Source organism: Lissotriton vulgaris, unplaced genomic scaffold (assembly GCF_964263255.1).
Source record: "Lissotriton vulgaris unplaced genomic scaffold, aLisVul1.2 SCAFFOLD_516, whole genome shotgun sequence".
NCBI lineage: Eukaryota > Metazoa > Chordata > Amphibia > Caudata > Salamandridae > Lissotriton > Lissotriton vulgaris.
The window spans coordinates 627,191-915,548 of NW_028249857.1; the positions used below are offsets into that span (position 1 = coordinate 627,191).

The 288,358-nt window shown below is 44.2% G+C and overlaps 1 protein-coding gene across 1 annotated transcript; it reads right to left on the minus strand.

Annotated features, from left to right (window-relative positions):
- Positions 1-6,771: 6,771 nt before the first annotated feature.
- Positions 6,772-182,569, minus strand: LOC147663471 (mucin-2-like). The gene is given in 60 exon segments (XM_086950423.1): positions 6,772-7,254; positions 10,459-10,582; positions 10,992-11,031; positions 12,997-13,125; positions 13,450-13,548; positions 15,622-15,741; positions 15,945-15,985; positions 17,822-17,926; positions 19,539-19,716; positions 22,316-22,347; positions 24,732-24,844; positions 26,492-26,561; positions 28,032-28,210; positions 30,324-30,531; positions 31,746-31,929; positions 36,005-36,252; positions 37,721-37,895; positions 46,328-47,136; positions 49,747-50,109; positions 55,644-56,078; positions 57,125-57,232; positions 59,186-59,215; positions 63,532-64,172; positions 64,174-65,701; positions 68,798-69,223; positions 73,276-73,305; positions 73,973-74,428; positions 86,269-86,298; positions 88,946-89,887; positions 100,833-100,865; positions 102,258-102,893; positions 105,731-105,760; positions 107,572-107,766; positions 109,603-109,649; positions 112,907-113,054; positions 113,285-113,416; positions 114,635-114,791; positions 116,565-116,804; positions 116,901-117,080; positions 118,018-118,128; positions 120,347-120,485; positions 122,613-122,764; positions 123,406-123,503; positions 126,277-126,326; positions 126,920-127,169; positions 129,319-129,445; positions 133,068-133,162; positions 134,371-134,535; positions 135,395-135,532; positions 142,819-142,888; positions 143,287-143,397; positions 145,224-145,362; positions 146,411-146,528; positions 149,436-149,561; positions 152,855-153,071; positions 155,933-156,042; positions 156,879-156,969; positions 168,149-168,263; positions 181,762-182,023; positions 182,289-182,569. Coding segments are annotated over 60 exon segments (12,636 nt in total). The 5' UTR covers positions 182,365-182,569; the 3' UTR covers positions 6,772-7,019.
- Between the last annotated feature and the right edge of the window lie 105,789 nt (positions 182,570-288,358).

Sequence of the window (288,358 nt, forward strand, 5' to 3'; positions counted from 1 at the left end):
TTCGCAAGCGGTCTCTAACGGTGACAGAGCAAAGATATTCTCAAATAGAGAAAGAGGCTATCGCCATTCACTGGTGGTGTCGCCACTTTCACCTCTATGTCTATGGCAAACCGTTCACCGTCACGACAGATCACAAGCCATTGGCGGCCCTCTTTGCTGGGACATCTACCCAACCTCCACCGAGGATCGAAAAATGGATGCTCCAACTGCAGGACAACTGCCGTGTGGAGTATCAGCGGGGGTCCCGCAACCCGGCGGACTACCTATCCAGACACCCCCGAAAAGCCACTGACAGAGAAAAGATGGATGCAGCGGACACGGAGGAGTATGTTCGATATATCACTGCCAGATCCTGTCCCCTCCCCCTGTCGATGCAGAGCCTTGCGGAAGCCACGGCACAGGATGAGTGTCTTCAACGGGCTAAAAGAATTCTACAGCATGGGAATTGGCACAAGGCCAAGGAAGAGTGGAAAGTCTTGACTATTCCTGCCCAAAGGATAATGGAAAGCTTGCATCATTTGAAGGACTAACTCACTGAAGACCCCACTGGCTGTTTGCTGCGAGGGCACCGTCCGGTCATACCCACTGCGCTCACTACCAGGCGTGTAAAACTTGCACATGTCAGCCATCAGGGCATGGTCAAGACTAAATCACGTCTTTGTTCTAAAGTCTGGTTTCCACTCATGGATGAGCTGGTAGAAGGCATGGTCCGGTCCTGTCCAGCCTGTCAAGTCACTGGAGACTTACCTCACCCTGCCCCGATCATAACTGAACCTCGCCCGCAGTCTCCCTGGTCCTGTGTGAGCATGGATTTTGGCAGTCTTCCAGATGGCCGGCACACCTTAGTGGCCATCGATGACTATTCAAAATATCCGGAAGTGGAGATTGTTGGGACTCTCAGCGCAGGTGAGGTGATACCCAAGATCGAGAAGATAATGGCCACCCATGGCTTGATGAAGGAACTACGGAACGATAATGGACCACCATTTCACGGACAAGAACTGTCTGAATACCTCACCAGTCTTGTAATACAGCACCGTCGAATCACGCCCCGTTGGCCTCAAGCCAACGGTGAGGCCGAACGGTTCATGAGGACCCTCAATGAAGTTATACGAATTGCCCATGACAAAAAACAATCTATTGAATTCGCCATTTTCACATAGCTATCAGCAGACCCCTCACACCACCACTGGGGTAGCCCCTGCTCACCTGCTGATGGGTCGGGCCGTCATGCACACCATACCTCATCATCCTCAGTGGCAACCAGAGAGCCCCGATGATTGCCGGATTGATACGCAACGGAAGAAGGTTCATGCTCAGGTGGGTCATCGCCGTAATGCTCAAGCCAGCCTGATCAAGGAAGATGACCTGGTCCTGTTGAGAAATAGATGTCAAGGGGGAAAGTTCCAACTCCCTTACGAAAGGTTGCCCTGGACTGTGGTGAGCGTCAAGGGAACCCGAGTTGGTTTGACTCGGGGACAAGAGGCTGTGACTCGCAACATTTCCCACTTCAAACAATTTCATGCCACGACAATGGACCCTGTCGCAACTTCCATTGCTCCCACCGTCCTGAGTGGCCCCGGTGAGGACCCTGACTTGAATGATGTTGGGCTGGCAAAACGGAGGCGGAGGTGAGCACTGATGCCCCCACCGTGTCTGACCCTCTACCATCTGAAGAGGCTCCAGAGGCGGCTGATCCAATGCTGCCTGGTCGAGGTCTGTCCCGATACAACCTGCGGAGAAACCCTGCACCCTCCTCATGACTGAGAGGCTACGTAATGTAAGACTGTTCCTTATTAATCATTCTGTTCATTGAGTGCCCCTGCTGCAGATTTGGGATAATTGTTTCCCGTGGGACCCTCAGAAGTTTGGTAACTGATACAGTAAATGCATAATTTTATGTTGTTTAAAAATCTTGTTGGGGAGGAATGTATTGTCACGATATGTGATGGCGTGACTACGTCGTGACGTATCCGACACGTAATGGCCAGTTAATAAAAGGGCAGGAGCACGTCCACGTCGGCCAGTTGGCGACGGAGACATCGACCTGTAGTTACACCTCACATAAGGCTCCTGTCGTTATTCATGTGCTAGGACCCCAGCCCTTGCCCGTCACGTCCATTCCTTTGGTGTCGGCACTGCCCAAGTGTGCGACACAACAGAGAGATGGAATAATGAGCACCCGGCTGAATGAACAAGATAATGAATAACCGGAGAGATGGCAGAATGAATACATTTGTATTTGTGTTTGGTATTTGTTAAGGGCGTATATCACCCATAGGTCTCATAGCGCTAGCTGATACTCAAAAAACCAGAAGGGATGGGGAGGCAGAGTTAAAAAAGCCAGGTTTTGAGGGCTTTGCAGAATTTCTTTTGATCGGTTTGCAGATGGAGATGTAGGGGCAGTGTGTTCCATGTTTCAGGAGCAATTCTGGAAAAGGATCTGCCACCGTTCCTTACTGTGCAGACCTTGGTTACAGTTAGGAAATGTTTACTGGTGGAGCGAAGGATTGTAACTGGTTGGTGTTTTATCAGTTTCTTTGCTAGATATTGTGGCCCCTTTACTGTTAAGTGTTTTGTGTACCAGACAGCAGAGTTTTAAGTTGATTCTCTTTCTGATGGGGAGTCAGTGGTGGGTCTTCAGAATGGGTGCAAATGGAGAGTAAAGGGGAGGCTTCGGACCAGCCTGGCCGCAGTATTCTGCAGGACCTGAAGCTTTCTCAAGTAGCGCATTTCCGTAGTCCATGCGGCTGACGATTAGGCCCTGTACGAGGGGCATGCGAGAGGAGAGGGAAATCCATTGGAAGATTTTTCTAAGATTGTGCATTAGACCGTAGCTGGTACGAACCACATAAATAATGTGATCCACCATTTAGAGTTTGTTGTTTATTATCACTCCAAGATTGCGGGCTGCTGTCTTGGGTGGGTGGCAGGGTCCCAGAGGAGGCAGCCACCAGTCATTTGTCCATAGTTTCAGTTAATCACCAAGGAGCATGACTTCTGTTTTACTAACGTTGAGAAAGAAGTGGTTATTTGTCATCCTGTCATTTATGGCCGTCATGCATAGTTTGAATCTGTGTTTAGTGCCGGTGTGATCAGGTCCAAGGTTGATCAGTAATTGCGTGTCATCAGCGTATGACTGTTTCAAAACCATAGGCTCTGATTATCTTAGCCATGATTTTAAGGATTATAGAGTTAGTAATTGCATAGCAGGATGAATAAAATAGACGACAAATCAGTGCATACATAGTTAGAGTCATATTGGAGGCAAGAGGTAATTCTGTACACCTGCTGCTCACTCGAGCACGTGGTAACTCATTCATCCTTTTATCTACCTTTCATCCGCTCACAGTTTCCCACATTCACCCACACACCTATCCCAGACCAGACAGCTACTAGCGTACATTCATACAATCCCAAAACAGACACAACTGCTCGCCCACCAATTGACAAGCTCTTTCAATAATAAATTTTAAAAAAAGGTCAGGCCTATTGACTTTGCTCATGTCTGTTTAGAATTTTGTACGCCTTTGCAATGCACGCCATGGTCGTTGTCTGTTTAGGTTTGTGCTATATTAAGCTTTTATAATACACCGTACGGTTTGGAAAGCACAAGGAGTGGTGTAAAGGAACTGGATATTTTTCTTTATTTCAATAACTAGCTTACCCGTCGCGCGTTGCTGCGATCTCCGAAGTAAGGAGATTCAAGGAAACTCGTTATGATAACATTCAATTTACATTGTGTCATTTTTATTGAAACTTATTCATTTTAATATGGAAACCATCTCAAAGTGTCGTTTTAGTTCTATTTATTTATTTGCGTGCTTGTGGATGCACGATTTTTTGTTTTTCCATTTGGTGCGTACATCAGTATTCAAAAGATTATGAGGGCCCCGGGGGGCCGATATTTAAAAAAATGTTATGCCAGGAACCTTTGCGGGAGTGTACTCAACAACTTCCCAAAGTTTCAAGGTGATCGGATGAATGGTGTTTTAATTCTATTTATTTATTCGAGTGCTTGTGGATACACGATTTGTTGTTTTTCCGTCCGGTGCGTACATCAGTATTTGAAAGATTATGAGGGCCCTGGGGGCCGATATTTTAAAAAAATGTATACCAGAAACCTTTGCGAGAATGTACTCAACAACTTCCCAATGTTTCTTGGTGATTCAATGAATGGTGTAGTAATGCATAAAGGACAAACAGACAGACAGACAGACAGACATACATTCGTTTTCTCATATATATATATATATATATATGTTTCCAAAGGACCGCTTAATTCATAAGAGATCAGAGGCCACTGCGGGGAACTGTTGGAGGAACCTTTATTAACAGGATGCAGAGCGTAATGCATTTCGGCATATCAAGCCTTCTTCGGACGCTGTGGCAAGCAGGAAACGCTGACCAACTCCTCCTTTTGTTCTCCTTTGGTCCTCCCCCTATCCAGGGAAAGTCAGCTGACCACGCCGATTCATTGGCAGCTGCAGTCCGGTGTCTGTGGACCACAGATCCCATCATGCACCTGGGTGGTAAGTGCATTGGCGAGGTTGTTGCTTGGTGCATGCTGTAATACCTGGCAAAAGCGAAGCGATAATGTGACTGTTGGTTGCGCTGTGTTCAATGTCCAGTACCTCCTCAGGTCCCCAACACTCTGCCTGAGTACATCGATGTCGGGTAGGGCTGAAGGCGGCAATTTTAGTGATCCCACCTTCTCCCAATAGTGAGCTGCTCCTGGCAGTCGCCTCTTGCCCACGCTGATGCAAACGGCTGTCCTGCGGTAATCCGATACCTCGGAAGTTATTGTCCAGAGCGTTGCCACTTGTGTCAGCAAATACCGCAGCACACTTAGAGAGTGGGGCCCCTTTGCGCTGCCGACAAGCGCAAATATTTGTTTCCAAAGGACCGCTTAATTCATAAGAGATCAGAGGCCACTGCGGGGAACTGTTGGAGGAACCTTTATTAACAGGATGCAGAGCGTAATGCATTTCGGCATATCAAGCCTTCTTCGGACGCTGTGGCAAGCAGGAAACGCTGACCAACTCCTCCTTTTGTTCTCCTTTGGTCCTCCCCCTATCCAGGGAAAGTCAGCTGACCACGCCGATTCATTGGCAGCTGCAGTCCGGTGTCTGTGGACCACAGATCCCATCATGCACCTGGGTGGTAAGTGCATTGGCGAGGTTGTTGCTTGGTGCATGCTGTAATACCTGGCAAAAGCGAAGCGATAATGTGACTGTTGGTTGCGCTGTGTTCAATGTCCAGTACCTCCTCAGGTCCCCAACACTCTGCCTGAGTACATCGATGTCGGGTAGGGCTGAAGGCGGCAATTTTAGTGATCCCACCTTCTCCCAATAGTGAGCTGCTCCTGGCAGTCGCCTCTTGCCCACGCTGATGCAAACGGCTGTCCTGCGGTAATCCGATACCTCGGAAGTTATTGTCCAGAGCGTTGCCACTTGTGTCAGCAAATACCGCAGCACACTTAGAGAGTGGGGCCCCTTTGCGCTGCCGACAAGCGCAAATATTTGTTTCCAAAGGACCGCTTAATTCATAAGAGATCAGAGGCCACTGCGGGGAACTGTTGGAGGAACCTTTATTAACAGGATGCAGAGCGTAATGCATTTCGGCATATCAAGCCTTCTTCGGACGCTGTGGCAAGCAGGAAACGCTGACCAACTCCTCCTTTTGTTCTCCTTTGGTCCTCCCAAAACGAGTTTTCTGGAAGGGATTTTGCTTCTACTACTGGCCGTTTTCAGGTGCTTAAGAACCCAGACTATTCTATAAAGGAAGGAAAAAGGTAATCCCTCAGAAACACTAGCTGGGGGTTCAAAAGTGCCAATATCCAGTCCCATGTTTCTTTTGTGATTGGATGTGTTGATTGGTGAAAATCCTTACTCTAGTGGAAACGTTGAGGTTGTTTGCTATTGGCCACCAACCCTGCCAGGGTAAAGTCATTCTTTGCTTTCCACACCTGCTGGCCTAGGCCCTTCCGACCTTCACACACACCAAGCACCTGCCCTTGTGTATCTCTTTACAATTCTCGATTTAGTCTCAGACCCCTTCAAGAATAGGAACACTGAATCTTCTCCAGTCATGTCTACTGCCAACTTCATTGTACAATGTTTTTTTCTAGTACAACGGATTCTTGAGGTGGCCATTATGAAAAATCCAGTTGGACTATAACAAATGGTTTCAACTTCAGCCATTTGCAAAACTTCAGTGTTGCTCTTCTGATGTATATGCTGATAGTAAAAATATAGGATATTCTATTTTTTAAATATAAATTATTTTGAGATCTCATCTCATCGTTAACAGGGACCAATAGACACCATCAAAGGCCAAATCTAAGATGTAACAGGAATCTACAGCTCAGTTTAACTGAATAGCAGTTTAAGATTTGTCCAAAAAACATTTGTAAGCAACTGCATCCAGTAGAAACGACTTGTTGTAACTTGCCAAATGGAATTCCACCAAAGGTATTTTGTATGTTTTCTTTTCAGCATTAAACTACCAGTCTGCACAAATCACACATTATTTGCAGAATATAAACAGAACGTTAGATACACTTGGACAATATGTTAGATTTTAGGTCAGAAGAGTTCCAGATTTCAAATCATGGTTACCATTCTAATGGACTGTGTGTGCTTGTGGTATTTTAGTATCACTCTACTTTCGTTACTCAGCTTTGACATTGTCAGTGCAAGATCTAGTTTCTGAAGCACCACTCTGGAAAATAACTCAATATATCGCAAAAACATTCTCTTACAGTCCTACTTTAGCAGAATACATTTATTAAAGGAAGGGAGGATATGACGGTGCGGTCACAAACATTTCATTGTTACAAAGTGCTGTCCAGTAGAGTACTGGTTCTCCAGAGTAAATAAATAGGCTATCAATTGAATCCTTGTGGAGCACAAGAGGAAAAGGCCTTCTCAGAAGCAAAGCATTTATTTAAAGTGTTCGTAGTTTGAAAATGTTCAAGAGGAATTCCGTCGTTTCTCAAGCCAGAGTCCTATCACTTCTCAAGGTAAGCTATAGTTTGGCTTCGACCTCCGGAGTCGGTGGGTGTCTCTTCGGGCTCGCTTGTCAGAGATCGGGCCACAGTTAGTGCTGATGCAGCCGCACTTCTCCACAAACAGGTACTGGTGGTTGACCTGCGTCCCGTCACTGCAGTGCAGAACCACAGGCCTCTCGCTGGTCTCCAGCTCCTGGCAGCAAGTACACTTGTGGGACATTGAATTCGCCCGAGCGGAGTACCTACAAAATAGAAGGGAGACATTCAATTCACACAAAATGTCTCTTTGTGCACCCTGCTTTAAGCTGCATATCACCCTGACCCGACCAGTCAATGGATGAGCACAAAACATTTCACTCAAAACATAGCAGACACCAACTCAGGACTCGGCAGACCCCCTTCCGTTTTGGTGGTGCCCTCCTCTCAACTGCAGCCCCTGGTAACGAATTATTATCTGTCATCAGCTGATAAAAGAAATTGCCTTGTCTTGTGTAGTTAAACATTATAAGTGGTGCATCATTCACACATCCCAAATAATCTTTCACTTTACTTAAGTCATTCATAGGTCTGAAATCAGGATTCACACATCCCAAATAATATTTCACTGTACTTAAGTCATTCACAGGTCTGAAATCATCATTCATACACACCAAATAATCATCCATACAATTCAAATATGCATACACGAGCCAGGAACCATCAATGACACATCTCAATCACCTGCCACAAAGAATCCGTCAGACAACTCAAGTCTTGATGCACAAATGAGGAATCATCAAATAAACACCTTAAATCATCAATTAAACATTACAAATCACTACATCACACCTCAAAGGGTGTTTAATAATCCCATAATCTGGAAAGCGCCCGCAAACACATTACCTCTACGGTGGGAAGGGTACGGCAAAATGTTTAATGGACACACGAGTGGTGATCACAGCGTGGAAGAAAGCGGAAAGGCAAATGAAGTGGGACAACCGTGTGACAAGGGAAACCCCTCTCTGGGTGGGGGGACGACTTAAAGAATTCACATAGCTGACTGGACTTGGGAAATGGGACTTGCTGGGGATCTCGCAAATTATAGACATAATGGACCATACTGAGCGGGCAGCATTTACCTTTCTCCAGAAAGAGCACAATATGCACCAGACACAATACTATAAATACTTGCAGCTAGCACACTCTTGGAGGGCATAGTGCATAGGCATAGACAAACTTCCCGAATACGCCCCATTAGAGAGACGACTCTTAAAGGGTAAAATCAAGGAAAAGGCAGTCTTCTGGACGTATTGAGCCATAATAAACAACAAACCGGACTCTCTTTTGAAATTGAGAGCGAAATGGGGGGTAGACCTAGGTGAGATTGACAACCCGGATTGGGAAATTGTGCTTCTGCACCCCAGGGAGGTGGCTAACAAGACCCACCTTAGATTGATTCAATTTAAATATCTGCATAGGATATACTGTGATAGAACTCAACTGCGCCTCATAGGGAGGGCTAACACACCCAATTGCCTAAATGCAACATGACCCACGGTAATTATTTCTACACGATATGGGAATGCCAACACATCCAGAAACACTGGGTAACCCTACTGAAGGAGTTAGAAGACATCCTAGAGGATAAGATACCCCTGAACCCCATTTTTGTTTTGCAGGGTATACATACGGAAGTTGATCTCCCCAAAAAAAGTTAACACTGCTTAATTTAGGACTAGTGGTGGGCAAACGAGACTTGGCACACAAATGGGTAACTACACTAAGCCCTCAATAGATGAGTGGAGGAAGGCAATGGAGTTGTATATATCAGGACAGAAAGCAATATATATATATAGCTCATGGCTGTCCCAAAAAGTTCCAGACAATATGGAAACAATGGATAAAACATGATGGTCTCCTGATAGAGGACTCACAGTGATCCCCCAGGGCCAAGCGGTTGCCTGGGGGCATGGGGGGAGGGAAGGGCCTTAGAGACAGGGGACCTGAGTTACCAACTCTGAAAGCTTATTTGTTACTGTCATATATACTGCTGCTGTTGAATAACAATGTTAATGTAATACTGAACAAGATCAAGCTTTTGGGAAATCTCCACTATTTCTGTACTGAACTCGAAAAAAAAATGAAAACTTTTTTTTTAAATAAAAATAATCCCATACTCATCATTCTACACCTTACATCATCATTCACAGATCCAAAATAACCATTCACACATACACAACTTTATTTACAAACCAGTAATCTTCATTCAGATATCGGAAATCATCGTTCATACGCTTCAAATGATCCTTCAAACATCTCAAATTACCACTCAAACATCTTCAATATTCATCCATACAATACAACACTTCATAAACAAAGCAGGCTTCATCATTCACACACCTATATCATCCTTTACAGACAACAAATAACTGGGTTAATTCTTTATTGTGTAGTTAATAAAAACCATTACAATATAGTAATAAGTAAAAAAGATACTTTCATATACGGACTGTTATGCAAAGGAGTATAACATTTAAAAACAACCGGTAATAAAAGTACAGACAACAAATAATCACTCGCACCACTCAGATCTTCATTTGCAAACCAGGAATAATCTTTCATGCATCTTAAATCTTTATTCACTCAACCAAATAGTCATTCAAACAACTCAAATCCACACACTCAAACCAGGACTCCTCAAGCCCAAATTTCAAATAATCCTTCACATACCTCAACAATCCATCATGCAAGTCACATCTTCATACCAAAACCAGGATTCATCTGTGTCATATCGCAAATCACCATTCACACACCACAGTAATTCCTTCATGCAACACACATCTTCATTCGCAATCCAAGATATATAATTCTCATGTCTCAAATCCCAATCAAGCTCCTCAAAGGATCCTTCAGACAACTCAAATCTTGATACACAAATGAAGAAGCATCAACCAAACATCTAAAATCACCCCTCACACATATTGAAAAATCTTTCATACAACTCATGTCTTCTGACAAAATCCAGCAATCATCAATCTCACATCTTAAATTATCATTCACAAACCCAAAAGAATCATTCACACAACTGAAAACTTCATACACAAACTAGGAATCTTCATACACATATCGCAAAGCATTCTTCATTCACCTCAAGATTCTACACAAATGGCAAATTACCACTCAAATCGGGTAAATAATCATTCAAACCAGTCAGATCTTCATATAGAAGAAACCAGGAAACATCATTAATGAGTCTCAAATCATCAGCACAATCAACATCCAGTGTTCCAGTGTAAGTATAATAGTAGGACATAACTTGTCCCAGGACTTTCAAGAAAACCAGATTCAAATTGGTCTATATTGCAGTACGTATTACAGTCTAGATTAGCAGATAAAGGCTGGCTGTGATATCGAAACTAGACAGCCCCTCTGTACTACAACTCAGGAGTACTCAGATTCTCACGTACATGGAGTAGGTTCCACAGGAGCCCTCGCACTGTTGCACTGTCACCTTCTCAGAGGACGTGCAGTTGTTGTGGGAAATGTAGTCTTCAAAATGTTTCACCTCACAAGCGGTCTTCTGCTCAATACCTACAGAAACAGATGAGGAATGAAGTGTAAACACTACAGGGATAGACAACCAGAAATGGCAACCTCCAGGAGGACACGGCCTGAGTAAAAGAAAGAAAAGAAAAGCAGAGAAAGTACAAACAGCAAAGGGAAAAAAACAGACACAGGCAAGAACAGTGTGATGGCAAACTAAAGAAGGTGGAAGAAAAGAGAAGAACGAAGAAAACAGAGAAGAAGGAAAGATATAAGATACTAGCACAAAAGACAGTGAAGAATAGTAGCCAATAAAATAAGGCAGAGGGTGATGCCTTGAGAGGGGAATGGAAGTGAGAGAAGAGTTAAAAAGGCATGAACTGAAGAGGTGGCGGATGAGGAAATATCATCCTCTACTTGTGAGGGTAAATGTGAATTCGAAGCTGTCAATACTCACATACTTTACAGCAGCCATTGGGCATCAGCTCAACTGTACCCTGTGGAAAGACATGAGAGGACATGCTTTAAATGACACCTTTTGTAAATTTAAATAGTTCAAAATGCATTTTGGAAATGAAAATGTCTCCCCTCTCCTCCCCCATGAATGCTGAATTTTTGAGGTTGTAATCCCTTCTAACCATTTCTAGGTAGCAGCATGTGTGAGGCACAGAGGTGTTTTGTCAATATTTTGAGTGAGGTCACCAGAACGGAAACCAATGTTTCACAGCTCTACTGTGTATTGCAGCAGATCATGTATTGCAACAACAGTAGACAAAGGTAATTAAACTGAAGACATATCTTCTGCCTAATCTGCATTTCCTCCACACCTGACTTCCGTTATGCCATTAACCACATTATCCGCCTCGCTCCACAAGAGAGAGAGGCTGCATTTAATTTCCTATGGAGGCAACCTCGGTTGAGCCCACACTGGCTCCAGGGCAGCCATGGATAGCTGAGTTGCCTCAGTGGGGTCAGTCAAGTACAATACAGCAAGTCATCTAGCTGGAGGGCTCTCTGGGGAGGGGCCTTGATATCTAGGTCTACTTTTAGAAAAATATGAATGCTTCTTCTCAGCCACTCAGATTCCAGGACTACAGTCTGAAGCTCTGAAGTAGCTCCCTCTGAGTTGTCTCTGAATATGGGTATATATCTATACTTAATAAGAAATGGTAGAGAAGTGGGCAGTAGTTCTTAGTAGCTGAAAGAGAGATGTCGAAGGGCAAACAAGATGTCGGTCTAAAAGCACAATTCTTAACAGGGATGATCGGCGCTCCATACCGAAGAGATACACGCATTGGGGTAGATTTACAAGCCCCTTACTCCACTTTTGTGCCGCCGTTGCTTCACTTCTGTGACGCAGCGGCAGAGTAAAGCTAGAGCAATGCTGTGACGGAATTACAACGTGACGCATCTAGGGAGATGCGTCACGTTGTAAAGCCAAGCGCCACATGAAACTGAAACCTGCGGCAGGTTTCATGTGGTTGTTCCGGCGCAGGGTGGGCGTTCTGTCGCAGAAACACCACGGAAAAGTGACGCAGTGAAATCTACAAGACTTCACGCAGTCACTTTTCCGACGCCGCTGCGTTAAAACCTTACGCCTACTTGATGCAGGTGTAAGGCTTGACGCACCATGTTGCAGATTTGCTGGGTTGGAACAGTGCTGGAGTTGTGTCGCGCCAGCAACATGACTCCAGCAATGCGCCAACCTAACGCTGGCAGATGCGACACGCATCGGCATTTCCTTGCGCCATGGCACACCGCATTGTAAATGCGGCGCATCCGTGGTGGTGCAAGGATTGTAATGCATGTCGCAAGTTTCCTGGCGCATCCCTGCTGATTGGCAGGAATGCCCTAGGAATTGTAAATCTGCCCCATTGTGTGTCTCCTGGAACACTAGGTGTGTTCAGCAGGGGATGTCAATTACTTCAACGGAACAATCCCGTGGCATTTGTTGTGGGCAACTACTGAATATTTAAATAAGCTCCACTTAGATTCATTCATAAATGTTAAACAACGTAATAAGCAATTCTGTGAGAGAAGGGTTCTAGCTGTCGTTTCCAACCCCGAGAAATGCCTCTGCACTTGCATTTTGGCCTAGACCCCGGGAAAGGTGCCACATTCGTTCAGCACAATTGGTATCCTTTTATGGCGTCAATTCAAAATGGTTTCTGCGAGTTGCTGATACTGTCTGTTTATAAAGTGCCCACCAAAACGTAATCACCTTCAGGCACTTAAATCATAGCCCCCCATATTAGCCAGCAGAGAGCTACATTTTTTGTCAAAGCTTAAAGAAAGAAAGTCTGAGAAGAGCCCACTAGGTTTCCAACATTTTGAGTAAATGCCTGCAGAGTGTGCCCAACTACGGAGCCATTGTATGGGATATTCACTGTACCAGCTTACCAGCCAGTCACTATACACCTGTGTGTGTGGGAGTCTGTGACCTTATGTCCAGGGATACTTACAGGCATACAGTCCTCCTCTTGGAACGGCGGGCAGGAGATGTGTGACGTGGAGGTGATGAACTGATTCCTGATCACGGTGCAGCTGTACATGGTGCAGTTATCATTCTGAGAGGGGATTGTCTCTCCATTCTAGAGACAGATATGACAGAAAGCAGAGACAGTGAGTGACTAAGGCTTGGTGGCACTCTAATCTGGCATACAACACTTTGCACAATGGGCGAACGTTGCTAATTTTCAAATATGTCGTGAACTTTTAGAAACCCTTTTGGCAGGGGAGAAAGTAACATTAGCCTCCATGTCTTTAATGAAATCCAGATTTTCGGACTATCAAAGCGGGGGAAAATCTGCATTCTGCCTTTGAATCCATCGGTTCTAGCGTTCATGAATCTTAAGGACAAAGTTTCCACCATACTCTGCGCTAAAAGCACTTGTTCTGAGTAATTTGCAACTTACTCTGAGTAGTTTAGTCACTCCGTCCACCTTCACTATGCAGTGAGTTTGCTGACAGACCCCACAACATTCTTTCCTGTCGCCGCTTATCAGGGTGAATCCCTGGAAAGTAAGGAGTAGAAATTAGATACATCTCTATAGCAACACGGGAGCAGAGAGTTGGCCTTGGACTATAGGAGCAGTGTGGAAAGGTTGAGGCCTTCAGTACAGCCAAAATACACCACTGGGGAGTCTGCAGGCAAACTAAGTATTTATGCACATAATTAACCATAACAAATATTCACCCTTATTGTTCTTCTCAAAGACCTTACATGAGTTTCAGCCAGTACTTAATTAGAAAACTAAATAATTGTAAGGGCCCTCGTCAGGAGGCCTCTGCAGCTTGCACCACCCATTGCCCCTGCCGGCACTGCCAAGGACAATACTAACACAACTACTAACTGTCAAACTCTTACAAGTGTGACAATTCACACTATTCCAGGTCCCAAAAAGCTATAGGGATGACTTGGGCAGAGGAAATTAGGCATTGTTTATGTTTTCTGTATTAATAAACAACTTTTGTTGTGCCCTTCTCAAAATTAGACAAACAGAAGCACAAAGTGGCAGACTGTCATAAGTGTGTTGACAATTAAGTGCTCCTGCTGAGCACTGGAAACCACCAGCTCAAATTAAGCACTGGTTTCAGCTTTGCCTGTGCGGTTTACTCTGGCAAGGGTCCCACAAATTATTTAATCTTCAGTTTACAAACTGTGACTAATTTGCTACTTCCTCCCCAGCTGCAAATGAATAAAAATCTGCGCATGCTCCTCAAGAAGTTTCGCTTTGCTAAATGTGTTAACGCCTGCCTGATTGAAAAGGTGGAGCAGTTGAACGGTGAGCACTTTTTGACCTAAACTATTGACCTTTCTTGAGATGATAATGACAATGGCTGCATTCACTTTTAAAAACTGAAAATGTACCATTGGCTTGGGCAATGTACACCTCGTAAGTGTATCCAACACACAACATGATTTGGAAAACACATATAGGTGGCGCTTGGAAGGACCTTTGATACATCACCACCAGCACCCATCATCAAATGCTTGATACAATAAGGCGCAAAGAACTGATGTATATTTTATTCGGTTTCAGAGGTCAGGACGAGGACCATCAGAAGTCACTGTGTATTTCTACATAAAGGTCAAACTTCTCTGGTACATGTATACTAAATATTCCCCAACACTTCAAAGGAACACAGTAGACCTTGGACAGAAAAATTCTTGCCTTTTTGAATCAGCAAATGAGCAAAGAAGACAGTGCATCTGCCAAAATAGCGTCCGTCAAAAAATAAAATCTTTAGAGAAATGTTGTAATAATTTCAGTATCAAATCTTTTAACAAAAACGCTTTTCGATGGTACAAGAGAATGCATAGGAGTTACACACAGAATAGGGTCTAGACTGTCCTCCATGCAACTGAGCGCTGAATGAAAAATTTCACAGTTGCCTTGTTTAAATGTTCAAAATATTGTACAGCAGCAGATTTAGCAAGAGTTGCCTGCTGATAATGTCACCCAAAGTGCTTGCACTAACTCAAGCTACACTCTGTGGTTTGCACCCTCGCATTGTGGCGCAAAGACAAGCCAGCAGTGTCTAGCCTAGGATTGATACTTGAGTACTCCAGACAGTACAGGTTCTTAAATGTTGACAACAGCACAAGGGTGAAAGATATGTGCTCTTGGGAAACGCAAATATAACACGTAAGTATAGCAGGTGATATACTGCTTTACCACTTACCTGCTCTTTCTTTAACCTTGCGTTAGGACTTGGGGCAAAGCCATGGTTGTCCAGACTAATAGAGCTAGCTTTGCACCAAAACAAATGTGTTGTTTACTGGTCCCCCCAAAACACTCTCCTTGCCATTTCATACATTTAAAAAAACAGAGGATTGGGTGCTGCGTGAGGGTCAAATTGTAAGCAAAATGTCTTTTGTGGGCAAACGTTGATCAGTTGCTACTGTTTGCGCTGCTTTGCATTGTATGATTGTATGAGCATCAGCACAAAACTTTGTCAACTCTGGGCCTAAGGCACCAAGATGATAGAGTGCAAATGAATTGCCGGTATTGAGCAGAATTGGACAGTTAAGACAACCGGACAGTTCTATAAGACACAAGAAGTTCTCTCTACTAAAGACATACCGGTTCGCACTGGACGTTGCAGGGAACATGTTCACATGACACCGTTGGCACCAAAGTGCTGTTGACTGCGGCTTTGCAGACACAACTCTGACACTTGTCCGAGAAGACTGGAGAGTTAGGCTACAATAGAATAAATAAAAAACAATTGAACTTAAAATGAGAGCTCATGCGTCCATCCAGATACCCTCTAGAGTCAGTCAGTCCTGCAGCAGTCACATAGCACATAGAAACTCATTCACAGACTCAATCCTGCCACTCCCACTAATGAAACAAGTACATGTTCTCACAATTTGTATGACTCACAGGTGAAAGTATACACCTACCTGGTACTCTGCTCCTCCGTGTACACAGACATTTTTGCGGACTGCAAAAGAAAGTTTGGAAAAGGAGGAATGTTAGTTGGGTCTATTGTTTCCTAGAACTATCTTACATACCCTACATTTTTTATTTCAGTAGCAGTGCTTCTACTTGAGATCTGGAATCCAGTTCCTGCCCCCCCTGGCTCTCAGCACTGTTTTGATAAGTTTCCTCATTCCACCTTGGGAGTCAACTTTCCAGGCCGCCCAAACTAGGTGACAGGCTCGACCTCTGCTTGACAACAGCAACCACCTGGGCAGTTTCGGACCTTCCAACTCACTTGCTTCCATTGTGTGTCACACAACATTGAGTTCCTCCACACAGTCAAACGGTAAGGAGCTGATGTAACACAGAGTGCACATAATGAACCGGCAGCCCTTGCAGAGAGCAGGTTTCTAGCTAATAGTCCGGAGGCTCTGCACAGGCCATGTCCATTCCAGGGTGTGAAACCTCTCTAGGACATTGTCATATGCCTCAAAAGCTTTGGAGAGTTTTGGTGTGGGGGTAGCAAGTGAATTAAAGTGCCTCAGGCACAAAGCCTCGCCCCTCCACACACAGTCCCTCCTCACACAGTGAACAATTTTCAGAAGCTGGCAGTTCTACACTTCTGTGATATTATCATGACAGAAGACCAGTTGCAGTATTGTGATGTAGCTGTCCGCGGTGCACAAAGTGTGCCCTCCTAAAAGGGCAGCCCCTTAGTGCTGCATTAGGCACTATAACCTATGTTCCACTCTTTGGGGCCCCGTGGGAGCCCCCCTTCAAGTTTTCCCACCAAATCATGTGTTGTCTGATTTATTTCAGTTCTTATGTTCTAAGTAGCTATTAACCAGGTGTGTGGGGGAGTGTTGCTGATATTGGCACTAAGTAGTATACCTGTGTGACTGTATAACCTCAACGCTTAGCATCTCCATCTCTACCCTCAAAAACTCGTGTTTTTATAGCTTTCCACACCCTTATCTGTCAACAAACCTCGGACTTCGCCCTGGCAATTGGCCTTTTCACTCCTAAGCATCCCTGTCATGGCTGGTTGTCATTGGGCAGACGCCCTGAATCCTCCTGCTCAAGTTGGCCCATGTAACACTTGGCCTGCACCCCTTCTCTGACCAGCAAGCCCTCTGATCCATGTACTGAGGCTAGCATGTGGCTGCACTACAACATCTGTTCCCCAGTGGTTCATGTCCTAAAACCCCTACCCGACCCCCAGTACACCTATTCCGTGACCAGCAGCCCTGCAGTTACTGCACTGAGGCTTCCACCAGCTTGGCCAACGCATGATCCCATGGCAGTGCAGTGCTTGGGCCAACAACCCCACGGCATTCAGTTCAAATTGCTAATAAATATCCCATACATTCACAGGTAAGACACATGGCAACTTCCCACTTCCGAACAAACATAAATAAATAAGTAAATAAATAAAGAGACACAGAAGGGCTGCTCTTCTTATTGTCGCTGGGTTCATTTCTCAGTTTCCACTACATGGACTACAGACATTAGAGCCCTGTCCTCGCCAGCGCTGTGGCCACTAATCTGCACTTCGGTGACAGGAAGAAGGCAACACAACTGGTCCACGTTTGACTGCAGACCTGTGAGCCGTCAGGAGACTGTAGGCTCTGAGCAGCATGCACTTGAATTCATGCAAAGGATGCAAGAGGGCTGGGTGTCAAGGGGACAGGGAAGTGCGGAGAATGCAAGTATTCTTTAGGCTCGGTCTTGTATTATTAGCTTCTGCTATGCAGAAGAGTGCGCTTGTGAGAAAAATAAACATACTCATTGCACGGTTCATCCCTGCTCTGTGCTTGGACTGTAAACGTTATGTTATGCCCAGAGATGTTATACCTACCACACTCGTAGACGGGGCAGCATCTGCCTTCGGGAATGGTGCCAACAGCATCGAAGCCCAGGCCGCAGTTGGGATGTTGCGTTGGGCACAAACTGGCGTCACATCCTAGGAAAAGAAAGACACCGCTGAATGAAAATAATGGGTGTACACTAGAATTGCACTTGTGCAGGAGTGCGCTACACAACTGTTGTGTGATAACAATCACGCGGTTGAAAACTGTCATATTACCCAGAGTCCAGAATGCCTTTCTGCTACAGTCCACTGCACTGCTTGTGTGCAGCTTGCCTCTAAGCACTATCCCTCTTCATACACAGTTCCCCACATCCTCTGTCATTCACCCAGACACGGACCCTACAATCCCACCCATAGGACAGATGTGGAGCAGCAGCCAAATCGGCTGCCGCCGTTGTGGGGCTCCCGGTTTGACCACTGGCGTCAGGGGCAGCTCAGCACCATGTGACTCTAGGCAATAGCTCACTTAATTTCCCCGACGGCCCCCAGCTCCTTGAAACCTCAAAGGGTGATATGTTTGTGCTTTACAAAATATGGATTACACCCAATCTGTGACCTTTGACGTCTTTTGGAGGTGTGGCTAATTGCAGCTCCCTAACCCCTCCCCTATCCTAAAATGTCCTCCTGTGGATTTTTTAAGTTCACCAAATACCATTGAGTGCTAACACACTAAGGCACGCCTATACCCCAATGATGTTACATTTGTTAGCACACCAGACCAATTGTCTTTTAGCAGGCTTGTGTGGTATGACATGAGCTAGGTTGGGGAGCTGTATCTGTTTTCAGCCAGACCTACAGTGTTCAACCTTTCCTGTACCATGAGTTTCCCATTGTCATAAAGTCGGATGGGCAGACCCCAAGGTAAGGCTTTGTCAACTGGTAGTGGTCATTTTCTTACCATATGGGAGATTGGCTTTTAGGGGGAAATATTTAGAGATAATATCAGTCCTGAATGAAGTATCAGTGGACTTAATGAGAGAAGAAACTGACATGATGGCATGAGATGTTGCCCCCAGGCAGCCAAAGAGCTCTAACTCCCGGCATAAAAAGTCCTAGTGGTACAAGCCCTTGCCGAGTGAGGGCCTCATTTATGAAAAGTGACACATCGCTGCGTGAAAACAGCGATGTGTCACTTTTCACTGCGCCCTCCTTGCGACACTGATGCGTCATAATTACAGTATGACGCATCATGGCGCAAGGAGTTACAGATACGTCAGTATTTCTGACGTATCTGTATGGCGCAAAAGTGACGCATTGCGGGAGTGTGTCACAAAAGTGACGAAAACTCCAGCAATGTGTCCTTTCACATGGGGCAAGCCCCATGTGAAAGGGCCTGTGTCAGTTTTACGCCTGCTGTGAGGCAGGCGTAAGAAATTCATTTGTGTCTTAGAAGTGGCGCAGTGAAATCTTATAGATTTCACTACGTCACTTCTATGACCCTTTCTTGCATCAGAACGCCCACCCCCTGCATACATTATACCTGGCGTAGGTATAATGTAGCGCAGGGGTTTACAAAATGACGCACTAGATGCGTCACTTTGTAAATAAGGTGCAACAAGGCACATTTTTTACGCTGCTGGTGCGTCACAAAAAGTGACGCACCGTCGGCGTAAAAGTGACGCACTGCCTCATAAATGAGCCCCTAAGTTTCTAGAACCTTCCAAGCCTGTATTTAAGCATGCGAAAAGAGAGCGTGCGTGCTTACTGCAGACGGTCTCGTTGCAGCACGGGTCACTGGGGCTGATCTGGATGACAGGGTAGAATCCGTCCTCGTTGCAGGCAGCGCTCCGTTGCTTCATGCACCTGTGCGGCTCACACACGATGCCACTCCCGCCCTCGCGACAGATGCAATCCTGGCAGTCGAATATGAATATCTCTCCAAACTGTGAAAGACAAATACATTTACTGCGTTTGTGGCATGAATTTCATACATTTTTCCCTTCATCCTCGAAAGGTCAACCATTCACTATCATGTCAAAATCTCAGATCCTCACATGCAGGGGAGGATCTTTGCAAAATCCAGGATTTCAAATATCACCTGCCTCGCAAGTACCATAGACTGCGGTATCTGGCGTCACTTCAAAACTCAAGCAAAGATCATGAAGCCGCCAGTAAATGGTGGTTTGAAGTCCGTGCTCCCAGAGACGGGTGCCCTGCTGGGCCAACTTTCAGACATTAGTGACATAGTTCAGCTTGCTCATGCAGTTAAATCTGCTCTTACAGTGGTAAAATTACTGCAATGGCAAGCTCCGGTAAAAATAAAAAAACACTGACAAAACCATTTGAACTTATTCCCAAAATGACATAAACTCTAAACTGGCTTGAAAAAGGACAAACCTCGTAACCGACTTAACACAATTTAAGCCAGGAGTAACAATGGAGGAGGGGATTCTAGTACAGTGACACAATCATGCCCCTAAAATACAAATAGATCATGGGTGACTTCACTGCAGACTTCCGTGACATTCAGTGCGGGGTTTCCCAAGGTTCCTCCCTTTCCCCCCTCTTATTCAATCTCTACATCTCCCCTCTTATCTTTTCATTGCAACAAATGGAGGTCACCGTATTTAATTATGCGGATGACCTCCAGCTTGTGTTCAACCTCTCCTCTTCCCCCGATTCTATCTCCAACTTTCAAACTACCATGATACATATCCGGGACTGGATGAACCACAACCATCTTAAGCTCAACCCAGATAAGACCGAGCTGGTGTTGACGGGTGGTTCATCCAGCCCCTGGTCCCCCATTTTCTGGCCCCCTTCCCTTGGTGCCCCACCTGTTCCCTCCACCTCGGTTAAAACCCTTGGCATCAAGCTCAACTCACAACTTACCCTTCACTCCCAGGTGAGTTCTGTGGTTTCTTCCTCCTTCCTGGCCCTTCGCACCATTCGTAAGGTGTCCCGTTTTTTTTCTTTTGATGCACTAAAACTTATCACTCTTGCCATGGTCGTATCCCGCCTGGATTATGGCAACGCCCTATATGCAGGTATTCCTGCATATAGTCTTCGGCGCTTGCAGCAGATCCAGAACCAGGCGGCACGCCTGGTGTTCAAACTCCCTAAATCCTCCCATACCACTCCTCTCTTGAAAGCTTTGCATTGGCTTCCTGTCTGGGCCCGTGTTCAGTTTAAGCTTGCATCTATCACCTTCCAAGCACGACTGGGCACGGCGCCAGCTTTCATCTCTTCAGAGATCATCCCCTATGTTCCATCTAGGGAACTAAGGTCATCTTCCCAATCCCTTCTCACTGTCCCACGGTTTCGAAGAAAGAAATGGGGAGGCTCGAAGTTTGCGACCCTCGCCCCGACTTTCTGGAACTCTCTGCCTGCAGAACTCAGAGCTTCAACCTCATATCTGTTATTTCGAAAACAACTCAAGGCATACCTTTTTGCCAAATCCTTTAATTAATTCCTCAGTTTCTCTCTTTTCGCCTACCCCGAGATTTCTCCTCTGACCTCTTTCAGTTACAAGCGCCAAGAAACCGCTGGTGTACGTGCGCTGTACAAATAATTTTAAATAGAAAAAATAGAAATAGAAATAGAAATAGAAATAGAAATCATGGCCAGTGGCATTTTCCACGGCCAGTTAAGGGAAATAACGGAGATCGCAAGTTCCAACCTTTTGTGATTGGCTGGGGATGCAGGCACATCGGCCTGCAAGCAGTGCTTAACTTGAGCTGGTTGCAGGTGTGGTCCTCAGGCACTTATTTTTGGGGCGCAGTGCTTATTTGTGTTCATCATACATTGACTCATAGCAGGAGAGAAAAAATCACACAAGAGCGAAAGGAGGTAGAAGAGAAAGGCAGAAAAAACCTGACAAAGGTAGAAAGCAACAACGTATAAGAGTAGATAAAGTGTCTGGCAGTGGATTAAAGAGACATGAGGTGGAATGAGGACTACGCAGCCTTGGTATTCGGCATACCGACATTCAGTAACACTGGCAGGGGGATTGTGAATAAATCTTTGGGCATTTGTACTTATTATTTTACAAATTAAACACTGCCTGCTAGAGACAGCAGATTTCCATGCCTGGATTTTCATTCGCAATCAAGAAACATCGTTTTTTTTAATCCCTTGTCAAGTAAAGGGACATGTGATGTTTCCAAAAGTTCCCTTTTGGGAAGACATCAATGGAACAGTGGTGGTCATCTGGCCCACATCGGCTGCTCTTCCCCAGAGGAGACATGACCAGATTCCGGAAGTGGAAGCCGTCTCAAGGTACAGCATCCCTTTCATGAATCAGTCACCACCCTACCTTATTGGCTGGTAATTAATCAATGGTTTGACACCACACTTGCTGTCACACACGATTGCAAGGTCTGCGACCCCAGACTCGCTTTCTGCATTGGGGCCCTGAACTTTTGAAAGCAATAAAGTAGGATGTGAGAAGAAATGTGAGCTCCTTTGGGCCTTGGAAATGCTACTAGTAAGAAAGGCTGGAGTAAAAAGTAAAAGATTGAGTACTGTAAGTCGCAAACATACCTTCCTGGGAACCTTGTCTGGCCCAACGCATCCTGTAAAAAAAGACAACATAGTGTAAAACAGTGATCACTAAGAGAACATCGGTACAATGGATAGTTGTGTACATCATACAAGGCACTTGTACGATTTGTTCAACTGAAGGAATAACTTTGCACCTTAATGCTTTTACATTTATTTCCAGTATAATCCAAGGGTTTATATCGCTGCCCAGTACCACTGCCTGCAAGAACTGTGCCTCGTGACAGTGAGGTCTTTTTCATGTAATGTATGTCTGAAGGCATCTGCCTCTCATGGAATGGAGCGCCCAGGTTGCTCTATCTGTTGGACCTGGGTGAGGGCAACTAGAGGGACAGCCCTGCTTTCTTAGCCGTCACTGTGCATAATCAGTGGAACTAACTGAAAGCTCTGGTGCTTGATGCTACAACTGTTAGAACTGTGTAACCGAGAGATAGCTCTGCAACCTAATGTAAGGTGAGTCACCTGATGGATAGCAAGAACTCTCCCATTCGCAAAGCCAAGTCACAACTCTGGTGCCTACATACCTCTCTGTAAGCCCATTGCTCTCCTGTTACGTTTTGATCTCTATCTCTCTCGCTCTCCACACAGAATGCAGACTAAAGACTTCAGGGCCTTATTTATGAGGCCTTGTGACACTTTTGCGCCACTGTTGCGTTGTTTTTTGAGAAGCACTGGCGGCGTAAAAAATGCACCACGTTGCACCCTATTTACACAGTGACACATTTAAGCTGATGAGTCACTTTGTAAAGCCCTGCGCTACATTATACCTGCGTCAGGTATAATGTATGCAGGGTGAGCGTTCACCTGTAAAAAGCCTCTTATTATGTAAATGTAAATGTGCTGTACTTGTAAAGCGCACAGCTGCCCCAGCAACGGGGCGTCCCGGCGCTGCACTCATACCGCTGTGGAACCCTTCCTGGCTTTTCCCTGTGAAATGTCCACTCCTGGGCACCCCCAAGGTGAAGCCAGGCATCCAAGCGCTGCTGGGGCTGTTGTGGAGATTAAGCAAGCTATTGCCCAGAGTCACAGAGTGGGACGCATGATTAGTTAGACTAGGCACTGAGGCGAGAATTATCAGGTCCTCCCCAGACCTGATAATTCTCGCCTCGGTGCCTAGTCTAATCATGCGTCCCACTCTGTGACTCTGGGCAATAGCTTGCTTAATCTCCACAACGGCCCCAGCAGCGATTGAGTCCAAGAGCCGCCGAGGTGGGAAGTGAACCCTGGTCCCGGGCCAGACTTCTGCATCAGGGTCTGCCGCTCTAACCATTGAGCCACACTTCTCCACACACTTCTCCACAATAGAGGCCACTGCAGAAAAATCTTGCGCTGCCTCACAGCAGGCGTAAGACTGACGCAGGCACATTTAACATGGCACTTGCCCATGTGTAATGACACATTGCTGGAGTTGCATCCCTTTTGCGACACACTTCAGCAATATGTCATTACTGCACCTACAGATATGTCAGAAATACTGACGCATCTGTAACTTCTTGCGACATGGAGCCTTGTTCATTAAATACGGCGCATCCATCGCATCGCTAGGAGGGCACAATAAAAACTTTTGCATCGCTGTTTTAATGGAGCGATGCGACAGTTCACATAAATGAGGCCCTTAGTTCCTCTTTTATGTATGGTCAGTCCCGGTGTTTTGCTTCTCAAAACCACCCCAGTGCCTCCAAAATACTGTACTGTCTGTGTACCTGTTTAGGCCAGGACACAGCTTAGCAAGTGGAGGTACCCTGCTATAGTGGCGAAGGAACAGAACACCTTCAGAGGTCACGATCCTCGTTACATATGGGGACAGACATACCTGCCTGAGCAGAAATACAACCAGGAATCCGACAAATGGATTTTTCAGTATATAAAGGTATTTTGCGTCTGTAAAGTTAAATACCCACTTCGGCAAACAGATTGCATTCAGGGCCGGCTTTAGAGCAGTGGAACTGGTGCGGTCGCACTGGGCACTGACCTGTGGAGGGGGCGCTGTGTTTAGCAATATTTTATGATGGGAGAGATAAGGGGCACTTTTTCAGAGGTAGGGAGAGAATCCAAAGAGGTGGTCATGGGATGTGGGGGGGGGCCAAAAGTGATTGTCGCACAGGGCACCATCAGCGCTAAAGCCGGCCCTGATTGCATTGTCACTTCAACAGACTAACACTTAACATGGGTCGGATTCAGGGACAGATTTACAAGCCCCTTGCGCCACGTTTGCGTCACTTTTAACATGGGAAAAGTGACGCAAAAGTGGCGCAAGGGGCTTGTAAATCTGCCCCTCAGTGTTTTACAGACGAATCACCGTATGACACCATGATTATGTCTGTAAAAAGGTAGTATGTACTAGAAATGTCTACTCGAACAGTGGTGGCATGCACTTCGGGACTCCTTGGACACCTACCGCACTCCTCCACGCAGACGTCGACGCCGGGTTCATGGAGCTTGGTGCCACTTGGACAGAAGCAGCCTTCCAGCATAATCCGATTGGTCGGGGTCTTGTCTGTGCCATCCTCGCTATAAGAAAATGTAAACGTATTACCTCGTGCTGGGTGAGAGACGGTAGCAGTTCACAAACATCCACGCGGTTTAGGAAAGACCAACCAAGGCCATGCTGCCCTTCATGTATTCGTTTATTTTTTAATCGTCACGACTTGGACGTAACATAACTCACAAAGCAGCACTCTCACAAAACACATGTGAAGAATTATGCTCCCAGGTAAGATAAATGTGTCTTGTCCTTACTTTTCGATGTGAAATGTTCTACAATTAACTTATATAGATGTTTGAAGAGGCAGAGTGCTCTCTAGTGACCAATGGTCGAAAAAGCTACAGGGATTTAAATGCAATGCCAATGAAAGAGTATTGATTGTTGGTGGTATTGAGTTGATTGATTGATAGAAAATATGATGGGACCTCGAAACTCACTGATCGACGCGGGACTCTCATTTAAGGATTCAGCTGCTCAATAACCACAGTTAAAATGATGCAATTTAATGTACTGCCAATAACTTTACGTTTCATTGTAAATACATGATAATTGGCTGAGGCAACTTATAAAGCCAAGACCAAGCAATACGTTACTATTCTAACTATTCCATGCATGGAGGGGTGTATCACACAAAACACTTTAAAGAAAGTGCAGCGCTATCTGCAAAGACACGGAAAGTCTAACCATGTTGAGAGGCCACACCAACTTTTGGAATCCCGCAGTCATCTGAACCTACTCATATTGCCCAATCTGCAACATGTTAAACACATATATAGTGTATCATTCAATTTGAAAGCTTCCCACTGAAGGTCAGAGGCACCATGGATCATGCCCACTGAATGCTTTGGTTACTCTCACAAATGGGTCCCAAATAATGTTGAACTATTCCTATAGGCTCCATTAAGACCATGAATATTCCTTAGTAAGTATCATCACTAGCAAGTACCTTTCTCACTGAGTATTATTACCACATAGGACCAGGCCCACTATGTACTATCAATGCCATATTCATTCTAACAGAGTACTATCATCACCATGCACCATTTCCTCTGGGTACCGTCATTACCAAGAACCTTTCCCACTGAGTAACCATTAATACCATGGACCATTTCCACTAAGTTGACATCCTTACCATCAACTTTTCAATGTGAATACTGTCATCATTATCAACCATTCCACTGAGTAGTATCATTAACAAGGGTGATCTCAACTGAGTACAATCTTTGGTTTGGAGTCTTCTTACCAGGTGGCATCAGCTCTGTGAGTGCCAACATTATCAAGAACCAGCCCTACTAAATAACATCATTACTAAGTGCCATTTTCACCCACTACCATCAGGGGTTATTCCTACTTAGACCACCATTCCCAAGACCCATTCACACTGAGTGCCATTAGCACCATGGATCATTCTCACTGACCATGCCCATTGAATACCATCAGCACTCTGTAGCATTTCCACTGCATACTGTCCAGGAGTCATGACTCTCATTTGATCTTATAAAAGTCATCACCCTTTCATACATGGAGAGTGTGAGATCCCTGACCGCTTCCTACTAGGGGTCTGGACACTGTGCGGATAAGAACCGTCGTTGATGACATGCAGAGTAGCTTTGCACACAGGCCTGTAGCTAAATGCGTATACAAGCACCGGCAGCCCTCTCAGATCCCTTTACCTGTCATAGCAGGTCTCCTCCACAGCCGGGCCACAGGGCTGGTAGACTTTGTGAGATGGACAGGTTATTGCTAGCCAAGAGAAAAGACAAAGGGATATGAATGAAACCATACATTTGTAGATCTTCACCATCTCCTGCCTGCACTTTTATTTCATGATAGGTACTTCACACTGCCCCTTGTTGATTTGACCCAGACGCAAACATGAAAATACCTTTCTGAAGTGATAAATATTGTTAGAGGTGGATTGAGATTTGGCTTATATGCAATTGATGCAGAAATTCTTGTGTTTTGGGGGCTCAAGTGTGTCTCTCTTCTCTCTGTCCTCATCTCTCCTTTGTTCATCACCCTGTCTCTCCTCCACTGTACTTTCCTCCTCTCTCTTCCCATCACATTTGCTGCATTTCTTTGACTCTCCTCCCCCACTGACTCTCTCTCTTGTAACATCATAAAGACATCTTCATTACTTTCCTTCCATAATGTTTTTCTCACGTTTAGACCCTAAATGTTGGCATTTTCTGTAAACCAAAGAGCTGAGTTCAGAAACAATCACAACTATCAAGGATGTCCAAACCTTTCCAAAATCTCTTTTTCACTGGAGCATGGTCTCAATAGCAGGGGACAGGTGGCTTTGCCAGTGAAGGAATTGGATAACTGACGTCACAATAAGTCACATGTTACTCATGGCCACTCTATCATCAACTGCAGAAATCCAGTGGCAGCTCCTCTACTAAGGCAAAGGAGCATCGCTTCACTGCTTTTGAGCAGTGAAAAATGAAAAAATAAAATGGTAATACCAAAGGTTATTATCATGTTATTTATCCTCACCTACTTCCTGCAGCTGAGCTGAGGGTGGGGCCGTCCATACCCACGTGTCGACACAGCTGCATGAAGGAGGGAAGTGGTGGCACTGCTACAAGTGCGAATAATGGTTTGTCCGGCCATTTAACCCCTTCTGTGCTGCCGACGGGAGCACTCCCTCCCCAGTGCTGCCATCGCCCAACAGCCGACACAGCCCCGCCCACTCTTTAGAACGCCTGCACTGTGGCGGAAAAAACGCCACGGTTAAGGCGTTAGGCCGGCCAAACCAGCACTTAGGTGTCTCCACCCGAGCTGTGCTTTACAGCCGGTGGAGAACAAGCAGAAGGTCATAGGGCCTTGGAGAGCCCCTAACTATGGTGCGCACACCAATCCTGGGCTGCTCTCATTCTGGGTAATACCAGCAGGAAGCATCTGGATTGGCGTAGGGGACCCTGTGGCATGCAGGGAGTTGAGGTCGAGGGGAAGAGACCAGAAGAGCACCGACACTGCAGAATGCAGGTAAGCATTATTTTTTCAAATCTTTTTCCCTGCCCTGCCCTACCACTTAAAAGTTACAGCAGCCGCCACTGCAGAAACCCATCCAGTCTGACCTTTCTGGGTACCAGTTTGCCTGACAATCTTCCAGCTTATATTCCATACTTTCTATGGCAAACTGGGATCTAACCCACCATGGCTTTCTTTTTTCTGGATTTTTCCACCTGAGATGATTTCACCACTTACGACAGCTCTGAAGCACCTGGCTCCTCCAGTCGACACAAATGCCTTGGTCAGCGCAGAGTAAGGCGTAGTTCTGCAAGCTGGCGCACTCGAGGTTAGTGTTAGGGACGTGGCAGCTGTCAAAGACACAGGCCTGGAAGAAGTCTTTTGGAGGAACAGCACCATGACACTTCTGGAACGTCCTAGAGCACAAAGTGAGTGGGTTAGACATGGGGTTTCTAAGAGTCCAAACAGTTAAGGCAGGTAGTGCTGGTGAGACAGAATGTAACTTATTTTTTGCAAGCCAACACTGGCTTTTCCTCATCCGATATTTTCCCACGAACAAGAGAGAGGGGAAAAACAAAGGGGAAAAAAGAGTAAGAGACGGAAAAACAGTCTCAAAGGTAGAAAACTGAAGCCTGCAAAAGTGAGATATACGGGCAGGGGAATGTCTGGTAGTGCAATAAAGAGGCATGAGGAGGATTTAGGGCTACAGAGCCTTGGTAAGGTGCATGCAACATGTAATAGTGCCGACAGCAGGCGTCTGTTTTAAGGCATGCGCACAGTAGGCTTTGACCCAGGACCCAGACTTTTCAGGGGCTCCCCAAATAAAGCCAGCTCTGTTCTGCAAAGTCTTGCTGTTATAACCTTGAAAAAATCTTAAACAGATTGCTTTAAATACCGTTTTCCTTTAGTTTTTTTTATGTTGGTGATTTGTGGGAGTCTTTGACATATATTTTGTAGAGAAATGTTGTGTTTATGTTTCACACAAAATCCATTAAAAGCAGGACCTCACACACCAGAAATAAGAGGGTGTCACAGAGAATATTTGTAGTCATATTAGTGAGCTGCTGCTGTTTTCCAATGTTGAAAACACATGCCACTGTCCCTGAATATTCGATGTAAACACATTTAGAAATGGGTCCAGTGTGCCTGTGCTGTGTCAGTGAACTTGCCAAAGAATGCATGAAAGAGCCGAAGCTGGATAATAATTCAAAGCTGTTCCGAGCAAGGGCCTCAAAAAATAAGTTTGGCCTCAGGCCCGCGGAATCCTTAAGATGTCCCTTGAGCTTTCGGCGTCAGCACTCATTCTTTAATAAATCAAGCACTTGAGTTGAGCTGTAAGTTGAATTAACTTGAGAAAATCACACCGTATGAACATTATGTTACATGTTGGATGTGGGGGCGATGGTCAAATGGTGCATGCAAGTGAGATCCAGAAATTGTCTTACTCATTAAAAAACATTCTCATTTGCTTGTGCTGAAAAGCACTATACTCATGTATATATGGGGCCTCATTTATGAAAAGTGACGCATCGCTGCATGAAAACAGCGATGCATCACTTTTCACTGCGCACTCCTTGCGACATTCCTGATGCGTCATATTTAATGTATGACGCATCATGGCGCAAGGAGTTACAGATACGTCAGCATTTCTGACGTATCTGTAAGCGCAAATGTGACGCATTGCTGGAGTGTGTCACAAAAGTGACGCAACTCCAGCAATGCGTCCTTTCACATGGGGAAAGCCCTATGTGAAAGGGCTTTCGTCAGTCTTACGCCTGTTGTGAGGCAGCCGCAAGATTTTGACGCAACAGCGTCCTAAAAGTGACGCAGTGAAATCTCATAGATTTCACTGCGTCACTATTACGAGGCTTTTGTGGGGGAACGCCCCCCTCTGCATACATTATACCTGACGCAGGTATAATGTGGCGCAGGGGTTTAAAAAGTGACGCATCTACCTAGATGCGTCACTTTTTAAATATGGCGCAACAAGGCGCATTTTTTACACCGCTGGTGCGTCACAAAAAGTGACGCACCGGTGGCGCAAAACTGACGCAAGGCCTTCATAAATAAGGCCCATGGAATCTGGGAGGAAGGGCCGCCGAGGGTGGCGTGGTGCTTTCAAGCCTCTGTGGATTCTGCGATAGTAAAGCTGTCGGGTGTGGTGGTGGGGGGAGGGAGTCTGTTATCGGCGCAATTCTTGTGAGATGGCCGCCAACGAGAGGATGTCTCCGCTGCCTTTGGTTTCCATGAGTGACCGTAGTGATCAGCAGTAAATCTGTTCTGCCGTGGTGTCAGTATGAGATGTGAGTAACTAGTGGGTTTCTGCACTCCTCCCTAGATCCCATTTTAAAAGAGCTGTGTGTCACTTTTCCTAGATTGACAGTACACAGACTGAGACTGTCCGGTCAGTGTAAATTGAGGGATAGCAGTGGATAGTTTAACATCAAGGGCAAGGGTCAGCAAGGATACTTGGAGGGCCCACTATAAGTGTTTTACTTCTCATTGCATGAGTGATAATCGCAGATTTACCTTCCATTGATGATGTCACAAAGAGGCGAGTACTTGCAGGGAGAGGTGGTAGTCTTGAGCAAAGGAGGTGGTTTGATTGGTGGTTGGGTACGGCAGTGCGGCTTGTTGGAGTCATGAACAATCCAGGAGTCCGCCATGATCTCACAATTCGATATTATTTCACCGCTGCGTGTCCTGCAGTCATCAAGTTGATTATTGGTGCAAGTTCCTGCAATACAGTGAGAAGAAATGTGATTGAAAGGCCATACAATATCATTGTGGGAGTATCAAATGAAGGAATGCAGAATCAAGGTTGTAGGTATTTTGCCTTTTTGTTGATCTCCTCAGAGAGGATTTACTGGCTTTTTTACTCTGGGCACGGAAAACGGATGAACACTCCTCTTTGCATGTGTTTTTGGACCTTTAAGATGGATCAATAAGATTACATATAGCTCTTCCAATGCACCTCAGGCGTAACTGTGGCCCCCACCACTGATCCTATGTGCTGTTTGCCAATGCAACTTTTGTCCTGACTGCAGCAGCCTGCATTGTCTTAGCAGTAGGATCATAAATACAATTCTGCCAATGCACCTCAGTATGTAATGGAACTCCCATGATGTTTCAAAGCTTGCCCGCTGCACTTACACACAGCTCTCCTAAAGCCCTGCAGTCCCAACTGCAGTAACCCCTGCTTTTGTAGTACAAGGACATTACATGCAACTCTGCCAATGTACCTCAGTACTAAAAGCAGCATCCCTTTCTCTGCCAAAGTTGAACTGCTAGGCATAGACTAGTATCTGCAAATGTACACCAGTCTTGCCACTGAGGAGGTCTAGGGGGCCAAGAGTAAATATCAGGAAATGTGGCCATCAAGGACTTCTATCTGTGGCCTTGATGTATGAGATGATCGCAAGTGTTCGTACATGGCATCATCGAGATCTAAGTCTAGCTGTGGTAGGGCCACAGAGATGCACCTTTCAGTATAGTTGGCACCATGCAATTATGCCACTCATTGTGGCAGCCATAATGGACGCTCTGAGGGTGATTATGAAGGACACCATGGAGCTTCAAGGTGGTAGTCATGGAGCTAAGTCTGTGGATCTGAAGAGCTCCAAGAAACTGTGAAAGTGTCAATGATGTTGTGGGACATGAGTCAAAGGGAACTGATGACTAGGTCAAACCTTATTGGCAGAGAAACAGTACTAGATTGTAAGGGGTCAGTCTCACACTATTGTAAGCTCTTGTACACTGAGAATAAGTGTAGAGCAATAACATATTTCTTCGGGTTTTCCCCCACTGACAGGAATGGGTAAAGGAGCCACTTTTACAGCTATCCTCAGACAGAAACAAGATGTTTGCTGACATGCTCTCCAAGGGGGGCACAAGCGTTCTAATAGAGTGTTTACAACAGGTGTGAAAGCCAGCGAAGTTAAGTCATCTTACCGCACTGTCCCTGGGTGTTGTTTCCAAAGCGTTTGTAGGGTAGTTTGATGCTGAAGGCCAAGCCATTGAAGGTGATGTTGGCCTCCAGCTCAGGAATCTCCACCACATAGTTTATGCCTGACTGGTAGATTTTCACACCATACTTCTTGAATGGCAAGGACACAATTTTATTGTCCACAAGGACCTACAAAGAAGGGGACAGTTGATTAGTTAGGAGACATTGCATTTGGTGGACTAGTACCTGTAGTAATCGGGAAACAAAATTGTACAGGCAGGATATTAGTTTTTGTAGGTTCACAATGACAACATATTGATCAATCTGTGTTAGACAGCTCACAATTTTAGACATATGCAAATAAGTACCCTAATGTAAAAAAAAATTCAGGATAAGACTCTAATTAGAAAGACTGATAAGGACAACCATGACAACAACAACAGCAAGCCTAACGACAACAATAATATTAATAACAACTACAACAATGATGTTGATAACAACAATCACAATTTCAAGCATAAACAACAACATTTGTAACCACAATAGCAAGCATAACGACAACATCAACAATAATATTAATACCAACAACCAAAACAAGAAGCCTAACGGCAACATCAGCAATAACATTAATAACAACAGCATTCATAACCGCAACCCTTACAATAATATTAATAACAATAGCAACAACAACAAGTTTAACAACACCGAAGAAACTATTCATAACAACAACCAGAACAGCAAGTATAAAAACAACACCAAAAATAATATGAATAACTATAATAATAATCAGTGGTACTAGTAGTACTGGTGGTGGTAGTGGTAAATGTAGATGTTGAGTCGCAAAGCGGGACTCACTAAGAGCATAGTCCTGATACTTGGTTACAGCAATTGGATTATACAAATATGAAATGTGAAACCCAGTCTTGGATTATATGTTTCGAATCTTGCATGGTGAAATGCCAAAATATATAAAGATAGTTTCCTACATATCCTTTACAAAATATGTTTCCATTGGGTGTAGATTTCCTTTCAATAAACTCCAATGTGGGGCGATATTTAGAACGCAATATTTATGCCAGGCGGTATTCTGTCAGCGATATTCCTTGTTCATAAATCAATGCTTTACACTCTGGAAAGAGGGTAATTTCAAGTATCGTACCACATTAATCCTCACAGTTTTGATCATGAGAAAATTACCACTCTCCTGCAACACCTGCTTCTTTGCTTCAATGTAAGAGTAGTGTGTTTTCCTGTTCACTGGGTATATGTATGGTTTGTAATTCCCCTTATTAAGTGTTGACCTTCTTCCAACAAATCTTCTACTTTTTCACTTATCATTACTTAAGTTCTCTCCCTCAGATATTAAAATATTATTTCTGCTGACCCCATATTTTCCCATGTATCAGCCGAGATTCCCGTTCTTATTTTGATATTTCAAACATCTGGCTATCACTTTCAACCAGTCCATTTTCTTCGGTGGTGCATTATTACTTCAGTTTGCAATTAGTTCTATTTCCACATTCATGGAGCACCACCGATGAGGACCTAAGTGTACTGTGTGATATGTTGTTCATGCATCACCTCCAATAATGCCATAGGTTTGACCTACAGAACTGTATAGGACAGGTTATACCCTAATTTCAGAAGAGAAATTGTGCATGCTTCTCCAGTCTCATGCAATCCTTAGAAAATCATTCCCATCTTCTCCACATCTTAAGCAGATCATTTGACTCACTCCATCAACTCTTAAACGAGTCCAATCCACTGTCACGTACATTGTGGGGTTTACTTTGTGCACCAATGTATATTTTACATTGATTACCCATTTATTTAGCACAGATGGACCGCTCTATTTAGCATTTTCTGATTTCTCGACTCCCACCCTTCCCTTTTTTTGTGGTCCCAGTTTATCAGGGAAGGTAGAGTTAAATTTCATGTTTATGACATTGTGTGTGCAATGTCTATTTCCCTTAGGGACCAGACTGAAATGTTGTCTCTACTTGTTGTCACAGAGTGTCTCATTAAATGATTACAGGATTCATTTTCACTTCACATCCATGACGGGTCATTGGAGGGCTCCAATTCTCTTTAGTCACTGAGAACACTTCTGGAGGTGTGGTTGGAAGGCAGCTTCATGTAGAATGATATGTTGTTAAGATGTTGGTTGAGTTGCATGAGGTTCAAAGACATACTCCAAACATGGCACAATCATAACACTTATGTGTGAAGTATTACAGAAAGTGTGAATGGAACACAAATACATATTGACCATTATTTATGGTGCACACATATTTCTTTGTGTTGGTAGTGATGGGAAAATACAAGCTTTTAGTGCCTTCTAGAATTGGAGGTGGTTGTCAATACTCCTAATTAGTTCTCAAATTGAATTACTCTCATAACTCTTTGAATGATTGTGTGTTCCCATGTATATTCATACCTCTGTCAGGGGGTTGAGATATATTTTCTTCTTCCATGTAAAGAACTCCAGGCATTTTCTATATATGAATTTCCATTCCAGAACTTCAAAGCATTAAGGGCCAAGTTATGATTTAGCAGAAAATAGTCGAAGCCCTCACTTCTCTGACCCTCATCCCCAGATTATTGTACAGATTGTGTAGCTTTTTCCTATAGATTTGTTCAGACTAAATCCTCCTTGTTCAGGATGTTCTGGCTCTGTTCTGTCCCAGCTTTGATTATATTTGAGTCTCCACACTTATATGTGAGAAAGGTGATAACACGCACATTTATGCAGTGGTTCCTCATTTTAGGTTTCATTATCATTAGGGTTATTTCTCAACTCCAGTGACAGTCGACCTTACTTTCGTCTTTCAAGCAGAATTTCTGCATGTAGTGGCAAATCTCTTCATTCATTTACTGAAGGAAATTTTCAGACAAAGCGTTTGTGTCTGGCCATTTCTCTAGCTTGCATTTGTACCAAAATTGACTTAAATTTCCTACAGTGTTATTCTTTTTACCCGGTGTTCCAATCCTCATCACCCAGAGTGCACAGTGAACCATCTTTGTAGAAGTGTGTAGATTTCTGCAGCAGGCAAATTAAACTCTTAAAGAAACGTTTTTAAGTAACGTAAGGTACAGTATATTGCAAAGAAGTCTGCTATCCTCCCTGCCCACCTCATCTACTCAGTTTTATGGCCCTTCTCCTCATTTCTAAACTAGTTCTTCAGTCATATCAACTAAATTGTATCTCCCTCAGAGGTGACCATTATGACATAAATGTCGCTCTAATGAAGCGGTTCCCGCCCTCTGTTGTACTTTCTACATCCTATCCATTTGCATTTTGGAATGAATAGTGTTAGCTTCTGCGACAGCAATAAATGGCTCCTCCACTTGCCCCATGCGTGTATTTGAGGTTCACACACCTCATTTCACACCTTCAAAATAGACCAGTGATACACAATGTTCGGCCCGGGGGGCGCATGTGGCCCTCCTGACTTTACATGCGGCCCCCGGAGCAACAGCTCCACTGGGCTGCTGTTGACTGAACTCAGCAATAACATCAAAAAGATGTTAAATATAAAGGCAATCATTTATTTAAAGGTTAAAAAAAGTAAGTACTGCACCACTTAACTTTAAAAACACCTTCATTTTTAAAGCTATCTTACAGCAAAAGTGTAAAACTATGATAACATCTCTTCAAAATTCAAAAGGTGTATTTCATTCAGCACAATTTGGGAAAGTGGGGAAGCTGGGATTAGTTTCAGGCTTTCAGGTTTCATACTGTGCAATTCAGCCACTCGATGTATACACTTCACTACCCCTATGCCCTTGATGCACCCCTCCCCCCAAAATCGTCATCCTGCCGGCATCAATGGAGCCCTCGTCACATCACAGACCAAAATTTGTGGCCCTTGAGAAAATGTTAGCGAGTAGCCATTATATAGACCAAACCTTAGCCAACATCCTGCTGACCTTGCGCTCCGAAAGGGTGCCAAAAATAACACCAGAATGCTTTGTGGTCTCTGGAGGGAAATTAGGCACTATGTAATCGCTACAATAAATGCAATGTAATAAAAGACGCTACATTATCAGAGACTGACCATTACGAACAGAATAAAAGGTTATAGCTTATGTAACACAAGAGAGCTGAAAATCAAAGTTATAAACTAACAAAAACTCTAGGATTGCTGCAGTTAAAACCATGCACCTAATAAATATAAGAGTTTGAGTAGTTTATGAGTGAGCAGGACTGAAATTGCATGAATATCTCTCTACATGCCCATCCATATCAGGGAAACATTCTTACCTGCACTTTGACAGGGGCGAGGCTGACTGATTTTATCTGCACTTCCTGCGATTCATGTGTCACGACGATGGTGCGTGGGCAGGAGACCTTGTCGCGGGCATCACAGTGGTAGTTATCAATGTAAACACCAAAATTGTCTATTGTCTCCTCAATCTCTTCCACTAGGACGTAGGTGCAGTTGCCTTGGTAACTGTAGTAGGTTCCATCAAAGGTCTTATAATGAGGATCACCCCAGCCTGTGCAGAGGCCTGCGGAGGGATACAGAATATTGTGGCAGTAGTAATAATAAAAGAGTCCAACAATAACAAAAGTGTTTTAGCATGGCCAACTGAAGGGTCAAAGATTGCTACTGACACGATGTTTTATAAGCAGCCCAGAGAGACAAGGGTTACAGAAACCGAAGAGACATTAGAGTACAAAAGGCAAAAGTTTCCAAAACTAGAAACGCATGGTTCCCTAGCAAGAGCAACAGTAACAGCAAGTGGACACAGAATTAAAGATTGGAAAACTGCAAAAGCGGTGTTATACAGAAAGCCAAGGATAAGGGAAACCGAAGAAGCATGGTGTTACAAACAAAAAAAGGTCCTAGAACGCCCACTGCAGCTCCCCACTGCTATATGATGGTATAAAGATATCACACTATTAGACTAGCATTTGACAGGCTTGACACAGACATGCACTTCAACTACAGAGTGTGCAGTTCTGAGCTGTGTGTGACATCATTCTACCCAACGCCAAACTGCAAGGCAGACAAATCACAGTGCACAGTGTGCATACCGACTCAGTCTTGCAAATGTATACAGGAGTCTTTCTATCGTAGTTATATATGGCTTACTATACTTTAAGATTTTAACTAGGCCTGGGAGAAAGTTTAATCGTGCTGATGAAAGTTGTAAAATTCCCAAATTATGGGCCATATTATCAAGGACGGGTGATACATTATCGCTGCTTTTATCGGCAGGAAACTGCCGATAAGGCGGCGATAATGGGCTTGATAATATGCTCTATGGAATTTCAATCGAAGTCCATGTTAGATGTGAAGACATCTAACATGGGCTTCGATTGGAATTCCATAGAGAATATTATCAAGCTCATTATTGCCGCTTTATCGGCAGTTTCCTGCCGATAAAAGCGGCGATAATGTATCGCCCGTCCTTTATAATATGCCCCTTTGTGTCATGTTAAATTCCGTATTAAGCAATTTTGTGCACCTTTTGTGTATTACAGACTTATTCACCAGGAAAATATCTCACCGAGACATTTTTTGACGTAACAGACCTCTACCGGTATCTCCCAAGACTTTTTTTTACCTCTTTACTTCCAAAATTGCATGCAAATGTGCAAAAAGCCATGCAGGATTCTGGCAAACCATATTTCCTCTTAATCGTATAATTTCACACTTTTATAGAATTTTGTGAAATTTTACAGGAATCAAATTACGCAGTGTCATCCGCTTTCTAATTTTAATATGTGAGCCTGCAAAATGCATATTGTCCAGGGGAAATAAACCTCGGACCAGCCTATGAGGAGAATTAGTTAAAATCAGTTGCCACTGCATGGCCAACCCGTTTCACTCCCTAGAGACAATCGTCTGCTTAAGGAAGTACTCGAACAAATAGAATATTATGTGGTTAACAGGTAACTCAGATGTCTCAAAAAATAAGGTCATATGTGCACAAAAAGCTAGATACAGCTGAGATGGCAAAGAGCACTTACAGTCACATTCCCAATGCCAGCAGCACAGGTCATCGTCAGGCACCGCCACAGGAAGACGACCACTGGCACACTGAATCATTGGTGGAGGCACACACTTGATTTCTTCAATCACGACTGTGTTGTTTTCAAGGCATCGAGCCATTGTGCAGTTACACAGCATCCAGGTTTCATTGTGCTGCATTTCACAAGAAAAAAGAGAATGAAGCATTAGAGAGAGTAAGAAGAGGAGGTAGTAAGAGGTAGGCGCAAATGAAAGTTGTCAGCATTATAAGGTGTGAGGAGATCAACTAAAGGTTCAGATAGGAAAAAGGAAGAGACAAAAATAATAAAGTTGATACATGTATGTAGGGAAGAGGTTTTACATGATATTATCATTCTTGAGTGTGGGGAGGGTCTCTTACTTATGAAAGTTGAAGTCTTAAGTGGGACAGGATGCACCTCCCTCCCTCAGAGATTTGCTTTGGCTGTAAAGGTTGCTGTGAGAGACAGGGCCGGCGCTAGGCATGGGCAGCATGGGCAGCTGCCCAGGGCCCCAGCGCCTGCTGGCAGCCTTGGGGCCTCGCGCAGTTAAGGACTCCAGAGTTCCGAGGCCCAGGGGGCCCCCAAGAGATTACATTTCTTTTTTTTTATCACTCTCCCCTGCAGGCCTGTCTCTGTGGGCCTAATGGCTGCATCTGCATGTCGATGACAGCGATTAGAAAGTTAATTAAAGTGCCTTTGCCTGGGAAGTGCGCCCTGCCCCTGTATGAATGAAAGGCTAAATATCCTGCTGGGCGCAGAGCAAAAGAATGGCGGCGCATCACAATGGAAACTCCTCACCTAGGACAAGTGGAAAGGGAGCAGGGAGTGAATAACAAGGGGGGGGGGGATTTAGAGCAGATAGGTGTGAGTATAGCAACGAGACAAGGACAAGAGGTGCATGCAGAGGAGCAGTATCAGCATGCAAAAGTGGATAGAGCAGAGTTTAACGTCTGCTGGGGTTACTCGAGTCTTAGACCTGGTATTAAAATAATATTGACATTGAAAAGGGGCCTTAACTTTTCCTGCAAAAACATTAATCTAGTGTCTGCAAAACAATGAAAGTTCAGAAAAGCAGGTGATGAGACGGGCCGCTCTCCATTTTTACAGTCACCCTCAGAGTGAAAACACAAATCTTAACTCTGCAGCAGCACAACTCTCTGCTGCCTTTAATGCAACTTCAACAACATTCGTTATAGTTCTTTCACAGTCTCATCATGTCAGAACTGGAGCATTTTCGATATTATAAACAAGGAAGCCATAGATGTTGCTTATTTATCATATGCAACTGATAATCACTGACAAAGCCAATAGTACTGGCGTGTTATAGGTGTAATTTTACTTGTTGTAATATTTACCTTGAAGCAAGGACAGAAGCAGCAAAATACCAGTTGGGCGGCGCACTATGCTAAGTACAGATTTAAATAGCTTACATGATTTTAAGCCACTCCCTTAACTACATTAGCCATGCCCCTGTGAAAGACCCCCCTAGTTTTTTCATCCCACTTAAAGCCCTGCTGTCAGGTCAGTATGTTGGTGGTTTCTTTGGCTAGTTGTTGACCTGCTTTATGGTCATGTGAGCCAGTTTTTACTGTTGATTTTCATGATATTAAAGCTTTTATTGCCTGCAGAAAACTAAAATCAGTGCAGTCTTCCATACCTTACAAAAAAGTTATACAGCAAGTCTTTACAAGTTTAAAGCTACCCTAGTTTGCAAACATGAGACACTTTTCTAGCTAACTAACTCACTAATGGGGGCCCCTTTTATTTTGGTACTGGGGCCTATATTCTTTCCCAGTCTGATGCTGCATCTTAGGCAGGGCCACTGTAATAATGCGATTGTGTAGCGATTTCTGCACAATTATGCATTTGACGCATTTGCCACATAATCCATCATCTGCTGCATAATCTACAGATTTTAACAAGAAAATTGCTTTCTATCTCAAACAGTTCAAAAGTTACTAAAAACGCAGCAACACGTCTTGCGCATGTGGGAAAGCCCGTTGAAAAGCTGGAATAGTCAACCTATTTCTCACGGCTAAATTTGGGTGTTAAATTGGTACTAATGGGGTGCAACCGGTTCCCAAACAGTTTTACCAAGTTTAAAAATGGCAAAAAAATGAAGTAATAATATTTCAAAATGTGCCGGATTATGCCGCATAATTAGCATTTTCATGCCGCATAATTTACTCACCCTGCCACATAATTCCAGTGGTCCTGATGTTAGGGTAAAACAATGCAGTGATTTTGTTCCGGTTTATATTTCACATGCTTTAATTAATCTTGCTTTCCTCAAGAGTGCTAGCTATTTTCAGCATGTGTGTTACTGTATTTTATTTCACAGCATATTACTCTTGGATGATGCACCCTTTGTACTGTCGCCTTCAGGTTTTTATAACAGGCTACAGTTGAGCACTTCGGAGTTGAGGATGAAGGCAGTACAACTTTCACATTATGCCTGTCTGTGGGTCAAAAAGGTGTTCAGATTACATGATCATTCAAAATATGGCCTCTCTGCAGAGCACAAAGAGCATTGGTCCTGCATTCCAGTTGTGATTCTATGCAAATGTGTGTGAAAGAGCTACTTATTGATCAACGCAACAAGGTGAAAGGAAAACAATTCATTGTTGTTGCTCATTTAGCTTAAACAGCTAACAACCATTGACAAAATCCAGTCGAGGGTGTGCAGTTTGGTTTAATTTTAATTATAAAACAAACACCTTTCTTTAGCCGGCCCGATCCGATTCCGCGTGGTCTCTGCTTAGGGGCCTCACGTGTTCCTATCCTGCCCGGGGCCCCACATATCCTAGGACCGGCCCTGGTGAGAGATGCTTAATGTAGTGTTCCGGGGAGCGAGTGCAGCAGTCTAGCTGACCGGCGCCAACAGGGCGTCCCTGCACTGACGCGTGACGATATAAATAAAGAGGCGTAGCTACGGCAGTCAGTGCGGAGCCACGTGTAGACAGCAAACGTGGCTCCTGTCTTAATTAGCGTAACGCCCCGCTCACATAGCGCTAGCCCAGCACTAACGCTACACTTACTTGAAATAAAGCCCTCTAACGACAACTCTCCCTTCCCTCTTACTTGTGTTATCCCCTGTGGATCCCGCCCTTTGCCCCTCATCTCCTGTGCTACCTCTTCTATTCCCCATGGCCCTACTCGCTGGTCCGCTCTTTCCCGTGCAGAGTCTAGACTCCAGCCCTCAGCAGTCTCTGCGTGGTGCCAACTTCAAGCACCAAAGAGCATTTCAGCGTACAGGAGCCCCATTTGCACCTATTGCATGAATGCTAGTTCCACAACTATGTACCGGCCACCCCATGTTGCTGCTGAATATTGTTTCAAGACAGAGTCCTCCCACCTTCTTTCAGGTGCAATTGCTCATTCTTCAATCCCTTTGCCCAAACATGGTCGCCTCCCTACTATGATTCACGTATATGTGGCCAGTGCAGGTGAGTAGTGTTGCCCTGATGTCACAAGCTTGTGACCTTTTGGGAGCCCTTCTAACCCTGCTCTCCTGAGTGCTGATTCTTCTTGGAACTCAGCACCTCCCTGTGCAAAGTGTAACAGTGCCCTTGCTGCTTAACAGCTACCTCCATTCTGCCCCTCTCATTCCTGGACCCCACTGCCTCCATTCCCACTCTGTGTCCAGAGAGCCTTGTGAATGGGATAAGTACTCATGAGTATATACACCCTTGTGTCATGAGAATGTTACCCCACATTTGTCTCTTCTGACACTCACTCACTGTCGCTGGAAGTAGGGGTGCACTGTTATTGCAGCACCCCCCAAAAAAATCCTGCTGGAGTTTACAAGGTGAATGAGCAATAAAGATGCTTTTTAATTGTGTTTTTATCGACACATTTGCTGCACCTTCCAAGACAGAGGACAATTGTCAGGCCCCGTCTTCTGACAAATGTAGACTTGTTCTTTTAAAATGGAAATTGGTGAGACAATGCGCTCCAGATTCCCCACTGAATACATGCCACATGCTTCCACCCTCCTGCTGAATGGGTGTGGTTCATTTGCTACACTTCTTCTTTACACGACTTTTGGATTCTTTAGAATCCCTGTGATTTCAGCAATGTAATATTGATGGCAGCATCCCCACTCTGAAAATTGTTCCAGCACCACTGCACCTACTGCATAGCACAGGCTCCCTGCCCAGGCCTTAACACCTCCCTGTGCTGCATAGTGAGTGCCTTTGAGTGAGCAGGTTCTGTGCGTTAGGAGACATTGCCATTGCACTATTGATGCAATGCTGTGCTTCTTCAGTGGATTAACCCCTTCCGTGCTCCCGTCGGCCAACGGTGCTGCCGTCAGCCAACGGTGCTGCCGTCGGCCAACGGAGCCCCGCCCACTCTTTAGAACGCCCGCACTGTGGCGGAAAAACCGCAGCGGTTAAGATGTTATGTAAAGAGGCAAACACTGCTGGTGGGGCTCACTCTGTGCCTGTTCTATGAAACAGGAAGGTGTGTGCCTCAGCTCGCCCAGCTTTACCTTGTCTAAAGGAGAGAAAAGCCTGCACTCCTGCAGATGATCTACGTGTGTGCTTTGAGGAAAGGGGGATTGCAATGCTGCTGTCTAATAAGAGGGAGCAGTCCTCACCAAGGCAGCCTCCCCAGGCAGCCATATGCCACTCCCTCCTGGACCCTTTGTTACTCCCTGAGACTCTGTGATGCTTCTCAACCTGGACACTGCACAGCACATATTTCACACCTCCCACCACATTGATTCTGAGCTAATCCCTGGTACTCTGCGAAGGTGGCTGTGGGTATATCAGGCCAGGGGCAGCCAATCACCTATCGCTGAATTTCACTTTGTGTACCAATTGCCTGCGTTGCTGAAAACTTTTAGAGGCCCACCTAAAATATCCTATGGACGATGTACTTGTTCCTGCCGAGAAACTACGCTTTATTATACCCAGATAGTTGCCTTTTGATGTTACCCTATGTGTAAACTCCATAAGCCAAGCCAAAATGTATTGATTAAGTACATTTCAAGTATTAGCAATACAAAATAGTATTACCATAATCGTATTAAAAGTCCAAAAGAACACTTACTTAAAATATTTAAAACAGTGCAAAAAAAATTGAACACTTTAAATATATTATAACACATATTCATTTGGTGGTGGCATTATAAAATCAGACATTTCATCTGTACTTATTATGCTAAATTTAAAATATAAAGGAGTTAGATATCGACAACGTACTAATGAAATTATGGGGCAAATATCGAGTGCATGTCTTAAATCTTGAAACACTCCCTGACACAGATCACACAAGCCTGTAGAAATGTACCAACGGTTCCCTACCCTCGCCCGGCGCCAGGAGACCCATCGGTGTAGCTGTGCGCCCTACAAATTCTGGAATAATAATTGTATGCATTTAGTGGTAGCACCCCTAACCTGAGTAGCAGTATAACCCGCCTAACACTATGATCTATATTGAAGGATAAATAGTTTTTGGGAAGTGTATCATCTACAAAAACCGACAGTGATTTATATACTTTTGAATTCATACAGTGATTAATGTCACTTAAGTTGATTAATCTTGGGATAGATTGTTTTTAAAGGCTAATTTCCGCAGGGGTCCAATGAATACATATTCTACCTTACATTCCAGTATATTGAAAACCAGTTTAAAATGTACCTTGAAAGTGTTATTTTCTTTTGTGTTACAAGAGTTCCCTGTCTCAAAATAGCTTTGAGTGTGCCTTTCTTATGCGTTACATAGAATGTAGGCCGAGCACAGTATGTTTGCCATTGCAATGGCAGATGTACTTATAAGATCGAATTCTAGTCGCAATATCTGCACAGGAATTGCTTGCGTAATTGAAGCCAATTTACGAAGAATCTTTACTTCATTATAAAAGACCATTGCTTTATAGGTGTGTATTCCACAGTATATATGAAGGTTGCAGGGATTTGTCACTATATATTTTGAATAAATGTTTTAATGTTTCTTTCCCAAAGAATTATAGAACTGGTTTAAGACAACTGTGGCCCTATGACCGTATTTCTTAGATGCATTTAGTACGGTTTATTATTAGGGTTTTGGCAGAATAAATAATGATGTTATTTTTCCATTTCCAATGGTATTCCACCTGTATGCCAACTAAACAGTGGTGGCTCCTCCGCAAAGGCGGAGGAGCATCGCCCCACTGCTTTTCAGGAGTGTAAGGAAAAAGAAAAAAATAACTCAATGTTATTATCATTGTACTTTTTCTTGTTGTGGCAGCTTTGTGGGGAGAGGTGGGGCTACTCTGCTGACAGAGCAGGAAAAGAGTGATTTTCACTCGCCTGAATGTTTGGCCCACCAGGCCAAACTTACATACGCACTTAGCATGTTCTTCCCCTAGGCTGCAATATACAGCCTGGGTGGAGAACATGCCCAGGTCCCCAGTTCCAGTCTGAGGGCCAAACCAGGGCGCTCAGACCAATCACAATGTTGCATCACAGCATTGTGATTGGCTCAAGGGGGCCTGGATGCTCCCTGTTCTGGCCTGAGGGACGAGGAAGAGAGATGTGACAAGGTGGACACGACGAGGAGGTAAGTGAAATTTCATTTTTTATTTACCCCCTCCACGCCCCATCACCTTCGATCCATGCCAGCCACCAATGCAACTAAATGCATGACAGTGACACGTCATTTAAAAGTCATCACTTTAGTCTTAGAAAATGAAATATTCCCAGCAGTTGCTTTAGGACGCATTTCCACTTTAGGGGATCTTCTACCTCATTTTCCTTCCTCGTTGGGGGTTGCTATCCTGGTGTAATCGTTTTCTGTTTAGGGAAAAGTTCGGAAACAGGGGAAAAGCCCTTCTAGTGAACCAACATGGAGGTATTTTTTCCTTCCTCTTTTTACTTGTATTGCAGTGTGCTGTCTTTTCACTAAAATAGAGCGACTCCTTAGTTTTTGAATGGTCATTGTGACCGTTAATTCAGTACATTTAGTCAGAATTTTCCACGATGAGAGAGAAGTCAGCACCACCACTATTTCTAAAGCTTAATAAAATAATATAAAAATGGAGATCTGAACTTACCTTGCTTACCTCGATCGCCGCCACCTACAAGGAGTCGTATTAAAGAGGGGCTTAGATCCTTAAGAATCCTTCCAGATCAAGTCCAAGCTTCCGACTCCAGATAATTACCAACTCCCAAGTATAAACTCTGCATGGGCTGGTTGTGTCCGAATTTTCTCCTGATAATATAACTGGCTGCTAGTTATAAGTGTGGTTGCAGGGCTCTGCTTCCTGCTGCCTGCTTTTTCCTGGTTGATGCTCTGGACTGCAGAGCTAGAGGAAGAGCCCAACCTCAATTCCTCAAGGTGGGACAACCGCGGCCGCTAGTGGGAGTACCTGCCGGGCGGTGACGTGGGGAGGGGGAGGGTCTGGGTGGGGGGTAGTAATGTATGGATTACGAACCTTAGCAGGTACGTAAACATATAAATAAATAAAAATTAATGTTGTTGCGTGCACTGCATCACCAAATGCGATGCTGTGCGCGCAACAAAATTCGTTTTATTTCTTTATATGTTTACTTACCTGTTAAGGTCCGTTATCCATACATTACTACCCCCCACCCTGCCCCTCGCCCTCCCCACGTCACCACCCGCAGGTACTCCCACTACCGGCCGCAGCTGAGTTGGGATCATGCTGATCTGCAGCCTGGGGCCCAACTGTACTGCCACTCAGCCTCGCAGTGCCTCCACGGTAACCAAAGGAGCTCCTCCCCACCCCCACCATCACCCCTCCACTGCAGCCAACCTGCCCACGCTTAGGATCCACCGACTGTCATGGCTAGAATGGCCACACTGTGAGTGATACAGTATCCCAGCGGGATGGTGGGGTTGCAGACAAGAAAACTCAGCAAAACCAGCCGTGAAAGTACCACTACTCCACCAAGAAGTTGGCTGCACACAGTGGTGTAACTGTGCAACGCCCATGAAGTACAGGGAGAGAACAAAGATGCCATGCGGTTCTTGGCTTAGCACTTCCTTGGGTGGGCACAAGCCCAATCAACAGAGCAAGGCAAGGACCAACTCCACAATAAATAAGGACATTTGAGTTAAATACTGGAGCCTTGTATGCTATCACTCTAGGAGTAACCTGCACACAAGGAAGAGGACTGCAAGAAGTTATTTTTCGAGGTTGCAAGTAGCCCTAGAGAGCAAAGGCTATTGTTGGCCTAGAAATGTCAGATTTCTACCAGTCTCAAAGAGATGGAAATTTCCCTAACCATGTCCGAAGGCAGAATCAAGCAATACCCAACTTTGAAGCAAGAGGGACCATGAGTTCTAGAGACCAAAAAGAAGAGATGAGTAAGAGCAACCAATGCTATTTTACCCTGTACCCAAAAACACAAAAATGCGAAATATTTTGTAACTTTTTGGCTCATAGGATAGTATTTTCATAACAGCTGATGGCTTGTGAATGCTGCACATTCTTAGACTGTGGCATTCTCATTTTCAGATCATAGGGCTGAACCTCTTATCTAGTTGTCATCATTATCATCATTCTCAGTACGGGGTTTCGAAATTAAGACAATACTAATTGAAATCATTGCTTTTAGCAGATATGCATTTACGTACCTCTCTGTGTGGCTCAAAAGGACAACCTGGCAGCTTAGTTGTGCTTGGAACTGTTGTTGGTGTGGTGGTCGGAGGGGTGCTTTTTGATGTGGTCGTTTTTAGAGTCGTTGTGGTTCTTGAAGTTGTAATTTCTTTAGTTGTGGTCCCTGTAGTTGTAGTTTTCGGGGTTGTGGTTTCTGGAGTGGTTGTTTCTGGGGTTGTAGTTCTGGTAGCTGTAGAAGTTGGTGTTGTGGTTGTTGGTGTTGTGGTAGTTGGAGGGGTAGTGATTTCTGGAGTTGTAGTTTCTGGGGTTGTGGTTCCTGAAGTTGTAGTTGTGGTTGTTGATGTTGTTGTTAGAGTGGTAGTGATTTCTGGAGTTATAGTTTCTGGGGTTGTTGTTCCTGACGTTGTAGTTGTTGTTGTGGTTGTTGGTGTTGTCGTAGTTAAAGTGGTAGTGATTTCTGGAGTTGTAGTTTCTGGGGTTGTGGTTCCTGAAGTTGTAGTAGTGGTTGTGGTTGTTGTTGTAGTTGGGGTAGTAGTGATTTCTGGAGTTGTTGTTTCTGGTGTTGTGATCCCTGGAGTTGTAGTTGTTGGTGTAGTGGTTGTTGTAGTAGTTGGGGTGGTTGTGATCCCTGGAGTTGTAGTAGTTGGTGTAGTGGTTGTTCTTGTAGAAGTTGGGGTGGTTGTGATTACTGGAGTGGTAGTTGGTGTTTCTGTTGTTGTACCAGGAGTCGTCGAACAGACCCAGTCAAAATAGATTGTATCGCAGTAGTCATTGCAGTAAGCAGAAAAACACCAGTTGCCACTGCTTCCATTGTAGATCATCTCACCTATGTAATAGAAAAACAACGGATCAGCTCCTAACTTCCGTGACGGTAATTCCTTATCATACATTAGTTTGTAGTAAGTATACATAGTGCTAAATACAGTGCTGCAGCGTATAGCACCGGTGACAGAGACCCTGCTTGCACAGTGCTGGCACAGATACCGGATGCTTTGGAACACTGTTCCAACATTACCGCAACGGCCCTGTGGCTGTTGGTGCACCTCATGCACGAGCTAGTGTGATGAGGAAAAGAGGGAAATGCACGTGGAGATGTCTGCAAAGAAATATCAGGCACATGCATCAATATTGCTTTTTGCGATTCCTTAATTGCGAAAAATAAGGAATCGCAATTAAGGAATTGCAAAATGCAATGCATCAAGAAATCGCTAAATAAATTGCGATTTCTTAATATTCCTTAATTGCGACTCGCAAATTGCGAGTCGCAATTAAGGAATACCTCCCCATTCATTCCTATGGGCCTAGAGGCCCATAGTAATGAATGGGGAGACATTCTCAATTTGCGATTAGCAATTAGCGAATCGCAAATTGAGAATGCGATTTCAAGTGTGCAGGGGTGTCCAAAGGACATCCTGTTGCACCCCTGAAATCAATCTGTGCACATATGTTGTGCACACACATGCCCCAAGGGCATGTGTGTGCACAAAATGAAACTTTGAAAAATGCACAAAAGTGCATTTTTCAAAGTTTTCGCAAATTACCATGACATTCAACCTCATGCTAATTTGCTCCACCTAATTGCGAAATCACAATTTTTTAAAGTTTCATGCATTGCATTTAAGGAATCGCAAAATGCGATTCCTTAAATGCAATCGCAGTTTGAGAATTCGCAAATATTTGCAAATTCTTAAATTGCGAGGGCCTTCACCCTTCATGCATTCCAAAAGCAGATTTTGCGATCGCAAACGGCCGATTTTTGCGATTCGCACCGTTTACGATCGCAAAATCCTTTGATGCATGTGCCTGTAAGAGTTCATTTACTGCAACATTGCCTCCTTAAATACTGCTTGGCCAGAAGGAAAGGTAGGGCTCTGCTGCCACCCAGAGGCAGCTTGGTGAAACGAGGCAGGAGAGCTTTAGTAAACGTACTAATGGCCCACATTCACACCATGATTGTAATCATCACTGCGCCTGCGCTTCAGGGAAAGTAAACTAAGTGTGATGAGGACATTTAGTGGCATTGATGGGATTGTTCTTTTTAAGCCGATATCGTTGATGTTTCTGTCATGAGTGTGATAAGGGAGGTTTGGGGGTCTCGGTGTTACTAGTCTGATTTTCAGAGGGAGTAATACTAAGTACAAATACATGCAAAGTGCTATTAAGAAGAGTGTTAACAGCACTGCTTGTCCTCTGCTCTCAAACTGTGAATTGTGGCAGGCAATATTTCAAGATTTGTAACAATCAGTGTGGTTTGTATGCAAATGCTAAAGATGACGAACAGAGGCAACAACTTCATTATGGGACCGTGCTGTCCTTTACCTCTAATACCTTGTGCTCCTTGGCAGGGGATGGGTGTACCAGAGCTCTTTTTACCACCCACAGCTGTGCCCTGTATACACTGGGGGCTCCTACCCCTCTCAACAGAAGAGAAACGCCTGATGGGGAGAGTGATGGGTGAAAGCGAGGATATAACTTCTAGGCGCTGGCTTTTAACCTAATAAGGCTGGGGATAATTCTTCTACAAGCAGTGTATAAACATTATCAAGCAGGCTCGCGTTTTTGCCCATTTAAATAGGACTGCCATTCATTAATTTACCGATATTGCTAAGCTCTGAACCATTGTCATAAATGGGCAGGTACTGAGAACCAGCACTTTTCTAATATGAAAAGGGGTGTATCAGTACTATCCCGCACTGCTGCAATACATTTAATGGGAGAAAGCCTGTACTTCTCAGAAGTAAACAGGTACTGTGGATAGTGAGTATCTGCACCTCTACATTTCCATTTAAAGCACTGCCTTGAACCAAAAAAACAAATCATCACATTGCTGGATTTACTATGATGTAGGCAGTGCACAGTAAAGGGTCAATGCCTCTTCAGAACACCCAATTGTAGAAAATGAAATCATATTAACTATGGGTGTTGAGCGAGTGTGACTGCCTCAGAGAGGGACTGCTGATCCTCACTCAAATGTAAAGCTAAGAGCGTCATATCGGCCCTACCAAAGGAGTTGCTGTCATAGTGTAAACTCTATATTTGGAAGAGGGAAAACTAGAAAGAGCGCTTGTGAACTATTTGACTGGCGAAGCTTGTGCTCGCTGTCCAATAAAGGCATTTCAGATTAGCTTCTTGCCCAGGGTTCAATTTATCAGTTTTAAAGAATGATTTTGAGTTAGGGCCTGTGTTCAACACCTCATAAAAGAGATTGTGAATACTGTCGAATCCTTCTTAGATAAAGGACACATCGGTGAAAAAAAGCTTATAGGCATCCCTGCTAAAGTAGGCTAGAACATATGGTGGTTTAATCTGATTTTAGCTGTAGGTTCAGCTAAACTTGGGGTCACACATTTTTATAGCACTATAAATCATAAATGTCTGGATTAAAAATACAAATCATCGATTAGTGGAGTTTATAAACCAAAAAAAGAGGTCTTACCTGGCAAATATATGTTTCCCTCATGTAAACAGTGGCATATCGTTGTGATAGTCGTAGAAGGGGTGGTAGTGGTGACTGTAGTTGTAGTTTCCGTTGTAGTGGGGGTGGTAGTGGTGACTGTAGTTGTAGTTTCCGTTGTAGTGGGTGTGGGGGTGGGGGTGGTAGTGGGGACTGTAGTTGTAGTTTCCGTTGTAGTGGGTGTGGGGGTACTACTGGTGACTGTAGTTGTAGTTTCCGTTGTAGTGGGGGTGGTAGTGGTGACTGTAGTTGTAGTTTCCGTTGTAGTGGGTGTGGGGGTGGGGGTGGTAGTGGGGACTGTAGTTGTAGTTTCCGTTGTGGTAACTGCCGCAGTGGCCGTTGTTTCTGTAGAGAGACAATCAAGAAACTTTAAAAAAAAAATCACCATTCAGCAAATAGTGTCAACAGGTTAAAAACCTGATTTAATGAAAACTCCGAGATGTTCACAGCTAATCCATTATCATCATTTGCCTGATCAACTGCGGAAGTCAATGGTAGCATTTACTCAGAGATATTTATGGAGAGTGGACTCATGCTCAATCGTTTTGTCAGTCCCACCACGTGGGTTTCAATTGAGAAATGCGTTTTTACATTTTTTTGACGACTCAAAAAAGTAATAGTTTTTATACAAACCCAAGATTGAACATAATGATTTCCATTTGTTGCATTGAGCTTGTTAACATCAATTATGTTCAATAGATGATGTGAAGATTGTCTTCCTGTGTACAGCGTTAGATAAAATAAATTGTTATTTTTATGACAAACGTTGAAGTGTTCAGTAACTTAAAGTACACTTATCATGAGAAACGTGGGTGGTATTTGTTATTTTCCCCAAGCTTTATTTGCAGACTGTCTAAATGTTGTTAGGGGTTAGACTGCTGGGCAGTGTGACTTACTTTTCTGTCAATATAATCCAGTTTATAGAACCGACATTTTTGGCATCATTTTAACTTAATGTGTTCTCCTGAATCTCACTGTGTTTTGAGGTTCTCACTCAGTATTATCATCACCTTACTGGTATGTCTTTAACCGTCGTTAAACCACCCCTGCCGTAGCGGTCAAAGTACATTTATTGCCAGGTAATATTAAACTATCCTCTGTGCTTAGTTAATACACGTGACTTCTCTTTCGTGCCAAAAGGAGCATCTTCAATATTAGGCAAGGATGTTCACCGTAGGACCATTTCCACATCCTCTCTTGCAGGCAATTGCGCTAATCGATCCAAATGCAACATGCAGGATGTCATATGTTTGTCTCTTTTTGTGTTTTTCCCATGGCTGCTTTTTCTTTCTCTCAGTATAGAATGCAATTTCCTTTCCAATTAGCACAAAATGTATTTAAAATATTTTTCTCTGTGAAGGAAGGCTCTGTTGTACTTGTGCTAGAAATATCAAATGAAGTGGCCAATGTCATGTTGCTTCATAGAAACTAAATATTTGTGTTACCATTATGAATATTTCATCTATAAAAACTGTTATGTTTTCTTTTTTTTGTTTGTAAAAAATCAAACTGTATATTTTTGGAAATCTTTCCTAATAACCCATTTGCTGTACACCCTAATACTCTCACACATAATGTAACAAACATCATGTGATACTGATACAATGAGTTCATTGCCTCAACCAATTTGCTGCTTCTGATGTCCCTCATGCTCATGCTTAACTCCGCTAAAACAAAATGAATCTTCTTGCCTGGCTGCAGGCACGAATGGCTGCAGCGGGAAAATGCCAACTTTCTAAAAGTTAAACCGGAAGGGGGTCAGGCCCAAATGACTGGAACCAGGTAGGGCCAATAATCAATGTGTAAAAAGGAGGAAGAACCTGGGATCCGCTTCTACCCGAGCGTAGCGTTTGGCGTTGGTGAGTCGAACGGCTGCCGAAAACATCCCGTGCACACTGGACATTGAAAAAGAAACATTAATCTAGATCGCCCGAAATAGTAGTGGGCGACTTGACAAACACGGTGCATCAGTTAAACCATTTAAGGCTCACACAGAGCCAACCTTCAGTGTATTCACACGCACAGGGAAAAGAAAGAATAACCACCCTTGAGTTATAACCTTCAAGAGTAAGGAAAACAACAGTTCTTGCCGCCACCTGGAGTAGGAAAAATTTTAGAGTCTCAAAGTTTTGTGACACAAGAGTCATACATAAGATTGTTCCAATATGTTCTTAATAAGAAGCCCTGATGAAAGCCTGTAAAGGAATAAAAACGTGGCTTGAAACGTGTCGGCATATTCATTCATGGTATTTATTAGTCAAACAGTGAATCAGGCAAAGTGCATTGAGTCAGTTGAAAGCACTTGGAAATTGCTACTCTATTGGGTTATATACAGTAGCATTATCTCTGGATAAGATAGGATTTCATATATATACATGAACAGTTTGTGGAATTCTCAACATATTGTGTAACATATGGTGTTCTATATGATGTTTGTTAAATAATCATTATTGAGTATTGTCTAATGTAGTCCGTATATGTCTGTGATTAATGTTGATTGTGGTACAACTTTCATGTTGTTCTGGAAATGAGAGAGCTTCTTTTAGGAAGTTACAAAAAATAATGAAACAAAAAAAGAGGGTAAATAAACAACCCTGACCACAAAAAGTATATAGTGTGGCTCCTTGTTTAAATAAATAATTTGGATCCCAGGTTTTCCCCCCTTTTTACACAACTTTCTAAAAGTAGCATTTTCAAAATTGTAATTTAAAATCCGATGTCACCATGAGAGAGGATTTTTTTATTAGTATTCCAAAGACACCAAATACAAACTGGTAATCTGTTCCCTTATGGAAGTTACAGCCTATAAAGGTTTATACAGTAACTCCAATATTATCCTATGGTAAAGGTAGGCCTTGCGGTGGTAAAAAAAAAAACATATTTAAGAGTTTATCACTGGACATGTAAAACTTAAAAGACAATGTCCCACTTTTTAAATACACTTCGCCCTTCCCTCTGGGCTATCCAGGCCTGCCCTAGGGGTGACATTTGTTTTTAAAAAAAAGGATTGGGCCTGGCAAAAGTTTTACTTTGCCAGGTCACCATGGCAGCTTAAAAACTGCACACACAGGCTAAAATGGCAGATCTGGAGCATATATAAAGGGCAACTTAAGTGGGTGACAAAGTCAGTGCTTCAGGCCCACTATAGCATTTAATTTACAGGACCCGGCCACAGGCAGTGCCTCTTTACTAGGAACTTACAAGTAAATTAAATATGCCAAGGGGCTATGAGCCAATTCTACCATGTTTGACGGAGAGAGCATTATGGCCAGTAAAAATGAAGTCAGCCAAAAAGGAGGGCTGAAGACAAAACGTTGGAGGGAAAACCATGCCAAGGATGTCAGGTGTCACAAATGGTTACAGGAATTACATTTAGGTGAGAGTCATCAGGAAGAACAAGAGGACACAACGATACCTCCCCAGGAAAGACAAAACTTTCTCAGACTGAATACTTTGCTCACAGATCATTCAAAGGCAGCCAGGACATTGCAGGATTGATTCCAACAACCAGGATTTCAGCCCGGGTGGAAGCTTGTTGAACCTCTCCCCAGTAGCAGTGCAATGAGTTTCTCTAGTCTGCTTATCAGGAAGCCTTACACATTCCGATTTCCAAAAAGACCAGAGCTGTTCCTGACTGTAATCTACCAGATCACTCATATAGACTATGGAGCTAGGATGGAAAATGAAGGATAAATCTTACAGTACATGTAACATGTAAAGGCTCGTAGTTTGAAATGTTGATATTTGGGTAGCACTAGTCTGAATCACCTTAACTGTATTTTAGTGATTACATAATCCCTTACATTGCATAACGAATTCAATAGTAAAATGGGGTATGAAACAAGCATTACGAGCAATTGCAGGAATGTGAGGATTACACCGGTGAGGAAACTCCTAAAGCATTTAATATGACGATATAATCTGAACAAACGTTGCTGCAAAACATCAACAGTTACTTATCAACCCCGCACATGAATTTTCGTAAATTTTTGTGCCCTTTTCTGCACTATTTATTTAGTTAGTAAAAATATAACCCCCCTCCAATAAGTTTTCATTTCTATTTTAAATTGATGTGTGTCACTTCCCCTTACCTCCCTCGCCCACTAGCAGTGAGTAGATTATTTTATTATTCCACCTGCCCAATTACATACCACAGGCATTCAGGCCCATTTGGGTTCCTTCCCTACTTTCTCATATCTCACTCATGCCCTATTGGGCTGGGAGTAAAGGGAAGATGGGAAAGCTATTAGGACAGGAGAGGGAGAGGATATGGTTGAACTACCCTTTCTACTACCTCCCGGCCAACTTCTCTGTGTACCTGCACATGGTAGAGTTAGAGTACAGGAAGGAGTATGGTAGGTATGGCAACACAGCAGGAGTATAAGGAGTGGAAATGGGGATAGTTTACATTGCTCCCTCTATAGAATCCCTCGCTTGGCTCCATTTCAACAAGTTTTCTATTCCCTCTACAGTTACATTTGCACCTTAAGTTACCCAAACATCAGGCATCAGTGACATAAGGTTGCAGGACTACTTCTCAATTACACGGTGACTCCCCTAACGAATGGAAAATTACAATGAGATATGTAAATTCTGCCAATGATTCCAGTGGAAATTCATTATTTTTCAGGCCTTTCCTCTCTGGTGAGATATGCTGGGAGAAGGGAATTAAGTTCAATTTACCAGAACAGCTGAGTTCCTGCATTCACTATCATTCCTATTCTTTCAGAAAACGCACTGGGGCAGATTTACAAGCCCCTTTGCACACTTTTACGCCGCCGTTACGTCACTTTTGTGACGCAGCGGGGGCGTAAACAATGCACCACATTGCAACTTATTTACAACGTGAGGCAGATGCGTCACGTTGTAAAGCCCTGCACCACATAAAACCTGCGTCAGGTTTCATGTGGGCGTTCTGTCGCAGGGTGGGTGTTCCCTTGCAGGAAAGCCCCGTACAACTGACGCAGTGAAATCTTCAAGATTTCACTGAGTCAGTTTTACGACGCTGCTGCGTCAAATCCTTACGCCTGCTTGAAGCAGGCGTGAGGAGTGACGCACCACGTTGAGTATGGGTGGCCCCTGTGCATTGCAGGAGTTGCGTCGCGCTTGCGACACGACTCCGGCAATGCGCCGCCCATACGCCACAAGATGCGTCACGCATCTTCCCTTCCTTGCACCATGGTGTGCTGCATTGTAAATGCGGCGCCTCTGTGGTGGCGGAAGGAGGGGATTGCATGACGCATCCGTTCTGGCGCATCCCTGCTGATTTGCAGAGACGCGCCAGAACATGTAAATATGCCCCACTGTTTCAGACAATCTGGATTTAAATGTACTCTGTTATGAGTACTAAGTTAACTTCACTGAAACAGTTGTTCTTGTTCTTTGGCAATGATGGTGAAAGGTCTAAAGGAAGACCCTTAGCTCCTGCAGCTACAACCACCATAAATCAAAGGAATCCTGTTGCCCAAGATTCATCGATCATTTCATTATACAAATCAGTGAAGAGATTGTGAGCCTTCGGTTCTACATGATTGGTACAGATATAGCCCCATTGCAAGCCAGTGCAGATCATAGAGACTAGTAATTACTTGTATAAGTGAGCAGCATACCTCGCTATTCCAGTGGCCATGCTATGCAAGAGGGAAATCCCTTCAGCAGTAAGAGCAGTGGATCTTCCTCGGCGATTTTGCAAACATTGTCTAAACACATTGACACACAGTGTTCGACGTCTACTCCCAGGTTTCTGCTGTAAGGCTTACAGCACTGGTAAGTTAGTGTTTCACACAACCTGAGGCAGAGCAATTAAACTAACCGCTTCCTTCTCTTTGCCCCACAGCATGAAAAGCTCATTACTTGTGTGGAAGTTTGCTATATTTTACCTGGAGTGGTAGTTGGTTCAGGTGTCGGAGGCGGAGGCGGAACTTCCGTGGTTTCCGTGGGACAGAGAGTGGTGGTCGTGACCTGTGTGGTGGTGGCACGAGTGGTTGTGGATCCACAAGTTATTTCCCGACAGCAGTAAACACGGATCTGGTAGTTGTAACACATGGGCATGACGCTGCCTGCAGACTGGTCCTTGTTGCGGCAGATCAAGCCCTTGGAGACATCACAGGTCACTTTCTGTTGCACATCCTCAAGAGGTTTGTCCGGGAATCTCTCAGCTCGGCATGTGATGTTCTCTGGTGCCTCACAGATATCGATATTGTGTTTCCTGATCTCCTCATAGGTTTCAAAGTCCCCCCCTTCAGGAGTAAACTCAGGGTAGCTGACATCGATCCACTCCGTCCATTCACACACTATCCCAGGTGTGCAGAGGCCTGTAAGACAGCATTGAGATTTTAAGCCATTATGGAATATATCCTATGTTTACTCTCTCTTGTTAATTGTCCAAATTCAGTAGCATCATATAGGTTACATACAGCGTCATGTGGAACCACTTTCCCCATATATTCGCTCCTAATTTACCTTTAGAATTATAAATTACAAATGCAACTCTAATCTCACCTAAGGTATCCCCTCACTCATCAATCAGGTGCCGTTTGGCACTGCCTTATTGGACCGGCCATCTCACCACCCCCTGACTCAAACACAATGGAGCCTGAATCTTGCTGCCTGTTCAAAGGATGAACACAGTGGTATCCACCCTTAATACATGGTACAACCGCAGGCCTGAGAGCACATCATGCATTTGTCTTACTGTTAACAATCTACAGACTCAATGACTGTGGACATTGGAAAAGTCAGGAGAACTCTACTCATGTATGAGATAATAGGACGCATGTTGTTTGATCATTCACAGCTCACCTTCCCTTTTGCCTTGCAGGACTTCCACCTCCTAACCCAGAATATAGGGGCATAATGTATAAACTGTCATACACTAACCAAAATCACATGTGTTCCTCAGCGGAAGCACATGTACACAAACCTGTAACTGAATTGATTTACAGGTAGAACCCTGATGAGCTATTAGCAGACAGCAAGTTATCATACAAAAAATACGTATGCCTATATGGTTCTAACCTGCTCTTTTTGATTAATATCAATATTTTAGTGTTAGTGATCATGATTCCAGTGTTCACCCTAAAACAAGGCCATTCCGTGCACTGAAATTGTTTATTATATGGCACTGAACTGATTTTAAAGCTTTGTGAAGAAAATCCCTTGTTGTTCCTTAGCACCAGGTAGCCCTGGAGTTCAGACCATTGTATGATCAGTGAATTGGCCTGTCGCAGGCACTATACAATATGTACGCCACACTGTCCTCAGCTACCATGCTACCTGTGGGTGTGGAGGTGGTAGTGGTAGTTATGGTTGTTGGTTTTGTCGTGGTAGTGGTTGATGTTGTATTTGGTGTCGTACTGACCTTGTCCGTCTTTTGTTGGGGTGATTTTAGTTTGTGTTTGTGTCTTAATGTTCTCTGTAGTTGTAGAAATAGCCTCAGTTGTGGTAACTGCTGCAGTGGTCGTGGTTTCTGTAGAGAGACAATCAAGAAACTTAAAAAATCACATTCCAGAAAATATTGTCAACTGGTTAAAAACCTGATTTAAAGAAAACTCCGAGATGCTCACAGCTAGTCCATTATCAAAAGTTACCTGATCAATGTGTAAATCAAGGGTAGCATTTACTCAGAGATATTTATGGAGAGTGGATTCATGCTCTAACGTTTTGTCAGTCCCACCACGTGGGTTTCAATTGATAAATGGTGAGAAAAGATTCAGTCTCCTCTGTTAATGCAGAAAGGATTCAATATGTAGTGTGTTACGCTGAGGTTGGTTCTGATCTTATGCATTGGTTTATGTGATCTCTGTTGCTTGCCCAGAGACTTCTGCTCTTAGCTTCAACAAAATAGAAAAAATACTGGGTCTGGGTTATGGTAAGGGTACTAGCCACCCTATATCATGATCACTCATCTGAGTAGCCGAGCGCTATAAAAGACATAAATTAACATAACATAACATAACATAACATCATCATACAATAATAAGGGGCTGCTGGCCCAATTTCCAGATTGTTGAGTGCGTCTACCACATATAAGGGTGCTTCAAGTCAGGATGACCCAAAGCCACTGAGGTGGTGGACATTATCTAAATTTCTCACAATGCCTCTGGGATTTTAGTTAATTTAGCACTAACCCCTGATGATTCATGGAATCATGAACCTATTCTGTAGTTACTTGCAGCTATCCAGCAGCAGCATATGAAGTGACAGGCACCTGTGCAAGAAGCCACGGAGAGCAATTTCATCTGCACTTTGAGATCCTGTAGGAAGCTGCTCCATACATTATAGGATCTCTACATCATCCAGCAACTGACAATCAATATGTTTTGAGTGGACTGTTTCCTTGCGCTACCCCATACAGTGCATTTCAAGAATTATCTGGTAGACACAATTGAGGGCAGGTCAAAGAAGGTTCCTGGAATCAAAAAGATTTTGGTCATTTAGGACGCACATGGGAAAAGAGAGGTGACTGTAGGGAGTTCTAAGACAAAACAAATTTATAAATACCATTCAATATTTAAAAAACCTTCATCTGCACTGCAAAATCCTATGTGCACAGGTATCCGCTTTGCCCTAAAACCCATAAACTCATGTTGCCTTGTTCTAATTGTAATAAACCCAGGAGATCCTAACTACACAAAGTGGGCAGCACCTCATCTAATATCCAGCAGAAGGTCCTGATTTATATACACTGTATTGGCCACTGTCACCAATAGGACGATCTAAAAGTAGAGCTTTCAAATTGCATGAGAATATCACATACAATCTGAGATGCTGTCAGATCATGGTTCCTACTTGCAGGAATCTGAACCCATTTATTAAAGGTCAATGCCTACAATAACGTGAGTTCGGCACTCGCTCTCAGGAATCTACATAGGCATAAAGAATATGATGCTCTGCTGTCCTGCTATGTCAAAAGCTTGGAGATGTAGTATCAAACAGAATGTACAATACACTGCCTTGCACTGCTAGATCCTTCATTCATTCATTCATTCATTCATTCATTCACTGCTAGATCCTGAAGGGGCCATCGAGCACCTGCATTACAGGTATGGAGACAATCCCCAGTCCTGTCACACTGTGATGAAACTCTTGGTGTTCTGCATAGGTGCAGTAGAAGCAGCATGACATACATAGTGACACTTCGGGACTCCCCAAACGTGTGTATGAAATCCAATGTTCTTCTGCCTGCATAGATCCCGCAAGAGCTTCTAGAGTTGACTTGAAATGGAGGACACGATTTCACTCTATTAAATTGCAGCAGTCCTGAAAATCTGCATCAGGCGTCTAGTAAGACATTCTCCACTTCACTCAGAGCTCAAGCTGGATGCTAGCACAGTGCAATGACAGGCAGGATGGACTACGGCATAGCAACAGTGCAGCATTACATAGATATACATTCAGCAAAGAAAAGCTCAGCACTTACTTGTAGGTGTGGAACTGGAGGTGGTTGGCACTTCGGCAAAAAAGACAGAAAGAGGCAAAATTAGAAAGCACTTCAGAAGCAACGCATAAAAGTTAAAAGAGACCCCAGGAAGAGTAAGCTTCCTAACTTTCATCTTCCTCTCCACACTAACATCTGCAATTGTACATGCCTGCTTCAATATAACCTTCCATTTAGCTTCAGAGATTGTACTTCGTATTTTACTGCTGACTTCTTCAACGTTAGTCTCGTTGAGTCTATTTCCCTTATAATTCCAAACAATGCTATGAAATATATAATCGTTTCTCTTGTTTGTTTTCAGTTTGTCCTATAGGATCAGTCTGCTTTCTGTAGACTACGATGCCAACTGCCTGCTTCCCATCTTTGCAAGCTGGAGGTGTCAGAACATAAAACACATTTCGGCCTTTTGTTGTAAGAGATAGCAGTGTTTTCTGAAAAATGCACACACCACCTCTGACGTCACACAACAAGCATCTTTTTTTAGTCCTGCTCTTACTGAACCTCTGCGTACCTACCACTGACTCTCACACCGATAAATCCCTTCCATCAGACATCCTACATATTCAGTATTGTGCAACCATCTGCATCCTTTACATTCACCTTCTTCGTCGCCATCTTTTGTTTAGTTTCCAACCTGTCTCTCTCCACATGTACAAATTATTCTTTCACCTCTTCAAGATGCTATTCAGCAGTCACCACCTTTGCAAGTTCTTCACTACCAAAGCCTCTGGCAGCAGTATTATGGAAGAGACCCCGGAGTGTGACACTTCGGTTGCTAACTGTGGTCACAGAGCACGTCCGCAGAACCAGAGGAGATGTGCCTGCTTGCACAGCCCCTTCAGGTATACACATTTTGCACATGCGCAACTTGATGGTGTAGATTAATGCAAATAAGTGACTGTAATTTCCTATGACTTCTCGGGACGACAAGTCAGGTGTTTACCATTTAAAAGTTAGAGAACCGTTAATGAGTACCCAAAGACGACATTTGTAGGGGACATTAATGATCTTAGGAACCCCAGGGGCAAGGGCTGTCACAGACTCTACCACCTAAAGGGCGGGGGGGGGGGTCATACCCCTTTTCAAAGGAATTCTTGGGTTATACCTTCAGAGACACTAGCACAGCAGACAGCACATGGTTCATGCATCTCACCTAGATTATGCAAACTCCCTATATCTCAGGTTACCTGGGTATCTAGTTAGGAAACTGCAGCTGGTGCAGAACCAGGCAGCCACACTCATCTTTCAACAGCCAACGTGCCACTCCCCTCATGCAGCAGCTCCACACGGCTCCCAATATTTCAATGTTGCCCTTTCAAAATTGGATGCCTTATTTTCAATTCCTTTAGAATGTGGGCCCTAAATTCGTCTCTAAATTGATAAAGAGACATGTACCCACACGCAATCTGAGATCGGCCCACTTGAGCAAGGGTAACTTTATTAATTGATGGAAGGCATGCATACTTTTGATACAACAAATATTTGAGTACAGCATGCATAGCATATGTAATGAATTTGGAAATGTGGAATAATTTATACATGGTTTCTGATGGGCTATTTTGAAATTCCAGTTACCCCTGATGAAGGGCTTGTAGCCCAAAATGCATTGGGTGGACATTGAATCTGGTTACTCAAACTGAAATATGAAACACCTGGCTGTCATGAAAAGCCCGGATGGGCATTCTGGGAGCATTAAAAGGGTTTAAATCATATTGCCTCCATCTGAACTTTCAATCGAAGAAAGTCATAAATGTATGAAAATGATTACTTACAAGATTACTGGATTCTTTACTGAGTTAATTGCCTGTATGCAGTGCACCTTGAAACTGTTTCGTGATAACGCAGCATGTATTCTTTGACTCCCAATTTGTGCTAATGGGACAGAGCACTTTTTGAGCATGCACGTAGACTTGCCTCGAGCATAATTTAAAAGTGATTAAAATGTGTTCAAAACGGGAGGGTAGGAATGTGGACTACCTATCTTCTATTTATAACTTTTAGAAAGTTGGCATCTTCTTGCTTTAGCCATTTGGTGCCGGCAGCTTGTCTCTCATCACACGACTGGCTGTAGTTGGCACTTGTGCTTTGTGTATTCCTCCTAGACAGCAACACACCATGGTAGCTTATTTGAGACTGGTTGTGCCCATCATTGGCAGGATGGGAGGGAAAAGCTCTTCACAGCCTCACTAACACCTGAAAATACTGTGCCCTGGCTCCACATAAAGGGCCTAATGATCTTGCATTGTCACTTCAGCCGGCTTGGAGCAAGGGCAGGGCAGGCAGGGCACCTGTGATGTTCGAAGGCATGCTTCTAGACACTTCTCCCCACTTCAGTGGCACAACTTGTATAAAAGAAGGACCTCAGACACCACCACTTCTGTACATGTCTGGACATGTGGATAATCTGCCAGCAGGATTGCTGGGCTTCTGAAAGGAGTGTTAATCTGCTGCACTGCTACTCTGAAGGAGCTTCTGCCATGCTGTGCTGACCTACTGCCCTCTTCCCTGGGAAGACAAACTGGAACTGCAACTTCATCATAAACCCAGGACCCCAGAGTGACTCAAAGGGCTAGTTGGCTGGCCTTCAGATATTCTACGACTTCCTGACCCCAAGAGGTGCCCCTCATGTCCTGGGCATTTGGTGTGGCTCAGTGGGCTCTTAATTCAAGCTTTTGGGCCTCATACAAGCCCATAAAGTATTAAGGGACTGATTACAAGGCAGCCCATAAAGGCTCTGACCTGCGGTTGGAGCCTTCGGAGCTGCATTGTAATGGGCCTTGTGGTTTACTTTACAACTGCCTCATTATGATGAAGGCAGTCAGAAATTAAATAAGCCGGCCATAGCGGCTAGCTTTTGAAGGGCTCGGAGAGCCTGTCGGCCAGTCGAAAGGAGGCCAGTATCTCAAAGGCGAAAAGGAGTTTGATTCCAATGTGCCATTGTTAAGGCCCAGATAGGAATGCATAAGGCATTTGAAAAAAAAATTAAATTAAGCTGTCTTTGAAGTGAAAGAAAAAATGGATGAGGTATGAAATAGTTAATAAAAATATGGATTATACATGGAGAACCGAACGGATGAAGCTTGACTTATTGTGAGGGCGAGGCTGTGCAACTGAGGCACGTAAGACACGGGCCATAGATATTGAGAATCACTTATCCGTGTAATTTGGGGAGACTACGGCATCAGTCTGCACAACACAACACAGCAAAGAGCAGTATGAAGTTGAATACAAGGAGGTGTGCATTCTATCACTTTGCTTACAGATTTTCTTATACACCTCACTGGTAAGAGATAGCTTCCAAGATTTAAAGCTATCAAGATACTACAGTCTGAGCTTAATATTCTATAAGCCTCGCCATATTTTAACGTGCCTAGTGTTGTACAAAGCGGTTTTAGCCAAGATCTCCTTGGTTTGGCATCGGTCAGGCAAAATAAAAGTAGATCTTCTGTGTCCTCAATACTATTAGGGCAGACTGGCAATTCTTTGATTTCATGCCAACAGAATCCCATCTGTGTGTAAATGTATTTACCAACAACGTACCAAGTCTGAATTTAAATAATAAAATAGATGCAGACAGAGGCACAAAGGCGTCCATATATGGTTTAAGTGCAGGGATGAATTTGAAGGACAAAAAAAAACTTCTCTCTGTCTTCTCCTTCCCTTCATTCACCCATCATTCTCTCCATCCTTTCAATTTCTCTTAATTCGTCATATATCCATCCATCCACCCATTAATCCTTCCATCTATCTTGCCATCCCTTCTTCTCTCTATCCATCCTCATTCTTGCTTTCATGTTCTCCTATTATGTTTTCCCCCAACCAAAGCTCCATAATGTTATTCGTGTGTAGAGTTTTTATAAGCTGATGTTTCAAGACCAATGTCTCCATCAAAATCAAAAGAAACATAAACAACATCCCCCCTACTCCATACAAACCACATGCACTTGTCAAGCTACTAAAATGGGGAACATCATTCCAAAAAAGACACAAGAAATACCCCCTTCAGTATTTCATTTTGCTCAATCCTGCTATTTTACAAAATATGCATGTTACTGGTAAAAATATGTATGTATGGTGCATGGCATGAACATACAGATAATTTAGCATACAACACCTGTTGCACATGTTACCCTTGGGGTGCATGCTCCCTAAGAAATATTCCATACTGATACTCACAGCCTTGTCGGAGCAGAGCTCTCCAAATGTGTACTTATTTCCCTTTACAAATTTCCAACACTAATGGCAATCATTCTAAAAAGCCTGAGTAAAGGGCAGTATTTTACACACAAACAATGTTACAAATATTGGACCCAAACTTTATCTTATACCTGTGGTTGTTTGAGTGCTCCCAGTGGTAGTGGTCGGTGTTGGGGTAGTAGACTCCTCTGTAGTAGTTGTTGTCTTTTTGGTAGTGGTGGTGATCTCAGTTGTTGTGGTTGGCATTGTAGTTGTAGGTGTTGTGGTTGTGGGCTCCTCTGTGGTAGTTGTAGTTGGTGTAGTCTTCTTTGTAGTGGTTGTGCTTTCTGTAGTGGTGGTCGGTGTTGTAGTAGTTACTGTTGAAGTTGAAGGCTCCTCTGTCGGGGTTGTTGTTGGACTTGTGGTCGTCATTGTAGTGGTGGTGCTCTCAGTGGGGATGGTTGTGGTTGGTGTTGTAGTTGTAGGTGTTGATGTTGTAGGCTCCTCTATGGTAGTTGATGTAGTCTTTTCTGTAGTGGTTGTGCTTTCTGTAGTGGTGGTCGGTGTTGTAGTAGTTACTGTTGAAGTTGTAGGCTCCTCTGTCGGGGTTGTTGTTGGACTTGTGGTCTTCATTGTAGTGGTGGTGCTCTCTGTGGTGGTGGTTGGTGTTGTAGTTGTAGGTGTTGATGTTGTAGGCTCCTCAGTGGTAGTTGGTGTAGTCTTCTCTGTAGTGGTTGTGCTTTCTGTAGTGGTGGTCGGTGTTGTAGTAGTTACTGTTGAAGTTGTAGGCTCCGGTCGGTGTTGTAGTAGTTACTGTTGAAGTTGTAGGCTCCTCTGTCGGGGTTGTTGTTGGAGTTGTAGTCTTCATTGTAGTGGTGGTGGTTGGTGTTGTAGTTGTAGGTTTTGTGGTAGTAGGTTCCTCTGTGGTAGTTGGTGTAGTCTTCTCTGTAGTGGTTGTGCTTTCTGTAGTGGTGGTCGGTGTTGTAGTAGTTACTGTTGACGTTGTAGGCTCCTCTGTCGGGGTTGTTGTTGGACTTGTGGTCTTCATTGTAGTGGTGGTGCTCTCAGTCGTGGTGGTTGGTGTTGTAGTTGTAGGTGTTGATGTTGTAGGCTCCTCTGTGGTAGTTGGTGTAGTCTTCTCTGTAGTGGTTGTGCTTTCTGTAGTGGTGGTCGGTGTTGTAGTAGTTACTGTTGAAGTTGTAGGCTCCTCTGTCGGGGTTGTTGTTGGACTTGTGGTCGTCATTGTAGTGGTGGTGCTCTCAGTGGGGATGGTTGTGGTTGGTGTTGTAGTTGTAGGTGTTGATGTTGTAGGCTCCTCTATGGTAGTTGATGTAGTCTTCTCTGTAGTGGTTGTGCTTTCTGTAGTGGTAGTCGGTGTTGTAGAAGTTACTGTTGAAGTTGTAGGCTCCTCTGTCGGAGTTGTTGTTGGAGTTGTAGTCGTCATTGTAGTGGTGGTGCTCTCCGTGATGGTGGTTGGTGTCGTAGTTGTAGGTTTTGTGGTAGTTGGTGTACTCTTCTCTGTAGTGGTTGTGCTTTCTGTAGTGGTGGTTGGTGTTGTAGTAGTTACTGTTGAAGTTGTAGGCTCCTCTGTCGGGGTTGTTGTTGGACTTGTGGTCGTCATTGTAGTGGTGGTGCTCTCAGTGGGGATGGTTGTGGTTGGTGTTGTAGTTGTAGGTGTTGATGTTGTAGGCTCCTCTATGGTAGTTGATGTAGTCTTCTCTGTAGTGGTTGTGCTTTCTGTAGTGGTAGTCGGTGTTATAGAAGTTACTGTTGAAGTTGTAGGCTCCTCTGTCGGAGTTGTTGTTGGAGTTGTAGTCGTCATTGTAGTGGTGGTGCTCTCCGTGATGGTGGTTGGTGTTGTAGTTGTAGGTTTTGTGGTAGTAGGTTCCTCTGTGGTAGTTGGTGTAGTCTGCTCCGTAGTGGTTGTGCTTTCTGTAGTAGTGGTCGGTGTAGTAGTAGTTACTGTTGAAGTTGTAGGCTCCTCTTTTGGGGTTGTTGTTGGACTTCTAGTCGTCCTTGTAGTGGTGGTGCTCTCCGTAGTGGTGGTTGGTGTTGTAGTTGTATGTTTTGTGGTAGTAGGTTCCTCTGTGGTAGTTGGTGTAGTCTTTATTGTAGTGGTTGTGCTTTCTGTAGTGGTGGTCGGTATTGTAGTAGTTATTGTTGAAGTTGTAGGCTCCTCTGTAGTTGTTGGTGTAGTTGTCTCCTTTGTAGCGGTAGTGCTCATTGTAGTGGTGGTTGGTGTTGTTGGTGATTCTGTTGTTGTTATGGTAGGGGTTGTAGTTAGTTTTGAAGTGGTACTCTGCTTTGTAGATGTGGGGCCTTCTGTGGATGGAGATAAAGTGTTAGGTATTGATATAAGAGAAACAAAACACAGAAATACAAAATCACAGAAAGAAAACTACACATTTGTCGTTGCTTGGCGTATGGTAGAACTCAAACCTGGGTTCCCAATTCTGGGACTGTTTGTGTGAAAGTATATATATATATATATATATATATATATATATACGAGCACATTTTCAGTCACTTGGGCCCGAATCCTCTGTTCAATCAATGTGATATATATATATCTAACTATCTATCTATCTATCTATCTATCTATCTATCTATCTATCTATCTATCTGTCTGTATGTATGTATATATATATATATATATATATATATATATATATATATACATACATACATACAGACAGATAGATATATATATATATATATATACATACATACAGATAGATAGATAGATAGATAGATAGATAGATAGATAGATAGATAGATAGATAGATAGATAGATAGATAGATAGATAGATAGATAGATAGATAGATAGATAGATAGATAGATAGATAGATAGTATTGCTCTGTTCATAGGGACAATGAGGAAGTCACTGCCCTACAATGCAGACATATCAGTTGAGTTCAGAAGTCCATCATGTCACCCATGGTGCTTTCAGGGAATCATATACAGTTTTTACACACCATACAGTACTTGTTTCATGCTCCAACTGATAATACTGAAATTACTACTGAAGTATTTTCATATGCCCTTCTAGCTATAATGCATTCATGGCAGATTGGCATTGCCAGTGGTGAAACTAGAATTGATTGGGACGTATTGCTTAATTTAGAGCTTGATGGAAGGTCCTCGGTCCATCAGGGTGGTGTTGAACATTACCTGCTCCTTCCTGACAGACTACGGTCCACCTAATTTAGAGATGATTACCAGTCCACAGGTCATATCTTTACCTTGAGAGGAACTAACAACAGTTCCCTTCAAGGTACAAACTTTTGTGGATGGTAGCAGTTTGTTTTAATAGTTCTCGACTAAACTTTTAACATTTTATGGTTTCTCACAATTCTCCAAGGGTGTCAGAGTCGGGTTGTTTTTTTTCTGTCCTCATCACCAAGGGCATTACACGCCCACCCAAAATAGGGCGGTTATTGTAATGCCCTTTCTCTGTCAGCCTCCACTCCATTGGACCATTACAGTAAGCTTTCCATTGATGGAGTCAAGGGGAGGCTCCCATAACAAAAACGTTGCAGTCCGTCTGTCTCTAAATGAGACGGGATGAGAATTTGGTGGACAGATTAGTCCATCACATTTGGAATGCAATACCTAGACTGCCAAACTCTAAATCTGCCCTTAATGTGCTTTATCTGGATACCCTGAATCCATTGTCAGTAGAGATAAAGGCAAGAAGACGACTGCAGTATAAAAACTACGGGTTTCAACATCCAATTCTTGTTATTAAAGGATACCTCGATCCTGGACCATGTGTATCGCTGGAGCCTAGAGTCTTAACTAGAAATTTAGATAACACAGAACGTATTAAGACCTGTCTAAAACATGTCTCAACTTCTTAGCAGTTCGACCATAGCCTTTATTCCCTATTTATTGGTCCCACAGTCAAAAGCCCTTATCTTCCCGATTCAGGCTTTAGTTATAACCGCCTCTGGTGCATGCTGCTTCATTGACACCCAGCACCTAAACTCATCTCTCACTCACAGGGCTAAGCGTAAAGATCCTATTCAAAACTGGGCTGACAATAAGCAGGAATCGCAGCTGGATTTTGACCTAATTCACAATTCATTTCCAGAACCCCCCAAAAATATATATGCTTAACACATCCATCATTCTTAGCACATTTCGAAATTTCGGAAATAAGATAAGTAGATAGGGGTTTCTCTTAGGAAATATCCAGAAAAGTGTTTCTATTTTAGGATAAGCCGACATTTACACAAGTATCAGAAACTTGAGGCAGTGTTAAAATTCAGAATTTACCGATTCAAAAAATAATAGCTTAAAGAATACATTTTACTACCAATTAAATACAGTTCTTCTCTGACCTCATTTGGATTTTGGATATTATGATTTTAAAACAGGGAATGTTCTTCCCTCTAATTGAACAACATGCTTGTACATTGTTACTGCACGACAGACACAAAAATTGAACTTTGAAGCTAAAAAGTGATGCAAATTGGTTTGCAGCATAAAGAGCCTAGGCTCTGGTTGAAGAAAGGTTACTTTTCTGCTTGCACGTAAAAATTAATTTGATTGATTTGATTATGTTGTCTCAGACAATCATAATATTACATTTGTTCACCTACAAATGCAGGAGTGTCATTTCTAACAAACTCAGGACTTCACATTTTCAAATTATGTGGCTGGTCTACCACGGGTTGAGGGGAAAAACATTTGGCAAAAGCTTTTGGGATTTATATTCAGGACCCCCTGGAATTATGCTGCAAGACAGCACTAAATTATGTGGCAGGGGTGACTAAATTATGCAGCAGGAAAAGGCGATTTAGGTGGTATAATTCAGCAACTGAAAAATGGCCATTACATGTTTGCGATGGGCCTTTCACTGCAACCGAACAGGTCGCCACGTTTTTATTAACTTTTGATCCAGTTGAACAAGAAACATACTTGTTTTGCTAAAATCTGCAGATTATGCAACAGATGATGGTTTCTTTATTAAATGCCGCAAATCTGTCATTATGCGAAAAGAGCTGCAGAATCGCATAATTCCAGGAGCGCAGTTTAAATAGGGTCTATACAGCATGCCATAACTTCTACAGCTGGAGGCAGGCCGTTGACCCAAGACTCTCTGGGGCATCACCTCAATCTGAAAGTCAATGATGATCATAAAGGTTACTCTTACATCTACAAAGTGATTAACTTGCCTCTTCATCATCAGACTCCAAACCCTCAGGGTCAACATTAGTCAGGTACCCTTTGCCACTACCAGTAGCAATTTGCATAGCGCATACTCTCATTACCAGATAATTAACACCAAACCTTTAATATTCGACGACTGCAATTAGACAATATAAATGAAGGATTCTTCACACCACTGCTGAGATTTGACTACCTGCTTCCAGAACCCCTGCTCAGTATGCTAGATTGAATTTATCTGTACCTGTGGTTGTGGTTGTAGATGTTGGATACGTAGGTTCTGTGGTTTCTGTTGTGCAGAGAGTGGTGGTGGTGCCAGGTGTGGTCGTGGTGTGAGGGGTGGTGGGTCCACAGGTTATTTCACGACAGCAGTAAACTTTGATCTCATAGTTGTAACACATGGGTATGATGGTGCTCTCGGACTGCTCCTTGTTGAGGCAAATCAACCCTGTCTTGACATCACATGTCACTTTCTGTTGCAGATCCTCAAGAGGTGCGTCTGGGAATCTCTGCGCTCGGCATGAGATGTTCTCTGGATGTCCGCAGATGTCGATGCCGTTCTCCCTGATCTTGTCATAGGTTTCAAAGTCACCACCTTCAGGACCGTACTGAGGGTAGTCAACATCAATCCAGTCTGTCCATTCACACTCAGTCCGAGGAGTGCAGACGGCTGCAAGACAACATTGAAATATTAAGATACGGATGTTCATACTTTTTCCTTTTTTAAGGATATTTATGGAGCAAGAATCTATTGCCAAAGGACACTGTGCATAGCAATAAAACGGACAAGCAAAGCATGTAGGTTTAAAAAACAGTGGCATAAAGCAAAATAACGGGACCCCCCTGGAGAATATGAAGAGGTGCCCAACTCTCACATATCTCACAGATATTCATTGGTCTTGGGATGAATGAGGGTCAATGAAGATTTGGGGGCCCCTTGAAAGGTTGGTTGCCTACCTCTCCTCAGGGGCTGCAGGGGCCTTTGTTACACCCCTGTTAGAGAACCATACACTGACATTTTCAAAGTGGGATGGAAAGCTGTTTGCACTTGGAGTCTGGTAAGTGAAAAGAGCAAACTTTGTGTGGAAAGAAGCAAGTAAAAGGGTGAGTTTTACAAGATTGGCCTTAATTATAAGTTTTACAGTACTGGGGTTATGGTAAAATGGCATGCGATTTTACTGTTGCTGTGCAGTATTTTCGCACCAATAGGTGTGATTTAAAGTTATTGCCCATCAAATGTAGCAATATTTCAGGTTGCGAAGCCACAATGATTTGGGGTTTTTATCTCATACATTTAGCTCCGAGCGGAAGGTACATCTATGTGCAGGCATTTGTGGAGGTAGAGGACAGAAAAGAGAAGTATTTTCTGGCATTCAATGTTCCTGTTTAAGAAATTAAACAGTACTGAGATTTACCTGCTTTCAAATCTCCTCTTGAATCGATCTGGAAAATTTGAGTTAGCTTCTACCGAACACCAAAATAGTGGGTGTAGAAAAACCTAACTACCCCGAAACAAGCCCCTTCTGTTAAATAGATAAAAGAGGGACACATTCCCCGGTCTAGAGAGGGGTCACCTGAGAGTATTAAAGCACTCAACAAATTAAGAAAGGTCTCCCAAGCTTCCAATTGCATATTCATTCTTCATAAATACAACACCACCAGTTAAACTAGAAGCACTGGAAGTGCACATCAAGAATCATGCATCAATGTGAAAAGAATCCCATCATTTATCGGTTAAATCCTCAGTGATGTGAAAATGAGTACTTGCCAGAACTAAGAAAGACTTTCAGTTGTGTCTCATGGTTCTAGGGACAGTACAACCTAGTACCTAAATTATAAAATACAATGTGCGGACCCAATGTTATTCTTAGGAACCTTCCAACAGTGCTGTTGAATGGTGGAGTTATCAAATAATATGCCTGTCTGGTCTAATTCTACCTCAGGCATCCTCTTTCATCATTCTATGCATCCCATCTCCCTATCTCTCCCATGCAGGTTTTTTTATCCCTATGTTTCTCTCTCTCTTTTTAAATGGTTCCCTTTCGTTCTCTTCATTCATCTTGCTTTTTGCAACCTTTCTCTCTAGTGCTGTTGGTCAAAGACTGATGATGAAATGTAAGTTGCATTTCCCAAAATTGAGTGCCACTGGCAGCAAACATAACAAATAAGGCACTGAGCTGATATTGTCACTAAAACATGGCTGGCCTTTCACACATGGCTTATACCATCAATGTTTTGATGAATTATATATATGAGAATGCTGAAGTGTACATTATAAAAATAACTCACTCCGTGTGATTATTCACACACCACCTCCCTTATAGGTCCGTGTTATGAGTTCGCCAAACTTTGTGGAAGACATTCTGGCAGACAGAATCTACGTTACCGGCTGCTATTTCCACAATAGAGCCCTGATATTGAGAGTTTTTTCCTCAAAATGGGGAGTAATTGCGCTAACCCACAGTTACCAGATGCTTAACTTCAGATGCTGACTTCAGCAAAAAAAACAATGAAGAAGCAGACAGTGTTAGAGGGAGAGGGTAGTGTAGGGCAGTGGGGGGGTAGTTGCAGAAATAAAGGGCACCCACATGCTTGTCTGGAGGAAACATTGTCTGCTCCCTCAGGACACAGGACTGCTGCAGAGAGTGGGCAGTGGGCAGGGGTCGGACAATGCTGTTGCCCTCAGCCCCCGCCCTGCAGTACCTCTGACAGTTTCAGGGCCTTATTATGATTTCGCAGCCCGACACTGTTGCAGAATCAGGACAGACCAATCTCTGGTCGGCAGTCCTGACCTCAGTATTAAAATGCAACCACACATGGTGCGTTTGCATACTCCCATTTCCTTATGGAAGCTTGTGCTGTGGACCTAATCCGGCCTAAGCAAAAGCTCCCATAAAGAAATGTGAGAATCTGTTCATCCTTCCACAAAGAACAGGGGGGCACCATGTCAGAAAGCCCAACGTGGAAAGCCTGTTGGAAACCGACATCGTGATTCTGATGCCAGAAAAGTCATCCATAGTGATTACGGTGTACCCTCCGACTGGCTGATGGGATCCTTGAGGCATCGCAATGCAGCCAGATTGATTGGCCGGTTGCACTTATGACCACCTGCATTCTAATGTGGCGGTCGGAAGTGAAACCTACGATGTGACTTTAAGAGTCACATCGTAATGAGGCCCTCAGTGTCTCCTGGCCCAGAACTATCCGATCTGGAATTTTTAGACCTGATAATTCTGGGCCCTGAACACACATGGAATTGGGACTTATATTTCATTATAATTTGCCCAGAGAGGGGACCCAAGCTCGTAATGAGGGCTGTACTATCTTAAGCAGAGCTTGTCTCCCTGAAATAAGACACAGCAGAAGTTTGTCTCGATTTTTCAGTAAATAGTCTTCTCAAAATGCCAGGCTAAAGGGAGAGACTCTAATACCTTCTTAGAGTTGACTGCGTAAATGTTAAATGTTGACTATCGCCTTTAAAGAGATAATGATTCCTGCATTCATCATAAATGGAGCCCTGTGCTTGAAAAGCAGTTGTTTATTTTATGACAACATTGAACTTGTTAACTTTGATAAGGCTTCAGTTCGCAGCATGCAAGTATTATTCACAGTGGAGCAGTTGGGACATTGAACATTGGTATGGGCTACCCACAAGCTACCTGAACACATGCACCACTTATTTTACGACAAATGGTGCAAATATATCCAGTCTTCATTACATGATCAAATATCAGCCATTTGATGCTAAGTTTAGGGACATGCTGGAGTTGTTCCTGCTGTCCACCAGAGACAATTTGAATTGTAATCCATCAAGGAACAAGACTGGAAAGGCTGTTGAGAATTCTTTACCACCATCAAAATCTGAGAAATATCACTGAAGAAGTGTTTTCCCTGATCGTACATATTATTATAACGCAAAGACTAGAACCATGGTCAGATTGTTCATTACTACACGCTCTGCAGAAGGATCGCCTGGGTTGAAGTGACTGTGTCTAGGGGAATGGCAGCTGAGTATCACACTAAACCTCAACGGTGTGGGACAACTAATCAGTGACTAACAAGCGGTTAGGAACACAGTAAATTTAATCAATGGAGCCCTGCATTCACGCCACATGGCATCATGCAGAATACCAGAAAAGTGGTGTTAGGAACAAGGCAGAAGAATAGCTACCTTTATGCATCTAAAAAAACTGCTTTGATACTTAAAGACATCTTATCTTGCACAATTACATCCTACAGAATCTTACATGCAGGTGCCTTGGATAATATGGAAGACTTGTTCTCCTACACTACAACATACTACAGGAATTAGTAGGAGACAACCTTACACATAAAAGGGTACATTCTCCTCCACATCAACCTCTAACAGGACCTTGCAGAAGCCTGATTTAGAAATGCAATGGATGCTAATGTCCCACTGTCATAAATTACTGAAATGCCTGGAGTCTGCATCAGATACCTTCGGATACACTGTTTCCAATATTTAGATTGTATCAAGGCCCAGAAGCATGCAGGGCTATTAACTCCATGGCTGCTATGCGTTTTCCCCCCCTGTGCTGGATCCTCTGGATTCCCATTGTTCATGACGAGCTGGGCTCGTCATCAGTGTTTGAGGAGGCTACACCATGACGAGCCCAGCTCGTCATCAGCCTCGAAGGGGTTAAACAGCTTAATATGATCAACGAAGAAACACATGTGAAAGTTTCCTAAATTCACACTTACTTGTAGATGTCAGAGTGGTGCTTGTTGGTCCTTCAACAAAAAGGAGAGAAATCAAAAATATTAGTCACCACTCCAGGAGGAGTTGTTAGAGACTAGACGTAAAGTGGTACAGAACTGTAAGTGTCCAAGTCACAGCCATTAGTTTTAATGCCCATTCCCCTCACTTTCACAATATGGCTGATACACTTCCATATACACAAGTGGTACTCTTATTTATTCTCTTTGTTCTGATGTTGTCCTCTTTCTTCTCTCTTGCTTTACTCTGATCGTGAACACTAAAGTCTCTCACCCTCCTATTAGAAGTGAATAAAACTCATATCTCAGCTACCCCAATCAAATCCTCTTTTACAGTACTGAACACATTGTCTCTTCTTTTCTCTGCTATCTTAGAGCCTATATCGGATTTTTCACAAACTCTTTTTCAAAACATGCCCTATATTCGTTACTTCATTCACCCCTCCATATCTCTATTATGTGACCTTGTTATGGAACACTCTACTCAGCTTTCTAGTCATTTAGTGCCCTTACCCTTCATCTCAATAGAACATAACCTACAGATGATAAATGGAGCTTGAGGAGTCTTGCTGTTATAAAACATTTTAAAACTAAAATTGGCACTATGTGACTAGATATAATAAACAAATGCAATAAAGTGCCAGTTGACAGCTAATGTGATAACCATGTTTACTATACGTACCAGTTGTTGTAGTTGGTGTAGTGGTGGTGGTCTTCGGTGTAGTTGTAGTTGGTGTAGTGGTGGTAGTCTTCGGTGTGGTTGTCATTGTTGTTGTAGTTGTGGATGGTGTTGTTGTAGGGCTAATGGTCGTAGGAGATGTAGGACAGATCTCCTTACAGCAGTACACACTGACTTCATAATTGTAACACACGGGGATCATGCTGGGTCCTTGCGTCTGCTCACTGTTCTTGCAGGTAAGCCCCGTGGCGATGTCACAGTGTACTTTTTGACCCAGTTGGTGGATTGGGATGTCAGGGAATCGTTGAGGGCGGCATGATATGTTCAGCGGGTGTTCACAGATATCATAGCCTTCATCCCTGATATTGTCATACGTCTCGAAGTCGCCACCGTCTGGCCCGTATTCTGGGTAGCTCACATCAAACCACGGAGTCCAGAAACACACCACTGGACACGATGCTGTAAAACAAGGACAACACTAATGACTGAGAGGACACAAAACATAGATCCATTTATTTTAACTGTCAGGAGCCTTCCATTACTCGCATCATAATGATAGCAGAATAAACATGCATTTGTGTACTGCCTATCGTTGGTTCAATACGAAGATTATTGATATTTATTTTTCCGTTCCATGTTATCAGCACAGTAGGGACACCAAAGGTCTTTCTTAAACCTACACTTTGTTATTCCAGTTGTTATTATATCCCAGGTCTGCTCATTATTCACTGCCTGTCCTTACTACCATCCATGAAGAAACTTTCCTCTGAGCAGCACTGGCCAGCCAGTTTCAGAAACATGAAGGACAGATGAACACTCATATCCTATCTAACCTCTTGAAGCAGTTGTATGTTTAAAATATGTAATAGGGTGGGTAAATGTGGTCTTGTGCTGCATAACAATGCATTCTCATTTTCCAAATAAACACGTACTGTATAGCAAATAATTACTTGATACTGTGGTCCGTCACTATGTACATGAATCATGTACTGAATCTTTACAAGATATAGATTAAGAAATACTATTTTACACAGGGTGAAATTTCCTTTCCTTGTAGGATTTTAGGTCGAGTCAGGGAAGTGCATGTGCTGCTCTGCGAGGCATGCTGTATTTGAATATGAATTTGAAGCTCTGCCCACTCTTCGCTCATATTTTTTATTGGCTTGTGTCATTACCCTTTGGAAATGCTGGCTTCTGATTTGTTAATAGGATTGTTAGTCCCTCCTTAGTACCGCCTTATCTTGTTATGTTATGTTATGTTAAAAACGCTTATATAGCGCATGGCTACCCCAGCAACAGGGCGTCCCAGCGCTTGCAGACGATTAGAAACAAAACAACTAGGCATGGAAAAAACGTGTGGCAGTACTAGTGGGCCTTAAGTAGGCGGAAACAGCCATGTTTTAATTAGCTTTCTAAATGACAGGTAATTGTTAGTGGCACGCATCTCCAGGGGGATTGAGTTCCACAGTTTCGGAGCCAGATACCTGAAGGAACGGCCACCTGCTCTACTCCTTCTGATTTTGATGGTACAGGCAAGGTGGAGGTCCGCTGAGCGGAGAGCGCGTGTGGGAACATAGGAGGAACACGAACCCTGCAGGATCGGAGGGCCAGAGCGATGGAGGATTTTATGAACAAGGCAAAGCGCCTTGAACTGAATGTGCTGGCAAGCAAATAGGTGTGGCACCAACCTTTTAGAATTGTCAGAGTTTGTTTTATGTTGTCGTAGCATTTCAAAACGTTATTGTTGAGAAAGCTGTCGGCCTGCCTCAATCTAAAACAAGCATTTGAAATGCAATAAGACTTGCATTTACGCGAGACCTATCGCATTGCAAACAGGCATGTGGGCGGGCGAGAAGGCACAAACAACAGTAGTATGGGGGCGAGAAGGCACGTACTGTGGGAGGGGGGTAAGGCACAGGAAGAAAATAGTGCTCACAATCTAAATAAAAGGTACTGTGCTACACTTGAAGTAAAGGGGCCAGTAGCCATAGAAGGATACAAATGATGACATGGCCATCATAAGGAGGGACTAAAAAGCCTAAAACCAATCGGAAGGCAGCATTTAGGAACAGCAAAGACACAAGCCAATGAAAAAAAATGGGCGGAGAGTGGGCAGAGCTTGCACAGAGCTTCCACTCCATACTGAATACTGCATGCCTCGCAAAGCGAGCAGTGCATGTGCGTGGCCGCTATAGGCTCAACCTAAAATGGAGGGGATCAGTTTGGTTTTTCACATTGAGTTTTGGCAAGACTTTTAAGGAGTGTGTAGTTGTCTTACCGTTATAGGTCAATTAGAAGGCTTTTGAATACAAAAGGACATGTCGCCAGATGTAATATCAATAAATGCCGCACTTTTTCCATTAGATTCACAACAGATTTAAAAGAGTGTCTATGGTTAACTTTATTGGCACATACTAAGAGGGTTGCTGAGAGATTATGGAACTCATCACATATACCACAAATAAAGAAGGTCCGGTCCAACCAATTCATTGGCTTTCCACTTCATTTGGGGGTGAAGAACAGCCAGGGGGGTCATTTAAACTTTGTTGGAGAGGCAGTACTTCCGTAAACTTTTGGCTAATCTGCTCTTTTTAGCGGCTGGGAATTAGCCGAACTCACACCAGTGAAAACCTATCTGTCTTCCAGCATAAACCCTTGACATGGAGACCCATCTCCCGCATGGCAGCCTGGTCAGAGTGTCACTTATGGAGGGGCAACCGTCACTTCTTTTCAGGACTCAGGACTGTAAAATCGGTTCACACACACAACACACACAGAAAAAAAACTCATATCAGGGCTATTGATTTTTTTATTGTTTAAAAAAAATCTCCCGCTTTGGGAGTCCGTTTTCAGAAAATAAAAAAATTCCCAAGCAGGCACATGAAGCTTGGCACCTGCAAAATATTTTTGCTTTTCAAGACAGCAATGTAAATAAAGACAGAGGGGAAAAACAAATGATCCATATCCACTAGTAGAAATCTCACAGTGCTTCAAGGTCATTGCTTTCTTGATTTTCAAGAGCAATCCAACTCTTTTGTTTTTTGGGGGTTTTTTTTCAAACTTGCTGGAAAAAATGCAGGTCCACCTGCCACGTTTTTATTTAATCGATAAGCGCTCCCATCGCGACAGCAGGAGAACCTGTTTTTGAAAATGTGACAGCCAAGCAAGCAAGGGTTTCTAGATATGGCAGGCAGTGGGATATCTCTTGTCATGGAAAGTAGATGAACTCCCTGCCAGATTCTAAGAGACCCCTCTAGTCCATTTACTTTCCAGATAGTTTAAAAAAAAGAAGAGACTAACCACCAGATAACTAATTCCACACTAGTCCTTCGATGACACATATTTGTTTTCCTCCTTCTTGCACTAGCTTCACTCTAGCCTGGTCCAATCTAATTTAGGAGGAGGCCTATGCATTCTGAATTTACAGTGGCAGAAGCACAGCGTCCATATCCACATCCAGCTTGAATACAACCTGCAGTCCCACTGAGCTACTTTACTCAGGATGCATTGTATTTGCACTCCTGTTCTGATTTCCTATTATTTTCTGTTTCTGTTTTATCTTACATAGGTTTACTATTCTAGAAGATTTGTACTTGATTTGGTTCAGATTCTAGTTCCAGCCATCAAACACTAAGGGGCAGATTTACAAGCCCCTTGCGCCTCTTTTGCGCCACCGTTGCGTCACTTTTGTGACGCAGCGGCAGCGCAAAAGATGCGCCATGGTGCGGGGTATTAACAATGTGACGCATCTGGGAGATGCCTCACGTTGTAGAGTCCTGCGCCACCAGGAGGCATTCAGGCGCAGGGGAGGGCGTTCCTGTACAGGAACGCCTACTAAAAGTGGCTGAGTGAAATCTACAAGATTTCACTCAGTCACTTTTAGGCCAATGCTGCGTCAAAACCCTGCGCCTGCTTGAAGCAGGCGTAAGGCTTGACGCAGCATTGGAAGAATAGGCCCCCCAGTGCATTGCTGGAGCTGCGGCGCACTTGCGATGCAACTCCAGCAATGCGCCGCCTTTACGGCACAGATGCGTCATGCATCTGTGCCGATTTTGCCCCATGGGGCGCTGCATTGTAAATGCGGCGCATCATGGGTGGAGGAGCTGCGGCGCACAATTACTGGTGCATCTTTAGCCTTTATGGACCTCTCCTCGGCCTTCGACTTGGTTAATAGGGCCAAGCTCTGGGCTATACTCCGTGAGCTTGGTATCGAGGACTCCTTGGTGGCCCTCATAGCAAGTTTGCACCAAGGACTTACTGCGAAGGTCCGGGTAACCAGGGAAGGGCGATGTTCTGACAGCTTTAGGTCAAATAAGGGTGTCCGACAAGGCTGCATTTTGGCCCCACTTTTATTCACCATTTATATTAATGATCTAGGAAAGTCCCTGTTAGCAGGCAACGCTGATGTCCCGCGGGTAGGTGGGAAGCAGATTCCGGCTCTCCTATATGCGGATGACGCTGTTCTCATCGCCCGCACGGGCATTGGTCTACAGACCCTTTTGGAGCTTTTTGGTTCCTTTATGGCTAAATTAGATTTAAAAATCAATGTGACCAAATCGCACACAATGATCGTGGGTCCGCAGAAAAATAAATCACACACAAAAACTTTTTTCTGTAAAGGCGAGGTTCTCTCCAGGGTCCCTGTTTTTCCATACTTAGGGGTCCTGTTTGATGAGAAGGGCTCCTGGGTCCCGCAAATTAAGGCCAAGCATATTTCTTTAGCCCGGTCCACAGCAGCCCTGATGGATTTCACTAAAAGACTAGGGGCTAAACCAATGGAAGCTGTGTTAAAAGTTTACAAAAGTAAATGCATTTCTATAGCCTCATATGGTGCAGCATTGTGGGGTTACACCAACCTGGACAGTATGCAGAGGGTAGAGAATAAGATTATTAGAAGAATCTTGTCGGTTCCAAACTCCACACCTACTTACTCCATACATGAAGAAGTTGGCCTACCCTATATTATAGATGGATTGAAATTGGCCCCTTTACTTTTTTGGGCCAATACCTGGTTAAATACTGAGCTGTCTTTAAACCATACAATTCTTAAAGATGTGACTGCAAGGGAGGGGGCAATGAACATACCCTGGTTGAGATACATAAAGTCATCATTCACTGCCCTCGGGAGACCTGACCTATATACAACACCGTCAATAATTAGGAAAGCAGACATTGCATGGATTAAGAAGGAATTCCAGGGGAGGACACGCTTAGAGAGAGAGGAGTCTGAAGTTAACAAACCATTAGTAAGAGCACACTTGGTTTTGTCCTCTTCCCCCTCGATGGAACCATACCTGCAATACGTTTCTAAACCCTTGCACAGATTTTTGCTAACCAGATTTAGAATGAACCTGATCCACTATTCACTAGGCACCTTCCCCACGTGGGGTAAACCGGAGCATGCACCACCGTGTGAGTGTGACCAGTTTTCTAATCAGGACACTCTCCATTTTCTGTTTTTTTGTGCATTTCATAACACGGAGAGGAGAAAATATCTAATTCCCCTCCTGAAAATTCTTGGCTTCATACAAGTGAGACCAGCCTTGCTTTATCTTCAGAGATTACCGGATGCACACGTCACTTTTTGTGTAGCAAGTTTTCTAACAGCCGCATACAGAGGAAGAAACAAAAGAATCCCTAGAACTGTACTGTTTTAAACTAAAAACCAATATATTAACTGTAACTTTATTTTATATATCATGGTGATTAATTAAGTGACTCTTTTACGGACGCTGTGTAAAAACAAAATGAATTGTGGGTATTTTTGAAATGTTTTTAATGTATGTATTTCTCTTGTCTTTTATGATTTTAACAAAAATCGAATAAAGTGTATTTTGACTGACTGACTGACTGGTGCATCTCTGCTAATTTGCATGGATGCGCCAGTAATTGTAAATCCGCCCCTAAGAATTTCCATCCCGAAGGCACTACAAGGACATATTGCGCGCTTTTTAATCACCAAAAACACGACATACCTTTAAATGAGATGCCCTACGGCTCGCAAATTACATTTAGAAGTCGTAGGCCTCCATTAAGAGTGTCCCGAAGAGGTGGTTGCTATTTATCTTACTTATTAAAAGCGATACTCCAGGGCTTGGAATTTATGGAATGTGATAACCAGCACCTATTGCAAGTTGATTTCTCAAACATGGAGCATAAACAGACTGATTTTGGGGCTTCGTGCACCAAAACCCACATGTCCCAGCATTGTTCACGCTTTATTCTCTTCTAGAGGAAAATATCAAACGTCTGATCTTTATAGCCAACACTAATCACCCAGTGTAACAAATCTGGCCCCACTTTTAATGTCGGTCCCTGTGGAAATAGCAGTCACAATTTAAGGAGGCAGGCGTGGTTAAGCTCCTAAAGGGGCCGTCCGGTACAGAGGAATAAAGGTACTTCTTGCCCAGTTCTGCATCTCTAACAATCGCCCACAATCGCCAACAATATGCATTATAGAAGGCTGCTTGATGCCATTGTGTGATGTATTCTGACATTTAAGGTATTAAACCTCCCAGTAACAATCCCTTTGAATACAGAGTAACCTAGTTTGATTGCGCTTGTATGCTCTATAGACGCATTCTAGTAATTTCTCGTAGTATTTCCAAAATAGGTGACATTTTGCAGACACTTCTGTTGAAAACCTCAATAGTTCATGTACCCGTGGGATATGAATTACAGAGGATAGCCATTCTTTTTGATTTTCTGTTTGTACATGCTTTTACTGGACAACTTGAAATTGTTTTTACGCAAGGAGCTTAACAAACATGTGCTAGAAGCTATCTTTGTATTTTGCATCCATTTTTATCATCCCAGTAATCCAAGATCCAACTTTTTCATCTTCACTTTCTTTTTACTTATTAATTAGATATCTGGCATATTTTCCCGAAAAAGTGAATGTAATCGAAATGCAGCTTGTGTTTCATCCAAAAGCTTAATCTTTTTTAAATGGGTACCTTTCAATTTCAAAAACTATAAACTAATATGTAATCTTTACTTGTTGTTTATCATCAGTAATTGATTTCTATCTGGCTTCTTTTTTGGGTTGGTTTTATGTTTTATTTTCAGCCCACTTCTTGAGGTCCCCATAACTCTCTTCAGGGTGTGCTTTGCTCAACATATTATCATATATTATGAGTGTGTCACAGATATGGCATTCCCAGTGGTATACTTTAGGGCCAGATGTACAAGAATTAGGAATTGCAATTTCCACATTGCAATTTTTACTCAGTTGCAATTAACAAATCACAATTCCTAATGTAAGAAACCTTTATATTTTTAAATGGTGAGCCCTGGGTGGGTCACAAATCATCATACTACCCATTAGGAATGTTAGCGATCACAGGGATGGTGGTCTGCTACAGTGAGCAGACTTCCATGCCTGTAATGACTTTTAAAGCCATTTAAAAAATAAGAAAATATTAGAGGAAAGCGGGATGCATTTCAAGAAATAGGATGACGCATTCTAGTTTCGTTTTATAAGAGTATTGAGTGGTCCACATTCAAAGAATATTTGTTTCAACATTCAGAGAGGGGAAGGGGTTTCTAGGGGTCGGCATGTGGTGACCACCTCCTTTGAGGTGTCAGTAGAATACAAATGGTATGCAATCATAAATCGGTGGCAGAGCAACCATTCACACCACTATGATTCTGTATTTGAAGGGATGCCCTAAACGCACCTCCTCCAAATACCGAATCAGTAAACCAAGATGGTTTTTGTGGCAAGCCAAATACATCAAGTATTTGGACATTGAACTCTGCAATGATCTATTCAAATCTATAGCTGGATTTAAGCTGTCAGCATGGTCACCCAAATATTTCTCATGGTGGGATACACTAGCAACCGGAAAATAAATTTGTGAGACCGCTAAATAATTTCAGGCTAGTATGCTTCCTTTGCACCTCTCACAGGACCTTAACTCATCCATTGTTATAATTACCTCACATTTCCCCTGGTCCAGCAAGAAATCCAGAATGAGTCTTAAAAAGCTTAAGATTAACTTTGTAGGGCTGTAACTTGCCGAATTGGTTTAACTACCAAACTGCCTTCTTAGCTGCTCAGAGAACATGTTGGGATCATGTTGTCTTGAAATGGATTCTCTCAAAGCTGTGACATTGCTTGGCATAGAACAGCAAATTAGCCTTCCCTTCTCATTAATAGCAAACTTGACTATGTCCCAGAATTCTTTTATTCACTCCAATAAGATTTTTAAAGATATGACTGCAGCTCTACTAACACTAGTACATCTTAGTTCATTTGTTTGATATAAGAAAAACTTCAGATTACAGAATCTGCCAGACTTGGTCTGTACTGGGCAAACAAATGTATCTCTGTTGTAGCAGATCTCTTTACAGACTCTGAACACCGTCTCTTTGCGACACTCCAAGTGAAACACAATGTCACTAATTTAGATTGTTATGGCTTTTTAAGAATCAATATATTTTGCAAAACCAAGGGAAATCAAGCAATCTAGAAGGGACCTTGGGTGTGAATATTTATAAAGGAAGTCTGACTTCGATCCTGCGTACATCCTTTTTCCCCAATTCCTATATCCCGAAGGACTCTAATGCCAATTGCCCCATTTGGGCATGGCATTGCTACCTGTTGGTAGCGTTAGCTAACAATGACTTCCTGGCATATTGTATGTCAATCACGTCTCCATAGAAAGTCTTTGACTGGGATATCCCGGAATCCGTGCACTTACTCTGTGAGGGACCATCTAATCTTTCTCCTTTGGCACTATCCTCAGGCATCAATTGCTATGTCCTGATGATGATCCCATTATCTTGTTAAGAGATCGAAATGTCGTCAACTTCAGCACCTTGACACAAACCTATAATTGTTGTTACTAATATGTGCTATGGTGCTACTCTATATGTTATTTGGCCTAATACCTAAATTGTATCTCGCCCACTATGCGCAATGCCCGAGTTTGGTAACTCTATTTTTCATTGTAAACTGTTCTGCTTGTATGTCTCTATGTATTTTTCAAAGTAAATCATAATATCCATCTGGATATAAGAACATAGACATCATTGTATCTCTGTGGTAATTCCAGTTATTATCCCATGTTTTGAGGACAGCTGTTCCTTTATACATATTTTTAAAAATCAAAGCAACTCTTTCTGAACTGGGGCTCCTTATGAAAACAACTCTTTTCTGCACGCTTAAAAGCATGCAATCTGGGGGGCACATAGTGTCAAAGATTTATAAACTAATGGGCAACATCTCCTCCCAACGACACCCCAATTTGCAGATCAAATGATCATCATACCTCGCTGGCAAAATCAAACCAGGCCTTTCCACAAGAGCCTGGGAAAAAAATCTGCCCTCACCTGCTCTAAAGTAAACATATTCCTTTATTAACTCAAACAAAGTTCTTTGCATCTCACTTTCTATACTGGACCCCGGCCAGAATTTTCCAGTTCAATCTAGTAGAGTCTGACAGCTGCTGGTAATGTAAATCAACAATCGGAAACCTGGAACATATGTTTTTCTCATGTGCCTCTTGTCCTTTTACTGGGGTGACATCACCACTCAACTATGTAAAATATTCAAAACTCCCATCTCACTGGAATTTCCAATGATCGTTCTCAAACCGTTTGCAACACCTACCCCAATCGATCCCCCAGATTCGGACCTAACCCGTCTCAATTTACTAATCACCATCACACTTAAACCAATTCTTCTAGACTGGAAATCTACTAAAAATGTATCATATCACACATGATGGGCATGAGTCTCCTACCAAAGAAGTGCACCCTCTTCCCAATCGAAGTGTTCTGGCAACCCCATCACATCACGGTATGCATGGGAAACAGTCGCACTTTTGCAACCTGGACAGTATGCGTGTCAGCCCATCAGGGTATATTTTTGACCTGTCCCACAACATTGAAGAATTGAGGTCAGGTCCTTTTAGTTGGGCATAACTCTAATCCCTTTTCACCTTTTTCCTACTGGCATGCTCCTTTCTCTCTATTTTGTCGCCTCCTTCCCCTCATTTATCTTCTCCCTCTGCTCTCCTTTCAGCTGTCCGGTTTATCGCCCATTCATCTTCTTTTTACAGCTAATGTGACAAAAAACATTATGGGGTGCATGCATTAAACTCTGTCCATCTCTGTAAACCCATGAATACTACCTCAGACTCAGGTGCTCACACCCTGCCAGTACTTTTTATTTTGCAACCCTGAGTTGATCTGGTGTTTTTCACTGAATATTTCGCTCTCCAAGGCCGGACTGGTCGTTACGGGAGATCAGGCTTTTCCCTGGTACTCTTCAAGGGTGGAGGCCTATTTGTTCACAGAGGCCGGTTTTGGAGCAGTGATGCTGTTGTGAACGCCCTGTAAAGTTCCTTGTATATCCAGCAGTTAGTTTTAGGGCAAACATAAAAGTGTCATGATAACTCGGGTGACTAATATACCTGCTGGAGACAGATGGGAGTTTTGTCTAGTGGCAGTTTTGACTCATCTAAGGTAGCTCAGAGGGTTATTGTGCCTGCTGCACAGAACATGTACAATGCATATCAAGGAACAGCATTTTATGCGCATAGGTCAGTGGGTCACTTCTTTTGTCATAAAGATTCTTATGCTGATGTGCAGTTCACAAAAAACACAATCATAGTCTAGCACAGTGAGCTATGAACTGCCATCAAAAAGCTGCATGCAAACTGCATGGTACATGTTAGAAAGTTATGCTTTTTCCCAGTCTTTCATTATCCTGATGTTACAAAAAAGCGTCTGTTTGGTTAGAAATACATTCTTATTATTAAAGTCAACCCTAACCACTGTGCTATGTTTTGAATCATGAGTTTGTGCTTCTCCAGACCAAGCACTCTTTAAAAATGCCCACCAGTATGAATGACATCTGAATCTTACACCAAATAGTTACATTTGCCTTATGAAACCTTTTAATACACTGATTTACACATGTATGATTCATTGTATCTGGATGTATGTTTGATGCAAAGTGTTCTGACACCCTACGCTGGTATGAGAGGGGCTATAAAACAAATGAAATACATGTGAGATAGGGACTTTGGGGAGACTAGAGGCACTGTTGGAGGGTGACAGTGAGGGAATCATTGAAGAGCCCCAACAAAGATTGTCGTATCCTGGTGCACAATGAGGTAATCATTTACTACGCTTTAGCAGCTAATACAATTAAAATGTAATGATAAATGTGTTGTAGAATGCACAATTTAGCCCCAAATTTTCTGGTGGGGGTCTCCCCCAGAATTCCCCTTTGTAGTGGTCAGGCTCACTCGCTGCACTAGCTGTGCACCATATAGGGGCTGGTCTGGGTTTTTAGTCCAGCCCTGTAGCTCTCCCTGATTATCCCTATTGCGATGGATGTATTAACTCTTTGCCACCCTACAGTACCATGCAATGTAATTTTTTGTTTGTACACTTTATTTTAACCCTGTAAAAATTCACTAATATCTTTAGAACAAAAATAAAACAACCTTTTTCTTAAAATGCAGCCCGTTTTCCTTAAAGACAAAAAGAATGCGTTTAAAAAAGAATATGAAACTTTAAAGTGCCTGCTCCTAAAAAATATATTTTTTACATTCTCAAACGGAATAGGGGCCCTAAACATAATAAGTTACTGAATCGCAGCTTGGCTTCCATACATTACAAAATACTTTTGTTGCTGTCGCAAACAGCCTTATTCTAGGAACTGGGCTTTTTGCGATCTCCCGAAAGGTTTTGTACATGAGGACCTTAGTAATTTTTTTGTCACATTGAAAATAATAGTTAATGTAATTTTCGAGTTCTAAATAAGAAAACAAAACTAATGCTTTATTAAGCATGGTATGCACATACATGGTCATAAGGACACCTGAAAATGATTATACCACCTCACTCAATCTCGTCCTAGCTGCCTTGCACCTCAGTCTCCAATTCAATGAGCTCAAAGTGAATACCCAAAACTACCTTTCACCCAGCAAGAAAAAAAGGTTCTGGGTTAGAACCATCCATGTACCATGTTTCTCCCTATACAACTGTAATTCTCCGATGGCTTTATCTCTAAGAAAACCTTGTAAAATTCTCAAAAGGATTCAAAACTAACCGGTCAGTTAGGTCCAGGGAAACTATCCCATACAATAACCTCATGAATGCCTTCCCGTTGTTCATAACTAGGGCACTGTTTCCCACTTTTATTAATCCATGCCCTTAAATCTTTGGCTGCATCAGAGCCATGCCTGAACAATGTGTAATATTAGTTTTCAAAAATAAATTTTGAAAGACGTGTATTTAGCAGAAAAATACACTATGCGTTTAGATAAATTGCCACTTACTAGTAGGCATGGGCGTGGTGCTGGTCGGTTCTTCAGTAAAATGAAGGGAAAAAAGAAAAAAAGAATGTACATTAGTCACTTTTCCAAAATTACTGTTTCAACTTATGAACTATAGCTTTTACTAATTTATCATCAACCATGTTAGCTGTGTGCTACTTGAGCAGAAGCATAATCTTAGTTATACAACCCTAAATTGAAGCATTTCTGTACGGTGGGACATTTTCAGCACACATCCTTCACAAGCCAAGCTGCAAGCACACAAGCAGTTCAATAGTGCTCTGTCAATTAAGGGTTGACGCTTTTTGCCCTGCCAAGCTCTGCAATGCCAGAAAGGGAATTGTACGGTTGATTCCATGTTTGGGTACTGTCTTTACACATAGGTACACGTACTCTTAGCTCCTTCTACATACCGGATGCATTCATTAGCCAGAGACCAAGGATTACACCCCAACTCCTCCAGTCGGATGGAATCTTTATAACCTCAACTGCCACTGCACCTAGATGTCAGGCCATGAAAATATATGCAGGGTCCAGACTCATGTCCTGCCATGTACTACAAAAGGACAGAGACGTGTTATTACATGGGCAAAGTGAGCAATTGCTCAGGGCCCCCACCTTCCAAGGGCCCCTCTAGGAAAGTGAAATGTCCATCTATTTGACCTCTGTCTGTTCTATTCTTTCAAAATGCCTCTCCCTCTCTTCCTACCTCTCACGCTGACTCTCTCTCCACTAAGTGTCATTTTATAGATTTTTGGGGTCTTAGAAAAGTCATATTTTAACTTTATTTTTTAACCTCTTAAAGTTTAAGATATAATTTAGCACTGTTCAGTATCATGCAGGCTTGTATTAGCAGGAAATCTGAATTTGCTGCATATAGGGCCCCCCATAATCTCGTCTTGGCTGGAGCCCCCAAAATCCTTATTATGGCACTGCAAAAGCACTGACCATCTCACTGGATATAAACAAACTGGATTAATGCAATAGTCTATTGAATGGGCCTTCCTCATCATGGCTTTGCTCCCCTGGATAAAGTTCTAAATTTTGCCACTGGAGTACTTTCAGAGTAACGCTTACTTAACCCCTTCCATGCTCATGATGGAACCATTCCGTCATGAGTCACGGTTGGGCTGTGCTGATGACTGAATGGTTCCGTCACGACCACGCCCGCCATTGGAATGCCCAGCACAGGTCTGGAATTTCTGCTGCACGCAAGCAGTTAATAAAGGGGTTACGTTGGAGAGGGGTGTTCTCTCCTCCATTAATCTTAACCAGCAAGAAGGAGTGTCCAGAAAGGATTAACTTGCAGCTGAGCACTCCAAGGATTCCCACAAGAACACACCAGAAATAAAGTATTCCTGACAGTGGTTAAAATGAGCTTTTTGAGGGTGGCAGATAAGTACAAGAAGTAGAATCTCTCTGTGTATATTGAGCTCTGGGGGAACTACAGTGGGCACGTAGGGTGGCAACCTCACTCCTTGTCATCATAGGGCCTGTATTTCTAGTCTGGGCTTTCATTGCTATTGGATGTGTTAGTCTATAGGTTCAATGGAAGCAAATCAGGACTACAACACCCAGAGTGCAATAGATGACACACCATCGGCAAGCATTGTAAACAAGGTTATCATGAAGGCATGGAATGAGTTAGTCACCCTACTTTCAGAGCTCATGGGAATATATTAAACAAATACTTAGGGAGATTATTTACATTGTAAATGGATATTGAGTTCCAATCTATATTTGAATAGTATGAGGCTCCCGAGACTCCCATATCTTAGACATGACCAAAGGCTTTACAAAGAACCGAATTCCTCTGAAGGAGTGGGAGAAAGTTAGACCACATCCTTTTATTCAGCCCCATCACTCGTTTATGTGGATTCTTCCTTCGCGTGGCTGTAGATACTCCAGTCTTCCTCGCCGTCCCCCTTCTCTCTAACTCAGGTCTCACATTTTATTTTCATGCTGCTAAGCACAAAAATGCGTTTTTTATTAGTGGATACTTCTGTTGCATGATGAACATTCATACTGGCAAAAGAACCTGGTTATTTTTGATTGTCATAAGGTGAGGCTCACTAACACCCTGTGGAAGGGTAGAGCAAACTTAGTGGCTGCTTGCAGAGGGAGTGCTGCGGGGTGGTGAGGTGGGGGAGAGGCAGGGGCAGGGTTGAGGGGTAGTGGACGCCGACATTCGGCAAAACCGAGTAAAGTAAACAAATAAATAAAACAATTTATCTTGCACGGGCTGCATCGCCAACTCAGCATTGCAACGCTCGCAAGGTAAATTGTTTTATTTATTTATTTACTTACTTTACTCCATTCCGACGTATGTCGGAATCCACTTCCCCCTCACCCAGCCCCGCAGCACTCCCTCTGTGAGCCGCCACTGAAACCTATTTCAAAATGTCAATAACGTAGCCTCATATTTCTACCAAATGACCCGTTATTCACATCTATATGATGTGCTCTTTTAAGAGAAGGTTTAATTAGCTGTGTAGTTTCTTTGTTGTCCTTGCCCTGCAGCATTTGTTTAGGTATTGTGCTATACATTTTATCATAAAACATAAAGTGACACAAAAGGATTATAATTATTACAGAAAAATAATAGGAAAATATTGATTGGCATTTGTCTTCATTTGAATGTTACTGACTAACGCAGTCACAATGTGGCCTATTTACCTACCAGTTGTTGTTGTAGTACTTGTGGTAGTGGTGGTAACGGTAGGTGTTGGTGTTGGAGTGGTGATGGTTGTCGTGGTGGTTGGCTTTGTAGTAGTGGAGGGAGGCGATGGGGTTGTTGTCTCTGTGCTTGTGGCCGTCGTTGTAGTCGTGGTGGGTGTTGTCGTAGGAGTGGTGGTAGTTGTTGTAGTTGTTGGCGTAGAGGTTGTTGTTGGGGTAGTGGTTTGCTCTGTAGTAGTGAACGGAGGCGATAGGGTTGTTGTTGTTGTCTCTGTAGTTGTGGCTGTTGTTGTTGTCGTGGTGGGTGTTGTCGTAGGAGTGGTGGTTGTTGTTGTAGTGGTTGGCGTAGAGGTTGTTGTTGGGGTAGTGGTTTGCTCTGTAGTAGTGGAGGGAGGCGATGGGGTTGTTGTTGTCCCTGTAGTTGTGGCCGTCGTTGTAGTCGTGGTGGGTGTTGTCGTAGGAGAGGTGGTAGTTGTTGTGGTGGTAGGTGTAGAGGTTGTTGTTGGGGTAGTAGTTTGCTCTGTAGTAGTGGACGGAGGCGGTGGGATTGTTGTTGTTGTCTCTGTAGTTGTGGCCGTCGTTGTAGTCGTGGTGGTTGTTGTCGTAGGAGTGGTGGTCGTAGGAGATGAAGGACAGATCTCCTCACAGCAGTACACACTGACTTCATAATTGTAACACATGGGGATCATGCTGGATCCTTGCGCCTGCTCACTGTTCTTGCAGGTAAGCCCTGTGGAGACGTCACAGTGCACTTTTTGACCCAGTTGGTGGATTGGGGTGTCTGGGAATTGTTGAGAGCGGCATGATATGTTCAGCGGGTGTTTACAGATATCATGGCCTTCAGCCCTGATATTGTCATACGTCTCAAAGTCGCCACCGTCTGGCCCGTATTTTGGGTAGCTCACATCAAACCATGAAGTCCAGAAACACACCACAGGACACGATGCTGTAAAACAAGGACAACACTAATGACTGAGAGGACACAAAACACAGATCCGTTTGTTTAACTGTCAGGAGCCTTCTATTACTCGCATCATAATGACTGCAGAATAAACATGTATTTGTTAACTTCGAATTGTTGGCTCAGGAGAAAGATTATTATTTGTTCTTCTCGTTCCACGTTATCAGAACAATAAGTAGCAGCTAGACACCAAAGGTTAGACCTACATTTTGTTTTTCCAGTTGTTATTATATCCCACTTCTGCTCATTATTCACTGACTGTCCTTACTATCATCCGTGAAGACATTTTTCTCTGAGCAGTGCTGATCAGCCGGTTTCAGAAACATGGAAGACGGACTGCCACTCCTATCTAACCTCTTGAAGCAGGTGTGTATTGTAAAAAAATATCACCTGGTGGTTGAATGTGGCCTGGTGCTGCATACAAATGCCTTCATTCTCATTTTCCAAATTAATACTTACAGTATTACAACGAATCACTTGATACTGTGGTGTGCAAACGAATCATTGGTAGAATCATTTCAAGCTATAGATTATAAAATACTACTTTACACTGGGTATAATCTCCTTTCCTGGTAAGTGTTTGTCTTATGCCAGGTGTAACTGAACTTGTGCTCGTGTAAGAAAGAAAAGACGTTTTCGCTTTCGACCCAAAACAGTCGAACAAATAATCAGGCAAAACGATCTCTTACTGTTTTTATGTCCAAATGAGAAACTTTTGTGCGGGAAGAGATACCTTTTATGTATGTATATGTATGTATAAACTATTTTGTAGCGCGCTCCGTTACTTGGGAGTATCCTGGCGCGAAGGGGAAAGGCGGGAAACAGAACCACAGAGGAAACAACTTATAGCTGGGGGTCGCGTAACTATGAAAGGAAACCGCATGATGCAGAAGGTATATTAATAGTTTTAAAAAAGGTAGGAGTTAGGTTTGGTAGTTCGAGCTGACCTTTGGCTAGACCTGTAGTTGTCTTGTGTTTTTTTTTTAGACCAATAAGCAGTTTTTTGCATAAAATAGGAAAGGTCTCCAGATTTAATATCATTAAGTCGTGGCCTTTTTCTGCTTTATTCCAACGTGACAAAATCTAAAAAGGGTGCCTATGGTTAACTTTATCAGTACAAAGAGATAGACATTGAAGTATGCACTACCACAAATCAAGGATGTCTGGTCTCACTAATACTGCGTTATCCTGCCTCATTTGGAGGTGGAGAACCATCAAGGGAGGTCAATTAGAATTCAGTGGCGTGGGATCACTGCCGTAAACTGTTGGCTAACTTGCTGTATTTAGAATGAGGAAATAATCTGGATTTACCCCAGTGAAAACATATCTGCCACTGCCAGCTAAAACCCTTGACATGGAGACCCGTCTGCCACAGTGCAGTCAGGTCACAGTGGTACTTAAGGCAGGGCAGCCAGTACTTTTTATTACCCACCCCGAAATATAAAATCAGTTCCCCTATCTGTGCAAATGCACAATGTCCACCATGGAACATACTCCTTGCCTGTCAGGCAAGGCTATTGATTGTATTTTGCTTCCAGAAACCAACTCCTGCTTTGGGAGTTGGTTTTCAGAAAAGAAAAAACGTTGCCAAGTGGGCACATCAAACTTGGCACCCACTCTTCAAAAGATCAGTTCCTTCAATTGTGCTGGGCAAATATATCTACAAATGATGGATGGTTTAACCAACAACGGCCATAGGCTGTGCTGATCAGGCCAGCCAGTGGGCCATCTGCCACACTCTAAACGAGTCTGTAAGATTCCAATGACTCCATTTGCTCAATTGCTGAAAACTATTTGATGGTACCACCCTCACCTCAGTCTGCCTTGTTTAAGGTGTCTGAAGGGCAGGACTTCCAAAATCTTGTTGCCCGTTTGAGACTGCAATGTGAAGAAAGGTAATCACAAACAGAAAAAAACTACACACCCTACACGCTAGGAGAAACACACAATGTTTCAGTGTCATTGTTCTTATTTATTATTTTTGATGTTCAAAAACTAACCACTTCTTCTGTGCTTTATTTCTCAAAATTGTAGAACAAAATGCAGGTCAGACCACCACATTGTGACGTACTCAATAAGAGCGTCCACTGTGCCAGCAGGAGTACCTGTTTTAAAAATGCGCCAGCCAAGCCAGCAAGGATTTCTAGATGTGGCAGTGAGTTCTCTACTGAACCAGCAGATGTGGGACAACCCTTTTCCCGGAAAGTAGATGAATAGCCTCCCAGGTTCTAAGGGACCCCTTTAGTCTGTGTACTATTCAGATAGTTTTAAAAAGGAGCAGAGAGTACCCACTAGATAACTGATTTCACACTTTTTCACACTAGCCCTTTGATGTCACATAATTGCTTTCCTTCTTCTTGCACTAGTTTCACTTTACCCTGGTCTAATCTAATTTAGGAGAAGGCAGTGGCAGCTCGCTATGGGAGTGCTGAGAGGCGGTGGGGCGGGGGGGGTCAGGGTGGTGGGGTAATAGAGTGCGACATAGGACAGACAGGAGTAAGGTAATAAAATAAATGAAACAATTTACCTTGCGCCCTCAGCACATGAAAGGTAAATTGCTATATTTATTTAATGAATTACCTTACTCCTGTCCATTGTATGTCGGACTCCACTACCCCCCCCCCCCACCTTGACCTTCCCCCACCCCGCCCTACCGCCCCACAGCTCTCCCTCAGCGAGCCGCCACTGGGAGAAGGGCTCTGCATTCAGAATTAACAGTGGCAGAAGCACAGTGTCTATTCCCATATCCAGCTTGAATACACTCCACAGTCGCACTGAGCTACTTTACTCAGGAAGCATTTTATTTGCACTCATGGACTGATCTCATATTGCTTTCGGTTTTATCTCACATGCATGGGTTCAGTGACTAAATATCGAGGGACATACTATAGAATGCCCAAAATATCGACTCCATAATATCGAAGTACAGAATATAAAATCCCTATCTACAAACAGGTAAGTACTAAAATAGCGAATCCAAAATATCGATAGTTGAAATATAGTTAATTAAAATATCGATTTTTTTAAATGCATTAAAATAATATAACGTAATTAAATATTAAAAACAATTAACTAAAACATACTTAAAATAATGTAAAAAAGATTAAAATGTAAAAATAATAAATGTAAGGTAAAAAAAAGTTGGGAATTTGTTGGACAGTGAGAGGGTAAATAATAGTATTCCCACTCAAGTGAGTGCAACAGTAGGGAAAACTTTGGTTAGCGTAGGGGTCAAAACTACTATTCCCACTCCAAAGAGTGCAACAGTATGGAAAGCGTTGGATAGCGGGAGGGTAAAAATGACTATTCCCACTCCAGTGAGTGCAACAGTTGAGAATGCGTTGGATAGCGTAGGGGTAAAAATTACTATTCCCACTCCAAAGAGTGCAACAGTAGGGAAAGTGTTGGATAGCGGAAGGGTAAAAATTACTATTCCCACTCCAGTGAGTGCAACAGTAGGGAAAGCGTTGGATAGCGTAGGGGTAAGAATTACTATTCCTACTCCGGTGAGTGCAACAGTAGGGAAAGCATTGGATAGCGTAGGGATAAAAATTACTATTCCCACTCCAATGAGTGCAACAGTATGGAAAGCATTGGAAAGCGTAGGGTAAAAATTCCTATTCCCACTCCAGAGAGTGCAACAGTAGGGAAAACGTTGGATAGCGTAGGTGTGAAATTGACTATTCCCACTCCAAAGAGTGCAACTGTAGGGAAAGCGTTGGATAGCGGGAGGGTAAAAATTACTATTCCCACTCCAGTGAGTGCAACTGTAGGGAAAGCGTTGGATAGCGTAGGGGTAAAAATTACTATTCCCACTCCAGTGAGTGCAACAGTAGGGAAAGCGTTGGATAGCGTATGGGTAAAAATTACTATTCCCACTCCAGAGAATGCAACAGTAGGGAAAGTAATGATTTAATATTAAAATAAGATGAAATTAATTATCATTACCAATAACTAATTCATATTTGTTTTACCAATTAATAAAAATGAATTACCAATTAAAAAAAGTAATTACCAATTAATAAAAATGAATGACCAATTAATTATCAAGCAATTAATTATCAATACATATAAATACAAATAAATATTTGCTTTTTTACAATTAAATTACTTCCCACCCTATTCCCCTATAAACCCACAAGCCGCTCCAAATAATAAATAATACGAATACCATAACTATCAATTAATCAATTATTAAAAAAGAATGACCAATTAATAATTAATTATCAATCAATTAATTATCAATACATATCAATAGAAATTAATATTTAATTTACTATAATTGAATTACTTCCCACCCTATTCCCCTATAAACCCACAACCCGTAACAGATTTAAATTATGCAAAAATTAAATTACATAACATTCATTACTTAAAAAACATTAAACATACATTACAGAAATTATACATAATTTTAACACATATACTACTATACATAACACTAAAAAAATTTCGATATGAAGGAAATCGATAAATTAAATTTGATATTACGGAAATCGATATTTCCTACCCCAATTTCGATATTCTGACTAACTATATTTTGGTGATTCGATATTCTGTCCTATCTATATTTTAGAGTCGATATTCTGTCCTGTCGATATTTTGGATTCTATATTTTGGTGTCCACTCTTTTTGCTTTCTTTGTGGAGCCTGCAAAGAGTGGGACACCCAACCAATAGGGGAAAAGTTGCCTCCCTCAGCTATGACCACTTCCTGCAAAGTGTGGCATATTTGTGACCCAGAATACACTTTGCTCCAAAAATAAAAATGGAGAATTTCTCTCCCTATTTTATGTGTCTGTGTAACTACACTCTCCTTCCGGGCCCTCCTTCTCTAATTAGGGAGGGTTGGGTGTCCCCCTCTTTGCAACCCAAAATGAAGGATACATATGGCAGAACTGCAGGAGCTCCTCATATCACTGTCTGGAACGCCTGAAGCAGAAGGACTGACCTGTTGGGCCCTTGGATTAAACCACAGAAATGAGTGCATGCAGTAAGACTACACCTGTTGCCCTCTCATGGCTCAACAAAGAAAGCAAAAATAGTGGACTCCCTGAGAGGTGGATCAAAGAAGTGGTGGCTAACCTGGTCCCTGTGACATCTTATCTCCCCATCCCCTTTCCCTTACTTCTCCTGGGATCAAATCTCCTCCCACCAAATGGATGTATTGTTTTAGCCCCAGACCTTTTTGCACCTACTCAGTGAGCAGCTTGGCTAAGGCTGTCAGTGGCTGGCAAATCAGAAAAGGTTGCTACAGGGCTGTTTTAAGTAACTTCAGGAGAGGAAGTTCTAAAACTAGTTTCCTGTAGAAGTTATAATAAACCTGACCTAGGCAAGTTGTTGGATTTATTGTAACCATTTATTTAATACGTCTAATCAGATTTTAAGCTAACTCCAATCAAATGTTATATATTACTAAAATGAAATAAAGCCTTCCCATGTCAGCCTATGGGGCTAGTAGCACTACAATGGGGGAAACGACTTTGGCTGTTTTTCCCTACCAGGACATATAAAACATCTTTTATATTGCCCCTACTTTTCATAACAATATACCCTTCCATTGGGAATCCAGGGCCGACCATAGTGGTGACTTGTATGTAATAAAAAAGGTTATTTTGGACTTTGGAAGTACTTTTAATCCCAAAGTCATATTTGGATATAATTTATTTTAAAATCAGCTTGCAAGGCAAGTCTGGCTTTAAAATGACACCAGACTCCACAGCAGTGCACACTTAAGTGCATGAAGTCCACTGGGATCTCTAAACCTACATACCACCATATACTAGGGACTTACAGGTAGATTGTCCAGGCCAATTATAATTACACCAATTACCATGTAGCTTTTAAGGACACAGCACTGGCCCTGGGCCTGGTTAGTAGCACATTGGGCTTGGGCCTGGTTAGCAGAGACCAGGGCACTTTCAGAGTCAGTTAACAGCAGCATCAGTCAAAAAATGTCAGTGATCAGGGCAGAAAGGATGGCTTTCCTACACTGGCATACTAAAATTCATTATTGGAATGCGATGCACACATTGCAGAATAGGGGTTCTGGCATATTGGAGGTGGTTTTTGGCTTTAAGGACGACAGCTGTTGCGTATTTAAGGGGGGACAACCATGATAAAAGGCTGGAACTAACATACTAGAAATAAATTGTAACAAAAGGTACCGCCATGTTAATGGCTAGAATTAATAACGAAATTCTGCAATTGGCATATTGTATGTAGTTGTTGAAATAGGGAGGCACCCATGGCATATGGAGGGCACCCATGATAAAATGCTGGCCTTGACACAATGGAGGTTATTTTTGCCATAGCCTTTCAACCTGTCTCAAAGCCTCTGCCATTGCAGTTTACTGCCCTGTGATGTGGCACATAAAGTGGGTTCCACACCTGTGACTCCCCTTTTACTACATATCAGTCACCCCTAAGGTAAGCTCTAGCTAGCCCTAGTAGCAGGGTGCGCTGTATGTAAAAGTTAGAAAATGTGCCTTAACTGTGTGGCATTTCCTTGTAGTGACGAACATCCATTTTGGCTTCTCACTACTCTGAGGCTGCCCTCTAATAGGAATGCATTGGGGATTCCCTGATATGTGTTTCAGTGGTAATTCCTGACCTGAAAGGAGTAGCATGATCAAGTTTAGTATGTTTGGAATAGTGGTAATAAATGCTGTGTAATTGTGCTTGCAAATTTATTATCACTATTTTAGAAATGCCACTTTTAGAAGTGCAAAAAGATCAATTGGTGGACAGAATGCAGAACAATGTCATACATTCGACCCAGTACTGAGATCTGAGCCTAAATTCATCGTTTTTTTGCTCACCATGCCATTCCAGTTTGGACCCAGCCATATGCAAATCAGTCTTGGCCATGCGCCCAATGGGAACAGTCCAGCCCGAACTGCCAGGCCAGGTCCTCCCTGGACTGAAAACAAGTATCCTAGGGCCGGTTTTGGGCTTTCAGCCCTCATGACCCAGGATAGCTTGACTCCAGTGGCATGGAGAGCAGGGGACCCACGTCTGGGCATAGTCGTCCCATTCGGTGTGACAAATGCAAAAAGAACAATTGATGGACAGAATGCAGAACAATGTCATACATTCACCCCAGTAAAGAGATCCGGGCCTAAATCCATCATTTTTTTGCTCACTGTGCCATTCCAGTTTGGACCCAGCCATATGCAAATCAAAAGTGGGCATTTTTGTGTACTATGTGCACTGTGCCTGCCTGTTGTGTATTGCATGTCTGGATCTGGATGACAGGGCCTGGGGACCAGCAGTGGCTCCAGAGGAGCTGGGTGAGTCAGCACTGCTGTGTGAGTGTTTTTCACAACGCTTTACAAAATGCCTCTTGGATAAGCCTGACTGCTCGTGCCAAGCTACCAAGGAGGTGAGCAGGGGTTATCTTTGGTGTGTAACTCCATTGCCCTAGCCAACCAGAATTCCTATTCCTAACATCTATAGATATATTTTTTCTTTTTGCAAGGATTTACTAGGAATAGGTTTCTACATTATGCAGTCCCATGTCATTTGTATTAGAAAAACTCTGTAGGCATATTGACATAATGGACAAATAAGCCATGGAGGACACGGCCTCTTGCAATATGAGATCCTGCATTAAAGCAGTGAAGGCAATGCTCTTGAGACAGCTGTGCTCATTTCTGAAACTAAGGCTCAACTTGGAAAAGTCATCTTTTGCAGCGTTCCAACACAGAAGGATTTTCAATTTCTACAGAGTTCCATCCAAGTATCCAGTTGCCACTTACAACATCACCTACCCAAGGTTTGCTGGTGATGGAGCGTGATTTTTGTAAAAGAAAATCTGCTCAACACAATCCACCTATGTATATCTTTTTCTAATAAATACTAACGTTTGAAAACAAAACACTAACCATGCCTTATTAAATATACAACATAAATGAGTGGCTAGACTCGATAGATGGCTTTCCTAGTTGGAAAAATAATACCATGAAATAGATTGTGTTAGATCACCGAGCATTGATTAAATAATAAGAATGATTGTTGAAATTAATTATCAAAAGAGAATTACCCTGTTTGTCTAATTGAATGTTATTATGTCTCCCGGATTGCCGAAACTTTGATTATTCACTGAAGGAATGCTTCATTCTTTGTGAACGTTTTCATAAGCTTTTAGAAAATAATTTTTCTTTTGCTAAAATAATGTAGCTTTTGTGATGTTTCATACACTTCTTTATAATGTAGATATTCATTTATTTTCTGAATAAACTTTATAGGTACGTTCCTGTCTAGGCGAAGAATGTAGTAGACTCAATGAAACAGTTTCAACATTTATATACCAATGTAACTGTAGTTCTTCCTATTCCTCTGTAGGAAGTTATACAAGTTTTAGACAAAGGAAGCTTACAAAATAGATCAGGAGATCATCTTCCTATAGTCATTGTCTAACGGAGAAGCTTGTAGAGAGTTGTAATAGAAACATTTTATCAGGGATAAAGGAAAAATGTACTATAAAAGTCAACTTTGGGAAAGTGTTCTTCAGCTCGTTCACAAGATTGGTGACCTGTCCCTGCGGTCATGGTATGTTGTATGCCATGCTGTTTCCTGATTACTCTTGCTGGCGTATACTGCAAATTCAGAAGACTTTCCTGAAATTTAGCACATCATCGGCAGTTGATTCTGCTCCTGCTATACCCTAACGGCCGTGGGGTTCGGTTTTCTTACTAATTGCACATTGTGCATTAGTATTTCTATTTAGGAAGTGAACAGAAATTACGTTGATGTGTTTTTTCTCACTCTCTCTCCTCTATACCTTTATGCAGACGATTTTGGGTATTTGATCTGTTATGCCTGTTGTGGAACTAATCTGTAACATTTGTGAATCAAGTGATGACATTCTATTTTGTAATTGTGATTGATCATTCATATTTTGAATGACTAAGAGAAAATATTTTACAAAGGAATAGTGTCTGTCTTTATTCATGAGTTAGGAGTTATTGTGATATGATGATATTGTTCATTTATGTTTAGGCTATTTCTTCATTTCAAGTCCTCATGAGGGAATATCTCTCTGACTTTCATTAGTTAGTCCCTTTTACCTCTACCAAAGATCCATCGGAGGACCTTTGATACTGCTGACTGAATAAGACTAACTTATGGACCCGTCATTAGAGTTAAGCTTCTATTTTATAGTGATTGGTGTGGGATGTAAAGAGATAAAACAAAAACACTGCTTCCGCTGCATCACTCCCATCAAACCTCGGAGACCAGAGACACACCACAGGCAGTAGCGGTTGGTGGTAGGAGTGCTGCCGGGCGGTGATGTGGGGAGGGGGAGGGGCAGGGTGGGCGGTAGTACTACCTCCCACCCTGCCCCTCCCCTTCCCCACATCACCGCCCGGCAGCACTCCTACCACCGACCGCTAATGACCACAGGACACCATGCTGTAAGAGAACGAGAGCCCTTAAAACGCAGTGGTATTTATGAGGACTGACTCAAGCCTTCAATTAGGCTCAGGTAAAAAAAATGACAAAATAAGTTGCTTTTTCGGATTGATCGTACGATGCATTTCTTCCCAAAATGAACAACATCAGCAGACTATGGACTCACAAACACATGAGGCCCTTAATAGGCTGCATTGGGCATCTACCCATCTTTCAGTCATTCATTTATCAGGTTCTCTTCCTTGTCGACATTCACCAACACACCTCTCAAATGGATGATATCGAACAAACAGACTCAAAACCAGAAAAGGATCAATTAATGGCACAAATAAATCTCTGTCCTCAAAGGGCGCCTCTCTGCATTTCAATGTTTGTTGGGACACGATACGGGTGCGGGTCTTTTCAAGAACTTTGTCAAATCATTTCTGTCCTTTGTCATCCTCAACATGGACAGAGTAAATGCAATGCTACTGAGGGGAACTCAGTCACTCGGTAGCAGTGCATAGGTGCTCACATGCCGCTCACCAAAAGGCGAGAGACCCGAGATCCAACTTCGGAGACATGGCCGATAGGTACTGTTCTACAACCAGTTTCACTTTTTGAGCCTTCTGCGGCTAAATTTAGAGCACGTTGCGCTCCTAACATATCTTGGGGCATATTACCAAGGGGGGCGGTAGGCAATTATCGCCGATTTAGCGGACGTTTTCGGCCGCTTAGCGGCGATAATTCTATCGCCCTATTAGCAAGCTGTCGCTAACTGATGTTGGCGACAGCTTTTAGCGATAGCGAGCGGTTTGGGGCTGCATTGCATGTCAGCGACGTTTAACACTAATGGCATTCAAAGTGGGCGTACCCAACCAGTCAGTGACTGAAAGCAGTCGCTAACGTCGCTAACGCCTATTAGCAAGGCAGGCATAGTGTTGGAAATATTTGCGCGAAGCGCGAATATCTAGAAATACTAACACCTGCCCAGACCAGTTCTTAGCCATGTTATCCAATGGGGGGTGGATAACATGGCTAAAAGCATTTCGTCGCTAATGCATGAATATCGCTGTATTCTCAGCGATATTCACGCACTTCGCTGCTATCACTGGATATTTTAGCACAATGGAGAAAAATGTTGCTAATAGCATGTTTTCTCCGCTAACATATCCAGCGATAGGCAGCGATAAATATCGCTACTTGTTGGTAATATGCCCCCTTGTCCTCCTTTTACCCACGTCATCGACAGTATACTTTCTTCATTTTGCTGTACTTTTTGGAATAGGAGGACACGGCCATACTTCGCATCAGGGAATCTCTGGTCGCAGTGAAGCCGAATTTAGAAAAGTGCAGCTCACTCGGCAAAGTACCACAAGGAGAAATAGCAAGTAATATTAACTACCTTAAGTTGCATTACATTAGAATATGTAATTTCATACAACAACAAAAAACCACTGGGACTATAAATGCTCTAGTCCGTCCATGGTCATGGTCCCAAAAAAACACAACATATTCTATAAAGTGTCACTTACTTGTAGGTATTGGAGTTGTGGTGCTGGGCCGTCCTGCATCAAAATGAAAGAAAGAAAGAGCATAGGTTATAAATTGCATCTCATATTGCGTATACCCAGCTGTACTGAAAGATAACACCCCGAGCCCTCTCTCTGGACCAAGAATGGATACTACGATTGCATTTAACTATTACTGTGACATTGAGAGTTGGTACAGTATTGCAGACTCTGGGTATGTAAACTTGTACTACACTGACTGCAGAGTAAATCACCTCGATGTATTTGAGATTTGAATGAAATTGAATGTGTCTTCATGATTCTTGCAGCAAAAGCAATGGCAATGTCAGTTTCCCTAACGAAGCAGTGCTTAATTTGAGCGGGGGGGGGGGGTTGCAGATGGGGCCTAAAGGCACTTCTATTAGGGGACCGGAACTTATTTTTCAGTCTTTCACCCAGAGCAAGAGAAAAACCCACAAGGCGGAAAGGAGGAGGAAGACAGAGAAAGAAAAACAGTGGTAAAGAGAGAAAACAGGGATGAAAAGAAACGTTTGAGAGGGAAATGGAGAGCGAGGGGGTGCCTGGAGGTGGATTAAAGAGGCATGGGGTGGATTCTAGACTGCACAGCCTTGGTATTTGGAACTCCAATCTTCGTTAGCACTGGCCACGGTCTTCTGAACAAAACTTGGGGCACTGGCGCTTTTGATCTTACAAATTAAGCACTGCCGGGAGGACAAGACGAGTTTGCCTTTTCCAAGTATAAAAATAGTCACTTTGGGAAAAACTAATTTGAAATATTTGATCCCACCCAGTGCTCAATCTGTTGAACAGTATATTCCGGGTCCAAAAGCTTTCCTCGGACACTGTCTGCCCTTCTGAATGTTTTGGCTGCTGAAAACAAATGCTGACCAGACTTTATTAGCCCACATGCCTTTCATCCACATTTTCTGCCCCTTTTTAAAATTATTCCAAGTCATGTTTCATCTTCTGTCCCTTTGTTGCTATTTTCATTTATTTTTCTTCCTCTTTATTTCTACCTTTGTTTGCCTTTCTCTCTCTTGCGCTGAGTCAAAGGCTGTTGCTAAAAAAAAGTTCCGGTTCCGAAAAATGAGTACCTGTGGGCCCCATCTCGAACTACAGCTAAAGAGTAGGCCCTCTTTTCAAAAAGCAAAGACTGTCTTACAGAGCAGTAGAGCATTCCAAATTAGTTTTATAAGCTAAACTCATATCCTTAGTGAGCTACAGACAAGGTATGACATTGGTAACTTTGACCAATCTTAATTTAATATATTGATATGACTAACTTTGGTTCTGAGCATGTGCATGTTAAATAATGCAGTTATACCCTTATTTAATTAAATGTGAATTTATACAACAAGCGCTTTGTGTAAATGTGTTAATAAAATATTTGTACACGGCAGCGTCTGCACTTAGTTTGCTCATACATACCTGTAGTTGTAGTAGTTGGAGTTGTAGTGGTAGGTGTTGTCGTCTCAGTTGTAGTCTCTGTTGTAGTGGTAGGTGTTGTAGTTGTAGGTGTGGTTGTAGTTGGTGTAGTAGTGGTGTATGTTGTTGACTCTGTTGTAATTTCTGTTGTAGGTGTTGTAGTAGGTGTTGTTGTAGTGGGTGTTGTTGTAGTGGGTGTTGTTGTAGTGGGTGTTGTCGTTGTTGTGGTGGTAGGAGGCGTTGTTGGAGTTGTAGTGGTTGGCGTTGTAGTGGCAGAAGTAGTCTTTGTGGTTGTGGGGGGTGGCGTTGTACTACTCGGGCACCACACTAGAGCACAGCAGTTGACTCGTATCTCATAGTCATAGCAAAGCTCCCACAAAGACTCGTCTGGGTCTTGGTCTATATTCCGGCATATGAGTCCGAAGGAGACATCACACTGTAACTTCTGTCCAAGTTCATCCAAGCTCACGTCAGGCTCATCAGCTGACCGGCACTGAATATCATGGGGAGCCCCACAGATCTCGTGTCCTTGCTGCCTTATCTGATCATATGTCTCAAAGTCACCACCGTCCGGTCCTTCATGTGGCGTGCTGACATCATACCAAGGGCTCCAATTGCAAACGTACTCATAGCCACAAGCTGCAAAATAAGGAAGAGCCAACATTACCATCTGACTATGACGGGAGAATATATTACCACAAGCAAAGCACTTTGTCTCTTCAAAAATGTCAAAAGCAAACTGTTTTCATCGGAGCTTCTCTTAAACTGATGCCCTTTAAAAAAGAATCCGTTGTTAAGATTCAATTTTCAAGCAGACGGCTGCCTACATATGATTAATGTTAACAATGAAATCTTAAAAAATCACGCTTATGACGTTAGAGAAAAAAATGCATTTTCACCGACCCCCTACTACCAATTAATGTTCTCACGTTCTGTGCCCTATTTCTATGGTGGCTGGTGGCCCTTGGTTCTGTGTAGGACGTTCAGACTCGTATTTTGGGATAAATCTTCAAATATATTATTTCGGAGTACTGTCACACTTTTGCAAAAGTAAATACAGTTTCGAAGGGACTTCCATATTCTTCCATAAACTAGTGCACCACAGCCTACACCACAGCAAGAGAATGGTTTCACTATTAATTTTTTTCTAAATTTTTTCAGTACTCGTGTACATTACATTAGAGTTCCTCCAAGAGTTTCACTTCACGGGCCGCAAGGGCATATTGTATGAGCCAGGAGCGTTGCGACCATAGGTGCAGTGCACTGGGGCCTTGTGCCTTAAGGTGCCCCTTGAAGACCTACCACTACCCCTACAGAGCCCATTAAACCCTGATCATTGATGTCTTTTAATACCCCATCAGCAGTAAAAGAAGCCAGTGTCCTTGTTTGCACCAGGGCCCATGACATCCTTGCTGCGCTACTGGTATGAGCACACACATACAGACCCGCAGGCCTTTGGGAGCGTGGACAGTTACAGTCTCTGATCCCTACTTTTCCTGATGCTGTTTCTTACAAGAGCCTGTAGATCCTGTAGACACCTGGACCTTGGACACTCCTTAAAAAAACAATGAAAGCTCAAATTACTGTACAGAGGAGACAGTTTATTTGAGGTGGGGATGGGTCGTTTGAACTGGACTGAGCCACCATCTACTTCCCTATAGTCCCTCACTCACAGTCTGAACTTACAGTCCATGCCAACTAAGGGAACTCTTCAATCTGCAAACAACAGACCGAATGTTTTATAGCATCATGGGGAACCTTCGGAGCCACACCGGATCTGCCTCAGCGAGCACCTTGTACCCCAGTAATTCTAGTAGGCCTTCAGGTCAGGTGCACCTTTTACTTTTAGTTCATTTTTTTGACTGGAAACCTTTCATCCATTTAGTTATTGAGGAATAATCATCTATAAACATGTACACTGCCCAGGGCCGCATGTTGTCAGGAAAATATATGTTCTTAGAGCTATGAAGCAGCCGGCCCAACAAGCCTTGCTTCCTCCGGACCAGTGAGAATTACATTTGAATGTTTAAAATCCTCACAAGCTTTGAAGTATCAGTCCTAAACATGGAGTTTTCACAAAGGCCACCATCTATTGACATGGAGAACAGGTTCCCCCAATTGTGCAAAGGTTTCAAAATGAACCTTGGTCAAGCGCAACACTGACCTCTCTCCAAGAAAGAGGACAATAATTTTTCCTTCTACCTCCTGTCCTCTCTGCTGCAGAAAACATGGCTTCTTGCCTTGTTGACCAGCCAGGGCAGAGTATGGCAGAGCTGCCAATGCCATATGTTGGCTGTGTATAAACTTATAGAGGAGTGTTTGTTCTTTTACCATTCGGTTTTACACTCCCACTTCAGTTCTACTTCTATCCAAAAGAAGACTACACAAGCGTGTGCCGGAAGCCAGTGCCAGCATAAAGACCTAGTGCTTGACCAAGTCTTCGTTCTGCATGAGCCCCTACAACTGCAGGCACAAGCCTTCATCCTCTTTGAACAGTGGTTCCCATATTATTCATTGCAAGTTCTTTCAACTCCCCTGACCTGTAGGCACCCTTTCCTTTAATGATCTAAAATTGGGCTTCCTTGGATGATTGACCATGGAATGGACCATCCTTTGACATTGCCTGTGCTCGACACTTGCCAATCTAAGTCTTAAATCCCACAAGTCTACAGCCAGCCAGCCACACAATTAGCACATGCACTACCCTTTCTTATTTAAATTAAATATCATAGTTAGTCCATGTTCCAATATCCCCCCAGGCCCCCCCCGCGGATCTCATATACACCCCAAGCTTGAGAGGGAGCGGATTGTCAGTATTCCACACAGAGGCGCAGAACTTCCAATGGCCATGGAACAGTCTTACAATGCATTCCTTAGCTACAGTCCATTGTGTGCTCCTTTTTTCTGTGAATATGTTTAATAAACTGTAAGAAAATGTAATGAAATATCTAGGATTCATATTTTTACCCTTCTTGCTCTCATTTCTTTATGTCCTTCCTTCGTTCCCTAAACACATTTCTAGTTATCTCTTGTTTCCTATTATCTTTTCTTTTTCTTTCACTCGCTTCTATCCACCTCATGTTTAACATCTCATACCTCCATGTTAACTTCATAGTATTCTTCTCACAGTCATGCTCACTTTCTCACCCTTTTTCCTCTCACTCTTTGCATTTCCAAACTAATCTTACTTCCCTTCCTTCCATGCATCTTCTGTCATACCCTCATACATTCTTCCCCATTTTCCATTGTTAGAATATTGCATCTAGACTCATATTTTCTATCATCTTGTCTGCTCTTTGCCACCACATACCATCTCTGATTCCTTTATTTATTTGACTCTTTGCTTCCATAATGCTTCTCTCCTTTCTGTTACTAACACCCCCTTCTGCTAGTGTGATCTCTACGTTTCATATCCATCCCCCTTACTTTTTGCATTTTGTCTTTCAATTTTAACTCATATTGGCAGCAGCACTTACTTGTGGTAGGCAGCGTTGTTGATGTGAGACCTAGAAAAGTGAAGAAACACAAAACACCAGTGAGGATCATAAGAGAGCTATCGTGGTGGTTTGTATAATGATGGGGTAAGATTTCAGGAGAGAGTTTACCTAAAGAGCACTTTTTTCATGTATTAGATGACTCTAGACATACTTAAATCTATTCTAGGTAAATGTAGGTCTGCTGTATGTAAGAGGAATGTAGATTGCAATAGATGGGTCCATGCATGGATCAGGAATCCTACTCTTCAACCAGAGGAAGTATTTTATGGAAGGGGTTTTACAAAACAAGAGGATCTTGTATAAAGGATCTTACAAGATAGACATTGATCCTGTTAATTTCATGTCTCACATTTCAGTTTCTGAGTGACGTCACCTTACAGGACATAGGAGGCCTGTGATGTATGTATCCTTCAAGACAAAGTCATGAAGTTCCGGTAGAGGACATGGGACTGGTTGCTGCACCCAACACCCTCTCCCAAGTGGCAGTAAACTACCTTAACAGCAGGCTCATGTTTTGTAAGGCAAAGGGCTTGAACTCACAACTGCATGTGAAAGTCGATTACAGGCTATGAGTCACATTTTAGTGCTTGCATTGGCATTCCGCTGCCAGCGATGACGTTTATGATGTTAGGGACTTTTACAAAGTCATTATACCAGCATGACTACTGACAATGTAACGTGTCATTGTAGTATAGAGCTGAACAAATCACTTGAGTCACGCACTGAGCAAAGTTACTCCAACTTTTATAAAGCTGAAACAACTCATGATGGAAAGGTGTCCCTCCCTAGTTTACATAATCATTCAGACCGAGATGCAACAGTGAAAATCACAAATCTAACCGAATAATCATTATTCTCTCATTGTTAACTCTTGCCTCTGTTTCCAAAGGTATTTGTAATGCTTACCATTTTAAGCAATGATGGGGTAATATCTTTCTAGAGGTTAATTTTTCTATGTCAGTGATATTTCTATTCAACATGAGGATCAGCGAGACGGTTTGGCGCTAAGGGCCTGGTTATGATATTGGAGGATGAGATACTCTATCACAAACATGACTGATAGCCCGTTCCTCGTATTACAAGTTACATAGGACATCATGGAACTGTAATACTGCGGATAGGATATCCATCAGTGTCTGTAACGGAGTAACCCTGTCGCCAAAATCGTAATCAGGCTATGAGTAAGACAAGCCTATGTTATTCAAAGCCTTGATGAACTGAAACATATTCTCATTGTTCTACTTCAATTGAGGACTCAACAAATGCAAGGAGGCTGCATAATCTCTCCTGAATTTGCAATCATCTCACAAGACTTGTATATAATTTCCATCAAAACGAAAGCCCCTGTGTAATTTAATTCCCCCCCCCCCCCCCCCTCTCTCTTCTTTTCTCTCTTTTCTTCTTTCCACTCATGTATAAGCCTCTTCCATGTATGTAAAATTATATTTTTCTATATACAATAAAGAATTTCAGAAATAAAAAAAAAAAAAAACCTGTAATTCTCATGAGAATTATGCATAGATCATGTGCCAAACACAATAGTATTTTGCCCACAACTTGAAAGCTCCTCCCAATACCCATGTTTCACCATTTCTCAATAAATGACTCCTGGGGTCACTTTTAGTTTTCTCTTTGCTTCTGTACATAAATTCCTGAATCAACAAAAACCATCAGCAATACATATGTGTTCTGCGTATTCCTGATGGAAATTCTAGTTGAATGTTCTTGTCATCACATCCAGTCAGATGCTCAACAAAAAGATTCTAGCACTCCACCATAAAACCCTTCATTGAGGTGCCTCATCTAGGTTAAGGCCATACCTGGTGTAGTGGTGGTTGTGGTTGGCGTAGTGACTGCAGTAGTTGGGATGGTGGAGGAAGGCGGAGGACAGGATGTAATCTCCACCACATCCGTTCCATTCTTACACTTCACCACAATGCAGAATCCAGACTCATTCTTTTGGAAAATGACCTCTCCTTCTTCATACCGGGTCCCGTTAATCACGCAGAAGCACGCTGCAAGGAAAATAGCATGTTGTTTCTGGAAGCCCCTTAGTAATGCTAAAACACCAATATCTCAGGTAGGTCACACGTATGTAAGTAATACACACATGCAAGTGGGCTCATTAAAAAAAGAGAGGGTTTCAGGACATTAGGAGAAAGTTGACAGGGAGTCGGGGGTGAATCAAAAAGAGGTACATCAGAAGAAGGTGATAGAAAGACAGAATTGAACTTTGTTCAGATGCGGGTAGCATCGTGAGTGGATACTGACATACAGGCATTTCTCTGAGAATTTCACATGGTGATCTTGCACTTGGCACCGCCTCTTTTTTCCAATAACAATGTACTGACTTCATCGGTTATTGGAAAACATAGTTTGTCATGCCTTGCATGAATTGAGAGTTTTTTGTGATTTGTTCCATTATCACCACACAGTTAAACTATTTTAGTATTTGTAACCTACTGACTTCCATTTTAATCAGAGTGAGCACAGAATTACACAGATCACTTAGGGAATCATAGGTTAACTCTAAAATGAAGACATAACTGCATTGTATTGTCCACATTGCGTGTAAAATGCCTTCCAATACTAAAACTTGAGTACTTTTCAAATGTGTCAACTCCCATGGATGTCCCTCCTGCTTCCGAAGTACTAAGAAACTGTTCACGTTGTGAACACTTCATGGAAGCACAATCCGCAATAAGTTATATCATTTGCTCCTAACACCGTGTCCTTTTTGTGATCATGTAATCAATTATCGTTAATCAGATACCTATTAACAGTAGCGTTCCCTACCTTGGGCACAACGTTTGTGTGAAATGATAAACACCAGGCAGTGAAACAAATCATTCCAGAAATCAACCATCAGTTGCCATAATTAAAAAGGAAAGGCTTGCCTCTACCTTTTGCAACGTTACTCACTATGTTTAGTACAATTAGCAAAGGTTCACCAGCCACCCCCTTGTACACTTCTAAGTCAAGAAAGAAAAGGCTCTATGTTCCGGGCCAGCCCTTTAGAGTCTAGCCACCACTCAGATCAGAGAGAAACCTGACATCCAAGCTCACTCTCAGACAGTCCATCAGGGGAGTCTCCTGTTAAACTAAATGCTCTATTGGGAGTTGCACACTTTCTTCAACACAGAGCATGATGAGAGATGATAGAGTTCACAGAGAGCGTGCTCCTAAGCATGTAAATAAATAAGGTAAAGACAGCCATGGCCCGTGCAGGTAAGAGTAGTGGGGCGGATTTGGGAGGAGGATTCGACAGACGATCACAAGGGAAAATTAAATTAATAATTAATGTTCCTGTGTCGTCTGTCGAAATCCCCCCATTACCTTGCCCCACAGCTCTTACCTGCACAGGCCGCTGCTGGCTAAAGATGAAGGTATCATACCAGTGAGACTCTTGGACTCTGCTCAACCAGGGACGGACTGGGAACTCAAAGACCCCTGGCAATTTTGTTGGACCAGCCCCCGGGGGGAGGAGGGGACTGCAAGTGTGAGGCACTTTTGCTTTTGTTACTGGAGGCCGGTATTACAGCATTGCCTCAAAACCAGCCCTGGTAACAAAACCAGCCTCCACCACTGCAAAACCGCCACACACCCTTCCAGCCCCCCGAACAAATGCCCGAAGCCTGATACAGCAAGTACAGCCCTGTGCTCAACTGGTTTATGCAGCTACTGTAACGAAGTGTGTTCAAGCTAGCAGTTTGAATCTGGGCCACTTGATGTGGCCTGTTCATCATTTCACCATGTGCACCATTAGTTGGGCAATATTAACAAGTCATGCACAACAGTTACAATCAGGATTTTAACTCAGCAAGAAGCACTCTGAGAAAAAATGCTTTTACCTGTTTCATCATAAGAACAGCTGACACTTTGTCCTGTAGTGCAAATGCTGTAAATAGATTAAAATGTGGATTAGTTATTTACTATAAAATATAGCCACTCTACCACCTACAATTTATCCAACTAGAACAGGGCGAGCCTACTCCCATTGGGCCTATTTTTAAGATGTTTTTGAAGAAGCAGTGCTTTGATGTCTCAAGGGTCAGGAACGTTTGTGCAAGGTGTAAAGCATTGCATGGAAGACCTGACATTGACAGAGGAGCTCTGATGGACTGTTCTATTGGAGGAGCGCAGGGAAGAATCATCGACTCTTGTTGGCCCCCTCAGTGGAGGGCAGGACCTACTCCTCAGGTAGGACTCTCTATCTAGAGTCTTTGTATAGCCCTAAGACACCCTTTGAAGTGACATTTTTGGGTGCCCTCCGCCATATTTCTTGCACCGGAGGGGTGTCCATTCATTTTGGGTTTCACCTCGGGTCGCAGTAAGAATTCCTGGAAGTCACATTCCTCTGAAAGCTCACCCCACTGGGCCACATTTGGTCATGTCAGGTGTAAATAATAAATGACTAATTCTTCTCCACCTTGACTAGCCTTTCAAAGGACATGGTCAATTGGGAATTTGTGAGATTTCCCTTAAGTTTACAAGAAACAACGTTGCCGAGACAAGTATCAACATTCATTACGTAAGAGCTATTACACAGCAAACCATCTTAGTGCGGTGATGTGATATGTATATTATTTCACGGTATTAAATTCTGTTATGGTCTACCACGAGGCAAAATTCTAGTTACACTGTCAAAATTGCGTATAGAGTTGAATATGTTTTTCCTTCAGATAAAATTTTAATCTTAGACTGGTAAGGGGCCTGTATACAAAACAAGTGATGTGCTCCTTCAATGGCGTACCACCTTACTTACGGACATCCCCACTTCTCTTGCAGACGTGACAATTCAAAACATGCTTCAGGGGAGATTCACATGCCTGAATGTACGTGAGTTCTTTACCGCAGCCGTTTCCATGATTATCAATTCAACATCAGAGGCCCTATTACAGATAGGGGGCAATTTTCCTGTTTGCACCATGGTGCACCGTAAAGCAAGTGCACCGGGTGCAAACAGGGAAAGGGTGTTCTATTAGGAAGAATGTACTACCCCCAGTGTAGCCCTGAACTAGTGCTGACCCAGGGCAGTGCATTCAAGAGAAATACGAAGTGGCTGTTTAAAAGATGGTCCGTGTTTCTGTGTGCAGGCGGCACCCACCTGCACTTTCAAAAGGGATTAGAGATTCCCTTGCAGGTGGGTGCAGTGAGTGACTGAACCTGCCTGCAGGGGGGTGTTTAGGGGTTCATGGGAACCCCTGATCCCTTGACAGGGCGGTCCTCAGGGGTGCACTGACAATATGCCACCTTTTTGTGGTGCATTTTCATAGTGCATCCTAAGAGCATGTTTGCCTCTGCCCCCATGAAGGTTATACGGCACAGAGGCAAAGTGATTCCCTCATTTGCATGGGGCCACATTCCCATGCAAATGAGGGAATGCCCTCTCTCTATAGCGCTGGAGTTACATGTACAACAGTGCAAACTGTATTACAGAATATTCCACACAATCGTCTCTAGCCCGTTCTGTAATACCAAAGTATCCCTGGGGACATAAAGCGAGCACAAATGCCCATTGCGTCTCCAGGGTACTTTGGTAATACTGCTCCAAAAAGGCAGTGGCACCAGCTTCTTCACAAATAGGTCTGAAGGAAGACGCCACAGTGCTGCACTCAGTAGCGGCCCGTGGTGGGAGTGCTGCTGGGCGCTGATGTGGGGCAGGGGAGGGTGCAGGGTGTGGGGTAGTAAACTCCAGATTATGGCCTAACGGAGATAAGTATACAAATAAATAAAATTAATTTCATTACGCACGCTGCATCGATGCAGCGTGTGCAACAAAATTCATTTTATATATTTATAGGTATACTTTAATTCATTCAAAACTAAATATTAAGCATTACATTGTACATTTACACAATTACAATCAAACATCTATAATCCCTCCTGGTCTAAAGATCTGTGTGGGATGTTTCAATGTTACATAATGTAAAGCCCCTTTTTAGGGTATTTGATATAGGATTCGCAATGTAAACCCTCTTCCTGTTTGACTACCCAGAGATCTTTCAACGTAAAGCCACTTCCTACTGTCTTTGTGGTGAGGTTACACCGTACAAAACACCTTCAAGCGTGGAGGATGCATTGACAATGTCTCTGGCAATCATACAACAGTAATGAAGCTACTTCATAGGCAGGCAACATGTCTGATACCCAATCAATTGCCTGTAAAAATAAAAACATCAAATTGATTGAGACAACGCCCTTTTCACTATAGGGTTTTGTGATTCTTCTTTTGTTATTAAATGAGGTCTGTTAAACAGATAAAATTGATCTGGAGTAACATCTAAATTTTTACAGTGAGAACATGGGCCTTCTCGATGGAATTGAACGAGACCCTTGTTGATTGCGATAATTTGGTTCTGCACATTGCACTTTATAATGCTTTCCAATTGGCAAAATGAGTTGCATGCTGCTGGTTAATCTATTAATCTTTCACATATTTTAATATATGTGGGATATTGGGCTGCTGATTATTTAATGAGTTTTAACAAGAAGATATTTCAATTGTTTTACTGTTTTGAATCTATTTTAGGCTGATGACATGGGTTGGTCGAATTGATTCAATTAAGTGCTATGTACTGCTGATAATATGATATTTGTAATCGTATATGTCAATGAATTGAGTAATGTGTAACATTTCTGTAAGAATCTATTTCTTCAATACAAAGAATTTTGAATGAAAATTAATGTAGCGTTTTATGATTCTTTTTTTATTTATTATTAAATGAGGTCTGTTAAACAGATAACGCTGTCTCCAGCCAGGCGTAAACATGATCTGGCGTAACATCTTCATTTTGACTGTGGGAGCTTGGACCTTCTCAGTACAACATCAATGAGTACAGAGTACTCCTGTGCCCCCTCCCAAAGCAGGTGCTGGCAGAGGCACTGGATGTGCATCAGACGCTGTGCTGTCTATGCAGGCCCAATATGCACACAGTCCTATGGGTGGCTCAAAAAACCCTCCTGTGGGTCGCTGACGTGTTGGGGCATACCCTATATAAAACCTAGACTGGTATTTGTATGTGTCTGGCCTTAGTAAAGTTGGTTTTACCAATCACAGTCCAGCAAAATACCACCAAAACGTAGCAAAGCTCCCCCCACCTTTAAATCCTTTGTATCTCAGGAAGTTCTCCCACCACAGTATTTTGCACTTACCATGACGTGCATTTCTCATCGGTGGGAACTTCCTGGCCAGGCTCGTAGTAATTTCCATTAACAACACATCCGCATTCCTCTTCTGGTATACACTCCTTGGTTGTTTCATCAAAGACAGGCTTGTCTTCTGGGCAAGTGGGGTAGCACCCTGCCAATCACAAGTGTCACATGCTATTACATCACTAGTGTACCAGGAGCACCCCTATCTGAAGGTCAACATGTCTGAGTGGCATGGAGTAACGTGTTACCATCTTTGACTAACTATGGAGAAATGTAATGTGAATTGTAGGGGAGTGCCTTAGCACACTGAAAATGAATAATCTAATGTCTTTCTGAAGAAAGAGAGCAATATTATTAGTCAAGACACCGAATTCTTACCTTCCAGGTGTGTAATCGTGACATTGGAGTAGATGCCACCAAGGGATCGGCATGTTGTGAGATTGCTTTTCCCACAGGGATGATAATGCCATTCGCATATATTACTTGGATTGTAATAATCGCAGAATATTGCTATGGAAGGAGAGAAAATACAGCATCAGTTTCGATCCTAAAAAGAAAATGAAACTCAACAGAGTTTGGCAAAACTTGAAGATAAGAGGACATCGATTGGTGGTTCAACTGCCTCTTCCCAAGGATGCGTCATGTAACTACCGGTCAGGTTATTGTTATAATAACCTGCCAGGTATTTACATGATGATGGTCCATATTTAAAAAACAGCATCCAACTATCAAAGAGTATACTGTCCAGGGTATCACATTGTTTTCCATATGTATATCGCATTTTATCACTGGGCCAATCCTTAACTCAAAAACCTGGAAATTCAGAGGATGAAACTTATCCTGTGGTCTCATTCATTACTAGGAAAAATTCAATATTACAAAGTCATAGGTAGCTCATAAGGACCATCAGGAATATCTAGTCTGTCCAATGCCCTGTATACATTACAATCCATGCACAACTTTGGGGCATATTTACTAATATTTTGCACAAGATATGCATTACATTTTTTTTACTATGCCCTCGCCTGGAAAGTAGCACAAAGCAGCTCTGTTTTGTACTTTACTTTGCATCAAGAGTGAATTCCTAGAGTGATACCTCAGCATTCATGTGCAGCCACCCATGGTTTTTAATGCAAAACTCCATCTACTAACAATAGCTGACATGGTTTTGCCCCACAAAACACAATTTTAAGGCAGGCAAAAAAAGGAGAAATACTTTTATTTCTTCAAACGTTTCCAATTCATTTGTGTTGCACTGTTCAGCACACATTTAAAATGGGAACATTTGTAAAGTTTATTTAGGCAAAGAATCTTGTACTAGAAGGGAAGGTTTCCAGCACAAAACCTCTGTTAGACATCACGCAGACACTTTTGTACTATATTGCATGGTGCTAAGCAGTCTGATTGTGCCTCAAAGCTTGGGAGAGAGCAGGACAGTGCAATTTCTTAGCAATTGTGACAAGTTCAGGCTTTCCCTTTCTTACGGTGCTTCTAGATTTCTGCCTTGTCATTATTTCTTATTTGTCTGGGATATAGACTGCGTTGCTTGGCTTAATCACCGCTGTAAAGAACCCCACCCTGCCTCCCATTCCTACAGCTAAGGGAATGGCAAGTGACAAGCTTAGTTCTAAATGTTAGTGCAAGAGTTTCTATCTTCTTGCTCATTTATTCTTTCGGGTTATAACAAACCATGTCCTTGACTACAGCTATGGTAACTGTGGTACTTACGACAAAGGTCGGGTGTTCTCCAGTGGACACAAGCGTGTTCTTTGGTGCACTCTTGGGCGTAGACTGCCACAGCATTGCAGAAGCATTCACAGTCTCCACCAGAGTCACAGGAGCAGGAGTCATGGACACAGGCTTCATAGAACTTGATGGGTTCTACCTGTCAAAAGAAGGGTTCATTCACCATTTTTGGTTCCTGAGGAGGACCCCCATGCAGGGTATACAACAGCAATCTCACTTATGCACGTTCCTTCATACACAATCCTACCACAACATGGTACTGTTATCAAGATGCCTGGGCTGTGTCTGCCTCTCTCCAGTGGCAGCTCCTCTGTTAAAGCACAGGAGTGTTGCCCCACTGAGTGCAAAAGGAAAAATAAAATGATAATAATGCAACGCTAATAACGTAACAGTATTATCCTTTTATTTTTCTGTATGGAGCCCGAGCCAGGTTTGTGCAGTGCGGGGCTGGGCTGTGTCACAGAGAGAGGGAGGAAGAGTGGAATAATGTGCACCATAAGTGCGCATGACGGTTTGACCGGTCGTCTTGGGCAGGCCAGACCAACATGCACAGTTAGCACCCTACCACTACTTTTCCAAAGCATTCGCCACTGTCCCTCTCTCTAAATTATATACACTTTGCAGAAAGATGTCGGTTTCAGATATTACATCACAATATTTAAGAATCCCATCTCACTTTATTAGCAGACAATAACTCACAATAAACCATAGGATTGGGACTTTGTTGCAACTTGCAGCTAACAAGATGCAGATAATTTCATGCAGAATGGATGAAAATGAGCAAAAAAAATCTGCGCCAGTGAGAGAAAGGAACCCATTGTTTCTGCAATATGGCAGAACGAGCCCAGCACCTGAGACATGTGGCATCAAGACACGGGTAGGACATCATGACTGGCCCAGCCCACTCACACGTGTCATTGGTGCTTTGATGGGAAGCTGAATAAAGATTTATGTCCCATGGCTTATGCCCAACACAGCCAAATGAGCACTGGTGAGTGCAGCAGTATGGTGAGATGGGGTAAACAACTAGGAAAGTCGAGCTGGTTAAGTAGTTATAGGTGATGCTGAGCAAATGACTTCTTGAAAAGCTTTAATTCACGTTCAATGCAGTGATCACTAGCAGTGGTGTAGCTAGCCCTCTGGTGCTTGGACCTGCCACAGGTCGGCTGCCGCAGGGAACGACACGGGCTGCCAGAGATGGGGAGGGGCTGGTGAGTATTCTCCATTTGCCACCCTGCAGCAAACGCATCGAGGAGGGGGGCTTGATGTTGCCCCCACCTCCCCTCGCGAAGGCAGGTAATGTCGGGGGAGGCCGCCGCCCTCAAAACTCATGCCGCCGGGCGTGGACTGCCCTCCCCTCCACTTTCTTCGCTGCTGATCTCTAGTGTATTTTCTGCATGTAAACTCTCAGATTCTAAGTAATTTCCCATCGTTTCATTCCTGTACGATATTACCTTAAGGAAGTCTTTTGAATCTTAATGTAAATAGTGTCATTTAGAGGGAATTATGAAGGACCAAAAACCACACAGCAGCGTGGCAAAGGAGCACAGGCTCTCCTATCACTGGGCGAGGGACTGCAGATCCATTCTTTTTATTTTAAGACAGCATTTGTTCCTCCTCTGATAGGATCTAATGTTGGTAATAGGTTGCTCAAATCAACATAAGCGGCAAATGGTCAAGGTCCAGTTTGACTTGAACAGATGGGTGCAGTGCAGTGTCATAGAAACCTGGAACAAAGATAGGGACTATACAAGGCACAGTGTCTGGCATTTATAAAGCATATGTTTTTACATGACAATATAATTACATGTGTAATGTTGATAACTAAAGAAATCATGGGCTTAGCATCATTTTTTGGGCACAGGTGAAACATTATCTGAAGCTGATGTCCTGAACATTTTCTTCCCCTTACTTTACTATGGCAAATCTGGAATACGGTGCTCGTGATGATTGCACACTGCTTCTCTGCCCATGACCTCCGATGCGGGTTCGCTGCGCAAGGAAGGATGACATTTTCCACATCCGAGCAAGTGGCAGCGGCCTTCCAGCTGTTCCCGAACTCCAATGCACTTGTCACCAAAACCTGAGACATCGTGGTGAAGTCATTGTTGGCGTCGCCATCAAAATTACCACACAGGCCACAGACTTTGCCCTGTCAAAGTGGAACACCAAGGTTATTAGAATGCATCAAAGGTTTTGAATGTTTTCCCCCATTTGTGTCCTCTTCAATAGGATTTCCCTCTCTTACCTTGAATTGAGGAGACAGCTTGATGAAGATCGTGGTCTTTGTATCCCAGATGAGCAGGACACCATTGCTGGCCTGGATGACGAGGTAAAGGCCCAACTCTCGTTTTAAGTACTGCACCCCATTCTCACCATCTCCTTGAATTTCTGTAACTTTCTTGTCCTCCAACTTCAGCGTCAGATTCTGCAAAATAAGAGTGGCCAATGCCATCCCATCAGACCACAGGAACATCTGACCTGCAAATCTGAGACTTGAATAGAATAAGATTATTTTGTTGATTGTACGCGCAGCCGTACAGGGTCAAATTAAACTAACTACAATAAGGATTTTGTACTTGTGGTACTCATTGTTTCACATGCTTGAGCAGCTTTCTATAAAGCACCACTAATGGATCTCAATCCAAACTTGTCAGTAACCTTATGCTATTTTCCGATTTGAAACCAGGGTACGTTGCATTAGTTGAAAACCCAGGTCACCCTTCACCATTTCATTGGTTGAAAAGAGGTGACCATCCACCATTCTGTGATATGGAGCCCTCAGAATCCCCCTTCTGACCTGTACCATCGAATTCTCCACTAAGGCAGCTAAAATCCAGCCAGAAGCATCATTGCTTATTCCAGTTGAAGAAGCCGCATGTTCATTTCAAGCATCTCAATCCTAACCCTCAGCTGTGACGGGGAGGGCTGCCCTGCCGAACTTACACTTTCACCTCGCAGGATCACAGATAGATCAGTAGAGGCTCTGGGAGGTGCAACACTCAATCTACTTGCTCTGACAGCCGGATGAGGGCATTGTTTTGTTAAGGTAAAGCAGCTTTATTGCGAAAAAACAACAGCAGAAAAAGGACTAACAATAACAAGGAGTATGTATGAATGTAAAAATAGCCTGAGTTCATTTTTTCATTGAACATTGTGCATCTCGGTCTGTGCATTGACTTCCCAGAGGCAAATCTTCACACCTTCGGCTCGGGACTTTTACCTGCTAATATAATATGGTCTAGTGGGCCTAATAAAGTGAAAAGAAATCGATAACTATTGCACCTGGGGACTATGATTCTGCTGCCCCATCTTCCTCATGGACTTGATCTCTGTAGAGAATCTATTATCTAGGGTGTACTTACCCCAAGAAAGACCTTGATGGCCTTTGAGCAGGTGACCCCTGTTGTTCCACATGGCACATTCTCTGTGATAATGCTCATTGAGCCACTGTTGTGTTCTTTGCCACAGTAATCCTGCACACAAAATCAGACAATCAGAGTAATACACATGAACGTGACCTCATGCAGGACATTTTTCAAACTTACAATGAAATAGAGACGCAGACAGACACACTTGAAGCAATCTATATTCTGTTAGCCACACAAATATCAAATAAGGCTAGTTTGTTAAATGGTATGCTAACTTTCTCCAAATTACTATGAGTGTGCAAAATTCAGGTAATTTGTTTTTGTGTAATTACGTGAAATGTTTGGGAAATTATGCATAATTAAGTCAGAAGCAAATACATAATTTACACTCTATTTTATTGTAGTGGCGTCCTCGTGTCAATTTGTGATGCAAGAATGCGTTTAGCATGAAAAACACAAAAATACAATTGTCACGCAGCATAGCCACTTGTGTTATGGTAGCTCGTAATGTTTCCAAATTCCTGCGCTATAATTTTTCCACAAACAGTGGCGTAATTACACAAGTTGTTTAATGCGGTAATTTGGGGGATTTTGCGTAGCAAATGTTATTCAGAATTCCCAAAATTAAGTGAAGTACGTCAAGATAATTTACATTTTACCCAGGCCTAAAAAATTACCAGTTTTCATCAACTTTCCACTTCACACTATTGTCGTAATATTTAAAAAATATATATAAATATAATTCAAGTGGTTGGTCATTATGTACATCGCCTTTGGTTATATTTGGATAGAAGGCATTATGGGCCTCATTATGATGTTGGGCGGAAACTTTCCGCCAGACTCCTCAAATCAGTTCCGAATGACTCCCTATCGGCGGTTCTGCATGACCGATTACAATGTTTCTGAATACTGTTCGGTCGGACTCCCGTTGACTTCTATGGGAGCCCACGTTCCAACCGACAACATGGTGAAAATGTGTGACTGTAGAAAACCTTGCACCCTGTCTCAGGCACCCAATGGTGCCTGCCACACAGTGCATGGTTTTAAAGGGGGGTCCCTTGGTTACCCCCTCGGCCCCCAAAAGGAGGCGTCAGGATGAAGGGCTGCTTGATAGGGGCCCCCAAAGTCAGTTCCTGAAAGCCTTTTCGTGTCAGACAGACCCAGTCAGAAAGGCTATTGAAATCCGAAATTGTATTTAGTTGGGCGGAAACGCTGTCCATAGAGCTGTATGATTCGGCTCCAACTGACACAGATTCTCCAAGAGCCGGTCAGAACCAATTTGGGATGTCCAAACGGTTCCCCTTCCAACCACAAACATCATAATCATTCTGAAGGATTGGCTTCGGACCGAGTTGGGCGGATGGGTTCCGACATGGTCTGGGATAATCCGACTGTCAGTCAAAGCCTTACCTCCTGATATCATAATGAGGCCCTATATTTGAAACAGAAAAACCCCAATATGAATAGTATTTGCCTGAAAATTAATGGACAGGCTTCAAACCTGTGACCCTCATGTGAAGGTATACAACCTTTAGCACGCATTTTTTACAACGCACTACCATTACAACGCAGGCATTACCACGCATACCATTACAACGCATTGCGCTGGGGGGCGCTCTAGGATAGGGAATAAGTTTAATTTTCTATCCAACACCTTCCCTAGTGTCCACGGGGACTGGAGTTGGGATAGAAAATTATACTTACCACTATCCAGCACCTCTAAGCGCTATGCGTTGTAACGGTATTCGTTGTAAATACCGCGTTGTAAAGGTATGCGTGGTAAAAGTATGCGTGGTAACGTCATACATCCGTCTGTGAATATTGCTCACTTATTGTAGAAGTAAATAGCCTTTGCTGTAAGCAATCTTGCAGGTTATAGTTGGGATACTTGGGTAATTTTATGGAGGCTTTTTAAACATTTTCTATACTCCCCTTGTTAAAAATTTCTCAATTTATAACAGATACAGCGATTTCACAGATGGAAAGCAAAGATCTGAACTGTGCCCATACCAGTGCAGACCAGCTCATCAACACGCTCCTTCCATATGCTGTTAGATTATTTACAGCCACAGAAAACACAGGAAAAACTGAATATTAAGTATACCCATAACAGTGGATCCAGCGAGTAAGAATCTAAATAAAGTGCCAAAAATGACATCCAAGTTTCTACTTCACTCTAAGATTTTAAACCATATCCTGTGGAAAAATTTCTTCGAGCATTCGGAAATCATGAAGTGACATCTAAACAATCAGTTTCATTGCGTGAAAGAATTAACAGGTAATAGCAACTAATGTCAGATGAACAAATCTAGGCTGCCAGTACCTGTGAAGCAACATATTCACAGTTTCCATCAAAGTTATATTGCTTCCCATCAAAGGTGATATAATGCCCACTCCCGAAGATGGTGCAGGTGCCGTGACACATCGTCTTGGTGCAGCTCCAGCGTCCACTGTGGCATGTGCTGCAAAGGAACAGAAAGAGACTTCCTGAGAATATCTGAAGATAGGAGCAGGTTGGGCCTGTCTGCTAAGGCAGAGCTACTTAAATCATTAAAATGCATAATTGTTAAGGTCACCAGAAGTGGGTGCAGTGATTAAAACATTTATTAAATGTGGTAACTGATATTGCCTAGAAAGTCATCTGTATAGCCAGGTCTTCGTTATACTATCTCTAATAGCAACAAGGTACTTTCCAGGCTGTTGGAAATTAGGTTATTTTGTTTGATAGTTCCCAGATATTTGCCTTAACTCTTTTTGCTGCCCATAGATCTCTGAGCACGTTGCCCCTCTAATCAGTGGCAGAGTGCCTGTTCTCCCCCTTTAAACATGTTAAGTTTGGTGTTCACCTGACTGATTTATTTATTTTACCGATACGTTCCTAGTTTATGGTACCAAATGTATACAGGGCCTATAAATTAAATACTACCAGCCGACTGTTTCATTCATTGTGCCATCCACTGCAGTGACACTGCAATACAGCTCCTCTGGCCAACCATTTTAACCTTGTTGTGCAGATTTAAGCTCCAAATTCGGCTAGTCTAAATAATCCCTTTTGACATATTAATAAACCACCCCTTAGTAGGCCTTATTTTCCATTAGGCAGGGTGCATGGTATTCCAAAGTAGGACATGTCCTTACAGTGAAAAAGCCCTATAGGAATTTATAGCAACGTTGGCTGTTCCATAGGAAAGCACTGGAACACAATATTAAGTTTAATAAATGTTATCTCCATCTACAAGAGAGCTACAAATTAAGGGTGTGATTCACAAAGGAACTCCACACTCAGGCACAGCAGTCGTGGGGGAGTCTCTGCACTTGGGATGGAATCTCTGCAATTAGATTTTTCATTTAACTAGGACAAACTGGGTTTGGGTATGTGGCCAATGCTTCATCGCATTGTGTCAAACTGTAGGTCCTGTACTATTGAAAACATTGACTATCATTGGCACTTTCTGCTTGTTGGCGCTATTCCCATTTAAAATGTTTAAAATTCATATCTCAGGTACCCCTAATTGTGTTTTTTCTTTTTAATGTCATTTTGCTTATTCATTTTTACTCCATGTTTCTAATTCGTTGTGAGGTGTTTATTGTTTTGAATGTTGACTTTGTTGCTGGTTTAGTACTGCATAAACACTTTACAGATTGCTCTAAGTTAAGTATGTCTGCTCTTTGCCATAGCTATCATAGGGCTGACCTCAAGTTAATTTGGTGACTTTAAGGGTTACACTGACAAGGATTGTGGTCATTAACGGATGTGGGTACCTATCACCCAACTTCTTACACAGACCATGAGGGCCTTCACTTCCTGGAATTAATTGCCATGCCACTAGCAAAAGCAAGGTTAGGCTTAGGTGCACTTGTCTTTAAAATATCTCAACAACAACCTATGGATGGATCTGAAAGCAGGGCTTTGGATAAGAGAGGTAGCAATGTCCCTTGCAACTCCTACAGTTCGGCCAAGGCCTTTATGTTCCTTCGAGGTGGCCTGACTTTGGGAAGATTGGCACTTTCACTGAGCGATTTGGAAATATCAGGGTCCTCTCATCACATTTTAAATCACATCATTACGACATGCCTACGCTGCATTTATGGAGAGTACTCTGGGCCTGCTGAGAGGAAAGGCATGCACTGACATACAGAGCAGTTGGACAGTGCCGGAGATATGCTGAATTATTTCTCAGTGTAGAAGTGAATTTACCACTGATCCTATCACAATTCAATCCAAATATATAAAAACAAATCGCGTCCATACTATGTGACCCAACTCATGATCATTAAGAATAGCTGAGCCTTTGAAAAAATGTCTCTGAAAGCTGGTATGCAAATGTGTGACACTCCTCCTCTACCCTTGTGTGTTATGTTATAGCGCTGTTAATCCAGCTGTGGTGAATCCAAACAATGAGCTGAGGAAAGAGTGTGACAATGTGACTCCTTTAGAACCACAAGCTTTCATTTTATTGCCAAACCAACCAATAGACAAGAGAACAGCCTATACACCGGTAGAGTGAGTGCGCAGGCTGCTGATGATCACCGTCATCCTATAAACATTAAGTTCTACAACCAGAGATCAGGTAAGAAGGGGCTCCTACCATGTATTGCAATCCACTTTGATGCGAGAGCCATCAGAGTGATACTCTTCATTGTGAATGCAGGGACAGTGTCTTTCAACGATGCAGTTGCCTCTCCCATCGTCTATCAGCCCATCGGGACACACACACCCTGAGACACAGTCTGTTGCGAACTGTAGGGGATACAAATGTACATGTAACATGTTACGTTAGAAATTCTGAGATATCAGACTCCCACATAGTGCATTCTGATGACATTGGTATGCCTGGGTAAGGGAGTGAAACAGGTGACGAAAGAAGGAACTTATTGTGAAGCGATGGGAGTTGCAAGGTAGTTTTAGGACAAAGGGTTGGGACACTAGAGGAGGGAGGAATAGAGGGGAGCTCCCAGAGGGAGAGGACAACTATGCAAACATTTAAAAGAGGTGATTGTGAAGAAAACATAAAGCGCATCTTTACAGTTTGAAGGGAGCAGAAAGTTGACAAATTTCAAGAGGAAACTCTAAATTCAGAGTCGAATCTACCAAATAAATTTTCCCCACGATATTATCCCTAATATGGATCAGACTCTCATTTCCTGCTGAAAATTAAGGATTTTCAGTTCCCTCCAAACTGTAATTGAGGCACAAAGATAGACAAATACATTGAAAAGATGTGAATAGAGGACAGGATCACATGAGAAGAGAGATGAGAAGAAGGAAATCATAACTTGGATGCCAGGTGACAGATAAAAACCAAAAGACGTGAAGGAGCAAAGCATGGGCGAGGGCAGTCAGGGAAAGGAAGGAAGAACAGGCTCACATGCAGTACATACATATGAAGTTCTTGTTTGGCAGGTTTTCTGTACAGGTGTCACTGCAGATCCAGGTTCAAGTTTACTGCAATCCAAGTAGACCTTTCCAGTCGGGCAGGCTAGGAAGTAAAGACAAAACTTGCTCAACCTCAGTGAGTTTGATGGACCCTTGAGAAATAACTCCAGAGTCTCTAAAACAAGTGGCTTTTCACTTGGCTTCCCATGGACCACCTGCTCATTGGCCAAAGTGGTTCACATGCAGAGTGACCAAATGAATGTTGTGTACAAGCTGTACAAAGTCAACATCCACTGGATTGTATCCTTACCATATCCCTTCTCCTGATCAACCATGTTGCTATCTAAGGACAAATGAAATGTCTCCATTCAAAGGGTACATTGTATACTTTCCTTACAATCTAACTTTTGTGTTTGAGGAAACCCCTTTCTCTCTTAGGATTCATGAAATAGCTATTGACTACATCTGCAGTAATAGACTAGCGGTGCGAGGCAGGCTCTAAAGCAATCATACCTGGCTCCCTTAACGTTGCTGGGCTTATTCAATACTGACAGTACAGGCCAAATACCTCCAATGGCTCTCACAGAGAACCCCTATTGGAATTGCCGACAACTGGGGGTCCCTATCACATTGGCTAACATTGACCTAAAGATATAGTTTGTAGTAATGTATAGCCAATAGTCAGTCTTGTTTTAAAAACGTCTTATAAACAGCATTGTGGTATTACAAGTCTTGTTGCATTCTACTTGGAGCTCCACCCGGAGTCAAAGAAAAAGGTCTGAAGGGGTAGTATACATTCCTGGAACCAGTTTTGGATCCAAGCATTTGAAACAGGATAGATTGTCTAAAATGACTATAACCTGTTGATATGTTTTTAAATGTTTTATAATATCAAAGATGCTGTAATTGTTGGAATTGTCAAAAAACGAGTATTGATTTTGTCGCATAAATATTAATGAAATGTTATACTGATGTACTTTCCTAAGGTAAAAATAAAATCAGTTAGGATGTTCCTTTAAATCCCCCTAAAATGTACTTCCAAGTGATAGTGGAAGGACAAGACAGACAGTGTAATCCAGTGCTCATCTACCCACAGTGGCAGTGGTATTTTGTCATTATGGGCCGGCGTGCAATGTAAATGAAGACCTCGGATTCAGCATGAGACAGTTCTGTTCCTCTTCACAACAGAGAAGAGACTGGACAGTGAAGTATTAACAGAGCAGCCATTCACCCCATTTAGAGGTAGGGATTGGCAGGACCCTCTAAAATGCTGTACAATGTTCACCAAACTTGTCCCTGTAATTGGTTGGTTATAGCGAGAATGTATCACCACCACGCCTTTGAGTCAGCAAAGGTTTTCCAGGGAGCAAGATATGTATTGAGACTGGTGATGTGTGTGTGTGTGTGTGATGCTTGGGGCTTGAGAGCTAACCTTAGGAGAATAGATTCAGCAGTATGCAGCAGTGTAAATAATTTGGGATGGGATGGATTCAAGTGCCCTGAGAGAAAAGGAAGTGCAGGTGGCCAACTCCGTTATTACCACTGAGTGAGAAGCATTTAAGACGTTGAACTGCAAAATGTGGGTGTAAGAGGAATAATGTTTGTCATTGTGAAAGCTCTTCTTTGATTTTTGTGTTTTCAGACTAGAATATAGCATTGGTCCAGTGAAGACTATGTTTCCCTATTACGAAGTGTAGCACAGGGTTAGAGCTACAGCCCATAGCTTAAGAGACAGAGGAAGGGAAAGCAGATTCTTTTTAGCAAATGGTACTCGGAACATAACTTTTGGTACAGCCGGAGACTTTATGGAAAACTGTTATAGTGGAAAGCTTTCTTCACAGATGAGATGTGTTCATTCTAAGAATTTATTTACCATATGAACTGGCTGATTTGCATTGTTCATGTCAGTTTTATTGTTCTGTCCAAAAGCTCGGCATCACCATGCTCCTGGCAGAATACAACTTCTGGGAAGACCCCCGTAAGACTGCTTTATATCACACCCAACACCTTGCCAGACACCTTTCACCAGCAGTCTGCCTTCCAGCTATGAGTACTCTAATATCCCAGGCCACAACCTATGGACTCCAGTAAGCTGTGTAGCTATGTGTAAAGGTCACTGTGAAACCTGGATGAACGTAACCCTATTTGGAGCCTGGATTTTTGCCATTGCATTAAAAAGACTCCTTTAATTAGTGCCGGAAACTACATCTCACCTGCTACTATTCAGACCCTGCACCAGATTTATCGACCCAGCAAAAGCAATGACCTCTTAGACATCCTCCTGATGTCCCTAAAGACAACTTCCCCAGCCACCTTCCCCCGTTAAAATTAACATTCTCGGTGGACTCAAAGGCTCCTTCCACCACTCCTAAGAATCCTCTTCACTTGGATTAGCTTCCACATCTTGCCTGTAACCTCTCCTCAGTACAGCAAAGGATGGAGCAAGGAGTTTATCCTGAGAGAGACAGAGAGTGTGTGTGTGTTTGCATGTATATTGACTTCATGTTCATGCCTCGTCCCTCCCCAAGTGGCCGTGGCTGCTCCTTCTCCTACATCGCTGCCAAAACCTGTAACGACCTTTCCCTCCAGGTCTGTACAGCCCTCTCGCTGGCAGGCCTCAGAAAGAGGCTCAAGACCTGGCTCTTCGATGGAATCACAGCACCTAGGTACCCCTTGGGTTGACAGTGTTGCCCTTTACAAATTCAGTTTGATTTGATTAGTTGATGTCCTTCAGCTAAGAGGTTTATGCCTAGTCGACTAGCATTGTGGGGGCCCTAACTAACACACCCATTTTCTTTGGAAGATTCTTCGTCTTAAAAACCCTTCCCAGTTGTTACATGTATACAGGTGCTTCTGGCATAATTGCTTTCACTTACTTTCATTGTAGTTGACAGAGGCGCAGTGCAGTTTCCCCGCCCGGCACGTGCTGGAAACAGAAATGTGGTACATTAGAAGATAACATAGTAAACATACAGCCACCACACTCCCTTCTCCTACAAAAGAAAATTAATTTCACTTCGCTATTACCATTAGCTACATATTTTAGCTTGATCTAAGCAACGCTCAGGATCTTCCAGGATTGGTTGCCACCACGCTATATTCTTTCTATTGCAGTGACCCTCATAAAGACACGGTGGACCGGGGAAAGAAATGTCCAGTCAAAGGTGATATCGCATAACAGTGTTGTTTTTAGTTTGGGCGGGTGAAAGGAATTAAAATCTATGATCTGGTGAAAATGAGGATGGGTGTAACAAGGATGAAAATATTTCACACTATTAGAACTTCAGAAGCCTCTGCTCCTTGGTGGCCGAGTTCTTCAGCTGGTGGCTGAAGGTTACTACTACGAAATTAAAATGGCAGGCTTGTGAGCGAACATTTGAAAATAAATTACATTGCATAATCTTCATGTATCCCTCTACACCATTCTTTGCACCTACTGTCTTCCTTCGGTCTGCGCCATCCCATGTAGCTCCTAGAAACATGTGTTCAATGACACTAATGTTTCAAGTACAGACTTACCAAAGTTCATCTTGTCTGAACACGATATTCCCTGGGAGTAGGTACAAGCCCTTGTGGTAGCAGCTGCACTTGTTCTCGGTCACACAATGACCCTTTTCAGTCATGTAGAGGCCACTTGGGCAGCCACATCCATCGAGGGGGACAAAGTCTGCATCACAGGACTGGCTGCGGTCGTTGAGGGATCGGCAGGTGCGTTGGCAAGTTGTGAGGTTGTAGAGGTAGATCTGGGAGGCTGGGCAGGAACTTTCAGCTACGGTGAAGAAACCAAAAGACTGTGAGGATTCCAGTTGTCAAATGATTTTTCTCATTCTGTCTCATAAGTGTGAAGTAAACAGCATGAATCTGGTTTAGACATTCATAATGTGTAGCCATATTGCAAGGTCATGCCCACTTGCCAAACATTGTCTAAATGTGAGTCTTAGTGCAATTGCACCAATGCCGCCCGTCGTTACTGTGGCATCTGTCCTCATCTCCTCCACCAAAAGGATGCCAGTGTTATCTCAGCATCAGGAGACCTTCGTTGGCTTGTACCACAACACAACAGTCATTTTCTGGCAGCTCATACAATCTACACACATGGGGACATGAGAGCTTCCTCGGTTTGAAGAAGAAGGCCAGAAAAGGGATTGGTGGTACTGTAAGGAAGAAGGATGGCAGGGACAATGGGTAAACGTGAGAGGCACTTTCTGATCCAGAAGGTTCCTCTTGCAATATCTATGAGGCGAGTTGACAATTGGCCATAGCAAGGATCTTCTACATAACGCAGATGCCAATTTCCGGTCATTGAATGACTGTCATTGTCAGAATACCCAGTTTGTCTAATGCTTTTCCTACTACTCCCATAACTTCACAGAAGTCCATCGCATAAAACATGTGTTTTAAAGTGCATTCCTTTCGGGAATCGTGGCACTCAATAGCACATGGTCATTTTTACTACTCACATTCCAAATGTGTCTCCTTTAGGCATTGCACAAGATGGATTAACCAATGAGATCGAGTGGTTCTCAATATGGTTCCCTCCTGATCCATCCCTTCTTGGTATTTTCTGTGACAGTGACGGAAGGGTGGGAAGAAGCAATAAAGGCCGCAGACACCTGTCATTATCAATAGCTGCAGACAATGGAAATAACTAGGCAGGGAATGACTCCCTGTGCTGCCCCATTAAGGCTGCTTGTGTCTGCCACACTGTCTAGTGCAGAAACACAATGTTGCGATATCCATACTCACATGCATACTCTGTACCAGTATGGCAGTCCGGCAGAAAATATGCAGGAGAGTGGGATAGGTACCACCATTGTCTCCTGGCCCCCTGTATCCCTGATTGCATTATGACAACACAACAATGGACTGGCTGGATTAAAAGTCTAGCGGAGATAGTAATACCCTAAAATCACTTAAAGCATATGGCTCACGTCTCTTACATGTCTTTCAGTAACAAACACCAGAAACCCTGCGGCAGCACCATAGTACCACATACTGGAGCATAAAGTAATCGGTGAGAATGCCCAGATTCAATGGACAGAGAGTAAGGATGTACAATGTTTCTACTTTGACTCGACAAAGGTGATAGAAGATTTCTAAGTTTGCCTGACTTCACCCGAGGCACAGTGAATCTTTTCTGACACTGCTACAGGTCCTATTTTGCTTGCACGTTTTGTTTCTTTGCGACCCTTCTCGCCTTGGCTTGACTTGGTGTGGGAGAGAAGGAGGGATGGGTCACATGGAAGCAAGGTAGTACGCAGATCTACTGTGGGCTTGATGGCAACCGCAGAGTTGACAGGTTTTGGGCCCAAAGTACCACAAGCATGCGGGGGTTGCGGGTTAGAAGGAGAAAGATCCATGTGGCAGACCAGGATCTGCCAAGCAGGAGAGTACACTCTAGTGCTGAAGCCGAATGTGCCAGCAGAGTGAGAGAGCAGCACCACATCTTAGACGATATGGCTCAATTCTGCTCTCTGTAGTTCATGTAATGCAACTCTATTTAACACCTTGGCTGCTAGAGGTTTTCCCCCCGGTGCTGGATTCCCAGATCTCCCATTGTTCATGACGAGCTCAGCTCGTCATCAGCACAGCTCAACCATGCCTCATGACGAGCTGAGCTCGTCATGAGCATCGAAGGGGTTAAGCCTATGAGGTCTATCATGCCAGGATAAGTGAGACCACATTAAAGCGTAAGAAGGTGATCAAGCTAGGAAGGAACAAGAATGAGTGTTTATAGTGTGAGTCATGGCAGGAATGGGTGAGTTTATAAGGATTGCAATAAGTGAGATTCATTAAAAAAATCAAGAACTCTACGCCCATATCAAACACCACCGTGAAACAACACACCCAGGAAATAATGTAAAGCTGTCCAAGGGCCAACCCACTCAAACCACCACTATCGCAGTTACTGTACTTACCACAGATGCCATTCCTCCATCCCCAGAGAACAATGCCCTTTGATGCGCAGGCACGCACATAGGAGGAGATGGCTGCACACATGCAGTCTTCACTGTTCTTACAGTTGCAGGTGTCGTACTTACACCTCTGAAGGAAAACAGAAGAAGAGGTTGAAAGTGTGCTGTTATAAACCAAGGCAAAGGGAATAATAGCAAAGCCTCATCATCTAGCACAAGGCTCAAAGTCTTGGTAGGTAATTTATTTATTTATTTTTGACATTTGTAAAGCGCACTGTTACCGTACGGTGTCCTGGCGCTGTCTAGATAGCTCCTATAGCTAGGCCTCCAGTTTAATTTACAAACAGCCAAGTTTTTAGACTTCTGCGAAAGGTCATCAAATCGGGAGACAATCGTAGTGCCAGCGGGAGGGCATTCCAGGCAACAGGTTAGGGGGGAGTAGTATGTGAAGGGGGTTTGCAATATTTTGTAAAGTTATCAGTCAATAGCACCAGCAATTGTGGTTTTCGCCCATTTATAAATGGAAAACAAGTGGTATATTTTCACCTTTCCTTGAACCCTTTCTCCCAGCAATGTATCAACTACAGTAACCCACCAAATATATATATATATATATATATATATATATATATATATATATACACACACATTAATAAAATAATATGGCCAGAGGTTTGGGTTAAGTACTGAGGTAGTAAGTGACAAATCCCTCCCCAGAACTAGACTCGCATCTCTAGTTCTGGGGAGGGATTTATAACTTACTACCTCAGTACTTAACCCAAACTTCTGCCCATATTCTTTTATTAATGTCTTTATTAATTCCAGTGGCACTGTAACTAAGGACATGGGGATGCTTTAGCACCCCCATAAAACTTGATAAAGTTTAAATGGAGATTGAACAATAAAGTAGCCCTTCAAATGTTTATTGTCTAGCAGCATTTGTTATGTTTTTAAAGATAGACTATCATGTATCCCCTATGCCTTTAGTGAGATCCAGCACAACTGATCAATTGAATGAGATGTTTGCAGAGAGCAGCATGTCACCTTTCAGTAACTTCAGAGTGCTGTCGATATGTAAGCGGCAGTATAATATGAAGAAAGGGATGTTAGAGTCCAAGCAGGGAAGAAAGGGTCCATCCATTAGTGTTCTCTGATTGCAAGACCCTTTTGCATTCTGTGATTTCGGTTGTAAATAAGTGTTTTACTTCAACTACTTTATCAATACTCGCTCCCAAGGATCTACTTTTTGGAATTAATTTGAAACCCTAGTACTCCCATCAAGGGAGTGACTGAGTATGACAGACCACTGATTCATTCCCAAGCTTAGTTGGGCACTGGCTTTTCCTTGAAAAAAGCAAAATTGGTTGTTCCGTGACAAAGTGCTGCACAATTTATATTGTTTTTTTTTTAACAAAAGCAGACTTTGTACAGATCCTCAGCGTGAGAAGACGTTAAATGGAAAAAAACTCAGAGAAACAGAACACCTCCTCAAAGTTAATAAGTTATATTACGAACTACTGTACACAGGAAGTCCAAGAGAAGTTGAATGCCTAAGAACTTGTTTGGTACCAAACCAAAGTACCACGCCTGAAGTGTCTAAGTCAGAAGTACGCAAAAGGTCATATGTTAGTTTCTATCTGGAGCCAAAATTCTCATAATAAAATGTGGCATAACTCCACAGAAGGCGTGCCCTTCTCAGCGTCTATGGGTGACTCGTTAACCTCTGGGCATTTTCAGGTATGCTAGATCTCTTCAATAGAGCTCCAGCTGAGCAGATATGATGTCATGTAACAGTCATCGACCACCACCCGAGGCAACAATCATCTAAACAAACTTAGGTACACTCCAACCCAAAAGGTGACCAGGGAACCTCCTTACACAGATTTGGGTGATTTTATATCCAGCATCATGTGTCTGAGGCACATTCTAGTCACTGGGTCAGTTATCATGGCAATCATCACGCACCAATGGGTTAGAGAACTCCTTGTATTAAGGCATCAAAGTTAATGGATGAAGGAATCTTTCAGATACTATAATCCCAATCCATTTATCAAGATGTGAAAGTAACTGGATTAAACTTTCAGATACTATAATCTGAAAAATATTGAATGCCCAAGAAGAATTAATGTTTTATTTAATATATTATCCAGTTCCTCTAATGGATGATTAAGAAAAGTTGATGTTTTCACTCTGTAAAATCTTCGGTTGAATAGAGTTAATACCATGATATGAAAACCCCATGGTATAAACTGGTAATATGATTGTATTCCTGAAACCACATCATTACAATGTACAGGAGTCAGTTTTGAAGATTCTAACATTGCTGAGCAACTTGACTTCTAGATGCTAATAGGTGCTTATGATTATCTAGCAGCAAGTATCCCTTGATAGAGAGAGGATTGGTTCTACTTTTTATTTGGACAAACCATGTATGACATAGGTACATTAATGTGTCTCCAAATACAAAAGAAAGACAAAAATAAAAAAATAAAAATGTTGCAGGAGCACATATTTCATTGATCATAATCACACATTATTTCACGATGCAAAGAAACGTCATGTACAGCCTTCAAAAAAAAGAACGGACAGTTGCAAGTAAGAAAATGTTGTATATCAAGATGGTGTAGACGGAGAACACTGATATACGAATGACTGCTCATTGCATTTAGGTTCCAGACTGGTAAATGGAATTAGACAAACTATATCGAGACAGGTGCTGAATCCTGTAAAATGATATATCAGAACATTTTATTTTATTTTATTTTGGAAGTTTACTGTTTAGATATTGAGCTGAAAATGATAAATGTGAGTCAGGATTGCAAGACCTGAGCATTTTTATAACCAAAGACCTGAATCAATAAGAGAGTCTTTGCAGTTTGGGGATGTCATTCAGGGTGTCTGTGCTTCCCTTAGGTTTTAGCTCATATGTGAAATCTAACTCCTGATGAAGAAGCCATTGTGCTCTAAGATTTTCCTAGATTGAAAAATTTCAAATGTGTTTCCTTCAGATGTTATATTAACTATAAAGCAGCAAATTCAAGGTGATAGAAAAATGTTAACTTTTTAAAATATGTTTAATAAAGAGTGTTCAAATGACTATGATGGTTAATTAATGATACAGATGAGTGATTCATCATAATGGAATTTCGTAATTATGTCGTGAAGCTTTATTTGGTGGCAAATATTTACACCACCATTAGTGTGCATGAGTTTGTTTTAAGACGGATGGAACTATAGTAGAGAACAGATAAACAATGGGACAACAATTTTTTCAAGTTATATTTAAAATTATGCATTGAGATATTTTGGGCGTTGTCCCTTCCCTTAATCAGATACTTATTTTCATTGCATTTTCTGTAGTCCTCCCCCCAAACCTTTTAGTTAATGCATTTCACTTCTTTGTGTTCGTTTATTTGAACACTTGTTTCTTTATTTTCCGATTATATAGCAATGTTGCTTATTGATTCCGACATCTCTCATCACTTTTGGTGGAGTTGAGCTTTGCACTCCACAAGCACTGCTTTTGATGAGACCAAAGGTATGTCAAGTGAGATTTTCACCTGCCAATGTGGCAACTCAGTAAAAGTTCTGCCACAACTACCATGTTGGCAGCTGCTCACAGGGAAACAACGTAAATAGACACAAGGGGAGCTTACGCAAGATGGCGCTAGTCAAGAGCAGTCACACATGACTGTACCCTCGAGCCTCAGGGCTGATTCAGGGGAACTTTATTGTAAGACTGCTCTCCATACCTTGTAATAGTCCGCGGGGTCAACAGCTGAGTGACACTTTGCAAAAGGAGTCTCGGAGTTTGTCAGCTTGGAACACCAATGCTCGGCATAGGTTTCTGAAAGACAAGAGATGCACAGGGGTGTTATGGTTTATAGTTCCCTCAGAAAGTAGCTGGTCTAGCTTGACCACCCAATTGTGTCCAGCCTGCTGAAACAATTTTATTAAATGCTCAGGGCTTTTCTAGCCACCCCCAGATAAAATAGACCTACTTCTCCGACTACACACACTCAAAGAAAATGTTCATGTCTAGTTATGTTTAGCAAGCATACAAAGGGCAAATACGCATTATCCTAGTACGACAGTACAGTGGACGATCATGTATGCATTCAAAATGTTGACTACTTGCAGTGGAGAGCTGGGGTGCCACTTTCTCCCAGACAATAGCCTCAGTGAGGATAGGTGACCATGAATAAACAGTAGTGAAAAGCATTTTAACAGAGAAGGCCGAAACTTGGTTGGTAAAGGATAACAGAGAAAGTAGACACAGGAAAATAAAAAAATTTAATCAAATTAGAAAATTTGACACTTATACATCAAAGCAATTAGCGCAGACACAGATCTGATACGTCCAGTCCTGCATTAGCAAGTTTGGTAAAAAAGTGATTCAAAATTGATCTGAGCAGTATGCAGAATGAATGGAAAGGCAGAGCATTCAGTGGTTGAATTGAACATGCAATGGAACTGCACATCATGGAATCTATCAGCATAATACGAAATGAACAGCATAGCACAGAAGGGAGACGTCTATCGTGGAATTTACCAGCATGGCCAAGAATGGAAAAGAATGCCAGACGTTGAGACATCATTGCATTAAATATAAAAGCAAATCATAGAAAGGAACTCCAGATCATGGAATGAAAAAACATACCCTGCAACACGGATGCAAATTGAAGGTAGCCAGGGGTAGCAGCTACTTCCGCTGCCTGCCTTTTGGTACCCCAGCACTACTTGTGCTACCTCTAACCTTAAGGGCCATGAGGCTGAGGCAGGAAAAGAGAGTAAACTATGTTCTGGTGATTCCATTGCTTGTCCATTCCCTGACATCTACCAATCTAAGTAATCACACTTGGTCATGATGGGGCTTGGTTACTCCTGGCGTTTGGGCACACTGCTGTACTTGGCATGAAGTGCAGCAAGCTAGCATGAAATGAGGCACCATGAAAAACAAAAGGAATGGTTAAGATGGACAGGAGAGGAGGGCCCAGCATGTGGACTGGAGTCAGGGTTGCAAGCATGCATGTCGTTGTGGTGTGGGAGCCATACCGCTCTCGATGTTGAGGCTGCAGGGGTCATCCAGCCACTCGGGCTTGTCAGGGCAGCTAGGCTGAGCCTTCCACGTGTTTGCAAATGCTGAGGCTGTAGCTTCCACTAAACCACTGGCTGTTTTAAAATCGTCCAGGGCTTTGGAGTTGAAGTTTCCGCAGAGACCTGTCAGCGTGGAAGAAAAGGGTGTTAGTGAACATGGCATTCAACTCCTCAAAGTCACTGAAAAATTGTGGTCATATCATGGGTCAGCAATAAGGCCTATCAACATTTCTTAGGTGAAATTACCAGATTCAGATGAGCTGAAGTTGTGCTGCCCATTACTTTGTAAGAGACTAGGCGTGGTATGTCTCTGACCTGGTGACATGCTGCTATTTAAAGCAAGCAGGTTAGAGGCCTTGATCTGTGACCTGGAGGTTTGACAGGACTTGAGCTCTGGAACATGTTGTTGAAAATCTGATTCCTGAGCTTAGTTTACACCCAACTTCCTAGGAACAGCAGTTGAGACATATATGACCTCAGGGTGCCATCTGCCTTGCTCCCTACGGCAAACTGTGGAGCCAATTCAAACCCTTCCATTTAGATTCCACGCGGGCCTCAGAGGATAATTAAAATGTTCTTCCCTGAACTTGAATTACATCTTGGTCACTTTCATTTGGCTGTACACACTTTCACTGCTGATATTAAGTTCCAAAGTGCACACAGCAAATACGGTGACCAGCTACAAAACCACTAACCGGTGACATTGGGCTTCTACCAACTGTATGTAACTAGACGTCATAAATGTTACCTGACCTTTTGTTCTACCTTTCTCTCTTTAACTCACTGGCACTGACCCCGGAACCTTAGGTTTCCTCTTCCTCTTTGTGACTCGTTTTGAAGCATTCAGTCCCCTGACATTGGGCTTTGCCCAACTCTTAGCGACTCCAATAGCTGACTTTGTTCTGTCCTGCTCCCTGCGAATGACTTTAAGGCTTTGACCTCTGCTGTGTGATCTCTGTAAGTGGCTGGACAGAAGAGCTACCTTGCAATGTTCCCCGCGCGGACTGCTCCATGGTGATGTAGAGCTGCATGGTGGGCTTCAGCTGGATCTGCATCTGGAGGCCAGGGTCCACCTGCACGATGATGTTCGAGGAGGTAGGCTGCATGATGGAGAAACTCGCTGAAAAGAGAAGAAAGACAGTTTAAAAGCCTCATATAGACACACAACACATTTCTAGAGAGATGGTGGTACCCAAGTCAAGAACAGGAAACAGGCTCACCTTGCCTGCTCCTCAGGCACAAATAGGACAATGTTAAGGGGCTAATGTGACAAAGGATCAATACTGTGATTTTATTTACTGGCAATTGATACGTCATGACACTTCTGCTGTCATGGGGTAAATCAATTTCCTTAATTTGAGGATGAATCACTGTCACTCAGAGGGGTTTGTGGACAGTGTCCTCAATTGCTGCAGAGGCCAATGAAGGGGATTTACCAGCTGGAGCAGGCTTTAGATGCGTGTTTGTCGAGATGGGGACATCCATTTTGAACACAAACTACTTTTCACGGCGTGAAAGAAATGTTTACACTTCAAATGTTGATCTCCTGCACATTACTAGCAAGAATGGAGGTGTGCGTGTTTAAAGGAAAAGAAAAATATACCCGTGTGAATCGTCATCTGATCTCGTTCTATTGAGAGTTTAAGTGAGCGAACGAAGGAACTTTGTAGAGTAGTGCGTAGAGGTGGGAAATCTCAGAAAACACCATCCACTGGCTAACACTAAGTGTCCTAATACATAATCTGCCCCCTCTTGACGCTTTTTGGCAGTATTTAGGGAGAAAACTAGCACTTGAGCAGATTTGCATACAGGGAATTTTCTCGTGTTGGGTGCATAGGCAACGCTTTTAGCTTATCTCAGTAAAACAATGTATGCAGGCAGGAGTCATTGTCTGAAAAACTTTTGCTTGTGTACAATCTAGCAGCAATGAGGCATCTTTGGATACGCGTAGAGACATTGTTTAACGTAGCCATTCGTGACTTAGCATGCATAGATAGTAGGAAGACAGGGGACAGCCACGTGTACATTAAATGCATTCAAGAGATTGCCTCTTGCACTTTGTGTGCAGTTAGGGATTGTGGGAGAAGATCTCCTTCCACTTTAAATGCATCCCAATTTGGTCATATGCTAACTCGAGTTGTGTTTACAATGTTCTCCAACTTGTACCAACATCACCAAGATCAACAGTCATTGTTGTCGTTTCCTTTTGTTCCCCATAAAGAATTGAAAAGTGGCACTAATAAACTAAAAACTGCTCCCAGAGACCTCTTTGCAGTGTACCAAGGACACTTCAACCGCCCTTGGCTACAGGCATACAATGTATACTTTGGACCCACAAACTAACGGTGAGAATGTCTGCACTTTCAATGTAATGCTGCCATGAGAGAATCCTTGACTGTATTCTGAGGTAAATTGTTTCTTATTGCTTGTTCTCTACTGGCGCATATCCTGAGCAACGCGTACTCATGTACAATGTATGACTTTCTTTGTCTGACGTCCTATAAAAGGATGTAGACTTCCAAGGGGAAGAAAGCTCCCCTTCTCCACTCTTAGAAGGCAAATCTATGCCGAATTTCACTTAGAACCAGCGGCGGCCGGCACAGGTAAGTGTGGTAGGGAGGGGTAGGGCGGGGTGAAAGAGGATTCGAAGTAGACACAAGGCAGAATAGGTCTAATTAAATAAATAAATAAATAACTATTCAGTCGCCTGTGGACTCCCCCCCCCACCTACGTCCCCCCCCCCCCCCGGGGTCCCACCCCGCCACACCACACTACTGCGCTGTCTGAGCCGGCCGCCACTGCTTAGAACTGTACTGAGTTTTTTGTACTTATGACTCATATGCTTGCTGTTAAATCTCCCAAGGGAATATATTTTGAAACCTGTCTAATATTATTTATATAAACGTTAAACCTACAACCATTATCTGCCTCGTTAATATTAGAATATTTATCACCTGCTACTGAGTGACACCTTCAGTTGGGAAGCACTGACGTCCATAGTGGGACTACACCGCTCCCAGTCCTAGTTGTTGGGGCGCCCCATGAGTGGTATATAAGGAAGAGCGAGCATGCCGACAAGTCCATTCACTTGGTTAGTATGCACACACAGAGTGCACGCACTAAGCACGAGTATCGTGGCAGGCATGAGAACTGCACTTGCACTTAATATGCACTGCACACATGACAATTGCACATGCACAGTGCTATAGTATATGAAAGCCAGAGACTTGCACTTTGTGTGCACAGGTTGTGACTCATGCCAGGGCTAAGCATATGTGCAGTGTACGCAGGTTGATACCCAGTATGTGCACAATGCATAACGGCTAGAGATTTTTGGGAGTGTAGAATCTGTATCAGGGCTCGAGTCGGGGGTACACACGGATGGACGGCGTTCCCCAACTCTTTTCACAGGGTGGACGCCGTCCCCCCTGCCAAGAAGCTGGGCCCCACAGAAACATGGTAAACGTGTCCCGGTGTCATTTTCAGACACCGGGACACGTTCAGCACGTGACATCATGAGGTCATTTGCATATTATCAGTCCTCCCATTTCTTTGTATAGGACTTGTGCCCTGATCTGTATATCATACACATTTGGGGATGGAAGTAGGTGGTGGTGGTGAGACAACAACCCAATATCAGTGGAAGTTACAACAAAGTCTGGTTGCAGAGCTTTCCTCGGTAGTGTGACGTAGCGGCAAGCACCCTTAACCGAACTGTTCTCTCCTGCCAGGAGGTATCTGCTTTTAAGATAACACCTGAGACAGTAGTTGTTCTGATCTCTTACGGGGTTTTAAGCTTTCCCATTGGCTGCAGCCTTATTCCGTGAAATTTGCTTTATTAGTTCATAATGTTGTTCAATTCTGGCTTTTCATTTTCGTGAATAGATGGTTGTTATAATATATAATATATGTTATAATATATGTTCCTCTGCACATTACGTTCGTCCCTTTGTGGCTAGATCTGGTCTTCATGCATTTTAAAACAATTAAAAGAGGAATTTATGATCAACACTAATGTAACCCGTAACGCTAAGTAGTCTCTGATGGGGCGTCTCAAGTTGCCGCGTACAACTATATTACTGTGATGCAGGGGGCGTCATTCTAATAAATCTGCACAAAAGGAATATGAAACTGTTATGAAAGTACAAAGGACAAAGATATTCGGGGCGTGCCTTTGGGGGGGAGTACTACACCCCCCTAATAAATGTACTTTCTGATGAATAGTTAGGTACAGGTGCTTTCAGTCGGGGAGGCGTCTGTCGAATTTCACCTGGGATTTTTGCCTGCACAAACTGACATAAACACACACACTGGCTCTCATCTCTGTTTTGAAAGTCCTAAAACATATTTATGTTCCAAAATATTGTATGTCTCTCACTTGGCCGTCATAAGAATTCTGATTTCTCTCCCATTCCGTTGCCCTTTAAGCCCCTCTCATGCGCCCTGTTTGTCCTATGATGTATTTTAACCTTATATCAGGGACGGCCTTATGCATGTGCAAGCTGTGCACCTCCACAGGGCCGCCAAACCCCAGGGGCTGCCACGCCAATATATATCCTTAATATAATAATCCTCTGAGCATGGAAACATATTTGCATGGCCGCCCCCGGCAGGGATTTGGGGGCCTCTGGCTCTGTTCCACTTCCAAACACCCTGACCCCCCCCCCCTTCATTGGCCTCCGCTCCTGCGTTCCTCCGGGTTCCTGATTGGCTTCTTTTTTTCCCTACCCACTGCTGGCCATGTCGTGTGTCACAATACCCTCCTCCTCCTAAATGTTATCATTCTGGGACGAATTCGGAAGGGTAGGAGCAGCGGCAGGTACTGGTCATCTAACGCCTTTTCTGGATGTTTTATTTAAACACCTTCCTTAGCTCCGGGAGCTTTGCCCCGCCCTGACCCCCTCTTCCGGGGCCCCCTACCTACGCTCCCTGCCCAGGGCAGCCATGAGCCTAGAGCCGCCCCTGCTTATATGCGTGATTTTTGGAAAATCTGAAGCTCATACACCACCCCCCCTCCAATCTTGCTGACCAAGCTACGTCCTTGGAGATATTACACTACTCGTTTGTGCTCTTGTGTTACACCTGACAAACGTGTGCCTGCAGCTGTCTCCACCTTAGGCATAAAGGTGCCTCGTATAACTTCAACCCTGGTGACCATCGCTCACCAAACACCACACCCTCGGCTGGCTAGCTATCAAACTGAGGCCGGACAGAGAATTGCACACAGATTTGGGTGGAGATGTTTGTTGAAGGGGCAGAAAGGAGAATTGCTGTGTAATGAAAGCCACCTTTGCTCGGCTTCTGAGCCTTAAGAGAAAACAGTGATTGCTCCACGGTTTGCATGTCCTAAGGAGCTGCAGTTTACAGCCTCGTACACCCGGGCATCCTCCCTCTGCCCACTCCAGGGAGCCGCCACTGTCAATCATTAACACAGCAGCAAAGAGGAGAAAGGCGCATCCATGACAGGAAGAGCTCTTCAGTCCAGGAGGCTCAGCCAACAGCAGAGATGGGCGGCACCGGGAGATGCTGGCAATGTCAGGGGGCTTCTGAATTCTACAAGCATGGAAGGTGCGCCGGAGATCCTGCCCTCTGTGCAGACTGACAGTGTCATCCGTTCTGCAAACACTGCTAACATCAGGGAAATCCTCCATTCCAGATAGATTGCTGGCGTCCACACACACCTGCGGTGTCAGGGAGATCCGCAGTCAACAGACACTTTCAATGTCAGGGAAATAGCAGAGCTCAACGGCACTTTCATTGCAAAGGAGGTAATAGATCTCACAGACAATTTCAATGTCAGGGAACTAGTGGATCTCACACGCACTTTCAATGTCACGGAAATAGCGGAGCACACATGCACTTTCAATGTCAGGGAAATAGTGGAGCCCATAGGCACTTTCAATGTCAGGGAGATAGTGGAGCCCACAGGCACTTTAAATGTCAGGGAGATAGTGGAGCCCACAGGTACTTTAAATGTCAGGGAAATAGTGGAGCCACAGGCACTTTCAATGTCAGGGAAATAGTGGAGCCCACAGGCACTTTCATTGTCATGGAGGTAGTAGAGCTCACAGACACTTTCAGTGTCAGGGGGGCGGGGTCCTGGAATCCACAGATATTTTCAGTATCAAGAAAAAAATAGTGAAGCTCAGAGACACTTTCGATGTCAGAGAGACGCTGCAGTCCACAGACACTTTCAGTGTGAGGGAGATCCTGGAGCCCACAGACACTTTCAGTGTGAGGAGATCCTGGAGCCTTCAAATACTTTCAGTATGAAGGAGATCCTGGAGCCCACAAACACTTTTAGCGTGAAAGAGATCCTGGAGCCTACAGACACTTTCAGTGTGAAGGATATTCTGGAGCCCACAGCCACTTTCAGTGTGAAGGATGATCCTGAAGCCCACAGACACTTTTAGCGTGAAAGAGATCCTGGAGCCCACAGACACTTTCGGTGTGAAGGGGATTCAGGAGCCCATGGACACTTTCAGTGTGAAGGAGATCCTGAAGCCCACAGAAACTTTGTGTGAAGGAGAACCTGGAGCCCACAGACGCTTTCAGTGAGAAGGAGATCCTGAGCCCACAAACACTTTGTGTGAAGGAGATCCTGGAGCCCACAGACACTTTCACTGTGAAGGAGATCCTGGAGCTCACAGACACTTTCAGTGTGAAGGAGGCCCTGGAGCTCAGAGATACTTTCAGTGTGAAGGAGAACCTGGAGCCCACAGACACTTTCGTGTGAAGGAGATCCTGGAGCTCACAGACACTTTCAGTGTGAAGGAGATCCTGGAGCCCACAGACACTTTCAGTGTGAAGGAGATCCTGGAGCCCACAGACACTTTGTGTGAAGGAGAACCTGAAGCCAACAGACACTTTCAGTGTGGAGGAGATCATGAGCCCACAAACACTTTGTGTGAAGGAGATCCTGGAGCCCACAGACACATTCAGTGTGAAGGAGATCCTGGAGCTCACAGACACTTTCAGTGTGAAGGAGGCCCTGGAGCTCACAGATACTTTCAGTGTGAAGGAGATCCTAGAGCTCACAGACACTTTCAGTGTGAAGGAGATCCTGGAGCCCACAGACACTTTCAGTGTGAGGGAGATCCTGGAGCCCACAGACACTTTTAGTGTGAAGGAGATCCTGAGCCTACAAACACTTTGTGTGAAGGAGAACCTGGAGCCAACAAACACATTCAGTGTGAAGGAGATCCTGGAGCTCACAGACACATTCAGTGTGAAAGAGATCCTGGAGGCCACAGACACTTTCAATGTGAAGGAGGCCCTGGAGCTCACAGATACTTTCAGTGTGAAGGAGATCCTGGAGCCCAAAGACACTTTCAGTGTGAAGGAGGCCCTGGAGCTCACAGATACTTTCAGTGTGAAGGAGGCTCTGGAGCTCACAGATACGTTCAGTGTGAAGGAGATCCAGGAGCCCACAGACACTTTCAGTGTGAGGGAGATCCTGGAGCCCAAAGACACTTTTAGTGTGAAGGAGATCCTGGAGCCCACAAACACTTTCAGTGTGAAGGAGGCCCTGGAGCTCACAGATACTTTCAGTGTGAAGGAGGCTCTGGAACTCACAGATACTTTCAGTGTGAAGGAGATCCAGGAGCCCACAGACACTTTCAGTGTGAGGGAGATCCTGGAGCCCAAAGACACTTTTAGTGTGAAGGAGATCCTGGAGCCCACAAACACTTTCAGTGTGAAAGATATCCTGGAGGCCAGAGACCCATTCAGTGTACGGGAGATCCTGGCATCCACAGACATGTTCACTTTTTTGGATATCCTGAATGATCGTGACACTGGTAATTCCATAGAGATTATGAACTTGGGACAAAGCCGATGTTAGGGGGCCGCCCTGTGTTTGGTCAGGAATCCCAAAAACTCATGCTCTACCTAGAACAATGGCCTGTCAACAGAGGGAAATGAACAGATGAAATAGATCCTAAAAGAGAAAAACCGACCAGTGAAAGGAATTAGAAGGCTAGATAACGAAGCAAGTAAAGTAAAAAATAAAGACATTAAAAACAAAATATTGACATTGACACAAGCAGCACTATCCTGCTGTTATCACATTGACCACAAGTTCTCAGCATGAAATATCAGAAATCACCAAATGTTGAAATATATAGATGGTTCTAAAGTCTGCGGAAGACACAGCATCGGAAAGAAATGGACTCCACACGTAAAGCCTCCTCTAAGTGACAGAAACATAAGAGAAGGGACAAGGGATTGAAGAGATCAAAGTGATCACAGGGGCCTTCTCTGTGTCATTTCTATAACCTGGTTGCTTTCAGCTAAGATTTAAATAACCAGAAAATAAATACCGCTCAAGGACATGCCTTCAGTGCACATCACAAAACGGAGCATTGAGTCTAGGGCATTTCTCTCCAGTCCTTAAGTTGTCCTTACCTGCCACATAGGGCACAGACACCTGCCCGTCATTAAGCAATATAGTTCCATCTGCCTGAAAGGTCACCATCTGTGAAGAAAAAACACACATATTTTAATGGCTTCCGGGGCCAAACTAGTGTCCCCGGCCTACAAGACGGTGGGCACTGTAAATCTCCCTTGAGAAGGGAACATGAAAACTAGTTCGTTTTTATAGGAACTGGGCAGAGCTGTAGTCAAGGGAGAGGAGAGCGTGGCCGTGACGAGCTCAGCTCGTCATGAGTGCAGCTCCTCTGTTCCTCATGACGAGCTGAGCTCGTCACCAGCACGGCGGCGCCGCGTGCGCCCCTCTCCCCCCTCACAGAAGGTGAAAAACCCCTGCAGGGAAGGGGTTAATATGCATCTCGACTTGCATGAAAAGTATGCTGCAGGCTGTCTTCGAATATTCATGGCTAAGAACCTTTAGACAGGAGCAGTAGGCGTGCTTACATTCTTCTTGTTGTAGGTTAGCAGAACGACGGTCTTTAGGCACGTCTGTCTGTGTGTGGACCCACAGGAAGCCAGCTCACCAAGGATTACGTGAGACCCTTCAGTCACACCCTGAAAAAGAAATGGTGGTATAAGGAGGTTTATATTTGACACCAGGATTGTCCGTCTTCATGTGAGTACCAATGCTGCAGGTGACTAAGGAACATAATTACCACAACCAATACTGGCTGGATTTACAACTACCCAATAACCACCTAAAATGTTCATGCCGTACCTGCCAATGCTGGAAAAATGAAGGATGCAGTGTTGTATTCTGTATGGACATCCTTAGTTACAGTGAGGGTGGTAGACACTCTGCCATGGCCGCTGCTGCCATCATGCTGCTTGCGTTATCCCTAGTTTTCGCCTTTATCAGAACCCTTGGGGGAGCACATGCCGGCAATGGTACAGTCCAACGTTCCAACCCATTTAAAAATATTTAGGGAATGTTTAACTTTGTCCAAAACATTCCTGGACTGCAGCCAAAATAATACATGAGTCTCCCAGAATATTTGGGGAAGGGTGTTTTCCCCAAATAGTCTATGACTAGAGTTAGAACAGTAATAAACATCCCTGCGTTCACAAAACCCTGTGCTGCCGTTCGGTACATTTGTCCGCCAAGTAATTGCGGAAATAGCAAAGTGAATGGTAATCTAGCAAGGGGGCACCATTCACCATTATTCACATAACTGATTAATACAGTTCAGTTCAAGCTTCATGAACTGAACTGAACTGTATTAATCAGTTATGTGAATAATGGTGTACACTGCCCTACTATCTCCCCTCTTTTTGGTCTTTTTTTTACCTGAGTGCTCCTCACTAGTCTCTGAACAGACAGAATGCATCATGCGAATAAGATGACAGATGGGTGAAAGGTTGATGTGAGTGAAACCCAGTTATCCATTCACAAATCTGCCCATCAAATGTGGGCAGTGTTAAAAGGTAGTACCTTTGCATACACTTCAGAGGGACTGAGGTGTCTCAAACATTGAAGGATTAACTCTTCAAGATGCCATTCGACTAGAATCTGGTCATCACTTTTGGGCTTCGAACAATAGCAGATCGAAGACTACGGGGGGCGGGGGAGGTAGTGAGTTAGGAATATCAGGCAGGGACCTTGCCCCCCTTTGCTTTCACTGCTCCTATCCTAGTTTCTTGAACCCATAATATAAACTGTGCAGCTTTCGGAGGCAACTGTGAAGCTGCATATTACACAACATGAAATTCCTTAATAAATAAACAAATGAATCTTGCTTTTTTTAACTCAGTTATTGTGAATTGAAGCTTGACAATCACTTGAATCTGTCCAGTTAGTTATAGTACAGGTAGAACCGGGCAGCGTGGGATGTCACTATGTCTATATCCTGCTGTGGAGCTCCTCCCTTGGGTCAGTCCTGTAGGGCACACTGAAACCCATGCTTCATCAGTGCACCGCCTTTACCTTTGGACTGTTGGTAAGGGATACACTTGTGCTGCTAGTTTTGAGGCCTGGAAACAGTTTCCATGAACAGGTGGCTGACTTACTTTATAATGACTATGAAAGAGATTTTACATTATAATATGCTGAGCATGAGTAGTTAATCAATTACTGGCTTCTCCTTTGCATCATGGGTCTGGTAGTTTTGTTTTCCACATTTTAAAGGATGGACTATCGGTCCCAGACTGAAATGAAACAACTGAACTGGATGAGCTGCTCGTGGTATTCGGTACCTCAGGAGAGCGCTGCAGTGGCTTTCTATGGGCGCGAGTTGAACAGGTACCATGAACAGAGCATGTTCTCTAACTTAATAACAGACTGTTCCAACATTTCTTCCTTGAACAGCTTATTTTACAGGTTCATAATCCTCCTTTGCTGTCACCCAAAAACATACCCGCTCAATCATCTGCAGAATAATTACCTTTGATAAGACATAGTAACAGTCACCGTGGAAGGTGTATTTCTTCCCATCAAAGGTTGAGATATGCGATCCTCCTTCCACTGAGCAGACGCCAGGGCAGGGGAGGTTCTTACACACCCACTGTCCAGAATGACATACACTGAAAGAAAACAAACAAATATGTGACTCCTCAAAACTTGTGGACGAAGCAGTCACGTTAGAGTGACCTAGAGGAAAATATGAACGAACTGCCCTGAAAATTCAGCAGTGAAAATCAATATTGGATGAGGCTAAAGGGCTGGCACTACCTCAGAGCACTCCAGCTTAAAATGAACTGCGTATAGTAAGTTACGTTGAAAAGAACATATGAACAAGAACCTCTGTTAATATTTGCTGCGTTGTTGAAGATACCATATGTATAGGACCATTCGAGCAGTAACTAAATCCCATAGGTTTTACCCAGCTAAAAATAAATAACAGCCAAGTACTAAGTGACTACGAGCTGGATGAGAAAATGCAGCGTCTACATCTGGGCAAGGAAAACAGAGACAGGCCATAAGATGACCCCATGGTAAAGTCTAGGTACACGCCCAAGGTTGAAGACGTGAGGATTCATGTTATTGGCCAATATTATGATAGAAACATCCTATCAGAAGATGACTAGTCATCTGTTACCAACCACAGGGAGAAGAAAGATTTCCAACCCAGTGCATGTATGCTGGTACATAATGCACGAATCTAGCTCTAAAGCTGGTGAGTTAGTAAACCTACACCAAAGATACCAAAAAAGGCCCTCTGCTTAGCTTATGAAATCGCCATTAAATACCATTTTGCCATCCTTCCAATCTAATTTTATCTTATCAGGAACAGAGTGATGGGAGAAGCTTTGCAGTGAAGATGCAAGCCAATGTGGTAACGCAGTGGAGAAAATCAATATTCCAACACAGTCCTTACCAGTAGATCTGGGCGGTAAATTCCATTCCGCTCGCGGAATTTGGGTAATTTTGCGTTCCGCAGAGAATGCGGAATTGCAAAATTTTCTCCCCGAGCACGCAAACAGCATTCACGAACAGGTAAAACGCATTGCGAACGGGCAGAACAAGCAATTCCGCGTGTTCACTGAACTTTTGCGTGCTCGAGGAGATTTTTTACCATTTTGCGGAGCTTTGCGTAGTGCGACTATACAAATTCCGCCCACCCCTACTTACCAGTCCTCACATTCGTTGACTATCTTTTGCCCTGGTGAATACAGGGTCCCTTGCAGTTTGCAGTGGCAGCTGCTCACTGGCACACAGCCGTGTCCTGTAAGGTCGTCCACCACAGTGCCTGCAATACAGAACATATGCACAAAATAAAAAAACATATAGGTAGTCTATATGTGAAATTCACACCACAGCATGCTGATCTGTACAGGCTTGGTACAAAAGGGGGTGGTGATGGACGGAGCATCTGAATCAATCAAACACTCACACCCAGTCAAAAGATCTGGGTTTAATCCATCACCGTTCTTTAGCCCACTCTGCCACCCCAGTTCAGACATGGCTATATGCAAATCAGTCTGACCCTGGGTACAGGGATTCAGAAGTACAATCTCTGTGTCCCTCGTCACCTACTTTTCACCGCTCTTAAAACATTCAAGCCCTGCAGAATCTTTGTTTGCACATCAACTAACCAAAATGCATCTAGCTCTTGTTATTACTGTCCCCAATTATGAAGATGACAGTGACACAGTAGAAAGATTCCCGTTGCTTGACTCCGACAAACCGATAAACATCAAATTCTCCATCCAGGTGGCTCCTTAAAGCAGTGATCCCGGACATGTGAATCTACTGTTTTAATGGATGCTGAACAAATGCCTACCAAGACTGCCTCATGCACACCTACACTCTCTACCATCCATCATCCCTACTACAGCCACTCTTAACCCATCATGCCAACTCTCCCAAGACACTGCCCCATATTGCTTCAAGACCGACCCATACACATCTGTGCATGCAGTATACATTACAGAAGACACAGAAGACACACCATGAGGAGCGCAATAGAGCGGGGTGCAAAAAAGAAGCTGTAGCCAGCCATTGGACCACTCGTTGAGTGCAGCCCCAACTTGGAGCACAAAATAATTTTATTTTTTTATTAATGTTATTTAAACAAACTGTGTAGGACAAAGACCAGGAGTGGGTAAATGGGGCAGTGTTTTATTTACCCATCTAATAAAGAGACGGAAAACAAAATTGAGTAAAAAGAGTGAAAATGAGAGCAATAGGTATATGCAAGTCTATCTGGGAAATGTTAAAAAAGGGAGCACAGATGAAAACGTGGGACAGAAAAAAATTGCAACAAACAAAAACAGCAATTAGTATTTCCATACTGGTTTAATTGTAGCAGCTCCACATCCCCAGAACCTTCTGCATATCTGCAGATCCCAAAGAAGGTTGTTGTTTCTCGGTTTTGGGACTCCACCTATGAACAAGCTGTCTTCTGACATTTGCAGTAAAAATCATTACAATACCTTCAGGAAATTGAAACGCACCACTTCTAACCACCAAACAATCAGTTTGAGGCAACTGACTCCACAAGCCTCGCCAATCCCTTCCTCCCTCCCATCCTAGTTCTACATACCACTAACATCAAGTTGTCTTCAGAAGTGCTTGCCTATTTAGGTAGCACTTACAAACCCATTTTGCCACGAACTAACTCACCATGACTTCAGAGAGTACTCCCCTAGATTCAGACTCCCCCATTGTAGCCCAAGACTTTGATAATCATGCTTTGAAGTAGTTCACTCTGTACCCATTGCAACTGCAAATTGAATCAAATATCAGCTTCCTAATCAAAGATATCTGTTCAAGATTCTGACTCTTTTGTTCCACTCTGAGACTGTTCCAGCATTAGGACCTCATGTTCATCGTTCAATCCAATGTGCTCAAACGGATGTATGACGTTACAACGCATACTTTTACCACGCATGCCTTTACAACGCGGTTTTTACATCGCAAACCTTTACAACACATAGCGCTTTGGGGTGCTGGATAATGAATAGTTTAATTTACTATTCCAACTCCAGTCCCCGTGGACACTAGGGAAGGTGTTGGATAGTAAATTAAACGTATTCCCTATCCTAGAGTGCCCCCCAGCGCAATGCGTTGTAATGGTTTTCATTGTAAATACCGCGTTGTAAAGGCACTGCGTTGTAACAGTTTCATTGTAAAGGTTGTTCACCGCTCAAACTGTTCTACTGCCTGCACGGCCTACCCTCTTCTAAGCACATACGTCCTTCTGGGATCATCAGGTCTCCTTAATCCAGCCACAGAATGACCTAGCCTCTTTATGAAGATGCAGGCTTACCCGATCTGATCCACTGATCCCCTGATCTAGCAGTCAGCTCCCCTGCTCCCTTCAACTAACGAATCCAGATACTGGCTCCAGTGACATCCTGTTTTCTGTTCGGTCACACCTGATCCCTGGATGTAGTTGCCAGCTCTTTTGAGCTTGCTTCTGAGCCATCTTATTTGACTCCCGCATTAAATCTCAGTTCTATATTTGCAGCTGATTTGATGGATCTGCACGTGAAGCAAAATGTTGACTTCTGTATTTCTAAAGCAAAGGTGACCAATTTCCAAGTTCATGATCAGAAATTGATTTTCAAATAAATCCATGAGCCTTCTGTGCCTGTTCTAAATCTAACTGGAACTTCCTTTTGTGTCACCTTTACCATCCCATTTGCTGCAGACACCTCTACTCACACTTCCACCTCTGGTGTTACTGCTTTTCACTCACTCAAATTCAAGTTTCAATTGCTGACTCCTCTTGGACTGTCTTCTGTGATGTCATGATAGAAACTTTTTTTTGTGAAATCTGAATGTAACAGTGCAGACCTTCCCAGTGAGTGAACCACTCCCATATGTGACCAACCCATGTTGTGGAGGTTACAGTCCATGCACAAGTGAAAGCAACGTCCAAGACCACAGAGCTATTTGTGTGACCTTCACCTGTTCCCCTCTAAGTGCAGCAATTACAGCATATGATTCAAACTCAGTCAACTGTAACCCACTGGCCTTTGGTGCAGGCTAGTGACAGTCATTGAGAAATCTCTTCCATAGGGAAGGAAATGATATGTAGAACATGCAAATTACCTTAATAGTCTACTATTTGTACATGACTTCGAGAGGCACCACAGAGACTAGTCAACTTGCAAGGAATCATCAAAGTGCCACCAGGAAAGTAACCCACCTTCAGGGCAGAAACAGCCGTCCATGTGGTGCTCCTCACAAAGGTTGTGGAGATCCTGGTGGGAGCAGGTGTTTATGCATGGCGAGCCGCTCTCCAGGTAGATCATATTTTTGGGGCACTGTTTGGCTGAAACGCACAAAACAAAGATCTTGTGAATGTCTACCATAGTTAGAGGCACCAGGGCTTGGGCCTTCATTCAAGCATTAGTGACAAAGATTGCTTCGACATGCAGCCTATTAAAAGGGGATTCTCGCTCATGGGTGTGCTCAGCCCGCCCTCTGTCAACCACACTAATCATTTTCTCTCAGTCTCTCTTTTACAAGTTGTCCTGTTAGATATTTATGGGAGCAGATAGACCATCAACAGGTGAGACAGCTGCTGTAAACTCATCTGTCGATATCACTGCTGACCAAAGTGACCATTGAGTTTCTGGTCTATGTCTGCACCAGGATCCTTTGATTCTGGTACGGTTTCTCAGTGCAGCAGCACAGTGCAGACTGTGGCAGCCACTTGCAATATTAAGGTTCTTCTCCCCCTTTGTCTACCCAGACTCCTTATGAGTTTATGCATGTGCTAGAAAATCTTATTTCAGAAAACATCCACAATCTGCCACCCATAGAGGGATCTTAGTGTAAATCTTTGAACATCGCGGTAAAGCAATCTGAAACTTTCAGTTCTACAGAAGATGCTCCCTCCACTCCCCCCACTCGCACAGGTGTTGAAGGTTGCATCCTCCTCTTTTTTGGGATAAAAGCCTTACAGAAATGTTTGCCTTATATTGATAGAGATACTAGAAAAACTGTAGTCTCTTTATTGATACTATCTAAATTGGATTATTGTAATGTCCAGACTAAATTACTTGATAAACTCCAAGCAATTCAAAATGCAGCAGCCAGATTGGCCTTGAACATCCACAAATTCCAGTGGATTTCTGCAGGCCTTCGGGTGCTGCATTGGCTTCAGGTGTGACAACGGATTAGGTTTAAGGCTCGCTGTCTGGTCCATAAAGCCTTGTACAGAGAAGGACCGGAATTCCTGTGGAAGACTTTCAATTGGCACTCACCAGGTAGACTTTTACTGTCAACTAATGGCAAACTGATAACCATCGCAAGAATTTGGACAATGAAATGGGGAGGAAGGAGTTTCATCAATAGCACTGCTAAGCTATGGAATTCTGTCCCACTGTATCTTAGGTCTATACCCACTCTACTTGCTTTTAGAAGGGAATTGAATACTTGGTTGTTTAGGAATTAGTAATGCACCAGCTTAGTAACTCATTGTCCGCCAAGACACCTTTGGGTAGATGTGCGCTCTAGACATTTATTTAACATAACGTAACATGTCTGTGAAAAGGTACCACCACACTGGCAACAGTTTAACACTCATGTATAGCAAAAGGCATTTGAAAGGTGACCATTAAACTTTGCTGTAGGGCCTTAACTATGCTGACACACGTATTGCTGTGTTTTCAGTAACTTTTGATCTGTGTTAGCTAGATACTATTTTTTTTAATCTGAAAATCATGCAGCAGATTAATGATTATGTGGCAAATGCGGCGAATCCATAATTATGTGGAAAATGCCAATAGCCTCGGAATCATATAATTCTAGTACCTCTGTTGTATGCCACTTTGCCAAGTATGGCAACTTTTATGTACCTGAAGACCTCCCCAGGCCCCAGCTGAGTTTTGGGAGCCTGGGACTGGGTGCTACTGAAAGAGGCAAGTCAAGCATTCCTTTTGTGCACCGTCCGCACTGCAGAACAGGTCCAAAAAATACGCTTACCATTCTACACCTTCCTATGTGCTGAAGTCGGGTGTGTGCGAAGGGAAAGAGAGGGGGCAAATGCGAAAAATATCCACTGCCAATAATTGACAAGTAGAAGGGCTTTCCATGCACACTGAAAGAATGCGGAAGCACCCCAGGGAAACCTACTGATTCGCCCTTTAACCTTTCACACGCCATTATTCCCCAGCGCTACCCTCACACAACTGTACTTGGAAACAATCCCTAAATGTAAGCGGCCAAGAATGCATTGAGGCCAGAGGTAACCAGAGAGATCCGTGCAAGGGGCCTGTAATCCAGTAGGTACGTAATTGTTTCCCTGTCTTGGCCTTGCTGCCCTAGATCGATCAAGTAATACGATCTCCGGGAAAAACAATGGCGAGCAGTAACAGAGAGTCGTGTTTGCTTTTTCACAACTGGCAGGTGAAAATGGTTCAGGGCGGAAGTACGTGATGCCTGCGCGCGCGCCACGTTCGCTGCTGATGGAGGCGCTCTGGCTACAGCAGCGGTCTACCCTGTGCACGTGGATCATTGTCCCAGTATTTCCTAGAATGCGCATAACTGGAAATAGCCCATTGTGCTGCCAGGGGCGACTGGCGTCCCTTTACTGAGAATTGTGAGGCTTATTTACAAGCCCCTTGACTCCTTGAGTCGCAGATGTGTCACTTTTTATGTAAGAAAAAGTGACGTACCGGCGGCGCCAGGGGCGTGTAAATAAGCCTCACAGGTGTTTATGTGTAGCTAGGAATGTATTGCTTGTATCTGGTCCTGTTGAACTCAGGATGTGTTGGGTGCATAGCATTGGGACAGTGCGGCTACATTTTGACATCCCATAATGCATATTTAGTATTTGAAGCACAGTGAAATAAAGTGAATTGCTCCAAATAAAGCTATGTTTTCGTTTTTGTGACAAAAGCCGAAGCCGTGATTATAACCATGGTCTCTGGAAAAAAAGAAGCAACAAACACGGGGGCATATTATCAAGACAGGAGATAAATTTATCGCCGCTTTATCGACAGAAAACTGCCGTTAAAGCGGCGATAATGCGCTTGATAATATGCTCTATGGAATTCCAATCGAAGCCCATGTTAGATGTCAAGACATCTACCATGGGCTTCGATTGAAATTACATAGAGTATATTATCAAGCCCATTATCGCCGCTTTATCAGCAGTTTTCTGCCAATAAAGCGGATATAATTGTATCTCTTGACTTGATAATATGCCCCACAGTCACTACACCAAACCTCCCCCACTTTAACCCCTTCGCTGCGGGGGATATTCCCCCGCTGTGCTGGGGGGGAGGGGGGCCCGCGCAGCGCTCACATGCTCATGACGAGCTGAGCTCATCATGAGGCACGGCGCTCCTGTGCTCATGACGAGCTCAGCTCGTCACGGCCACACCAGTTCCCGTGGAACGCTCAGCACAGCAGGGGAGTTATCCCCGCATGCGAGCGTTCCACAGCTCATGACGAGCTGAGCTCATCATGCGCACTGGAGCACCGTGGCTCATGACGAGCTCTGCTCGTCAAGAGCATTCAAGGGGTTAACTTCCAAAGTGCCCACCAGTAACGTGCTTCATCAGGAACAGCAATTCATATGGCAGCAGGAAGAGTGTCAGGGCCGTCCGTACTTACGGCAAAATTGGTGGCTCCTCCAGTTGGCGGGACGGCCCCCCGCGTGGGAGCACTGGCGGGAATACTCCGAGATGGTGCTGCAGAGGCAGAACGCGTCCTGGTCCTGGCTGCAGGTGCACATGTCCTGCATGCAGGCCTGGATGTAGGTCTCCCGGTTCAGGCGGGTTTGGCAGTCCGCGAAGGCTGGGAGGCTCAGCAGGCGCTCACACTCTTGGCGCTGAAAGGAAACACATCCGGGAGACGGTCAAACACTGTCTTTTGTCTGTCCCAGGACTTGCAGTGTCCATAAAGGGAGACCAGGAGAAAAGGAAGTGCCAGTCACCCCCAAGGATGAGTTAAGGGTGAGCTACCCTTACTTCGCAGTGTTTACATTGGTAGTCCTTACACGGCAGATAAGGATACCAGCACCCACATGCATCAACCTATTTAGGAAGTGCAAACGGTGCGAATCTGTAAAATCGGCCGTTTGCACTTCCTAAATACGTTTTTGCGATGCATCATGCATTTTTATGACAATCGCTATTTATAGCGATTTCCAAAAATGCGATTGCTTTTAAGGACTCGCAGATTTGCGATTCCTTAAAAGCAATGCATGATTGTTTTTCTAATTGCGAATTAGCAATTAGGAGGTGCAAATTACCACGAGGTTGAACCTCGTGGTAATTTGCGAAAAGTTTTGAAAAAGCTAAAAAATGCATTTTTTAAACGTTCATGTTTCAGACACACATGTCCTTAGGACATGTGTGTGTGAAACATGCACTTGAAATTACATTTTTGGGGTGCAGGGGGGGGGTCCTTTGGACCCCCCTCTGCACCCTTGGAATGCATTAACAAATTGCGATTTTCAAAAAGAAACTCGCAATTTGTTAAAGCCTTCCCATTGATCCCTATGGGCCTTTTGGCCCATAGGAATCAATGGGAATTGCGAATTTGCGATTCGGTAAAAATTGCGATTTTTACCGAATCGCAAATAATTACGAAAATATACATGCATCCCATTTTGCGAATTCCAAATTGCGATTCGCTATTTTTCGCAAATTGGAATTCGCAAAAGGCCGGGATGATGCATGTGGCCGCAGGAGTCTTAATATCTCAGGGAGGTTTTTCGTTTTTTACATCGCAGGACTTTTCTTCACAGGTAAGTTCTTCTCTAATTGTTTAAAAACGTGTTCTAGCCTTGTGTTTGTGTGCGCATATGTATGTATAAATCAAGATACATATATTTATTTGTATAAATATACATGTATGTATGTATATATATATATATATATATATATATATATAATATATATATATATATATATATATATATATATATATATATATATATATATATATATATATATATATATATATATATATATATATATATATATATATATGTCAAAGCAAAAGTCCCTTTCTGAAGGAGGAGCGACCATTCAGCTGGTGCCGGTGCCGAGTCAAGGACAAGACTCGTAGTAACCTTTTCAAAGCAAATGAAATAATCACCGCACTCTTCTCGGATTTGGTTAAGCTTATTTAATCCATCACGGAAAAAACTTCCTCACCTACGCGTTTCAAACAGATTACTGTTCTTGCTCACGGTAGTTACATGGGTAGTTACATGGGTATATATATATATATATACATGCACATTTTTATATATTTAAATATATGTATATACCTATATTTATAAATATATACATATATTTGACATATGTACATGTTCTTTAGAAGGAAAGGTGACTTTACATACATTTTAAAATGTTCAGATTTAAATTAATGTATTTACAAATTATTAATGAAAATCTATAATTTTAACTTTAACAAGCAATATCAACACAAATTAATTTAAGATATTTAATGAATAACATATAGGCTTAATGAAAAAGAGAATATAAATTCATATTATATATTATGTATCAATTAACATTTAAAACATATTTTGGGTTTGGGTTTTAAGGGTGGTAAGGGGATTTTAGGGTTCAATGTTGGGTAGGATTTAGGGCAGATCAGAATGTTTTTAGGGTTTAGGGGTGGATAGTGTTAGGGGTAGTAGGAGTGAGGCTTGATCACGGGATGTTGTGCCTGTGGTTTATGCCTTCTTTTATTTTAATGCCCACTCTATAATTTCAGCTGGTGCATTATGGTAAATGTATTTTTTCCTACATTTAATCACGAAAATAAACTTAATTACATTTTATCACGAAATGTAAGGCATAAATAATATTTATAACACAAGAGGTCAAGTAGGAGTTGCATTTCTTGATGCGTCACATGTCGTGAGTATGTCTTTAATGCTGCTCTCCAGAGAGCACTACTGTCTTACCAAATGACAGGCATTATTAAATAGTCACTGGATAAATTGGGAGGAGACAAAGAAACTGTGACTTTAAATGTTAAGCTCACTGGAGAGCAGCATTAAATACATATTTCTAACTGCTCTGGTGAGCCTTTGAAGGGTTTTCAGTATTTTAGACTTGGTGTTACATTTTTTTATTTGCATCCCTGTCTCACTTCAGGTAATGTCATCAAAGTCAAAGGAGGTGTCGTCATTGTAATCACAAGTTCTCGCTTTATGTGATGTCATTTTGCTTCAAACATTGTGTAAGGGTCCTTCTCAGGATATTGTCAGTGGTCCAAACCAAGTAAGGCCATTACTGCTGCCACACTAATTTTTGGGAAACAATGCTGCTGATCTAGTGTTTGGTGATTTCCCTGAACCACCTCAGATTTCAAAAAGTATTAGATGCTTATACTTAGACCTACTCATAGTATTTTGTTTTCTCCTCTGTGCTTTCTGTGTCTCTTCATAAGTGGCAGCAAAGCCCCTTTTAAGCACTTTATAAATCCACCAGTCACTTAGCTGGAGCTCTAGTTACACTTCTTTGTAGCTCCGCTCTCTTAGACTGTGAGACATGCAAATAACATGCTCGTGACAAGTTGAGACTGCTTTTGAACCTGACTGAACAGGGCAGATTCTGATTCCATGATCTAATTTTCTATGGTGAAGTAAAGGATGTTTGATCTGGTTTTCCACCTGTATAAGACTAAGCAATGCCTAAGATTGGTCAAAACAATGAACAGACCACTTACGTGTTGGGTGCAGGTGGTTCCGACTTGTGTCTCGTCTGGGTCTGCGCACTCATAGTTTGGTCTGTTCACCCTCTGTAGGTTCCCGAAGGTGATGGGGCTATACTGCTGGTCTGTGACAGGCAATAAAAACAATAGTTCACACTTAAAAACCAACACAACATTTAATCACAAGCATGCTGGCTGATGATTATGTCAGCACTGGAGGTGTGGAGATACAAAGGTGAATGAGTGAGTGAGAAAGGCAGAGATGGTCACATTGAAGCCAACAAATCGAAGTTCTTGCTTCAGAGTTTGTCATAGTCTTGCATGTGATTGTCTTCAAAAAATGAATAGTATAACACACTATTGATTCACGCCTAGCCATTGCTGTTATCCCGTTTCATGGCCCCTTCATTTCTTTGGCTTTCATGATCATCGCACATTGCCAGTCTTTCTCCTCCACCTTGCCTCTCTGAGTTATGCGTCAAGCCTCCCTCACTTCTGCATTCGGAAGAACTCCTCCCCCCCTGGTTCCTTCGGTGCCCATCCTTATTCGTTTCATCCCATGTCAATCTAAGCCCCTCTTCCTATGCATTTCCTCCCCTCTTAAGGAGTCTTCCCCTTTTCGTTATTTTCTGATAGTTTAGAAGCATTGTTTTCATCCTGTCTTGCAGCTAGTTTTGCCTCCTGTCCCTTCCTATCTTACTGTCTCTACAAGTTCCTCTTTCCCTCAACTTTCCCACACCTTGTCCAGATGTTACAACCTCCTTCCTATTTCCTCCCCACTCTTCCTTCCTATCTGTTTTCTTCTCCCTCACCTGGACTTCATACACCCCTCTCTTCCTTCCACCTTGAGCCCTCATGTCATGCTTCTCATCTCTTTGCTTCTCTCTCCCCTGGCCTTCACTTACTCTTTGCCATACATCATCTTGTCTACTGCTTATACAAATAGAGTGAATTCACTTACTTTCAGCTATAAACTCGTTGTACAGCGGCTGTCCATTGTAGTCTCCACAGAGGCCACACGTGGAGTTGTTAAACTTTGCGTCTAGCTCCAGCTGTGGTGAGGAAGGTACAACAATGAAAAATGGTTATGTATGTACGGAAGAAACAGCATCATCATGAGATGTGCAATTATAAAGCACAAATTCATCCCTTCTGGCAACTTGGCCCTGAAGAGGAAATCTTTATTATCAGCAGCTCAGTGGTACTCGTGTTATCAATCTCAGAAGGATCAAAGTCCTGACAGACCGCCGGTGAATGATTAGAAGGAAATAAAACAAGCAGTCCCTAAAGGAACACATAACCACATATAATGTAAGTAAACTGTAGTTGGTCGGTGCTCCTCTGCATAAAATGGAAATGATGTATCAAGAGCACCAACCACTAAGGAGCCAGGAAAAAATAGCAACGTAAGAGTGAACCAATGGCAAGCAGCTGGAGGGATTCCACACCGTACACTGATTAAAGCAGGTCTTTGAGACAGCGCATGGCCGCTGCCTAGGTTTTGACCTAATAAACTAACACATTTTACAGTATTCTATTCTGACGGATTGTAATCAGAAGAGGAGGAAACAGCAGCTGCTAAATCTCTATGCTGCCTGCAGACGTGAGAATCACATGGCAGGCCCTTTCAAACCACTGCGACTACACATCTGCTTGGACAGTCCAGGAAACCAATGGATGACAGAGGTAGGTGACTATAACACAGATAAAGCAAACTTTCCATAACCTGACCAATGAGCATGACCTTCCAGACAGCTGATTTTTCGTTCTGCTGATGATACTCATTGCCTTGAAAACCCACCTGAAGACCTACTATTTCTGAGGGAGGTAAAAGCCCACGTTTTGTGAGCCCATGTAGCCCAGTATTACAGTGTGGCAAGTTATACCCCGGAACAAGAAAGGTAGAGGGTTTCTGAAAATTATAATTTACCACGAAGAAGGAGATACCGCTAGACAAGGTATCAGTCAGCATGTTATCATTTCTAAATCTTTCTCTCAATGTCAGTCATAAGGTAGATTACTTGTTGAGTATAAAGCTGCAAAGAAAGTATTACCTGAACACTTTAATTTGCTTAGTTCCCAATGTATTACTTTATCAAGTTTTGCTTCTCAATAACATTAGAAAAGGAAATAAATATTGCCTAAGCCATAGGTCTGGCTTTTAATGTGTCACATTCAATGACAGGTAGTCAGATATACTGTTTACGGGTTGCGTCCACGAATGGTGATCATGAAACACATGTTGGCTGGCCTTTTTCCTCATGAACATTGAATTCAGATTGATATAGGGAATGATCTTGTAATAAATCTATGTATTTAAATGATTTGGTATCTGTCTAAATCTCAAGACCGAACATTAAGAGATTTATCTTGAATATTCTGCACATTCTTGCATTGTCTATGCTCTATCTTTCTAAATGTATCACATTAAAGCCTGCCTCGTTGACTTTACTAATGTTCAGCTAAAACCCTTTAGAAAAGCATTGCTTTCTGTACATAACGCCTATGGGCACCAGCACCCTGTTCATGTGGGCTTAGGGTCCCGCCCTCACCTTTTTCTCAGGAAGAAGAGTATCTGTCAGGCTGAACAAAGCTCAGCCTGACAGACACTCTTCTTGTTTTGGTCAGGCTGCCAGGAGCTAGAAAACACGCATGCGCCTCGATGCCTGAGCTGAGCTTTGCCAGGCTGATGATTTCACAGCCCTGTGGGTGTGACCTCAACCTGGCAAAAGTGCCTTGAGGGGGAGTGTCTTTGATTGTCTCGGACCTGGGCACTTCAGTATTAAGCCCTGAAGTACCAAGGGTTGAGTGTTAATTAGAGACAACTGTCACAGAGTGGGGTGGGGTCAGCAGTCTCACTGGACATATTCCACTCTGTGACGAGTGAGGTAAGGCAGCAGTCCTAACCCTCTTGGGATGTCAGAGACTTCCCTCTCTACATTGAAGTTAAGTTGTCTGTGTTTTATATGTTTAGCTCGTTCTTGAGTGTATGTATGAATGTATGTATATTTTTTAGTGAGTGTTGTAAATGGGTGAGTGTGTGTGCATGTGTGTGAATGCATGGGTGAGAGCTAGTGTGTATGTGTGCGTGTGTGGCCCCCTTTCCCCCTCCCAGGTAAAATTACTGGCTGCCTATAGGAAGCAATGAATTAAATGTTACAAAGAGCATAATGAGTGATTGTTCATTAAAAAATTTAAAAAACAGTCCTTGTTTGTTTAACCCCTTCGCTGCTGGCCCGTTCCGCCGCTGTGCGGTAAACAAATGAACAGGGGCGGGCCATGACGAACCCCAGCTGTCATCAGCACACGAGCACCGTAGTGCATGACGGCTGGGGTTCGTCATCAGCATACAAGGGGTTAAGGAAGTACTTGTAGGAATGGGGGGGGTGATACATCAAACACCAAATAGAATGAATAAGGTTAGAGAGTAATACTTATCTGTATGGAGCCAAAACAAAAGCTATGTTTCTTTTAATTAACTAATAACAACAAGGCATGCAGACAGCTGTGCTGTCATGACAGATATAATAAGCATAGGCATTGCCAATAAGTCTCGCCTTTGGGACCTTATAAGTGTTTAAACAGAGATTAAATATGGTAGCATCTCTGATACATAGGCATCACATATGACTGACTGACCAAGACTTCCTGAATTGTCAGGAGCCTGATAAGTGAGTGACTGTAAAGGCCTCACTGGTCTTCCAGGGGCCCTGGCCTTCTCTGGCCCTACTGCAGTCGGAGTGTGGAGGGCAGGTAATGAGATGTGGCCCCAATAGAAAAGGTCTGGAAGGAGATCGCCCTGCTCCATTTGGCTTCAAATGCTCATAAAAAATGCAAAGGGAAAGGACTACAACAGAGAGTATTTGCTGATTTAAATACAGAGTGTATTATAGATTTGGGGGGTGGAGAAGTGGCGCGCAGGAACGGGAGCTAGGAATGCTGCCATATAAAATAAAAGTAACATGTGCATACTCCAGGGTGGAGGGTGGTGTTGGGGGAAGGCACTGGGACATTAGGTGAAGTGGAAGCTCTGAAGGCAGTTTAGTAATACGAAGTGTATGGTTGGAGCAGCTTCTGGAGAGTACTGACTGACACTGAGTCAGTGAACAAGTAATTGTGCAAGGCATGATTAGGAAAGTTAAAAATGTGTCCAGTTCAAAGTTGTAATATTTATTTCATGGTATGCAGTTTGGATTTGAGTCAACTTGAACAGTACTTACCTGATGTCCTGCGCTGTTATCATTGGGTGAATCGTTTACAGTGATGTTATCATAATGCCTTTTAGTAGTATTAACATTTGAAACAAAACCTACCTCTTTTTGGTCACAAAGGGTTTGAAATTACATGTATCCAAAATACTGAGCATCATTCCCTTGGTGCACAATGGTGTGTTTCTATTGAAACATCAATTTTTTTTTGTTTAAGCAATTTGTGTAAGCGCTTAAACAAAGACCTCACTAATGAAAGAAATCTAAAAGGATCCATCCTTTCGGCTTCCTGGGAGGTAAACATTGAAATCCTTATAGAGTCTCCAGGCTTGGCAACATGGGTAACAGTTTAGCCTGTTGCTGCCACTGACACTGAGAGCCATGGCTGCTAGAGTCCTCCAATCTGAGAGGAGAATTTCTCCCCAGAAATCATGGGAGTATTACCGCTGTATACCAGGGGACTCACATGACCATTGGAGCCCACTCACCAGGAGACCCCAATTATCCTCTTGAAATAGCTGCTGCTTTGAAAACAGTGCTTGTGGCGCAACTATCGATGTGCATGAACCTTTCACAACCAAGAAATAACAATTCATTCCACCCTGCTCCTTCGCCCAGTCCATCACCTGGGGACGTGTGAAGAATCTACACAAAATCCTAACCTTTTAAACACTTAAAAGCAGCAGTAAGAAGCTAAGGGACGAATTTGTTTCTCAAGAATTGTGTTGCAACGCTTGTGTATCCTTTTTCCTAACTGTTGATCCGTTTAAACCGGGACCAGCAATGGACGGGACCAACAATGGTTTTATAGAAATGTTTTAATTATACTGAAGCTGAGGGAGGCATGGCAGGCTTTGTTCATATTTATGGAGTAAATACCATTGCTGCAGAATCGCGTCATTTCAGTGGCAGTGCGTAGTGTGAAATCATATTTTCTGTAGGTAATGTTGTAACCCGGGAGGAAAGAAAAAAAAACTACAATAAAAATAAAAACAAAAAACAATTTTCACTAGTATTTCTATGTGATAGTATAAATCAGGAAGGGATATCACAACGAATACCTCTGATCGTAATACACAAGAATAGAATCCATGCAGGGGAAATGCAGCTTTTATCCTTTCAGGGTAGATAAAATAAGTAACATGATTGGTAATGGTAACAAGCGCTACATAAGAAGCTGTCTCATGGTCATTCGTACGGGGTAAGTAGCATCTCATGGTCAAGGGTGGGCAGCGCCCATAAATGGCAGGTGGCACCATAGGAGGGCTGGCCCCCACCACCGACTGCAGGTGGAACCACAGCAGGGCAGGTAGCTTCACAGGGGGCACACCTCCCAGAGAGTGGACTGGTGCCCCAGTAGTTCAGGTCTGTCAGTGCACACACCACAGACTTCTCAGCAGCGCTGGTGCCTAGCACGTGCCACTTCCGGTGCGGGGTGGCTCTATCTGCTCTCTGCACAGAGCCCGCTGAGCCATCACAGTTTACACAGCTGAGGGCATCGGCTTCTCATGCTCGGCTGCCCTAAAATAACACACGTGTGCAGTCCGGGCTTCCGATGCACAAGCGCCATGAAACAAATATGTCCCCAGTTATGAGGGCGCTCCCGGCGCACCCCACACATAAATTAATTCAGATTTAGAAATAGAACTGGGCCAGTCCTCTTTACCTGGCAAATAGGCATTTTGCATAAACGTCCTTTCACTCTCCTTGTCCTTTAGTGAGAATGCAAACCTTAATCAACATTGCTTGCTCCCACCCACTTACAGATTTTATTCGCAAATCTCCCCTTGTCGTTTATTTGATTTCAGTGGAATTTTGTCAGAATGCCTACCTCATTCTCTTGTAACTGCCTCAGAATATAAAAAGATGGCATGCGGTGCCCTTTGCAAATGATCACCTACACAAGTAACATTTGAGTTCCCCTATAGATACTATGTATGTGTCTCATGAGTCATGGTAGCAAAAATCCAAAGCCGTTTTATTGCTAATCACTATTTGAATAGGAATAATCAGAACTGGCTAGCACATTGAAACTTCCCTTTCTTTAGAGTGAAGATCTGTGGGCGTATTGAGATATGACGCTCGTTTTCAGTTTGACAGGAAGTTGCACGTGGTATGCATGGGTGTGGCACATATTCATAGTTGACCATAAATGTTTATGCATATATTGCTAGAAACCGCATTTGTCAGGGCGAAACAAACTTGTATAATGTCGATGCATTTTATAGGGCTAGAAACACACAGGAGAAATCAACAGCTTGTTTAAACGGGTTTCTGGTCTATTTTAAGATGTTTGGGTGGATGGATGGGACTTGCGGCTTTTGATTGTTTTCTTAAGGCTGCTAGGTCGTGTTTCTCTTGTTTTATTTTTTCCTGGAACAGGTGTGCATTTAGTTTTTCTTTCTTGAGTTGTGTTCTCCAGGCCGGTACATTAAATTACGGGCATCGAGGCTTGTTTTGAAAGTAGGCTGATTGGGCTGTTGATAGGGACAGTACAGCTTGAGTTGCATACCAGAAGCTGGAATTTAGGGGCATATTATCAACCAGGGCAGTAAAATTATCGCTGTTTTAGCGGCAGAAAACTGCAGCTAAAGCGGCGATAATGGGCTTGATAATATGCCCTGGAGAATTCCATAGAAGCCCATGTTCACACACACGCCCATGTTCTATTGGAATTCACAATGCCTGTGTGTTTTTTTTTCTTTTCTGAAGGCTGGGTAATATGCCTTGTGTTGTTTCCTGATGGCTGCTCGGTTGTATGTGTTTTGGGAAGGATCTCCTGCACGGTCCGTATTGTGTTCTCGAGCTTTCTAAAGGCCAGTAGGTTGGGTGTTGCTCAGTAACAGGTGAATCTAGAGTTAGTTGTTGAAGGTGTGTTGCCTGCTTCAGAAGGGTCGGCCTTTAGCATGGGCGAGCTGGGTCCAGGCCACTGACGACATACTTTAGAGAGGGTGTAAGGAGCTGTTTGCTTTCATGCCGACAGCAGAGTGCCTAGCGCCTGGCTTCAGGAGCTCCAAGTGCTCTTTATAGCACTCATTCACCCGGCTTTCTTATCCTCCCTTCACCCTCTTGCTCCGTGCTACCACTCACCAGTGGTGCAACTAGAGCCAAATTACGGTGTGGGGGAACAAGGGGGGCGGCTACGAAGAAATCTCGCGGGAGGGGTTGACTCTTCCAGAAATAGTTAGAGAGGAGATGCAGGGGTTCCAGAGGGGGTGAAAAAACAACAAAGTCTCATTTACAAGCAAATGGTCTTTTAAAGACCTGTGAAGTACTTGGGTGCGGCTGGCTCTGTGTGTGCCTGGTGAGCTGTCTCAGCCTGGGCTGCCACACATGATGGGTGGGGGGGCTGAAGCCCTTTGATCCCAATGGGTGTTGGACGCCTGCCACACACTAATAACCCCACCCCCTCCAACTAAGAACATGCTCCACCAGCATGAGGAGTTACTTAATCTATGAGTGATTCAGATAGGCGCTGGAGGTGCAGACGTGTTTGTGTTCTGAGGCAAGTAACAATTATGGTGTAATGTAGATGTTCAGGGGCTGGCCCCTGAACACAAAAACAGTGCTCAATGATGCTCTTTGGATTGACAAGCAGCAGTGAGAGCGCCAAATGTCTTTCCACCCAGGGCGCTATCCTGGCAAAAGCAGAGTCTGGGTTCAGGTAGTACAATTGACGGGTCTTAAATAGTTTTTAGGCAGCTAGCTGGTCATGTCTTAGTGTTGTTGCTTGAAACGTCTTCTCTAGGAGCATAAGACATGTCCTCTGAAGAGGTTCTGAAAGTGCCCAAGGTTTTATGCTCAATGAAACAGCAGTTCTGTCACCCCATGAGCGGACGCGTGTATATTTTGTAAGTTATACCGTGTAGTAGAGTTTTTAAGGCACACACTGTGAAATAAGCAGTGGTTTCTAGGCTTGCGTGTTTTGTGCTTTGCGTGGGCATGCGTTGTAAACAAACTTGGAGCCAGCTGTATTTCTGATTTACGAAGCTAAAAATGGAAGTTGATATAATGCGGAAGAGCACAAAACAAACTAGAGGGGCCACACGCAGGCCATATAAAAGCACTCCCCCACCCGAAGCCGAAGCCACAATGTTAACAAACTTGGGGCCGGCCGAATTTCTGATTTACGCAGTTAAAATTGGGAGTTGATATGATGCGGAACAGCACAAAACGATTTAGAGGGAAACGTTTTGCAAGTATATTTGCCACCCTACAAAAGCAACAAAAAGAAATGATAAAAAAAGGCTAGGTTATGCATGGTGAGAGCGGGGCTCGACTCTGTCATGTGCAAGGTGAAAGATTGGATGCGAGGGGCTGAAAAGGGTTTCAGTGGCGTGTTTCCCTTTTGGGAGCGAGCCAGGGGCACCATCTGTTTGAAAGTTAATTGCAAACAGATGGTTTCAAAGCTCGCTCCCCCAAGGGAATCGCCGAACGTGCATGCGTTGCCATTGAAAGCAATGCAATGCGTGCACATTTTTGGGCAAAAAAACGAATCGATTTCAAGAGGTCTCCTCCTATTCAGCACATGCTCGCTGCGTAGGCGAGACCTAAAAAGACTTTTCCACAAAATGAATAAAGGGGTAAGTAAAAATGGCAAAGTAGATTAAATGGGTGGGGAAAACAAGAGACAAAAGAGGGGAAAACTAAGTGTATTTTTACTCCCCTTTCTTTTCTTATTTGTTGAACCCCCAAGCCACTTTTTTCTTTTTCTCCACTCTTCTTTCCTTTTCCTATTTGCTTCTAATCTCCTTTATGTTTGCTATGTTTGTCCCTTTACTTCTTTTTGTAATTTTCTTACAGGGGAACTACATCTTTCAGTTCTCTAAAAAAAGTTTTAATGTCATACTATTGAGAAGTGAAACATTTGAAGTTATAAGTAACATTCATCCTGTTCATCCTCAAAACTTTCCAGCAAACACCACTGCACTGGTCATACATTTCGTTTTAATTCCACCTGGTTTGACCGGTGCATGATTTGTAAAAAATATAAGTGCCATGACCCAAGGTATTCCACTGCATCTGGCACCACCCAAAGCTCCTGCCACTGCTGACGAATGGCAACACCAGTTGTATATACTAACCATCACACATAAAAAAATGTGTGACACCTACTACATCACACTTAAATAAGTGGGACATTTTAACTATTGCAGCCCACCCCACGCTTTTGTGTGCTTAGCCGTGCAAGTTTTATTATTTTGTAATACATTGAAACGCTAAACATATGTGCTGCGCTAAAAAAAAAAGGCTGAGATGCCACCATGTGGTGTACTCTCATAAACAAGAGCTGGTGAGGAGCACTGGAAACACGGCACAACTTAATCACTGGGGCTGGACCATGTTAACTACATCCTTAGAGTGCTGTGCTAGTCTGTTTTTAATTTACATTGTCATTCAGCACAAGGTAGGATCCTGGGCCCTTATTTATGAGGCCTTGCGTCAGTTTTGCGCAGCCGGTGCGTCACTTTTTGTGACGCACCAGCGGCGTACAAAATGCGCCTTGTTGCGCCATATTTAAAAAGTGACGCATCTAGGTAGATGCGTCACTTTTTAAACCCCTGCGCCACATTATACCTGCGTCAGGAAAAATGTATGCAGAGGGGGCGTTCCCCCGCAAAAAGCCTCGTAATAGTGACGCAGTGAAATCTATGAGATTTCACTGCGTCACTTTTAGGATGCTGTTGCGTCAAAATCTTGCGCCTGCCTCACAGCAGGCGTAAGACTGACGCAAGCCCTTTCACATGGGGCTTACCCCATGTGAAAGGACGCATTGCTGGAGTTGCGTCACTTTTGTGACACACTCCAGCAATGCGTCACTTTTGCGCTTACAGATGCGTCAGAAATACTGACGTATCTGTAAGTCCTTGCGACATGATGCGTCATACATTAAATATGACGCATCATTGGTGTCGCAAGGAGTGCGCAATGAAAAGTGACGCATCTCTGTTTTCATGCAGCGTTGCGTCACTATTCATAAATGAGGCCCCTGATACTGTGATAATGCATTTTGAAGTAGGTCATGTTTCAACAGTTTGTTTTGGTAGCCTTTGGCAGTGCTTTTTGCTTGGTCAGGCCAATGTAGTGTGGTGTTTACATGACCATGGTTTTGTTGTAACCAGCATTAGATGGTAACTATGTGGGAAATGCCATTATTTTGGAAAGCATAACTTTACAATACAGTAGGCTTTGTTTTGGTTGACAGTATTGGGTACTAGTACTTCGAAAAATGTATTTTCTACAGCATATGCAGGAGACTGAGGGCCTCATAAAGACAACTATCTTGATTTCAGTTTTGCGCAATAATGAGCTACCGGCGCTTTTGTAATTATAAGCTCCACTTAAATATTGAGGGTCCTGTGCATTTTACCTGAAGACTTTACTGGCTTAAAGCAAGTGGAGTCTCTATGTTAGATACCATCAGCAAATGTGGACTAACCAGAGTTTCTGGAATGAAATGACTGAGTCCCTGGTAATGTCCACATTTGTTAGGGGTTACTCAACTTCCCAAATGTAATACTAAATAACTCCAGTCTCCCCAGAGCTACCTTTGTTCCCAATATTGATAATTTTGGAGGCAGGCTTACTTGGCATAAGAATGGTCACTCATAATAAGGCCTTTAGGTCCTGATTACGAGTAGCATCTTAATTCCAGTGGGGCATATGAGAACAGCTACTGAACCTATCAGAATTATGCGTTCTGTGGGACACAGCAGATCTGTTTATTTTTAAACAGAGATTTTGGTTGCTTAAAGCCGCTGAAATCTCCATGTTGAAAAAGCGGAATTACCTAAGGAAACTGATTTGAAATTACAGATTCCCTCAGTAATTCCTCATTCCTAAAAGGACCCTCAGAGTCCTACTATTTAATGTACAGTACCAACAGCCATCTAGAGTTACCAGTCCCCATTCCCCACCCCCGGTATTAGGAACTGCAGGAAGCTGAAGTTACCAGAAGAATTACATGGCCACTCCTACTGAGTCTCCTAGCATATTATCCCTTTGGTCGTGCTAGTGATTTTGGAACAATATTTTCAATATCTAATGGAGAAAGTCTTCAGCAATTTGCTGGGCAAAGGCTGTCTGCATGGCGATTGACTCTTTCTAATCCATAGTTAATATTGGATTTCAAACACTCAAAAGGCGATGGGAGTAGTGCTTGTAGCTTGTCTAACCAATGGCAATAGCTCAGGGTAGCATTTCCAATCCACCATGCCACCTCATATTAGACCCAGCCACATGCAAATAAGTCTTTATCCTGGTCAAATAGCAACAGGCCAGCCTGAACTGCCAAGCCCCAGGTTTCTCTAAACTGGAACAAAAGCAATCCAAGACTGGTTTTGCCCTGATTGGGACTTGTCATTTGGGTGCAGCTTGCTTCCTGTTGGCGCAAAGTCAAAACTAATTTGCAGATGGCTGGGTCCAAGCTAACGTTGCATCAAAAGTAATAGAAAAATGGGACGGAATGCTACCCTGAGTGATTATCAGTGGTTAGACTTATTAAAAACAGCCTCTAAACACCTTTTTGTGTGTTTGTTGTAAAACCCTAAGTGGCAAGGTTATGCCCAGACGCAAGCCCATTGCTAATTGTGCCACTGGAGCCAAGATGCACGACTGATGAGGCTCAGTCAGGGTGAAACTAGTGTTGGGCTGTGTCTTTTCTGGTTCAGGGAGGATCTGGACTGGCAGTTCAGGCTGGACTTTTTCTATTGGAGCAGAGTCAAGACTGATTGCAAATGGCTGCGTCCAACCTGAGGTGGCATGGTGGGCAAAAGAACGGATTGAAATGCTATCCCGAGCAATTGGCAATGATTAGATTTATTTCAAGCTTTCCCCCATTACCTTTTGTGTGTTTACTATTGGGTTTTGACAGCTAATACTACAAAGAGCAACCATCATACCACCAGCAATGATAACAACTCTATACAAAATAATCTAACAATGTCCAAGGCACAAGAGCAAAAACTATAATCCCATCATCAACTGCTAACAATACAGACACACTGTTAAACTTGGTACCCACCATGATGGCATCTTCTCGGTTCCACATCAGGACCAGGCCCACCTTGGCGTAGACCTTAATATAAGCATCGTTTTTGTCTATCAGCACCCCAAAGCTGTAATAGGGAGTCTTGGCACTAATGAAGAAAAACAGAGGCAGCATGAGACATTGCAGTATACACCACGGCAGATACAGTTAATGCATCAAAATAAGGTAAAATAAGCAGCACCAGAACTTCGACAGAGTTTTATTACTTATTGAGGCAATAAATGTGTGCATCGGTGACCTCTAGATGTAGGAGAGGTCGATATTCCACTCCCTGAAAAATGCAACCGGCATCAGCCCGTCGCAACTGAATTAATGATATGTTGATCTTACCTCCCTTCTAAGGCAAGATGGGAGTCCTCGGCAGGGTATGATGTTTATAAACCCACAAGAACCTAAAGGCCAGCCCACCTTCAGGGACCTTTTGATCTCTTTAAACCCATAAGGCCAAATGTTATCAAATGGTCAGAAGTAGGACATACTCCGAGAACTTTACAGATTCCCTCCAACCCACCCTCAATCAAAAGTTAATCTTTCTATGTTGTGATGATGTAAATATATCTTAATGTGTTTTGTTCAAAGTCAGCCTGTAACGTGTTGGCGATTTTTTTTAGCATTTGGAAGTCTTTGTAGTATTTGCAACTAGTTAGTTGTGCCTACGGCTCCCTTGTTTCAGGAATGTGTGGGGATAAGGAAGTAAGAGCTGTCTTAACTCATATAACTCTACATTCAAGCTGTTCTGTGGTCCTCAGGGACTGCAGCCCTCCTTCCATCTACCAGATGCTCCCAAGTGTATGCACAAGGTTTACTGGAGATCCGGGAAGAGAAGGAAATGGGATCGCCCAGAGAGAAGCAAATGCAGTCAAGCCTTCAGCAAACAAGAGGCGCTGACGTGAGAAACCTGCCAAGAATAGCCCAATGGCACAGCTGCTTCATGGGATCCAGGCCGCTTGGAAATACCACTACCCCTTCACCATCGCAAGCTGGGCTGGTGGTTCTCAGAGACAAAGGAGAAGGGGTATGAAGCCAGTCAGTGTTGCTTAAACTTTTACCAGGGTCCCAGATCCCAAAGGCATCTGTGTCCTCTTACTTGCGTAGTGCTGCAAGTTCGACCTGCCCCTAAGACTTCTTCAATTCAGCTGACATTTTGTTGCCAGTTATTAGTTGATGGCAATCATTCATGCATGTGGGATTCATTCTGCAAGCAGAGGAACACAACCCAGCAGTGTTACTGTGTGGTCTCACAAATGCTGTGGGTGATGCAGTTAATTGTCATTTATGATGTCATCAATTATGGCAATAGAGATGCTATCAGCTGTGTCATTTGTCACATTTCAGAACTTTGTGAGTGATAAAATCCAATATGTCATTGCTTATCGCATTGTCAGGGCTTCAGTCTTTAATCCTACTTTCAGTAACTTCATTTATGATGCCATCACTGAAGTAATTTTTATTGCTAATTATCCGATCACAGTCTCTGAATGTTTTAGTTTTGTAGTTTAACCGTGATGTCAATTTAATTGTGTTTTTCTAAATAACGATATTCGCTACAAACAGGAGACTGCAAGTCATCAATTGTTTGATGAGTTTAATAGTACAGTATTGAAAATTCCCACGTGATTCGAAATTGTACAAGAACAATTTTAAAATTCATTAGGCTGGTGCTTTACTGTGACGACTGAGAGAAATACAGATTGCTTTAAAGGGATCGCTGGTGGAAGATTTTCATAATACAATAGCGTAAATATGCCATTTCTTTCAGATAAGTGATCAACCACATTCACTTTTTCTAATCCTGGAAGTTATGGAGGAAAGAACTTGTTATCTAAATTTATGCCATAACAGCCTAACACGGGAATTGATTTTGACCATCAAATAGGATTTGCACACTGATCTTTGTCCAGCATCTATATTCCATCTAGCTGCACAGACAGTGGCTATTGAGCTACCTCGTCGTTGCAATCTGTCTGGTTCATTGGCGTTAAAACAAATCTGACTGGGAAACTAACAATGCTAGACAATTTCAAGCCTATATTTCAGCCACCTTTTCCTATCAGGGCTTTATAAAATGCATACTAATAGTCAACCTTTGTCACTGCTGAACAACGATTTTATACTGGACAGAACATAGGCTGGCTTTGCACCATTGCAGAGTGCTGAAGCAGAAATAGTTACCCTTCTCAATCACCCTAAGAAAAGAGTCAATTAGGTCATTCTCGATGAAACTCAGAGACCTCCTGATGTGTGCATACAGTGGATGAGAACATCCGATGTGACCATCAGAGAACAGTCTATTAGGACATTCTCGATGAGTGCATAGAGTCGATGAGGACATTCGCAGTGACCTTCAGAGAACAGTTTATTATGGCATTCATGATGAGTGCATACAGTCAAAGAGGACATTTGCAATGACCGTAAGAGAGCAGTCTATTAGGACATTCTCTATGAGTGCATACAGTCGATGAGTAAATTTGCAGTGACCGTCAGAGAACAATCTATAAGAACATTCTCGATGAGTGTATACAATCAATGAGGACATTTGCAGTGACTGTCAGAGAATAGTCTATTAGGCCATTCTCGATGAGTGCATAGAGTTGATGGGACATTCGCAGTGACCGTCAGAGAACAATCTGTAAGGCCATTCTCGATGAGTGCATACAGTTGATGAGGACATTCGCTGTGACCGTCAGAGAACAGTCGGTTCGGCCCTTCTGGAGAGTGCATACAGTCGATGAGGACTTTCGCTGTTACCATCAGAGAACTGTCGGTTCTGCCCTTCTCGATGAGTGCATACAGTCGATGAGAACATTTACCGTGACCCTCATAGAACAGTCAATGAGGGTGGTAGAGTCAGAATGGTTCTAGTTTTACTGATATCTTTATCACCTTCGATAAGATGTCACACAATGTCGTTTTTTCACAACAATTTTAATGCTGACATTAGAAACAAAATGCTAATTTACATTCTGAGCTCTTTTAGTCACTCTTTATTACTCTGGATCAAGAGGTATTGCAGGGCTCGTCTGTGAGTCACACCTTGTTTGATGCCAATGTAGCTCGAGCTCAGTTGATTTATGCATGTTGCCTTACACTGGTGACCTCTGCTTACAATACCCTAAATTGTTGTTTAATTCTTGATTGACACTAGAAAATCTCCCCGAATGTTTTTTATCTGTGGAGAACTGGATGAGGGAGAATGCCCTAAAATTAAACACTGAAAAAAACCAAGGTGTCAGAGGCAGGACTGGTTTTAGCTCTTGTGGCACCTTATGTGACAATACTTGTTGGCACCCCTGCCCCATGGCCCCTTCTCAGTTTCACTCACTTTCACCATGCAAAAGTGCCCCTCATCTCTCCTTAGCCACTCTCTCACATATGTTTCATTTTTTGTTGTTTATTTTTTTTTTTTGCATATTTATATAGCGCAAACTCGACCCGAAGGTATTGGAGCGCTTTACATGAGCAACGTATTTACATTACACATTCAGGCACGGGGAGATTAAGTGATTTGCCCAGAATCACAGGATGTGGACGCGACCCCAAGGCTTGAACCCTGGCTTCCAGCACCAAAGTCAGCAGTCTAGCCGACAGACCACATTTATTAATCCACTCAGCTATCCACATAAAATGCATATCTGTTATCTGCAGCTGGCATTTTATCTCCATGTGCTACTTTGTGGTGAGTAAAAACTGCCACTAGACAAACTTTCGATCTCTTTCTTTAGCAGGAACATTAATCACAAGTTATCTTGACATTTTTATTGCTGTCTTAAAGCTGGACACACAAGGAACTTGGCAGCAGGTTCTTTTTAAGTACATTATTGCTAAACACAGCGCCAGCCCTGCGGTCACTGCCCCACCCGTGTCAGCGTCCAGTGCGGCTGCACCAGTCTGATTGCCCTAAAGCTGGCCCTGGTCAGAGGCAATACCTCCCTTTAGTCTGGCTTGGTGGTCCAAGGAGAAGAGGGTTTGTGCCACTCCTGTGCCAGAATTGAGGGACCATGGGTTGCTGTTTTATTGCGCCCTAACTCTTGCCACTCAGGCGACTGCAGTAAGGTCAATCTGATGTTTCTTGTAGTAAATAAAATAAGATTAATATAACATTTCTATACTAGAATAAGACGTACATTATTGCCATCTTGCTGCCACAAATCAGTGTTACCATCACACAGGAATGCCGCCACTTTTTGTATTTTGGTGCCACAGGACACATGCGAGATAGGCCTCACTTTTAGGTCTTCCTCTTCAGACACATATTTTATCTCATCTGAAATCTTTGCATTAGCTTCCAATTGGATGGAAAATTGTTATTACAAGTCACAGGTGAAGGAATTAGGAGTGCTGTGGTGGGGTGGTGCTGCAGCCCCACAAAAAATAACCATTCTGGAGCTCAGAAGGTGACTAAGCAATAAAGATGACTTTACATTTTGTATTACTCTTGCCACATTTGCTGCTCACAGACAGGGGTTTTTATAGGGGAAACTGGTGTTTAATTTTATTTCTCTGATATGCAAAGTGGGAGAATTTCGAAAAGCGAACTATCTGACAATCATGGTGGATACGGGAGTTGAAAGACAACGCACTGAACTATCAATCAATCAGTGACACTTATAAAGCGCGCTACATACCCATAGGGTCTCAAGGCGCTGGGGGGGGGGGGGGGGTGCCGCTACTGCTCGAACAGCCAGGTCTTCAGCTTCTTCCTGAAGGAGAGGTGGTCTTGGGTCAGGCGCAGGTCGGACGGGAGGCAGTTCCAGGTCTTGGCGGCCAGGTAGGAGAAGGACCTTCCTCCTGTAGTCGCTCTTCGGATGCGGGGGACGGCGGCGAGGGCGTGGTTGGCTGATCGGAGGTGGCGTTTGGGAGCGTAGAAGTTGACTCGGCTGTTGAGGTAGCTCGGGCCTTGGTCGTGTAGGGCTTTGTGTGCGTGGGTGAGGAGGCGGAAGGTGATTCTCTTGTTGATGGGGAGCCAGTGAAGGTCTCTCAGATGTCCGGAGATGTGGCTGGATCGTGGGATGTCGAGGATGAGTCTGGCTGAGGCGTTTTGGATCCGCTGGAGTCTCTTCTGGAGCTTGGCGGTGGTCCCGGCATAGAGGGCGTTGCCGTAGTCCAGTCGGCTGGTGACGAGGGCCTGGGTGACGGTCTTCCTGGTCTCTGTGGGGATCCACCAGAAGATCTTCCGTAGCATGCGTAGGATGTTGAAGCACGCCGAGGAGACGCTGCTGACTTGCCTGGTCATGGAGAGGGAGGAGTCCAGGATGAAGCCCAGGTTTCGTGCATGGTCTGTCGGTTTGGGTGCGGTGCCCAGGGCGGGAGGCCACCAGGAGTCGTCCCAGGCGGAGGGAGAGGAGCCCAGGATGAGGACCTCCGTCTTGTCCGAGTTCAGTTTCAGGCGGCTGGTCGTCATCCATTCGGCTACCTCTTTCATCCCTTCGTGTAGGTTGGCTCTGGCGGCGGCGGGGTTGTTGGTCAGGGAGAGGATCAGCTGGGTGTCGTCGGCGTAGGAGATGATGCTGAGGTGGTGTTTGCGTACGATGGCCGCGAGGGGGCTCATGTAGACGTTGAAGAGGGTGGGGCTCAGGGATGATCCTTGGGGGACGCCGCAGATGACTTCGGAGGCCTCTGACTTGTACGGTGGTAGGCGGACTCGCTGTGTTCTTCCGTCGAGGAAGGAGATGATCCATTCCAGCGCCTTGTCCTGGATTCCGATGTTGCTGAGGCGCCGTACCAGGGTGCGGTGGCAGACCGTGTCGAATGCCGCGGAGAGGTCTAGGAGGATGAGGGCCGCTGTTTCTCCATTGTCCATCAGGGCTCGGATGTCATCGGTGGCGGCGATGAGGGCGGTCTCGGTGCTGTGTTTGGCTCGGAAGCCGGACTGTGAGGGGTCGAGGGATCCGTTCGTCTCGAGGAAGGCGGCCATCTGCTTGTTGACGGTCTTCTCGATGACTTTGGCTGGAAACGGGAGAAGCGAGATGGGGCGGTAATTCTTGAGGTCGGTGGGGTCCGCTGTTGGTTTCTTGAGTAGAGCGCTGAGTTCGGCGTGTTTCCAGCTCTCGGGGAAGATGGCGGTGTCGAAGGAAGTGTTGATGATGTCTCGCAGGTGGGGTGCGATGACAGCGTCGGCCTTGTTGAAGATGTGGTGAGGGCAGGGGTCGGTTGGTGATCCGGAGTGGATTGAGTTCATCGTGCGGATGGTGTCTTCGGTGCTGATCGGGGTCCAGGCGTGGAGGGTGGTGGTGGGGGGGGGTGGCTGGTCGGTCGTGGTGTGCGTTGGTTGGCCAGCCATTGAACAAGAGAACTCTAGCTCTCCATTCCAGCTGATTGTTTTACACCCAAACCCTTGCTCTGCGAAATTTGCATATAGCTCATAGGTCCTTTTTGCAAAGTCGACTTCCTTTTATCCACTTTATGCTAGGATTCTTTGCTCAGAGCCACTCCAAAATGCCCTGTCTCGACTGCATTAGGCTAGCCTTTAGACAAGAGAACTTTTGATTCCCATTTCGACCATTCTACACTTAGGCCTGTGCCTTTTTTTTTATTTGCACACTGTTTGAAATTATTCTGTGTATAGCTAGTCTTATTTTTATTATCTGCTGGTTTTATTCACTTTCAATAGGACCAGCTTTCCTCTCTGTCCACATAGCACTTGGTTTGGGTCCTGTGTTTTTTGCCGTAGGCCCACTGCTTAAAGCGGTCTATACAGGTCTACCTCGCTACGTGCTCTATGTGTTTCCCACCCACCAGGAAGGCAAGACCTATCCAAATTTCATCTATTGGTTCCCAGCAAAAGTTTTATCATATGGGCTTATTTGAATTGTGTACATTCAAATGATTTTTACTGTTTGTAAAAGTGTTTATTAACCATACAATAAAACTGAGTTGACTTGACTGTAGGGCGTAAGTTTTTTTCTAAAGCACAACATTGAAATGCCAGTAAAAGACCTATACACATATTTCAAGATATATCCACTATTATGAAAGCACAAATAAAGCACTGTTTTTTGTTGATGGAAACAAAGATTTTATTAAGATCAAAACAAATCAAGACACTTTACATAATGATGTGCAAATGATAAATATTCACTGAAACCCAATTTCCACACATTATTATTTGTGCACTATATAGTTTTATCAGTAAAGCTACATGTCTATACATATTTAGTGGCCATTTAACCTGAAAACATGAGGTCTAAACAACAGTGTGTTACCTCAGGAGTGCTCCAAAATGCACCACTGGCTGCATATCATATCCTCACCACTCTCTACTTGCCATCTAGATCTCTTCAATCTTCTGCCTCTCGTTTAGTGGTGGGTTTAGTGGTGGCACCTCAACTTTGTAGTGGAAAGGTGGGGCTTAGTCATTTCCCTTCTTGGTGGCTAAACAATGGAATATACTCCCTCTTGTCCTGTGTTTGCACAGGGTTGCCCTGAAGGTCTGGTCATTTTCAGACTCTGCTTGGACTGCTTTTGAACCATAGTTCAGTCATATTAATGTCAGGCTGCTCAAGTTCCCAATAAAGTGCTCTATACATTACTTCAAGCGAAATCAAGTCCAGTTGACCAGTTACAAATGGTTTCAAATTGATCCAATAGTAGGACATTTGCTTACATTTGTTGAAATGAAATGTCAACTGGAAGAGAAGAGATACTTTTTGTTGAACAAAAACACCATTAAATCTCAACATATGCCATGAGTAACCAATAAAAATAGTTTACTGCATTAGGACCCATTCTAACCCCGGTTATTACTGTAGGATAGGTGCAGACTATAGGTGGTCTTGGGGCGATGATTGAGTCTTATGTGTAATGGGAGCGTATGGTGTATGGGTAGAGTGAGAAGAGTAGCTGCAGGGTTTGCATTGTGTCACGTCACCCATCTGGACAGGTTGGTAAGGCTGTGACATCACAACATCTTGTCCAGGCAAGATATACATGAATCCTTGAGACGAAGCCAGGGGAGCTCGACTTGGAACAGGTTGAAAGAGAAAGATTATGCAGCTACCTGTCCTCTAAAATGTCAGATGCCAGATGCAGAATTTTTCTTCAGAAAGGTAAATCACCTACTGTAGCACTTATTTAAAGCACTATGCAAGGCACTTTTAATCTTACCATGGAAGAGGCTCTAGGCTCTTGGAGCCTGGCGGAAGGCAAATAATTCAATCTTTCGGAACGTAATTCATTGAAGATGAGAGGTGGACCCAAGAAATGTTAGGATTGGAAGCATATAGGGAATCCTCTTCGGAGCAATGGTTCTATAGGTAATCTGTGATAGGTGTGCAACAGGTAGGGCAGGTGAATGAGAGATGAGAGTGAGTTCACACAAAATGTTCCCCAAAATGGATAATGTTCACTCAACTTACCATTGATCATAGGCTCCCACCTTCCTTGAGGTTTGCAAAGGGACCTGACATTAAAGCTGACTCCCCTTGTAGTGGTAGTCGGCAGAAGGAAGAGTTGCAGTCCGGACCTTGTTATATGTTTTGGAGGTGGAATGCAGGCCCCATGTGTTTGTGATAAGGCGGGCATGTTTATGTTGACAAGAATTTTTTGCCAGTCTCTGCATCCTACATGTTAGGGGAAGTAAAGGTTTAGCATAAGAGACATTTGTGAGGGCCACCTAGCGGGTCCAAAAGGTAATCCAGCCCATATTTACTATTTATGGTCCTGATTATCATTTCTACTGGCACTCAAGATCAGCACTGTGTGCAAGAATCCATATCGGTCATCCCCACCTGGGTGGAAAAGAGAGGCAACTCTCCTATTAATCTGATACATTTTTCAGTGGTGTAACGTGAAATGAATAGCGGGGTGGGTCTCTGTAGAATGTGGGGAGTAGCCCCTGAGTCTCTCATATCTCATAGATAATTCCTTGCCTTGGGTTGTATAGGGGCTCCCATAAGGTGAGGGGTCCCTCAAAAGCCTGGGGACCCTCCTGTACCCCAGGGACTGCAGGGACATTTGTTATGCCGCTGACTGTGCTATGTATGTGCATGCTGCATAGATGCAAAGGGGTAACTAGTGACATCCAGCTGTGTCAGAGTCGTGTAACCAGCCCCAAAATCCACTGGCTTCTACTTGCATTGTAACAATCTTTCTAAGTGAAAATCTCATATATTAGCAAGTGGTTGAAGTGAAAACAAGTTGCTACTTCTCGGCTGAAGTTTGTATCACAGTCGGTTTTTTAATTGACACAGTACTAACAACCAGAAAACGGCATTAGGTAGTTGCTCTGTTAAACATCCTAATTTTTATTTTCCAGCCCATTGGTTACCAGGGTGTCGCTACGTTAAGGTCATTGCTAACAGCTACCTTATGGTGCGGCACACAAATAACATAATACAGCTACAACATATGCCTCAAATGGCCTTTTTGCCAGAGTAAAAGGAGCACCCAAACGGCAAAATGTAATTCTTCTGTGAGCCCTAAAATTCCTTGCACCAGAGCCAGGTCTACAGGCACCAGCGCCCTGTCTACAGGCAAGATTAGGACTCTCCCACAATGGCGAAGACTTGTATTCCATCTTAGGTGGACGAATGAGACTGTGACAATTTTTGTAAGTCTCGACGTCAAGGTCACAGAGTTCAGAGGCGATCACAGACTCCTGCATCGTCTGAGCCAGCTGAGCCTTCACCGGGATGATGAAGAAATCAAACACCAGTACACCTCATTTCGAGTATGGGTGTTACGGCTCCGGACATTGGACACATGCCTCATGCAAACTAGTTAAGCAGGTTACAGGGCAGGTGTGGGCTGTTGGAAGTGTCATTGGCTATAGCAGAAAGCATCGTACACCGCCGCCTTAAGAAATACAACACCTTAAATCCCAGAGTGACCAACACGACCACTTTTAACGTGTGGCCCATTCGTAAGCACTTCAGGTTTGTTCAACCGAAGAGACTGAGGCACAGAGAGATACAGAAAAACAGTTGTTCGAGACAGGAAACTGCGGATAAAAACTCGAGTAAGTTGTACAGTCGACAATTTACCCGCTTGGCTGCCTTTCACCACCGCAGAATCCAGAGATCTATCTCTTCGGAGCGTGGGAGCTTTGGTGTCGCGTGCACACTAATCCAATAAGAACTCGCTGCGATACTGTGACGCTTCCCCTTATGCAGTTAGAACCACATTTAATGGTACGAGCACCTGAGGAATTTTCGTCAACACCCCACTTTCCCACGTTTTCAGTACTTCTGCCCATCAGAGCTACCACCCGGATTTACCACTGCAAGCCTTCCACCAACTGCTGAAGAAGAAGGGCAGCTGCATCCTGTGTGAACAGTCTGAGTGTGACCTGTGACCCGGATATAAATTGTGGCCATTAAGATTAAAACCGTGAGCCCATCATTGACAGATGAGTGACCTGCTTAATTTATATAGAATAGTCGCCCGCATCGCTCCCTGGACCGGAAGGAATGTGGAAACTGGAATCAAATATGTCTGAGGAATAAACTCCTGTGCCGACCTAGACGCGGTTCTAGCCTTCGAGACGCCTTCATAAACTCATGGTTTGGAAGAAAAAGAATCAGCGCCAAATGTGCATACCAACGTTTTAGTTAACTAATAAGAAAAATAGACTCTGAAATATGCTCCTGGCAAGACCATGTCAGCATCCGGAATGTTCTCTCTCGCTTGACTAATGGCATTTAGGTCTTTGGACTGGAGTGCTTTATGTGTATTCCTATTTCCTAGAGAATTGGCCCCGAAAACTCTACATTGAAGGTTAACTTCATGTCGCAACGAAGGTTATACAGATCATGGTGAAGTTAATGACCTACGACATCGAACTGCAGTCACTTTCCAATTTGGTGTAAATGGATGCCATACCTACTTTCGTTTTGCTTGTCACCAGCAGCTGATTTTCTGCAGTACCATATTAAGAATTCACCAAATTATGCTTCTCTTCATCTTTTGCATTTAAAGAATGATAACACCGGCTTCGGTTTTTTTAGGCCTTCTCTCTTTCCAGCGTGACATTCGCGACTCTCTTTTGTGACATTGTGGAGTTTAGCATTAAAGATCAGAAGTAAGGAAGCGAAGGAAATATAAGGCAAAGGTAAGTTGCTTCTGTTCCCTTCTAGAAGGGACTCGGCCTGGCACTTGGGGTGAGCTGTTCCTATGCCTACAGCTGCGCTCTGTCTGTATGGCGTACAGGGCAAAAAGCAATGGATTGGAATGCGGCTCAGAGTAAATATCAGCAGTTGAGATTAATTTAGGCATTTCGCGCATCTCTTTGTTCTTGTGTATTTGGTCATAAAAAAGTGACACACTGTTTTCCAACAATAAAAGTATGAAAAAGAAAATACTTTAATTCTAATAATTATTCTAACACAACACTGTACCTTTATCTGTGTTCTACAAATGACTATTACTCAAAATACCACTTCTTATCATTGAAATCCCTGTGGATACTTTCCCTTCAGGCAGACTTTTTCAATGACATGTGCCCTTTCTATGTTCAGAATTTAGAAGTCGACCTTGGGCGGGATCATATGCGTTTAGTTGAAGTTCCGGTGACATGGGGTGGACTTTTGAAAAAAATATTTTCATGTTCCCGATCAAAGCTGAATAGCGAGAGGCTGTGTCAGATAATTCATAATGAAAAATCGAAAAATCAACTACCTGTCTCCCTAATCCCCTTGACGAATATTTTATCTCAGGCCTAAAGTATGCTATGCATCCTTACTAGAGATCCTGCAGTGGCAGCGGCCTCGATCTCATTGGTGCTGCAGGTGCAGTGGCACCGGGGTGAAAAGGGCCCATTAGAAATGAGCTGAATGCACTCTGCCATTAGGGTGGGTGAGCATATGTGGTAGAGCAGCATGCCTTCACTGGACATCACAGCGCCACGTACCAGGGCTGTGGCTCTGATCCACAGCATGAAGCATGCACCACTGTCTTACACACGAGCAGTTTCCTATAAAGCTTTATAAAGGGTTTCTATAGCAGCTCGTAAAAGATGTTTAAGTATGACATAGCTGTGCTTGTGATATGAGCTGTGATAACATCACCCCAGCAATGCAAGCCCTCCACGACGACCTTGCATTTCTTGCTAAGTTCCCTGTACACAGAGGGTGTTTATATGTTGTTAGCCTTCTCAATGTGCTACTCAGCTTGAGAACAACATCTACTTTCCTTTCTCTTCCAAGACACACAAGACAAGCGCACAATTACACCAACAGAACATCAGCTGAGCAACCTTTGAAAAGTTGAGTCCAGAGCCCTCGCAGGTACATTTTGACAGCACCAGCAGACCTCTCCTGTGGTCTGAAATAAATGCTCTGGAACTTGAGCATTTTCCTGCTTCTGTATATTTGGGTTTTCCCTGTTTCTCTTTCCAGCCACCTGAACGTTTGGGTAGGTCCCCATCATATCTTTTCTACATTCAAGAAGACGCCACTTTTCGTGACTAGTGCTCACACTACCCACATTTTGCTCCCACCTCCTTGAGTCTCTGGTCATTTCAGCTACAGTTGGATCAATGATATAACCACTTCAACTGCTGTTGTCCCTTCCTCACCAAACCTGCCGGTACCGACGAATGAGATTTTACCGGCTACCAAACGTGTGGCATGTTTGCAGACCCGCAGGCCAGTCAATCAATCAATCAGTATTTGTACTGCACGCTTATCACCACGTGGGTATCCTGTCAGTTGGTTACTCATCCTCACATCATTATTTGCAGGGCCGATTCCCTGACTGGTTGGCTCTGAATTAAGGGCTGCTTCACCCTGACATATTACACAGAGCTGGATTTACTGTTGATTTTAAATGTACATCAGAGCAACTTAATGTGAACGCTATAACTGTATTGATGGCTTTCACTAGTTTTCATTCGGTTAGCGTCTAATTGGCTAAAAAACACCACAATTTGTCACCACTGACACCCAACTTAATAGTCTCATCATTTCTCTTCTCTTTAAAGAACCCTACATCACACTGCAGTAGCTACCCATCAACCTTCTACCTTGTCACTCGTTGACTGTTTGCCTGCATTGGACCCTGTACAGCACTCCACTACCTTCATGGCTTGGTTCAATTATGCAAATAACACATACATACACACAGACACACATACACTCAAGCTATTCTTTCACTCGCCACACCACAGCTTGGGAGCGTACCAAGGAAGGCTACACAGCAGCTATCCAGACATCCACTGTTCTCTGCCTACTGACTTACATTTCCAAATAAGGCTGTCAAGGTTTGGTCAAGCGCACGAAAGCCAGAGATGAAATCCACAAGCCACATTTGAATTGGTCATGACATATGGGTCAATTTATGCATATTACACTACACGCTCCATCTTTTAGCATAACCACAGTAGTGATGTGTGCTTTTTAGAAGTTAAACATCACCAAAGGTCTCCATTGTAAACGTGTGCACATTGGTTCAAATCACATGCAGCACTATGATGTATATCACCCACCATACGTACATTTCAGGCCAGGAGTTATCAATTCTCATATCTATCGACCATTTGGTGGCATGTCACAAGCGTTCTTCTCCCAAAAAGAGAGCAATTGCTGCTATGTACCAGGTAAATGTATCCCCACCCGCTGAGAACCCAAAAGACAAGGATGGGGAGGACTCACATGGCTCCGTTGACCACCACCACATGGCTCTTAAGAAGGATGGTCACGTCCTTGATGGTAATGAGGACGTTGGTGATCTGGGGGTGTCCCACGCCACCGTCGCGCTGGATGTGAACTGAGAACTCCTTGTAGGACTCCCTGCAGTCTGAGGCAAAGTTGTAGTCACAGATGCCAGGAAATTGGTAGAAGTCCCCGTCGAAGGTCTTGTAGTGGTTGTTCCCCCAAGTACTGCAGACATAGTGGCCATGGCTACGTTCCTTTCCTGTCCAGAACACACACAGCAAAAGCACATATTAAGACAAAAGCAACCAAACCACACTGTCCATTTTCTTTTGGGAGTGAAATGATGACACACATCTGTTGCCCATTTTATTTGTCCCTGTTTGCTCATGACTACTTGAAAGGAGAATCATGTTCGGCATCTAAATCCTTCTCTGACACACTTCCTTCCTCACTACTTAAAGAGGTTCTGTGTGCTCTAAAGTAACTGGTTCCCATCCTACAGATCCAGCCCCCCCCCAGCTTACCTTTTATAATGTCCACACCATGGGCACAGGACAGAGCCAGCCATAGGAGGCCTAGACCGGCCCAGCTGAGCCCCATCGTGACTGATGAAGGATGGGGGAGTGAGCTACAAGAACTGACCCTGCATAGCGCTCTCTCCTTTTATAATGCTCCTTTTACAAGGAGATCTGTAAGGGAGGAGTATGGAGCAGGAAGTGCCGAGCCCGGGGAGGTGTGAATGCCACAGAGAACGAAAAAGCAAACAGAGAGGACATTCCTATATTTGTAAAGTGGCATTTGACACGAAGAGTTGGATAAAAGGGTGTAGTTTTCACTGTCTTGCAATTAATGGTAAATCATAAACTAGGAAGGTTTACCCTTACAACATGACCCGCTGCTTTTAACACATTCTCTTGCAATTAGCCTTTTATTGCATTTACATGTATTGATTCAAAACTGTGACGTTACTTGCCTTAAGTTTGTCGGATTCCGAGTATTTACTGTACAGACCTTTCCCTTTAAACCATTAGAAAAGGCTGGCTTGAGGACTCCGGGCAGCCTGTGCACTTTGACCCGTCACTTCTATTGGTTAAGGATGTTTGTAGGATGCAGTGAATTTCTACAAGATAAGAGATACATTAAGAAACTTGTCATTATGTTCTATTGTACTAGTGAATGGATATAACTTATAAATACAGTAACCGACTCTCCATATATTGATATGAAACTGGTAAATCTTGAACACTAAACATACAAAGAATGAGTCCCTCAAATTAGCATATTGCACAGTGGCGGTTACCGCTGCATAGTTATGGTTCAGCTCGACTTTCCAGGACATTTTTTGATTTGCCTATCACTTTTTCCTGGTTCAAAGGAGCTGCACCAAACTTGGCACCTCCTTTGCATAGTCATCTAAGGTCTGGCATGCCAAATTTCATGCAGTTCTGTGCAGGGGGAAAAACTCAAGAGTGAGGTAAAAAAATATGTTTTCACATTTAAGCCACGTTAGGAAATTGTGCTCGACCCTATATCCAAAACCACTAAATGGCTAAGAAGGCTGGGATGGTGTGAAGCTACCTGAGTTGGCACGTCCATGTGTGTCCATTGGCTGGATCAGCCATGAATGAAATGCCTCTGTTGACGTTTTTGCTAGCACACAGTTGACAGATGGACATGTTGGAACCTGGCAAATCCTTGCAGTTGGAGAGTCACCCTGTCCTGGGGAGGGAGGAGGCTGTCTGCTGCCACCACCAACCTGCAAGGACCAGGTCTCCCGCAGGGGATTACTGGAGTTGTTTAGGCTGCAGGAGCCCCAGATTCCACTCCGGTCCAATGGCACTCTGGCCTTGGTAAGAAAGGTGGCCCTGCCTGGTGCCTGGAGCCTGGGCCTTTAGGCCCTTCTCTCAAAGGAGCTATTCACCTTGCAAGACCCGACATACCCATGCCCATCTGGGGAAGGTTGCCGTGCCTAGTGCCTGGAGCAGGCCTCCCAGGTTAGCTATCAACTGGTGATCTGGTTGGCTAGCCACCGATTGATCACATGGTCAGCCACCCCAGCGACCAGATGGTTTGGGCCAAACAGGTGACCAGAGTGCACAGGTAGCAGGTGACAATGGGGCTGGCACTCAGCAGGCTCTTACCTAGCCCCACCCATTGGTTTCTTGCCTCCCAGTCATGCCGCCAGTGCCCGATCTGACCATCTGGTCACCATGCTGAACTGTAAAGAAACATGCCCTTGTCCTTGCACTCAGCAGCACAGGAAAGGAAGGGAAGAAGCCTGTGCCTGGTGGCACGTGATGGAGGTGACCTCACACCGGCCCGCATCCAGTCCCTCCTGCCGACCTGGTAGTAGAGGATTCCCCACATGCGGACATGGGTGGACAAAGTGAGAGACAAAAGCTTGAATTAGAAGATTACTTTAACCCCTTCGAGGCTAATGACGAGCTGGCCTCGTCATGGCGCTTACCTGCCGTGCGCGGATGACAAGGCCAGCTCGTCATAAAACAATGAAAATAATAAAACCCAGCGCAGGACGGGAAAACGCCTAGCAGCCATGGGGTTAAATAGACCACAGCTAAGTAGCTGCTTTGCTACGTAAGAAACTCAGAACTAAGAATTAGGTCATGTACAAATGATTTTGCACAGGGTACAAGTGGAGCACTAATGGTGATGGAGTCGTCCCCTTTCAAGCTGCACTCCAGACCCCAAGCAAGTAGCTTGACAGACTAGCCCAGAAGCGGACTATCCCAGGCCAACCGAGGCTCCATGGCACTGAGGTATCGTTACAGTTTAGGGGAGATTCTGATTTAGAGGCGTTCAGTCATAATTCAATAGATAATTAGCAACACAGTGGTAGCCCTGAAACCCTAACCAGGGGCAAACAATACTAGAATCCTAACAAAGGTTCAAGTTAACACAATACATAAAACAAAGTATATTAATCAAAAGGAAAAATCATAAACATAAGAAAAAACATGTGGCCAAAATTGAAGGGGACACATTTTTGCTTTGTGTTGTTGTCCTGAACTTCCTATTCTATATAATTTTTTTACTCAATCACTTGTTTGACTACACACTGTATTGTTTATTTTAATGTTTGTGTACCGTGTTGAGCGCCATTGTCTTATATGTTTTAGGATTTAACTATTTATCCTTTGTCAATACATTTTCTATGAATTGTAATTACTTATACATGGGTTCTTTATATATTATATCTTTATATATTTTCTATATTTGAATGTTTTTATTTTCTCTTGTGTTTATGATTTTTCTTTTTGATTAATATTCTTTGTTGTATGTATTGTGTTAACTTGAACCTTTCCTAGGATTCTAGTGTAATTCAATAGATGGTAGCTTCTCCTCATTGACTCCTCTGCCAAGCATATACATCAAACATCTGAACCTGCAGTTCCTCCCGTACTGAGAAGGATCACTATTGCAACAACACATTATCAGTAGGGTAAAACTAACCTGCATCATGATTATCTAAATACAGCCCACGTTCCCTGTTAGTGGATAAACAATTTAAAACTTGGTGAATTTAGCTTCAACATTATGGGAAAAGCCGCCATTGAAGGATCAAAAAGTGACATCAGTGTGAATGCATGCCCACCACAAGCCAGTTATCCCTGTGGTATCTTTTCTGACAACTCGTGCTTGAAACCAAAACAGTCATTAGGATTGTGAGGCTCTGCTTTCATGCTCTGTCTCCATACTGAAAATCGAGCTCAAGCAAGCTTTTGCCCTTCTGCTTGAGGAGGTTTCTAACCTCCCTAAACTCAGCTTAGGACACCAGCATTATCATTTGAAAGGTGTATCACCCCATTAAAACTCCCCATCTGCCATTGTCCACAGAATGAGTCGTGCCCAGTGGGCACTGGATGTGTAGAGACAGAAGCAGTTCTGGTAGGAATAACTCTTCAACATAAAGGGAAATAGGCAGTCTGAGGGGATGAGGTGGGAAAATAACAGTTATATCTGTGTCAGTTTCCTCACTGTACACCGGGCTGATCCCTTACTCCCGAAATCCTAGACAGTCACCACCTGTATCCTCGTCACTCCTCAGAGGAAAGGGGTTGATGTATGTCCCTCAAAGCAAACAAATACAAGACAGGGTCAGGCGTCTGTGTCTCACTTCAACTATCACTTTAACCCTTCACCATCACCCAAGGTGTTCCCATGCTTTCTGTCAATGCTGCATGCTCAATAAACCAGTGAGTGGGAGGAAAACCCTATTTGTGCCCCTTCCTCTACCTAGCCAACGTGAAAAAGTTGAGGAGTGGTACTTACCTGGAACCACGGCCCTCCGGGGTTGTGGCCCTGGGAATCACACTGCCCTTCTCTCCTCTGGGACGATTGACTGCTGCACAGTGTCTCTTGGTGTCAGGCCTTTGGGCTCCCCAGTGTTATTCACATCGGCATTTTCTGTCTGCTCCATGGTGCTTCTCGGTCCCCTCTCTGGCATCAGTGTCTCTCCTCTTGACTAGGCACTTGACTCTCCCTCCTCATGGTCTGTTGCGTCCTCTTCCTCCTTTCCCGACTTCCGCACTTCCTTCTCTGGCATTTGGCCCCCTTTTTGACGTACCTGTATCACACTTGTGGCAACATCTACAGTGCCGCTTCGGCTCACCTGATTTTGCGGTTCCCCCACCATGTTGGAAATCCCGCCTGGGAACGGCACTGGATTACACTGACCATCATATGTGTATGCAGGTAGGTGTAGGAAGTGTTTGATATATTTCTTTATCGTTTGATTCAGAGTGTTTAAAATTTTTGCTTCTGCTCCTGTCATTTCCAATTTAAATGACAATTTAGGGATCAAATATTGACACAAGTTTTCTATTTTTTGAGAATGCTTTAGTGGTAAATTGTTATGGTTTTGAGCCCTATTAGTAAGCACCTCATTTATTTTGTTATTACTTGTATGGCCAGAGGGTGGATCAAAGCTTAATCCAAGGTATCTCTCACAATCTCCTGGATTAATATTTTCAATATCTTGTTTTTCAAATTGCCATGGTTTGCAGTTATTTAGCAGGATTTTGTCTTTCTGGTGACGTATGTAAAATCCATGTGTTTTTTTCACAGTTAGTTTTAAACCTGTGGCTTTACTGAATTTTTCAGATTAGTACTTATTTCTTCCCATGTGTTGTTGAGTACTGCTACTAAGGGTGGGGGTAAAATCCGTTTCGCGGGCGAATTTGCGGATTTTCCGCGATTTTGCGATCCGCGAATCTCGCGAAATCGTGGTAAAATCCGCGAATCAGCGGGGACGATTTTTCAGCCAAGCAAGGGTTACAGCAGCAGGTGCAAAAGTTGAACCTAATTTCTTTGTAACCTTTTACAAAAGGGTTACAAACAAATTAACTTCAACTTGGACACCTGCTGCTAATTGCTTCCTGGCGCCTCGTTGCCTACTTGCAACTATTCTCTGACCCTGCTCTGACCCTTGAAGCAGGGTCAGAGAATAGTTACAAGCAGGCAACGAGGCACCTGTCCAAGGAATTAAACCTCATCAGGAAGCACTTACAGATATAAAAAACAGGAAGAAGGGAGAGGATGGCAAATACACCCATTTTGAGTTGTCAGGAGGGGTTAAACTAAAAGAGACCTTTACAGCACAATTTTCATATGCATTTTGCTAAAAATAAAAAGCTGTATGTTCTGTAGGGGCAACTCAGGAATCTGGCCCTTCAGAGATCCGGCCTCTCTTTCTTTCTCTCGTTCTCTCTCTCCCTCCCTCTTTCCCTCTCTTTCTCACTCTTTCTATCGATCTATCTATCTATCTATCTATCTATCTATCTATCTATCTATCTATCTCTCTCTCCCTCTCCCATAAACGACTGCATGGGTAACTTCGCTATGCAAGCGGCTCGCGAAGACGCAAAAATCCCTGCGAACACGCAAAAAACCCCGCGAACACGCAAAAAACCCCGCGAACATGCAAAAAAACAAAAATCCACAAATTCGCACAAATTCGCAAATTTTGCGGATCGCGAATTCGCAAATCCGCAAATTCGCGGATCGCAAATTCGCAAAATTTGCCCATGCTTAACTGCTACATCATCCACAAAGGCTAGAGTGGTGGTCTGTTCAATGAGACCATCCGAGGCGAATGTTAAGCCCTTGCCGTTTTTTTTCTGAAGATCACATATACGTGGATCCCTAGCAATATTTAACAACAGTGGGGATAATGAACCACCTTGATTTACTCCAGATTTCATTACTATTTCTGGTGTATTTTCATTATTCTGGTTCTTGAATAAAGGTATTGAGTCAATATACAAGTGTTTTATTATATGTCTTATGTATGAAGCAACTCTGTGCCTTTTGAGACTCCGTAGAATGTGACCATTGTGGACAGAGTCAAAAGCTTTGGAGATGTCTATAAACACTACTGCTAGTGAATCTTTGTTCTTTCATGCCCCTTTCATAATATTCTGTAGAAGAGTTAGATTTTTGAGACAACCTCTCACCTTCATGAAGCCTTCTTGTCTCGTATTTAGATTGACGAATCAGGTAAGCCTTTTGGTCAATATTTTCCTGAATAGCTTCATGAATGCTGTACCAATTGTAATTGGTCTCCAATTACTGATTTTCTTCAAATTCACTGATTGGTACATTCTTTGTGATCAATACTGAATAATTTTTCTTTATACTTTCTGGGACTTTTCTCTTAGTTAACCAAGACAACAAAATTCTGGGCAGCAGTCTTGGTTGTTTATTGTGAACATTGTTTAAATCATGTAGGCCAATTTTGTCAGACCTCACTTCTTTACTTTAGTTTGAATGTTCGAATTGGGGAGAGAGTTTGGCATAACAGCTAGGGTGGTCGACACCGGAGCTTAGGGAACTGGGTTCAAGACTCTGCAGAGATGCTTACCATTCTGTGATTCTGGGCAAATCACTTAATCTCCCCATGCCTAACAAAAATGAATTTGTCCATCTGTAACGTTACTGGTGCTCTTGTAAAGCCCTCTGATACCTTCAGATCTACTTCACACTATATAAAACTGCACAAAAGAAAAAATGCTTCAGTTATTTCAAGCAGTGTAATTTCGTTGCATAGTCTTTCAACATCCCATTCATCCGGTATCCTGTCAATGGGGATGAATTTTGTTTTTTTCTTATTTTCTGTCTCTATTAAATCTTCATACTATTGAAATATATAATCACCACTGATTTGGCAAGTGGCATCTTCTGCACCATCAGTGATTATCCTGGTAATTTAATTCTTGTCTTTCTTGAACATTGCCTGGTATTCTTACCTGCCCTTTGCTTTAGCATACTTTTTCTTATTTGCTCGATGAAGCCTTCCATTTTGCTTGTCTTTCTTTGATATATTATTCTGAACTCAGGCATTCTGATGCTCATTTAGAGCATTGTTCATAGGTTCATTGCAGAGTTCACTTGGCTGTTCATTTCAATTGATTGGCATAGAACTAATATCGCTTGTGTTTTCTGAAATCTAAGTCATAATTTTATCCATCAGGTCCAAAGCAGCAGTGTGATGCTTTATTTTTTGGAGTATTTCTCAACTACTGAGATTCTATCATTCAGATCATCAAAGTTTTTGATTTTTGGTGCACACTTTTCGTTGTTAAAGTCTTTACCTCTTTCTGTTACACAATTCTTGTCAAAGTGAAAAACAAGAAAACCCCAAATCAACCTGTGCACAACTGTAAGAAATTGAGTTACTGTTTGAGAGGAATGAAACCCTACACAAGCAGCAACCACAATTCTTTTCAGGCTGAAGTCACAAACACACTCTAAATTAACCTGTGCTAAACCCTTTGGTAGCTTGGCACAGAGCCATCAGGCTAAACTTAGAGGCAATTTGTACAGTACTTGTAAAAGACTTCAAACATTAATAATGTAAAAACACCACACAAAAGTATGCCCCACCAGATTAGAATAATAGAGTACATTTTAAGAAATGAGTCCAAAATGACAAACTCCAAACAGCAGAACCAGAGATATAAAGGTTTAAAGATTTCAGTGAAAATAGCACCAGAAAGCATAAGTCGCCAACTGTGGATATATAGTCATGCTGGACCGGGACAAAGTCACAATTTCAGGCCAACTGGAATGGAGTACAAGGCAGAAACTTAGGGGCTGATTACGATGGTGGGAAGTCTGCCACCGCTGGGCCGGCGGTGAGGACCGCCAGCCAGGCGGTTGCGGACTTCCCGCCATCACCCTGATTATTCCCTCCACCAAATTAGGATGGCAGTGGAAATGGGAGAAGTACCGTGGCGGACGGAAAGACCGTTCTCCATGGTCCCGTAAGGCGGGCATTTCCGCCCACCTTGAGGGACCAGGTACATTGGAGCTACGGCGGCAGTGCCGTGCAGGCACCGCCGTGGGCATTAGGATGCCTGACTTTTTCGGCTGCGATGCCGCAGCAAAAAAACTGGCGGTGAATGCGTTTGGGGGCTCGTGGCAGGCCCCCTGGGTGTGGGGGGATGGGGTGCTGCACGTGGGGGTTACCTATGGTACTCCCCTGCATATGCATGTACAAGGTGGCAGGTACCGCAGAGTGCCTGTCACGTTGTACATACATGTCTTTTTACATTGCGGCGGGTACTGCCACCTGCCGCGATGTAAAAATACAGAATGCGCCCGCCAGTGTGGTGGGCACATCGTGATTTGTATTGCGGGACCGGCGCACCCACGGCGGGCAGTCCCTTTTGACTATGCGATGACTGGCAGACTTTGTCCACCCACCATCGCAGCTGCAAAAGGGACCGCCCGCCATAGGTGCAGCGGTCCCACCATACGAATTAGGATGTGCTCGCCACACTGGCGGGCGCATTCTGTATTTTAACATTGCAGCGGGTGGAAGCACCCGGCAAAATATTAAAAAACATGTTGTGCTTTTGTATGTACAACATGACAGGCCCCGTGTGGGGCCTGCCACCTTGTACATGCAAATGCAGGGGAGTACCATAGGTACCCCCCACGTGAGGCACCCACCCCTCCACCCCCTGGGGGGCCCACAACGGGCCCCCAAAGTCATTCACCGCCTATCTTTTTGCTGCATCCTAATGCCCACGGCGGCGCCTGCACAGCTCCGCCGCCATTGCCCCATTGTACCAGGTCCCGCAAGGCCGGCGGAAAAGGCCCGCCTTGCGGGACCACGGCTGGCGGTCTTCCGTCCGCCGCATTACCTTTCCCATTCCCTCTGCCATCCTAATTTGGCGGTAGGAATAGCATGGGTGATGGCGGAAAGTCTGCCACCGCTGGGCCGGCGGTCCTCACCACCGGCCCAGCGGTGGCAGACGTCCCGCCATTGTAATCGGCCCCTTAGACCTGCTGAACAGAGTACCTTGAAGTGGTCACCACTTAGAAGGAGTGAGAAGCATATGTTGGGTTGGAACCGTCAGCCTCCCAATATTGTATTACTTTATACCATCAGAGAGGGTTATCCTTGCTTATTTTAATCCCAATTTTGTCAGCGAGATTGTTGCATAGACCCACGTAGATCTCCTCAAAGGGTAAGATCTACACCTGGCACTTGATCAATTGTATAGGGATTGTACTTAAGAATAAAATTGTCTGCCAGATCTAATTGCGCTTTATTCTATTGGTCCTTTGGCAAGGTTAAACACAGTGTGATACCATAAGGGTGCAGTGACACCATACATCTGTGGGTGACATTTTCCATCCGTTTTAAATGTCCCTGTGGGTTAGTTGGCTTTCTTAAGGACTGTTAAGTATATTATCCCTATATGTAATGGTTGCTGTTTGCAGCCCTTACTAAATGCTTTCATAAATGTATGTGGTAAAATACATGCATGCAACATATGCAGACCATTGAATCAGACTCTTTCCTTAGTTGTGGTATAAACTGGAAATGGAGATAAAAGTGGATATCATTGAATCATTATCGTATGCATTTTCATATTTGTATGCATTGTCTCCCAGGCTATTGTGATGCACTGCATGCAGTGATGTGTTGACATCCCTCTATTCATATTATTATGTGTTCTCTAAAAACAGTTAAAAAGGCACGAAAGACATACAGCAAGTCACAGTACACACACATACTGTACACCATGCATTGATTTTCATACTTGAGCTGTAGAGTACTCTGCAACCTATATGGCCTAAATTTCAGGTAGGCTCCATATGGTTACCATCCTTGTAGTTACACTCTATAAATAAAAGAGATCTTGGTTAAATAAAAGAGACCTTGGTTGCCGGCACAGTTATGGCAATAGTATTATGCAGCCAGCATATAGCTCTCAGTAACTTACTTCATCAATGGACTGCATCTGTGTCCTCACCTAGTTGGCTTCCCGAAACCCTGGATGTTAGACTGGGTTTGGCACACCAGTTATTTTGCATACCAATGTATTTCTTGTCACAAGACATTGCCACTGTCATGTGTCCTTTATCACATGATTGCTTTCTGAGGTTTTGAAACTGTTTATTGTCATTCTCTTGGTATTTTATGCCTATATTAAAAGTTGACCTTGCTGTGTGTCGACATTTATCTGAGGCGAGACGGGGTGTTTTTTTCCACATCAGCTAATGTAGTTCCCTCATCTGGTAACTGAACTACAAACATTTCTAGTTCTGTCTTGTTGACATCTGACTGTCATGGGACATGGTACCACCTACTGTTGACAGTAATCCACTGTGGAACTACAGAGGCATGGTATTTGTCATTCATTATGGAGAATATCTCTTAAATTCATTAGTATGGAAAATATCGGTATTGAAGTTCCGTGACAATTGTAAGTGATGTTTTCGACTCGCACGAATATAGTCGAGTCTGGTATCTATGAACCGCAAACGACGAGTTTAGTGGGTGTACGCAGTTTCGTTGTGCTAACCTAAACCGTTCGTCTGTTACGTGGGTATTTTTATCTGTACCCACGGGTTCCATCTTAGATACGGCATCCATTTTGTCTCTTGCCCTCAAGTAGCCAGCGAACGGACGTTGTCCGCTTCGCGACCCTGGGACTCCCAAGATATTTGCGGAAGACACATGTCCTTTGTAAGTGTCTTTATGATGAGGGGGATGCTACTGTAAAGCAGATGGTGCCGCTCAAGGCTCATCTTGCCGCACGGACTTATTGCCTCAGCCGTGCATCTCATTAGGCACGTCCCTTTGATGCCTGTATCTCGTGTTTCCCGATACCTCCCCTTTTACACCCTTTCTGATTTCCCCACTGTCTCCGTCTTCCTCTACACCTGTTCTTGTTCCTATTTTCGATCTGTTTATTACCGATTGGAATGCACTAATGTTGGGAAGATGGGTTTTTACAGTTGGGAACCGCCAAATGTTTCCGCACTTATGTCCCGGGCCTTGTGTGTTTCAAAGTGACCAAAGCGACCCCTCTGGGGGATTATTGTGGGAACCGGGTCATAAACTTTTGTGTTCAATGTAACTCTATGGGGAAATTGTGTATAAAAGGAGCGATTCACAGAACCAATTTGAAGCAGTCTCCCCAAGTTGCACGTGTGTTGCTTGTCGTGACTTCTGTGTTCCCTGCAGTAAATAAACCTTGAATCTTTGACGCCGAAGGAAGTGTCCCGTGTCTCTGTGATTGGTACGCCGGAGCAGGTTACCCACGAAGGTTTCAGGTGTTGTGCCCTGGCACCGCTGGGTTCTAAATAACCCAGTCCTTCAGTTGGCGCCCACGTTGGGCTGCATCAGTGGTACCGGTCCAAGCCCGACGATCGTGAGGAACTTCGTGTGAAATCTCCGAGGGAAGGTGCATCCCGCTTCATCGATCCTGTTGTCGAAATAAGTGGCCCGAAGACTTTTCCCGCGAAGATTCCCGCCTCCTGACGGCTGCGACGGACTGCTGCCCTGACTGTAGACCTGTTTTGGCGCCTGGCGTAGACCTTGGTAGAGCGAGACGATTGACGGGCCTTCCTGGTGACGCCATTGATCTTTGAGTTAAGTATTTGTGGGTCGCTCCCAGAGTCCTTAGTTGTTTACACTTTAGCGAGTGTTTTTGTTGTTGACGCTGTGAGAGTGTTTTTGTCGATGACACTTTGCTAGCGTATTTTGTTGTGTTGTTTGACGACTGCAGCCGCCAAAAACCAAGGGTTTTTGTTCTTTGCTGGGACTTGGTAAATCCCGTAACCCTTGAAGTTTGTGAAACTCGGCTAGTGTGCAAGATGCCTGGTCGCAGTACTTTGTTTAGTTGTTTCAGACCTTGTGGTATGGATTCCCGACTGGAGGACTCATGTCCGATACCTCCGGTTGGAACTCCGACTTATGAACTGTACAGTAAACATGGGCTAGGCCCGATTACTTTTAATGAATACTGGATTAAATATACGAAGAAGGACGGTGACCTTCGTTGGCCACCTCATGGTAGCTTCGAGGCCCCGATCTTAGATAATCTAGAGGTTAAACTGTTTGAGAAAAAGTCAAGGCCCGCCATGTTTGATGCCTTTCGGTTGTGGCGTAAAGAAGCCCGACAGAAAGAAATCAGACAGACTAAACGAAATCAGCGAGATAATGTTGCTACTATAGTGAAGAAAGCAGAGCAATTTCAGCGTGACAAGGAGGTTAAGGATAAGGAAGTGTTTGATAGACTACAGCGTATGACCGTAGATAAATGTTATCCAGCTTTGCCTGTGGAGTCGGAAAAGAAGGAAGAGTCAGTTGAGGATCCTTTAATGTCTTATCTTATGAAGTCGCCACCTCCGTATGTACAGGGTACCGCAGCTCCTGTGGTTCCTGCTGTACCTATTCTTCCGCCTATTCTTCCAGTGCCTGCTCCCCAACCTGCACCCGCTCTTCCGACTGTTCCTGCTCCTTTGCAGATCGCTATCCCTACTGCTCCTCCGCTTCCACATACTCCTGCTCCCGCTACTGCTCCTGTTCTGTTAACTCCTGCTGTTGCTACTGTTTCTACTCCTTCACTTGTTAGCCCTGTGTCCTATACTTCTCCCTCTACTCGTTCTCGTAATTCTCCTCTTGCGGCTAGCTTCTTTCATTCGCTCGGACCTGTTCATGGGTCCGCTGGTTCCGATGGTCCTCAGAGACGTAGTCAGCTTCCTGGTAATAGAGAACGTGTTGCGCTATATAATATGGCGATGGGTTGGATGGTAAACCCTCTTAGAAATCCGCCACGTGCTGTACTCGACACGTTTTGTCAATTCAATATACCAACCCAAAGATACGTGTTTGATGAAATGTGTAAGTTCCTTCGCGATCAGATATCGGCCGATGCACCTGACGAGGTACTGACCGCCCTGTCTGATCTTCAGCTTCAGTTCTCGAATGGACTGATAGTGGATACTAATGTTCGACGTGCTGTGGAGCGGTTGCTATCTTTCCGTCCCACTCCTATACCTCAGGCCTTGTTTGTTGAGGATGTTGAAAGACTGCCAGATGAATCTGGACAGTTTCCTATGCGCGAAGTTCCACCGGTTTGGATACCAGCAAATCCTAATGCTGCTCCTCCGACGCTAGCGCATTTCCAGAGAGTATGGATACACCTCCCATGGAAGCGCTCGGAAGTGTTACAGGTTAAGCAGTCTTTGCCTGACCCTCGCAAAAATCCTACAGGATATTACAAAGAATTATCGCAGCTCGTAGATGCTACGGTTATGAATCTTGCCGACATCGATATGTTGTTCGGCAATGTTGTACCGCAACCGGTATGGGCTAAGAGTCGTCACGAGAACCACCCGAATGAATTAGGTGGTGCTTGGGCTGCCATCGTAGCGGCAGATGCTGGACAAACGGCTGCTGCTAAACCCGACCAGCTGATTGTTGATCTCCCTCAAAGAATAATAACGCTAATGAAAACTCTTATGCCAGCTATGAGGGTGAACTGGGACAAGTTGTCAGCTTGTAAGCAAAAGAAGGACGAGAGTGTTTCCGACTTCTTCACGAGGTTCGAGGAAGCATTCATTGACCATAGTGGACAGGATATGGGTACCGAGGGTGGTCAGCGGTTGTTCGTGGACAAATTTGTCTCTAACTTATTGCCCGATTTGAGCAATAAATTAAAGAATTCAGAGAGTGCGTGGGCCGTTTCTACCTCAGCTCAGATATTGGCTACAGCACAATATTATGAGAACAGAGAGAAAGAAGAGAACGACCGCGCTGATAAAAAGACGAAAGAGCTTAAAACTAAAGTGTTGCTTCAACAAGCATATCCTCCACGTTCCAATCAGAATGCATCCCAACAGAATAGATCGCAGTCGCAATCAAATCGATCGCAGCCGCGTAATGATTCCTCCTCCCAAAGATTATCGTTAGGGTACAATCAATGTGCTTATTGTAGACAGGAGGGACACATTAAATTCAATTGCCCTGTTCTGAATGATCGTAATAGTGGTAATTCGTCCAAAGGAGGTCGTGGTGGTTCACATCAGGTATCACGTGGTAGGGGTCGTGGTGCTCAGAATGATCGTTCTGACACCTCCTCTAATTCTAATAATTGCTTCGATCAACGTGGATCATCGCAAGGACGATCTGCGCAGTACAATGTAGACGATTATTACGTCGATCAGGGAACTGGCGACAGTAATTACTAGGACAGCCAAAGACAAGGAGAGGGAGTGGTATCAGTTCCGGTTGATCAGAGAGGGCCTTACGTCGCAGTTGCTACTTCGGGCGTCGTTGAGCCTTTTCTGTTGGACACTGGTGCAGCGAAAAGTTCTATCATGCATTCGAAACTCCCTGGCGCACCTTTGTCTGGCTTAACAAATGTTTCCGTTGGATTCTCTGGCGCCCCCGTTAGCAATCCAGTTTCGCGCCCTTTGCCCCTTACAATTGGGCCACGTGAGCTTCAAGCTCCGTTAATTTTGACTACTGGTTGTGGTGAAAATCTTTTGGGCCTGGATTTGCTTAAACGTTTGTATGCAACCTTGTATTGTTCTCCTACAGGTGTAAAGCTTACGTTAGGAGAGAGGGTTGTCTCTCCTATGTATTTGTCTCTCGATAAGCTTCCACCGGAATTGAGTTCTCTTCTTGCGTCTTTGTGGGCAACAGGTCCCAATGATGTGGGCCTGCTTGACATCTCCCCTTATGTTGTTCAGTTGAAATCTAATGTGCGATTGCCACGTATTCCCCAGTATCGTATCTCTCTTGATGGTGAACGAGCATTGTTAGCGATCATTTATGATCTGATCGAGAAAGACGTTATTGAAGAGACTCGGGGAAACGTGTGCAACAGCCCTGTACTGCCCATTCTTAAACGTACTGATCCTTCGAAGCCACCCGTTTATCGCTTTGTTATTGATTTACGGGAGGTGAATAAAATTGTGGTTCCTCAATTCCCTGTTGTGCCTGACATCACGGCGCTACTGACTCTGATTCCAGCCTCTGCATCGTGGTTTTCGGTGATTGACTTGAAAAATGCGTTTTTCAGCATCCCGATTGCCGAGGAGAGCAGAGACCTTTTCGGTTTCTCTCTCGGTGGACGCAGCTTCCGGTTTAAGCGCGCTCCTCAGGGCTACTGTGAAAGTCCGTCGATTTACAGTCAAGCCTTGAAGGGTCAACTGGATGCGTTTAGGTTGCCGGTCGGTGCGGCCTTAATCCAATATGTCGATGACCTATTGGTGGCTGCCGATACTCAGGACATTTGCAAAATTGCTACGGTGTCGTTGCTGCAACATCTCTGCGAGTTGAATCACAAGGTGTCCCCTTCTAAACTCCAATATTGTTGTCAAGAAGTAACCTATCTAGGTCACTTATTGTCAAAGGAGGGAAGGAGGTTGACCCCAGAGAGAATTGCAGCAATTGCGCGAATGGCTGTGCCAACAACACAAAGAGATGTGCGTGCCTTTTTAGGTATCACGTCGTACTGCAGGCAATGGATTCCTAACTTTTCATTGCTAGCAAAACCATTGGTGGCTCTTACGTGCAAGGATGTTTCAACTCCTTTACCATGGACGGAAGAATGTCAGAAAAGTTTTTCTGAGCTGCGTGATTCATTGTGTTCGGCTCCTGTGTTGGGTACTCCCGACTACAGTAAGCCGTTTACATTATATGTTCACGAAAGGGAAGGTTGTGCTTTGAGTGTCTTAACGCAACCTTTTGGTGGTAAACAGCGCCCATGTGCATATTTTTCCTCGACTTTGGACCCGGTAGCTAGAGCATTGCCGAGTTGCTTGAGAGCAACAGCGGCAGCTGCGGTCTCTATCCGACAGTCAGCAGGATTGGTCATGGATAATATGCTTACGGTGATGGTTCCGCATGCAGTTGATACTCTTTTAAATCGTACGAAAACTCAGCACTTGACGAGTGCGAGATTGTCTGGGTACGAGTTGACGCTGTTGGCAAGTCACATCCAGATAAAACGATGTAATGTTCTGAATCCGGCAACTTTGTTACCAATCAGCGCAGAATCAGATGAAGTAACAGAACATGATTGCTACTTGAGGACAGAGGAAGAAACAAAAGGTCGAGTGGACCTTAAAAACACTCCATTAGAAGATCCAGATGGTACATTGTATGTGGATGGGTCATGTTTTAAGTTGCCGAATGGCGATGTGACTACTGCCTATGCTGTTGTAACGTTGAATACCGTTGTTGAAACTGCGAGATTGAATCAGAATTCCGCCCAAGCTGCAGAGCTGATCGCTCTCACAAGAGCGTGTGTGTTAGCGAAGGATTAACGTGTGAATGTGTATACTGACAGTCAGTATGCATTTGGTGTTGCACATAGCTTCGGACGATTGTGGAGAGAGAGAGGTTTCTTGACGTCGCATGGTACGAAGATTCAGCATGGCCAGGTTGTGAATGATCTTTTGGATGCACTGACGTTGCCTAAGCAAGTAGCGATTGTTAAATGTAGTGCGCATCGTAAGGTGATGGATGATGTTGGTCGCGGTAATGCGTTGCGGATGAGATTGCTAAGGAGACTGCCCGGAACCTTAGCACTCGAATGTATGTGACGAGTTCGGTTAGGTGGCCTACAGAATCGAGCATGTGTGAAGACACTATGGAAAGTGTGAAAGTAATTCAGAATGAGGCCACCGAGACTGAAAGGGCGAAGTGGGAAAAGAGTACGGGAAAGTTGGACATGAATGGTTGTTGGATCGATTTGTCGGATCAGAAAAGATGGTTGTTGCCCGATGCGTATGTGCTGGCCGTTGTGACAATGGCGCATGGGTTAGCACATATTAGTGCGAAAGGTATTTGTAAATTGTTGTCCCCTGTGTGGAAGAATGATGGTATCACGAAATGTGCTGAACGTCTGGTGAAGAATTGTATGGTGTGTATGATGTACAATCCTGGCAAAGGAACCCCAACTCCTCCTGGCAGTTTTGCTCCCCCTTCATGTCCCTTTGAGGTGATCCAATTGGACTTCATCCATATGGAGCGATGCAATAACCTGAAATACGTTTTAGTTGTGGTTTGCGCATTCTCCCGATGGATCGAGGCCTATCCTCTCAAAGACAATACTGCTTTGTCTACTGCGAAAATCCTACTGAAGGAATATTTTCCTCGGTATGGAATGCCTAGAGTCGTGTGGTCAGACAACGGAAGTGAGTTTGTGGGTAGTGTGATGAAGAGTGTATGTAAGGGCCTTGGAATTAATCAGAAATTCCACAGCGCCAATCATCCCCAGTCAGCTGGTTTGGTTGAAGGGTATAACGGCACCCTTAAACTAAAGCTAGCGAAGATTCAGGCTACGACTGGTCTTTCGTGGCCTGACGCTTTACCTTTAGCATTGCTGTCAACTAGGGCGACTGTACACTCCCGAGTAGGGCTTAGTCCCTATGAAATAGTGTTCGGCCGTCCTGCGAATGTCTGGGGGGTTCCTAGGCCAGGTATGTTCCGTGATCTTGAGTACCCAATGCTGATTGATTATCTTCATGACTTGACTGCTAAACTGAGGTTAATTCACCAACAGGTTTACGACGCACTGCCGACGCAGACGGAGGGTCCAGGCCACCAGCTCCAGCCCGGAGATTGGGTGGTGACGCGCAACTTTTCGCGCAAGAAAAACTTGGATCCGAGGTTCACTGGACCCTACCAGGTTCTCCTTGCCACGAGGACTGCTGTTCGTCTCGAGGGACGTAAGAATTGGGTGCACGCCACCCATACTAAAAAGGTCCCTATCCCTTTGCCGGCGGACCCGTGGGTGAGGAGAGGCATTGCATCGACAGAAACTGAAGTATTACCGGCGTTTGTACCTTTCAGCGACGCACAGCTTGTTGGAGAATTCTCAGCGCAGCAGAAAGACACTGTTGAACATTTGTCATCAAAAGACTCAAGACCAGAACACTTAACTGATCAGCAGGACGCTGTCTCTTCAACGGATACTTTGTTTGACGAGCAGACACGCCCTGGGAAAACCCGATACTTTTTGCGATCTAGCATTAAAGACTAATAAAAGATCCTGCTTTCGTTGTATTGACAACTACATTATCCCGTTTTCCGTGATCAGCTTTGAACATTTGTATTATTGTGATTATTTTCGTATATATTCATTGAGCTTCGTTCCTATACCTTTTTTTCCACAGCCGAGAGATATTGTTTTTGCATATATACATATTGTGCATTGAAGGCCGTAGGGCCGCGCGCATACTTCCTTCTGGTTAGTAGGTCTTGACGTTAGGTTAAAGACCGTCGGTTCCTGGGAACTCCTAGGGATTGACTACTGCTACACAGAACGAAGTGCGTCAAGAAACGTTGCGGACGGTCGTAGGGAATGGCATTTTCGGAGCTGATGGACTTAGAAGAAGCTCAAGTTCAAAGATTCAAGCTGCAGCAACTTAGTCGTACGAAATGTTTTATATTTCAAGTATTTATGTTATTCTTGACTGTTTCTGCATTCTTGGCGGGTGGGGTGTATTATATGATGTCTGGTTTTCTATCTCCTGTTTTACCTACTCCTACACCTGATCCTAAACTTACTACTGTTGCTTCTCCCCATTCTTTTCATGTCCTACCCGAACACGAGCAGGCTAGACGTGCAGAATTCCGCAATAATTCCTTTATTCAGCTCCTCCACCAGCATCAGCTAGTGGTTAACACTACTAATTGTTGGGTATGTGGGTTGATGCCACATACTACGGATAAGGGAATTCCATATCTGGTGTTACCATACAGTTCCCAAGGGTCTGCTCGAGCATTTCAAACAATGTTTCGAAGCGCACTGGGTTTCCACCCCATTCGAGAACCACGCTCCCCCTACTCTGGTCCTACCTCGTATCAAAAACCTTTGTCGATAGCGACTTGGGGTTGGAAGATTCTGATGATTGTCGGAGTTGTCGTGGCGTTCCTGTTCACGTGTTGCCTTTGTGTGCAGTGCGGTCCTGCCTTATGTGGCCTCTGTGTTACAACGTGTATGAGACAGCCGCCTGTCACCAATGGGACTCGGTTGGACAGAGCTATGCTACAACAACATCTAGATGGTCTGATGAATATCGAGTATGATTCCGACTAGTGCTTGCCTACATGAGGGCAAAAGGAGCGTCTGAAGTTCCGTGACAATTGTAAGTGATGTTTTCGACTCGCACGAATATAGTCGAGTCTGGTATCTATGAACCGCAAACGACGAGTTTAGTGGGTGTACGCAGTTTCGTTGTGCTAACCTAAACCGTTCGTCTGTTACGTGGGTATTTTTATCTGTACCCACGGGTTCCATCTTAGATACGGCATCCATTTTGTCTCTTGCCCTCAAGTAGCCAGCGAACGGACGTTGTCCGCTTCGCGACCCTGGGACTCCCAAGATATTTGCGGAAGACACATGTCCTTTGTAAGTGTCTTTATGATGAGGGGGATGCTACTGTAAAGCAGATGGTGCCGCTCAAGGCTCATCTTGCCGCACGGACTTATTGCCTCAGCCGTGCATCTCATTAGGCACGTCCCTTTGATGCCTGTATCTCGTGTTTCCCGATACCTCCCCTTTTACACCCTTTCTGATTTCCCCACTGTCTCCGTCTTCCTCTACACCTGTTCTTGTTCCTATTTTCGATCTGTTTATTACCGATTGGAATGCACTAATGTTGGGAAGATGGGTTTTTACAGTTGGGAACCGCCAAATGTTTCCGCACTTATGTCCCGGGCCTTGTGTGTTTCAAAGTGACCAAAGCGACCCCTCTGGGGGATTATTGTGGGAACCGGGTCATAAACTTTTGTGTTCAATGTAACTCTATGGGGAAATTGTGTATAAAAGGAGCGATTCACAGAACCAATTTGAAGCAGTCTCCCCAAGTTGCACGTGTGTTGCTTGTCGTGACTTCTGTGTTCCCTGCAGTAAATAAACCTTGAATCTTTGACTCCGAAGGAAGTGTCCCGTGTCTCTGTGATTGGTACGCCGGAGCAGGTTACCCACGAAGGTTTCAGGTGTTGTGCCCTGGCACCGCTGGGTTCTAAATAACCCAGTCCTTCAGTATGATAATGTTTGTGTGTTATGTCAATAACACTGCCATATTAGTAGGTTGGATATTACCAGTAAAAAGCAGAATTTGGTCTTTTGTCAGTTTCTGTCTCTCTCTCTTTCTTGGACAAGACTTGTAATTAGGTGTTTTGCTTTAATTATCAGTCTTTCTATCTTGCTCTTCTAGGACTATTTCATAAACGGATTAGCTATGTTTAAGTTCTGTGGTATGTTTATGTTCTACCACTGTGTTTCATCATTTAGCCCATTTATTTGCGTGGACAATCTGTAAATCCATCGTTGTTCTCTTTCGTATAGAACTTTTGCCAGATTTCTGGGTTTTCCCACCACTTGTTCTAAATTGACCCATCTTAGATCATGTACTGTGTGTTTTAAAGTGAGGTAATGTTCAGCCATTTTTGTTGTTGCACTTCTGCAGAGTATATTACTTCTGTGTTCGCCATTTCTGACTCTGGTCTTTCTGGTTGTCAGTCCTATATATGTTAGATTACATGGACATGTTATCATGTACATAATCTGTTGTGATTTGAAGTTTTGTGTGTTTACGCATCACTCAATTGGAGCGTAAACACAAATCGATCGCTGTTGTGGGTTTGTAAGATGGCATCAAGATGGTATTTTGGGGTCTATGGTTTTGTCTGGGTTTTGTATATACAAGATAGTTTCCTAGGCTTTGGGCTTATTTGTTGGAAAACAAAGGGTAGTCCCATTGTCTGGTGCCTACATTGAGTATGCACCAGTTATATCTTATGATAACATTACCCGACATTAAAACACAGTTCTCAATCTTAAACGGGTAATTTTAGAACAAGTGGTGGCAGAACCAAGAAATCTAGAAAAAGTTGTATACGAAAGAGAACAAACATTTTGGTGTCCCCATTCACAAAGGGGTAGTGGTGCTTTGGGGAACCTTTCACATTTGCAAATGGCTTATCACCAATTTGCAATTGGTGGTAATATGCAAATGTTTTACAACTACATTCCAAATCGCGAAACAATCACACATACCAGTGCCACTCGCTATTAGGAAGGGACGCCCTTTACACGCTCCTTCCAAATCCTGTTTTGCGAGTAGGCAATAGGTACTGACTCACAAAATAGGGTTGGTACATAGCAAAATGCATTTTACTGGAAACAAACAGCCAGTTACTGTCGCAATTTCACATGTTCAAGAAAAAATTCTGGCCTGCGGCTTGCAGGTCAGCGTCGAGTTGCACAGCCTTATGAACATCGGTATTCAAATTAATACACCTTCACCTTAGTAATGCCAAATTTCAACCATATTTATCTATTCTTTATCCAAGTTAATCCTTCACGTCAAAGATACGAAATTCATTTTCCTTCTGCATTTTAAGTATTCCAGAATTGCCCATCCAGGCCTATTCGTGTACTTTTGGGAATTTTTAATCCTCCAAAATATTCCAATCACATTACCCAATGCATTTCGGTCCATTTAACCTTCGTCAGGGGTATCTATATTGAAAAAGTGCATATTAATCACCTGGTTTGAAACCCAAGGCAGTATAACATTACATGAAAACTAATAACCCGACTAATCTTCCCTAAATTGTAAAGATAAAATACTTCCTAAAAAATAATAAACATAAACTTAAAACATTCTCCGGTGCTCCGCATGCCCTCAGTGTATGATCAAACATAATTCCAAATTATACATATCCCTCCGTGTAACCTAATTTCATCGCTAAAATGTTTAAATTAATCTGCTACATGCATGTTCGCCATTGCGTTATTACATATTAAGACATAACAAGCTTAACCCCAATTTCATCACTTTCAGCCCATATGAAAAGTTATCCTATATTACTGTTTCCTCCCTTCTTCCCGTTAACCATAAGTCTGTATCCCCGTGCGTACCTGATATCTTTACAAAGACTCCATGCTCGGGCGCAACAAAAAGTGTGTTTTTACCTTGCCAAGTGGAACCAACTGAATTTAAAGAATCATCCCCACCTGTCAACCAATAATGGTGCATCATACCATAACCTCATAACGCAGCCCAATTACCTCCCCAGTGATCCCAGTATTTAAAGTAACAACACTACGAAATCCCTGAAACATAACCAAACTCCCTGTAATCATTAATGTAATCTCATTATGTGTATCTAAAGGTCCAATGTTTTTCTTGAACAAGCTTCGTGGATGGCCACACACACCACCCATTTCCTTCTGCCGTGCACAGCGGGGGTTGAGCACCCGGCTTGGCCAGGGAGTAACCAGGGGGCTGGCAAAAGGGCCCAGACTCTGGCCAGGCCTTTCACCGAACACTCTGCAAGAGCCAACCTCTGCTGCAAAAGGATCGCAGTCTGGGCTGTGGCCAGGCCCTGATTTCACCTCACTGCCTTTGGCCAACCCCCAGTGTGGATGTTGGCTTTGTGCAGCAGTTTTGTTCTGAATTAATTGTTCACTGGATTTGTGACTACTTTGTTCAAGTCACGAATCCAGAGGCTCAAAATGTTTCTCAAATCCTCCTCTAAAGATACTTTTTTGAATTTTATACTATAGCAAGGGAGGTCCCTTGGGGCCCACACATAGGAATGGGGATCAATATGTACTCATCCTGCTCCCTTCCAGCATTTTTATTTTTCCCAACAAGGTGCTTGGTGCACTGCATTGTGTAATGTCAACCGCAACACAAATGTCACAGTGATGCTTAGTGCAGATGCTATTTATTACATTGTTGTTTGAAGGCAGACACCATGACTCATAAGAAGCAAAGCGTTGAGTGGGACACAATGTCACACCCCTCCCTCAACAATGCTAATAAATAGCATAGTATACTTTGCACATTTTTGAGGTCAGCAGTCTTTTTCTTTTTGTTTGTGACCTACATAAGCTGTACGCTGGCGTGGCTGCGCAGCGGACGTGTGCAGCGGGCACACCGTTGGCAAGCCTAAGGCAAGCCTAAGGCAAGCCTAAGGCAAGCCCGTCTGCGCCCGTCCCTGCATTGGCCGCTCACAGCACCAGCCATGCTGCTCAGCTTGATGTAGGGGGCAATTCTAGTAAGACGATCTGTTATTTAAGCGAGGCGCTAAGACAGAGAGGCAAGTCAGCAAGCAATCGGATTATCATACCCCGTCTGGAGGGAACAGCTGACAATAAGGCTGATTTTGTCAGGAAGATGCCATAGCGGGAGGGCTGCTCACTGTTACATCCCTACCTAAACACCATGTGGAGATTCAATTGCTACTTGACTCCCACTGTCTAGATGCTCTCTTCATGACTGAAACTTGGACTCGTGTAGGATTGGAGGTAGAACTGGGCTTGGCCTGCCCTCAGGGCTATAAAATTTTAAACAAACCATGAGCTAAAGGACGAGGAGGTGGGGTAGGGATTGTATTCAAGGAAGTCCTGGACTACGCTCAACTAGAGATTGATGAAGTTGAGGGCTTCTAACTTTTTGGTTTTTCACTTCCTATGGTGCAACGGAAACTTAGATTCCGGATATAGCAATCTTATCCAGGCCTGTGAGAGCCTGCGATTATGCCAGTGGATTAATGAAGCCACCCATAGAGGGGGGAATATATTGGACTTGGTCTTTTCTAAGGAACAAGCCTTGGGAGCAGTAGAGATCCTTCCAGTTGGGCGGTCCCACTATTATTTGGTCAAGTTCCAGATACTCGACCCTAGAAGGGTTCGACCTGCCACCAGGGAGATAAGGATGTTCAGGAGTAGAGATTGGAGGGAACTTAAAAAAAAAAGACTAGCTCCTCTCCGATATTTTCCTTTGGAAATGACTTTAATAATGGAAGAACAGTGGATGACAATCACATTGACTTCTGTGATCATATTCAAAATCAACTTGACCAGATTGCCCCTATAAAAAACTGCAAGAAGACTGGCTGGCCGACAGCCTGCTGGTACAATGATCATCTTAAATCTTTAAAACTGATTTGCCGACAGGCTGATTGGAAATGGAGGAAGATCTATGTGGATGAGGACAAAGCCTGGAATCGATCTGGCCAAGTCTGAATATTTTGCTAATATCATTTTAAACTCTAAAAATAAAAATAACTCCAGAACAATCTTTAAAATAGGGAAGGACATGACTGTTCCCGAATGCACACAGTCCAAAATTATGCCAACCCAAGCTTTGTGTGATAGCTTAGCGATTTTCTTCATGGAGAAAATAAAGTAACGTCATGGATTGAATGATCCTTCTAAGGAAGAATATTCCATTGCTAATACCAATGAGACACGAGATTTGGGGAAGGAAAATAGGGTTGAGTTATGCCTATTGACCTCCTTGAACTACTTTGAGCCACTCTCGGAGGAGGATTTTAATAGAACGGCTGTGAGTGTGTCTTTGGGGTCACCTTTAGACCCTCTGTCTCATAAAATCTGGAAGGAGCTGGGTTCTGAGCTTTTCCCTATTTTGTGTCAGATCTGTAATAGCTCTATAACTTCGGGTTTAGTGCCAGCATGCTGGAAACGGGCGGCAGTTACCCCACTTTTGAAAAAAATGACACTTGACCTGACCTGTGCTGGTAACTATTGACCAATCTTTCTTTTGCCCTACCGGATTAAAATCATTGAACGAGCAGTCAGCAATATCTTGTCTCAGTACCTGGAATCAAATTCTATGTTGGACGATGTTCAGTTCGGCTTTTGTCCTGGCCATGGAACTGAGACTTCTTTAGGTACAGCGCTAGACAATCTTCGACTGCAGGCAGACTGTGGGCAATCAGGCATTCTTATTTTGCTTGACCTGCCTGCCGCTTTCGACACGGTCAATCATGGTATTCTGCTGACCAGGCTGGAAGAAGTCGGAGTGTCAGGGACGGGCCTGAGTGGTTCCGCTATTACTTATCTGACAGATGTCAGGCGGTTTCTCTTTTGCCGTATCAGACTAAGTTTTCCATCATCCACCATGGCGTTCCTCAGGGCTCGGCGATAAGCACTATTCTTTTTAATATCTACATGAGACCCTTGATTGGAATTATAAAGGCTCATGGTGTGAAAGTGGTGAACTATGCTGACGACACCCAACTCTTCTTCTCCTTAGAGGGAAATCAGTTGATTTCTTTGGCAAACATTCATGACTGCATGCGGGACACTGGACTACTGTAATGCCCTACTGTTGGAGGCCCCTTAATATTTGATTGAACGCCTCCAAAGAGTCCAAACTATGGCGGCCAAACTGGCACTGATGAAACCACAACACTCGTCAGGCTAATTGGCCCTTGTAGAGCTTCATTGGTTGCCTATAATGCAGAGGGTCCAGTTTAAGTCTCTATGTTTGGTCTTCAAGGCCCTTCATGGCCTTGGACCCATACCTCTTCAAGAGACTTTTACATGGTATACTCCAACAAGGTGTCTTCGCTCTGCCACTGCTTTGGTGAAAGTCCCGAAAATTCGAAGAGCTAAATCAGGAGGCAGGGCGTTCAGTTTGGCCGCTGCCAAGCTCTGGAATAGTCTTCCTTTGGAATTTAGGCAGCTCCATGATCTTCTGCAGTTTAGGAAGAAGATTAAAACATGCCTATTTACCAGAGCATGATAGCTCTGGAACTGCCCTGTATAGTCTACGCCCCCTCCCTCCACTGTCAGATGAGGATCTATGTACTATAGCGCCAAGATACCCATTGGGTGATAGCTGCGCTTTACAAATGTCGTATACAATACAATACATCTGCACATCTGCATACATGGTTTATGCAATGGCATTTAGTCATGTGCATTTGTTTTAATAAAATTTATTGAACCAAAACCTGGATGCAGGCATTAAATATGTACAGTAAAGTAAAATCATGCTATTTAGTCGAACTGTGGTAATAAACTCAAACTTTGCTCTTTTACACTGTAGTAATAAATCTGTGAGTACAGTTGCTCTACATAGTGTGCTATTAGGCTACATTTAAGTTCTCACGTGACTCATGGCCCATCTGTACAAGGTAATAAACTACATAGTACGCTTTGCTCATCTACCTATGTACTGTACAGAGAAAATACCAAATGGGTAATGTGCAATATTGGTCTTTCTTACCATTGAGGGGTTCTGGTGTAATTCATGTACTAGGAGGCCACAGGTGACAATATAGGACACTGAGATGTCAATATAAGACCAAGGTATATATGTTACTCATGTGTTTTTAAAATTCCATTATTTAATCAATGATGTTGGTACTCTTTGGAAAGATTTTGAGCATTTAAGCATTATCCGCTTAGTATTCATTGTTTGACAGAATCCGGAGATATGTCTGTAAATATTTTGAGAATTTTGTATTTTTGTTGCTGATAATGTGCTAATGTTTGAAACCTGTTCCTTATGAATGTGCATTATTTCGAGTCAAATTTAAAATGCGCACGTAAGGAAAAAGCAAACATGTATTCTAAAATGTGCTTTTCTTTGATATTATAGAATAGTTTCAAACCCCGTTTTACCGGATATTTTTTGAGACTCTTATGTAAGACTCTGGAAGGAACATGGCCGTTTACGTTTGGGAATATTGTAGAAGACACATGTAATTGAGTTCACCAAGTCCAATTTTAATCTGGAGCCCAATGATTTTTTCAGATATTTGCAGATTAGGGATTTTCATGGATAAAAAGGAGGGGGTGTATCGGGGTTCTCTAAGGTGGACTTGGTGAGCTGATCATTGGGAAAAAGCCTTCAATTGGGTCCATATATCGAATTCTGAATAGCCCGATGCCATATGTTGTTGATAAACATGCTAGGTAGTGGGAAGAGGCGGGGCAGGCAGAGGATAGTGAAGTAGTAGAGTCCCTAGGTCTGCCTCAATGAATATTAATGTCAGCTAATTTGCAAGTACAACATTTTAAAACCTGTTTTAACCTTTATATTACCCTGGGAAAAATTGAGAAGTGGGGTGGTTCTACTGGCAAGTGCTATTCCTAGTGTAAACTTTATGGGCAGATTTGAAACATAGATTTGCAGGGTGTCCTGGGAAGGTTAAAAAAGGAAATCAGCAATTTTCTCGAGAAGAAGTAACTGGGCATGATAATTGAGGTGACTTTCCGGTTGATTTTTCTTGGGGTTCATAAGGAAATAGTCCCTTCTTATGCTCAACCCATTATGTTTCTTGTAAAGTCACTTTTGTTTTTAAAGTTCAAAATATTTAATTGAAGAACTTTTTTACATATGTGAAACACAATGTAAAAAATGATACTGAACTATAGAAAATAGAAAACATACTAGAATATATAAGAGAAAGTACAATTGCACTACCAACATTGTAAAACAGTATAAGCATATTATAATAATAAAACAAACATAAAAGGGATATTTTAATCAAAGATTAATTATTACAAAATGGAAATAAGTAGCCTAAATTGTAGAACATGTACTAATGTAGGAATCTACACTAGACCACATACTAGACTTAGAAGGAGAAGAGTGCTTATGAGAGTGTGAGTAAAAAAACTGCCCACGTCTCAGAAAAATAATCCACTCCCACCATGCATTAACCGAAAGTGAGGTAGCATCCTTCCAATTACAAGTGATAGATTTGAGTGTGGTGGAGATATGGAAATCGAATAATTTACAATCCATTGGGGATAAAATAGATTTAAAGAGTGAGGATTTGAGAATTAGAACCTGAAATGATAAAGCTGTTTGGATTTTAAGAATCTGTGAAATAAGATGCCATATTTGTAATACAAACTGATGTATGATAGGACATTTGAAAATTAAATGTTGTAGATCACCATTAACAGATTGACAGTGCCAACAGTTTGGAGTATCTAGGAGTTTAGCTTTAAATAATTTGTCAGGAGTCCAGAAACATTGATGAAGTAAGTAAATATTAGATTGTATAAGGGTGGCCAGGAGATAATTAGCCGTGTTAGAATACCAGATGTCCTTTCAGGATATGTTAAGTGTATGAAGATTTAAGTGCGGCACCATTTTAGAGTCAAATGTGCAAAGGAGGAATTTGAAGTGGTAAGATTTTTATACACTTTAGATGCTGTATGTCTGGAACGGCGAAACATAGAAATACAAAATTCAACACCAGGAGACTGAGACATAGAAAGCAGTTGGGGGTAGGCATTAAGAATAGTATTACATAACAATGTATATTTAGGCAACTCAGACAATGGCAGTTTATAAGTGGCTTCAATAACATAAAACGCGTAAAACATATCATATTGGCAAATATCTGCAACAAAGAAAATATCAGCAGCCATCCATAATTTCCAAAAAGAAATATGTTTATGATATTGGAGTTTAGAATTGAACTAAAGAGAAACCTTTTTAGTGGAAGACAAAACAATAAGAAATTTACTATCAAATGACAAAAGGGCAATTTTAGAGAGGGCGAGAATAGAAGAACACTTACTAAAAGAGCCATTGGACATGGTAATAAAAGCAGTTAAAGGGTATGGTGCCAAAATATTTTTTTCCAGGAGAAGCCATTTGGGTGCATTAGAGAGGGGAACAGTATGAAACCATAAAGAACATTTAGCCACAAGGATGCAAAATGATATTTTTTCAAATCTGGAATACCAACCCCACCTTCACATTTGGGCAATTGTAACGTCTTAAAACTAATGCGTGCAGGCTTATTATTCCATAGGAATTTAGTAAATAATCTATATATTTTAGTATATAAAGTGAACGGGAGGGAGAAGGGCAACATAGCCAATATATTGAGAATTAGCGGAGTTCTAGACATTTTAATTGCTGCTATGCGTCTCCACCAGTTTAAGTGAAGATTAGACCATCTATCAAGTTTCTCTTTGGTATTTGTTAAAATAACAGAGCAATTAGTATCAACTGAATCTTTAACTGAACCGGTAAAAATTATCCCTAAATATATGAGTTTTTTGGAGACCAAATTATATCAGTATTCTCTAACATTGTAGATTTACAAAAGGCATTTAATGGGAAAAATTCTGTCTTATTAGCATTCAAGTAGTAACCAGAAACGTCAGCATATTTATGAATACTATCAAGGATAATAAGTACAGAGGTGGAAGGGTCAGAAACATATAATAATACATCATCGGCGTATGCCGAGAGTTTAATGGTAGTATCTTTCAAGACAACACCTGTATAAGTGTCACTATTACGAAGACAAGATAAGAGGGGTTCTTTTGCAATAAGAAAAAGTAAAGGAGAGAGAGGACATCCCTGTTAAGTGCCTCTAAACAACCGAAATGAAGTGGAACACAAACCATTGACTAAAATAGAGGCTGAGGTGGCTGAGTACAAGGCTTTAGTCATATAAATAAAAAAAGGACCAAAACAGAAATCTTCTAAAGTTTTAAATAAAAATTACCAATTAACCTTATTAAATGCATTTTCTGCATCTAAGGCCATTACACCAATAGGAGCATTAGCCTTTGGGCAAGAGACAAGGTACGATAGAGCAAACAGGTATTATGAGCGGATAATATACCTTTCATAAAGCCAGTCTGATCAGATTGTATAATTGTGGGTAGTAGTGGTGATAGTCTAGTTGCTAAAACCTTTGCATATATCTTACAGTCTTGATTGATTAGAGATATGGGCAGAAAATTGGAGACTAAACTATGATCTTTATTAGGTTTGGGAAGAATAATTATTGCGACTTCATTAAAATATCCTCCCATCATAGAAGTATGCTGAAATTCTGTAAAAAGGGAAAGTAAAAAAGGGGATAATTGAGCTTGGAAGCATTTATAGAATTTGCCTGCAATTTCATCCAGGCCAGGAGTTTTTTGGGAATTTAAAGCATTTATTGCTGTAAAAATTTCTTTGATATCAATAGGGTTCCCTAAAGTAGCTCTATCATTATCAGAAATCTGAGGCAATCGGCAGGAATCAACAAATTCACTGATAATAGTATTATTAGGTATAAGAGGTTCATGATATAAAGAAGAGGAGAATGAAAGAAACTCCTTCAGTATGTCCTCAACCTCCATCACCAATGTATCCTTATTCGTCTTGATAGCTGGAATTTGAACCCTTTCACGTTTGAGGCAAAAATAATTAGCTAAATTTGGCCCAATTTATTAGAATAAAAATAAAAATTTGACTTTTCCTTTGAGATAAGTAAATCTGCTCTTTTACTGAGCATACAATTGTGTTCATAACAGTATTTCTGAAGTTGGGATTTATATTGTGGGTCTCTAGATGTAATAAAAAGTCATTCCACTGCTGCAATCTGTGTCTCCAAGTCATTGAGGTCGGAATAAAAAGATTTATTTTTGTGTAACATAATAGAAATTGCATCAAACAATAGGCCTACAAGGGATTTGTTTCTAAGTACTTTGTTGCAATTGTTTGGACAATAACGTTTTCAAAATCACACTCTTCTAGTAGTGGATAACTGAATCAATCACATCAGTTAATGTAACAGTTCAAGCATTATCATATACAGGGCAAGTATGGTATTCACAAAAATTTATGTTTGTAGAACAGTTTTCAGGGATAAAATTAAAAAGCAACTGAACATAGTTTGCAAGGTTTCATCAAATTTCACCTATTTACAAAACTATGAGTAACATCTTCTCAAAGCAATTAAAAACAATCAATGTTCTGTAGAGTAAGATGCTTTAGTCGTTTCGGTCTGTGTAGGATATAAAACCGTCAGACCATCTTCAGGACAAAGAGTTTACTGTAATCCCCTGTGTAGTACAATATAAATATTGTTACAACACTATATAATACAAAATTATAATTTTATTAAATGAATTCACCCGTGTAGAAAAGGAAATGAGAAAATTCAGTGAGACTGTGCCAATGAACCATCACCAAAGGGATTCCTTCCTTTATTTATTAAGAGCATCTGCTCATTCATCTTGTATTTAGCAGATCAAATGAATCTAAATTTTGACATCAGACCATACTGTTGTATATTTAATTGAGCAGTTAGGTCATTTTTTTTGGTATCATGCACTGTCTTATTGTAAGTTGTAAGAAACTGTTACTCACTTAAGATTTGGAAACACCTGTATATTAATCCAGAGATGTATCTGATCTCTATTCAAAAAACGACTGTAATGAAAAAAGATCTAGGGCTTAGATATACTAGATATAGCCAGGAGTTGTCAAAAAAGTCATATGTAATCAAAAATGCTTACTTTTAAAACCAATCTTTTGATCTTGATTGAGTAGAAATAATTCAGATGTGGTGACGCTGTAAGATAATCACAGTCACATATTTTTTTCACCATTAGATTGGTATCAACAATCAGAATCTAATAGACATCATCACCTATTATGTGATATCTAAACATTTGGTGCTCATTTCTGGCCCGAAAGTGGGTGCCTAGATATTTAATTGCCCAGATTTACTTTGTATATCCATGTCTGTGGCATCAACACGTGAACGATAATGGCCTGGCTTATGGCACTCCCATAATTTGTAGCCACTCATGGCCAACAAGATAACCATCTACCTATTTATAAACGAGTCAAACCATGTTTTGGTATTCTCAGAGATAAATCGTGTAACCAAGCTATACATCTTGGGCTCCTGTTGAGCTTAATGTGTTTCAGATACTAGGTTGTAATTTATGTGAAAGCCCAGGCTATCTGAGCACACTGATGTAATAGTTATGCCTTACTTTCATGTAAAACTGGGTGTAGATACACCACTAATATGCACAATGCACCCAACTACCTCGATAACTAAGTACGGTATAATAGAAATTGCAACTCCACGAATATATGTCTTGAAGGCATCCCAATGTATAATTTTAGAGGTGTCACAGGTCTTATTATTAAAAAAATAAACAGAAATAGCTGAAGCCCTTTTTTTTAGCATTGGTGGGATTAAGAACTATTTCCGAGTTCATTCTCCATCTTTTACTATAAATTGGAGGGTCAGAAATAGATAAAGAAAAAGAAATCAAGCATGGTCTTAAATTGTGATAGGGTGTATATCTGATTCACTGATCATCTGACATAAATTACGTAAGGATAATAAATAGTCAATTCTAGAAAAAGAAGAGTGAGCATTAGAAAAAAAAGTAAAATCTTTGTCCGTAGGGTGTTCCAGTCTCCAAAAATCAACTAATTTGGTAACGGAAAGAAATGATTTTAAGGCAAAATAAGCCTTGTTAGGCCGGAATTTGAAATCAGAAAACCGGTCCAAGAAAGGACCCCGGATGAATTCACCACCCATTGTAAGAGATGTATTGCCAATTTTGAGTACTTCATCAGAGACATAGGACCAAAAGGCAGGATCATAAATATTAATCAAAAATAAGAACTTGAGCAGCAACAAATCTACTATATGCGTCATGGTGATGTGACAGAATTTGTGCACGAGTTTTGTGTGAGAAAAATATAGCTTCTCCATTTTTACGTTTTGCAGCAGGGGATGAAACTATAGACCCCAACCAACCTCTAGATATAGGGGCCCATTAGGATGTCGGGCGGTGTCACCACCACAGTGGTGGCGGGGCGGAAAAACCCCTTTTTCTGCCCGCGAGCAGCGGAACTCACGTCCGCCACATTAGTGATAAGCGTGGCTCAAATCCACCCGAGTGACTTACCGCACTCACCTATAGTCGCTATATAGGAAGTCAGCCGGACAGTGGAGAAGAATAAACAAAAGTCTTTATTAGGCCAAAGAACACTCATATGAGAGGGCCCTGTCCGACCTCACTCCTAGGAGTGCGAACGAGAGGACTGACTCTCTGCATCACAGCAATACATTATAATGCAATACAGTAACGAGGGGTACGCCCCTTGTGGAAAGTTACCGAGCCTCAGACCAGTGAACAATGCTCTCATAGAGCAGGCATCTGCACCTGCAAGGGATACATTATTATCTCTACTCAAGGCCATGGAGCTAGGCTTCAGCGTCTCTGGGTATGAGAACATTACTGATAAAGAGACTTGTTAGTTTCGGCCACAGTAAGCTGAGAAATGAAAACTGCTGTCTTAGTACATTTCTGTATTCCTGCGGGAGGGGCATATGAGCGAGCAGGGCCCGCAGGCACAGAGGGTTACACAAAATGGTGGCACACAGGCTAAGCTAAGAAACTAATATGATCACACATACATTTGAATATAAGTAAAAAAAGCAAGAATAGTAATTCAGCATAGATGCATATACGAATTTCATTAGTTAGTCATATGATGCTAACTCGCACAACATCATAGGGTAATTAGGGCATCGAAAAGTGAATTCTATCAGACCCTCCTTTTAGCATCATTGGCTAACTATAGCCTCATTTATTTGCAAAAGGTAGTGCCGACATCCATTCTATGGGCAGGACTATATTTCTTTAGTCTAGAACATCTTCTGCAATGAACATCAACCAACTTGCATCAGCAGGAATTTCAGTAATCATAGAAGTGGTATATTGACCAGGTAACTTCTTTTTCGGACGCATATTCGCAGCACACATTGAACAACATGGAGGGAGGCAGTATATGCAAAGGCAGCAAGTCAGTATTACACTCACCACACCAACCAAACCCATCAATATTTTCCAACCCCAGGAAGAGAAGGCACCCCAGAGCCACCCTTGTAGGGACCATGTCCCATTATCCTGATGTAGTTCAGTCGCTAATCTATGTAATTTCTGTACCGCTAAGTTAACAGTCGGGGCGGAGTCAGGTATATATACACAGCAAGACGTCCCGATGACGCGACAGGCTCCGCCCCTATCAGCCAGTATGACGTCAAGCACCATCCTGTTCTGGATCGTGAATAATCTCATAGCCTGAATCTCAACAGATATGTTAGTCGTAATGTTGGCTTCAGCCAGAACTACCTTTTCCATTACCCTAGACAGTCGCCTAATAGCTCTGCTGTTAAATATTGGACCCCAGAAAGGAAGCAAACCCTTTGAAAAATCAGTCCATTGTTGGTACGAGGTGTCCGTCTGATCGACATCATCTACCTGAAGTTCCCTCCTTTTACGCTGCTCTTGTGGCTGCTCCTGGGGACTGGGGAATCGACGATGAGTTTTGTGGTAATCAGAGGGAGCCACATACACAGGGGGAATCATATAGGCCAGGTAGCACACCCCACCCCAACCCTCGGGCAACCATAAGTATCCACTATCACCGCAGACAAAATAGATACTGGGTGGGGCAATCAAAGAGGGGCTAAGAGGTAAGCGTATTGAAGCAGTCACATTACAAGAGCTATTGCCAACTTTGACAGGACCCCTTCCCTCTATACAGAAAAATGGACCCACCACAGCCAGGGGTATCAGAGACTTGGAACTGTCGTTACTCCTCGGGGGGTGTCTGTAGGACAGAGTGGCATTCAATTTCAGGAAACTATCCCTAAGTCTGTCGGTATCATTTGGTGTCAAGAATCGACCCAGCCTTTTCTCACATGTCTCTATAAAAGTCTGGTCAAAACGTCCATCAGTATATATTCGTCCAAGGGAAGATGGAGGCAGAGGGCGTACTCGCATTGTCATTGTCCACCCCCTATTCCGCAGTCGAGGAGTCAGGGAATCTGGCTGCTGGAAGTATTTAACAAGACCTATAAGAGTATACCACCCCACACAACTATTCACTGGCGTCAAAGGGAGGGCAAGGAATCTGTCTTTCTTATAAGCAGCAGAAGGTAAAAGCCCACAAACCCAACAATCTGTTAAGTTGGTAGTGGCGTGTGCATGGTGCAAAGTCTTAATAAAAACATTGTCTGTATAACTTTTACGTAACATTCTTTCACCATAGTCAACAGTAATCATATTGTGTTCAGGAACAGCAGTGGGTGTGGGTGCAAACACATGAACGGGGTAAGCTTTGTCTAGGAAAAACAATATTCCAAGAGTCACTAAAAAGGCAATCAAAACAATTATTATGACCACAATCTTTCCTTTTCGGGGAAGGGCCAACCAAGGGGAATCAGGCACAGGTCTTGGAGGAGCCGCAAAAGGCTGCTCCTCATCAGGAATGGGCCGCCCAAAGGGATACATCCTTAATATTCGTTCAAAATATATCAAAAAATCAAAAAAATGAAAAGAAAACACTTCTACTAAAAAAATAGTCCCAGACAATCCTCAACCGGCCAGAGGGGTTCTTCAACCCTAAAAAGGGATCTTCTCCCTGTGTCCTTCAAAGCCTCACAGGCAGGCTTTTACCGTCCATACCTATCTCCAACGTCGCTGTTCAACAATTTAGGATACAAGGGAAGCACTTAATTCGGGCCCCGCACCACTCTATAGTCTCATAGCACACAATCTTCGGCTAAACACCAGGGCTCTTACAAGTCCATCCCTACCACTAAATCTTCTTATGCAGAATGTCCACTAAGCCCTTCTTCCAGTGTTTAGTCCATCATATTTCGGCACTGTTACTTATTTTCTTCGGGGCCTCAAATTGTAACGGGTGCTCCCTGGCACTTCGGGGTCAGTGAACAAAACAGGTAAATCTGTGGCAGACGCTGGACTTTCTGATGTCTCTTCACTAGTAGCAAGGGGAGTGGTAGAGCTCACTGAATTCTCTATTCCGCTTCGCTCTTCTCCAATCAGTGAAGCATCCGAGAAAGGAACATACCTCGGAATAGACTCATTCTCTTCGTCAGCGATGCCATCCTGTACCCATTTGTCATAGGGTAACGGAAGCGGGACTCTTTTCACATGTGAGGCATGCGTCCACGCCTTCCTTCCGTCGACCCGGAGTGCTGTGCGCGTGGTGAGGAGCACCTGGCGCGGCTCTGACCACCTTGGCTCCAGACAAGACTTCCGCTGATATCGTCGCACCACAACCCAGTCCCCTGGGTGGATGGAATGTCCAGGCCCCTCCGGCAACGGCTTCAGAGTGTCTGCTACCTGCTGATGAATAGAACGGAGATCTTTAGTCAAAGCATACAGATAATCTGTCAACAGAGGATATGGCACTTCAGAAAAACATTTAGGCCTGGGCACTCCCCAAATATTGGCCGGACGGCCGAATACCACTTCGTGGGGGGAGACGCCCATTTTTGCATTTACAGTGACTCTTGTTGAAAGCAAAGCTAAGGGAAGTGCGTCTGGCCAACGGAGACCTGTACTCTCACATATTTTGGCCATTTTCAGCTTGAGCGTGCCATTAAACCGCTCCACCAGTCCTGCTGCCTGGGGATGTAAAGCTGAATGAAATTTCTGGGATATGTGCAAACCTTTACATATTTGTTTCACTAATTCTGCATTAAAGGACGTGCCATTATCACTCCAGATCACCCTAGGTAATCCGAAACGGGAAAAATATTCCTTTATCAACATTTTTGCAGTAGAGATGGCCGTGCAATCTTTCGTAGCGTACGCCTCCACCCACCTACTAAAGGCACATACGACTACAAGGACGTACTTCAAGTTATTGACCCTTTCCATTTCGATGTAATCCATCTGGATCACCTCGAAAGGGAAAGAAGGGGGTGCAAAATTTCCAGTTAGGACAGGAGTACCTTTTCCAGGATTGTGTCTCAAACACACCATGCACTGACGAACCAAATTAGTGGCCATTTTAGAGATATTTTTATTACTCCACACCGGGTCTAACAGCTTACAGATGCCCTTGGCGCTCACATGGGCAGGCCCATGCGCCATTGTCACTACTGGAAGAACATACGCATTCGGGAGCATCCATCGTCTCTTGTCTGTCACATCTGTCCAACATTCATCCGCATCTAGTCGACCCTACCCATCCTTCCATGCTCTCAATTCCTCCTCTGTCGCTTTGCCCTGTATATTCTTGACACTCTGTACAGTGTCTGCGAACATATGAACATCTGGGACCCATCTAGCTGGTCCTGCCACAAACATTTGTGGTAATTTTTCTCTAGCAGTCTCTTTTGCTGTTTCATCGGCGAAAGCATTGCCTCGCCCTACATCATCCACTATTGTCTTGTGTGCGCTACATTTTATCACAGCCAATCTTTTGGGTAGTGTCAGGGCCGTTAACAGTCGTAATATCAGTGGGCCATGTTGGATGCGTTGTCCGTGAGAGGTCAGGAATCCCCGTTCTGCCCAAAGTCGCCCATAATTATGAGCCACGCCAAAGGCGTATTGGCTGTCAGTATAAATGTTCACATCTAACCCCTCACTCAACTCACATGCTCTCAGTAAGGCAATAATCTCCGCAGCCTGGGCAGAATTGTAAGGTATCCTAGAAGTCTCCACCACCGTCTGTAATGTTGTTATTGCATATGCTGCCGTCGATGTACCGTCTGGTAATTTAAAACAGGACCCATCCACATACAACTCCCCGTCTGGTTCGTCCAAGGGCCTGTCTGTCAGATCCACCCTCCCCTTTGTCTCCTCTTCAGTCCTGAACAAACAATCATGTATGTCATCGTCTTTGGTACCTGTATCTGTGGGGATAGGTAACAAGGTGGCAGGATTCAGTGTAGCACACCTTTTGATCGTAACATGGGGTGCAAAAAGAGTCATCTCATAACCCGTAAGACGAGCACTAGTTAAGTGCTGCGTCTGTGTCCTGTTCAGCAAAATGTCCACAGCATGCGGTACCATTACTGTGAGGTCTGATCCCAGTACGAGCCCTGCCGACTGTCTTATAGAGACCGCAGCAGCCGCCGTGGCTCTCAGACAGCTCGGCAGCGCTCTTGCCACATTATCGAGCATGGCAGAGAAGTAAGCGCAAGGTCTCTGCTTCCCCCCAAAACACTGAGTTAAGACAGACAGCGCGCAACCTTCCGTCTCATGTACGTAAAGGACAAAAGGCTTCTGGTAATCAGGTGTCCCAAGAACTGGCGCAGAACATAAAGCCATTTTTAGTGACTCGAACGCTTCTTGACATGCAGGTGTCCAGGGTAAGGGTTCGCGCACTTCCTTGGTAGTCAGATACAATAGGGGTTTTGTTAGTAACGCATAGTTAGGTATCCACTGGCGACAGTACGATGTTATGCCCAAGAACGCGCGCACCTCTCGCTGCGTGTTAGGTACCTGCATGTTAGTGATCGCTTTTATGCGCTCTGGCGTCAATCTCCTCCCCACTTTCGAAAGGAGGTGACCGAGGTAGGTGACCTCCGTTCGACAGGATTGAAATTTCGGAAGGGACACTTTATGCCCCCTGTTGGCCAAATGGTGTAGTAATTTCACAGTAGCATCCCGACAACCCTGCTCGTCGTCCGACGCTATTAGGATATCATCCACATATTGCAACATGACGTTGCCAGGTGGAAGCTCCAGTTCATCCAATTGTGCCTTTAGAGCCTGACTATATATGCTCGGACTCTCAGTGTACCCCTGAGGAATTCTCTTGAAGCGGAAGCTTCGGCCAGCCAATGAGAATACGAAGAGGTAACGGCTTTCCTCATGTACTGGAATACTGAAAAAGGCATTTTTCAAGTCTAGGACAGAGAAATATTTGGCCGAAGGGGGTTTTATAGTCAAAATTGTAGTGATGTCCGAGACCACCGGGTACTGTGGCTCCACTACTCCATTTACGTGCCGCAAATCAATCACAAATCTATAAACATCAGGAGTATTATCAGTAGCTTCAGGTGACCGTCTTTTAAGGATAGGCAAAATAGGACTGTTACATATGTTCGAATCAGTCTCTTCCACTACTCCAGACCGTATTAAATCTTGTATTATTTGTAGCAGGGCCTTCTCTCCCTCCCTAGGAATCCTGTATTGTGGAACTCTGGGCAATTTCGCTCCCACCTTAACTCTTATTGTCACCGGGGCAATATCCATTTTACCCACATCTGTATCACTGACAGCCCACAAGCTGTCGGGTATGCCTCGGAATTCAGGTGGTAATGGGTCTTCTTTCGAAAAACACTGCAATGGGCGGGCAACATTCGGGCCCAGAGTAAGGTACACGGGGAACAATAAATGGTGGGGTGCAATCTTTTCAATAAATCTAAACCCAGCAAATTTTCTCCACAATTTGATGTCAATAAAAACGGTGAATCAACAGTAAAAGGGCCAATCGTTAACGTGAGAGGTTTAGAAATGGGGCTAATCACCGGAGTTCCTGCGAAACCCACGGATATGTTATTCTTGCCAGACAGAGCCGCCCCTGGGACCCGAGAACGAGCCACTGAACTTTTCATTGCACCCGTATCCACTAGAAATTTTTGTTGAGACCCCATTAAGTCAGCTTCGACGTAAGGTCCCCTCTGATCAACTTCCATAAGTACCGGTCCCAGGCTCTGTCCTACACTGTCCTAGTTGTGGGAGAACCCTGTCAAATCGTCAACTGAGTAATCATCGTTATAGTACTGACCACCACCCCTCTGCAACTGTTGCCTGTTTGTATTATTGTCAAAATAATTTCCACCCGGTCTCCCGCCTCCTTCTGACCGTGCCACCTGTCTCCCAGGATCACCACTACCTCTTCCTCGCCCGCGCCCTACATCAGTACTCGACTGAAGCAGCGGGCAATCCCTCCACCAGTGCCCCTCCTGCTTGCACTTCGCGCACTGATTCGGTCCCAGCCTTTCCCTGCTCTCACCTCTCCCAAATCCGCCTCCGCGACTCGGCGCCGCACCCCTGCTTCTGCCTCTCGCCACCTGCTGCAACAAAACCCTTGTCTTTAAATCCTTAGCCTTCTTTTCCTGCTTGTCCTTGCTCTCATTTTCCCTGTGCTCGTAATATTGCGCCATACTGAGTATTCCCGAAGGAGAGGACGTTGTCCACGTGCTCTCCGACGCTTGCAGTCTAGCTGATATTTCAGGCAATAAGTTCGTGACAAACCTATTAACAAAGAGCCGTAACCCTCCATCTTGTGACACATCCTGCCCTCTAAAATCCATAAACGTTTCCTCAAACCTCGTAAAGAAATCAGAGACCGCCTCATCCTTCTTCTGCTTACAAGCCGTTAACTTGTCCCAATCTACCTTTTTCGGGGGAATGAGAGAATGCATATACTTTATAATGCGCCCTGGCAAAGCTAATATCTCAGCCTTCGGCTTCTCCCCTGGCTTACGCTCCTTGTCCCAATCCTGCAACTCCTGCCACGTACCTCCTAACTCTTCCACATGGTCAGTACCTTTCACTTGCCGCCACACATCAACCGGGACCAAAAGCCCGAAAAACAATTCAACATCGGCCAACGTCATCACAGTGGAAGACGCCGCTTCTGTAAGCTCTTTGTAATAGGCAGTCGGGTTCTTTCGAGAATCCGGTAGCTGGGCCTTCAATGATAATACCTCACTTCTCTTCCATGGCGTATACACCCATTGCTCCTGGAAATGTGCATCGATCCTGTTCCTAGTAACAGCCTTCGTTACTGGGTCTAGCAGCTCGGGGACCTCGGGATGAAAAATAGGATGCACCTCGCGCATTGGGTGGAGACCTGGGAAATGGGGTGTGCCGGCTGAGGGTAATTCATTCCTGTATTGCAATAGTGCGCGCAAACTACTCATCACTTCTTTCACCCCTGTGTTCGTTCTATAGGCTCCAGCCTGTATATCTCGTAAAACCGCTGGAGCCACACCTCCATACCCCTGCTCCCAAAGCGGTATCAATACATTGGACATGTGCCACAAAGCGTGCTGCTGCATCAAAGGCTCAAAATCTTTCATGGTGGACCAAATATCTTCAAACGAATAAATATTATTCCTGGCCCACTGGCATGCCTGATTAGCCACCATGCTCCTTTCATCTAAACCAACCGTAGAACGCGTAAGCAACTTCCGTACCTGTGAGAGTAGTCCGCTACCTGCGCCTCGACTCGGTGTTAGCATTTCCTGGCCGGGGGTAGTACTAGCTGAAACAGTAGGAAGTGCTAAAGAAAATTGGGAGGGGGCGGGTGAAGTGGTCTGGAGTAATGAAACAATTGGTGTCGAGGGCGAGGATTGTTGGGGGGCACTCGCTGAAGGACCCGGAGCTCCACTAACAGGGGCTGAAATTGGCAGGGAGGGATACAAGGACTGTGGGGCATAAGGGGGAGGGGGTCGGGTATTCAAAATGTCTTCCATCTCATCCAGGTCGTCCTCTCGCACTACATAACTTTTATTTTCTTTCAACCTACAAAGTCTATCTGAGCGCTCCATACGTAGCGCATTCTCATTTCCGACCTGCTCTCTCGCCTTCTGCGCCATAGTCTGGGTGGACTTTTTATACTCCTCTTTCTCCTCTCGCATCTTGCGTTTCCTGGCCTCTTTCTGCCACACTCGCAAAGAGTCGAACATACTCTGACGGCTACGCTTAGCAAACAATTTGTCCTGCAAGTAGTCCAACTTAGCTTCATCAAAAGAACCCGTCAAAGGCCATTGTAAATCCACATTATCAGCAGTGTACCGGTGCCACAAAGTACCAAACAAAATCGGGACCAGTCCATGTTTGACATACATATCAAAGCTCGGAGTCCCTTCAGGGGGTGCAGGTTGGCTCTCGGCCAGTCTAGTATCTGAGGGTCGACAACAGCATCCAAAACATCGTAACTTACTAAAACACGGCATCTTTACTTCGGTGTGCAAGAAAACACTTCACCACAGACCAGCTCGAGCTCGTTCATACACACATATAAACATATATTAGAAAACCACACACCCACATACACAATATCTCCAAACATGTGTTACCAAATGGGACAAGGCCTGTCGACCAAGTCCTGGGGAACCTGGACTCTACCGCAGACCAAACAGTACACTAACTGTTCTGAGGACGGGGAACAGATCCGCCACCCGTGCGGCACTATGGATCACTGCGCACTTTACCGCGGGAAACCCAGATCTCACCTCCACTGAACCACCACACTAGGAGTTCAGGGTAAGCGCACCAGAGTCTGCCCACAATGAGCCACGCCTTCACCACAGTACCACCCGGTCGGATCGCTACCAACAATTACATCTAAAAACGTCCCCAACCTCGTCAAGTCTGTCAGAGCACCAACTCGTACTCTGAGTTCCCCGGAGCACACTAGCCCCAGGAGCACACCGGCTCCTCAAACCGCTGGAGACACCCTAGTCTCCCGGAACACTCCCGTTCCTTAAACAATCACAGGTGGACCACTCACCTTCCGTAGGCGGCACCGACCTCTACCGTTCTCCACCTCCGGCTGCCAAGACCAACACGGTCAGCTTCAAGTTCCGCCTTCTGGACCCCGGCGTAAGATCCGAACCGGGACCTCTCCCGATCAGCAGGGTGGGGCAGCGCTGCGAGAACCAAGCTCGGCATCAGATGGGTACCCGGGCCCACCGTGCCGACCAGCGGGTCCCCGGTCTTCTGCTACCCACTTACGGGTGAGAAAGATCCTTATCGCGGGGTCCCTATTCGGGCGCCATCTGATAAGCTTGGCTCAAATCCACCCGAGTGACTTACCGCACTCACCTATAGTCGCTATATAGGAAGTCAGCCGGACAGTGGAGAAGAATAAACAAAAGTCTTTATTAGGCCAAAGAACACTCATATGAGAGGGCCCTGTCCGACCTCACTCCTAGGAGTGCGAACGAGAGGACTGACTCTCTGCATCACAGCAATACATTATAATGCAATACAGTAACGAGGGGTACGCCCCTTGTGGAAAGTTACCGAGCCTCAGACCAGTGAACAATGCTCTCATAGAGCAGGCATCTGCACCTGCAAGGGATACATTATTATCTCTACTCAAGGCCATGGAGCTAGGCTTCAGCGTCTCTGGGTATGAGAACATTACTGATAAAGAGACTTGTTAGTTTCGGCCACAGTAAGCTGAGAAATGAAAACTGCTGTCTTAGTACATTTCTGTATTCCTGCGGGAGGGGCATATGAGTGAGCAGGGCCCGCAGGCACAGAGGGTTACACAAAATGGTGGCACACAGGCTAAGCTAAGAAACTAATATGATCACACATATATTTGAATATAAGTAAAAAAAGCAAGAATAGTAATTCAGCATAGATGCATATACGAATTTCATTAGTTAGTCATATGATGCTAACTCGCACAACATCATAGGGTAATTAGGGCATCGAAAAGTGAATTCTATCATTAGGATAGCAAAACGTAGGTCATTTCCCGTCCGCCGCGGAGCGCCGCGCACCGCCATCAAAGTGCGCCTGCAACCACGGCGGTGTGAGCCAATCGAGACTCTCCGCTGTGCGGAATGACATCCGTCCGTTCAACAAATTAGGATGGCCCAAACAAGCAGACGCACCGCAGCTGAGACACCGCCCAACCTGAGCAGGAGGAAACTCGACAGCGGAGCAAGATAGCAGAGACCCGATCATGAACGCCATGGACCCAGCCCTCCATATGCATCCGGTGATGTACCTCCTACAACACTGCCTTCAGATGGTCTTCCGCGGACGCTGCCGCAGTTACGCAACTACACAAATACAACACACAACACACAGGCCGACACAGGGTACAATCACCACACTGACACCCTGCTGGGGGTCACAACACATCCACAAGGGCACCCACACATGACCCACCTACAACAAGGCACCCCTCAGCATCTGGGATACACATCGACCGCCAACCAACAGCAACATCCCGCTCCCGGTCACGTCACCGCCACGGTCAACACATGCGCACTATGCAGAATGCAGGGCCACTCCAAGGCATGGGCAGGGCACAAACACCACAGGGCCACACCACCCCAAACCACACAGCAACACACCCCATCAAGTCACATCCAGTGCACCCCCATGCACACCAACAAGCAACAAGCAACAAGCAACAAGCACAATACACACCCTGCACCACACAACACACAACCAGGGAGACAACCACTGCAGGAATGGCTGACAAGGAACAAACAACACCATTGCCACACACACTGAAGGCCCACAATCCTTGCCAGCTCATACACACACAAACAAAAACACACACAAACACACACAGGGATGCCTCAACAGATGCCTGCACAAGAACAACACACAAACACCACAGGAACACATATTGAACCCCAACAGAAACAGACATACCCTGTCAAGCCAAACTGGGGAAAGGCAATGGGAGCACAGACCCAATAGAAGTTCACAACAACATCAACAAACACCACAGGACATCAGGGGATGCACATCAGGCAATGCCAAGACCACATACACACAGTACTGCATGCACAACAAGCATTGTGTGCATAACAAGCACAACAGCCATACACAGACATGATTGACACAACCTCATTACACACACCACAAATACAACAGCACACCCAGGAAGTGAAGCAATACCACAGCCAACACATACACTTCCAACACAACTACACATGCACCACTCAGGGATACAAGTGCTAAGCCATCTCCACCAGAGCACTGGGCAGCCCACACAGCTGAAGTGCACATGACCACCACAGAATGACCAATAGCACAAGGACAGCACACATACACCATTGGGGCAATGTCCAGAGGGAAACAACACTCATGGCCCAAGAACTGCACCACAAAGCACAAGCTCACTAATGAAGTGATGGGGAGGCACACACACATGGTAACCAAGGGGACAGCTGACATCAAAGTGAAATACCCTGCATGTCAGTAGCAGACCTGTAAGGGGTGTACCACACACAAATAGAGGGAGGGAAGACCCACAATGGCCAGGCACAAGTGGCACACATTTGCCTGATGGATAAACAACACACATACCATGCCATACAGGAGTAGAAAACCCACCATGTGCCTGCAATGCATGACACACACACACACAATGCCAGTGTGAGCAGCAGGGCCACACAGTCCACACAAACACACCCAAGACACCTAGAGTATCAAACAAACAGAACACTGATGTGCAACTCACACACGTTGCACACTTCTAACTTACCAACACAACAAGGAGGAGTCACACACAACAGCATGGAGACACCAACACAAAGCACAGTGCACAATAAACAGCTCACACAAGTGCATACTATCTCATACACAGGGCAAGACAAAACAAACTCACTGCATCCCTCTGCTACACCCAAGACCACGCATCTCATGTAGGCCATGGTACCAGGACTAAGAGCCAACACAAGATACATACCATACACATACACGGCTGGGCACACATAAAGGAATCCACACACATACCTCATTACATATCACAGCCTGCTTCCAAACCTTTTCACAGCATCACACCCTGTGCTGGCAGTGTCCCCCAACCTTCCATGCGAACATTGTAGCCAACTATAGCAAATCACCAAGAAGAAAACTGCATGGCAGGTAAAGTAGCCATCACAAATTACACTATTATCAGGTTCAGAATGGACGAAGACCCTGTCACCCCTGTCTACAAATCTGATGCGTGCAAAGAGCTTTGCAATATTGAAGTGATACATAGAGCATGGGGCACAGACAATCAAATGCAAACACAAAAATAACTTTAATCAGCAAGGACACTGACAAAACACACAACATGAGTAACTGTATTTATTCACATATTGCACAGCTGTAGCAGTAGAACAATAGTAGACAACTGCAAGGCACAAAATGATCGTCATATGCAAGATACCATGCACAGGTTAAATACAAACAGGAAGGTAAGTGTCCATAGTACAAGTGGAGAGCCCAACACACCAGAGCAACAGGCCCAGTGTCCATAGCACATGGGGAGAGCCCAACACAGCAGAGCAACAGGGCCAGTGTCCATGGCACTGGTGAGACAGCAAGTACATGAGAGGCTGCACAGGGGAGAGTACAGCACAGCAGAGCAACAAGGTCAGTGTCCATGGCACAGGTGAGACAGCAAGTACATGAGAGGCTGCACAGGGGAGAGTACAGCACAGCAGAGCACCAGGGCCAGTGTCCATAGCACAAGGGGAAAGCCCAACACAGTAGAGCAACAGGGCCAGTGTCCACAGCACAAGGGGAGAGCCCAACACAGCAGAGCAACAGGGCCAGTGTCCATGGCACAGGTGAGACAGCAAATACATGAGAGGCTGCACAGGGGAGAGTACAGCAACCCGCCCAGGTTGTAAACAATGGTCAAGAGTAGCACACCTGTATGAGGCACAGGCGTATGAGGGGGATGTCAACTCACTCCTGGCTGTCATGTGGACTTGGACCTGGCTGTATGTCGGGGACAGCAGGCCCACTTGACTGAGGTGACAGAACCCCAGGTGATGTGGGGCTAACAGTGGCATGGCAGACCTCTGACACAGTGTGGGTGAGAGAGGTTGGAGGGGTGCCCTTCCACTTCTTGGGAATATGAAATGGCTTCCCTGTCTTGGGTTGATGGGAAGTGGTGATGACACAACAGGCACACACACCAACTGTCCCACATCAGGTGCAGACACTGGCACTACCTCTGGTGATGTGCTGGATCCTGCAGAACGCTTAGTCTGGCTATGCCTCTGGACCACCTTACCCTCTTTACCAGGTGTACCCCCTACAGTGCCCTCCTTTCCCTTTTTGCCAGGGGTGGTCTCTACAGTGCCCTCCTTTCCCTTTTTGCCAGGGGTGGTCACGCCAGTGCTCTCCTTTCCCTTTTTGCCAGGGGTGGTCTCTGCAGTGCCCTACTTTCCCTTTTTGCCAAGGGTGGTCTCTACAGTGCCTTCCTCCACCTGCTTCAAAGGTCTTGGAATTGGGGTTGATGTGGTGGGTGGATGTGTCCCAGTGCTCTTCCTAGGTGTACACCTGATATGCCACACCTCGTCAGTGGGCACAGACACTGCATGGTTAGGTCTGTGTGTTTTTTCAGTGACAGGAGAGTCTTTTGCTGGTGATGCCTCTGCGGCATTCGAGCCTGATGTCTGCCTCAATGCTCTTTTGGCCTTGCTCTTCCCTGACTGGCTCTTGTCTGTGCATTCTGGGATGGCCCTCCTCTTCAGTGGGGATGGTGTCAATGGGCAGCTGTGCTTGGGTTGTGTCTGTAGTGTGCTCCATGTGCTGTATCGTTTTGGTGACTCTGGCAAACCGTGGTCACTGTAATCTGATGTGGCCACTGACTGGGGGGTGGACAAAGGCACCTGAGCTGCAATGGGAGCATGTGCCTGTTGAAGGGCAGACGTCACTGTGGATGACAACGCCTGGACTGTATGGTGTAGCCCACCCACCTCAGAGTGTATGCCCTCCATGTATGCAACCACCTGGCCTAATTTCTTGTCATGGTCACTAAAGGCATTGAGCGGGGCGGTCTGGCCCACACAAAGCTGGTGCAGGAGCTCTACACACTCTGCACTGAGGGCAGCAGGGGGGACAGGTGCAGGGGCAGCGGTGCCAGGTGTGAATGTGACTACCCCTCTTAGTGGCACGGATACGGGCAGCACCAGAGGCAGTGGATGGAAGGCTGGGCACTGGCCGCTGGGTGGTGGATGATGATGCAGACTCCCCATCCCCTGTGCCTGCCAACATGGATGCATCCCCACTGGCATCAGATGATGTGCTACTCTGTGTCTCAGCCGCGGATTCCTCCTGCATACTTCGGTCCCCCTCAGATGAGCTGGTGGGCTCTGTGTCACTGGCCTCCGCTGCAGCTGTTGTGCTACTCTCGCCACCATTGGTGTCTGGCTCATGTTCCTCCGTGGTCTCCTGCGAATCTGCATGAGAGAGAGATACAGGGTTGTGTAAGTGTCATCATCTGGTCACACAAATTCAAATCAATGCAGTACAGGAGAGGCCCAAATCTACTTAGTAACCACCACACCCTGAAATCACTGTGCAGCAACACACAACATAGACCACAACAGTGCCTGTAACGCAGAATATATGCCATGAGTGAGCCATGTTGATGCCACACACCACTACACCATGCCTGTAGATGGAGTGCACCACACACACAACTTACCCTGCCCTACCTAGGGACTTGATGTGGGTACAACACTTATTACCACTGACAGACCTTCAGGGAACAGGAGGGGACAACACACACACCTATAATGACATTACAGTCCACAATGCCAAGTAGGCCATAGCAAGCACCATGTGGTAATCTGGGGCACATTGTTTTCAGATGTGTGTGCCTCAAAGATGATGGTGCATGCAAAGTAGGCATTAAAGAAGTCACACTCAGAAACTGGACACTGCTGTTCACCCCATAATAGATTCCTCGGACTATCCCAATGATGAATGACCATGTGGAGCCTAACACATCTGGCAATGCGAAAGTACAGCAGGGAGGATCAGCTCATTAAGGCCAGGGTGGCCCAATGCCTCATACAAGCACACATCCCAGCAGCCACTCACATGAAACAGCACAGCACAGCAACACACGCACATCACATGGGTCCCTGCTGCCACAGGCCCTCTACACATGTATCCACTCACAGCAAAAGGCACCCTCCCCAGATACTCACCACCCCTGCCTTGCTGGCGATGCTCCTTCAGATGTGCATCCAGGCCTGGATGAGTCACTGCCAGGATGCGGCCCATCAGTGGAGTCATGCTGCGCCGTGCCAAACACCCTGTGCGTGGAGGCATCCCCAAGGTCATCGATACCACATTCTTTGATACCCCCAGGGCTTGCACCTTTGCTGCAATGGCCCTCTACACAGCCTTACGCTGGTGTACCTTGAGCTGCAGGTATGACCAGTTCAGTACAGTAGCAAGACACAGACTCAGGACCAATTGTAACCTCCCTCCCTCAAAAACTTGGGCACCTCTCACAAGGGCACTCTGCATGGCCCAAACAGATGTGATTCCATGCACACATTAGGGCGTTGAGGGTCCATGACAATATCACAAATGCAGGATGCATCAGCACAATATGCATCGGCAGCAGTGTGTAAGTGTGCAATTATACAGGACACAGATGGGCCATATCTACTATTCACTGTGAAGGAACTGGAGCAAGGAGCATGTATGTCTGGTGATGTTTCTCATTTGGGTGGGCAGGCACTGGACCTACTGCCTGGGTCACACTGAGTCAGACAACAGGGGCACACTGAAATATTCACACAATCAATTACTTACCTGGCACCTACATGGCTAACATCCGGTGGCTCTGTATGGCTGACAATGTAATACACCCCACTAACACATACAAGTACAGGCATGGAAAAGAGTGACTTTGGGACACACACACGCCCTAGCCCTGGAGACAGCTTGCCTGTCAGTGTTTGACACAACCCACACCCCCAGGTATATACTGCAGCTGACAACTACACGTCTGACACCCCCTTGCCCTACAGCTACTTCATAGTGACTTACCACTACATTGGGACCACCAAACAGCCTTGGGTACTCTGCCAGCGCCTCGTCCACAAGGACCTCCAGCTCCTCACTTGTGAATGGACTGGCACGGATCTTCTCTGTCCTTGCCATCCCTGTGGACATGGAACACCTGTGGTGGAAGTGAGTGGTGAGGGGTCCCAGGCAGTAGACTCTTGAGGCAGCAGCAGGAAAGGGTCCCAGGCAGCAGGCTCTTGAGGCAGCAGCAGGAGAGGGTCCCAGGCAGCAGGCTCTTGAGGCAACAGCAGGAGAGGGTCTCAGGCAGCAGGCTCTTGAGGCAACAGCAGGAGAGGGTCCCAGGCAGCAGGCTCTTGAGGCAGCAGCAGGAGAGGGAGCAGGCTCTGTGAGCAGTGGAAATGTGAGGCTCACTCCCACAGATTTATAGCCCCCTGGGCTCGCTTGTAAGCTGAAAAGCTGCTACAAATGGTTGTCCAGGTCTGCCTCTTTCAAAATCATCCAATTACCGCCTCCGCGGTGGCGGTGCACACCTTCCGTGATTTTCAAATCTGCATCATGCCACCGCGATCATCGCTGCCATTGGCTGTAGGCAATCAATCAATCAATCAACCAATCAATCATATCATTTGTAAAGCGCACTACTCACCCATGAGGGTCTCAAGGCGCTGGGGTGGGGAATGCTGCTACTGCTCGAAAAGCCAGGTCTTGAGGAGTTCTCTGAAGGTCAGCAGGTCTTGGGTCTGCCGTAGGTGGATGGGGAGAGTGTTCCAGGTCTTTGCGGCGAGGTGGGAGAATGATCTGCTGCCTGAGGTCGCTTTTCGGAAGTGGGGGACTGTAGTGAGGGCGAGGTCGGCGGAGCGGAGCTGGCGGGTGGGGGTGTAGAAGCTGAGTCGTCTGTTGAGGTACGTTGGTCCGGTGTTGGGGAGTGCCTTGTGTGCATGGGTGAGGAGCTTGAAGGTTATCCTTTTGTTGACCGGGAGCCAGTGCAGGTCTCTCAGTGGGGTGTGATGTGGCTGCGGTGAGAGATGTCGAGGATCAGGCATGCAGAGGCGTTCTGGATGCGTTGGAGCCGTCTCATGAGGCAAGGCTCCATGGCGGTGATGCACCGCCGGGGCCTGGCGGTAGCTACCGCCATTTGGTGGCGGATCATGCCCACAGCCATCTACACATGTCTCCATGCCAATGGCTGCCGCACTTGTGAAGGGGGTGGTGCTGGTGTCGCACCGCCCGGGCAAGGCGGTAGCTACCACCATTTTATTAACATTTACTGGCTATGTACATCGTGAACACTGTATCAGTACACAGCAGCAACATGGTGAAGGGCACATCCTTGTACACACAATGCCATTCTTCAATATCATCAACATGTAGACGCACGCTCTGTGTGACGCACTTTGGTCTATGATCCCTGCCATGTCACTCATGCATTTGATGGTTGATGATGCTTGACTCTCTTAAGTTGGTGTCAATGATGTTGAAGAAATCAATGTGTTGTGGGTCTGTGCTGAGCTTGTCAAGGCTTGTCTCACTGTATGGTATCGTACCGGACTGGTGTTTTCACATCAGCTCATGCACACAAATGAAATGTTGCCGTCTACTGTGATCATTGTGCTGTGGATGTGTGCAGAGTTTACATGATGCATTGAGGTGTGACAGGTACAGCAGATGGGTATGATACAGTCAAGATCATTTTAGACACATTGGCGGATGGTACAGCACCAGGCGTGCATATGTGAAATGTGTGGTTCAGTATGTGTGCATTCACATTGACCTACGTGTTGTTTGCAGCACTTGTGTATTGTTAGTGGAGAGGTGGGCCCTCTGTGTGTCTCAACTGGCCACCCATGTGCCTGGTGTGCCATGCATCTCTCAGGACAGTCTTTGTTTTGCCATGACATTGTAATGGTGTGTGCTGTGGCCATCTCATGATGGTTGTCACTGACATTTGCACATTTACATCTCAACTAGGAGGAGGCCAAATCTCCTACGTCACCTGACAGTGCTGGAGGACATGGAGAATGTTGTAATCATTCAGAAATTCCACCACTACAGACCAGCACTGAAGACCCTTTGTGATCTTATGGAGCCCCACCTGCAGCCTCGCCCCCACTATCCAACAGCATTCACACCCACATACAAGTTGATGGCAGCCCTCCACTTTTTTGCAACTGGTTCCTTCCAGGAGATAGTGGTGAGTGCTGGAGGGATGTCGCAGCCCATGTTCAGCCAGGTGCTGAGGGATGGTCTTGCAACCATGATGCTATATAAGAATCGCTACATTCATTTCCCTAGAGGAGCAGAATTGGCCGGTGTGAAGGGTGACTTCTATCCCCTTGGGCTCATCACCCATGTCATTGGTGCCATTGATTGCACCCGTGTAGGTCTGTTGCCACCACAGGCAACTGAGCACATTTTTCGAAATCAAATCGTAAACATTACCATTCTATCAATGTGCAGGTGGTGTGCCTTGCGGACATGACCAAATCCCATGTGTGTGCATGATTTCCTGGCTCTGCACATGATTTGTACGTCATGAGGAACAGCATGGTGCCACGGATGATGGAAAATCTGCATCCCGAGCATGCTTGGATTGTGGGTGAGTATGCCTACTGATATGGTGTGCTTTGTGTTACCTGCTGCACTCTGGCTGTGCAACATTGCAATGGGTGTTTGTGATTCACAGGTGGCTCGGCATATCCCAGTCGGCCATGGCTGTTGAGCCCGCTAAGGAATCCCAGGACCCCGGGTGACGTCCGGTACAATGAGACCCATGGCAGGACCCGGCGTGTAATCGAGCGGACTTTTGGGGTGCTGAAGTCAAGAGTCCGCTGCCTTGACAAGCAGGAGGTGCACTGGCATACTCGCCTGGGAAGGTCTGCAAGATCGTTGTGGCATGCTGTATGCTGCACAACCTGGCCATCCACAAGGGGATCCCCCTGCTCATGGACGATGGTGAGGAACCAAGTCTACCGCCTGCTCAAAGACCTGAGTCCAGTGATGAGGACAGTGGAGAGGAGGAAGGAGTTAACCTGCGCCAACAGCTCATCGACCGCTACTTCACTTGAAGGTGGGTGATGAGGTACGACTTGTACATTCTCTGGTGTTGTTGTGAAGGGCTATGCATGGATGTAACAGACAGGCACATGTGGAGTGACCTGTATGCAAAAATGTGTCAGTGACATTTCACATGTGACCATATGCAGGACTCTGTTTGTTGACACTTGCTGCACATTGTTTTGTCTGCCTGTACAGTTATGTTGATGTTTGGTGTTGTGTTATGTCTGTGATAGCACACTGACGCCAGTGACTATTGTTCTGTTGTGGCTCCCTAGGTGCTACAGAGTCATCCTGGCCTACATAATGTACATCTTTTGTATACATCATGGAAATTTTGGAGACTGTCAAAATAGCACTAAAGACAAGACTGCACAAATTGTAGTGTGTAAGGTGTTTTATTTACAAAGTTGACATGTGAGGGGTTTGGGCATTTTCACTTGTAGCTGGTGATGGAGCAGTGAGTCATGGTACATGAGATGCAAGAGTAGAGACCACATGGATGTGATGACCCAGTCCAACAGACATATGCCATTCACAAGGCAGTGCGGGGAAGGGCAGTTCAAAGAGTCAATGCAGTGGGGAAGAGGGTTGCCATCAAGGCTGGCTCCGTGACTGTACTGTGGCTGGTACTTTGCCTCCAGAGACTCCCAGGCTCTTCTTTGGACGCCCCCTTGATCTCTTGGGGTGGGGGGCTGCTGCTTGGGCAGCAGTGTCTGAGGACTCACCCCTCTCTGTGGCCGCAGGGGAGGATGCTGCACTGTCATCCTGTGGCAGAAAAGAGGGGGGCGTTGGTGTTGTTTGGGACCTTGGCCTGTCCCTCAGTAATGCCACTTGCTGGCCCATGAGGTCCACCATCTGGCCTAGGCGGTTGTCGATGGACATCATCAGCAGGATGAGCTCCCGTAATAGTTCATCCGACCGGCCACTTTGTCCCTGGACCTGTTGGTATGCCTCCACCACTCTGGTGAAGTGATCCAGAGATGGTGTCCACTCCTCCTGAGGTCTGGTGGTGACACTGATCCTCCCACCTGCCCTGCTGCCACAAACCTGTTGCCTCACCACTCTGGGTACATGCACACTCTCCCTGCCCTCCACAGTTGTTGGTGTGGCCTGGTCATCCCCTGGGACAGGGAGGGTGCTGCAGGTGGTACTGGTGGTACTGGTGGTGGTGGTGGTGGCGGTGGTGGCAGCGGTGGAGGCAGAGGCCGTGACTGCAGGGGTCTGCTGTGCTGTTGTTGTTGCAGCAGACGTGGTGGTGGGGAGGATGGGGTCTTGGAACCAATGGGTCTGTGGCACACCAGATGGGCTGGCCTGGAGCTCATCGGCCAAACTGTCCTGGGAGTCAACATCCGAGAGTCCATGTACTGGGGGTGGAGACTGGCTCTGCTGGTCGATGTTCTGGTCCTCAGCAGTGAGTTCTTCATCACCTGTGGATTAGATGGGTAATGGTCAGTGTTGGGCACTGTGCATTGTCATCAACTGTCTGTACACCACACAATTGTGCAGTCAGCACTAGTATTATTCATTGCAACACTGTGTAATTTCATGGTGCAAAGCAACATCATTTACTCATACATGTCAATGCATTGCATGCAATTGTTGCTGTATGTAGGGATGCAGGTCCCACACACACACATCAGGAAGAGTGAAGATGGCTACCTACCTGTTAGCTGTGGGTAGACAGTGCAATGGCTGACACATGCTCCTGGGTGGATGAGGCCTCCATGCAGATGTAGTGTAGGACAGGGGGCATGCTGGGAGTAGTGATACAGCCCTCCCACCCCCAAACAGTCCTCCAATACAAGATGGCTACCTATCTGTTAGCTGAGGGAGAACAGTGCAATGGCTGACACATGCTCCTGGGTGGATGAGGCCTCCATGCAGATGTAGTGTAGGACAGGGGGCATGCTGGGAGTAGTGCTATAGCCCTCCCACCCCCAAACAGTCCTCCAATACAAGATGGCTACCTACCTGTTAGCTGAGGGAGAACAGTGCAATGGCTGACACATGCTCCTGGGTGGGTGAGTCCTCCATGCTGCTGGAGTGTGGGAAAGGGGGCATGCTGGGAGTAGTGATAAAGGCCTCCCACCCCCAAACAGGCCTCCCAAGCAAGTTGGACAAACATCACAAGCAAGATGGCTACATACCTGTTAGGTGAGGGTGGACAGTGCAATGGCTGACACATGCTCCTGCGTGGGTGAGGCCTCCATGTAGCTGGAGTGTGGGACAGGGGGCATGCTGGGAGTAGTGATACAGGCCTCCCACCCCCAAACAGTCCTCCAATACAAGATGGCTACCTACCTGTTAGCTGAGGGAGAACAGTGCAATGGCTGACACATGGTCCTGGGTGGGTTAGGCCTCCATGCAGCTGGAGTGTGGGACAGGGGGCATGCTGGGAGTAGTGATACAGCCCTCCCACCCCCAAACAGTTCTCCAATACAATATGGCTACCTACCTGTTAGCTGAGGGAGAACAGTGCAATGGCTGACACATGCTCTTGGTGGATGAGGCTTCCATGCAGCTGGAGTGTGGGGCAGGGGGCGTGCTGGGAGTAGTGATACAGCCCTCCCACCCCCAAACAGTCCTCCAATACAAGTTGGCTACCTACCTGTTAGCTGAGGGAGAACAGTGCAATGGCTGACACATGCTCCCGGGTGGGTGAGGCCTCCATGCAGCTGGAGTATGGGACAGGGGGCATGCTGGGAGTAGTGATATAGCCCTCCCACCCCCAAACAGTCCTCCAATACAAGATGGCTACCTACCTGTTAGCTGAGGGAGAACAGTGCAATGGCTGAGACGTGCTCCTGAGTGGGTGAGGCCTCCATGCAGCTGGAGTGTGGGACAGGGGGCATGCTGGGAGTAGTGATATAGCCCTTCCACCCCCAAACAGTCCTCCAATACAAGATGGCTACCTACCTGTTAGCTGAGGGAGAACAGTGCAATGGCTGACACATGCTCCTGGGTGGGTGAGGCCTCCATGCAACTGGAGTATGAAACAGGGGGCATGCTGGAAGTAGTCATACAGGCCTCCCTCCCCCAAACAGGCCTCACAGTGAAGATGGCTGGCTACCTGTTAGGTGAGGGTGTACAGTGCAATGGTGTTTGGGTTGTGAAACGAAGTACTTATCAGTGTGTTGTTTGGCATTTGTTTGTACTTATCAGCCTCCGTTCCCCCGGCTACTCCTGTGAGACTCTCAGGATGCAGTATGGCAAGCACCTTCTCCTCCCATGGTGTGAATGTTTTAGGTGGGATGGAGGTCCACTGCCAGTCACGTTCGCCAGCTCCCAGTTCTTGCTCCTCTTCTCCTTGACAACCCTCTTGAGATCATGCCATCACTCCATACTCTCCTTCTTGGATCTTGGGGTGGTCCCTACTGCATTGACCCTTTGTACTATTCTTTCCCACATTTGTGTCCTTGTGGCTAATGGGGTCTGTTGGATCAGGCTACCAAACAGTTGTGGCTCTACTCTGACAATCTCATTGACCATGACTGTCAACTCACCCTCTGTGAATTTTGGCATCTTCTGTGAGGTCATGTTGTGTGGTGGTTGAAGTGTTTGTGGGTGCAGGTGTGTGAGTGGCGGGTGTGGTTTTGGTGTGTGAGGTGTGTTGTGTGCTGGGGGATTGTTTGTGCTGCAGTGATGGTGGTGGTGGTTGTGTGTGTGTGTGTGCTGTGCTCTTCTGCCTCTCCTGTCAGATGTGGTGTATGGCCTTCTCTTCTGGAGTGTTGCAAAGGATTGTGGTCAGTATAGTTCCTCTATTCCCAATAGGCTCTGCGCATTGGAATAATATATCCTGTAGCTTAGACGTAGGACTGAGGTCTACTAGGTCTCTACCCGCTATATTAGACTTAATTGTGAGTGCCAGCTAACTCAGAGGTCACTAGAAACTTTCTCGAATAAACAAGAAGGGATTAGTTTCTGACAACCGCATAAAACATGACAACTTTGTTTCCCAAGAATGAGATATCAAATATCTAGAGTCGCGAAAACAATAGATAACTATTTCACTCAGTCAATTGTGCATGCTTAGTTTCACCAGAGGTGCAAGAGAAATGGAGAGACTGACTTTTTCAATAAAAAGGTATTTATTGAACAGTCTTCTTTCTCAAGCATTGAAAATGAACTGCTACAATAGTAAAGCTTACTATGAAGTACAATGCATATAATACGAACATTATTATAAAGTAGTACTGTAAAAGCATGATATGGTTTCTAAGCCATAAAGTGCATTAAATGTATAAAATACATAAAATACATACAGTGATAAAAGGATGACTAAAATACTCAACTGGTGCTTCTAGAATACGCCTACCCCGGTGTACCTAACCTAAGTCTGGTAAGAGGGAGGGAGTATAAGAGGAGGAGTTTAAGTCTAGGAGTTCTCTGCCAGGAATCTTATTTCAATATTTCTCTAAGAGGTCTAATCAGCTCTGTACCTTTGTTCTAGAATGAAGGAGGTCTTGTATCTCGTTCTCGGGACTCGATTTCCCAGATACCCGCAAGGGTAGCCTGGAAACACTGGGGCTGGATTTCTCAGCAAGAGAAAGGACAGAGTCTCGCAGTGCGTCTGCTGGAGGGTCGGCTTCCTTCGGCACTTGCTGCTGCAGGGCGTCGGGCAAGTAGATAGTCGATCTGCTCCAAACCACTGTATGTTTGTTTAGGCAAATCAAGGCTTTTTTATACTTTGAGGGTGCCGAGTTTGACGCATATTTGGACTTAATAACGTCACTCAAAGGCTCATTTCTTGGAAAACGACGGAAGTTCTAGGAGAACTTAATATTCAAGCAGGGGGAAGTCCCGGGCTGCTGATGGCTGGTTTTGCCTAGAATACGTTGTTAATTCTTAGAGCTTAGTGGAAGTATCCATGCCGTGTTTGGGCTGTATGGTTTAGGCCAAATATGGTAATGATTTCTGTGCCTATATAAGGGAATGATAAAGTATACCTATATAAAGGCATGATTCGGGAAATGTATACTAGGGTCCGAGATTCATTTACAACAGGGCCTGGTTTTATACTCATTTTTGTGGGTGTGTCTAAGTGGAATGTGGTTCTCAGGTGTGTTGTGGGAGTTGTCCTGTGGTTTATTTTTGTTTTTTTATGTATTTATTTATTTTCTTTGTATTTTTAAAATATATTTGGGGAGCATGGCTACTTTGATTTGTGCAATGTTTGGCATCACTGCAGTGTTTTTGCATCGTCCGCCATTTTTCTTATTGTACCTTCCATAGCGGTGGCTATGCTGCAGCTCTTCCGCTATCTCTCCCATTCACTCCTGTGTGCGACCGCAGCGGTCGAAAACAGCAGTTCTGACCGCGGGACCCTCGGGATATCCTAATTTCCCTTGTGGTGTATCCGCTATCCTTGCGGCGGGTTGATGCTTTTCCGCTGCTTTTCCGACCGCAGCAGTAGGTTTTTTGCCGTCACCGCCCGCGTCGGGCGGTTTTGGTAGGCCTGCTACCGCCACGGCTGGTCTTTTGTGGCGGTTGATCCTAATTTGGATGCCGGTTTTTCTTCAAGCCTGGCGGGCGGTTGTTTCCCGCCTACATGGCGGTCGGGGTGATTTTCCGCCCGCTGACCTAATGGGGCCATAGTATGCAATATTGTGTCATTAACATGAGTTTCTTGAACAAAACAAATATCAACTTTAGATTTGTGTACATATTGTGTACATATGGATTTCTGAGACAATTCACATTTAACTAAGCAACAATTAACTTTTGTGGCCTAGACATACTTTACTAAAGAGAAGAAAGGATAACATGACAGAAAAAGGAGGAAAAGATAGTAGCCCAGAATGACAGAAAACTGAAAGAAAGATAAAAGCTCATATAAAAAGGACAAAGCAAGACAAACAACATGAAACAAGGTCAGCCACCAAGACCTCATACCAATAGAACATTGAAGACGGAGGTGCGAAACAAGAAAACCACCAATAAGATGCACCTGCAAGAAGAAAATAATAATCTTTAGTAAGGGGTAAAGAAAATTAGCCCGCAGAACCAAAAGGCTGAGAATCCATGAGAATAGGATTATGTTGATCCAAGAATCTGATTAAGTCTGCAGGAACTGAGAAAGACTTGGAGACATCATTATTCCAGATGCGCATTACAGAGGGGTCAAAAAGGCCATATTTGTAACCAGCTTCCCGTAAACGAGGCCTTAGTTCTGAAAATTGTCGTCGCGGTTGAACTGTCTACTTAGCAAAGTCCTTTTGCATAAAAACGTTGATACCTTCAATTAGAAGAGAAGGTATTTCACGGAGAGCCTTTCGAATAAGGAGGAGATGATGGTGCTTCAAAACTTTAAACATGATTTGTCTTGGTTTGGTTTGCTGAGGTTTATAAATTGGAGGAATTCCATGCGCTTTATTATATTCAAAACGCTCTGGAAATTTGACATTCAATAACTTAGGGTGACGATTTTCTAAGAATAGGCGACAACTATGTCCCTCAACTCCCTCCGGAACATTGAAAATGCAAAGGTTGTATTGTCTATTTCTATTTTTCAAATCAAGTAGGGAACGTTGAAGAGAAGCAACCTGAGAAGTGAGTGGAGACATAGCTGTAATGGCTGCAGCTTTATCACAAATATCGATCTTGTTATCTTGTCTCTCCTTGCTAGGGAAGTCATATCTCTCTGAATATTCTTGATATCCCAAGAAATTGTGTCAGCTTTAATATGGATCACCTGAATTTCCTGCAAAACATTTGCCAATGATTCATCTTGAGACTCAAGAGCTTTGGCTTTGACAGGAGGAGGTGGAACAGTTTGCTTTCGCTCATTTGCCAGCATTGTAGGCTCCATACTGGTAACAGAGACAGGCAAATAACCAAACAATACATTACACCACTAGTAATAAGTTCTGTAGTGTAGTAAGGTATACTGACCAAATAATAAAAGACAGGCAGCAAGAAGTAGTTCTAGGGTGTCTTAAAACAGTGTAGTAATAAAGTTGCACTGAAAAGATAAAAAGGCAAAATCCCTTTAATACTTCAGGCAAAGGCTGTGGCAGGCAAGTGGCAGTACAACAATCCCTTTAACATAAGAAGGCTTCTGAGGAGAGAAGGTGCCCAATAGATTAAGCCTGCCTCCTCTGTAAGGAAGACTGCCAGAGAGTGCTGAAGAGGGCTGAGGAGAAAGTCAAGATGCCTATCGCACTTCACACGCAGGTTGCAGACCACTTAAAACTCAACCAAACGCCTCCACTGGGATTAAGGAGCAGCTGGGGCTAAAAATGAAGCGTGGACAAAGCTCCCTTCAACAAAAAGATTGTCATTTAAAGCAGATGAGGAAACAAACCTCACAGTACGGCGGCCAACTTGGATCCCGCACACTGCCGACTCCCCGTAAAGTCAGTTTTAAGGTTGTGTTTATCAATTGCGTGGTTAGATCCTTTTCCCCTGTGGTTCCATCAATGGTTGGCATCGCTTTTATCAATGTATCATACAGAAATGTCAGTTTAGGTTCAGAAAGGCAAGTCTGCTAAAACAAAATTTACGAGCTTAGGCACCTATGATGGATTGAATCTCCTCAATGGCGGAGGAGGATTCATTGGGGAACAATGGGAGTAGTGGTATTTGAATTGGGTATATTAGAGGGTCTTCTATATATCTCAGAAAGGTGGAAATTTTGCATGGTTTCACTTTACTGTTTAATAGTAACACTGTTTATTGATGAATTTTCAACTTTTTACTCTTAATTTTAATGAAAATCAACTGTGAGCTATTTGGATATCTGTAGCTGCCTATATATATATTGTGCTATGATTATTTGCTGCTTGATGGGGGGGTAAAATTATTGTGTAAAAATGAATGCAATAAAAAAAAATATATTTTTAAATAGTTTGAAAAAGACATAAATAAAGATTAAAAAAAGAAAATGAAGCGCAATGTGGAGCAATGTAACTTTTTGCTGACTGAGTACTGCTTTTACAATGCTTATTTTTATTTTTACACACTGGTAAGGATTCATTGGTAGATGCTTGCCTTAAGGATGGGCCTTAGGGTGAGTTGGTAAAGTGTTCTGTTTAGGGGTCCAAAAGCAGCACTGTCATTGTAAACACATTTTTTACAAGAACTAAAATAAAGAAGAAATGCTGTAGTAACCATCCATTTAACTTTTAATTTGTTTAGGGAAGATAAATAATCTGCAAATTAATTCAGCTCTGTGCATTATGAGTAATAATTCACAGTTAAGACATATTTTCTGTGAAATACCAGAACCACTGGCAAACATTCAATATGAAGGCTTACCCCTGCAATATTTATATTTGATAAAACCTTCCCAGAAAGTGCACTCATATTCCTGGAAGCATTTGAGGTGATCTGCCAAGTGACAACCAACTAAGGGGGTCATTAGGATCGCGGACGGACTTGAGTCCGTACGCGACCCCAGAGTAAGAGGGAACATCCGCATGGGCTGCGGCATTCCCTCTGTGCAGATTAGGATGTGACCGCCAGGGTGGCGGTCACATCCTCTATCTGTAACATTGCGGCGGGTGCAGCTTCCAGCTGCACCCGCTGCAATGTTAAAAATGCATGCACTGCATTTACGTGCACAAAGCGGCAGGCACAGCGCGGTGCCTGCTGCTTTGTTCACGCAAATGCAGGGGGGTACCATAGGTACCCCCCATGTGCACCCCCCCACCCCCCCTTCACCCAGGGGGCCCGCAACGGGCCCCCGAAGTGAAGGTCCGTATGCTTTTCCACGGCGGAAAAGCCGCCGCGGAAAAGCATACATTTTACACCATCCTAATATGGCTGGCAGTGTCTGATAGACACCGCCAGCCATGTTAAAGCTTTTCCGCCGTGGTCGGAAGGCAACCGTGGCGGAAAGGCTGTGGACGGATTTCAAGACCCACAGCCATCGTAATATGGCGGTGGGTCTTTCGAGGCTCTGCAGCGGTTTTCCCGCATCCTCTGGGCAGGCGGTGGCTTCCGCCGGCCCGGAGGATGCGGGAAAACCGCTATCATAATCGGCCCCTAAGTCTGGGCGGTGAACTCCGCTCCACTCGCGAAGTTTGAAGAATTTTCCACACTCTGCATTATGTGGAATTTTTTTCCCTTGCTCGGGTTCAACATCAAGTTGCTGAGCTCAAGCAAGGAAAATCCACTTCCCGGCAAGATTTTTCCTCGTTCGCGTTCGTCAACATCAAGTTGGCGGGCGCGAGCATGGAAAATCACCCTCCAGGTGAGATTTCGCAACGCAGGTGGTCTCATTGCGAGTGGGTGCGTATGCTTGTCACTACTCGCGTTGAGAAACTATCCGTTCGAGTTGAGAAAGCTAACGCTCGGGTAAAAATTGACTCAAGCAGCAGAAAGGAAGCAGCGCTGGTTTGCACTGTACATGGCGCCGTTCACGATGATTGCACAGTGCGCATAAGCACCTGGCACTGAAAATCACTGTAAACTGCATTTATTTAACACTCTCTGACACTTGTGGAGCTCAGCATAGCGCAGCAGAGTTTTGTGTTCACTTCGTGGAGTTCAGCTACGCGGAACTCCGCGAAGTACGCCCAGGCTAAATAAAGGAAGTCCCAAAATGTTAATTTCCCATGTTAATTCTTTCGTAAGAAACTTCTGATGTAGGTATATAAAAATCAGATGAATGGATTTCCACCAAATTTGCCAAAGAATTAGAACTTTACAAAGAAAGCCTTCTTTTTGTAAGTTGTTATAAATCCATGAAGTCATTTTTGAGAAATCTGCATTCGAAGACGTGCTAAGGGTGTGCTTGAAAGGATTAAAAAGTAGGTAAGCCTGGTCTCTTGGTCACGCTGTAATCTCACGGTACAGGAAATAAAAAATAGAGCCCTCAAATTGATAGAGGGAGCTTTTTTCCCATCGCCCAATTCTGTACTGCTGGACTGGTTCTGGTCCTCAGGTACTAAGAGAACTGTTTGGATATCCACAACCCAGAGAAAAATATTGCAGCCACCATTACAGGACCAGGCACACGGTCCCCCTGTTCTGAATTTCAATCAATCAATAAATCATCGCATTTATATAGCGCACTACTCACCCAGAGGGTCTCAAGGCGCTGGGGGAGGGGGGTCCGCTACTGCTCGAACAGCCAGGTCTTGAGTTGCTTCCTGAAGGCGAAGTGGTCCTGGGTCTGGCGGAGGTGGGTGGGGAGGGAGTTCCATGTCTTGGCGGCGAGGTAGGAGAAGGATCGTCCCCCTGTGGTGGCTCTTCGGATGCGGGGGGCGGCGGCGAGGGCGTGGCTGGTTGATCGAAGCTGGCGTTTGGGAGCGTAGAAGTTGAGGCGGCTGTTGAGGTATCCTGGGCCTTGGTTGTGTAGGGCTTTGTGTGCGTGGGTGAGGAGATGGAAGGTGATTCTCTTGTTGACCGGGAGCCAGTGCAGGTCTCTCAGGTGTCTGGAGATGTGGCTGCGACGGGGGATGTCCAGGATGAGTCGTGCTGAGGCGTTCTGGATCCGCTGGAGTCTCTTCTGGAGTTTGGCGGTGGTTCCAGCGTAGAGGGAGTTGCCGTAGTCCAGACGGCTGGTGACGAGGGCCTGGGTGACCGTCTTCCTGGTCTCGGTGGGGATCCAATGGAAGATCTTGCGTAGCATGCGCAGGATGTTGAAGCACGACGAGGAAACAGCGTTGACTTGTCTTGTCATGGAGAGGGAGGAGTCCAGGATGAAGCCCAGGTTGCGTGCGTGGTCTGTTGGTTTGGGTGCGCTGCCTAAGGCGGAGGGCCACCAGGAGTCGTCCCAAGTGGCGGGTGACGATCCCAGGATGAGGACTTCCGTCTTGTCCGAGTTCAGTTTCAGGCGGCTGTTCTTCATCCATTCGGCTACCTCTTTCATCCCTTCGTGAAGGTTGGCTCTAGCGGTGGCGGGGTCGTTGGTGAGGGAGAGGATCAGCTGGGTGTCGTCGGCGTAGTAGATGATGTTGAGGTTGTACTGGCGTGCGATGTCTGCGAGGGGGCTCATGTAGACGTTGAAGAGGGTAGGACTGAGCGAGGAGCCTTGAGGATTGCCGCAGATGACTTCGGTGGCTTCAGATCTGAATGGAGGGAGGCGGACTCTCTGTGTCCTTCCGGCGAGGAAGGAGATGATCCACTCCAGTGCCTTCTCCTGGACTCGGACGTTGCTGAGGCGTTGTACTAGGGTACGGTGGCAGACAGTGTCGAAGGCCACGGAGAGGTCAAGGAGGATGAGGGCCGCTGTTTCTCCGTTGTCGAGCAGCGCTCGGATGTCATCAGTGGCTGCGATCAGGGCGGTCTCGGTGCTGTGGTTGGCCCGGAAGCCAGACTACGAGGGGTCGAGGGATCCGTTCGTCTCGAGGAAGGCGGCCAGCTGCTTGTTGACGGTCTTCTCAATGACTTTTGCGGGAAACGGGAGCAGCGAGATGGGGCGGTAGTTCTTGAGGTCGGTGGGGTCGGCCGATGGCTTCTTGAGTAGGGCGCTGAGTTCGGCGTGCTTCCAGCTCTCCGGGAAGGTAGCGGTGTCAAAGGAGGTGTTGATGATGTTCCGCAGGTGGGGTGTGATGACAGAGTCGGCCTTGTTGAAGACGTGGTGAGGGCAGGGATCGGTCGGAGATCCGGAGTGAATGGAGTTCATCGTGCGGACGGTGTCTTCGGTGCTGATCGGGGTCCAGGCGCGGAGGGTGGTGGTGGGGGGCGGTGGTTCAGTCGTGGCGTTCGTCGGTTAAGTGCTGAAGCTGTTGTGTATGTCCGCGATCTTGTTGTGGAAGTAGGAGGCGAGGGAGTTGCAGAGGTCTTGCGAAGGGGTGATGTCGTTGTTTCCGGCGTTGGGGTTGGAGAGCTCTTTGACGATGTTGAAGAGTTCCTTGCTGTTGTGTGCGTTGTTGTCCAGTCGTTCCTTGAATGTGGTTTTCTTGGTGGCGTGGATGAGTTGGTGGTGTTTTCGGGTGGCGAGCTTGAGGGCAGTCATGTTGTCCGGTGTTGGGTCTCTGCGCCAGGTTCTCTCGAGGGCTCGGCAGTTCTTCTTGGAGCTCTTGAGTTCGTCGGTGAACCATGGGGCTCTCTTGCTACCGGGTCTGCTAGGCGGGTTCCTCAGGGGGGCGAGCTCGTCTGCGCAGTTGATGATCCACTTCGTGAGGTTGGAGGCCGCCTGGCTGGGGTTCGTTGTGCTGGTGGGAGGGTTCATGCTCAGGGAGGTTGCGAGCTGGTCGGCTGTGATCTTGTTCCAGCTCCTGTGTGCAACCTGTTGCTGGTGGTGGTGGATTGTGGTCCTGCCGAAGCTGAAGTGGATGCAGCTGTGGTCCGTCTAGTGGAGTCCGGTGGCGTGGCTGAAGGCGATGTCCTTGCTGGATGAGAAGACGGGGTCGAGTGTGTGTCCGGCGTAGTGGGTGGGGGTGGTGACCAGCTGCTTGAGTCCCAGGTTGGCGAGGTTGTCCAGCAGGGTGGTGGTGTTGCGGTCGTTGTTGTTCTCCAGGTGGAAGTTGAGGTCCCCTAGGAGGATGTAGTCAGCGGAGCAGAGGGCGTGTGGGCTGATGAAGTCGGCGATGTCTTCGCTGAATTGTGTGCGTTGTCCTGGGGGTTTGTAGATGAGGGTGCCTCTGAGGGTGGTCTTGGGGTTGATGTAGACTTGGAAGTACAGGTGCTCGGCGGTTGCGAGGGTGTCGTCGGTGTTGGTCGTGATGCGGATGGTGTTCCTGTGGACGATGGCGATGCCTCCTCCGGTGTGGTTTATGCGGTCCCTTCGGATGATCTTGTAGCCGTCTGGGATGGCGATGTCAGGCGCTGAGGAGGCGTTCATCCAGGTTTCCGTGAAGAAGGCGACGTCTGGGGCTGTGGTGTCGAGTAGGTTCCAGATCTCGATGGCGTGCCTGTGGACGGAGCGGGTGTTGAGTAGGATGCATTTCAGGTGGCTGCTGCTGTTGCTCGTCTTGGTCTTGGTTGGTGCAGGTGTAGTGCAGGTCCGGAAGCAGGTGAACTTGCAGGAGTTGCAGCAGAAGGGTCCGTGGGTGCGTCTCGGGGTGGCTCGGTAGCAGCCCGGGACTCGACCGGCATTGAGGGCGTTGAGGGTGGCGGTGTCGTACGACCGGCGGGTGGGCTGGGGTCTGCGGGGGCCAGGGGTCCTGGCACTGGGCGCGGTCCAGGCGCAGACGGGCGCAGACGGGCTTACCTTTGGCGCACCTTCAGCGCTCAGTCGGCGCTCCCGCTGGTCGCGTCCGCTGCGCGGTCGCTCTGGGGGCATCATAAATCTGGGGCCGGGAGGGCGGGTCAGCTAGGAGGCGGGAGCGGGGCGGCCAATGGGCTGGAAGTGGGTGGGGCCGCAGGGAGGCAGCGGCGGGAATCGGCGAAGACGGGCGGCTCAGCGGCAGCTGGGTCACTCGGGCAGGCAGGCAGACAGGAAGGCCTTGGCAGCAGGAGGGGTGACCCGGCCTCGTAGAAGGCACAGGGGTCACTCCTGAATCGCCAGCAGCGCTTCACTTAAATCTGGAGCCGGGAGGGCGGGTCAGCTGGGAGGCGGGAGCGGGGTGGGCAATGGGCTGGAGGTGGGCGGGGCCGCAGGGAGGCAGCGGCGGGAATCGGCGAAGACGGGCGGCTCAGCAGCGGCTGGGTCGCTCGGGCAGGCAGGCAGACAGGAAGGCCTTGGCAGCAGGAGGGGTGACCCGGCCTCGTAGAAGGCACAGTGGTCACTCCTGAATCGCCAGCAGCGCTTCACTTAAATCTGGAGCCGGGAGGGCGGGTCAGCTGGGAGGCGGGAGCGGGGCGGCCAATGGGCTGGAGGTGGGCGGGGCCGCAGGGAGGCAGCGGCGGGAATCGTCAAAGACGGGCGGCTCAGCGGAGGCTGGGTCGCTCGGGCAGGCAGGCAGACAGGAAGGCCTTGGCAGCAGGAGGGGTGACCCGGCCTCGTAGAAGGCACAGTGGTCACTCCTGAATCGCCAGCAGCGCTTCACTTAAATCTGGAGCCGGGAGGGCGGGTCAGCTGGGAGGCGGGAGCGGGCGGCCAATGGGCTGGAGGTGGGCGGGGCCGCAGGGAGGCAGCGGCGGGAATCGGCGAAGACGGGCAGCTCAGCGGCGGCTGGGTCACTCGGGCAGGCAGGCAGACAGGAAGGCCTTGGCAGCAGGAGGGGTGACCCGGCCTCGTAGAAGGCACAGTGGTCACTTTGGAAAAAATAAGTAGTTCAGTAGCCTAAAGAGGCAGGGTGGGAACACTCATAGCCCTTAGTACTTGTAGAGGGACCTAGAGGGACCCAACTAGGGGGACTAAAACTATAAAAATAATTATTCTGTGCCACAGGTACTGCAGTGCTTCCACTGGACACACTTGTCAGGTACACTGGTAATGCCACGGGAGCTGCCACTCAGATTTCACCTCCATGGTATTGCAGTACTGCGCAAGCTCCTCGGAGGAAAGATTGCATACTACCACATTAGCATGTGGTGAAGCTTGAATTCTAGTATGTGGTAATACAACAGTGGCTGCAAAAAATGTTTTAGAAATAATAATAAATAAAATGTCAGTTTGGGGTCATTGGGTTTGGCTGTCTGTGGGGGAATATTATTTTGTTGTTTTAATTTTGAGATGTGGGTTCTGTGTTTTGTAGAGGTATAGGGAGGGAAGTTAATTAATTATGATGTATAATAATTTATTTTGAATTATTCATAATTATTTAATTGATAATTTTTTTAATTAATTGTATAAGTAATTTTTTTTATTGAAATTTAATGTGAGTGTTGTGGGTTTTGTATAGGTATAGGATGTGAAGTAAATAACTATAATGATAAAAAATTTAGTATTATAAATAATTAGTTAATTGATAATTAATTATGTAAATTGTGTATTATTTTTGTTTGAGGTTATTTTGTGGGTTTTGTATAAGTAAAGGATATGTCGGGAATTATAATAATTAATCAATATTGTTTAAATGATAATTAATTATGTAAATCTGTAATTAAAATACTGTTTTGGTTATATGTGTGAATTGATTATTAATTGTATAACTTCTTTAATTCATTTTTATAACTGTATACAGTAGGTTTGGGTTGTTTGTTTTGAATGGATAAATGGTGAAACAGTAATTAAATGTAATTATTTTATTAGTAGTTAATTAGCATGAGTCATTTAATAGATATTTAATTATTTAAAATATGTAAATATTATACATTTAAATATACATTTTACATGTGTGGTGTGTAGCTTGTAGACATTTAAGGTAGAAAGTTATCTAAGTAATAAAATTAACTTTTTAATAGGAATTTATTATTGTATGTTAAATTTGTTATGCTTTTTAATTGCAAATAATATTGCATTTATGGGTTTTTATTATTTTTGATAATAAATTTAGGTATTTTGATAAAAGTAATATTTGTGTTCATTTGTAATATAACTGGAGTGGGAATAGTACATTTTATGCCTCCACCATCCAACACTATCCCTACTGTTGCACTGAAATGGCTTGGGAATAGTACTTTTTTCCTCTCCACAATCCACTGTAAATTTTACACCTCCTGAGTTTGCAACTTTTTCTGCTATTTATTAATTGTTGTGGGTATGGTATATGTCTTAATTTAAACTTTTTGTAGTTTACTTTATATTGTTGAAACTTATATTATTGTTTTTAGTTATTTGAATTATAATATATTTAATCATTAATGTTTTTAATACTTTATTTATTTTTAGTAAATTCATTTGTATTTAAAAAAAAAAAAATTTTTAATATTTTATTTTATTGGATATATGTAAATATTTACTTTTTATGTTATTGTATTTAAAAAGGTATTACAACATAATATATATTTAAATATTAATTGTCATATTTGTAAATCAGAAATATGTACATGCAAATATGTATATTAATATACATGTTTTTTAATTAATGATAATTGTTATATTTTCCAAAACAATTATTATATATATTTCATCACATTACATTATATTAGTATTATTATCAAATGTAATTAATGTTTATTATTTAAATGTATATATATTTAAAAATCTAAATTTTAGAAGACAACGGGGCTCATTACGCTGGCACATCACTTCAGATTTCATAGGCGGCCTCCCAACAATCCAAAATACGATGCAACTGCCACCACGGCGGTCCCATCATCTATGCTTTGCATTCTGGTGGACATGCAGTCAGCAGCCCCCGCCACAATGGAAAAAAAGGCACTTGCATATCCCTGCACTACATGCCGGCACTATGCGGTTCCTGCCACATGGTGCAGGGATATGGGCCCCCCAGTGCCCTTACCCCAGGCCCATGTATGAAGGGGGCCTGCTACAGTCCGCCAAATCCGTTTCCACCTGCCTTTTCATGCTGGTTTGACCACCGCAAAAAAGACCGGCGGAAAGGAATATTATGATCCCAACAGCAATGCTGGGTAATTTGAGTTCTCCGACAGGCGGTCAGAAAAGGACCACCTGTTGAAAGTGACAGTCAGTATTTCCGACCGTCACGCTTCCCCTGCCATCATAATATGGCGGGCGGAAAAGCGCAGTACGATGGCGGAGGGCCTGCCACCGACAGGCTGTCGGTGGCAGGCCTTCCACCATCGTAATAAGGCCCTATGTTATTGGAAACTATGGGTGTCATTACGATCCAGCGTCAGAGGGATTTGGACCGGGGGCCTACATAGTGGCGGACCTGCAAGTGACCGCCACTGTGGCAGTCGCATTGTGCATGTTTACTATTGCGGTGGGAGCTGCTGGCTGCAGCACCCACAGCAATGGTAAAAATACAAGCTTTTAATTTCCCTGCTCTATGTGGCAAGCACCAGGCGGTGCCAACCAGATGGTGCAGGGAAATGTTGGAGGTCAACATAGATGCCACTAAGTGCAAAACTAACATACCCCTGTTTAAAGGGGGCTCGCTACGGGCCCCCAAAGTACATCCCCGCCAGCCTGTGAATTTTGGTTGAATCGCCATACACAGGTTGACGGGGATGCAGCATCCTAATCTGACAAACGGTGCCTGCTGTTCAGTGCCATCATTTTGTGGATGCGGGGTGAGTCCGACAGGCAATCGTAACGTGTTCGACCTGTGGCGTATGTCAGTCCGCCAGCAATCCGCCCACCATCCTTATCTGGAAAGGCGATGGAATGGCAGTAAATCCACCACTGGGAGGCTGCCAGTGGCAGATTCACAGCTATCGTAATGACCCCTATATTTTTTCAAAATGTTTTGAAATTTTTAATTATAGGTATAGGGATTCGATAATATTAAATTCACTATGTATTTTTCTATATAGATGTTTTTTGACTTGATATCTTGTCAGTATATATATATATACATATTACATATATATATATATATATATTCAATGAAAAAACCATTGGTTTTAGGCCATATATAGTTAGGGATTTGCATTTACAAAACCTTATTTTACTCGCATAAAACCATTGAAATTCCATATATAGTTAGATGCGCTAACTATATATCGCGCACCCGCAATCCACTGCTGATGATGTCACATATTACATCATTGATGACATGGTCAGTGACATCACTGATGACATCACTGATGACATTATCCAGTGACTGTATGTTTCTGTAAAGTTAAAATATGTCTTACATATTAAAGAATGAGTGGATGTATAAGTGTCTGGATGAAGCAATTAGTAGGTGCATGACTGACTGTATGAGAGAGTGATTAAATGAGTCTCACTGAGTGCATGGGTTAGTGACTAAACTGTCTTAATTTGTGCATCATTATATCTGTTCTGTAAACTGCTGCATGTGTTGATCAGTAGCTATATGAGTAACTATATGGGTTATTGATTGGTTGCCCAAGTATTTGTATGGGAGACTGAGTGTGTGTGTGGGTGGCTGGGAGGTGTATGACTGTGCATAGATGTGTGAGCAGTTGATTCACTAGATGTATGGTTTCAAAAGTGCATGTGGAAACAGCTGTATGGGCGGTTGACTGTGTGCATGAGTGTATTGGTGAGTGAATGGATATCTCAGTGCTACATGTCAAAGTAAGTACATATGTAAAACACAGTACATGTGAGAGTTGACATATATAAATAACTGTGCATAAGAGCCAGTGAATGTGTGAGTGGCTGTATGGATCATTGTGAACTTGTATCAGGGATTGTATAAGAGAGTAAATATGTGTTAGTATATGTTTGAATAAGTAAAGTTTGTATAACTGTATAGTTGAGGAAATGGAGGTGTGATTGATTCTTTGCATGACTAACTAGGTGTGTGAGTAACTCCATGGATGAGTGACAGTCTGTGAGTGTCTGTTTACACTGATTGTATCTAAGGTTATATTAGAGTCTGAAGAGGTTCATCGTATTATCACATGAATGATATCATCAGTGATGTGATCAGTAATGTCAAATGAGATGTCATCAGTGATGTCATCAGTGATGTCATTTGAGATGTCATCAGTGATGTCATTTGAGATGTCATCAGTGATGTCATCAGTGATGTCACTGACCATGTCATGAATGATGTAATATGTGACATCATCAGCAGTGGATTGCGGGTGCGCGATATATAGTTAGGGCATCTAACTATATATGGAATTTCAATGGTTTTATGCGAGTAAAATAAGGTTTTGTAAATGCAAATCCCTAACTATATATGGCCTAAAACCAATGGTTTTTTCATTGAATTTTCAAGGTTTTGTAAATGCAAATTCCTAACTATATATCCACTATAACCTATGGTTTTTTCTGTGAATTTCATTGGTTTTTTAATAGCAAATATGAAAAGCTTTAAAATGTCAAGTACGTGATAGATAAAAACATTTTCGTATTTATGCACGCTGATGTGCTTTGAACGCTGCACCCCCCCCCTCCCCTCTTTTGTCTTAGTAGTACTCTCTCTTTGCAGATAGTGAACGGTAGTTAACGCAAGCCTTTGCCCCCGTTGTAATCCGTCGTGCCTGCTTGTCTCTCCATTTGATTGATTGTTGTCCAAGCATTTACTGTTTTAGAATTGGTTCTCTTTGGATCATTCTCTATTTACAAACAAGCACAAAGTCGCAATACTCTGTTTAGTCTTTGCAGATAGTGAAAAATCGTGTAAAAAAATAAAAGTAATCGAGCAAAATCAGTAGGCCACTAATTGGATCTCTTTTTGACCTCGCTAAAATAGAAATATTAGGAACAACCCTTCATGAGAAATACGAAAATAGTGAGATGAACTGAGCTCCACACCATGAGGGCTGCAAGACAGCTCGGCTCCATCACCCATCCCGCACAAAATAACGACAAACCCTATGCAAATATTAAAAATATAGACAACACACCAGCAAAGAAACAGGGTAAAACATTTTATTAAAAAACTATTTACATAACGTTGGTTTATAAGATGATGTCAGTAGTGGACCGATGTGTGAATAGGTCGAAAGCAGCACAAGGCTCCAAGATCCGGATGGCAAGCTCCTGGATGTTGGGTGCCATAGTTCAGAGTTCTGAGTTTGAGCCTTTTTCAATGCCTGTGCTTTGTTGAATCAAAATGGCGGCTTGACACAAAGCTGACTCAAGCGTTGCTACTGATGCTATGCAGACCAAAACTGGTTTTCAGTTTGTACATTTTTCTAGATTTTTCAATCCAAGTTTGGTTGACTTTGTAGAACGATGGCTTCAAATTTTCAACATACGGTGTGGTGGCGCTGACTGGGAGGGGGCGCTTCGCTCCTGCCCCCTCCCCAAGTAAGATTTTCATACGTGAAAGTACGTTAATGGTTTTGGTCCCTGAGTTGCTTCGATGTCACTGCCATTCTCAAATGGCATAAGTTCTGGATGTTGGGTGCCATAGTTAAGAGTTCTGAGCAGTGCTTGTAACACTGTCTGAAGCTTATTTCCACCTACTGCAGCTTCACTATTCTCAAAGTAAGTGAGTGTCGTTTGTGGACCTGACTGCATTAGAAAACAATGTGATATGTTACCTTCCTAAACAGCTTGACGGAGGCCCCTGAGGGGCGGTGTGATGACCATGGACTCGGAGAAGACGCTTGGCTCCGACACCCTCCCCAAGTCTTATAGCACTGGTGTAGCCTGAGATCGCCCCCGACATAGGCGGCCGGCTCCCGGGGTCAGGCGGAACTTTTTGCCTTTTGATGACTCTTCAATTCTGAACCTTGTCCCACAATCCGTTTGACCTGAAGACACGCTGTAGTGGGGCGCCCCTTTACCGTTTCAGTTGCCATTCCGCCCGCTTTTGCTACACTGTGCCTCTTCCGCCATTCAGCTGTTTACCGCCCGCTCTTGCGACTACAGCGTCTCGCTCATCATGTAGTTGAGTTGCTCCCGCTCTTGCGGTGCAGCGATAGGCGGCTGCCACAGGACTCTCAAAATGGCGGCCGGCTCTTCGGTTTTGGGCCTGGTCCACTAAAATGGCCCTGGGACACCTTTGAACTCGGACGCTTCCCTGATAGGGCTTGGGTCCCATTCTCGAAAAGCGTCCCCTCAGCCGTGAAGATTCTACAAAAGTCTTGGGGGCCTCCGACTCCCGCAGGCTTCTGGTGGGGAGCGGCTGCCATGATTGCTCGTGGAATGGCCACGACGGAGCTACGAGATGGTAGTGGTCTCATGCTGACGCCAGCTTTAGTCTGAAACATCCAGAAACACTGTAGACTACCAATTCGATCAGTTCCGGTAGCGCCCCAACATGACCCGGAAGAGAAGAACTTGCCCTCCCCTCTTTGACTGATGGTTCTTGTTACCTGTCCCCTCTGTTGTCATTTAACAGAACTTTTTGGACTGCTGAAAGGGGTTGTGTTCCGAACGCTGGTTGGTGGAGACATTTTGACTATATTCTTGACCTACGTTGTCGCGTAATGCGTTATATGACACGCCGCGTTAGCGCACCCGGAAGTGATCCGAGGCGCGGCGCGCAGCGCGTAACGTAAGCATAACAGGTCATGTGACTTGTTAATAAAACTTTTCATTGATTCATTTTACTTTTGTTAATTTAATGATGAAAAGCTTAGTCATATGACCTACAAATTACGCTTTTTATTGTTTTCGAACAATATTTTTTTTTCAAACATATGTTATAATATTCCAGGCTAATGTACTTTCCCGGAAAATTTACAACTGTCTTGCAAGTAAAATATATTCCTTTTTCGAGAAAAAGGGCGTTTCTTCCTTCCATGACGGAGCCTTTGAGTAAAAGAGATTCCGCCTGCTGTCTTAGTCGCCGATACGCCTGATTATCAGATTCTTATTGATCACTTTATGTTGCAGACATGAAAAACACAACTGCCCTTGACCATTTATCTTTACTGCGTTCCTACATATTATACCTTTTATCCGTCATGTAATTGGACTGCTTTATTTCACTTGCCTTTTACTGATTCGAAAACAGTGACTAAAAGTAAAAACTTTACCAATGTAAATACTACTACCGTGTTTTGTTTTAAAAACCTTTATTGTGAAAATGTCAGTATACAAATACGGGCCTATAACCACGTGGGCCGGCCACGGAGCAAACTGAAATCGTATATGATGAGGAGACATTTACACTGTAGAAGAACGTAACGAGCGGGCCATTAGGTTGCAAGAACAAAGGTGTCTAACAGTTGCGGAATCGGTGGACGTACATTTTGTAATTAAAATAAGACAGGGCCACTTACAATAACATTTTCTAGATATACATTTGCGGGCAAGGAGTTACGAGTCCCATTTATACCGGCGCCATTTTGGGCGAGGCCGGGCAGGTCCAAGATATAGTCAAAATGTCTCCACCAACCATCGGCCAGACCAGAACCCCTTTCGGCCCTTTATGCTACAAGATGGTGTCTTCCATTCAGAAAATATTGTTGGCAGCATTTTGAAAGGAAACAGAAACAGCCGTTCTCCTAGTGAGTTTCACATTGTTACATTTAGGAAGAATGTTGAAGAGTAGTATGTGGAAAATCTGAAGCCATTTTTCTACAAACTCTCAATCAGACTTGGATGGAAAAAAAAAACCTGAAGAAAGTACAAACTGAAAACCAATTTTTGTCTGTATAGCATCAACAGTAACGCTTGAGTCAGCTTTGTGTCAAGCCGCCATTTTCATTCAATCAATAGCGTCCCCCTGCACACATTCAGGGACCTGGTCGTGTCTTCAGATGAAACGGATTGTAGGAAAAGAAGCAGAAAGGAAAAGGAAAAAAGTTCCGCCGGACCTCGGGAGCCGGCCGCCTATGTCATGTGCGACCTTTGGCCACACCAGGGCAATAGTGAAGCTGCAGCAGGTGCAAATAAGCTTCAGACAGTCTTACAAGCACTGCTCAGAACTCTCAACTGAGGCACTCAACATCCAGGACTTGCCATTCGGATCTTGGCGCCTTGTGCTGGTTCCGACCTATTCACACATCGGTCCACTACTGACATCACCTTATAAGCCAACGGGGCACCCCACACTGACTTTCTGCGCAGCATTGTAGGATGGCCACACCAGTGCGGCAACTTGCTGGACACGACCTCGGTGCCATCCGGATCTCGGTGCGTTCGAGTCACTGTACCGCAAGAGTGACCAGAACTCAGCTGAACACGCCGTCTTTCGGCGCAGCATTGTAGGATGGCCACACCAGTGCAGCAATTTGCTGGACACCACCTTGGGCAATAGTGAAGCTGCAAAAGGTGCAAATAAGCTTCAGACAGTCTTCAACTTACTCTGATTCTTATAATAAACTTCAGATAGTCTTACAAGCACTGCTCAGAACTCTCAACTATGGCACTTAACATCCAGAACTTGCCATTCGGATCTTGGCGCCTTGTGCTGGTTCCGACCTATTCACACATCGGTCCACTACTGACATCACCTCATAAGCCAACGGGGCACCCCACGCCGACTTTCGGCGCAGCATTGTAGGATGGCCACACCAGTGCGGCAACTTGCTGGACACAACATCGGGGCCATCCAGATCTCGGCGCGTTCGACTCACTGTACCGCAAGAGTGACCGCAACTCAGCTGGACACGCCGTCTTTCGGCGCAGCATTGTAGGATGGCCACACCAGTGCGGCAATTTGCTGGACACCACCTCGGTGCCATCCGGATCTCGGCGCGTTCGAGTCACTGTACCGCAACAGTGACCGCAACTCAGCTGGACACGCCGTCTTTCGGCGCAGCATTGTAGGATGGCCACACCAGTGCGGCAATTTGCTGGACACCACCTCGGTGCCATCCGGATCTCGGCGCGTTCGAGTCACTGTACCGCAACAGTGACCGCAACTCAGTTGGACACGCCGTCTTTCGGCGCAGCATTGTAGGATGGCCACACCAGTGCGGCAATTTGCTGGACACCACCTCGGTGCCATCCGGATCTCGGCGCGTTGTGCTGCCTTCGGCCTATTCGCACATCGGTCCGCTACTGACGCCGCCTCACGTGCCAACGGATTTTCTACGCTTTTTGTAGCCCTATGCCGCATAACAGGTCATGTGACTTGTTTATAAAACTTTTCATTGGTTCATTTTACTTTTGGTTTCCTAAAGATGGAAGGCTTGGTCATATGACCTAAAAATAACACTTTTCATTGGTTTAGAACATTTTTTTTTCCCAAACGATGAAAGCCCCACCTTGTTTCTGGATCATTCAGACTGAAGCTGGCGTCAGCATGAGAGCACCACCATCTCGTGGCTCCGTCGTGGTCATTCCGCGAGCAATCATGGCAGCCGCTTCCCACCGGAAGCCTGCGGGAGTCGGGGGCCCCCAAGACTTTTGTAGAATCTTCACGGCTGAGGGGACGCTTTTCGAGAATGGAGCCCAAGCCCTAGCAGGCAAGCGTCCGAGTTCCAAGGTGTCCCAGGGCCATTTCAGTGGACCAGGCCCAAAACCGAGGAGCCGTCCGCCATTTTGAGAGTCATGTGGCAGCCGCCTATCGCTGCACTGCAAGAGTGGGAGCAACTCAACAACATGGTGAGCGAGACGCTGTAGCCGCAAGAGCGGGCGCATCTCAGCTGGATGGCCGCCACCTGGGGAGGCCCGTTCACGCCGCCTCCCCCACGCCCCCCCCCTCCCGGGCCGCCGCACGCCAATTTTCGGAGCAGCATTGTAGGATACCAAAACCAGTGCGGCAGTTTACTGGACATCACCTGGGTGCCTGTCGTACATGTTGTGTCAGCCATGGGACACTGGACACAGTGCCATCAACATCTCAACGCGTTCTGCTGCCTTGGGACTATTCGCACAACAGACCGCTACTGACGAGGCCTCCCCCCGCACCACCCGGGACGCCCCACGCTGTTTTCTGTGCTGCATTGTAGGATCCCAAAACCAGTGCGGCACCCAGGCGACATCACCTGGGTGCCGTCCAGAACTCTGCACGTTGTGCTGCCTTGGGACTATTCGCACAAAAGACAGCTTCTAACCATTGTTGCTTTTTGGGTTGAAAAATGTTTAAATGTTTTTAGTTTTTGTTCCGTTCATTATAGTTAAAAGTTAATAAAGTTTTATAATCTTACTTTGTTGGAGTGTTATCTATTTTTTTAAAAACGGGTGAATGGGGCCTTGAATCGGGTTATTGTCATGTGTGGGCTTTGGAAGTGTGCTGCTGCAGGATCGGACATTTCAAACTCAAATGCACGTTCTTTTTCTTACCTTTCCGAAGCATGGAGCGCAATAGCAGGCAGAGAAAGGGTGATGCACGTGTTGAACACTACCTGACCTGGCAAGTTGCTGGCAGTGCCCCCCGCCCGCTCCTGAAAGAGGGCACACACACACCGCAGCCCCGAGTACTTCACAAATCTTTAAAAGACCATGCGCTTGTTCATGAGGCTTAAATGGTTTATCACCTCTTCTAGAACCCCTGCATCGACCCTCTGACGTTTCCTGGAAAAATTACCATGTAACACAATACCAAGCCCTGTCAGCTGAAACCCCCAAGGAATCGTGGGGCATATTATCAAGGGGGTTTATCTCCGCTTTTTTGGCTTTAAAAGCCATGAAAGCGGAGATAAAATTATCTCCCTAAACCAAGCTGTCGCTAACACCAGTTAGTGACAGCTAAAAGGAGATAGCGACCATCTTGGGCCCCGCTTTGCATGTCAGTGATACTTATCACTAATGACATGCAAAGTGGCGTGCCAAGATGTTAGCGACTGGAAACAGTCCCTAACATCGCTATCTCCTATTACCAACTTTTGGAGATATTCGCGCTAAGCGCGAATATCTCCAAAATCTAACACCTGCCCTGAGCAGTTCTTAGCCATGTTATCCAATGGGAGGTGGATAACATGGCTAAGAGCATTTGCTCGATAATACATGAATATCGCTGACTTTTCTGCGATAATAGCAAGGTTTATCTGCGATAAAAATCGCCGATGTGCGGCGATAATTTTTGTCTCTAAACAAGTTAGAGACAAAAATTATCGCTAGTTGTTCGTAATATGCCCCCGGGTTTTTGCTTGCAGAAATCGGGAGGCGGGAGACTAGCACTGAAATCAGTAGTCTCACGCCTGAATCGGGAGGGTTGGCATGTCTGAATTCTCTACAGCTGGGGCCATAAACTACATCCGCAGGGGTAGGTGATAGCCTGGGACCAGCCTGGCATCTAAAATGGCTGCCGTGCACGACAAAATTGTGGCATTGGAAAAAAGGCAAGATGGCGCAGCCGCTGGAAGAGATGTATCAACATATATCAGCCTCCTCAGCCACCCTCAGGAAACATAGGGGATTAGGATACGTCTCCCGCACCCCCTTATACCTAGTAATTTAAAGTAATTTAATTAACGAAGCACAAAATGGCGAATTCCCGTTTCGCTACCAGTTTGCGGCCCAGTTCGCGGCCCGTGAAGCGCTTCTACCGTGAAAAATCATTTTTTTTTTCTTTTCCCCACGGGACCCTTTAATAACCCCAACAACATTCCTAGGGGGTCAAGAGGGGGATACCTTGCCCCCTTTCATTAAATTCCCCCTTCGTTTTTCACCTCTTCTTCTCTCTCGATCCTACCGAGAGACAAGATGGCGGCCGCTCCGGACTGTCACGCAGCAAAAAAAAAAAAAGCTCACGCACAGCCGCTGGAAGAGATGTATCAACATATATCAGCCTCCTCAGCCACCCTCAGGAAACATAGGGGATTAGGATACGTCTCCCGCACCCCCTTATACCTAGTAATTTAATTAACGAAGCACAAAATGGCGAATTCCCGTTTCGCTACCAGTTTGCGGCCCAGTTCGCGGCCCGTGAAGCGCTTCTACCGTGAAAAATCATTTTTTTTTTCTTTTCCCCACGGGACCCTTTAATAACCCCAACAACATTCCTAGGGGGTCAAGAGGGGGATACCTTGCCCCCTTTCATTAAATTCCCCCTTCGTTTTTCACCTCTTCTTCTCTCTCGATCCTACCGAGAGACAAGATGGCGGCCGCTCCGGACTGTTTAGAATGTTGACAGACACCGGAGAGCCAATCAGCTTTCTGCGCGCAAAGTTCCGAAACGCGAAAAGTAAGCGGACCGGATCGCTGCCCGGAGCGCTGTTACAGATATATATCTTGATTTAAACGTTAATTTCTCAAAATCCACTGAAGCACATATATTGAGACCTAGCAAAGGCACATCGGGCTAACAGTCCCTACAATTTTGCCAAGTTTCGTGCAAATCCATTCAGCCGTTCGAGCTAAAAGTGAGTCCAACCGCCCTATGGAAAACTCAATGTTAAAAACGCGTTTTGGGACCCCCCTTTTTTCTCAGCCCCACCTTGACGAAACCCCACCAAATTTTCAGGGGCTGCTCAGAAAAAAAATGTGCCATTTTCCTGAAAATTTCAGCCGATTCCGTCCACAAACGCCAAAGTTATTAGACATAGAATTTTCAAAAATCCCATAGGGAAAAAATCCTAACTATATATACCTACTGGCGATAGCCAGTAGGTAATATATATATATATATGTATGTATTTATGTATATATATATATATATATTACGCTCCAAAGTCCTTCCCACTTCTCCTGGAAAGAATGACAGCACTCGAGGTAGAGGTATACAAACGCGCTTAGATTTTAATCAGCGGAGGGGTGCACACAGACGCGTTTCGGCGGTCTGCCTTCGTCAGTGTGTGATGCACTGTGTTTGTAACCGACAATGTTTTATTCTACATAGTCACTCCCACTCCTAGTCAGGTGTAGACACAAACAAGGGGACTGAGGCCCAACATGAAACAAAGCGGCCATCTTGTAGTGTATAACATTATAACACAACAGTAAGGTATTTGCTACATAACGCCCCCAGATGGGCAATTGCATTGTATCCAGTTAGGTAAAGCATAATATATTTACAAAGATTAACAAAAATAAAGCCGTGGATCGGCTTAAGTCCCCATATAAACATGTGCCAAATTACCTGTATAGAAAGAAATTAAAATAAATCAATTCTCAAACCACACTATGAGCTGAACATAGCTAAAAGAGGGGTTTCATGTGAGTGGGTATTTAAGTGAGATGCATCGTGTGCAAATTCGGCCTGGGCATGTGTACATGTTCTCAATATGAATCATATGTCGAACGAAAATTTTACACAAATTCAAATCTTAAACAAAATTGATAAAGTGCTATTATATACAGTGAGACTTGTGTATGTGCGGAGGCATTGGAAATAGGCTTCTACACTGTTAACAAAGTATTAATAGTCATTGTCACGTGCCTGATTATGGGTTCTATCAGGAGAAGCATATAATATCAATCCAATGACCGCATGATGTTTCTCACATACTGCTTTGCACATAGAGCTACTATGTACAGAGAACGAAATGGATATACTAATCAGAGCTAACCAAGTGTGATAATCTGATAGGTTCTAATATCAGTATCATCAGTTACACTATCACCTTGGAATATTGTATATCAGATCTTATGCTACTCACTTCCCTAGATGGACGGCCATCTCCTCCCCACTGTTGAGGCCCTTAGGATATTTGGTACACAGATCAATAATGTAACGGGACTCTAGTCTCCTTAATCTGCGTAATCGGTCCCCTCCACGAACATTGTGGGGTGCAATATCGAGGCCGAAGTACTGGAGTTTACTCCGATCTCGATGGTGTACCTCCGCAAAATGGCGAGCCACCGGATAGGTCTGATCAGTTTTATCGATGGCTCGCATATGTTCCAATACCCTGAGCTTGATCTCCTTAATAGTGCTCCCAATGTAGCGTAAGCCACAGGGGCACTGTAGGCAATATACAACATACTGGGTGCTACAGGTGATAAATTTATTGATATAGATTTTCTTGCCAGTCTCCGGTATGGTATATGAGAGTACGCGTTTACTACCTGCGCACGCTTTGCAGCGGCCGCAGGGGTAAAAGCCTCGTTGCTCCTTCAAAGTGTTCGTTCTCAAAGACACCTTTTCGAGATGGCTGTGCACCAGTGTATCGCCTAGAGATTTAGCTTTGCTGAAGGTAAGGAGTGGGTGAGGTGGGAGATCTTCTTTAAGCACACTATCTGTTAGAAGAATGTGCCAGTTCTTACGTAGCATGGTTCTAAGATTGTCTGCACCTGTTGAATAGGGAGTTATGACTCTGAACTTGCCTTGATCTTCACCTGGCTTGCCCCTACGGTTAACCTGATCGATGTTGTTAGTAAGGAGGGACTGTCTCTCTATTTTCCTTACTCTTTTCAGGGTGTTAGTGAGCATGGTCTCGCCATATCCCCTAGCTTTGAATCGGGATATGCATTCCGAAGCAGCCGCTTCGAAATCCGAGTGTTTGGAGCAGTTCCTGCGGAGTCTTAGCAGTTCCCCATAGGGGATACTTCTGATTAATTGGGGTGGATGGCTACTGCTGGCGTGCAACGTAGAGTTACCAGCAGTTTGCTTTCTGAAGAGGTTAGTGTGGAGTTGGCCGCCTTCTGCATATATTTTAAGGTCCAGGTAGTCCGCTGCCACCGGACTCACTGTCCCAGAAAATTGCAGATTCAGTTGGTTGTTATTCAGTACATTGATGTATTCTCGAGCTGTCTCAGGTGTGCCTCTCCACACGATGAAAAGATCATCGATATATCGATGCCAACAGATTACTTTGCCCTCTTCTTCCCCAATTTTACAGCTCCTGGGTACCTGCTCCTCCCACCAGCCCACGAACAAGTTCGCGTAGCTGGGAGCGAAGCAGGTACCCATCGCCGTGCCAGACTTCTGGATATATAACTGCTCCTCAAACAGGAATATGTTATGCTTTAGACAGAATTCTACGAACTCCAGAATCATTAAATTGTGTCTGGAAAATCGTAGTTGGCGTTGTTCTAATGCCCATTTTACCGCCTCTAATCCATGGCTATGGTCAATGATAGTGTAGAGGCTGGTGATGTCTAATACCATTAGAAGGTAGTCCTGTTCCCACACCAAATTGTTCAATTTTATCAAAAAGTCTTTTGTGTCTCGTATATACGAGTCCAAATTGGACACAAGAGGGAATAAGGTGTGGTCCACAAAGCGAGACATGTTCTCCGTAAGGCTTCCGATGGAGGAAATAATCGGGCGTCCAGGCGGGTGGTCACGATTTTTGTGAAGTTTTGGGAGGTGGTAGAAGGTTGGTATCATTGGGCAAGTGGTACGCAGGAACAGATGTTCATCCTTATTTAACATATGTTGGTTGTACCATTTGGAGATGAGTTTATCATATTCAATGATACTCTGTTGGTAGGTATCATTGGTGCATTTGGTATAGAAATTCTCATCTGAGAGTTGCCTCAATGCTTCCTTAGTGTAGTATTCACGGGTCATCAAAACCACGTTCCCGCCCTTGTCAGAGGGCTTCACAATTATTTTCGTGTCCATCGTTAATTCTTTCAGAGCAGTTCTCTGTTGTTCCGTGATATTGTGGTGGGGGTTGATTTGGTTACTTTTCCGTAATTTTAATAGGTCATCATTCATCGCTTCTGAAAACACATCTATGGCATCCCAAGGGGATTGAGGAACAAAGGTGGACGGAGGTTTAAAACCACTATTTTCACTGTCCTGTTCAATGCCTTGCAGTTCAGCTCTCTGTGCTGGATCCAAGTCTGCAAGGTCCTGTGTTTGTTCCATTTCCAGATCTGTTAAGATCTCAACTGAGCGTAGGTCTTTACCTCTCAGTACGTCTGATGCTGTTATTCTTTGCCCTTGGTTCTCTTTAGATTGTAGATGTGGCCGCATTTTAAAGTGCTTATGTAGTTTAAGTTTGCGGGTGAAGCGGAACAAATCAATTTTTGTTTGGGTGTATTCCAACTCACTGCTTGGACAAAAGGTCAGTCCCAGACTTAGGACTTGTTCTTCTTCTTGTGTCAGTTCTTTAGGAGTGAGATTGACCACCGTTAGGTTAGTAGCCATGTCGTTGATGTTAGAGTTATCTCGGGGGTTGGTGGTGATGTTAGTTCCACTTATATATATATATATTCACATTCACATTTCTCCCTTGCTGGAAAGAATATTGAGCCTCACACGAAACGTGTGGTTTGCTGATTTTAATGAAGGATTAAGACAGCATATGGCAGAGTCCTGATGCGTTTCGTTACACCTCGACATGCCGTTTCTACCCATAGTCCGATGTAGTCAACTTGAATCCATTTCCTCTGATGGTATTTTATTTGGAATTCACTTCCTTTGATGACAAGTTGCATTATGGGACCTGTGGTGCAAATGGCAGTCACATTTTCTTCCCTCCAGTGGGCGGTGTAATTTTCATGCTGTTTGGAAGTTTGTAACGATCCTAGGCAAAAGTTCCCCCATGTCAGCCCACTTTCAGAGCTAACTCAGGTTCAATACCGAGGCCAGTCCTCAGCGGCACCGCATTCTCCTTGTTCACTTGTTCACTTTACTGAGTCTCCAAAGTTGGTTCAAAGTCGGAGAGTGATGGCGCTTTTGTGGTGGTACGCTGCTCTTCGGTAGAACCACACTGATAATATACAAATTCACATTTCTCCCCTGCTGGAAAGTATATAGAGCTGCACACAAAACTTGTGGTTTGCTGATTTTAATGAAGAATTAAGACAGCATGTGGCAGAGTCCTGATGCGTTTTGTTCGCCGTGGAACTTTTTCAAAGGTAAGCCTTACACCTCGACATGCCGTTTCTACACATAGTCCGATGTTGTCAATTTGAATCCATTTCCTCTGATGGCATTTTACTTGGAATTCACTTTCTTTGATGACGAGTTGCATTATGGGACATGTGGTGGAGATGGCTGTCACATTTTCTTCCTTCGAGTGTGTGGTGTAATTTTCATGCTGTTTGGAAGTTTGCAACGATCCCAGGCAAAAGTTCCCCCGTGTCAGCACACTTACAGAGCTAACTCAGGTCCAATACTGAGGCCAGTCCTCGGCAGCAACGCATTCTCCTTGTTCGTTTTACCGAGTCTTCATAATTGGTTCAAAGTCGGAGAGTGATGGTGCTCTGGTAGTGTGCGTTGCTCTTCGGTAGAACCACACCGATAATATACAAATTCACATTTCTCGCCTGCATGAAAGAATATTGACCCGCACACAAAACTTGTGGTTTGCTGATTTTAATGAAGGATTAAGACAGCATGTGGCAAAGTTCTGACGCGTATCGTTCGCCTTGGAACTTTTTCTAAGGTAAGCCTTACACCTCGACATGCCGTTTTTACCCATAGTCCGATGTTGTCAATTTGAATCCATTTCCTCTGATGGCATTTTATTTGAAATTCACTTCCTTTGATGACAAGTTGCATTATGGGACCTGTGGTGCAGATGGCTGTCATATTTTCTTCCCTCCAGTGGGCGGTGTAATTTTCATGCTGTTTGGAAGTTTGTAACGATCCCAGGCAAAAGTTCCCCCGTGTCAAGCAGAATTACAGAGCTAACTCAGGTCCAATACTGAGGCCAGTCCTCTGCAGCACCGCATTCTCCTTGTTCGTTTTACCGAGTCTCCAAAGTTGGTTCAAAGTTGGAGAGTGATGGCGCTCTTGTGGTGGTGCGTTGCTCTTCGGTAGAACCACATCGATAATATACAAATTCTGATTTCTCCCCTACTGGAAAGAATATTGAGCCGCACACAAAACTTGTGGTTTGCAAATTTTAATGAAGGATTAAGACAGCATGTGACAGAGTCCCGACATGTTTCGTTCGCCGTGGAACTTTTTCAAAGGTAAGCCTTACACCTCGAAATGCCGTTTCTACCAGTAGTCTGATGTTGTCAATTTGAATCCATTTCCTCTGATGGCATTTTATTTGGAATTCACTTCCTTTGATGACGAGTTGCATTAGGGGACCTGTGGTGCAGATGGCTGTCACATTTTCTTCCCTCCAGTGGGCGGTGTAATTTTCATGCTGTTTGGAAGTTTGTAACGATCCCAGGCAAAAATTCCCCCGTGTCAGCCCACTTTCAGAGCTAACTCAGGTCCAATACGGAGGCCAGTCCTCTGCGGCACCGCATTCTCCTTGTTCATTTTACTGAGTCTCCAAAGTTGGTTCAAAGTCGGAGAGTGATGGCGCTCTTGTGGTGGTGCATTGCTCTTCGGTAGAACCACACCGATAATATACAAATTCACATTTCTCCCCTGCTGGATAGAATATTGAGCCGCACACGAAACTTGTGGTTTGCCGTTTTTAATGAAGGATTAAGACAGCATATGGCAGAGTCCTGACACGTTTCGTTCGTCGTGGAACTTTTTCACAGGTAAGCCTTACATCTCGACATGCCGTTTCTACCCATAGTCCGATGTTGTCAATTTGAATCCATTTCCTCTGATGGCATTTTATTTGGAATTCACTTCCTTTGATGACGAGTTGCATTAGGGGACCTGTGGTGCAGATGGCTGTCACATTTTCTTCCCTCCAGTGGGCGGTGTAATTTTCATGCTGTTTGGAAGTTTGTAACGATCCCAGGCAAAAAATCCCCGTGTCAGCCCACTTTCAGAGCTAACTCAGGTCCAATACGGAGGCCAGTCCTCGGCGGCACTGCATTCTCCTTGTTCATTTTACAGAGTCTCCAAAGTTGGTTCAAAGTTGGAGAGTGATGGCGCTCTTGTGGTGGTGCGTTGCTCTTCGGTAGAACCACACCGATAATATACAAATTCACATTTCTCCCATGCTGGATAGAATATTGAGCCGCACACGAAACTTGTGATTTGCCGATTTTAATGAAGGATTAAGACAGCATGTGGCAGAGTCCTGACGCATTTCGTTCGCCGTGGAACTTTTTCAAAGGTAAGCCTTACACCTCGACATGCCGTTTCTACCCATAGTCCGATGTTGTCAATTTGAATCAATTTCCTCTATTATATATATGTAGATAGATATGGATATATATAGATATATATAGATATATATGTACATTCACTGAAACATAGGTTACAGGGACGTTATATTTAGGCTAAGATTTTATTTGTATAATAACTTACGCCCCTGCAATTCACTGTTAATGACCGCACATATTACATCACTCATACCATGGCCAGGGACATCACTGATGACATCTCAGATGACATTACTGATGACATAACTGGTGACATCATCCTGTGAGTGTTTAGTAAAGTTTCTGAAACTTAAAGATATATATACTAAGCTACAGCATATGTTAAACTACTATTCTTTCTGTACTAGTAAGCAGTCATACTATTTCTAACATATCTCTTCTGAGTGGCTGTGTGACTGTTTGTCCCTGTGGGAATGGGGTCCGTCCAGCCATAATAGGCCCATAGAGGAGGCCAGTGCGGCCCCCTCCACTTTCTAAAAATACTTGTCCCCAGAAGATGTTGTCCCCGCAGCCAAAATCGGCCCACGGAAGGGGGGGCATATGACTCCCCTTCCCTTTATATTTAAAAAAAAACAAAGAAAAAGCTACCCGCACATCGCCAAATCCCCTGCTTCCTTTCTGCACCACTCTGCAATTGCACCTCCTGAGTGTCACAGGACTTTAGTGGTCTTCTTCCCCCAAACAGTAGTGTCTCAGTAGGTGGGTTTGCAGAGCGGTGGAGAAAGGGATGAGGCCACCACAACCACTTTGCAGTCCAGTTGTGTGGGGCCACTGCAGGTAACAGGAGGGGTAGTTGGCCCCTGAGGACCCTGAAGAGTAAAGTGGACTTCATCTCCTAACCAGAAGTGCTCCAGGAGGCTTGAGTGAATTGCAGAGTGGTGGAAAAAGGAGGCATGATCACCATAGACCCCTCTGTAATCCAGCTGTGTGGGAGTAAACAGAGAAAATGGGGGGGGGAGTAGTTGACCCCCGAGGACCTTGTAGAGCCAAGAGGACCAGAACACCCAACTAGTAGTGCGGCAGGATGAGGGTTTGCAGAGTGGTGGGAAAATGGGGCATAGCCACCAAAAACCTCTCAGCAGTACCACTGTGTGGGACAACCTGGAGGTAACCGGAGGGGTAGGTGTCCCCAAAGGAGCCTCAATAGCAAAGGTGACTTCATCCCCCTACTGGGGCATTTACACAGTGGCGGAGAAAGGGGTCATGTCCTCGAACAACCTTTCGGCAATCCTGCTGTGTGGGACTTACTGAAGGTAACAGGAAGGGTTCTTGGGGGACAACTACCCCTCCTTTTACCTCCAGTTAGTCCACACAGAGGGATTGCTAAGAGGTGTTCAATGGAGTTCTCCATCGACCGCCTGAACAGCATCAGAGTGCAGCAGATTGATGGTGGTGGCCAAAGCACCAATCAAAGTGACTTTTATTGCTTACTGGCCCCACTTTCTTTCCCTTGCTGGCATGATTCCCCTAGGGTTCTTATCATTGTAGCACATAATCAACCACGTTGTGGACGACAATATTTGAAAAGTGTTTGTAACTTACAATCTTGAATACTGATGATGTGTACCACTGTGGGGGTCTAATTTGAATCTGCACCGCAATATCCCTGTTAAGCTGAGATTTGTCTGTGTTAACATTTGCCCTGAAGAAGTCCATTTCATGGACGAAACACATTCACTGCCTTCACTGCATTTATGTGATAGTTTATAAATAAGAAAGAGAAAAATAGAAAATAAAGACAAGAATCACAATTTTTGATTTTTAGTTGTTGTGTTACATGTTGTGTAGTGTGTGGAGATCATATTAGCTCCTTCATAAAAATGATTGCTATAGATTAGAAATTTATTTTTGAAACAAAAATTGTCCAGCTACAATGTTTGTAATTCCAGTTCCTAACTTAGTACCTTCCAGTCTGCATCGTTGTGGCATGACTATAACATATTTTTCATACCTTTGTAGTAAAAATGTACACCTAACTTCTGATCTGCAGTTTGGATAGATCATATGTGGATGGGCATTTTTGGTTAAACTTTCAAAGGCCGCCGCTTAACAATCTGGTAACGTCAAGTAGAGGAATCAATTCAAATTAATTTCAGTGCTAGAGGTGAATTCACAATGTTTACAGTTACAGTTCCATTTATAAGTTAAACCAAATAGTTAATTAATATTCACATTGTCTTCCTCTAATAGTACTAGCATTACCATTAAACATTCTTGAGCATCCTGCTGAACATTTTGAGAAAATACTAGTATTCCATTACACTACTCTGTCTATTAGACCTTTCTGCAGCTCTGTTGATGTTATTTTGCCTGTTCTTGGCTCCATACGAACTGTAAAACACACAAGATGATGGACGGAATGTTGCACAATGGCGAAACATTCACCCCCATATAGTATATCAATGGATTGCTGAATAATACTACACACAGTATCACAATTCCATTTGTATACAGGGCCTGACTCGTCTTCCCTGTACCTCTTCTGCAATAAGTTGTCCTACATTTCTAGATACCATCACCTCTTTCGTTATAGGAGTGCCATTTTTCATTTTATGACATTGCCCTCTTTCATCAATAACGTGAACTAATGTGTTATCCTGGAGATAGCTTTCTTCATTAATTAAGGCTCTATAATGAAAGAATATATCAATTTTCCACTAAAAACTGCATAAAAGTTACTTCTATTCACTTATCTTTTCTTCTGGTTTTGTCTACTCATATACATCACTATTTTGCCAAGAGTCTTCATTCTATTCATAATCAAAATGAAAAGCTTCCTCTTCAAATCGAAGGTCCTTTCAACTACTCCCTCAACTTGCTCTTTCTCTTTCAGCACCTCTCCCCTTCTTCCATACTTCCTCATAATTCTCAGTAGATTTACAACCACTCTACTATGAAACATCCTTGCTCTGATTTCCTTAAACAGTTTCTGTCTCTTAAGGTGGGTTAAGGTGTGTCCATCTTTGTTACATTCTTTCCTCTTCTTGTAATATAGATATCGTCAACTCTTATTGTTTCTTATAGTTTGCTTTTCATATTCATTTTTATTTAAAGAAATAACTTTGTCCTCTTACCTGTAGCTCTTTTTTCTTTCACCACTTTTTCTTCATTTTCTCCCTTTTGTGTCTCAGTTCTGAAGATACTGTAGTTGTTTCTGTTGCTTTTTCCTCCTAGCTTTTGTAGACATTCTAACTGAATGTAGTTATGTAGGTAATGGTCTGTAATCATGTACTCTAGCCAACTCACCAACTACTTTACTACTGCCTTACAGATAATACAAAAACTGTTTTTTTTGTTATGTTGCAGTTTTAAATCTACAGATGAGCTTAGCTATATAACTAAATGCACTTACTTCAATATATCAAACCCAAAGCAAAACACACAACTTTATTTATTAGATACCTTTTAACATTATAGCACCCTCTCCTATAACACAGCTGCATCATATATCAGTATTCACTTTAACGGGGGCGTGGCTTGGACACCAAAAGGAATGGCGGCGTGAGTTTGGAGCTCCGCGCCCGATCCCCACAAATATCCAGAAAATCGGTGCAGAAAAACCCACGACGACCCCGGAAAAACGGGGACTCTGGCAGATGAACTCGAGGGGCACATGGAGAACCGTCAAAGGAGCCGATTGCCAGAGATTTGACGCCGGAGCGCCGATCCATCTCCAAACGGAGCGAAGCAAAGACGCTCCCGATATGGCGGCCGAGGTGTGATAAAGTTGACTAGCAGCGGATCCGCCCTCCCCTCAAGGGCGCCAGAGCCCCGGATCCAGATAACATCACCAAACATGATTCAGTGACCTGAGGACGGACTCGGGTGACAAATACCGAAAGGGCAGCCTGCCCACCGAGCCGTCTAGCCCGAGTACAAAGACTAGACAAGATGGCGGTGCGACCCGAGCTGCTGCGTCATGTGGGAGGACGAAGGCCAACGACGCACAGACCTACGGCCAGCGAAGAGTCGAGGAGTGGTGTGGATCAGTAGGACCGAGACACCCAAGAGGGAGACTGATATATCGGTCTTGGCCTGAGTGACATAAGGAGATCCACAGTCGAACGCAAACCCGAAGAGGATCGACGAGGTGGGTGATGATCCAGAGATGATCCGAAGACGGGAGGGGCTGAGATCGCGACGGTCCCATACCTAGGATCCGACGCCCGTCAAAAGGACCGGAGCTCGGTAGAAGTCCTGACGGCGATCGGGGGCCGAGGACGCCTTTGGAGGAGGTGGCTAAGCAATATGGTGAAGCCGAAGGGGAAAACTGAGGGAGCGACGGCCTCTGACATGGCGGAAGGTGACCCTGCAGGACCCTCTGAGCTGCAGCAGCTGCAGAACCGTATCCTGGAAGCCATAGCAGCCACACAAGACACTTTGCAGCAAGATATTGCACAAGTGGTCTCGGGACTGGGCCTCCTACGAGCAGATCATGACAAACTCAAAGATAGAGTCAAAGAGGTTGAAGATACCCTACAGGACCTGGCCCCTGCTCACAAGACTCTAGAAAGCAGACTAACGAATGCACTCGACTGGCTCCAGGTCCTTGAAAGGCGTGCGGAGGATGCGGAAAATAGGAGTCGGCGAAGCAATGTCTGTATCGTAGGGGTGCCAGAAAAGGAGGAAGGAGAGGACATGGTGGAGTTCCTTTATGCCTGGCTCAAGACTGTGGTGGCGCCAGAGGGCCTGTCACCCTTCTTTACCCTAGAGCGCGCACACCGGGTCCCATCCGGACCGCCTAAACCAGGCCTACCCCGAGACCGATCATCGCTAAATTACTACATTATAAGGACAGGGACCTCCTACTTCAGACACTGGTCCGTTTCAAATGGCGAACAGCAGAGTAACCTTGTACCCTGACTTCACCTTTGAGACACAGAGATTGCGGGCCTCCTTTCTATCGCTTAAACGGGAGCTCCGGACAGAGGGCATCCCATACTCCTTGCTCTTCCCGGCGAAGCTCAGGGTGGTGGTTGACGAGAAGACGCACTTCTTTGGCATAGCAGCGGCGCATAGGAGTGGTGGGACACATATAAGGCAGGCACTGACGGAGCCAAGGCCTGAGAGGAAAGAGAACGGGCACGAGAACGGGCGCCAAAGGGCCTACGAAAATCGCAACGATTGCGCAAGAGGCGACATGGAACACGGAAACAAACGGCATCACAAACGGAAGTGGAGTGAAAGGCCAAGCGGAGCGAAAGGCCATGAGCCGATTTGGACTAGGAGAAGGATATATTAAGTGGACGCGGGTCCTCTACTCGGCAAGGCCATGAGCCGATTTAGACTAGGAGAAGGATATATTAAGTGGACGTGGGTCCTGTACTCGGCGGCAGTGTCGAGGGTGAGGATAAGGCCCCTAGTCTCGAAACAATACCCGGTGGAGAGGGGCACCCACCAGGGTTGCTACTTGTCCCCCCTATTGTTCGCACTAGCGATTGAACCATTAGCAGCCGAGGCCCGGACGGGACGACATTTCGAGGGTATAGGTAGCAGAGACGGGCAGCAGTATATATCGTTATATGCCGACGACTTGCTATTATTTCTTGAAAATGACACAACAGCGCTGGAAGGAGCAGAGAGATTGCTAGGGCGATTTGGTGTAATATCGGGCCTGAAGGTCAACTGGGTAAAAACATACGTATTTCCGCTTCAGAGGGACACTGATCGTCCTGACCACCGGCCCACACTAAACTGGGAACCGACTTGTCTTAAATAGTTAGGAGTATATATATATCACACGGCTGCGGACATGTTGGAGGGTAACGTTGGTCGATGCATGCGAGCGCTGGAGGGCAACATGGCCTTTTGGGCTACGCTCCCGCTCTCTGTAGCTGGCCGCATATCCTTGTTAAAAATGGTTGCTCTACCGCGATTGTTATACTACTTTCGGACACTACCGGTCTGGATCCCCAGTTCCTTTTTCCGCCAACTTAAATCCCAGCTGACTTTGGTCCTGTGGGGGGCGGGCAGGTGCAGAGTAGCGCTGGCGACGCTCACCCGTCCCAAAGATGAGGGTGGGTTAGCGGTACCAGACTTTGAACTTTATTATCTGGCCGCCCAACTGCAGACATTCACGCAGGAGGTGGCGCGAGTGTACCGAGGCCCGGAAGATGAGGAGATTAGAGGTACGCCAAGGCATGTCTTGGCATACATAGCCTTACAGCAAAAGATCGCTACCTGAGACCTGACACTTGAGCAGCAGATGTCCTGGCTTTGCTGGAACCGCTCCCAACGGCGGGCGGGGATAAGGCATCCGTATCCCCCGGAAATTCCCCTGGGCATGCTGACGGCGCTACCCCACGGGGGCGATTGGTCGCAGCTACAGCAATGGGAAGAAGCTGGTGTACAGGTTGTAGGAGACCTCTATGAGAACGGGGCACTCCTCCCATATCAAGACCTCCTAGAACGCTTTGACCTACCACGAGGAGGATTCCTCCTGCACTCGGCTGTGATCGGGGCGATGCAAGCACATTGGGGCGGGGGCCTAGCGGATCCCGAGACGTCCATGGTTTGTCAGTATGCCATGATGGCGGCTGGAACGGTTAAGGCGGTGACGTGCCTGTACTCAAGAATGCTCCGTGAACACCTGTTGCCCCTCACTGCGCTGAAGACCAAACGGGAAACTGACCTGGCAAAAGATATTCCTGACACGACTTGGGCCCGGCTTGTGCGCCGAGCCCGTAATAGTACGAGAAAGCTTATCCATTACTACGTGCTACACAGGGCCTACATGACCCCGGGCAGAATTAAGAAATATTTTGGGGTGGCTGAGTCGGCGTGCCCTCGCTGTCCAACGGATGGGGCGGAGCTGGAACATATGCTATGGTCTTGTCCAGCCCTCAGGGAGTACTGGCAGGCCATAGGGGAGACTCTGAATGAAGTAACGGAAAGAGCCATTGACTTCGACTCGGCGGTACGCCTACTGCATTGGTTCCCTCACACGCCCAAAAATAAAACCTCCAGTAAGTTTGTGGACATGGGACTGATGATAGCCAAAAGGGAAATAATGAGACAGTGGAAGGCGCGAACAGGCCCAACGCACAGGAGATGGTACAACAAATTCCTCAAATGGGCAGCTTGCGACAGCACGCACAGATATCAGCTAGCACGTAGAAACTCTGACCCTAGAGCGTTGGAGGTGGCGACAGCCTGGGAGATGTTGGTACAGGCCCTTAGGGACAGCATACTAACGGAAGAAGAGGAGACCCTCTGCGCAGACGGGAATAGCACCCAAGAGTTACCGAGAGTAGCACACACTTAGACATTGACAGATGTAAAATCACACCCTGGATTGTTCTAACACGAGACCCTGTGAGCGGATGGTGGAGGGGGGAGGGGAGGGTGGTAGCATGGCATTATTTAGGGACGGGGTACATAGTTTAGTTAAGTTAGGAAAGAAAAGTAGACATGCACACTTTAATGCGAAAACAAATGATCCTAAACGTCGCAACCAGACAAAACTAAGATCGACCATTTGTTGCCGCCCGACCTCCGGGTTGTGGGCCTGCAGGCTGTGTATACCAAGACAAAACAATGAATGTTGGTAATAAGTCAAAGCAACAACATAACTGTATGCATCCTGGTCTGTGCCCTGTTTGCCTACAATAAAAATTACTTAAAAAAAAAAAATCAGTTCTTACTTTAACATGGGGAAAGAGCAGTTTATTTATTCTGTAGTCAACTTTAAAATGAACACTGGTGTATTCAGTACCTCAGTACTTTTCTACTTAGATGTATCAGATTTAAATTTTGGGAAACAGTCATATACAAATCTGCACATTAGTCTCTACCAGAGCGTACAGCTCACTCATTCTTCCAAGTACATGCAAAGAGCCTGGTACAGGTTGTATATTTAATTCAACAGACGGTTCTAAAAGACTACATATTCATGACTAAAACTTGTAAATACATGTGTTTGTGGTTGAGTACATCAATACTCCCTGGATGATTGAATGAGTGCATAGGTAGTGCCTAAGTGATTCTCTGTTGATTCAGGTAATGCCTGGATGATTCCCTGAGTATGTGAGAACTTCATGGGTCGTTCCGTATCTACATAATTACTGCCTGCTTGTTTGCCTAAGCACAGCACTACTATCCGGTTGTTTGGATGAGTGCATAAGTAGTGCTTGAATGATTAGATAAGTGCATAACTGATGCCTCAATAATTAAATGCATGCATCGATAGTGGTTGGATCATTAAATGAGTATAACTCTAGTGCCTGGATAATTGCAGGAGTGCATAGATAGTATATTGGTGATTTATAGAGTGCATGGATAGTGCATACATGATTGTTTAAGTAAATGCACGACACCTAGCAGATTGGGTGAGTGCATGAGTAGTGTTTCAGTGCTTGGATGAGTACATGGCTGCTGCACATGCTTTTTTGGTCGAATGAACTGGTAGTGCCTGGGTGTTTAGATAAGTACATTGGTAGTGCTGGATAATTGCATGAGTGCATCGGTAGTGTCTGGCTGATTAGATGAGTGAATGACTAGTGTCTAAGTGATTGCTTGAGTCCATTGTTAAAGCTTGAGTGATTGGGTGAAAGCAAGTGTACTGCTTGGGTGATTATAATAATTCCAGAGTATTGTCTCAGTAATTGAATGAATGCATAGGTACTGGATGGGTGATAGGTTCACTGCAACAGTACTCCTGCATAAATATATGAGTGCATAAGTAGTGAATGAGTGTTTGGATGAGTGCATGGGTTGTGCCTCAGTATTGCAATGAGTGCATGGGTTGTAAAGGGGAGTTTGGATGAGTGCATGGGTTGTGCCTGAGTGTTTGAATGACTACATAGGTACAGCCTTTTTGATTGTATATGTGAATGTTTAGTGCCTGGGTTTATTGGATGAATGCATGGGTAGTGCCTGCATGGTTCAATGGCTACATAATTAGTGCCTGCGTAATTGAAAGAGTGTATTTGCAGTGAATGGGTAATGGAATACGTGAGTAGTTAGTTCATGAGTGATACAGTGACTGCCTGAGTAGTGGCTGGGTGATTAGAGGAGTGCCTGAATAATGCCTAGATGACTGTGAAAGTACCTCCATTGCTTTTAGATACATAACAGTTGTGACTATATCTGTGACTCATTGTTTAGGTCATTCTGTCGGTATCAAATTAACTATTTTAGTGTATCTATCCTTTTCTACTGAGCTATGTGTGAGTGAAGTCTACATATCTTAATTAATCTATAATTGCATACATGGCTGTCTAGAAGCATACATTGCTCTGTTACTCAGCATGCACATACATCAGTAACTTTCTAAAACTGAAAACAACAACTCTCATGTTTTCAAAGCACAATTCCTTTTCTTAATGGCATACCTACACGATTTCTCAAATATTTATTTTGTCTTTAAAATATATATGCAGCATTTCTCAAAGCAAAGTTACACACCAAGTGAAGCTAGCACAAGAATGCTCAACATACATTCTACACTATTGACTCTCCCCAATTTTAAACACAGCATGTTTAAAGAAATACACCACCCTCAGCATATACATTACATTTTCATCAGCCTTAAAGACCGTAGATCGCCATGTAAACATATATGTGATGTCATGATAGATATACACCTTCAGACCATATTTCTAAACATATATATAGTTCTCTACATCTTTAAGTAAACTCAAGAGTCTAATTGTTACATGCATAAACCCTATCTAACCATTTAAACATATGCAAACTGGTCATATAAGTTAAACACCACATTGACAAACACTTCCTAATACACACCTAACAAGTATTACTACTTTTTAATGCACATACAGGTGCAGAACATGTTCTTACATTTTATTCATGACTACAAAACGTATTTTTAATAATGTGACTTGAAGTACTACAATTCCCAGAATGCAAATATAAAATAGATCTGTCTGTTTTGCACATATACTTAGACATTTAAAACATTCTAATTTTAAAGACATTGCTCATTGTAACTTTCAACAGTACTCATATCTTGAACACATATCCTCTGCCAGATACAGTTCAACAGGTATATTTTTGTTCTTTCACTGTGATACTCTTTTTTATATCAACCTCATATTTACATTTTCATTTCTAAAGTAAATTTCTAAAATAATTAAAGAGTTATGTACATACCACTGAATTAAGTTTGTAGATTATATTGTTGTTTTAGCTCTTTCTGGATAGTTTTGACACTATACTAATCAAAAGTATGAGTCATCCCAGCATATCAGGCAAGGAATTCAAAAGAAAGGAAAAGAAGAAGAAAATTCTTTCTTTTAAAAGAAACCTGACTCACCAACCCAGTTTGTGGAATGCTTCATCATCGGGTTCCCACTGAGCCATCAAATGTCACTCGGGTGTGCTTCGACGCCTTATTACAGCAGAGCGTGTTGATTTTTAGTGATACTGTGTAAATACGTGAAAGAAAGGTGAGTTAATTGTCTTTATTGTTCCTTAAAACTGTTATGATGAAGCAATAAGACAAGATTAAAAACAGAGGGGGATGCCTTCACAGGTTAAATTGACCGGTGACATCCACAAAGTGAGATTAGTGGAAGAATCACGGTCTACGTGTTTCAGCCTCAGTACGTCAGTGCGAGACTTTCATCAGGACCACAGAAGTGACACAAAGGGTATGTACATGCTAAGGTGGAGCAGACTCCGAGTCACACACAAAACTGCCTACGTACGGTTTTCCTTTCAGCCTTCTGTGAAAGGTATATACATCTGCAAAACAAATGCATAAATTAGTCTGTCATGATAGTTTTTTTTTACTTTGCGCTGCGTAGCTGCAAAACATGCAAAAAACTCCTTGCTTTCCATCAGTGTCCTCACAGACGTGCAGAAGGTTCTCACAACTATAGTGGTGGGTTTGTGGTAGAACACATTACATTGGGATACTATAACGGTTAGAGCCCCAATGAATAACATACCCACGCAATCCTTTTTAGCGTGTGGCTGTCAAAATACTCACTAAATGGTGAGCATACATAGGTTTTGAACATCATACAATGTTGTTAAAAAGCACACACTTCCAAAGTACAACTGTATTTATGCATATGTGCAAAATGTGACAAACATGGAGGAGAAAAAAACGGATCAAACGTCCCCAGCTTACATAGAACTCAAAGTAGTCGAACCCATGAAAGTGCAGGGGGCACAGGCTATTGTCAAACCCAAAATTTCATGATTGCAGGGGACTTTAACATACATCTTTGTGGAGACTCCAGGGTGTAAAGATTGGCTGTCCTAGGTTGCCAATGGTGTGACGGGAATCCATTTTGAATAATCTGCACAGGGGCATATTATGAACACCCTCCTAACTGGATCTGATCTGATGTCTCTTTTGGCACTAATTGATCCTCATAGTAAGGCAGCCACCCTTTCTTTCAAAAGGAGAAGTGGTGGCACAATCATCGATTACATACTAATTTTGTTGCATTTACAATCCTCCTTCTGTGGGTTTGTTATACGAGATAATGCTTTTAGAGGATGCTGAATTTCGAGGGCCATTATTGTCACATAAAGGGGGAGTTAGGCAAAGGGGGGTTAATGATACCAACAGATGGTAGACGAAGGCTAAATTGGACACAGATCTCTCTGGATGCCTTCTCAGTTACAGTATCATGTGCCAATGATCTAAGGGGTCCATTAGGATCACGGGTGGATCGCCACCGCCCGCATGGCGGTGCCGATCCACCCGTGAACCGACCCCGCCCGCCACCCATTTTCCCCCCACCATATTACTATGGCGGGGGGACCGCGGTAGGCGGAAAGACAGTCCGCCGCTTTTCCGCCCGGTCAACTAGTTGGCCGGGCGGAAAAGGGTTTAATATGGTAGCGGGTATGTTAGACACCACCAGCCATATTAACATGGGTGTGGAAAGATGCCTTTCCGTGGCAGCATTGCTGCCACAGAAAGGCATGCGGGAATTGACCACGGGGGCCCGTTGCTGACCCGCCGGGTACTCTGGGGGGTGGGGCTGCACATGGGGGAGTACCTATGTACCCCCAGCAGTTCCATGCACAACATGGACTCAGCACCGCCTACCACAATGCCAGGAATGCAGGATGCGCCCGCCACTGTGGCGGGCACATCCTAATTGCCCCCACCCTTATGGCGGGAGGTCCCTTTTCCCGTGAGGATGGCGGGCGGACTTTATGCTCTAAGTATTTGTACCTCGCTGCACACACCTCCGGGGGAGGTCATTACTGCCTTAACACTATTTCTGTTATAGTAAGTGAGTTTTCAAGTTTTCCAGCTCACAGAATTATGTACCAAACCCCAAGATGGTTTAATTCTTCCTGCTCGTTGGCATGAAGAAAGTTGCAGGATGCCATTAACAGGAGCCCTTGAAACCTTGTAGTCGCAAAGACTACAAGCTTAAATTGACTAAGCGCAAGTCCGCTCTAAAGGAGGAAGCATGGAGGGAGCTGAATGAGGCAAGCACACTCAGAGATATCTCTAGATTTTGGAACATTATGAACAGCCCCTCTTTAGAGCACTTAGAAAGCAATGTAAAAGGTGTGCATATCACTGAGGATGGATGGGTGCCCCCTTTCGAAACCATGTTTGAGAGTATGCTCAAGCTGATCCATCACCCAGTTCATGGGGGAGCTACTCCCGCATTGATCTTCGAGGTGGGGAAAGTCGAGGGGGGGATTGCCAGGCTTACAAGCATTAAGGTTCCAGGACCTCATGGCATCCCCCCAGACTCCTTTAAATCTGACCCCTCTATCTGGCACCAGTACTTGCTGCCGTATTTAATGCGGCCGCATGGACCGGATGCCCTGAGTCTCGGGCTACATCGAATATTGTGTGAGTTTTTAAAAAAGGGCGACCAGTATAGCATACACTGCTACCGACTAATATCACTATTGGACTCAGTTGTTAAGGTGGTGGGCTGTGTGCTTTTAGATAGGCTGACTGGCTGGGCGGAGGAACATGATATTTTATCTTACGTACTGTATGGGTTTCGCCCAGGCCGATCCACAGTGGCTCAGTACCTCAACCTCACAATGATTCTCAGTAAATACATGGTTGCATGCCCCAGCACTATTTACATCACATTCATGGACTTATCCTCCGCATTTGATGGCATATATAGGACTTAACTGTAGCAGTCCATGAAAGACTTAGGGGTAGACAACAACATCATCTTCTTACTAGAAGACCTCCACCGTGCAACCAAGGCCAATGTTAGATTCTCACAGGACCTATGTGTATCACAGAATTTTAATATTAAAAGGGGTGTACACCAAGGGAGCATTTTGGCCCCTTTTTTATTCAATCTTTAAATAATGATTTAGATGAAGCCCTTCTAGCAACAGAGGTCGACTTCCCGCACGTAGGCCGACGTGGACTTCCCGTATTACTCTATGCGGACGACGCAGTCCTTATATCGAGGACCGGTAGGGGGCTACAAACCCTACTTGATGCCTTTTTCCGCCTTTATGGAGGATCGGGACTTATCCATTAATAACTCAAAGTCCTATGGAGTGCAAGAGGGGAGACGCTCAAAATAATTGTTTGAATTCAGGGTAGGTTCGGCCAAGGTACCCCACACTGACATTTTTTCATATTTTGGGGTCGTACTAGATGCCCATTTGAAATGGGGCCCATATAAATAAAGAAAGAAGGGGGACCTGGTGCAGTTGAATGCGGCCATTTTTAATTTTGCTTCTAAGCTGGGAAAAAGACCGATAGCAGCACTGTTGAAGATTTATCAAGCTAAGAGTGTAGCGATAGCCTCCTATGGAAGTGAAATTTGGGGACATGTTACCACAGATGATCTACAGGTAACTGAGAAGAACTTTCTGAAGAGTTTATTGGCTGTTCCCCGTGGCCTGTCCAACTTGGTGGTACACGAGGAACTAGGGGTGCCTTATTTAAGTGACATCTTGGCACTCCATCCCCTTATTTACTGATTAAAAACCTGGACGAGCAAGGGATTATCATTGAGCCAGTCGAATCTAAAAGAGTGTATGTATTTTGATCAGGCGCTTAGTGTACCTTGGCTCAGATACATCAAGCGTAGATTTGAAAGGTTAGGATGAGTTGAACTGTACACCAATCCCGAATTAATCACCAAACAGGATGTGGAGATAACCGTTTAAGGAAAATGGAGAGGGAAGAGCTGGAACCACGCAAACCAAGTTTTCGTAAATTTCTATTGCTAAAGACAACATCATTAGCTGAGCCTTACCTCCTGGGGTTATTAGCTATTTATGGATGTTTTTTATTGACCAAGATTAGCCTGGTTTTTTTTCACCTCCTGCTTGCCATACCAAGGGGGAGCAGTAGAGGGCAGATGTTAGCACCCTGTTGCTGCGACGGAGAGTCTCCAAAGGATCTGCTACACTTTGTATTATTTTGTAAATTTTATGAGGTTCCCCGGAAGTTTTTTATTGTGCAGATTTTAAAGTGGAGGAATTGTAAACAGGCTCGTCCAGCTCTCCTGTATTTACAGCTGTTAAACAATGATTGTATCTTTTTTGTTCTTGGCTATTTGAAATCTGCAGGGAGGTCTAGGGCTTGCTTTGATTAAACATTAATAACCGTCACAGTTTAAGCCCACTTTTAAAACACATACAGCTATCAATTTTGTTGGCGGTTTTAATGTATGAATCATGATTGTTTGTACCTGTATACTGCACTTTATCTCAGACTTTTTTTGGTTTTGGTTTCCTGGGAAATGCATCTTAACTGTAATGGACTGTGTCATTTTTACGGTGATTTTTATGTAGTGTTAACTTTTATGTTTCTAAATTCCTGAGACCGAATTCAGTTGAAATTGTATTGAATTGAAATGAGTCCTATGTAAGCTGGGGAAGTTTGCTCCTGTTTTTTCTTCTCCATGTTTGTCACATTTTTCACATACGCACAAAGACAGTTGTACTTTGGAAGTGTATGGTTTTTAACAACATTGTATGATCTCCAAAAGCTATGTATGCTCACCATTTGGTGAGTATTTTGACACCCACACACTAAAAAGGAATGTGTGGGTATGGTATTCATTGGGGATCTAGCAGTTATAGTACCCCCATAGAGTGTGTTCTATCACAAACGCATCACGGTGATTTGGGTGCACAGTATGTATGTACTTTACGAACACCCACCACTATAGTCGTGAGAACCTTCTGCACGTCTGTGAGGACACAGATGGAAAGCAAGGAGCTTTTTGCATGTTTTGCAGCTACATAGCGTACAGTAAAAAAAACTACCATGAAAGACTAATTTATGCATTTGTTTTACAGATGTATGTACCTTTCACAGAAGGCTGAAAGGAAAACCATAAGTAGGTGGTTTTGTGTGTGACTCTGAATTGGGTGCACCTTAGCGTGTGCATACCTCTCGTGTCACTGAAAGCCTCGCACTGACGTATTGAGGCTGAAACATGTAGACCGTGATTCTTCCACTAATCTTACTTTGTGGATGTCACGGGTCAATTTAACCTATGAAGGCATCCCCCCTCTGTTGTAAATCTTGTGTCATTGCACCATCATAAACATTTTAAGGAATGATAAAGACAATTTTACTCACCTTTCCTTCCCCGGATTTACACGGTGTCACCAAACAACACCCTGCTCCGCTGTAATCAGGCATCAAGGCACACCCGAGTGACATTCGGTTGCTCGGGTGGGAAGCATGTCACCAACTAGGTTGGTGAGTGAGGGCTATTTTAAAAGAAATATTTTTCTTCTTCTTTTACTTTCTTTCGTATTCCTCGCCTGAAATGCCAGGATGACTCCTACTTTTAATTAGTACGATTGATTTAAGGGGACTGGGAGTCCTCCTTTCAAACCTTTTCTCTCTTGTTGATTTGTAGTTTTGACATTGTTAAGATTTGTAAAAACTAAGCACAATAATGGTACATCATTATCATACCAAGCAAATAAAATGGCAACCTCTTCAACCTTTCACTCTATGATCATGTGAAAGGTAGCAAATGAAATCATGTCTTTCATTTTAGTCTACTCTATCTCCACTTGTGAATGGTTAGTCCATTCCCTCTCTTTCAAAAAGAGAATTCTGTCTTCACGGTGTTCGCTATGTTTTTGCGATCATCGCAAAGTAATTAAAAAAATAACTGAGTCCAAAGCTGTATTTAGCTTCAATTTTTCAAATTTAAATCCTGCACAACTGTTTATTACACAGTCCTGAATTGGAAATTAAAGTTTATCATGACATAAATTGTATCATAACTGCTCAACGTTTAAAGAAGTGTTCGGTCTCTTTACACCCGTCCCCCCAATACATTCTCAGCTCGGTGAATCTAGCAACCCAATGGAACCAGTAGGTCACAAGTTCACATGCACATTCTAAAAAGAACATGCTACTTCCAAAGGAGATACAGCAGATGTTGTTTTCTCCACAGATTCAAAAGCATATCCATGTCTGAATTACATTTCTTTTTTTAAACAGCAGCCAATAATAGGACTTCTTACTAATGCATCCAACACACTACCTAATGTTATTCACTTACATGCTGACAACATCCATTCAAATATATAGTAAAAGAAAAACACCCCCTTTTGAACTGCTCTTCATTTGGAAAACTACTTCAATTCAGCTCCAACCTTCTCCTGACTGATATTGCTCCTTCACTTCAATAGTGTGGATTGTTGGCCACAACTATGTCTATTGGGGTAAATAGACTGCAAAAAAGAGAGGTATTAACAGGGACTTTGGTTTGCCAAATGTGGAAAAAACTTGGTTTGGTCAAAGAGGGTTAAAGTTTCATCAGTAGCTGGCTTTGGTTAAAAGCATTGTGGATCGCTGAGCTCCTCACCTCATGATTGTGCAATTTGGTGTCAATGACCTAGGCACATTGACTGGGGTAGGGCTAGACATCCCAATGAAACATACCTTTACAGAACTGATGTCGCTTTTCCTTCACACAGTCATGGTGTACTCTAATATATGGCAAAGACAGAAATGGAAGCGGTCAAATCAATTCTGTCCACAGATGGACATAGCCAGAAAACTGTTAATAAAACTGTTTCTGCATTCCTCAGAAACCAGAGCATGGGCTCAATCTATAACAACAACCTGCATTTTGACATGCATGGAATTTACAGAAATGATGGAGTGCACTTTACAGAAGAAGGCAAAATGGTGTTTCTAAGTAACCAGAAACTCTGCGTCTGTTCTTATGTGTAGCTGTCATATACACACAAACAACACAACAGCTTTTGTCACAGCCAACCTAGTACCTGAAATAATGTATTTTTTTTTAAAGATCATTTTTTTTAGTTGTTGGGAATCTTCCTGATGTCGCAATGGTCACAAATAAGTAGCAAAATAACAAAATGAAAGCAGACATTCAATGGATACCAGCGCATGCAACAGTAATAAGTAAAAATAATCCATTCTAAGCATTGCACTACACATATTGCTATGTGCATGCTTCTTTAAAAATTATGTTTAAAATCATGTTTTTGTACTAAGTTTCTTTTAAACCCATCTTTACAGCCTATTTTCCGTATTTGCGGTTTTTCAGGGCATTGCAACGCCATTAACCGAGATGATAGTGCCTTTTTCATAAAGTGTAAAACACATATATGCACACATATTACAGTATTTACTCACTAGGTGTTTATTACTGTATTGTGTACAGTAATATTTTTCTAGCAGGTTTCTATAAAAGCCATCCCTAAAAACTATTGTCCATTTTCGTAGTGACACCAGGAGTCGTGATGATGTCGATAACCGTGATCACCGCATATATGTAGCAGAAACACAAAGCAAAAGCAGGAATTCGATAGCCACCATCACATAAAAAAATACAATTATATATAATTAATTCTAACAATTACACTAGATAAATCACTATCCAAATAACTCTATAAATATATTTATCAGTCTCCTAACATCTCTATAACGCTGTGTCTCCAAGTGGGTATGTGACTGGCCGCATGACCCCTTCACCAGGACTACAAGTGGGAGTATAAATCTCTAAGTGGGTATATGAATGGGCGCATGAGTCTTTCACTGAGTTTATGAGTGAGCGTGTAAATCTCTGACTGGGTATGTGAGCGAGTGTGTGAGTGTCTGAGTGAGTATGTGAATGGGTACATAAGTCTGTGAGAGGATCTCTGAGTGGGTGCACCAGTGTCTTAGTTGGTCTGTCTATCAGTGGGTGTGTGAGTGAAAGCATAAGTGTCTCAGTGCATCTGTGAATCGGTGCATGAGTGTCTGAGTGGGTCTGTGTCTGGGCGCATGAGTCTCTGAGTGGGTTTTTGAGTGGGTATATAAGTCTCTGACTATGTATGTGTATAGGCACATGAGTTACCAAGTGCATCTGTGAGGGGGTGCATGAGCCTCTACATGCTTATCTAAGTACACATATAGTTCTCTGACTGAGTCTGTGAGTGGGTGCATTAGTGTCTGGGCATGTGACTAGGTGTATGAGTATCTGAGTTGACATGTGAGTAAGTACATGAGTCTGTGACTGTGACCAGTGAGGGTGTGTATATAGATATAGACACATTGTGTTTTATATTTCCACCAATTTTCGCTAAGACGTCGTGATAGTCGCAATGTTCCCACGACAGTACACCAGGGGTTGCCATGCTGGCAGTTGCGGCGTCGTCGCATATATAATGCATGATTTTAAAAATCCATTTGGACACATCAGTTTTGTCACCAACACCCCAATTTCTCCAACATGGGGTCAGAGTATCTCCACCCTGACCCCATATGTTAGCTTTGACACAAATTCTCAGCCCTGGCAAATGTTCCCAATCGATAAAATGGTGGCTACAACTTTATGTTCATGTCGCATCCAGCCAATCACAGCATTCCTGTTGATGCACACATTCCCGATTTACTGTGACATCGTAGCGAAATATCGGCAACCATCACGATATCGCAGCAAAAAATATCCATAGGCAGAGATTTCACTATATTGCTCGGCTTTAATTTCTCAAAAACCTACTGCACAGATTTGCATCCAATAACAAAAAGCATGCTCTGCGTAACAACATCTATCTTTCTGCCAAATTTGGTGTAATTCCGTCCAGCAGTCAGGCTGTAGGTTCGACAACGCGTTCCTATGGGAATTAACATTACAAATGCACCCTTATTTTGTCCCCCTATTTCTCAGTCCCCACTGCATGGATCACCACAAACTTTCCATGATACACAGAACCTACTTCGACACTTTTTGGGGAAAATATCATGAAGATTGGTCAAACAATGAGAAAGTTAGAGGCAAGTGAAAAAATACTTTTCCTATGGAACCCAGGTAATAACTATAACTACCTACTGGCAACCACTAGTAGGTATATATATATATATATATACATATATATATATATATATATATATATATATATATATATATATATATATATATATATATATATATATATATATATATATATATATATATATATATATATATATATATATATATATATATATATATATATATATATATATATATATAAACGCTTACCCACTCTAAACCCTATATATATATATATATATATATATATATATATATATATATATATATATATATTACCTACTGGCTATCGCCAGTAGGTATATATAGTTAGGATTTTTTCCCTATGGCATTTCTGAAAATTCTATGTCTAATAACTTTGGCGTTTGTGGACGGAATCGGCTGAAATTTTCAGGAAAATGGCACATTTTGTTTCTGAGCAGCCCTTGAAAATTTGGGGGGGTTTCGTCAAGGGGGGGCCGAGAAAAAGGGGGGTCCCAAAACGCGTTTTTCCCATGTTAATTTCCATAGGGCCTTTGGCCTCACTTTTAGCTCGAACGGCTGAATGGATTTGCACGAAACTTGGCAAAATTGTAGGGACTGTTAGCCCGATGTGCCTTTGCTAGGTCTCAATATATGTGCTTCAGTGGATTATGAAAAATTAACGTTCAAAACAAGATATATATCTGTAACAGCGCTCTGGGCAGCGATCCGGTCCGCTTACTTTTCGCGAAACGGAACTTTGCGCGCAGAAAGCTGATTGGCTCTCCGGTGTCTGTCAACATTCTAAACAGTCCGGAGCGGCCGCCATCTTGTCTCTCGGTAGGATCGAGAGAGAAGAAGAGGTGAAAAACGAAGGGGGAATTTAATGAAAGGGGGCAAGGTATACCCCTCTTGACCCCCTAGGAATGATGTTGGGGTTATTAAAGGGTCCCGTGGGGAAAATAAAAAAAAAAGATTTTTCACGGTAGAAGCGCTTCACGGGCCGCGAACTGGGCCGCAAACTGGTAGCGAAACGGGAATTCGCCATTTTGTGCTTCGTTAATTAAATTATTAGGTATAAGGGGGTGCGGGAGACGTATCCTAATCCCCTATGTTTCCTGAGGGTGGCTGAGGAGGCTGATATATGTTGATACATCTCTTCCAGTGGCTGTGCGTGAGCTTTTTTTTTTTTTTGCTGCGTGACAGTCCGGAGCGGCCGCCATCTTGTCTCTCGGTAGGATCGAGAGAGAAGAAGAGGTGAAAAACGAAAGGGGAATTTAATGAAAGGGGGCAAGGTATCCCCCTCTTGACCCCCTAGGAATGTTGTTGGGGTTATTAAAGGGTCCCGTGGGGAAAAGAAAAAAAAAATGATTTTTCACGGTAGAAGCGCTTCACGGGCCGCGAACTGGGCCGCAAACTGGTAGCGAAACGGGAATTCGCCATTTTGTGCTTCGTTTTAATTGTTTAGAGATAAAAATTATCGCCGCACATCGGCCACAATGCATGAGTATAGTTGAAAAGTCAGCGATATTCATGCATTATCCAGCAAATGCTCTTAGCCGTGTTCTCCACCTTCCATTGGATAACATGGTTAAAAACTGCTCTGTGCGTGAGCTTTTTTTTTTTTTTGCTGCGTGACGTGTGTTAACGTTCGATTCGATGGAAATCAGGAAGTGTTGACCACCATTTTGTCACTGCGAGTAAATATTTTGTTATAAATGAATCCTTATTGAAAAACATTGTCTGCGCCATCTTGCCTTTTTGTCCAATGCCACAATTTTATCGTGCACGGCAGCCATTTTAGATGCCTTGACCAGGCCCACTCTCTGCTAAGCATGAGCGAATTTTGCGGATCTCGCGTTCGCGAATTTTGCGGATTTGCGGATTCGCAATCCGCAAAATCCGCGAATTCCCGCGAATTTGCGGATTTTTTTTTTTTTGTGTTCGCCCGTGTTTCTGCCAGTTCGCGAGGGTTTTTACAATTTCGCAATTTGCGAACTTACCTGTCGGGTCGCAAGTTTTGCGAACTTGTTGTTTCTACGTGTCCAGCCTGTTTGGGACACTCTTCTTCATCACTGCCACTCTCT